This window comes from Monodelphis domestica, chromosome 4, assembly GCF_027887165.1.
Source record: "Monodelphis domestica isolate mMonDom1 chromosome 4, mMonDom1.pri, whole genome shotgun sequence".
NCBI lineage: Eukaryota > Metazoa > Chordata > Mammalia > Didelphimorphia > Didelphidae > Monodelphis > Monodelphis domestica.
Window position 1 is genome coordinate 367884027 of NC_077230.1, and position 286209 is coordinate 368170235.

General features: G+C 45.4%; 4 protein-coding genes and 2 non-coding genes across 18 annotated transcripts; 5 read left to right on the plus strand and 1 right to left on the minus strand.

The window, feature by feature from the left end:
• Positions 1-15535: 15535 nt before the first annotated feature.
• NFYC (nuclear transcription factor Y subunit gamma) lies at positions 15536-111301 on the plus strand. Of its 11 annotated transcripts, XM_056795232.1 has the most exons (13): positions 15542-15792; positions 46799-46972; positions 48832-48892; positions 73157-73326; positions 74219-74331; positions 86165-86236; positions 89031-89144; positions 91846-91941; positions 98415-98588; positions 102748-102906; positions 106799-106906; positions 109080-109139; positions 110416-111301. In XM_056795232.1, exons 5-13 carry the CDS (start codon positions 74227-74229, stop codon positions 110533-110535), a joined length of 1008 nt encoding a protein of 335 aa, XP_056651210.1. In that variant the 5' UTR covers positions 15542-15792; positions 46799-46972; positions 48832-48892; positions 73157-73326; positions 74219-74226; the 3' UTR covers positions 110536-111301. The 11 variants fall into 11 exon arrangements, with proteins under 11 accessions (XP_056651203.1, XP_056651210.1, XP_056651212.1 ...); XM_056795230.1 differs by lacking the exon at positions 73157-73326 and having other exon boundaries at positions 15548-15792; positions 46740-46972; XM_056795224.1 differs by lacking the exon at positions 73157-73326 and having other exon boundaries at positions 15548-15792.
• On the plus strand, positions 93870-93933 carry MIR30D (microRNA mir-30d). Its single transcript, NR_127523.1, has one exon. It is a non-coding gene; the product is annotated as a microRNA mir-30d (primary transcript).
• MIR30C-2 (microRNA mir-30c-2) lies at positions 97502-97562 on the plus strand. Its single transcript, NR_127524.1, has one exon. It is a non-coding gene; the product is annotated as a microRNA mir-30c-2 (primary transcript).
• A 25963-nt stretch (positions 111302-137264) lies between the features above and the next one.
• On the plus strand, positions 137265-211362 carry KCNQ4 (potassium voltage-gated channel subfamily Q member 4). Of its 2 annotated transcripts, none has more exons than XM_001381204.3 (14): positions 137265-138087; positions 182555-182645; positions 184859-184985; positions 185320-185495; positions 186135-186260; positions 186489-186599; positions 186909-187004; positions 191860-191948; positions 194575-194736; positions 204685-204914; positions 206067-206166; positions 207971-208102; positions 208707-208848; positions 209290-211362. In XM_001381204.3, exons 1-14 carry the CDS (start codon positions 137762-137764, stop codon positions 209506-209508), a joined length of 2127 nt encoding a protein of 708 aa, XP_001381241.1. In that variant the 5' UTR covers positions 137265-137761; the 3' UTR covers positions 209509-211362. The 2 variants fall into 2 exon arrangements, with proteins under 2 accessions (XP_001381241.1, XP_007492927.1); XM_007492865.2 differs by lacking the exon at positions 194575-194736 and adding an exon at positions 195877-195921 and having other exon boundaries at positions 137266-138087.
• Positions 211363-221486: 10124 nt separating this feature from the next.
• On the plus strand, positions 221487-233559 carry TINAGL1 (tubulointerstitial nephritis antigen like 1). Of its 2 annotated transcripts, none has more exons than XM_007492866.2 (12): positions 221487-221597; positions 222892-223210; positions 224355-224418; positions 225311-225403; positions 225653-225767; positions 230063-230186; positions 230269-230419; positions 230545-230734; positions 230885-230930; positions 231291-231414; positions 232499-232544; positions 232711-233559. In XM_007492866.2, the coding sequence occupies exons 2-12, from the start codon at positions 222907-222909 to the stop codon at positions 232852-232854; spliced, it is 1401 nt and encodes a 466-aa protein (XP_007492928.2). In that variant the 5' UTR covers positions 221487-221597; positions 222892-222906; the 3' UTR covers positions 232855-233559. The 2 variants fall into 2 exon arrangements, with proteins under 2 accessions (XP_007492928.2, XP_001381244.2); XM_001381207.4 differs by having other exon boundaries at positions 221511-221747.
• Positions 233560-264753: 31194 nt separating this feature from the next.
• On the minus strand, positions 264754-283164 carry PEF1 (penta-EF-hand domain containing 1). Its single transcript, XM_007492867.3, has 5 exons — positions 282769-283164; positions 274864-275164; positions 268218-268373; positions 267363-267506; positions 264754-265711 (listed from the first exon to the last, which is right to left on the minus strand). The coding sequence occupies exons 1-5, from the start codon at positions 282790-282792 to the stop codon at positions 265482-265484; spliced, it is 855 nt and encodes a 284-aa protein (XP_007492929.1). The 5' UTR covers positions 282793-283164; the 3' UTR covers positions 264754-265481.
• Between the last annotated feature and the right edge of the window lie 3045 nt (positions 283165-286209).

The window sequence follows — 286209 nt, forward strand, 5'->3', positions numbered from 1 at the left end:
TGACACATTTATTTTATTACACTTAAATGGAAAAAACAAGCTTTATCTCCTTAGAGCTTAACACAGCAGGCACTTAATAAATGCTTATTGACTGATTATGCATATGGAAATTTATTGATTATTTATTTAATTAATTTAAAATTAAAATATTAAATAGTTAAATTAAAATTTAATTAATCAGGGTTTGTTGAGTTTGGGGTTTTTTTTTTTAATTTAAAGAGCATTTTCATGCAAGTAGTGGGAACAGAAGCTAAAATGCAATTGAACTAAAACCACACATTACAGAAGAGGTCTGTGCTTAAGGCAAGACAACTTCGGGAGCTTTGGGGGGGGGCAGTTCTCAAGATATCTGAAGGAAAAGATACCTAAGATAGAGAAGAAAAATTCTGGACCTTATTTTAAACAAAGAAACAGACAACTGAGAGAAGATAAGTACTGACCTATCCAGTTGAAATTTTCATTTCACATGCATTGAAGGAAGTCCTATCCTGGTAAAATTTTAATAAGTAGCTCTCTGAAAAAACATACTCGTGACATACTTTTAAATTTTGTCTGTTATTAACATTTTCTCCATCATTTTCTTAAATCTAAGATCAACAAAACAACAAGGTAAGCCCTGATTTGTAGCATTTGCTGATTTTCTAAGTATAAATACTCACACAGGCAATTTTAACAATTGGCTCAGAAGAACTATTGAAACTAGTTCCAGCATGTCCCATATTGAAAATATCCTTGATGAGGGTATTAGAAGAGAAAAAATGGTAGTGATATTCCAGAGTAGATCCCATTTTTACCATCATGCAATTGATTGAAAAAAGTAGAGAGGATAAGATTCAACCAAAAGTCTAAATCAAGGAAACACTACTTAGTTGAATAAGAATTGCCAGATGCTTTTGTTTACAAATGTTACATCAAGCCCTGGAGCATTATAGAACATGTGAAATGAAATCCACTTATGAGAGTAGACACTGGTAAAACAAGTGAGCTAACGTTGCTTACTGTACCAATAGAGAGAAGGCAGTAGAATTAAGAGGAACTGAGAAGGGCTTTTTGTAGAAAGTGGGATTTAAGTTGGGACTTGAAGGAATCCAGCAAGTGGAGATGTGGTAGGAGAGCATTCTAGACCTTCAGGATAATCAGAGAAAATGCCCCGATTTGCCAAGAGGCCAGTGATAACTGAAATGAAAAGTATGTGGGGAGTAGGGGTGGTGTATGATCTAAGAAGACTTGAAAGCTGTACATGGGGAGACTTATGGCAGACAGATGGACCAGTAGGTTATTGCAAAAGTCCGGGTATAAGGAAATAAAGATGTGTCATACCATTATGGTGGCAATATCAGAGGAAAGAGGAGAGAGTATTCAAGAGATGTTGCAGGTCTTGGCAATAGTTTGGATACAGTTGAGAGATAGTGAGAAGTCAAGGGAGGTACTTGGCTTTTGAGCATGGGGAATTGGAAGGGTGGTGTTGCTCTCAACAGTAATAGGAACATTTGGAGGACAGGGAGGATTTGGGGGGAAAAAGTTTGGTTTTGGATGTGGTGAATTTAAGATGTCTACAAGGTCCAGATATCCAATAGGCAAAATTGGAGGTCATCAGAGAGGATAAGCCTGGAAAATTAGATATAAGAATCATCAGCACAAAGATGATAATTAAATTAATGGGAATTGAGGAGATGACTAAGTGATATGGTATAGAGAGAAAAGAGAAGATGGCCCAAGACAGAGTCCTGTGGGATACTCAAATTTAGTAAGTGTAACCTGGAAGAAGATACAACAAAGGAATCTGAAGAGTGGTCAAGTAGGACAACCAGGAGATAGTGGTATATCAAAAACTCAGAGAGAAGAGTATTAAGGAAAAGAGGGTGGGTTACCATGTCAAAGACTCTAGAGAGGTCAAGAAATGATAAGGCCTTTGAATTTGGAATTTTTTTTTAGAAATTGGTAATATTGGAGAGATTAGTTTTAGTTGAATGATGAGGTTAGAAGTCAGTTAGAGAGATGAAAAAAGTGAGAGGAGAGTGAAGGCACCTAACATGTAAAGTCTTCTCAAGGAATTTAGCCAGAAAAGGAAGGAGAGATTTGGGATGCTAGCAGAGATGGATGGTCCAAATGAAAGCTTAAAAAAATTTTTTTTATTATCATGTAAAACATGCTTCCATATTGGTCCTTGTTATAAGACCACACACATACAAAACCCAAACCCCAGAATAAAATCATAAATATACTGATATGAAAGATAGTATTCTTTGATCTACATTTATCTGACTCCAATAGTTCTTTCTCTGCAGATGGATAGCATTCCCCTATCATAAGTCTTTCAGGATTGTCCCAGATCATTGCATTGCTGAGAGTAGCCAAGTTTTCACAGTTGATCATCCTAAAATATTGTTGGTACTGTGTGTAATGTTCTCCTAGTTTTGCTTATTTTGCTCTCCATCAGATCATGCAGATCTTTCCTGCTTTATTTATTTATTACAAAGTACATATAATAACAAATTACTACATAAGTTTTCTGAAGTCATATGATTCAAATTGTCTCCCTCCTTTTTTTCCCTCCCCTCTTCTGGAGCTTACAAGTAATTAAATCTGGGTTATACATGTATTATCATGTAAAACATTTCCATATTGATCTTTCCAGCTTTTTCTGAAATCATTTTGTTATCCTGGGCCATCTTCTCTTTATTCTGTATACTATAGCACTTTGTCATTTCCTAATTCCTATGGATTCAAGTATCATCTCTGTACTGACGATTCTTAAATATATTTATCCAGGCCTATCATTTCTTATGGCAACATGTATACAGTTTTCTCAACCATTGCCCAATTGATGGGTTATCCCCTGAATTTCCAATTCTTTGCCATCAAAAAAAGAGTTGCTATAAATATTTTTGTACAAGTAAATCCTTTCCCCTATTTTTATTATCTCTTTAGGATACAGACCCAGTAGTGGTATTATAGAATCAAAGGGTATACACAGTTTTATAGCCTTTTGGGCATATTCCAAATTGCCCTCTAGAATAGTTGGATCAGTTTACAACTCCACCAACAATGCATTAGTATCCCAATTTTGCCATATCCCCTCCAACATTTATCACTTTCCTTTACTGCCATATTGGCCAATCTGATAGGTATGAAGTGGTACCTCAGAGTTGTTTTAATGTGCATTTATCTCTAATCAAGAGAAATTTAGAACTTTTTTTATATGATTATTGATGGCTTTGATTTCTTCATCTGAAATTTACTTGTTCATATCCTTTGACTATTTGTCAATTGGGGAATTACTTGTATTCTCATAAATTTGACTTAGCTCTTTATAAATGTGAGAAGTTAGACCTGTATTAGAGACATTTGTTATAAAAATTGCACCCTGGTTTGTTGTTTCCCTTCTAATCTTGATTAGTTTTGTTTGTACAAAAACTTTTTGATTTAATAGAATCAAAATTATTCATTTTACATATTATAATATTTTCCATCTCTTATTTGGTCATAAAGTTTTCCCTTTTCCAAAGATCTCCTGGGTAAACTATACTGTGATCCCCTAATTCGGTTAAGGCATCAGTCTTTACATCTAAATTGTAAATCTATTTTGACCTAATCTTGGTATAGAGTGTGAGAGTCTATACCTTAAAGTTTGCATTCCTTAGACAATATTAAATAAAAGTGGTGATAATGGGCATCCTTGCTTCACTCTTGATCTTATTAGGAAGGCTTCTAACTTATCCCCATTGCAGATGATACTTGCTGATGGTTTTAGGTAGATACTACTTATTATTTTAAGGAGTGGCCCATTTATTCCTATGCTTTCTAGAATTAAAAAAAATGAGAATGGCTGTTATATTTTGTCAAAGGCTTTTTCTGCATCTATTAAAATAATTACATGACTTCTGTTAGTGTGGTTATTGATATGGTTAATTATGCTGATATTTTTTCCAATATTAAACCAGCCCCACATTCCTGGTATAAATCTCACACAGTTATGGTGGATTCCTTGTGATATATTGTAGTCTTCTTGCCACTGAGAGCCATCAAAGACCATACTGTTTGACACAGTCCATGTGGAAACCGGGGACTGCAAAGCAGTCCTCAGGAAGGATGGAAATGCCCACTGAAACCCCCTCCCCAATGACTTTCATTATTAACATCCCCTTATTATTGGAATTACCATGATTATTATTCTTACTTAGTCCCAGGAAAAATAGATGAGAGCAACATGCTTGCAGGGTTAATACAGATGTCCCACTCTGTCCCCCCAGGATATTAACAGGAGAGCCCACTTACAAAATTAAACCTAAAGATTCTTATATACCCACTTAGCTAGGACCCTCTTTTCTAGGCATAAAAACTTCTGGTAAATCTGTGCTCTGAATTCCCTAACCTTTATCTGGGTCGTGTTGATTCTACCCTTTGATCCTGCCCTTAGCAACAGTGTTTTGTTGACTATCTCCCTAGGCTTCCTGTCTGTTGTTAGGTTTCATGGAAATGTGTTGAGAATGAAACTGTGTGCCAAGTAGATGTGTGATCATGAGGGTATAAAATATAGCCAGGGCTCAGCCACAGCGAAGCAGTTTATCCTGTGAAACCTGTGCTGCGGATTGAATGTGAAAACTGTGTCCCATCCATCATTCTGCTGACACTGTCCCACCTCCAAGACCCCATCCCTTGTGGGAGGCTGGCTCACCCCACAGCACCTTACTAGTATTTTATTTAAAAATTTTGCATCTATATTCATTAATGAAATTGGCCTGTAATTTTCTTTCTCTGTTTTTGCTCTTCCTGGCTTAGGTAGCAGCACCATATTTGAGTCATAAAAAGAATTTGGTAGGATTCCTTCTCTGCCTATTTTCCCAAATAGTTTATAAAGTATTGGGATTATTCTTTAAATGTTTGCTAGCAATTTGGAATTATGCTCAAAGGGCTTTAAAAGAATGCATGCTCTTTGAACCAGCAATAACACTACTAGGTTTGTATCCTAAAGAGATTTTAAAAATGGGAAAGAATGTGTTTGTAGAAAAATATTTATAGTTGTACTTTTTGTGGCAGCAAAAAATTGGAAAATGAAATGATGTCCCTCGATTGGGGAATGGCTAAACAAATTGTGGTATATGATTGTGATAGAATACTATTGTGCTATAAGGAATGATGAATTGATAGAGTTTTATAATGTAAAAATTAATTATATTTCTACTAATAAAATATTATATTTTATGAGGTTTATTAAGGATTATTAGAAATCAAGGAATAAAGAAGATACAAAATAATAACCATGTGCCCATGGCTGATTAACCCATTCAAAATCCCCGTGCTTGGCTTACTTGCTACACTTGCTACATCATTGTAATGGCAGAGAAGAGCCCGTGGGAAGCGTTACTGCCAGTTAGTGATCTTGCCCAGGTGGAGACTCAGGTGAGATTATAGGGAATTCTGGGAAATACAAGGACTTCTGGGGATTGAAGTTAGGGTTCAAAATCTCCATTTATACATACCCCCTGTGATCCTTTTGGGAAACCAGTTTCCCCAAAAGGATCATGGAAACATAATCAACTTAAAGATTGCAATAATTTGTGGATAAAAGGAAAAGAGAACAAAACCAATGACTACTAGGCACATTGACAAAAAGCCAGTTGGGGGCAATCTCCTTCGGCATAAGAGTATACATACAAAACAAATGCATTTCAACCCCACACAGTTCAAATCACCACATCCCAAAGTTCACTCTGGACCTTCTGGTATAGCTTGTAGATTGTGGAGGCATTTTCATGGTGACGTCTCCAAACAATTCACTTTCTGAATTCAGAGAGGTAGCATGTTTCTTAACCTAAAATTACTCTCAAAAGGAATTTAAACATTGCAATTTAAAATAATAATAGTTTATACATACCCCCCCTGAAGAGGGTGATTGAAAAACACAAGGATCACTTAGGGATGCATGGCTGAGTTATGAGGTATATGAATCAATTGGCAAAAGAAATAAAAAAACATCAAAAAAATCCAAATAAAAAAAGATAATTTCTGGATGAAATATAGACTATCAAAGTCTTATGTGTAAAAATTCCAAGTAAAGGAAAAATAAATCTATAACAGATCCTTGAATCAGGGCCCAAATAAAATGATATAAGCAATTAAGCATTTATCCAGTCAGTAACCAGGACTACAGAAAGTTGCCACATTATGAAAGACAGAAAAGGGACTAGATTATAGGAGCAAGGTAGGAACCAAATTTGAGATACTTGGTAGAATGTGGAACAAGGAAGACCTGCCTTTAACACGTTAAACAGTTGTAACCTCGAACCTCAAACATGTTCAAGTCCTCTTGTCATGGCTCAAAATTACATCAATCCCACCAGGATTAGTTGGTCTCTTTGACCTTGTGCTCGATTGGCACTATGCAATTTAGCTTTATGCTTCTTTGGCACTGTGCTGTGCAATGGCTCTTTTTGTATTCTCTTGTCCTGGAATTAGACAGAATCATTAAGCAAAGTCCCATAAATTTTTTTTAAACAATCAGTGGCATTATTTTTATAGTCTCAAGCTTTTGGGTATGCATTGACATTATTGCAAAATATTTTAAACTTATATTACTGCAAAATCAAAAAAAAATAAAGAAAATCTTAATACTGGTGACATGTGCTTCAAATACAAAAAAAGAGAAAAAATAAAAAACTGAAATAGTATATTACACATGCAAGAAAAATATAATAATAAAAGTTTTAAAAATTCAAAAATATAGCTTATAATCATTGACACACTGTGTCAGCCATGCGAGTTCAAGATGATTTTCACAAAGTAACAGTTTTTTATAAAGAACAATAGTACAACAGGTAATGCACATTCAAAAAGTACCAAAATCCCCAAAATTCTCAATAGCCCAATTAATTACAATAGCAAAACAAAACAAAACAAAACCCACTAACATATTTCACCTAAGTTGTTGTATGACATAAAAAACCTATGAACTGATGGATATTTGTCATAATTTTTACAGATGTAGCAAATCCGTCAACCTTGCAAATACAATTTTAAACAAAGTAAAACTTATTTGGGTCTAGAACATCATCAAGAAATGTAGATTGTTCAAGTGAGCAGAAGAGTTATAAATGAGAGATGCTCCTCTTTTGGGAGTCATTCAGGGGTACTATGCCCTGGGATCAACTTCCCAGCTCCTTTGGTATGAGACTGTGATGTCCCATCCATTCACATTTTTTATAAATGTGAGAGGTGGGGATTATGATTGTATTTCACTTCAGCTACTAAAATGGACCTTACCTCCTGTTAGAGGCAGGCAAAATGATGAGAGTTGTTGAAAAAAATCTAAAAATCATGTCTGAAGACCCCTTAAAATCAATTTGAGATATTTAGCTCATTAAATTTTCCAAAGGTTGTTATACAATTGTAACCAGTTTTGATGAAGTCCATCCATCCTTTATGTGACAATTTACAAAGTCAAAATACAAAAAAAGGCTGTTTTTTAAAAATATGGGCTTATTCAATAATATTTGTTCAGTATAATATAACAGTAGTTAAAACCCAGTACATTAAAATGATTCAAGGTAACAGAATAGTATTGAATAATTAATATATGAACTTAAAACCAACAAAATTAAATCTTACACAAAACAATCAGTAAAATGCAATAAAATACAGAGATTTTTATAAAACATTGGAGTCTGAAAAGCCTTAAAAATATAACCTCCAGTCTCTTTAAAGTTCATTATTGTTTTATTTTGTTTTTTATTTGTTGAGATGCCTTTTGTCAGTACTGTGGTGGGATTTTCCATAGCAAGGAAGAACATGGGTTTTAGGAATCTCAAATTGGGCAGGCTCAAATGGCAAAGAGTTGCTGGGAGATGAATTTCTCCCCTGAATCTCAGGTAAATTAAGTAAAAGGATCAATACACTCAAAAAATATCCTTTGAAATAGGAAATGCACTGCTCTCTCATAGAATACGCCATACTGTAATCAATTTCCTGTTTGGAAAAGTCTCTTCCTTCTCCTCGTTCACCCCCCTGAGGCCCCCTGCCATGTGGAGGCTAATTGTTGCCTAAGGAAAGAACACCCCAGTTTTTACCAGTTGGTTTGTGATTCTGAAGACACAGTGGCAGCTACCAGCAGCCTGGGTCCTGGGACTAGCCTGGGGTGATTTGGCTGGGAGGCTGGAGATCAGCTGGGGTCAGGGCTGGGGGAGCAATCTGGGTCAATCAGATCTGGAGCGGATGGCTGGAGGCAAGCACAGATGGAGCGCAGAAGCAGGCAGCAGGAACAAGCTGAATCAGAAGCTTTGCGAGGGTAAGCAAAAAGCCTTGGCCAGAGAAACATGGCTTAAAAAAAATTATCTAGGCTATCTTTAACAAAAATTGAGAAGTTCTTGTCCAATCTTGTGGTTGCCAAAAACTGTAAAAATTAATTATATTTCTACTAATAAAAATATTATATTTTATGAGGTTTATTAAGGATTATTAGAAATCAAGGAATAAAGAAGATACAAAATAATAACCATGTGCTCATGGCTGATTAGCCCATTCAAAATCCCCGTGCTTAGCTTACTTGCTACACTTGTTACATCATTGCAATGGCAGAGAAGAGCCCATGGGAAGTGTTACTGCCAGTTAAATACTAATTGTGATCTCGCCTAGGTGGAGACTCAGGTGAGATTATGGGGAATTCTGGGAAATACCAAGGACTTCTGGGGATTGAAGTCTCTGATGTGGAGTGAAATGAGCAGAACCAGGAGAATATTATACACAGTAAATGAAACATTGTGGGATGATCAAATGTAATAGACCGCTACTAATAGCAATGCAACAATCCAGGATAATTCTGAGGGACTTACGAGAAAGCATGCTATCCACATCTAGAGAAAGAACTGTGGGAGTAAAAATCCAGAAGATAACATATGATTTATCACTTGTTGATATGGGTATATGATTTGGGGTTTTAGTTTTAAAAGATTACTCTATTAAAAAATGAATAATATGGAAATAGGTTTTGAGTGCTAATATATGTATAACCCAGTGGAATTGCTTGTCAACTCCAGGAGTGGGGAGGGAAGAGAGGAAGGAGACAAGTCATGTAACTATGGAAAAAAAATTAAAAATTAAATTAAATGTTTGCTAGAATTCACTGGTGAATCCATTGGGCCCTGGAGATTTTTTCTTAAGGACTTCATTGATGGGTTGTTCAATTAATTTTTCTGTGATAGGATTACTTAAATTTTCTATTTCTTCTTTTGTTCATCTAGGCAATTTATATTTTTGTAAACATTCACCCATTTCACCTAGATTGTCAGATTTATTGTCATACAATTGGGCAAAATCGTTTCCAATGTTTGTTTTAATTTTTTCTCCATGGGTGGTGAGTTCATACTTTTCATTTTTGAGACTATTTTATTTTCTTCTTTCTTTTTTTAAATCAAATTAACTAATACTCTATTTTGCTTTTTCATACAATCAACTGTGAATCTTAAAAATTATCAGACCCTACTTCATAAGGTTTGGTTAAGACCATTCCCCATTTTAAACAATGAAGGAACTTAGATCAGGAATGTGAGATCTCTACTCCACCCCTACTTAAGCCTGCTTTAGGGGAAGAAACTCCTTGCTGAACAATGAAAAATACTTAAACCCATACTTATAGTAAGGCAAAAGTTCTTAAGCTGTGCCTATTTTTAGATCTAATACAAAAGGGTGCTAAGTACCTAAAAAGGTCAGGCAACTTGTGAATTTACAAGGAGCAAAGAGGTGAGAACTTACTCAAGAGATTTTTTCAGGTGTGAACTTAATCAAAAGTTCAAGCCTTCTTAGGTGTGAATTAAGAATGGTCTGTCCTTTGGAAAACGTCTACTGTGATTGGTAAATGTGAGAACTTAGGGGAGGTGACATAGGAGAAAATTCCCTTTAAAAGGAGAGGAAAAACTGAGAGCAAAGGACTCTTGCTGGAGCTCCCTCTGAGGAGACTCTGTCCTCTGGGGTCTCTCTCTAGGGAAAGTCAGTTAGGAAAGCTGAATTGGAGGAAGCTAAACTGGTGTCTCTCTGAACACTAGAATCTTTGCTTGGACAAATCTTGTGGTGAGTGGATAAAAGACTAACTGATCTTTCTCTTAGGGCTTGGGCCTGGGTTGGCCAGAGCCGGGCCTATCTTTTTCTCATTATTTCCTTTTTCTCTCTCTCGCCTTTTCTTTAATTCCTCATTTGTATTAATTAAAATCTCTATAAAACCCAGTTGACTTGGGTATATTTCATATTTGGAAATTTTTCCCTGGTGACCACTTTATATTATTTGATTTAAAACAAGACACTGTCTTGAAACCATATTTTCTGCAGTCACAATTTAAGACAAGCACTCTATCTGCCACAATTTATGTCTTCCACTATTTTAATTATTATACAACTCCTAGTCATATTACTTCAATGGTTCTCTTAATTTCAACTTTATTAACTTCTTTAATTTTTAGCATTTTCAATTTAGTCTTTAATTGGGGATTTTAAATTTGTTCTAATTTTTTCAGTTGTATGCCCAATTCATTGATCTGCTTTTTCTCTATTTTATTTATATAAGCATTTAAAGATATGTTTTCTCCTATGTACTCTTTGGCTGTATACCATAAATTTTGATATGTCTCCTCATTGTCAGTCTCATTAATTAAATTATTTCTATAATTTGTTCTTTGACCCATCCCTTTTTTTAGCATTAGTTTCCATTTCTTTTTGTCTTTCTGTGGGCCCTAATCAATTATAATTTTTATTGTGTTATGATCTGAAAAGGATCCATTTGTTATTTATGCTTCTCTGCATTTGGTTGTGAAGTTTTTATGTCTTGCTACATGGTCAGTTTCTGTGTAGGAACCATGTACTGCTGTAAAGAAGGTAATTCTCATGCAATTCTCTCCAGAGATTTATTAGTTTTAACTTTTCTAAAATTTCAATTACTTCTTTCTTATTTATTTCTTGGTTTGATTTATCTAGATTTGAAAGGGTGAAGTTGAGGTTCTCCACTAGTATAGTTTTACTGTCTATTTCCTCCTGAAGCTCATTTAATTTCTCCTTTAAAAATTTGGAGGTTATCTTCTTGAAGCAGGATCCTCCTCACAAAAATGTGCATGGATTCTACCCAAGATATTCTACTCTCATACCAGACCTTTGCTATACTTACATTCTATTTAAATATATGTGTGCTAATAATGGAGGCAGCTAGGGGGCAAAGTGGATAGAGTACCAGGCCTAGAGACAGGATGTCTCATCTCTCTGAATTGAAATCTGGCCTCAGAAACTGTCTGGGTGACACTGAATAAGTTATTACTTAACTCTGCCTCAGTTTCCCCATCTTTAAAATGAGCTGGAGAAGGAAATAGCCACCCATTCTAATATCTTTGCCAAGAAGAGTTGGACACAACTGAAAAATGATTCAACAACATGCTAATAATAATAGCTAGTGTTGTTTCAGTGTCTTAAAATTTGAAAACCTTTTCACATTTATCATAACATTTGATACTTATAATAAACTTATGAGGTCGCTGCTATTATTATGCTATTTTTAACAGGTAAAAAAATGAGGCTTAGAGAGGTTGTGACTGCCTAGAATAAAAAAAAAATGGGTCTCTGAGGCAGGATTCAACCTTGGTCTTTCTCAAAGGCCAGTATTCTATTCACTACTCCATCTGTCAACTGGGATTCAATCCCTGACTGTTAGTTCTTAGTAGAGGACTTGGTATGTAGCAGGTACTTAATAAATGCTTGTTGGTTGGTAAAAAAAATTTGTAGGCTATACCACTTGGTACATATGGTTAGTATTGATATTACTTCATTGACAGAGGAGGTGGGATGGAATGGGAACACTTGGGAATGGAGAGGGGTTAGGCTTGGCAAGGAGAAAAGGTACCTCTTTATTTAAGACAGAAGTAAAGGAGGATATAGTGTCAGAGCACATCTGAATGATATGAAATGAGAAGGGAAGAAAATGAAGCTCTTAGTGAATGGCCTCATTCCTCCTGTGATATGGAAATCACATTAAAAGACTGATATATATTAATTTAAGGTTGCCAAGGAATTCAGCTATGTAATTCCTAAATGAAAACTCAATTCAGCAGTCAACCTTTTATGGAGTTTTTTTAAAATTACTAACAGGAGGAAAAAAGGTATTAGAGAGAGAGAGAGAAAGGGGAGAGAAGGGAATAGGGCTTAAATACCCACTCTGCTTAGGCTGGGCCAAAGGCCCAAGGCCTTGGATAGCCGAGGCAAAAAAAAAGAGATCAGTTCCTATCACTCACATGACCAAAATGGAGAAACAGTCTGAGGGTCTCTACTCCAAGCACCAGGCTCCAACCACCTCCCCTCCTTCACACAGGAAGTCCCCAGAACCCCTCAGCTGTTCTCTACCTCACTTCCTGTGTCTCCCTGTGCCAATAGTGGCTCTAGCTTCACCCAGGACTGCCCAGAGAGCTGTCCCCTTTGCACGTCTGTTGAAGATCATATTCTCAAATAATTAAATCTTGAGCTTTGCTGCAGCCCTTCCTAAATCCTGTTACCCTGAGTAGGGTGGAGATTGTAGTTTCCAAAACCTGATTCTGTCATTCCAAGTATTTCTATTGTTATTGATCAGGAAATAGCCAAATCTCATCCTCTAAAGAATGGTTTGAACAGGGTTGAGTAGTTTTGAAATTCACACTCCCACCCCAATAAAATGACACAAGATCTTATTTAAGATGATTGGAGGACAGCTAGGTGGCTCAGTGGATTGAGATCCACGCCTAGAATGGAGGTCCTGGGTTCAAGACTGGTCTCACACATTTCCTAGCTGTGTGACCCTGGGCAAGTCACTTAACTCCCATTGCCCAGCCCTTACTGCTCTTCTGTCTTGGAACCAATACGCAGTATTGAGTCTAAGGCAAAAGGTAAAGGTTTAAAAAAATAAAGAGGGTTGGAGGAGGGGGAGCCATGGGAGGTTTAAGGAGGAATGTAAAGGTTCAGAAGAGCTGCTATGATGAATTTATTAGGGAGATGTAAAAGGATTGCCTAGAAGCAGTGAGGGCACATTGCAATTATGTTGTGAACTTACAGAATGGTTGTGATTTTTTCCATCTTCTTTTAGTAGCATGTGTGTAAGTGTGAAGGGAATAGGTAGGTGATGTCATCTAAGACTGAGGCTTGGTTGGGTAAGATCAGTGATATGAGAAGTCAAGAGACTCAAGAGAACAATCTAGATTTGAGCTGGTTCACTAACAGTTCAGGGCAGGGAAAGGAGACTGGCTAGTACAGAACTAAGGGATCAAAGAGGTGATGATGTAGAAGAGCAGGGTTTAGTATTAGGATTCACAGAAAAGATTAGAAAGCCAATAGATTAAGTAAGAGAACTTCAGAATTCATAACAGAGGTGGTACATGTGTGGGTGATCACGATTTACTGGTGGGCAAGATGGAGGGATCTTTGTGTGCGGCTAAGGTGAAATGGAGGACTAGATCATGGCAAGTGAGTAGGTTGAGTTACTGGGAGGTGAGGGTGTTTAAGGGAGTAGCAATATGTATGTTAAGTTCCCTAGAATTAAGCTTGGAGTTGGGAATCATATACAAAATCCTGTTTTGTATTCAATGCCTTTTATAATCTAGGTCCCCTCCCCCTCCCCACCCAATCCTTACCTCCCTAGCCTTCTTATACTTTATTCCTCACCACATTCATTCATTCAGTGGTACTGGCCCTCCTAGCCAGTCCATGAACAAGGTACAGGGGTTCTTGGCTTCAGGAATTTTCTCTGGCTGCTCCCTAGCCCTGGAATGCTTTCTCCTCTCTGCTCTCTGGCTTCCATGAAGTCCCCGCTAAAATCTTACTTTCTTTTTTTTTTACTTTTTAAACATTATTTTATTTGGTTATTTACAAACATTATTCATTGGAAACAATGATCATTATCTTTTCCTCCCCCCCCCCCCACTTCTCCCATAGCCAGCATACCCATTTCCATGGTGTTGGTATTTGCACTAGAGTGTTCATTTAGAGTCTCTCCTCAGTCATTTCCTCTCAGCCCCTGTAGTCAAGCAGTTGCTTTTCATTGGTGTTTTTACTCCCACAGTTTATCCTCTGCTTGTGGATAGTGTTTTTTAGATCCCTGCAGATTGTTCAGAGACATTGCATTGTCCCTAGTGGAGGAGTCCATTACCTTCGATTGTACCACAGTGTATTAGTCTCTGTGTACAATGTTTTCCTGGTTCTGCTCCTTTCGCTCTGCATCTTCCTGGAGGTTGTTCCAGTTTCCATGGAGTTCCTCCACTTTATTATTCCTTTGAGCACAATAGTATTCCATCACCAACATATACCACAATTTGTTCAGCCATTCCCCAATTGAAGGGCATCCCCTTATTTTCCAATTTTTGGCCACCACAAAGAGTGCTGCTATGAATATTCTTGTACAAGTCTTTTCCCTTATTATCTCTTTGGGGTACAAACCCAGCAGTGCTATGGCTGGATCAAAGGGCAGACAGTCTTTTATCGCCCTTTGGGCATAGTTCCAAATTGCCCTCCAGAATGGTTGGATCAATTCACAACTCTACCAGCAATGAATTAATGTTCCTACTTTGCCGCATCCCCTCCAGCATTCATTACTTTCCATAGCTGTCATGTTAGCCAATCTGCTAGGTGTCAGGTGATACCTCAGAGTAAAATCCTACTTTTTTAAGGAAGCCTTTTCCAGCTCTTAATTCTAAGGCCTTCCCTCTGATAATTATTTAATATTTATCCTGTATATAGCTTCTTGGTATGTATTTGTTGCCTTCCCCATTAGATTGTGAGCTCTTTGAGGGCAGGGGATGTCTTTGACCTCTTTCTCTAGTATTTAGCTGACGAATAAATGTTCATTGATTAAGGAGGAAAGATTGCTATCAGGATGATGTAGTCATTGTAGAGGTAAAGAAATATCCTGTAAGTCTAGGGACAATAGCTACCAGGATTTTGATTGGGTGGGTAAAGTTGTGACTTCTGGCAAGTTGATTAATCTCATTCTGTTTCTTCATCTTTAAATTGGAGATAATTTTTACAATAATTAATAGCACCTCATAGGTGTAAGGATCAAATGAGATAACACATGCAAGGCTCTATAGAATTATTAAAAACGAGCGGGTTGGACTGCATGTCTAATTAAACGTTTGCGGTACATTCATCTCTTCCAGTTGTAATTGTGTGGTCCACTTCACATATAATGATTTGATTATTGAACCGTGTGACCCTGAAGGGTCTTTGCCACACTCCAGAAAGGGCGTTTTCTCAAATGGCCTCAAACTCTTTCAGTTTCAATGGTTTTTGATTTCTAAGCTGGTCATTTCCCTAGTCTGCACCTTTGTTTCCTTCTCAGTAAAAGACGTGCAGTGGCTCAAAAAACCAGATCTTGGTAGAGAAACCAGGAAAAGGAAGAAAACGGTTCGCCAGGCCCCGCCCCCTGACTTCCTCGAAAAGGGGCGGATCCACCCCCATCTCGCCTCCTTCCGGCGCGCCCCGCCCGCTACCGTAGACCTCTGCACTCTTCCCACGTCTCGCGAGATTTCCGACTGACCGCTTCTGCGCACTACGCCTTGCCAGCAACCAAGGCGCCAAAGGCGGGGGGGAGGAGGGGGGAAAAAGGGGAAAGTTGGGGGGGGCCAAGGGGGGGAAGACGGTGCGAACGGCGCGGCCGCCATCTTGTTTGTGCCCCCGCTCCGCGCTCTCTCCGTTCTCCGTCACTCACACACAACCCCCCCCAACCCCGAACCGGACTCCTCCAAGGCGCCGGGAATTGGCGGCAGTCCGAGCCCTCTTCCCGAGCAGCCAGAGGCGCGGCGGGTAAGTGAAGCAGGGAGCGGCGGTGGGCGGGCTGGGTGTGAGGGTGGTAAGGGGACAGGCCTGAAGGGAGAGGGGTGCTCGCCGTGGACCTCCGTGCTCTCAGACTTGGCCTCCCAGCTCCGGGCCATCCCATTCCCCGCCCCTTCCTCTGCTCTCCCCCGCCCTGCGGCACGCAGTAGTTCGTTCCGACCCCGTCCCGCTGGCCAGCGCCACGCCGCCATGTTGTGTCTTCGCGGGGCGCCGCCGCCTGCGCTCGCGGTGTCCGCGCGCCTTTCGCCGGCCCGCGGGCCCTCTCCCATTGGCGGAGGGGCCGGCGGCGGCGGTGGCGGCGGCGGGGGAGGAAGGGGGGGGCCTTGATCGTGATTGGTCGGTGGAGAGGAGGCCGCGGACCTGGCGCCTTATTGGTCGCGACGGCTCCGGACTGAAAAGGGAGGGGGCTTTTGGGGAGGTGTTGGAGACCGAGGGGTTCGAGCTCACTCTTTCACCTAACATGCATTAGGGCAGACCGAGAGTTGAGGTTCCGCAGCTCCACCGCGAGGGAGGTCGTCTAGGATCGGGGGCGGGGGGGGGGGCAGAGATGGGAAGTCTGGAAGCTTTGTTGGATCTGGGGTGTCAGATAGGAATGCTAGTGCTATGGGGGCGGGGGACACAAGAGCAGTGGGGAGGAATACCCACAGTCTGAAAGCCAGGCCTGGGGGAGGGAGGGGAGCACAGAAAGAGGAGTTTCGAAAGGAGTATGGATCACAGCAAAAGGCGTGTGTGTGGGGTGGGGGTGGGGGAGGTATAGTAAGAGAGGGGCAAGTCTCCGGTCATGGTGGAGGTCACAATAAGAGGTGGGTCCGGATTGTCGAGTTTGCCATGGACATAGAAGAGTATCAGATTTGGAAACTGGATGAATGCTTGGTGTTGGCAAATTCCCGAGTAGAGGGGTACAGTTGGTGGGACAGTGGATAGAGTGCTCTTCTGTAGTATGAAGACCCAAATTCAGATTTGTCCTGAGACATTTTACTTATGTCACCTTGGGTCTCTTCACCAATGTTTGTGTTTAAACAGAGGATAGTAACACCTACCTCAAAGGGTTGTTAAGGCCATATTAAAGCACTTGGCACAGAGCCTGGCATATAGAAGGAGGTCTATAAATGCTTATTCCACTTCTCCTGCCTTCTCTTGTTTCCTCCCAGATCTGATGGTATGGTACAGAGTGAGCAGCATAATGAAGGAATAATAAGCCTAGGACTTGATCTGTGTTTTGAGGGTCAGTAAGAGAAGTGTCAACCCCTTTTGCATTGTATGGGAACTGGGGTTCTGGGACTAGGAAAAATTTAGGTGGTATTGCCAAGTCTTGGAAAACAGCATCAGGCTTAGGGTAGGGGAACAAAGTAAAGGAGAGATGCCCCATTCTTCAAGGCAGAGTGGTCTGGTATGCATGATAGTGATACAGGATTCTAGAAGAAAAGAAGGCCAAAAAATCTTAAGAAACATAAAGGAGGGTTTACTTTACCCTTAATACACCTCTGAAGGGCAAGAGGATTTATTTCAGGGGTGCAGTATAGGCTATATATCTGCTATGGGAAGATTGGGTGAGAAACCGAGACTTTGGGGGAGCTACAGCTTGTAAAGCCATGCCTACTCTTGTTCTTCTCTGGAAATAATTGAATGATCAAGCTGGGTAGAGGACCCATTATCTAGCTCTTTTTTTAATTTTTGGTAATCTGAATTTTTTTTAATAGCTTTTGGAACTAAAATAACCGAACATAATTTCTCTTCCTTATATAACAAGATTTGACAACAGTTTCTGGTTCGTCTTTCATAACGAAATATGACTCTATTCCCTTTCCAATCCAAAGTTTTAAAAAAACCAGTGAGCAGAGGGGTACATTCCAACTGCACTGAATCATACTGGCTCAGGTTGATTTCAGAAGACTCATCTTAAGTCACAGGGACAGGTCAAAACACATTTGTATCCAACTCTAGTGTTTCCATAGGGACAGTATTTACTGGGTGGTGCTTTTTATCTGCAGCATAGTTGTAAACACCTGTGCTCTTAGTCCATTTTCAGGAGGGTTTCTATCTTTGGGTTAATGCCTGTGAGTGAGTACATCTAGAGTTTGGGGAGGAAGAAGGAATAGAAACTGGAGCACCAGTAAGATTACACAGGTCTTGGTCTGTTTAATATTTTGAACATGGATTTTACTACAGGATTTTTATTCATATTTAAGTACTCAAAATGAATGCATTTTAGAATTCAATATAATTAGAATTTATAAATCCAGGAAGCATTGATTAAGGGTTTATTGTGTACTCTGCTGCTTTTAGGAAGAGAAATATTGCTTAATGTCTCCTAAGTAATAGGGTGTATATGAAAGCAGATAAGTACATAATATATCTTAATTGACTTGTATATGAGAAAGGTGCACACAAAAGTGTTCTGTGAAGTTGAGGGTAAGGAGTAGGGAACCGAGGTATTTGATTAGGGATCCAAAGAATGGGAAGAAATTTAATAGGTAAAAGAGGAATATCCTATGCATAGATAATAACAAAGACAGAATTGGGAAAGTATGGGATTTAGGGATATGCTGGCAAATGCCTAACTGGCTCTTAAGAAGAAAAAGAAAAAGCCTTTGTTCACGACATATTTTTCAGTATAATCTACATTATTAATATTATTCCATCACTTAAGTCTAGAAAATAAAAAAAATAATAAATTGAAGCCATGATTTGTAACATTTTTTGAATACACTGAAAATTTAATGGTAGTCTCTCTCTGTATGAGCCGACTGTCATATGAGCTGGTCTGAACTGGCCTCAGAACCCTAGTTATGTTCCAAGGGTAGAGTATTGGTCTAGGCTGCCTGGTAGACATTGTGACAATGTGAGTTCAGTTGGGAACACATTTTTAAGGGATTGAAATCCCCAATAAAAGAGTTTGAACTTTAGCCAGAATAGACACTAGGGGAACATTTCATAAGGAGACAGAATATAACGGAAAAGCATTTGTTTTGAAGTTAAAAGACCTGAATTCTGGTATTTACTTACTGTGTGATCCTGAGCAAGTCATTTCTGAGGGCAAAAGCTTCAAAACTGCTCTGAGACTTTTTGGAATACCCTGTACTTGAAATAAGTACCATGTAAGTGTGGATTGGGTCGGGTTGGTGGACCAGTGGAGTGGATAGATTGCTATGCTTTGAGTTGGGAAGATGAGTTCAAAAACTCATCAAAGATGAGTTAAAAAAAAATCCCAGACACAAGCTGTGTGACTTTGGACAAGTTACTTAACCTCTGTTTTCCTCAGTTTCCTCGGCTATAAAATAGGGATAGCACAGATTTGTCAATGTTGTGGTAAAGATCAAATGGCATAATTTTAGCCACAGTGTTTGGTACATAGTATTATATAAATGTTAGGTTATTGCTTTCATTAAAGATAGTGTGGTAAAGTGGCATATTGGCCTTGTATTTGGGAAGAAATGAGTTCAAATGTTATCTCTGCTCCAGCCAACTCTTTATTTATTTTTGCATAGAGGAAGTTAAACATGTTTATACTAACTCAGAAGGAAAATAAAGGTATAGTTAGTTGATTTTTCAGTCAACTTTTTAAAGACTAAATTCAACTTTGATCTCTATTGGCAGAAGTTTCCACACTGAAAGCTCCCCATGCTCATGAAATGACAGGTCCAGATTCTTTCTTCTGGCCTTCCTCTACCCAAAAAAAAAAAGGCTATCACTGAAGACTTTCTCTAGGAGGAGTGACATAACTAAATTTATAGTAATGAAGACTTTCCTGGCAGAGATGGACATGATGATGGCTGGATAAGTAGCTTCTGTTGTGACTGATTCTAAAGGAAGTAGTAAAAAAAGGATCTCTAATGGATACCAGGGGAGAGGTGTAAAATGTGCTGATGAAATGGAAAAAAACAGTATTTGGGAAAAGTTAGAGAATACCAGAGTTTCAGACTTGGGAAGCTTGGGGGTCAGTGAAGATGTCACAAATAGTGAAGTCAAGAGGAGGAGCAGGTTTAGGGGGACATGCTGTGTTTTGAGATCCAGGTGGAAGATCATAGGATCAGGGTTTTTAGAGCTGGAATGAACTTTAGAGGTCGTCAAATCTGACCCTTTTATTTTCAAGATCAGGAAACTGAGATCTAAATTTAACCAGGCTACACAGCTAGTATCTAAGGAAGGATTAGAAGAACCTAGGTCTTCTGGATATCCAAGTTCAGTGCTCTGTCTACTATTACCACATCCTCTACTCAATTTGAAGTTCAGATCTGCTGTTTAGGAGAAAATTCAGGACTAGTGAAAGATCTAGTAGTTATTTGTAGAGGTGACGGTTTAAGTTTCTGGAGGGAAAATTGTTAAGGAAGAAAAGTGTAGAGAAAGTACCAAAGAAAGACTTGAGGAATATCCAGTTTCAGTCAGGAGGATGAATTAGATAAAAAAGACAATCATTATAAAAGTTGATAGAGAACCAAGAGAGTTTAATTTTTCTGAAATTGGGGAAAGACTGATCACAAAGGATTGGAAAAAAAGCTGTTGGGTTTGATCCCCCCCCCCCATAGGTCTCGAGGCAGCAGTAAGGGCTAGGCAATTGGGGTTAAATGACTTTCCCAGAGTTACATAGGTAGGAAATGTCAGAGGCCAGATTTGAGTTTAGGGCCTTTCTTCTTCAGGTCTGGGTCTTTATCCATTAAGTGAGCTAAACTACCTTCTTGAATTTAATTTTTGAAAGAGTTTTAGTAAAATTTTAGGTTGGATGGAAGCAAGTCGTTGAGATAATGGGTACTGAACTGGATGCATCTGTTAAGAAATTTTTTCAGAAAGTTTGGCAGTGAATGGGAAACATACTGTCATATGTTGGTTGGTTTAGAAAGCCTTTTATAGAATTGAGGAAACCTGAATTTGCAATGGGGAAAACTTGGTTTAAGGACTTCCTCTATCAATACTGGCTGTGTGATTCTGGGCAAGCTACTTTCAGTGCTGCTAACTTTATAAGATTAAGTTGTAGAACAGTTACCATCCCCTTTTATAGAGTTTCCTCATCAGGAATCTGGCCTCTGACACCAGAAGCCTTTGCCAAAGGAATCTATGACAGAAGAAAGGTTTAGAACTGATGTAGACTAGACTAGTGCATGTCCAAAGAGAGGTACAGTTTTCATTGTCCCTATTTTTGTTGTTCGGTTGTTTATAGTGGTTTTTGATTCTTTATGACTCCATGTGGAGTTTTCTTAGCAGAGATTCTGGGACAACTTGTCATTTCCTTCTCAAGCTCATTTTACAGAAGAGGCAACTGAGGCAAAGAACTCAGTGATTTGCCCAGGGTCACACAGCTACTAAGTGTCTGAGGATAGATTTGAACTCAGGAGGCTGAGACTACCTAAGGGAAACCTACAAAATCTGCAAAGGCAAGCAGCTTGCAAAAATGTGATAAACCAGGGTTCATCTCCTGATTCCAGTACTGGGATCATGGGCAAATCACTTATCCTAAGCCTTTGATTTTCACCTCTGTAAAATGAGGGTAATAATTACTCATACTATCTGTTCTTGATAAGGATATAGCCAAGTAATATGAAATTAGGATTATTATTCCATTCATCAGATATAGGTCAATTAAGCCTCATTGTGTTTGAACGCCTGGAGTCTATATTACCTTTCCTTGCTACTGTCCAATAGAGAAAATGAAAAGAAGAATTATTGTAGGTCAGCAAGAAGCAGATGAATTAAAAGGCAAGACTTAAAACTGCATGCTGAGTTTTGACTGCCCTCTCTTGGTAGGGGAGAAACAGCAGAGGATACCTTACACAAATGACCTTTCTGAAGTTCATTCCATCCTCAGGCTGACTATTACATTATGACTAGGACATTAATATGTCCTAAAGACATTCCTATTTCTTGTGAAGAAAGCAAACTGGTTTTGAGTTATCTGATGGCCAGAAATCTTTCTTTTTAATTTTGTTTATAAAGTTTTTCATTTGAGAAGTTAGGATGGCTACAAGGTCATTTTACTGTTTTTCTATGTTGACAAGGAGCACCTGCCCAACATTATCCCTTTGTAAAAAAAAAAAATATCCAGGAGGCAAATAGATTTAAATATTGGGCAAAGTGGAGAGGGCTTAGAGGCCTTGGTCTGATCTATTTTGATAGCTGTTTCAAGATCACCTTGAGCTTTCATAATTGTTTGATTTTTTTCTAGATAATCTTTTATAAGATAAGATTTCACTGTAGTAAGATAGAGGAAATCACCTCTTAATTTGGCCATATCACTAGTTTGGATTTTTGAGCTGGCATGGCATTAATGGTATACTTTAGCCTGGCACAGTTCTGAAAATATGATCTACAGATCCCCGGGGGTGCTCAAGATTTTTGGGGGGTCCTCAAGGTCAAAACTTTTCATAATGCTAAGATCTTATTTTCTTATAAAATTACTCCTCCCTTTTCCAAATGTATGTGAGGTTAGGTTTTCTTCATACACTTCAACCAAGTCAATATATTATATATTATATATTACATATAATAAGAGATTGTAATATATTATAAGAGATTAAATATATAAAATTGTCATTCTCACTATTTTTTGGTGGGAAAAATACTTTTCATAAATATGTAATATATTTACTGTTCTTTTAAAATGAATTAATAGACAAGTATTTTATATTTTTTATCAGTTTTAATTTCAGATAAATGTTGCTACATCTAATTCATTAACAAAAGCTCTTTGGGGTCTCCAAAAATTTTTAAGATTTGAGACCAAAGAATTTTGAGAATCATTTGTCTAGATCATCCTGTCTTAGTATTAGAGAAAGATTTTTTCCTGATTGCTTCTGTAGATGGCATGTCCCTCTTCCATATTTTCTTCTGATTATGAGATCAGAGGATGTTGGATGTAAAGCCAAAAGTAACCTTAGAATCATCTTGGCTATAGACAAGAAACTGAGGTCCAGGTCTTCTGACTTTAGATCCAAAATGTTTTAGATGAGAAGAAAACTAATCCCTAAGAACACTTTCCTAAGAAAATTGTGACTGTTCAAGCCCAGGAAAGCATAATTTTTTATGCTATGTCCAAAAAAAGGAAATCTACATTGTTTTAGTTTGTTGGTCTGGAAATAAGTCTGTCAACCCAGAAGAAAGTCCTAAGGCTTTTTGGGTAAAAATCCCACCCTCTGCCAGCATTTTCCCAGTTTTAAACATTTATCTTATTCTCATATTTATCACATCTGTGCTGGTATATTTTCTTTTACCTAATTCTGTGGACTGCATTTTTGACCTTTTAATAAAGTTCTTGTCTTTGGACAGATTACTTAACAGAGGCTTACTTTATTTTAGACAGTGGGACTGTATATATATATATCCATACTGTGGGCTTTAAAATTAATATTCAATAATTCAATATTTTATTTTATAAAGTTTTATTAATAATAACTAAAGCAAAGAACTTCCTGAACTCAGTCTGGTCGCAGGTCAAAAAGAGGAAGAGGGAGGATTTACCACCTTAAATACAATCACGCAAAACGCTAGGACTCAGGAAAGGGGCAAAAGGATTCTAGGTAATACAGAAAAGAACTTTGGGTAATGTAGTTTTGTTTGAGGGTTCAAGAATTTCTAACCATTCATTTCTCCCTGTGATCCTTTTGGGGAGACCAGTCTCCCCAAAAGCATCATAGAAACATAACTAACTTATAAATTGCAATAATTTGTGGATAAAAAGAAAGAAGGAAAAAAACACCAATGATTACTAGGTTGACAAAAAGCCAATTTAGGGGCAGTCCCCTTTGGCATAAGGGTATATATTCAAAACAAAGACATTTCAACTCCCCCCTCCCCCCAGATGGTGGTCTCTGCAGGCATCTTCATGATACCTTCTGGATTCTGGGAGGTAGCAAGTTTCTTATCCTAAAATTGCTCAAATTTAAATCAAATTTCAAACAATAACATAGTCCCCCCTGAGGAAAACAATAATACATTCCCCCCGAGGAAGATACAGGGGTACACATAGGAATTACACAGGGATACATGGTCGAGTCATAAGGCATATGAATCAATTATCAAAAACATCAAAGAATCCAAAGAAATTGAAAAATAACCTCTGAGTGAAATATAGAATATAAAAAGAAAACTTGAAAAAATTCTGGGGAGAAGGAAAAAAAATTTCACAACTCACAACATGTTCTTGTAGTGATTCATGTCCCATAAGCATGCAACAACAATCACTCTCTAACCCAATTTAGCAGCCCATACTACATTGCTCAAATTAAAATAAGTTGCCACATCGTGAAAAAAAATAGAAAAAGAGACTAGATCTCGAGATAAATGGGAAATAGCATTTCCTGGTTCAACCCTATTCTTTGCTTTTTCGGGATAATGGAGCCAGAACAATTGATGTTATGTGTTTGATATAGAGTGTGGTACAAGGAAGTCCTGCATTTAACACATGTTGAACAGCTGCAAACTTGAGTCTCACACATGATCAAGTCATTGCGTTTTTTTGTGCAGAATGTCATCAATCCCCGCAGGATTGGCTTGGTTTCTTTTACCTTTTCTGCTCATTTGGCACTTTGTAGGTCAACTTCTGTGCTCCTTTGTGGTCTGTTTTTCCTTGGATTAGACATAGTCATCGAGCAAGAGTCTCACAGTATTTAAATAACTAGTTGCAGGTTGCCATAGTCCAAAGCTTTTTGGGTATGCTTTTATATGCTAGGTGAACAGACCTCTTAACTTATTCTACTGCAAAAAGTAAAAATAGTTTAAAAAAATCTTTTCAATACTAGTGACATGTGTTTCAAAGGCAAAAAATGAGAAAAGAAGAAAAAAAAATCAAATACTATATGACACGTAGGAAGAAAACAAAATATTAAAATTGTGTATATTTCACAATTACAGAGGTAAAGTATAGAGGCTAGTTTTCAAAAAATATGATTCATTTTCTCTTTAACTTGGCCATGAACCATTGTGTGAGTGCAAATGATTTTCAGAATAAAACAGTAATACAGTAGATAATACACATTCACAGAAGTATCAATTCCCCAAAATTCACAATAGCCCAGTTAATGATAATATCAAACCCACTGAATTTGCTGTGTGACATTTTAAAAAACTTATGAACTAATGGATATTTGTCACAATTTTTACAGATATAGCAAATCTTTAAACCTTGGCAAATATATTTTTAAACAAAGTAAAACTTATTTGGGTCCAGAACATCACCAAGAAATGTAGATTGTTCTGGTGGAAGTAAATTAAACTGAAGAGTTAAATTATTATATGTGCACAGAAGCTCTTTTTGACTTTCTGCTTTATATAAACCTTTTACCTTTAATATAAAATTCTTTATAATATATATAAACATATTTTTAAAAATCCATTCAGAAACCACTAGTTGTCTAAAATTATTTCTGAAGACCCCTTAGAATTACCATTTAAATTCTTAGTTCATTAAATTCTCCAAAGGTTGCATACAATTTAACCAGTTTTGTTGAAGTCCATCCATCATCATCTATGTGACAAAGGTTTGGTCAAGTTATTCATGGGCTTATACAATGATATTTTGTTCTTCAGCAAAGGCAAAGGTACACATTAAAGATCAATATAGGCAAAACATAGTAGCTTAAAATGATTCTGTATAACAAAGTTATTTATTAGATTAATACAGATAAACTTTTAAAAAAATTTAAACCTTAAAGCAATTAGTAAATACAATAATATAAGCAAGCGAGAAGGTACAGGCAGACAGTGCAGTCAAAATCCTTTTCATCAATCCAATAGATTTGTTCTATATTATAGGAGGAGAATAAAACTCAAAATAGTTAGCAATAAACATTCAGATCTCTTTTAGTTTCCTTCCCCTTCCCCAGTATTTATCATCCATTCGCATTTCTTTTGTCAGAGCTCTGAATTTTCTCATAGAAGCAGAGGACAGAATCTCCACTCTGCATGTTGAGAGCAGATAAAACTTAGAACTTTGTCAAAATATTTCAGGTTGGTTTGTAGTGTAAGCAGAAGGAAATAAAGTGGGAAATCTCCAGTGAAAATAAAAACTCCCAGGAAAAGAATTAAGCAGATCCAAACTGTACTTTTTAGTTCTACCAACTGAAACTGTTGTTTCAGAGTTTGAAGCATGGAGAGGGAGAGGGAGAGGGAGAGGGAGAGGGAGAGGGAGAGGGAGAGGGAGAGGGAGAGGGAAGGGAGAGGGAGGGAGAGAGAGAGAGAGAGAGAGAGAGAGAGAGAGAGAGAGAGAGAGAGAGAGAGAGAGAGAGAGAGAGAGAGAGAGAGAGAGAGAGAGAGAGAGAGAGAGAGAGAGAGAGAGAGAGAGAGAGAGAGAGAGAGAGAGAGAGAGGTGATGAGTAAGTTATGAGAAGGCAGAGATCATGTCTTATTGAGCTTTGCAACCTCATCACCTGTTGCAGTAGGTTATACAGAGCTTGATAAATATTTGAATTAAAATGAAAACAAACTTCTTTGAAGAAAACCACTCATATAATTTGGGGAGACTGTCAGAATGGACATGTGCATTGCCTTTACTTGGTTTTTCTTAAATTTGGCATTTGGCTCAGAAATGAACATTCCTTCACTCTCTACTCCCATTCTTAAAGTTAGGAAGTCATTTTGTCTCCAGTTCAATTCCCAGCTCTGGACTGTTGCTAACTGTATGACTTTCTATGAGCCTCAATGTCTTTATCTGTAAAATGGGGGAAATAATATCCCCACTCACCTCACAGGTATTGTAAGGATCAAATCCTTTGAAATACTACATAAATGTTAGTTAATAACTAATAATTTGACAAGTGAATAACTGGTAATATGTTGTTGCTCCTTGTAAAACTAGCTCTTTGGAATAATGCGATTGATGTTATTTTGAAAGCATGGGTTGCTATGACCCTTTCAAAGGAGTCACTTTGGGAAGCCATATATTTATTAATAACAGCAACAGTAGCTCTTACATTTGTATAGTAGTTAAGGTTTTAAAAGTGTTTTTCCCAGAGTATCCCCATGAAACAGGTAGTTCAAGTATTATGATTTTCATTTTATAGCCTCAGAGTAGTGACTGACTAGCCCCTAGTTACAGCTCCCAAGTGTCAGAGCTACTCCCTCCCCCAAGCAATTTTTTTTCACTACTACAATTTCAGCCATATTTCTACTGCACAAAAAAGTTTACCAGCAGACATTGGGATCCTTTTTGTGCTTCTAGAGCTACCTTCAGAAACTGGGGTTACTTTTCCCACTTCTGCAACTATCTTCAGAGAGTAGGGCCTTTTGTCTTGGATTTTCTTGGTGGGGTAGATTTGATTTTTGGGGAGGGCCACAAGTATGGTAAGTTAGGTGGTGGATGTGGATCAAGCTGGGAAATTGTGTTTTAAAGGAGGGAAGGTGTGGCATGTGAATTGTTTCTGAAAGGCATTTCCAAGAAAGAAATTCAGATATAGATGTACTGACATTGTTGGAATAGTTGTCTATCACTTATGCAGAGGTGTACTTGCAGTTTGAGTGAGGGTCTCCATCCATGGTGGCCAAAATTTACTATGTAAAAGCTCAAATGAGATTCTTTAAAGATCTTCAACTATATAATCATAATACTGACTCCTCACAACTTCTGCCCTTCTGGGCTTCAGAAACTGTTTTCTGCCTGGTAGATCAGGTGAGGGCATTTTCCTTCTTGTCCGTGCAGGCCTTAGGGGCAGTTAGGGAGTCTGAAAAGGAAATAGGATATGTACCTTCTGGACTCTGCTGATCAGTTTTAATTGTTGTAGTGGGGCTTGCTTCCACTATTATAGCAACAAGCCACGTGAAACAATGGAGAGGGCCACTTTTTTTCTGAGGATGTTATGGGGTAGTCTTTCCCCAGATTAGCTTGAAAAGGCTTGGGCTGTTCAGTTGGGTAAAGGGGCTGGTTGGGAGTCAGGAAGACTAAGACTTCTATCTATTGTATAACCACAAATAAACCACTCAATCTTCTCAATGACTCTCTACGATTTAGTAGTTCAGTTATTTTTCAGTTATGTCTGACTCTTTGTAACCCCATTTGAGATTTTCCTGACAGATATGCTGGACTTGTCTGCTGTTTCCTTCACCTCATTTTACAGTTGGAGAAACTGAGGCAAACAGGGATTAAGTGACTCCTACTTTCTCTTCCTTTACCTCAGTTTCACATGATGAAGTGGTCTTACTCCTCATCAAGGCAACCCTCTTTACCTGTTCAAATGATTCCATTCTATATCCTGCCTCCTCCCACAGATTGACCCCTCTCATTGTGGTGCTTTCCCTACTACTTATAACCATCCTTCTGTCACCACTAATTATGGTCCTATATTTCTTCTGCTATTTGTAGGTAAACTCCTAGAAAGGCTATCCACTATAGATGTCTCTACTCTCTCCTTTTATTCTCTTCTTAACCCTTACAATTTTATTTCCCTTATCATTCCATTGAAACACCTCTCTCCAAAATCATCAATGATCTCTTATCGACCAAAACCAATGGTCTTTTTCAGATCCTCATTCTCCTTACGCTTTCTGCAGCCTTGGGCACTGTTGGTTACTTTCTCCTTAATGCTCTCTTCTCTAGGTGTTCAGGACACCTCTCACCTGGTTCCTCTTATCTGACTTCTTTATCTCCTTTGCTGGATCCTCTTTTCGTGCCCTCCACTGTCTTTTCCTGGACCCTCTTTTCTTCTCTCTATACCACTTCACTTGGAGATCTAATTACATCTCTATGTTAATGATTCTCAAATCTACCTATTCTACTCCAGTCTCTCTGCTGACCTCCAATCTCAGTTCTCCAATTGCCTTTCAGACATCTCAGACTGGATGGCCAGTAGAGTCTTCATGAACTCATTATCTTTCCTTTCCCCTTCCTATTCTCTGTTCTATAGATGGCAACGGTATCTTCCTAGTCTTTTAGGCTCGCAACCTAGGAGTCATCCTGTATCATCCTGTATCTCACCATCTCTCACCCCACTCCCCCATTCAATCTGTTTCCAAGGCCCATTCATTGCAACATCTCTCAAATATACTTCCTCCTTTCCCCTCTGGTACAGGTCCTCATCCCCTCAAACCTGGAATATTGAAAAAGCCTACTGGTGTGTCTGCCTGCCTCAAGTCTTGCCACACTCCAGTCCTGAAGTGCAGATCTTATCACTCCTCCCACTTCAACTCCTCTACTCAATAAACTCCATTGGCTCTAGGATCAAGTACAAAATGCTCTGTTTGACATCAAAGCCCTTTATAACCTAACTTTCTCCTACTTGTCCAGTCTTTTTATACCTTAGACCTCCTCCCCTCCCCCAACCACACTCTTCTATTCAGTGACACTGGCCTTTTGGCTTTCTGACTGTTCTATCTTGTGAACAAGGCATTCTGTCTCTTGGCATTTTCTCTGCTGTTCCCCATGCCTAGAACACTTTCCTCTACTTTGACCATATACCTCTTTGGCTTCCTTTAGTTTCCTTTTAAAATCCCACTTCTCACAGGAATCCTTCCCCAAACCCTTTTAATTTGAGTACCTTCCCCCTCTTATTTCTTACTTCTCATCCTGTTTATTGCTTGTTGTTACCCCTGTTAGATTGGGAGCTCCTTGAGGGCAGGGACTGTACTTTGGCACTTTCTTTATCTCCAGTGTATCTTCAGTGTTTAGCACGGTGACTAACACATTTATTGTAGGCTTTTAATAAATGTTTATTGATTGAGCATATAGGTGTAGAGCATACTGCTAAACCAGCTTTGAGGAAAATTAAAAAGGTTTAGACAAGTCCTAGTCATTAAGAAAATTTGTTTTTATAGGAAGCATGCACAGTTAACTACTGAGACAAAATAAATCCTTTGGAAAGATGCAAAACAAAGTGCTTTGTGAGGTCAGAGGAAGAAAAGGTCATTACTTTGGTGAGTGAAATCTGAGATTTCCTGGGACAGTTAGTATTTCAATTGGATTTTTTAAGCATGGTTAACATTCCTGGGGGGGAAAATGAGAGAGGGAGGAAGGGGGAGACAACCAGTGGGTAGAGAGGGAGGAAGGACTATGACTATGAGCTGCAGAGGCACAAAAGTACAGGGTGTGTGTTTGGCAGCAACCTGGTACATGGAAAGTGGGTCTAGGCCTGGAAAGCAGAGGGCTCTGGATGGCTGCATGCAGATGCATTTAGTAAGTTTCAAAGTCTTACAAGTAAGAGAAATGACGTGGTCAGATCTGTCAGGAAGAGAAGCTTGGTTACTGTGCAAAGGGGATGAATTTTAGCTTCGAGTTGGAAAAACTGAATGTCATCAACAGAAATGGTTTAGTCAGAATGAGGTTGGGAGTGGGGAAAAAAATGATAGGTTTTACTTTTTAATTGTTACATTTCAGGTTCAGTGGGACATCCAGGTAGAGGATGTCCAGTAGGCAGTTGGAGTGCTGACTAGTCTTAATACAGAGAGGCAGCCTGGGGCAGTGGAAAAGCCTGGCTCTAGAGTCAGATCCTATTGCTTAGGCTTATGTCCTGAGTGACTTAGGGCAAGTCGGTATACCTCTCAGAGCCTCAGTTTCCTCATCTGTAAAATAAGGGGATTGGGCAATGTGCTCTCTTGAGATCCACTTCAGATTTATGATCCTGTGATCCACAGGTTGGCAGTCTAGAATTTGTGGCCCTTGATGGAGGGGTGAGGGTGTTAGAGGAAACAATAACTGACTAGTTTTTAGTGATGTTCATTTATCATGGAAAGTATTAATGATGGTAACTGGTGTTTCTACAGTACCTGGTACTTACCAAAGTGTTTTACATACCTCAACATAGTAGAGTTCTGAGTTTCCTCTAAAGCCCAGTTCAGGTACTTTCAGGACACTTTCCCCCCCTCATCCTCCAGTTAATAATACTTTCTCCTGCTTGAAATTACCTGGAATATATTTACTCATGTACTTTTTATCAGGGAATAGACTATAAGCTCCATGAAGTCAAGGACTGTTTGATTCTTGTCTCTGTAATCCTGATGCCTAACACAATGGCGGGTACTTAATAAGTATTTGTTAAATTGAATTTAATTGTCTCATTAGATTCTTATAATAGCTCTTAGAGACAGGATAAACAGGAATCCTTATTACTCCGATTTTACAGGTGAGGAAACTGAGGTTCACAAAGTGAAGTGATTTTTACAGCTAGAGAAGTAGTTGAGTCAAAACCCAGATTAGCCCAGGACCAGGAATTTTTTCCCTCCAGCACAGCTACTTTTCAGTAGTGTGTTACTAATCATGCCCCTTTAAAATTTCTGTCCTGTTACTATGACTAACAGAAATCAGAGCAATGATACTATACTGGATCCAAAGTTAATAAGACTATTTCTTTATTCCTTGATCTGGCTAAGTCACTTAAGCTCCTTCTGCTTTTGTCTATTACGATTAAAATTCTCTGGAAACTATATATTAATTTATATAGGTATTTATTAGTAAAGGTGTGAGAGAGAAAGAAATCATGTGATCACCTGGCCACCCTAATTCCTAGCTGCTTTACACAAACTGCCTCATCTCATCCCCAAAACTGCTCATCTGTAAGCAACTGTGAGATGTTAGTGTATGCCAAGAGTTAAACACTCCAGAGAAGGGAGAGATAGCACTTCCTCCATTCTCTTTCTTCTAAAGCCAGTTTTTGCCACTCATCCTGGGACTCTCTTAACCTCAGTCCACGTCTGAGTCCTGACTTTTTGCCATACCACCAGTTGCTCAGGGACTTCCTACAACCCTCTTCCGTTCTTGAGGACTCCATGTCAGGGTGTCAGGTAGCCAAGTAGACCTCTGACATCTTCCTGTAGGACCAAGTGTGCAGCTAGTCAAAAAGTGGGGCTGACATTAACCAATAATGAGTTTTCAATCTGAATAAGGGGTACAGTTTATATTAAATTCTTGCAATCTCCCCTCTGCTTTTTTGGGAGATTAGCATGCTTGTCTATGGAGAGTCTTAACTATAACTTGGGTATTTCTTAATATATTTTTAAAAATGATTGATGCATTGACAAAGAGCCATTGGTATTCTTTCCTTTTTGGTACAAGGGTTTTACAATCAGGATAAAATAATGACACATGGGAAGAATAAAGGGCCTGACACCCCCCCCCCCCTTCCCCGTTCAGTTTATTATATCCAAAGACTCATTCCCAAAGTGCTTTATTTCTGGAGATATCTTCTATTCCATTTGGAATCATGATGCTTCTTACAGCCTCTTCTCCAGGAGATCTGCTTTTCTGGTCCAGGTTATTGGAGATAATAGTTTCCTAAAATTGCTTTAAAAAGATCTTAGACTAAGGACTTTTAGAATAATTTCATCATCCCCCCCCCTCCCAACCCCCCCAGGAGGATGAGATACTGCCCAGGATCTAATTCTAACATAACCTGATGGTAACACACATTGAATATTCATTTACAGCACCTTGGTAAGGGATGCATGGTCAGGCTACTAGGTTACTGATCCAAGAAGGTATTAATATAAATGGATTACTTCTCTGAAAAATAAGAGGAAAGAAAAATGCATGTATAAATACAAATAATTTAAAATCATAAAAAGCCCCTGATACATATTCAGGGTCTTATGGAGGTATTTTATATCCTACAGGAATGTGGGTCAGGAACAACATATTGCAATAACTCACCATCTGCCATGACTAAAGAAAGTTACCATGACAAAGAAAAAAAGAGGATAGAAGTCTGACAAAAAGGGGAATGTGGTCCCTTAACTTGATTTCTACTCCAATTATACAGATAGCAAGTCAGAATTAAAGTCAAATAGTCTGTTATAACTTTCAGACTGAAACAGAGATGACTGACCTCAGAACTTGATTAACAGCCACTTCCCCAAGTCTCCCCTGAGATAGCTCCCCCACTTCGGTATTGACATTCACCACCACCCCACAGGGCTTATGGACATCAGTCATCATGTGTCTATCAGCACTGATCAGTGGCTTGTTAATCCCTTTTACTGGACTCAGACTCAAACATCAGTTATAGCCCCATAAGATTTAATAACATGGCAGGTTTCAATAGTCCTAAGCTTTGGGGCATACAGTATTGTCAGGGCTGTTAGACATTGAAAACTGATCATTCATTATTGAATATCATTTATAACTGTAAACTGAAATTTACAAAAACACACTTGAATGAGAAAGGGAAGAAGTCCAGAAGTCCAGCCTCTACAGCAGCCCCAGATTTGCGAACGTCACATAATTTGACCTGTAATTCTGGTATATAAGAAGCAACAGAATGGGTCCCCTCCCCCCCCTCCAGTAATTATATGTATGCAGGGGAAAAGGTTTGACCTGTATAGGGAAATGTCACCATTTCAGATGGTGAGACATGTAGATCTCCCTTAGGTCTGCTACACAGGTAAAATGGAGCTATGGGGAGAACGTCAGGCCACAAGTGAGTCTTAGTGCACAATTTGCCAGTCATGTTTTTAAGTTCTCTATTCACATATTCAATTTGGCCTGAGCTCTGGGGATGGTAGTCTGTAAGAATAAACCCAAGATAAGACAGAATCTGTAAAGTGAGTTCTCCTATCTGAATCAGTATGTGCAGGTGGGCCAAATCTGGAAACAATCTCTCAATAGCGTTTTAGCAACAAAAGTTGCTATGGCACAAACACTAGGGAAGGTTTCTCTTCATCTAATGAGTTGGTCCAATATACCAAGACAAACTTTATAATGTCCAGCTTTTGGCGTACTGATGAAATAATTTGTAACTGATCAGATGTATAAGCCAGGGGACACTCGCCAAAAGCCTTGTCATAGAAAGTATTCTGCTTAAATGTCTGGCACCTAGGGTAAGAGGGACACACCCAAGATTTGATATTAGTTTATACCTGGGGCTACCCAAAGGATCCCCTGAGTACCAAAATGGCCACTCCTGTGAAGCTCTAAGAGGAGATGTCCTGCTGTCTCCCTGGCATGTTTGTGCAACTGGTGCCTCTAAAAGTAGGTCATCCACAAATTGTATCAGTAAACTACCCCCCCAAAATAGTAACTAAATCCTGTTGTAAAATTTGTGAAAACAAAATTGAACTTTTTATATATCTCTGAAGTAATGTTGTCCATGTCCATGGGAATCATTCCAGGTGAAAGCAAATATTTTCCTAGAATTTTCATGAATAGGAATGGAGAAGAATGCAGAACAGAGATCCACAACTATAAACTATATAGCTTCACTAGGGATTGAAGAGATAATGGTTGCAGGATTTGGAATCAGTGAATTTCTAGTGTAACATGTGAATTAACTGCAGGCAGATCTTGTACAAACTGATAAAGAGGTTTCCCAACTGGGTCTGGCTTATGCTTTTTTTACTGGGAAAGTTGGTGAATTATATTGAAATTTGCATGAAATTATTATCCTTTGCTCATTTGATGAATCACATCAGGGAAATCCTTCAGTAGCTTCCTTGGGTAAAGGATACTGAGGGCTGGAAAGGGGGTGGTGCACCTTTTATCTTAATCTGAACAGAAACAGCTGACTTTGCCTGCATCAGAAGAGGATGAAGCCCACAGAGATTCAGGGGTATCTGCTGGGATTTAAAAGGAAAGGGGCGGCTACATGGTAGAAGAACTGGGAAGAAATTTAGAGAGTCCTTAGATAATTATAGGGACAAAGAACCATCTGGAGAGCATGATATAGTGGCTTTTAGTTTATAGAAGAGGTCTCTCCCTAACAGATTTGTAGGGGAATCAAGCATTAAGAGAAATGAATGTTCTACTGATAAAGGTCCCATGGATACCATGTGAGGAGAAAGCTTACTAACATTTTGAGTCTTCCCTGACACTCCTACCACATTTAAAGTAACAAAAGAATTATATCCAGCATGGGTTTGCTCATTAAGACTGATCTGGAAGCCCCAGGATCTAGGAGGCAATCCTCATAACTGTTCCTAACCTTAAGACCACACAGACTTCTGAATTCCTCCCTTAGTACATGTTTTTGGTCAGTCAAAAAGGTTGAACTGGAATCAACCAAGAATGGGTTTTTAAATGGAATAAGGGGGTACAATTTATATTAAATTCACAATTCTCATCTGTGAAAGGGGGATAACAGTAGTACCAATCTCTTGAAGTTATGATGAGATGATATTTATAAAGTACAATCCTTAAAGTACTATATATAATGTTAGCTATAATAATAATTACTATTGCTACTATTTGAGGTGGATAGTGCCTGATTTAGCAGTTATTTAAATTTTTGTACCTTTCTATTTTTTGTAAAGTTGTTAGTAAGATATCTTAGAATCAAATACTTTTTTAAAAAATAAATTTTTGTTGATATCTTTTTTTTTTAATTGCCTGGATTTCTCCTGATTCCTCTCTTTCCAGAGAGGCATTTCATACAAAAAGTATTCTTTAAAGGAAAAAACAGATAAAATCATCAATACATTAACAAAAGCTAAAAATTCATGCCATATTTCATATTCATCATCACACTTCTGCAAAGGAATTAGCTATAGCATAATGACTACAAGAATCTCAAAACAGTTGAAAGTGAATGTTGCAAAATTCCAAAGAACAAGCCGAGCTGAAAAGAATTATAGCCTTTTCATAATTGGAATGAGCCTTAGAGATAATCTGGTCCTACACTTTACCCAGCCCAAGAATCCTTTCTTCAGTATCCCAGCCAAGTGATTATCTGTTGTTGTTTGTCCTTCATTTTCAAAGGGGACCAATGACATCACAGGTTGATATCTTGACTTTTTTGTGAATGGGATTTAAGTGAAGGGGGAGTTTTACAAAGTTGTAAACTATATACTCTTTCTTCTCGTCATCAGTGACATGACAAAAGTCAGAATGACAAGTGGTGGCCAGGGCAGTGGATAGATGCCTTGTCATCCTTAATGTTTGATTAAGCTCTAAGTGCTCCACAGTGCCTGCTTCAGCTGCCTTTGTTCTCATCCACTCATTCCAGAGTCATCATATGCTTGGGGCATATATTTCCCTTGTTTACTGACAGGTTTGAGGCCTGTTGATTATCCTCAATCCAGTTTATTTCATCTACCAAGCAGGTTTTGCCAGGGTATGGCCACTGTGCATGCTCCAGCTTCTTGACTCTACAAGTGAGAGTTGGGTGACAGACACAAAAGTGAATGAGTAGCCCCCTCTCCAGAGGTACTCCTCTTCCCTGCAAAACCCACATATTCATCTCATCTCTGCTTGAACACTTCTCATAAGATATCTGTTACACTGCTTTACATTGTTATGTGCCTCTTTTTCCTTTTTTTTTCTTTATACAGAGCAAAAATATTTGCCTCAATGTGATATCCTCTTATTGGTCCTCATTCCATATTCTGGAGTCAGAGAAATAAGTCCTTTTTTCCATATGATAGACCGTTCCTCATTGGGAATAGAGATTGTTTCATTCTTTATATTTGTATCTTAAGCCCCTAGCATTGAAATGGTACTTTACTTAGGTGTTTAGTAAATTTTGATGCAATGCTCCTTGAGTGAGGAAAACCCAAGTTCAAATCCAGTCCTAAGACACTTCTAAGCTGTTTGACCCTGGGTAAGTAACTTAACCTCTGTCTGCTTCAGTTTTCTCAATTGTAAAATAAGGATGATAATGGCAACCACCTTAAAAGATTGTTGTGAGGGTAAAATGAGATAATATTCGTAAAGTGCTCAGCACAGTGGCTAGCATATAGATTCTTTTCTAAAAAATTAATTTATTAATTTTTTTATTTGGTCAATTTCGAACATTATTCCTTGGTTACAAAAATCATTTTCTATTCCTCCCTCCCCCAACCCCACCCATAGCTGAGCAATTCCACTGGGTATTACATGTGTTGAGCACAATAGTATTCCATCACCAACATATACCACAATTTGTTCAGCTATTCCCCAACTGAAGGGCATCCTCTCCTTTTCCAGTTTTTGCCACCACAAAGAGCACAGCTATAAATATTCTGTACTTGTATTTTACCTTATTATCTCTTTGGGGTACAAACCCAGCAGTAGCACATAGATTCTTTAAAAAAATTTTTTTAAATTTAGAATATTTTTCCATGGTTACATGATTCATGATTCCACCCCTTCCACTCTTTCCTCCCTCCTTCCGAAGCCGACAAGCAGTTCCATTGGGTTATACATGTATCATTGTTCAAAACCTGTTTCCATGTTATTCATATTTGCAGTAATCTTTTAACATCAAAATCCTAATCATATCCCTATTGAATTGCATGATCAATCATATGTTTTTCTTTTGCGATTCTGTTCCCACAGTTCTTTTTCTGGATGTGGATAGCATTCTTTCTCATAAGTTCCTCTGGATTGTCCTGGGTCATTGCATTGTTGCTAGTAGAGAAGTCCATTACATTCGATTGTGCCACAGTGTATCAGTCTCTGTGTACAATGTTCTCCTGGTACTGCTCCTTTTGCTCTACATCAATTCCTGGAGAACTTTCCAATTCACATGAATTTGCTTCAGTTCATTATTCCTTTTAGCATAATAATATTCCATCACCATCAGATACCACAATATATTCATCCATTCCCCAGTTGATGGACAACTCTACATTTTCCAACTTTTTGCTGCCACAAAGAGCATGACTATAAATATTTTTGTACAAGTCTTTTTCCTTATTGTTTCTTTGGGGTACAAATCCAGCAGTGGTATGACTGGATTAAAGGGCAGGCATTCTTTTAAAGTCCTTTGGGCATAGTTCCAAATTGCCTTCCAAAATGGTTGGACCAATTAACAACTCCACCAGCAGTGGCACATAGATTCTTAATATATGTTTGTTCCCTTCCCCTTTGTGTCATATATTTGAAGACTGTGATCATGTTTCTAAAAACTCTTCTCTCTGGTCTAAATAACCCTGATTATATCAACGGATCCTTATGTGACATGATTTCCAGTCCTTTCACCAAAATAACTAATTTATATAGAATTTTGAGATTAACAAAGTCTTTTATTAACAAGCCTAATACTATTAATATAAATTAGCCACAAGAATGTAAATAAGAATGTTGTAGAATAGGAATGGCCAGGAATGTTAATATAGGAATGTTAAATGGAGGGGGAACTCTGTGTAACTGTTTGGGCCTGCTCAATGGATAACTGCTGGAGACAGATGTAAAAAAACCTTTATTTAATAAATATTAGAAAAAGGTTTGAGGAAAGGTAATGAAAGTTGAGGATTAGGATCTCTAAATCTAACAGGGGGCTAAGTTTTTATCCACTTCCCTCTAGTTCCAGAGAACTTGCTTCTTGCTCAGGCTTCCCTGAGCCTAATTTACAACTCCTTATCACTGAACTAAATCCCCAGAATCTATGCTAAATAACCTGTTCTAAAAATTATCCATATATATATTACTTACTGCCTTCTTGTAGCCCTTCAGATCACTTCTTCAACTCCTAGGACTTTCTTGGTCTAGTCAGACTTCTGGGCCTTTGGTAGGCCTTAAAGGCTCTGCCCACTCTGCAGTCACACAGAGGGGAAAAAACTGCCTCACTCTTCCATATATAAGTAAGTTTACTTTCTCCTTAGATCTTTTTCAGCTTTAAATCAACCAAATTAATTTGGTTATTCACTCTCTCTGCCAACTGCCAGCCCTTCCAGGCCTAGCTAGACTTTTCAGCCTAAGCTCAAAATGGCTTGGTCTTTTCAGCTGCCACACTTCTTAGCTGCCACACAAAGAGAGAGGAAAAAATGCCTCTCTCTCTCTTTTCTGTTGATTTCCCCCACAAACTTATTCCAGAAACTGTAACCTGTTCTCCTCCTTCACCTGTCACTGAGTTTTTCAGTGTTCCAGGGAACAGAAACACCAGCTTTCTTCCAAGGAAAAAAAACTTCTAGGAGACCCCCTGCTGTACAGGCCTGCAGTTGGGGAACCAACTGACCCTGGCTACCCAGAATTTCAATGGATCCCCTTCCCAAAATACTGTCTGGCCTTAAAGAAACCTTACCCACTATTATTTACCCTGTCCTTAGCTGCTAAGATCCTAATTACTCCAAATGGTCCTCATTAGCCATATGGCTTAATTAATCCTAATGCTATTCCCATTTTATAGATGAGAAAACAGGCTCAAAGCAGTTAAATGGTTCCATAGATAGCTGGTAAGTATCAGTTTTGAATTGGAACCCAGTTCTTCTTACTCCACGACTAGTACTATTTTCACTATACCACACTTCTTCTCGAAAGAATAGAAAGAAAAGTCTATTTATATGATTTGAATGAATCTTTAAAGTTTACAGTGATATACTATAGTATCTTTGAGGAATGGTTTATTCTGACCTGCTTACTTTACTGTATTTTTTTTCTGTTATGGCCCATAAAGATCTATTCTAATATACTTTATTTTGCTCATTAATATTAAAAAATTATTTATTTTCAATTATTAAGCATTTCATTTTTCTCCTTTCTGTCTTCCCCCAGGAAGAGAAAACAAAAACAAAAACAGAACCCTCATAATTAATAAGCAGAGTTGAGCAAAACAAATGCCCATATTGACCACATGCAATAATGTGTCTCATTGTGTGTGTTGGTCCATTGAACCTCTGCCATATAAAAAGTATTCTTCATCATTTGTCCTCTGGAAACATTGATATTGCTATATAAATGGTTCTCCTGATTCTATCCACCCATTTCACTTTACTTTTCCTTATGAATCTTTCTGGCTTTCTTTGAAGCCATCTCTCTTCAGTTTCTTACAGCATAGTAATATTATATTCCACACTTAATAGTGTAGTAAATGTTTGAACAAGACACCTAGAATTTCGTTTTCTTGGCGTTAAGGTTTTGGGGGAGCAGGGGGTGACACAAAAGAATAGTTGAGGTGACCAGCTGCCTTTGTTTCAATGCCTGGTTTAATCTCATAAGATTGAGGATGGCATTTTCTGAGGACAAATGAGGGAATTCCTAAAGGATTTGGTCTTTTTTAGTTAAGTGAATAGGAAATGTAAATTACACTTCTTTTATCTATCAAGGGTATGAACAAACAGCTATAGTCATTTTTGCTCTTAGAACATTCCACTTACACTTTGATTGGAGGCAGCTTGGGGGAGCTATTAATGGCCTCTACTATTAGAGGGATGTCAAAGTTCTGTAGAACCTGTGAAGACTGGATTTGGCTCAATTTGGATTGTAACAATGAAGGTATTTAGCTCTTCCTTGATTGTGAAGATTAAATTGTAATCCCTTTTAGATTTAATCCCCCAAAATGTAAACACAGTACTTATTTTTGAGTGGGAAGATCTGCCCATGTTAGATCTAATCACCAAAGGTGTAAATATCCTACTTAATCATGAAGTGGGAGGTCCGTGACCCACATGTGAGATAGTGGATAAGGAATTAGAATCAACTAACTGCCTTCTGGGCAGTCCTACAGCAGAGCATCAGTTATGATTGGTAGATGTGGAATTAGGGGAAGTGACTGATGCAAGAAATAAGGTCTTTAAAAGAGAGACAAAGACTAGAACGAGGTTGGTGGTAGTGGTTCTTCTGGGAGTTTGAAAGAGACACACTTGGAGTGGAGCCTTCTGTAAGAAGCAGTTCTACTGGAGTTGAGGCTGATAAAGAATCTGCCTCTAGAAAAGGCCCATTGTCTTGAGACTCCTTTCCCCTGGCTAGGGCCTTAGAATTCCTGTCTGGCTCAGAGGAAGCAGGAGCTCCCCCCACCCCTTTTTTTCTCTTTCTCTCTTCCTTAATATTTTCCCTCTATTGTAAAATAAACTACCATAAATTCCATTCTGACTTTATTAATTCATTTTTGGGATTTAGTAATTAAATCCCTGGCAACCAATTAAATATATTCAGTCCAACCATAAATTTAACAAACCAGTAGTGGAATTATATTTAGCCAAAACAACCTTTTCTTTCATTTAGGCATCTTGACTTTAATCATACTGAGGCATCACCCAGATGCTTGAGTAATTACAGACTGCATGGGATTATACCTGAAATGAGTAAACACATATCACCTGGAGAACACTGCTTCTCAATCCACTAAACCTCAGAACGCCTAATGCAAGCCAGAGAAGTGTATCAAGTCATTCTAGAAAACCAGTTTTACTGCTTATATTTGTGAGTTCAGGAGTAAGGCGGGGTGGGAAAGGAAGTATAAGGGGGGAGGGGTTTATTTATAAAAAGGTTGGACTGGGTTATGTTTATAACAGGGTGGCCAGGAATTTATATTAATTCCAAAGAGATTTGTTTACAATTCATTTACAAAATATAGAAAGGGGGAAGAAAATCAGAGAGAGACTAGGGTAAGATATCTAACCTAAGCACTAAGTAATTTACTCAGGCCCCTGGCTCAACTCAGGCAGGGAGAGTTAGTCCTTAGGCCCTAGCAAAGCTGAGGACCTGGGGAAGTCTCTCGCAAGAGGTAAGTCTCTCCTGAGGTTCGTTTTTTCAGAAAATCCAGCAGTTAAGAGTCAGCTTTTCATTCATCACATGTCAGTTCAATGGAAGAGATTTTAGAACAGCCTCACCAGGAACAGGGTCTCAGGTCCAGGCTCTATTTCAAAGAATGAAGACCTCTCTCTCACAGGAAGTGATGGCTTGTTTTAAAGACACTTCTTTTGCATCACTTCCTGTGTCTTCCTCTAAGTTTATGTCTACCAATCACAGTTAAAGCTTTGCTTTAGGACTGCCATGGGATAGTTAGTTTAATTCTGATTCGTCACCCACTATTGCACATGTGGGTCACAGACCTCCCACTTAATGATTAAGTGGGATGTTTACACTTTTGGTGATTAGATCTAAAAAATAGGCAGGGGTTACAATTTTAATCTTTACAGAAGAAAGGGATTATTACTGAAACAAAGTCTTAAGTAGGCTTTCTTTCTTTTTCTTTTTTTTAACCCTTACCTTCTGTGTTGGACTCAATACTGTGTATTGGTTCCAAGGCAGAAGAATGGTAAGGACTATGGGAGTCAAGTGACTTTCCCAGAGTCACACAACTAGGAAGTGTCTGAGGCCAGATTTGAACGTAGGACTCCCATCTCTAGGCCTGGCTCTCAATCCACAGAGCTACCCAGCTGCCCCCTGAAAAGACTTTGAGTATCAGTCCAAGAATTGACTATGTCTGTTGTCTGAGGACCAGCCTAGCTAAGTATAACATCTTAACAAGAAGTCTGGCCATAAGGCAAAAAATAATTTTGATCTTGAAGATTGCAAGGAGTATATGTATTGAAAGAATACATCCTTGTTAGACATTGAAAATGCCACAACTACCCTTTCCTGAACTCATGTCATAAAAATAACTCATTTCTTATGGTAAGTATATAAAACCTTTCCTCACCACAAACCTGTAAGAATGTAAAGGAAAACAAGTAGTATTTTTGATCTTTAAAATGAGCAATGGGAAAACATGCTTTCCCATCTCAAAGAGGTAAGAGTGTAGGTGTGGAATGAAGAGGAATTTCTCAGATAAGGCAAGTGTGTTCATGTGCTTTGCTTAATTGTATTTATTTGTTACTCTGATGGGTTCGGTCAGAGGGAAGTTAGTGGAAATGATAGTATGTAAAAGTATCAAGATATTAACAAAAATTAAAAGAACAATCCTGTGAGGTAGAGTTTTACCCCTATTTTGCTGATGAGGGTGGTGAAGCTTAGTGAGATAAGGAACTTTTGTCTTATATCTCAGATTGACAGCCAGTACTCAAACCCAGGTCTTGTACCTCCAAATTTAAAAAAAAAAAGTGATATTTTGGGGATAATTCTAGTAATGGAATTGTTGAGTTAAAAAGTTTGTGATTCTTAGTATGTATTGCTTTCCAAAATACTTACACAATCCTGCAGTCCTACCAATAGTATATTCTTGTATCTGTTTCTTCATGACCCCTTGGCTCTTTTGCCATTCTTGTGATGTAAAGTGATACCTTACAGTTACAGTAATTTGTATTTGCACTTTAAACAAGTATAAAATCAATAAATAAATTTATTTATAATCATTTATACTTTAAAATGAAAGTCCATGACTATATCCATATAAATTTGTTACTCTCTGTCCTTTGCCCATTTCTGTTTGTGGATATTTATTTCCTTTTATATAATCATGGTGTACTGGGTGTCCTTGTTGTTTTCTTTTCATACTACTTCATATAAGTCCAGTTTTTTATGGTCTTTGTCATCATGTTTAATGGTATGAAGTCGAATAGTTGTTCTCTGACTTGATCAGACCACACAAAGGGTTATAGGGAAATTAGTGCCCAAGCTGGAAAAGGGACTGGGAGTGGGGGTGGGGGTTACAAGGATTGGTTGTTAGTACTAGAAGTGTTTAACCCAGAGAGCAGATTTAAGGGAATTGTGATCATTGTCTTCAAGAATTTGAAGGGCTGCTTTAGGGATTAGACATCCCAGGCCATCTCCAGTCTCCTTTGCCTAGGATTTCCCTCCTCCCCCACCTTTTGGGTTTTTTTTCCCCCTCTCTTGGAATGCCTAGCTCCTTTCAGAGCTCAGCTCAGGATATTCTCCTCCTACACAGAGGCCAGCTCTCCACTATTAGCAAAATTACTTTGTATGTATTTTGTATCTACTTAATATGTATTTTGTATCTACTTAGTCTGTAGAGTGCTTGCTCTGAGGCTAAGAGCTGAATTTCCTTTTTGTCTTCACATCCTGGTATGTCATAGGAACTTAATAATTACCTATTGAGTTGAACTAAATTGCTTGGCCTCTAAAGGCAGAACCGAGGCAATGGGTAGACTTTGCAGAGAACCAGGTTTAAGCTTAGATCTAAATAAATCAACAATTAAAACAAAAAGTGGAATGGGCTGAGGTCCCCTTTATTGAACTTTAAGCAAAAATTGGATGAGCACTTCAATGTTTTATCAGAAATTCTGCCAGGTATAGGTGTGATTCTTTGATATACCAGTATATTAAGCTGTTCAGTTCCTGTACATTTAGGTAGTTTTGATTACAAGTAATGTTCTTTAAAGCCACTGGCCCCATTTCTCCCCCCATTGTTAGGCTATGTTCTTACTAATATTACCGGGTTAGTATTATTTTTATTCTTGTTACATACTGCCAAATTGCCTTCAAAAAATGAAATCACTTTGCCATTCTCTCCCAATCAGCACTGAATTTTGTCACTTTTAACTATTACTGCCTTTGATAAAAGCTAACTAGTATCTTCGTTATTTTATTTTGTATTTGTTTTGATTACTGACTGAATATTTTTTGTTTAGTGTCCATATTTGGTAAATTGGTTCGTATTCTTTAGCAAATGAGTTAACATTAACTTTAAAGCGCCATCTAAATGCTCATCAGTCTTATTAATAACAACCTACTCAGTAGAGAACAGGGTAGTGCTCTTGCATCTATGTCTCAGTTCCTTATTAATTTTAGAGGTTAAGTTGTTAGGTGCTGCCTCATTGGGAATCCCAAAAGGCCTTTGTAAAGCGGGTTTTAGGCGTCCCATAAGTGCTCTAAGAGGTCGAGTGTCGGCCGGGTAGCATCTCGGTGCTCCTGCGAGAGTCGAGGATTTCTTCCTGCTCTCCCGAGTTCGCTTTCTCTTTCCCGTTGTTAAAACTGCGAGCGTAGTTCCCACTGTAACTTTCCGATGTGAGCTTGCTGGCTTCTTGCATAAACTACCCGAGGAGACGGTAATATTGTCATACAGACATCTTTGACAGCCAATCAGAGGCAGCGAAATTATCTTCAATTTTTTAAATGGAACTCTGGCAGCCAATGAGCAGTTCCCGGGCTGGCTGAGGTACCCACCCCACTGTATAATTTACTAGAAAAGCCGAGCCGAGGCCTGTATCGCCCCTCGGGGCCGTGCCCGGGGCTACGGCGCCGGTGCCCCGAGGGGGGGGGGGGGCTTGGCCAGGCTCCCCGCGGCGCCGCTTGTCCCGTTCGGCTGCAGCCCCGGCAGCTGACCCCTGCTCTGCTTCTCAAGGTAACTTTAAAACAGGAAGTATCCGAAGGAGGGCCCTGATGACGCGCAGGAGCCAATGGCGGCGGCGCGGCCGACGCCGAGAGGGCGGTGCGGCCAATGAGGCGGCCGGAGGCGAGGCTCGGTGTCAAATAGCAGGATAGATTGAATGCCTTTGCCTGTTAAAGTGGAAGGAGGCTGCAGGGCTCCGGCGGAGGCCGCCTCGGAGTTTTTCACTGAGGCAGGGGTCAGCTGAAAGACAAAGAAAAATGGCGAATAGTTTGGTGGGGGGGCCGCGGTTCATCCTCGCCCTGGAGTGGACCTTCCTGGCTCCTCGCATGGCATCTCCTGCGCCTTTTGTTTCCTCCGTCCTTGGGGGGAGGGCTAGCAGTGACTTAATTTCTCCCTGTCCGAGGAGAGATATAAATAGCTCCATGTAAAATTAATGCAGTTCCCGGTAAGTTTCCTTCTTTGTTTTCTGTTGAAATGATCGAAACTGTTTTGGCCTCGCCGAGTGTAGACAAGTTGCACTATTTCAGAAAATGGCCCCTTTGCATTCCGTGCATACTTCCAGGCGCACCTCCAGCCCCTGGCTCCTCTGGAGCTCCTGCATGCCCTTCGGGAGTGGGGGTGGGGTGCGGGTAGGGGAGGGTGGCTTTTTAATTTTTTTTTTGCCTTGTTCTGTGTGAAGAGCAGGTCCCTGAAGAAAGGTTAATCATTTCCCCTGGAAACAGCAGCCCAACACTTAACTCTGTGCTTTGGGCAAACCCGGCTCAAGAATTAGCCGAACTATTTTCCAAATAATGTTCCTTTGTTTCAGTGTGAGGAAGCTTTACCTATACTATAGAATAGCCAGCTCTGACCAAAGAGAGTTTTTGCCAAGGTTGAGGAGACCCCTGGGCTGTCTAGGCCTATATGTTTTTAGACTGGGAAGGGGCTGTTCTAAATTTGGAGAAAAGAAAAATAGTTCCACTTGTGCTTCAGGGTGTCATGGTGAAGGCCTTGATTTCACCAAGGAAAATTCTTCCAAAACTTTGTTTTATCCCACCTGTCCCTAGTTCTTATATAGACACTAGTAAATCCAAGTGACAGTATTTCCTATTTTGCACACATTGACACCTAAACACACACACACAACTCTGCTGTATCTCTCCAGTAACTGAATTTGATACAATTCTCTCATATCCCTCCCCCCACCCATATTTAATACAGTTCTGAACAGGTTTTTATGTGTCACAAAGTATATTCTTTTAATTTTCTGGTGCCTTGGAAAGTTGAGTCTAGGCAGCTCTTGTCCTTGTAAATGCTGATAGATTTTTGCTTGTGAAGGGATGTGAAGTCAATGCAAGTTGCTAAATCTCCACAGCTTAGCTCTTATGAGTAATGAAATCTTCCATCCTTTGTACAAACATTCAAGAAATACTCTACAAAAATAAGCAATCCTTTGTTTTCTTATTTGCAAATAAGGAATGAAGGTCACTGGAATATGTCTGCAGTAGAGCAGGCATTACAAGAAGCTGAACACTAGCAAGGACAGTCCCAAGAGAGAGGAAAGGAGCAGGCCTGTGTGCAGTTGTTCAGAGGCTGGTGGGGGCATTCGCCCTCCTTTATATTAAATACTTAGCTAGAAGGAAAGACCTGGATTTGGACATGGGGCATCTGTGGTTGGAACAGCAGTGCCATCAAAGTTGCTGGAAGCAGGCCTCAGACGTTAGTAAGAGTGACCTTGAAATACTGCTGCTGGAGTTTAAAGCATGAAGGACAAAGTTTGTTTATACAGCTTTGCATTGAAAAGCTGGTTTAAAGATGAAAAGAGATGGAGAAGAGATTATAGTTTCAAAGTCAAATTCTAAGTAAGATAATCACATTGCTTTCAGGCTTCTTGATTCTCTCCCCCTATTCCCATTAGAAAGTCTAAAACTGTTTTTATGATACCTGAGTGAACGGTTTTAACATAGATTCATTCTTCCTAATCTATAGAGTTCTTGTCCTCTTAATGGTATTTTAAGAGTTTAGAATAGTTTTGTTTATAAAACTTCTTTAGGGGAGTTGTAATGCTTATCTTCACTTCAGAAAATGGCCATCTGGGAAATGAAGTAGGCACTTGGAAAAAGATTAGATTTTGCAGGGAGACCTGAAAGTTATTTTTTTTTCTTTTAGCAGTCACTAATCTGCATGTTACCAGCTACTCCAAATTGTATTTATGATTTTTAAACCAGTTGCGGATTCTGGCAAGTGTGTTGTTAACTGACAAGCAAGAGAGCCTTGGAGTTGTGGGGTCTGTTCTAACTCCTTCGACCAGAAGTCCAGGACTTTACGGGGAAGTTGAAGGTGAAAGAGGGAACATCCGGAGAGGCCTAGACAAAGCAGCCTACGGGGGCCCAAAACTTTGGGTAAGCACCAAAAGACATTCAATAAGCCTTGTGGGGGAAACTAGACAGAATCTTAGGTCTTGTGGTCATTAAAAATCCTTTCCATTATATTTAATGGACAGAAATCTTCTAAAAGAGAGGGCCCTTTCAATGCTTTATCAGTAATTTTTCCAGATATATATATACATATATATTATATATACATACATTATATATATATATATATATATATATAAGCTCACAGGGAACCAGAGTTTCTAGAAGGAGAGAGAGTCTCCAAAGTAGCTGAAACTTCTGGATTGATAGAAGGGTTTGGAAGGCATTGAATACATTGTTTGATTCTATCTCTGGCTGTGCCAGGCAGAACCTAGTTATTGAAGGTTAAAAACTTAAGTATAGTAGGTGTGATTAGTTCCAGGCATCTCTCCCAAGGAAGTCAGGGGAAATCTGGTAGTAGTTGAATTCTTTAAAAAACAATTTATGAGATTTGGGATTTCTTTTTTTCTTTTTAAGCCAATTCCTATACTTCACCACTTGAAAGGGAGCAGAGACAATATATTTTTCATTCCTGTTTATACAGATGTTTCCTCATCCTTTTAATTTGTGCTTACAAAGATGACATACTGTGTAAGTAATTTCCCCTTGAACCAGGACTCAGTTACTTGCTGATTTGCCCTTGGTAAAAGTGAAGTGAGGATGGTATAGTAGAAAGAACACCAAGTTTGGAGTTAGAGGACACTTTCCCTGAGTTTGTCACTCATTGACTTTGGTACAAGTTTCTTCTCTCTGGGCCTCAGTTTCTTCTGAAAGAGAGGGTTATACTAAATGATCTTTAAAACCCCTTTCAACTCTTAATCTAATAATCCTGTGACTAAACGGTATTAAGTTCAGTGTTGTTTGACCTTGGTTGAATATATTAAAAACTTCAATTTCTGCATTTGTGAAGTAGGGATTTTTCATAGGGTGATTGTAAAGAAAACACTTCATAAACCTTTAAGCAATAGAAATGAAATATATTATTTTGTTGAGGTTTGCAATGACAAATCCCATCGTGGCCCTCTCATGTTGTAGGTATTATTTTTAGGTAGAAATCATGTTTTCTGTACTCGGACCAATTTTTAAGTGTAAACTCTGGGCTTTTTTTTTAAGTTATTATTACCTTCATTTCACTCCCTGAGGTTATGAGCTGATTTGAGCCAAGTTCCAAACTTAGGATGTAGTAGCTGTCATTTCTTTAGTTAATGGGGAAACCTTTTTTTAAAGTTGGTTTCTCTTTAGGATCTGAGTATTCTCTCAAATTCCTCATATCTACATAAAACTATGTTTTAGGATAATATAGTCAAAAATCTTCGAATGTATATTTGTAAAAGGATTTTTGCTCTTTGTTCCCAAGGGTTGGGGGTGGGAGACTGGTTTATGATGTGTTTCGCTTCCTGTCCTATTAGGCCACTTCCTGGTCAGCTCAGATGTCTCCTTTCCTTGTCTGGAAAGAACTATTCTTGGGCTGCATGAGTTTTGGTGAGACTTGCATGGTCTTCTATGGACTAAAATCCTTTGGGTGAGCTTGAACATAGCAATCATGGTGTCTTCCAAAACCAAACTAGGAGGGAACCCCATTCCTTTTAGAAACATTCTGGCATTTGGACTTTGCTCCTGCTATTGAGAAAATACTTTTGTTGTTTACCCCCTACATAGCCTGAGAGCAAGAGTTCAAGCACATAAAGGAACACAAATGAGCTTCCTCATTGGCTCCAGTAGTGATGTTGGTATGGATTCCATAGCAAAAACCGTTTTTACAAACTTCACCTTGATAGAGTGCTTCCCACACAGCAAACCTGTGAGATACACACTGCAAGTCTTATGTCATCTCTGTTTTACAGATGGGGAAGCTGATGACGCTGAGGCTCAGAGAGATTAAGTGACTTCCCCAAGGTCACACAAGTAAGTGTCAGAGCCAGGACTGGAAGCCAGGCCTTTGCTGATGAGCATAAACCCAGCCTTCTTCCTTCCTATTGCTGCCCTGTCCCTGTCCGTTGAGTTAGGTGTTCAGGAATGTCAGCCCTACAAAGGGACCATCTGTAGCATCTCATACAGCTCCTCGTGTGACAGAAGAGACTTGAGGTCCACAGAGGGATGGTCCAAAGTCACACAGCCAACAAGTTGTGTTGGGATGAAAATCCATTAGGCCTCCAGGTGCCTTTCTCTGTTGCATATGACACATTCATCTTGTTTATGCATGGTAGTTTGCATGTTGTTTTCCCCATCAATCTATGAACTCCTTGAGAACAGGAGACTGTTTTTGTCTTTCTTGTATCCCTTGCACTTAGCACAGAGCTTGGCACACAGTAGGCCCTCAATAAATGAATGCCTATTGACTTTGCCTCCAGTTGTTCTGCTTTTCATCTGCAACTAATGATGATAGCTGACATTTCTATAGCATTTAGGATTTAGGGCTGAAAGGAACATTTGAGATAATCCAGTTTAGCCCCCTCATTTTACAGAGGAGGTATCTGAGGTCCAGAGAGAGGGAGGAGCTCACTCAAATTTGTATAAGCAATGGCAGACCCCAGATTTGAACCAGACTCCAAATGAGATACTCTACTCTATTTGAAGATTCACAGAATGCTTTATAGATGTTTCCATGTAATCCTCCCAGCAGCCTTGGGGAAAGGACAGTTTTGTAGGTATTATTTTCATTTTGCAAATGAGAAAAAAAGTGACAGCCTGGGAGTTTTGACTCCAGTGTGTGGTTTAAATTTGTTTCTATTTAGTTCCATTAGCTTCTCCATCGGAATAGTAATACTAATAATATTAATGCCTATGTTTTATAAAGGTTTTCCAAGTGCTTTTCTTACAGCCTCTGAGGTAGGTAATGTAAGGAATATGAATTCCTTTTTAAAAATAAGGAAACTCAGGATAGTTCCTAAATGCTGTCCTAGGTTGACCACATATTGAGAAGGGCAGCTACCTAAGGCTCCTTTATTCATCTGGATTGTTTCAGTTTCTTCTACTTGCCCCTAAACTCTGCCATCTTAACCCTTCCGACACAGAAGGGCCCAAAAACAGATTGGAGAGCTCAATTAGTTGAAAGGTCTCAAAGCTAAAAATCCTTAGAATGGTGAAATTCTACATATCATCTCTTGTTGTTAGCCTACCAGTTTGGGGGCAACCTGGAGTAGTAGTGAAAAGGCTGGACTTGGAATTAAGATACGTGGTTCCATGTTTTGGCTCCCAATGAACACTGTCTGTGATGTGGTCTTTCTTAGCCTTGATCTCCTTGATAACATTGGAACTGCTCATAGGGATATTTAAGGAAAATTCTTTGTCAGCTTTAGAACAATAGAAAAAAATGAGGTGGTTGTGAGAAAGAAGTGGGGGGTGGGACAATCAGAAGGTCTAGGTTTGAATCCTAATTCTTCTACTTGGCCTGAGTACTCATTTTCTCATTCTGTGATACAGAGGTGGTAGTATTTGAATTATCTACCTCGGAGAGCTGTTATAAGGATCTAATGTGATAATGGATAAAAAGTGCTACATAAATATAATTCTGGTTATTACTATTAGGGTTGTAAAAAAACAAAACAAAACAAAAAACCTGTTATGGTAGCTTAATTCCCCTTGCTTCCTATTTGAGATGGGAATATTCTGGGCCTTAGCTGTTTCTTGCTCTAAAAATTGAGAATCAGCATGGAGATTAATGGGGCCCACCTGGCTGAGATAGCCCAGAGAGCTGGACGGCCACTCCCCCACCCCCATTATAAGGAAGTAGAAAATATGTACTTAGTGCACCTGTGTGGGAATCAAGATCCATGAATAATACAGTTGTCAGGGAAGCCAGTTTGTGAATAAATTTGTGTCCAGTTTTTTAAACCTTTTCTTAAAATAAATTCTTTAGAACCTGATGCAATGAGGCAGTAAACAAATTATATAGTTCCTTAATTTACCCTTTGATGAGAAAAAAATGGAGAGTTATTTAGAGAGAGAGGGTGCAGCGGGTACTTGTGAGACAAATACCCACTGTAACAGTCCTTGTGAATTGTCCTAGTGGGAAAAGCCTTGGTTTTGGAATGGAGACTGTTTAAATCAAAATCCTGATTCTGTTGCAATAAGACCATAGGAAGTTTCTCTCCACCTCTGGGGCCTTAGTTTTTTCAAGAGTAAAATGCGAGGTGCCTCTTCTCCCTTCTAGAACCTATGATCCTACCCTGGATTTGTCTGTTAGCATCATCTATCATGTTAGATGTGGTCCTTAAGATTGGAATTTTGTTCTTTAACTTTTCAGAGTTTTGTCTGAAAGTTTCAATAGCTAGTGTTTTTTTTAGCAGGACAAATTTTATTTAAAATTTTATTTTTAAATATTTGTCTGTTTACGTGATTCATTTTCTTTCCCTCCCAGAGCCGACAAACAATTCCACTGGGCTGTACAGATGTCACTTAATACCTATTTCCATATTATTCATTTTTGCTATATAGCAGTTTTTTTAAGGCCTATGCCCCAAATCACATACCCATATATACATGTGTCAAGTGATGTCATATGTTTTGCTTTTGCATTTCTACTCCTATAGTTCTTTCTCTCAATGTGGATAGCATTCTTTTACCTAAGTCCTTCAGGAGTATCTTGGCTTATTGCATTGCTACTAGTAGCAAAGTCCATTACATTGGATTTTTCCACAATGTTTTACTTTCTATGTACAATGTCCTTCTGGTTCTGCTCATTTCATTCTGTATCAGTTCATTGAGGTTTTCCCAGTTTGTATGGAAAACCTCCAGATTATCAATCCTTACAGCGCAATAGATTCCATCACCATCATATATCACAGTTTGTTTAGCCATTCCCCAATTGAGAAGCAATTCCTTGTTTTCCAAATTTTTGCCACTACAAAGAGTGTGGAATAGCCAGTGTTTCTGTACCTTCAGAAGTCATCACAAGTTTGCTTACAAAATATTGAATCACTGATTTGGAGAGCCAGGGGAGGCATACGGACCAGGAGGCCTGTTGGGGAATTCTGAAGACCTAGATCTAAAACTGACTTCAGCATTTACTAGTTATGAGACTTTGGGCAAATTGCCTCATTCTGAGTCTCAGTTTCCTCTTTGGTCAGATGGAGTTGCAGAGAGGACTCAAGCATTGGTTGAAGTGGATGATTTTTGATATTCCATGACTAAATGGTTTCTACTGCTCCTCTGAGCTTCATGGAATGTGTAAGCGTTGCAAATGCCTATATCCAATAGTCATTTGCTTTTGCAATGCTTACACATTCCAGGAAGAGAACTTAGTGGTATGTCCACAGTTCCTAGAAATTCAATTTGTTTTGCAGTCAGTTATCTCAGCTTTCCTGAGTGGAGTCTCTAATCCTTAGAATTTCATAGTTTTCCAGTTAGATAAAATTTACTCATTGGGTCAGTTTCTACTAGTATTGTTCTCATATCTGCCGGTCCCTCATTTTTCTCCATTCAGAATCCAGTTCTACTTCTGTAGTGCTCAGTGGAATTTTTTTTTTTAATGAAAAGAGTTTACTATAAATGCTCTTATGACTCTGTCTTAGTAAAAGGGAGTTCAAAAAGGGAAGGAATGACAGAGGCCCCCTCTAGTGTAAAGGAGAGCTAAAAGAAAAAAGCTTGGTAAATGTTTAACTTTTAAACATAGTATAACTTAGCCTATGACCTTGTAAGGATGAGGAGACTAAAATGACCAGAACACAGGGCATGGAAATATGGAATGTCAGACTAGAAAAAAATCATGGAACCTGATAGACTTATAAGAGGTAGAAAGGACATCAGTGATCCATTGAGTTCCTTTTTTTTCCTTTGCAGTACCATTTTCTCTGGTCATGTCTATACAGTCTCAATTACCTAAATAATAAAAGAGTAAAACCTTTCTCTGTCCTGAAATACCTAGATTAAGCAACTGATTTTCACTGATAATTGGGGTTGTGTTGCATAGTCCTGAGCCTTGAACTTCTAAATTTGCACATTTATGTGTATAGGGTTGAGTGCTAAATGCAAATAAAATAGATGTGACTCTGAGTCTTGGGCTTTCTTTTTCTTTTCTAGTGATATTTCTTTGCTACCAAAACCTTCAAATTTTATTTCCTTTGGAGATGTTAGGCAGCATTTTCCTTAGTTTATAGAGTTAGAGAAGTTTTTCTATACAAACCTCTGACTTACAAAGACCCAGGTTTCAGGGCTTGCTTGCTTTGAATTTCTGCTGAGCTGAGTTGGGGCTGGTACTACCCAAGTTAGTCTTGCAAAGCTCTAAACAATAGCATTGCACATAAAAGTACCTAAAAGACTACAAGCACATAGGCAATAATCTCTACCACCAATCCTCTGCAAGTGATTTACAGTCCCATGAACAGGCAAGCACTAGAGTGATACACAAATAGTAAATTACTGGGAGCTGGATGGGTTGGTTGCATCCAGGAGATTTAGCAGGGCTTTGAATGTGAAAAGCTATATTTAGCTTCAGAGTAGAACATAGTGCTCATAATATTAATTTCTAGGCTAAGTTTCATAATTATCTTCAACATAAAATCTAAACTAAGGACATCACAGGAGGCCAATGATGGGGACAGTGATGGTCATCTTCCAACCAAGTTATCTGATTGCATGTGACCAGGTGTGCATGATCATTTTTTCTTCATTAGCTAATGGGACATGCACACTAATGAAAATCCTCAGAAAAGATTGGTTAACCAATGTGAGAAATACTCTTTAGCTCTGTCTGAGTTCCACCATAGAGAATGGATTCTTTTCTTCCATCTAAAAGTTAAAGTCAAAATGGAAATTGGAAGGGACAATGTGGACTATCTAATCTAATCCATACCCCTTGTCTCATACTTGGGGAAACCAAGGCAGAGAAAAAGAGATTTGCCTAGAATTACTACAGCAAAGGAGTGCAGTGTGTTGCACAGAATGGAGACCCAGGCTTTAGTTCCCTCTGTCCTACCTACTTGGTGTGTAGCCTTGGGAAAGTCCTTTTCTTTCTGGCCATTAAGATGCAGTGTAGAGGGCACAGGGCCTGCAGTCAGGAAGGCCTGAGTTCAAATGTGGCTTTAGACTCTGCCTTGTTGCATGATGCTGTACTAGTCTCTTCACTTCTGTCTACCTCAGTTTCCTTGATTGTTAGGTGGGATTGATAATAGCACTTACTTCCCAGAGTTACCATGAGGATCCAGCAAGATAATATTTGTAAAATGCCTAGCAAATACCTGCGTGGGCACTTACTAAATTCTTATTTCTTTCCCTCCTCCCTCTTGGTCTCTCTTTCCTTATCTATAAAATAAATATGTTGGACTAGATGATATTTAAGGTTCCTCAATTTAGACCCTGAGTCTAAAGGCTTTCTCCCTAGTCTGCATACAGTACCTCCCCACTTTTGACCTCAAAGGCTGGTACTAGACTTCTAAGTAACATGTGCTTTGCTGCACTTCTTCCAGTGCAAGTAAATTTCCTGGTCATAATAGTGAAGCTTGTATTTTTATTTTTTCAGCTGCTTTGCCCACTCTCTGTGACGTAGGTTGATTGATAGAGTGGCTTCATATTAGGAATTGTCATTTATCTCATGTAAGTGGATCCTGAGTCTCACTGGAGTGGTTATTCTTTTCAGCTAACCTATTTTTTGTTTCTTATTCATGGCTTTCTATAAGTCCTTCTTATCTGTCCAATGACCTGAAGGTTTTCCTCTGCTTCTTATATATTGTGAGTAATTGGTATGATACCTTTTACTCCACATTTCACACACAAGTCATTTCTGGTAGTGCCTGGTAAGTCAACTTACTCCCACAATTCATTTTTCCATTGACTTTTGGGCCACTAATGTTTTAGTTCTTGGACTTAAGATAATAATAAAAATAATAGCTATTTCATATCATATGCATTCCTTCAGTGAGCATTTAAGTACTGCTGGTGTCCAGGCATAGGCACTGAGAATGTAAAGACGAAATCTTCCCTCAAGGAGCTCACATTCTGCTGGGAACAGACAAAGGGGAGAATATTGCTAGAGAGAAGTCAATACAAACCTAGACAATGTAGATGAAGTCATGTGTAGGAGAGTACTGACAACTGGGATGGGGACTGAAGGCAGAACATCTTGGCTAAACTGCCCAGTTTGTGAAGGAAGGTCATTTGAAACCATTCTGAAAAGAACAGCTAGAGCTAGAATGTGAAGGGCTTTCAGTGTCCAACAGACAGGTTTGCTGTTGATCCTCCAGGTGATCGGGAACTTACAGAGATAAGCAACCTGACATGGTCAGGCCTGAGTTTTAGAAGACGGATTTCTTTAGTGTCTTAAGATTTATAAAATGCCATTCTCACAACAACCTGTGAGATCATATTATTACCCCTATTTTACAAATAAGGAAAATTGAGACTCATGGTGGAGAAGTGATTTTCTCAGTGCACAGAACTAATAAATGTCAAGAGTAAGAGTTTCCACACCAGCCTTCTGATTCTTTCACCTTGTAGCTGCAGAGTCACCACCATTACAATATGCCAATGGCTACAATTTCAATTAATTGTGAAGAATTTAGTTAGATGATCTTTCCTGTAGCATGCAGCTCTGGAAACATCTTTTGACATGGGGTCTAGGCTGGGCTAAGAACTTTCTCTGGAACCTGCTGTGAAAAATTAAGTGTTGCTTCTCCTTTCCAGGCCAAATATGATAGTACTTGGATATTGGCAACTTCAATTTACATTAATATCATATGATTCAGTTTGTATGCTAAGACATAGACATTGGGGGTCACTGATTCTAACTACCTTAGTGATTGTTCAGCCTCCTCCCTTGATCTGTGAGGCCCAAAGAAGCACATTGATTGGCCCAATATCACATAGCTAGTAATTGGCCTACTCCCATGATGCAGACCGTCTCAATATTTTGAATTTCTAGTTCAGTATTTTTTCCCTCCTACTATGCTTCCTGCAGCAAGTTGGAGAAATGTCAACCTTCTTACTCCAGTTTGCATCCACTCAAAATCCAAAAGAAACACAAAAAGGACATTTCAAGGCATCCAAGGAATTTTACTAACTGGATAATCAGGAAAATCCGATACTCATGTGTGGTACTTAAACAAGTTAGATTGGACCTTAGTGATCACATAATCCAAATCCTTCCTCTTACAGAGCTAAAGTTCAAAGACTTACTTCCAAGCTGAGCAAGAACTTTCAAGTTCTTCTTTCTAGGTTATTCATCTGAGAATGGTTTGGCCTCTTAGTAGGAAGTAGCAATATAGGTACAGGGGGAAGGATTTTGAGTCCCTTCAGTCTTGTCTGATTCTTCATGATCCCATTTGGGGTTTTCTTGCCAAAGATACTGGAGGGATTTGATATTTTCTTCTCCAGCTCATTTTATAGATGAGGAAACTGAGGCAAACAAGGTGAAGTGACTTGCCTAGGGTCATACAGCTAGCAAGTGTCTGAGGCCAGATTTTAACTCAGAAAGTGGAGTCTTCCTGATTCCAACCCTCTCATCTCTCCCAACTAGCTGCCCCAAGGGAAGAAAACCTACCCTGTTAGAACTGTTCTTGCCTAAGCTTGGCCATAGAGTTGATTGTGATTAAGAACAAGTAGAATCTAGGATTCTTAAGGTTTGAGACCTGTTTTCGTTTGGGGCCTTTCATCAACCTCTATCACAGCACCCTGCTGGTGGACACAATAAATTGGAAATATAACTCCCTAGGGATTTGTTTGGTTATCCGGAAAATGGAGAAGATAAATCCTGTTCAATATCCTCTTCATATATTGTTGTGAAGATCAAATAAGCTAATGGGAGAATATTAGAACTAGAAGACACTTTAGAGATCATTTCTGATTCCTTCATGACATAAATGAAGACTCTAAGACCCAGATTGTGGAATAATTTGTTGTCATTATTACTACATAGTATTTGTATGTAATCTTTTTTGGAGTGGTCATTTTAGTTCAGGTTTTTCTTATGCCTGTTCTATGTGCTGGGCACTGTGCTGGGTGTTGGAGATTAAAAAGAAAAAATAAAAAGACAGTCCCCAAGGTGTTTACATTCTTTTAGAGGATATGACATCTAAATATGATAATTTAAGAAGCATGGAATGATCAAGAAAGGTTTGAGGGAAAGATGACGCCTAAAGCTGAACTTTTAAGGAATTTAAGGATTCTGTGAGTTGGTCTTCATATTGGAGGGATTTGATTAAGGACTTCTCATACAGGAAAAGTTTTAATTAGAAGCAAGGTAGGTCAAATTTGGCTGAGTTCCCTCCCTTACCCATGAGAAGGCAAGAAATAAATACCCATTATACTTAGGAAGTCATGCAAAACATTTCCACTTTAGTCATGTTATAGGGAGGGAAAAAAGAGAATAATATTAAGCAATTATGGCACTTAACATTTTTAAGGGCTTTACAAATTTCAAACTCTTGTGTTTTAGAATGTGACCTAGGGATTTCAGGGAGCTAATTATCTCTAAGGAACATCCCTCTAACACAAGAAGACTGGTAATAAGTTGTGGGTATGGCATGGAGGAGAAAGCAGGTGACTTAGTAAGAAATAGACAATGATAGTAGTAGCCTGCAAGTATTTTGGGGAATGTAAAAATAAAAAACTCAGTTCACTTCAGCATACGTTTATTGAGTATACAGTATGTTCAGTGCCTTCTGCCTTGTGGCAGATGGGGGCAGGCCTGGGTTTTAGAAGAATCTGTTAGTGTACTATAGACTTGGTCCAGGTTTGTTTCCGATTTGAGGATTACCTTCAGAAAGTGAATCACTAGGAGAGAATTTTTTTTTTAACCATAGAAACTCAAGATTGCTACTGAAGTGTTACAGGTCTTTGATGTAGAAGGGCCTATACATACAGAGCATTATGGTGGTTGAGGGTAGAGGAGATCCTTGCAGAAAATTTTGTTAGCACCTCTAGAATACAGTGTTCTATATTCTAATTTGTTTGTGCTATTTAGCTCCATGAGGATAAGAATGTTGTCTTTTGCTCATCTTGGTATGAGAAGGGAGAGATTTCAACTGGCAAGAAGGGTTGTGGGAGACCAATCCAGATATGTGCAACAGCCTTGAGAGACCAACAGAGCAGGGGGCATGAGCAGGATAGTAGTTACAGAGGAAAATGGAAAGGAGAACAAGAAGGAACCAACTCCCCTCCCCCCAAAAAAGGGAGGGCGGAGGAAAGATGAGGGGGGAGGGGATGGATACCTGGTAGGAAAAATACTGCCAAATTTTTGGGAATTCTGGTTAGAGAGTCTCCATATAACTAAGATTAAGCATAAGAGTCAGTTTGCATTTTCTTTTTTGCTGTCAGATTACAATTGATGTAAGCCTTTGACACCTGTATAGCTCAAGAAATTTTGGTCTCATTCCTGCGGGCAGATAACCTGTCCCTGGTCTGGGTGGCTTGAGTCTTTTCAACTTCTTGAGTAAGCCCCAAAATGGAATTCCTTTTTGGGTTTCCCTTGAAGATGCTATCTCTGGTCTCTGCCTCCTCCCACATAACAAAAAATCCATAGTTCCTAATGTCACTGACTGGTGAGGTAGCAAAAGGTGTAATAATGGTTTGTATTTCTATAATATTGGTTGGATCACCTGTGAGGCTCCTTCCAGAATGACTTAAAAATTAAATCCTCTCTCAGCCCTTTCTCACATTTCTTAGCTCTGTGGCTTAAGATAAAGGATATTTCCCATTTCCTTTGGGAAGATAGCAAAAATTTTTAGATATCTGAAATCTAACATTACAATTATACCATTGCTGTCAGGCTAAGGAATACTGGTTCTTTGATCCTGCTTCTATACTGTATATAAAAAGAGCTTTGCAAACAAATATGTAAATGTGAACTATTGTTCTTGAGTCTTTTAAGATAACAAAGTTGTGGGAGACCTGGTAGGCATTGGTGGGTGACAGTAGAGTTCAATATATTACCAGTGATAGACTTGCACATGAACGTTGAAATCAAAATCGAAATATCTTCCTCCATGAGAATGTGAGCTCCTTGAGGGCAGGCTCCCTGATACTTTTCTTAGTATCCCCAATACTTAGCTCAAGGAATGGTACATTAAAGTGCTTAAATAAGATTGTTGACTACCTCACTAAGTGTATAGAGGAGTTGTAATACACAGTGATGAAGATTTGCCTCCTCTGACTGAAATGTTGAAGCATAGGTTAATCTCACTCTTGATTTATTTTGTTAATTCCTTCATGAAATCAAAATGCTGCTAGCACAGTGGTCTTTGAGAATAGACCAGATTTCCTGCCTGCTTAGAGTTTAGAATTAGGTCAAGGTTTCCTACCTTTGAGAACCTTACATTTGTAATATTTCATTCTTCTTCTGCATGCTCTCCCTTCATAATAGCTTTGTGATGTAGGTAGAGTAGGCATACTACCCACAATGGGTAGTCTCAGAGGAAAGAAATGACCAGGCAAGGGTTGCCCAGAAGGTTGTAGTTGAGGCAGAAAAAGCCCTGACAACACTTAAGACCCCAGGGCTTCTGACCTTAGTTCCCATGGCTGGTACTGTGTGCCATACACTTTTTCCCAGGTCCATTAGTAAATTATGTGGCACTGGCACATAGGACTTTAATGTTTGCCAAGATCTTCCTTCAAAACAGCCCTGTGAATTAAGGTAGTATCAGTATTTTCTTCACTGTATGGATAAGGACATTGAGGAACAAAGACATGCATAGATCCCAATAACATTAGAGTTCAAAGGGTTCTTACAAAGAATAGAGTATAGTCCCTTATTTTTGAGGTGAGAAAACTGAGGCCCACTGAGGTTAGGCAATTTGCTCAAGGTCATACAATAAGAAATAGTGGAGCTGAGACTTTTAACAACAGCAAACATTTACCCTTTATATTGTGAAAGGTCCTTTCTTAGACACCAAGGTCCCAAAATGAAATAGTTCCTCAGCTCTGAATTCTGCCTTTGTAAGGGGAATACAGGGTGTCCCAAAAGTCTTGGTGCAACCCCAAACTATTAAGACTACTTTTGGCACACCCTATATAGACATATCTAAGCAAGTACAAGGTAAATTGAGATGGGAGGGAGGCACTAACTAAGCCACTAATCATGAAAGTGAAAAGTAGCACCTAAGCTAAGCATTAGAAATGAGGATTACCAGAAGAAGAGATGGTGAGGGACTAGGGATGTGCATTGCAGATGTCAGACAGATGGGAAATGGGATGAAAGTTTCTAAGAACATTTACTAATTCAACCTGGCTAGAACCTTCTGTGAATGAAGGGGGAATAATAAGAAGTATCAGGAAAGGTAGATTGGGACCAAACTTGGAGGTTTTCAGGTGACCCAGGTGTTTTGAATCCAAATCCTGTGGTCTCTAAGGCAGATATAGAAGGAAGTAAGAAACATGTATAGGGTGGGGAGTGAGTGGGTGGGAGGAGAGGTAGCATGAAAAGGTGCACCTATAGTACAAGTTAGTGATATGGCCATTTCCTGCCTTCAGTAGCTGAATTCTGTGGCCACAGTTCTAGGTACTTTCTAACCTAAGGACATGGATGCAAAGTGATGTTTGATGTTTCTCTGAATAATGACAAATTTACAGGTCAGCAAGCAAGCACTTTTGAGCAAGATTCTTCAGGTAAGCTCTTCATCTAGGCTGTTCCTTTTTCTTTCTGAGTTGTCTCTGTTTTCAGTGACTAGAGATATGGGGGTAGGGGAAGCTCAGACAGATCCTTCTATATTACACAGAGGTATTTTGTGTATCTCTGGCTTCCCAGGCCTACTAAGTGTAAATAAACTTGCAGGAAAAATGAAGAGTAACTTGTCTTTCTGTCCTCTTGCTCCCTGTACAACATGGGCCCTGGGCCTCTCCAAAACCTGCGCACATGGTTTTAAATGGGCCCCTCATATGTCCATATAGAGTCACTTTGCTCTCTGGTTCCCCAGAAAGTTTCTGGAGCCCTGTCTCAGGATCTGGAGGCTTCCTTCTTACTTAGTTTTTGTATGCCTGTGTTTTTGCACTTGAACGGATAGTATTTAGCATAGAGATAATACCCTTTCAAAGCATGTGGACCTCTATAAGCCTTTTCTCCTTTTCTCCTCCCTCCTTCTCAGTTGGCCTACTCTGGTTTCATTAATTCTACTAGTTGTGGTGTATTTATTTTTACCAGCCTGATCACAACCCTATGGTTTGGCTTAGAGCCCAAAGATGGTGGTGTTGAGGATAGTAAGTGGAATACATTTGATGCTTAGGTACCTTTTTTTCTTGTGAAGGTGGGTATGTTTCCAGTTTGAAATTTTATATGCCCTTGTGAACCAGTCCCAAACAGAACAGTGGACTGCAAGCTCAAGCCCTTGGTCTTTGGGGAAGCAGTTTCAGACCTTAGGAATGGTTTCCCAGAAGGCAGTTTGAAAAGCAGGTTCACAGCTTAGCCCCTGGGATCAGAGCTGGATATACTCTCACATAGAACAAATGGCATTGATCAATGGCTGAGAGACTGGTCTCTACAGCTAAGTTACATAGACTCTAATAGTTTCTCAGAAAGTGCGAGGAGGTTGTTTTCTACCATATAATGGTTTGAAAGTAATAAGATTTCTGGTGATAAGCCTTGCATTCTCTTGCTTGGTTCAGCAGAAACCTTAACCATGTTTAATTAAAAGCTCATTGGGCTGCTGTGTTTACCTCCCCCACCCCCCTTTCTTTTCTATCAAGTCACTCTGCTTTCCCTTAGGAATTTAATCCTTATATCTTAAAGTGCATAGGAATCAACTTTCTCCACCAGAGTACCCCCATCCTTGTTGGCCTGGGTGAATACAACTACTAGGGAAGGTTAAGGAATGTCTTGTAAATTCCAGAAATCAGATTTGGATCTCTATACCTAGAATAAAGAACCTCAAAATACCGAGTCCAACCTTGGTTTTATTTTGGAAAAGCTAGCCCCTAGGACAATCAATTATAATAGTTCCTTTCCCAAACCCATTTATCATGAGGATCCAACTGAGATCCTCATTGTCTTAAAGAGGAGGTCAGTTAGATAGAATCTGACTTGGGAAGATCTGGGAGGGTGATGAAGCAAATGCCCCAATAACTTGTTGCCTCATTTGCATTGCTGACACTTATTTACTATATGACCTTGGATAATACGCTTCAGTTTGACTATAAAAAGGAGATTATTATAGTTCCCTCCCAACTTCTCAGGTTCACAGTGAGTCAGTGCTTTTTAAAGTGCTATAGACAATCACACGAGGTGCTTTTATTTCTATAAAGATAATACTTTTCATTTGTATAATACTTTACATTGACACATTCTCATATATTATTATCTTTTATTATCAATAGTAACCCACTTGTATAAAGCATTTTAGGGCTGACAAAAAACTTTTTTCACAGCAGTCCTGTGGGCTATAGAAGGATCATTTTCTCTTACTTTATAGGCTCAAGGAGGCCATAGAATCATAGAACCTATGGGCTGGAAGGTAACAAGCTTCTTCCCTTTTTGGGTGAAGAAAATGGAACCTTAAACACAGGAACTGCTCAAGGTTACATAGCTGGTTAATGGTGGAGCCCTGATTCGGAACCCAGATCTTCTGACATTGTCCCATCACATCCTGCTATCTGAACTGAGGACAAATAGCTAGTAATTGACACAGGATGTGGACAGAGGTCTCTAGCATCAAGTTTAGTGTTTCTTGAACTCTGGCTCTAAGGCAGTAATGGGCAACTTTTTGAGCTTGGTGTGTCAAAATTCACCAAAAAACAGCATAACTTGGGTGGTGTGTCACTTCAAGAAACAAACATCCTCCTTGGCATGCGGCCCCATAGAGAATGGGGCCGCATTTAGCCACGTGTCATCGAAAATGGCACATGTGTGTCATAGGTTTGCCATCATGGCTCTAAAGACATAGTTCCTCTCCTTGTGATGGGGGATAAAGCATGCAAATATCTTCTACAATGGTAGATCAGCACAAAAATGTTCTACATGATCTGTGAAAAAAGGAAGCGGAAAGATAGACTCTTAAGCTTTCCTACCACTACTACTACCATTTCTTACTCATGCCTATGGAAACCCTTTTTGTCCTTCAGGGCCCACTTCAAATGTCATCTTCATGAGACCTTCTCTGATATCTCCTTTCTTTCCCTCTCCTTCCTGATGATTAAACTACTCTATTACATAAGTCTTGGGCACAGGATCTAGTATTCCAAGCAGCAGTATCCTATGGCATACTAATCTTTCTTGTTGGAGTACTTTTCTAGCAAAAAGGGTTTTTTTTTTGTTTTTTTTTTTGTTTGGAGATAGGTGAGACTGGTGGAGATTTGTACATCTAGAGTAGATCATCAGATCATGGTATTTGAGGTTTAGAGGATTATAAGATCATAGTATTTAGAATTGGAAAGGGATCTTACTGATCTAATTGCCTAAAGACCTAATTTTACAGGTAAGGAAATTGGGGCTTTTAGTGCCTTGACCAACATCAGCATATTGCTAAGTAGCAGAGCTGGGATTTGAACTTAAGCTTCTTCCAACTCTCAGATTCCAGGAATCTCTTCTTTTGATTGAATATAATATATTTGTGGTATCTCCTTGGGAAGGAAATAAAGATCCGCATCAGACTTCTCATCTTTTCAATGAGAGTATTTCAACTTTGAGACTGTGGTTGTCACTGCACCAATGTTTGTTTCGCCTTCTTTCCCATCTGAACTAGAAGCCATGTTTATTTGTTCAGTTTGGGAGCTGAGAAGTTTTTGTCCTGACTCTGGAGCTCAGGGTGGAGAACATTTGAGAAATGAAGCTCAGGCCCCCACAGATAAGGAGATAAGGCATTACTTAGATCTCAACAATGCTAAGTAAGGAGTAGGTTGTCTTCTTTACCTGAACAATTACTGTGATGCTGAGAATTTTGGATTCCATCTGAAACTTGGTGCTTTGACATGGAAAAGGAGCAGTTAAGGAGGGATTTGGGGATCAGGAGAGCCAAATCCAAACCAACTTTTACAAATTTAAAAACCATTCCAACCACAGAACTGTTGGGTGTGATGGAGGAGGGGATATGGGTGGGAAACTGCTCTCTGAGATGAGACTAAGCAATAAGTGGCTCATTTCAAGGAATATGGTATCATAAAAATTTAAACTTAACAATATACTTGATTTTAAATTTAACCATTTGTACAATAATTATATTACTATACAAATTACAGGGTGAATAGAATACTATATAACTGGCATCCAATTTTTATTGGCTTCTTGAATGCATCAGGCAGTGGAGAGTGAAAGTTTTTTTAGGATACACTAACCTGGACCTTTGGGAGTTTCCTTTAGATTCAGAAGGTTTTCTGAGTCCTGCATTTGTTATAAACCCTTCTGACTTTTCTATCTTACCACTTCAGATAGTGTGGGGGGGGAAAGGGCTGAGAGGAGAGGAGTGATTTGGTATCACTAGACAAGGTAGTCTTACCCACTCACCCCCCTGTCAAAAAAAAACATTTTCTTATCATGACCTTCCCCCTCATTATTTTATAAAGCTGTATTATGTTGGATCCAAGCAGGTTAAAAGATATTAGTGTATGAAGGGTTACAGCTAGGGGTGAAGGTTTTGAGTACAGAAACCAGGTACTGTATAATCATATCCTGTATTCTTTTCCTGATGAATGATGACTTTTTGTCCATTGTATTCAGTGTCTGGGCTTGTCAATGTTAAGGAAATGTTAAGGAAGAATTGATGAGCCTGGTACCTGTTTAGAGCAAGTGCTTCAGGGGAATCTTAAAAAGAAGGAACACTTTGCTGCTGGAGCATTTTAGAAATGGCACAGTTCACTATCTCCCCTAGTTTGAGAAAGTGTTAAGTGGCTCGATTACTGACAGTCAGATCTCCCTCCCTGTTTTTGGTGGGGTTTTTTAGTTGTTTTAAACCATCCCATGTCAAGAAATCTGCTTCTTGGTAAGTTCCCCCCCCCCCCCCCCATTTTCCTGTAAAGAGTTGTCAAGTATGAACAGATGATTTCTAGGTAGACAGAACCTTAAAGATCACCTTATTCAATCTACCCTTTGACCCAGCCATAGCACTGCTGGGTCTGTACCCCAAAGAGATAATGGACACAAAGACTTGTACAAAAATATTCATAGCTGCGCTCTTTGTGGTGGCCCAAAACTGGAAAATGAGGGGATGCCCATCAATTGGGGAATGGCTGAACAAACTGTGGTATATGTTGGTGATGGAGTACTATTGCGCTAAAAGGAATAATAAAGTGGAGAAGTTCCATGGAGACTGGAACAACCTCCAGGAAGTGATGCAGAGCGAGAGGAGCAGAACCAGGAGAACATTGTACACAGAGACTGACACACTGTGGTATAATCGAACGTAATGGACTTCTCCATTAGTGGTGGTGTAATGTCCCTGAACAACTTGCAGGGACCCAGGAGAAAAAAACACCATTCATAAGCAAAGGATAAACTATGGGAGTGGAAACACCGAGAAAAAGCAACTGCCTGAATACAAAGATTGAGGGGACATGACAGAGGATAGACTCTAAATGAACACTCTAATGCAAATACTATCAACAAAGCAATGGGTTCAAATCAAGAAAACATCTAATGCCCAGTGGACTTACGCGTCGGCTATGGGGGGTTGGGGGGGGGGGGGGGGGAAGAAAATGATCTATGTCTTTAACGAATAATGCTTGGAAATGACCAAATAAAATATATTAAAAAAAAAAAAAAAGATCACCTTATTCAATAGTAGTAGTAAAAGTTCCTACCAGTACAGAGGAGGAAATTGAGGCAGGGAGGGGCAGAGACTTTGACAATGACAAAAGTTCTAATAGTAGAGTTGGGATTTGAATCTGAATCCTTTGAATCCCAATCTAGTGCCCATTCCACTGTGCTAACCAGCTGCTCTCATAGTAATAAAATTCAGGTCTTCATCATACTTCTGGACTTAGCAGTGGGTGTCAATGATATTACTGCTTTAGGAGGGACTTTGGCATCAGTGGACAGATTCTTCCTTCCAGTGCTCAACTGAAGTTATTACTGAGTAAAAGGCCCAGGAATATCTTCTTTTTTATACATCTGCAGTGATCATTCTAATATCTCACCTGGTGCTTCACTGGCCTTTTGGAGATCTATGGGTTTAATCCTTCACCTTTCTGGCTTTGGAAATTAAGTGTTTGGAGTAGCTAAGTGGCTCAGTGGATAGAGTACCAGGCCTGGAGATGGAAGGTCTTGGGTTCATATCTGGCCTCTGACACATCCTAGCTACGTGACTGGACAAGTCACTTAATCCTTGTTGTCTAAGCCTTTGTCACTCTTCATACTTGTATTGATTCTAAGACAGATGGTAAAGGTTTAAAAAAAAGAAGAAAGTGTCTGAGGCAGGACCAGGACTTGAACTCAAGTCTAGTACTTGAATCACTATCCCCCTGACTGCTGCTTATTACCCTTTGGAAAGATTACTCTAAAAAATAGTCTTTTTTTTTTTTAATTTAAAATTTCTAAATTTATTTATTTATTTATTTATTGGTTACAGTACTCACTTTATTTCTGGGTATTACTTGTGTCCTTGATCAGAACCTGTTTCCATGTTGTTGTTTGCACTAGGATGTTCATTTAGAGTCTACATCCCCAACCATAACCCTTCGATTCATATATTCAAGCAATTGTTTTTCTTTGGTGTTTTTACTCCCACAGTGTTTCCTCTGAATGTGGATAGTGGTTTTTCTCGTAGATTCCTCCAAGTTGTTCAGGGTCACTGCATTGCCACTAATGGAGAAATCCATTACATTTGATTGTGCCACAGTGTATCTGTCTCTGTGTACAATGTTTTCCTGGTTCTGCTCCTCTTACTCTGCATCACTTCCTGGAGGTTGTTCCAGTCTCCATGGAATTCCTCCACTTTATCATTCCTTTTAGCACAATAGTATTCCATCACCAACATATACCACAGTTTGTTCAGCCATTCCCCAATTGAAGGACATCCCTTCATTTTCCAATTTTTTGCCACCACAAAGAGCGCAGCTATGAATATTAAAAAATATATTATTCTAATCCCTTGCCTTCCTTTTTTTAAAGGACCTGTGATTTCATTGGTCTAGAAAACTCCCTGAACTAATGCAGGCTGACATATGCTCTGCAACTTAGTCTTAGAAAGGAAGGGAACAAAAGGGTTAAATGCTTTGGCCATGGCCACATAACCAGAATGTATCAGAGAAAGAATGTAAGCCCAGGTTTTCTCTTTCTTTCCTTTTTATTTCTTTTCATTTTTTGAAGTTGTCAAACATTTTAAGAGTTATATAGATGAAAACTTTTTTTTAGAGCATTTGTTAGACAGCTGGTGCAGTGGATAGAGTACTGGACTTGGGAACAGGAAAGGAAGTTAGGAAAACCTTAATTCAAATCTAGCCTCAGCCATATATTAGATGTGTGACTTTGGGCAAGTCCCTTTACTTTGCTATGTAAAATGAATATAATAATAGCATCTCCCTGCTAGGGTTTTTTTTAGGATGAGATAATATTGGTAAAGCTTTTGCAAACCTTAAAGTACTATAGAAATGCTAGCTATTACTGTGAATCTTCATCTTTTCCTTCTTCCTTTCTCCTCCCCAAAAAAGGAAAAAACCTTCATAACAAATGCATTATCAAGCAAAACAAATTCATGCCTTGATCCTGTCCAAAAATGTATGTCTTATTCTGTATTTTCAGACTATTGTCTCCCTTTTGGGGGTAAATGGTATGTTTCATCCATCAGAGTTCTAAAATCTTTCAAATTTGTTTTTTGTTGTATTGTCATTTTAAAAAAATTGGTCTGGTTCTGCTCATTTTATTCAGCATCTGTTCCTAGAATTCTTCCTTGTTTCCCTCAGAAACTGCTCATTTCATCATCTCTTATGGCACAATAATATTCAGTCACATTCATGTGCCATCATTAATTTAGCCAGTTCCAATAGGTGGGAACTCCTAACAAGAAAAATTCAGAAGCTACAAGCTTCTGAGGTTCATGAAGCATTTTCCTTACAGACAACCCTATGAAATAGAGAGCATGAGTATTTTTATTTCTGTTTGACATATGAGGAAACTGACTCTCAGGAGGATGAATGATCTATCTGGTATCTTTTGCTAATGGGCCTCTAGGCTGGGGCTTGGATCCATGCCCTCCTGACATCCATGTTGATGCTCTTCCCACTCCACTCCATAAAACCTAAAATAATGTGTCTTTGGTTTTTCCTTCCTGTCCAGGACACATGTGGTTTCCCAGAGCAAATGTCTCACTCAAGTGAAAGTGGTTTTTTGTTTGTCTGTTTGTTTGTTAAAGCTCTGACATGTCTTCCTATTTTCGGAAAGATTTGGTAACTTTGGCCTCTTGTGTGACCCATTTTGCAACACTGTGATTCTGAGCCAACTGCTTTAGAGCCATTCATGGGCTCTGAGACTGAGCCTTACAGATGTTTGTATGCTGTCAGACCTCTCCTGACACATTCATGGCAAACATGGCAGAACACAAAGGAATTAGAGCAACAGCCTGTGTAACAGCTGGCCAGACAGGCAGCACCAACAGTGTGGCAAAGCACTTGTAGAATGGGGTGGTGACTGACTTTGTTAGGATCCATTGGCAGGAGGGCAGGCCAGAGTCTCTTTTACCAGTATCCATTGTTATGGGGCAGCTAGATGGTTCAGTGGATAGAACTCGAGGCCTAGAGGCAGGAGGTCCTGGGTTCAAGTCTAGCTTCAGACACTTCCTAGTTGTCTGGGCAAGTCACTTGATCCCAATTGCCTAGCCCTTACTGCTTTTCTGCCTTTGGGATTAATATATAGTATTGATTCTAAAGTAGAAAATAAAGGGGTTTTTTTCCCAGTGGAATTACTTATTGGCTATGGTGGGGGGAGAGGAGGAAAAAACCATGAATTGTGTAACCACGGAAAAATATTCTAAATTAATTAATGAAATAAAAATTTTTTAATTCTAAAGAAAAGAAAAGAAGGTGTTTTTTTTGGTTGTTTGGTTGTTTTTTTTTTTTAATGGATACAATGTTTAAGGCAATTGTGGCCTACATTTGGCATTTATGAACTGAGAGAGTGGGAAAGGCTTTCATTAGACGCTGCTCCTATTGAATTCATCTTTTCAAATCTAGGTCCTTTAGTGACAGTTGGTATAGGGATGTCAGACTTCTTTTTCTTTAAAAAAAAAACTTTACCTTCTTTCTTAGTATCAATTCTAAGAAGAATGATAAGAGTGAGGTAGTTGGGGTTAAGTGACTTGACCAAGGTCATATAGTTAGGAAGTGTCTGGGGTCAGATTTTTGAACCCAAGTGCTCTCAACTCTAGGTTTGGTGCTCTATCTACCATATTTCATAGCTCCCCTGTCTTTTTCTTAAAGACTCTGATCAGGTCCCTTTAAACTGGCTCTCATTTCCCCCAGGTGAAAGAGATCACTTCCCAAATTTTCCTAGGACATTTTCCCTGACTCTCTCCTCTTCTTCCCTGTTCTCATTCTGCCTTGTATGATACTTAATTGTGTCTATGTCCTTGTAAGCTCCTTGAAGGTCTGGTTGTTCTGCTCTCTGTTCTCTGCACATGTAAGACACTTAGTCAATGCATTGCATCAAATTGTGGGTTGGAAAACACAAGGGCAGGGGGTGGTGCATCTTCCTATCTTGCTACTGGCTTCTCATAAAATGAATTGCTTGTTTCATCTCTCCTTTCTTTAGGTCACAGATCCAAAGCTGAAATTCAAACTTAGTTCAGGTCTTTAATCTGAGACACAAAAAAGGTCTGTGGCATTGCTTCCTACTTGAGAAAGACTTTGTTTCAGATTGGGCAGAATGGTTCTCTCCTCCTTACTAGTTGATTTTTCTGTCTCTTTGGAATTATTGAAGAGAAATTGGATAACATTGGTTAATCACCATAGATTCTTTAAAATCCAGCCCTACTGAGAGTAATATTTAAACACTGTAAATAACCTTGGCCAGCCACTGCCTTTTGGATCAGAGAGTTAGCAGTGTTCAAAGAGGGAGGGATGATCAATTAGGTAGAGCATATATTACATCAGGAATCCACATTTCATATGAGAGCTTGGACTAGATTAAAAAACTTTAGATTGACAGAGAACATGAGTTCAGATCTCAGACCTACTACTTCTACCTAATGGTATCTTAGATAAGTCTTTTTAGGAAGGAAGGGAATATCTATTAATCAAGTGCTTACTATGTGCCAAGCTTTGTGCTAATAAGTATTTTACAGATTTCATCTTATTTCATCCTCACAACAACCTTGGGAGGTAGGTGGTGCTTAATAATCCTTATTTTACAGTTGAGGAAACTGAGGCAGAGGTTTGGCCAGAGTTGTTTGATTTTTTTTTTCTAATTTATTTAATTAATTTAGAATGTTTTTCCATGGTTACATGGTTCATGTTCTATGTTCTTTCACTCTCTTCCCCCCTCCCGGAATCAATGAACAATTCCACTGGGGTTTTTTTTTTGTTTGTTTGTTTTTTCCCAAATGCATTAAGGAAGCTTTTATTTAAGAAACTTTGCTGTGAGTCTTTCTCCCTGTAAAGTAAACCATCTCTTTGATAATATAGTCAGAGTCTAATTTAGCTTGTATTTAAGTCAGGGTTTTTTGGTTTACAGGATTTTTTTATACTAAGGCATTCATGCTGCATCTGATCACAGAAAGAATTAGAAAATTTTGCATGAACTTCATTGGTCTGAAGTTGCTCTTACCCATTAAGATTTTTTTGTTTGTTTGTTTTTGTTTGTTTTGTTTTGTTTTTAACATTATTTTATTTGGTCATTTCCAAACATTATTCATTGGAAACAAAAATCATTTTCTTTTCCTCTCCCCCACCCCCTCCACTGGGTTTTACATGTATCATTATTCAAAACCTATTTCTATATTAATATCTGCAATAGAGTGATCATTTAAAGTCAGCATCCCCAATCATATCCCCATCGAACCATGTGATCAAGTAAATATTTTTCTTCTGTGTTTCTGTGATGTGGATAGCATTCTTTCTCATAAGGTCCTCTGCATTGTCCTGGATTATTGTATTGCTGCTAGTAGAGAAGTCTATTACATTCAATTGTACCACAGTGTAGCTGTCTCTGTATACAATGTTCTCCTGGTTCTGCTTCCTGGAGATTGTTCCAGTTCACATGGAATTCCTCCAGTTTATTATTCCTTTGAGCACAATAGTATTCCATCACCATCAGATACCACAATTTGTTCAGCCATTCCCCAATCAAGGGACACCCCCTTATTTTCCAATTTTTTGCCACCACAAAGAGGGTGGTTATAAATATTTTTGCACAGGTCTTTTTCCTTATTATCTCTTTGGGGTACAAACCCAACAGTGGTATGGCTGGGTTAAAGGTAGGCATTCTTTTAAAGCCCTTTGGGCACACTTTCAAATTGCCTTCCAGAATGGTCCATCAGCAGTGTATTAGTTACATAGTTTTTGAGACCGTATTTGAACTAAGGTCTTCCTGTCTCCAGGTTTCAACCCTGTAGTCTGTGTACTACCTTTGCTTCTGGGTTTATTTCTTCCTTTAAAAATGGAGGGATTTGTCCCTCCTAATTAGAGAAATGCAAATCAAAACAACTCTGAGGTACCACCTCACACCTAGCAAATTGGCCAATATGACAGTAAAGGAAAATAATAATGTTGGAAGGGATGTGGCAAAATTGGGACACTAATGCATTGCTGGTGGAGTTGTGAATTTATCCAACCATTCTGGAAAGCAATTTGGAATTATACCCAAAGGGATTTAAAGATTACATACCATTTGATCCATTATATTAGGTTTGTTTCCAAAGAGATAAGGAAAAATACTTGTACAAAAATGTTTATAGCCTCCTTCTTTGTGGTGACAAAAAATTGGAAAATGAGCCAGTGTCCCTTGATTGAGGAATGACTGAACAAATTGTGATATATGTTGGTGAATGATGAACTGGAGGAATTCTATGTGAATTGCAACAACCTCCAGGAATTTATGCAGAGTAAAAGGAGCAGAACCAGAAGAACATTATACACAGAGATGGATATGCTGTGGAACAATTCAATGTAATAGACTTTGCTACTAATAGCAATACAGTAAGCCAGAACACTCCTGAAGGACTTATGGGAAAGAATGCTATCCACATTGAGAGAAAGAACCATGGGAGTAGAAATGCAAAAGCAAGACATGACATCACTTATCATATGTATATATGGATATGTGATTTGGGGTTTAGGCTTTAAAAGATCATTCTATAGCAAAAATGAATAATATGGAAATAGGCATCAAGCAATAACATTTGTATAACCCAGTGGAATTGCTTGCCGGCTCTGGGAGCAGGAAAGGAAAGAAAATGAATCATGTAAACGTGGGGAAATATTTAAAAATGAATTTTAAAAAATTTAAATGGAAGAATTTGGACTAGGTGATCTCTTAAGGTCCCTTCTACCTCTAAGTCTTAACCAAATGGGATTTTATAAATCAACCATTTCTAACAGTAGGTTGGAATATTGCCCTCTGGTGGTGCCTGCAGTGCCAGCCTCATTCACTCCCCCTTGGCTATCTCCCATAAGCTCGAGGAACTAGCTATTCCTTTACTTTTAACAACAAAGCTGTTTTTCCCATTATGTCAGCACACACTTATGTCATTATTCCTGTGCTGAAATTCATTTCACTATTGGATACTTTCTCCTTCCCTAGTCCTGAACTTTGGGAGAATTAAAACAAATGTCTTTAAGGAATTTAAAATCAAAACCCCTCACTCCCCCTCTACAGTACTATATCACCCTTAGGATTACCCCAGGTAAGTCATGGTTGCAACTGTCATTGTTTAATGTTGGCTTTGATCCTTCCCCTCATCCTCCTTCCTCAGATGAGAACATCTGGGCCAGTACTTCCTGCCTTGGAGAATAACAAGTTTGGTCATGAAGTGTCATATTCTGCATGTCTATTTAACACCACACCAGAGCAGGAACACCCCCCCCCACCCCCACCCCCTACTCTGAATTGAAGCTAAGTTCTTACTTAGCTCTCTGCCAGCAGCCTGTCACTGCTGTGAAACATTTCCAAATGATTCCCAAATACAGGAATTCTTAGGTTAATGGCTTGAATTTCTCTTCCCTTTACACTTAATTAAGCTATTTTTTTGCCATCTAAGTAATAAGCATTTGCCAGGTAAGCACTTAAGCCACCTGGAGCTATTCACTTGTCTCTTAAATATTGCAAAACTTGATAGTCATGTGTACAGAGTGTAACTAATCCTAGCTTTTCCCTCTTCCACACAAAAGCAGTTGCCTAGAATGCTGTCTGTGGTCTTCTGCTGCCACAACAATTCCCTATTGTTTCTTGGTGATCTAAACCTTGAGCTCCTTTGGGATTCTGATACTTCACTTGTTGGTGTTGGCTTGGTGCCACTCAGCAAGATTCAAGTTGACAAGGAACTGGGAAGTGGTTATAGGTTAGTACTTTCCTGTTCACTTTTTATTGGTAGCTCTCAGACTCTTGATAAAATCATAAAAATCATCCTGTGCCTTAAAAAATGAAGGTCCTTTATTCTAAAAGAAGTCAGCCATAAGGTCCTCAAATAGTTGGCGAGAAGTTCAAGTCCTCTTTTTGAGACTTTTGTGTATGACTTATTTTGCAGTGGGTTTTGACTAGAGAATGTCTAATGAGTTAGCTCTAGACTACGTCTGTGGATTCTTTGGCAGGGTATGGAAGATGCCCAGATTTCCTTGGAATAGTGGACAAGACAAGGATAGATTTTCAGTGTGATCTTTTCCTTGTAGAACAGATACTAAAAATTCCTAATTGATATGAAAATTTGCTTTTTGGAGTGATATTTTAGCTGACATTTTACAATGCTTTGTGGTTTACAAAATACTTTACATATTTTCATTTGGCCTTCAGAACAGTCCTAGAAAGTAGATTATACAAGTAGTAATACACTCTTTATGCATGAGGAAATCGAGGCATAGAGTAAGTAATTTATCTAAAAGGAATCTAGATCAAAACTCCAGAGTCCTGGGAACCAGTAGTTCTGTAATACCACAGTCACCTACTCCTCCAGAGTTCTTCTATGGTAGCTGTTTTAGTTGAAGTTCTTTGGTAGTCACTGTAAAACAAACTGGGGAGGAGGTAGGCAGAGCTTGTTGCTACATATTCCAGGGTTTATCTGACCTGGTGGAAGCCTTTTTTTTTCTCTGCACAAAAATAAGTTTTCAACCTGAGTGAATGAGAAATAGATTAAAATTTTGCAGAGTTGAATTAGAACTTTATGGAATCTTCAGCAATATGATCTTTGCTGTACCTCTCTTTATTTCTAATCTCTTGGATGTATGTTTATTCCATAGTTACCAGAATGTCCACTGATGGAGGGTTTGGCAGTACCAGCAGCAGTGATGCTCAGCAGAGCCTACAGTCCTTCTGGCCTCGTGTCATGGAAGAAATCCGAAATTTGACAGTGGTAAGAAAGAAGGGCAACCTTGTTTGCCTTGACAGGCTAGAAAGATAGACAAACTCCAGTATGAGGAAAGAGACTAAAGGCAAACTTGACACTCCTTCACTTAGATTAAAAACAATAGCAACAGCACAACACAACTGTAACTTGAAAAAGATTTGGAGAGAGCTTCAGAGACTCTTAAATTCAGTATGTGTCAGTAGGGTAACACAGCAGCTACAGGAAGTGGATCCACCTTTTATACTGTGTTCCTAGAGATGAAGTATTCAGAAAGACCCAAATGCCAAGTCCACTATCCTCTGCCTAATAACAAAGTTTCTCTGGATTATTTTGCTGAGTTTTGAACATTATGTTTTAGGAGTTGACAGATAACCTGAATGAGTCTCTAGGAGATTATCCAAGGATGATGGTGGTGTCTTCATGCTCTATAAAGATTGCTCTTGGAGGAACTAGAGATGTTTAAGCCTGGAGAAAAAGAGGATTTAGAAGGGACCTTGATCCCCATTTTCAAAAATTTGAAGTGTTACATCGTGGGGGAAGGATTAGATTTGTTCTGTTTGGCAGGACTAGGAAAAATATATCGAAATTGCAAGAAGATGGATTTTTGCCTTGACTTAAAGAAAAGCTTCTTAACACACAGCATAGTTCAAAAAATGGAACAAATTGGGGGCAGCTGAGTGGCTCAGTGGATTGAGAGTCAGGCCTAGAGACGGGAGGTCCTAGGTTCAAATCTGGCCTCAGACACTACCCAGCTGTGTGACCCAGGGCAAGTCACTTGACCCCCATTGCCTAGCCCTTACCACTCTTCTGCCTTGGAGCCAATACACAGTATTGACTCCAAGACGGAAGGTGAGGGTTTTAAAAAAAAAAATGGAACAAATTGACTTGATAGAGCAAACTTCTTATCACTGTAAATTGTCTCATGGAAGTTTGTGGAAGGGATTCCTGTTCAGATACATTTAAGGCTAAATAATGATTGTCCTTTGTACTTGTTAAAAGAACCAAAATAACATCAGTACATTGGAGTCGATGTACATTGTGTCCGACTATGGCCAGCTTAGAAGAGCTACTACAGATTGAGCACAAGTATGAATCTTTGGGGTGGAGAGGTCCCTAAATTTGCTCATCTCTGGTTTCTTTGGAGCTAGCTTCTGAGATCCCTCCAACTCTCAGATTTTGTGATAAAAGTTCTCAAATGTAAAATGAGTAGTCTGGAAAGGCATTTTTTACTTTAGTTTCCAAATTCAACACAAGATTTAAAAAAAACCACACCTTTGTCTCTGACTTTTAGGGTAGGAAAATAATTGCTCACTTAAAAAGCTATTTGAAATAACGATCCTGTCAGGTAGGTATACAAATGTTTTTATTCTCATTTTACTTGAGGAAGTTGAATTTCATTAAGCTGAGAAAGGAAGAGGACAGAAAAGAACATTTGTATGTGTTCAGGCCGGCCTTTTCACACTGGAGCCATGTGACTCAATATTGCAGTGAGTACCATGGGAAGATTACTGGCCTGGCAGGGCAGAGAATGCAGACCCGCATTCTGTCAGGAAGACATGGTTCAAATCTAGTCTCAAATCCTTACTTAGCTGTTTGGCCTTCGGGAAGTCATTTAACCTACTTGTCTCAACTTCCTCAATGATAACATGGGAATAAAAGGGTTATGGGAATCAAATGAGATCATATTTTAAAGGCTCACAGTGCCTGACATAATAGATGCTACATAAATGCTCTGACAAGGACAGAAGGATGTCTAAGTGCCTGCTTTGGTCTTACCTCTCACCTTCTACATTGATTCTCCCTTTTCAACCATGTTGTACAGGTTTTCCTGGGTGTAAGAAAACACAACTTTTAGTTGTAATTTGTAGAAAGCTCCATAAGCAATGTACCATGGTGATCTTCATAGCATTGTTTTTAACAATTGCTCAGACCATCCTATCATGGCCATCAGCCTGAGGAGGCAAATTATGTGTGAAGTCTTTCAGAAGACACACCTAGAGGTCTTCTCTCCATAGTGGTCATAGCCATATCCACTGCGTTGTCTAAAGGATCCTGGCTTTCTTTATAATGATAATCATGACTTAGATTTATAGAAGGCTTGTTTCTTAACCCCAGGCTATTTCTTCACTTAGTGAAAAAGATTGGATAGTTAAGGGGTTAAAGGGGGGGGGTGTTCCCCTCTTTTCCTGTTTCTGTTTTTTGATCCCACCACTCTGTTCCTACAGTATTTGCCTGTACCATGGAGGCCTCACTGTGACCCTGGGTTTTCAAAGGCTCTGCACCAACAGAGTGTGAGCTCTAATTAGTTTTGTCAAGCCAGAAAAGCTTCTAGTCCACTAAGAGATACCTAACTATGCTATCCAGGAATCAGCCTAACAAAGTTCAGAAAGGGTCATTACCAGAAAGATGGTCATTAGGGGTTGAATCTTAAGCTTATAACACTAAGATGGCAAATATATATACCAAGAAAACCACAGATGCTTGAGGGATCGAACCAGTAAAAAAGAAACAGCACAAAAGTCTTATTCCCTTAGCTTGGGCCTCAGTTATTTCATCTGTAAAATAAAGGAATAAAACTAGATGATTTTTAATGCCCCTTCTTACTCTTTCTGTGGGGCTGGGAATATTATGAAAAGATGTTGGTGAAAATATTCTACACTGATATATAGATCACCTTTTTCTTCAAAACTTTAATTTAACTTCTAAATGAATATTTATCAGCATATTCCTATAGATTTTCTTCCTTTCAAAGAGATCTCATTTTAGGAGAGTGGCCTCTAAATCCAGAAAGGTTATAAAAATCCTACAGGGCTCAAACCCAGGGCTTCAGATTTCCAGGCCATTGTGCTTTGGACTACACTGCCCATCTTCCCTAGAAAGAAATAGAAAAGAGAACTGAGGGAAAGAAATGAGAGAACTTGAAAATGGGATGGTTTCTTTGTGATTGTGCTCCCAACAAACTGTGAAACTACTTTTAGGTTTGGGAGTCACTCTCAAAGTTACTTTTTTTTTTTTTTAAACTACCACTTCTAAGGCAGACGGGTAAGGGCCAGACAGGGTTAAGTGATATGCCCTGGAAGTGATTCGAACCCAGGACCTCCCTTCTCCAGGCCTACTAAGTTAATCTTTGTTGCTGGAGCCTCCATTCTTCTGGTACAAAGTCCTGCTTGGCCCCCTGATGTACTATACTTTGTTATTCAGAAATACAAAAGTAACCAGAGGAACTTCAGTTCAAACTCAGTCATTTGCTTTCTTCTCTGCCTTCTGTCAAAATTTGATTATGTCATACTTTGTTTACTTTTACAAACTTGTTAGCTAACAGAACAGATATCAGTGTTGACATAGAGTTGAAACAGCCAGTACATTACAGAGAGGTTAAAAGAAGACTACTTTGGGGCATTCTGTTTCTTGGGGAGAGAGAGGATGATAATAGGGTAAAAAGAGCAAGAATTTTTGTTTATGTGAGATAAGCTATCTACATTGATTGCATTAGAAATTAAAACATAAACTTTAAAATATTTATTCATGTAAAATATAATAAACCATCACATGTTAACATAAATAATGTTTATGAAAACTATTTTCCAAGACAACGAAAATGTAGTGAAAAGAAGAGTGACGGTGTTTCACACACTTTGACACATCTTTTGAATGTCTGGCTTCATAGAAGACAGCTATATTCTCATACCTCAATCTGTTGCATTGTGTTTTGATTGAAATATATGAAGAAAGTCTGATTTTACACAAATAGTTGGAAATGGAAAGGTTATTTGAATAGCTTTTTCAGATGATTGTGAATATTCATTGATGTGCCCCCCCTTTCCCTCACAACACCCCCAACTCTACTTGGAGCAAAACCTTTGAGGCAAGTTGCAATATGGGATCTGAAATCATATCAATGACCTTTTTCTGCTCTGTCACATTAAATTCCATTGATCTGTCATGCACTTTGAATGGATTTTTTTTATTCATCCCTGATTTTGTAACATCATGCATTGATCATTTGGAAAATATTGATTAAGTGAGTTATGCAGCTCTTCCAGATGTTGGCATATTTTATTATATGATATTAAAAAATTACATTTATTAATATCACCTTTCTCATTAGAAAAGCTTTCAAGCTTACAAAGTGGTGGTTACAAGTTTTCCAAAATTCTAATTTTAACTTGAAAGTTCCAGTTTTATCATTTGTAATAAATACTGTCAGTTGCTTTCCTTCAGGTGACAGGCTTATCTTCATTTTCAAGAAAACACCAAGTACCTAACTCTGGATAATACTAGTTTGTCAGTCATTCTTTCAAATAAAAGTGGTGTGTTCAGTGAAAAAAGGGGCTGCTTCAGCTCACCACTCAGTAACTCATGCATTTTTTCTTCAAGGCAACCTTCATATTTTGGTACACTCAAAAAAGCACATATTTGCATTTTGCCAGAGAATATTAAAATTAAATCATTTTTATTGCTTCATCAAGGACATTCTTAAGTGAATTGGCATTTTTTCGCAACCCTTTAGGTTGGTTACAACTTGAGTGCCACTGCCTTGATTTGTACGAAGATACTAGCATATTTATTTAAAATTGCTTCAATCCCATCAGTACAAATGTCAAGCAACATTGCAGGATAATCTACAATATTCAAAAAAGTTTTTAGCACTTTGTTTCAGTTCCATTTGTGCTTGTTACCAGGCATTCCCCCACAGATCTTTGATGATTAGTTGGTGATGAGACCAAGAGAGGACAAACTCTCTGTATCCCTAACTCATAGCACATGCTGAAGACCCAGTGCTTACCTGCTGACCTTAGAGATCACTGGGTCCAACCCATACCATGATAGCGTTAGAAACTGAGGCCCAGAGAGATGATAACTTTCCTAGGATCACATAGCTAACAAGGGGCAGAGTTAGGCTTTGGATTGCTGCCAAGTTTGTTGCCTCTTCTGGTGAGTGAATGAAGCTGCATATCTGACTTTGACCTAGGCCGTCCCTTCTAAAATCAGAGAACTGCACTTGATGGTATTTCCTCTTCCAAAGCATTTTAAATGAACAACAGGAAATGCTGGTTCCGGTCACTGGGGCCAGAATGCCCTCAGAAGGGATTCAGCCCTAGTCCCAGCTTGGCCCTCACTCTCCTCTCCTTCCTGACAGCTTGGTAATTGTCTTTAAATCCAGATGGTTTCTCATTTGAGTGGAAATTAGTTAAAAGCCACAATACACAAAGATTGTGAAGCAGTGTCCAGGGATAAGATGTAGTATTTCTGCTTGGTTACTGAAAAGAATAATCAAGGGACCTCTTTTTGGAATTGAGTGTTCAGCTTTTGGCACCTCCTGGGAGATGGCAGAGAAAAAGGCCAACTTTACCCTCTTATGATTGCTACTAAAAGCTGAGTTTCAGAAAGGAACGCACACATGCACACAGGCGCTCCTCACATAAATGTGCACACATAGATATGCTCTTAATTGCTGTGCTGAGTTTGCCATGAAGAAGTTGACATTTCTCTGTTTTTAAACTCTTACCATCTGTCTTCAGGAGATTGATATGGGCTAAGCAGTTGGGGTTAAGTTGTTTACCCTGGATTACATAGCTAAGAAGCATCTGAAGATTAGATTTGAACTCAGAACCTCCCATATCTAGGGTGCCTCTCTGAGCCACCTAGCTGCTGGCTCCCATGCTGTTTGTCAGCTTCTCCAGAATAGATAGCAACTCTTCTAAAATGGTTGTTTGACCTGATTGCCATGCTGTTGCTGGAGTGACGAGTTTAAGAAGAACTTGGTGGTCAGAGACAAGATGACCAGTTACCAGCACATTCTGTGTAGTCCAGAACCCTCTTTCATCATCTTAGAATTATGAATTCTCAGTCTTTGGAGAGAATGGGTGGCAGTGTTGAAGTAGGGAGCCGTTGAAGAAAAGAAACCTATGTGTCTCATCACAATTTGATACTTCAGAGGACTTAAGCACAACTGGTACTAAGTGACTTTTCTTCAGCTCACAGCACCCATTTGGTTTCATCCCAAGGTAATGTCGTGTATTCAGACATAGGGAGACTCAGCAGTTTTTCATCTCAGGAGTGCCACAGCAGCTATTTCCTAGGGGCGGTCAGATGAAAGAATTAGTCCTTCTTTCACTCCCACCCCCAAGCTTTGCTGGCAACTCTTCCTTCTGGAATTTTAACCGTAACCTTTTATATAATTCTCAAGTTTTTTTCTGATATTATCCTGCCCATCATTTCTTTTATAGCATGATAATGTTCCATCACAGTCATATCTCACAACTTGCTCAGCCATTTCCCAATTTGATGGGCATCTCCTCAATGTCCAATTCTTTCTATACCACCACAAAAACCTGCTATAAATATTTTTGTACAAATACGTCTTTTTTTTTCTTTATCTCTTTGGGACACAGACTTAGTAATTGTATTGGTGTGTCAAAGGGTATGCACAGTTCTATAACCATTTATATTATATTTATAGCTTATTGGGCATAGTTCCAGATTGCTCTCCAGATCTGTTCACAACTCCATCAAAAGTGCATTAGTGTCCAGTTTTTTCACATTAATTTTCCTTTTTGTCATTTTAGCCAGTCTGATAGGTCAGAATTGTTTTAATCTGTATTTCTCTAATCATTAGTGATATGCTTTTACTTTACTCTAGATGACTCTAGATCAGGGGTTCCCAAACTTTTTACACAGGGGACCAGTTCAGTGTCCCTCAGACTGTTGGAGGGCTGGACTATAAAAACCTAACCCTAATCGGGCAGCACTATACACAGATCGGAATCCCCTCTCCCAGATCACTGCTCACCATGCTGACGTCTTCCATTGTGCAGCCACATCATCCTTTGCAAGGCGCCTCTGAACAAGATGCCACACAAAGGATTACGTCACCGGAAGCGTGTGAGCAATGCCACATTTTGTGACACTGCCACATACAGTGCTCCTCTCACTGACCACCAATGAAAGAGGTTTCCCTTCCAGAAGTGCAGTGGAGGCTGGATACATGGCCTTAGGGGGCCACGGTTTGGGGATCCCTGCTCTAGATAGCTTTGATTTCGTCTTCTGAAAACTACCTGTTAATATTCTTTGACCAATTTTCAATTGGGGCACAACTTATATTATAAATTTGATTCAGTTCTCTATGTACAATATTTTTTAAATGACGCCTTTTTCAGAGAAACTTGCTATAAAATTCCCCTACCCCGTCTTGTGCTTTCCTTCTAATCCTTTTGGCTTCATTGGTTTTATTTCTGCAAAACACTTTTGATTTGATGTAATCAGAACTATTCATTTTATATCCTATAATGCTTTCTCATTCAGTCATAAATTCTTCCCATATCCATAAATCTGACATAAATTATTCTGTGATCCTCTAACTTGCTTATGGTATCATCACTCTTTATGTCTAAATCATGTACTAGTTGTTTTTTTGTTTTTTTTAAATACCCTTACTTATCTTCTTTCTTAGAATCAATACTGTGTATATTGGTTCCAAGACAGAAGAGTCATAAGGGCTAGCCAGTGGGGGTTAAGTGATATGCCCATGGTCACACAGCTAGGAAGTGTCTGAGGCCAGATTTGAACCCAGTCTTTGAACCTGACTCTCCACTGAGCCACCTAGCTGCACCCTATGCACCTATTTTTACTTTCTCTTGGTATATATGAGATGTTGGCCTATACCAGGTTTTCAGCCAAATTACTTTACAGTTTTCCTAGTAATTTTTGTCAGTGATTTCTTGTTCCCAAACACTAAATTACTATGATCAGTTACAACTGTGTATTGTATACCTAATTTATTCCAGCAAATAAATTAGCCAGTACCAGGTTGTTTTGAGGATTATTGCTTTGTGATACAGTTTGAGATCTGGTACAACCAGGCCTTCTTCCTTCATATTTTTTAACTGATTCTCTTGATATTCTTGACCTTTTGTTCTTTCAGATGAGTTTTGTTATTATTTTTCTCTAGATCTATAAAATAATTTTTTGGCAGTTTAATTAGCAAGGCAATAGAATTACCATTTTTATTATATTGGCTTAGCCTACCCATGAGCGATTTACTATATTTCCAGTTGTTTAGATCTTACTTTATTTGTGTGAATAGTGCTTTGTAGTTGTTTTCATCTAGTTCCTGGGTTTGACTCGGCACATAGTTGTTTTAAGTTGTCTGCTGCTATTTTAAATAAAATTTTTCTTTCTATTAAGTGTAGGATTTAGCATCTGAAGCCTTGGATTTGAATTCTGGTTCCATTGAGGTGACTTGTGACTTTGGGCAAGTCATTTAACATTTCTGGGCTTCATTTTTCTTACCTATAAAGATGAGGTCCCACCTTTTGGGTTCCTTCTAGCTCTGGATCTATGATCCTAAGAAAATCAGTTAAATAAAAGCAACCATCAGAATGACTGTGTAACAACAGCAGTCTGACAATGTGAGCAGCAGTCCATGCCTATAGTCTTCCATCTTTTTATTGAGTAGCAGGATGTGTGTTATTTAATCTCTAAGCTCATAATTGTATAGATTTTTATTGATATTTAATAGATTTTTTATTGATACTTCATTTTTCTATCACCTATTTCTCCTTTCATGCTCTCTTCCAGAGATCCATTGCTTATAACACAATTTTTTAAAATGCTAACCAAGCCATTTGACACATTGGGGGGGAAAAATTGTCATTGTGAGTATTGTATGACACTTGGGACTCCTTTTTGCAAAGTAAGGGAAATGTCATATATCTTCTTTGAGGCCAAGCTTACTCTTTATGTTTTGTAACTGATAATTATGTAGTATTTTGAGATTTTCAAAGGCCTTTACCACAACCTTGTGAAACAACTACTCCAGGAGCACTTCATTTTATAAATGAGGAAACAGATTCAGAGATGTAAATTATTTGCCTATGTCATAGGGATGAATATGCCCTACAGGTGAGATTCAAAACTGAGATTCTGAGTACTCCAAACTTACACTCCTCCTTCTACTATTTAAGTATGTGACTCTGAATAAATCTTTTCCCGTTTCTGCTCATTTTTCATCACTATAAAACAAAAGACTTAGAACTAGATGGTTTCTATGGTCCTTTCATAGCCGCAGGCCTCTGAGCTATCCAGGCCAATAGCTGTTGTAAGGAAAGAAAAGAATATGTCCAGCAGCAATATCCCCTTCTGTACCTCAGACAAGAACATACCTTTTCCCAAATACTGCAAAGTCTTAGGAGTAACTTAGTGATCTCCAGGTTTGGGGAAGATACAAAACAGCCATTTCTTTGTAAAAGTTAAGGATTTCCTAACTTAGAACAAAACCATCATACCTTTTCCCTTTAGTTTGCTCATATATAAAATGGGATTAATAGAAATTTTTCATGTATATACCCTTCTTCCATACTCCACTCTCTAATTCAGAAAATTAATTGATTAATTTTTTCTGAAACATATTTAATTCAGTGGAAAAAGAACAGTTCTGTGAAATAATACTTTGTAATTTTTAATTAAGCTTGATTTGTTATTAGTCATCAGTTTTGAGGTATTTACAACATTATAGTTTTTAGAGCTTGAGAAGGAGCTTAGAGATTACCTAGTCTAGATGACAAAGTGAATCTTTGAAGAGAGGAAATGACCTGCCTGTTGACTAACAAGTAGTAAATGACAGAATCAGGACTCGAATTCAGGTTCTTTGGCTCCAAACTCAGGACTCTTTCTTGTGGAACGTATGACCCCAGATCCTGAACCACATGAAATAACTTAGCAGCAGCACTTCTATCCATTTTCTTGTGTGGTTCCAGTTTTCTTTGTGGAATCACTTTGTGGCATTACTAAAAAATGCTTCAAAAGTGGGAAGATTAGTTCTACTTTCTTTGTCTATAAGACAGGTAAATTTGTTCCCTGCTTCCCTATCTCCCCTGCTAGATTGTGGGGGGGAAAAATAAAGACTTGGATGTGTCAGACAAACTTTGACTAGTTAGAGAAGTGTTCATAGAAAATGTTAATGCTTAAGTCCAGAATAAAAAAGATAGGAATTGGTGTCTATAGTTTGCTCAGCTGGGTTATGCCCGTTCCAGAATTACACACAGGATTCAGAGAAGTTAGATGCTAGGGGATCTGATACTGTGTTAATAGATATTCTTTCTTCTGGTGTCAAACTGATGAAATTAGATAACCATGTCCTAATGTCTTTCTTTGACCCAAGGTCTATTTTTTGGGGGGACTTGAAAATACATTCCACCTGTGCTTGTTAATTATGCTGAGTTTTAGGCATTGCTACTGCCCTTATGGCTTGTGACAAGAATCCCCAAGCTAGCATATTGTGCTTTAATGAGTCACGTTTTTAGCCACTTATAGACCCAATCATTTGACACCTACCCTATGTGGAGATTCTGCTGATATTCACTAATCTGTAGCCTTGCTGCTCTTTCTCCCTTGCTCCTCTAAAATTCACAATTGATTTTCTTATTTCTAGAATTGTATCTGTCATCAGGCATGTGTGCAGATGTCCATAAATATTTTTTAATGTGTTAAGTTTAAGTAACTTAAATATTTCATAACAATAATGTGGGTACCCACATGTACACTTAACCTCATGCTTGTATACAGAGGCATGCACAAGTACCCTGCTGAGTCCTTTCTTTTCACATAACATGGAATGCCTTATTCATTCTAATATTTTTTAACCTTGCCTTCTGTCTTAATAGCAACTCTAAGACAAAGATGAAAGGCTAGACAAACAGGGTTAAGTAATATGCCCAGAGACGCACAGCTAGGAAGTATCTGAGACCAGATTTGAACCCAGACCTGACTCTGTCCACTGAATCACCTAGCTGCTCCCTGATTCATTCTTCATAACTTTCCCAGTAGTCTGCACATGGCTCTGTACACTGTTCTTCCCACTCCATTGAGCTGTCACTTATTGCATCTGTAGCTCTCCCATTCTTTGCCCTAGGAGGAATAGTTTTCTGAAATCTATAGCCCCCCAAACTCATCCCTTAATGATCTCCTTCTTGGCTCTGCAGGTCCTCAACTCCCAATCCATTGCTAGGTGTATTCGTGAAACTATTTCTAACTTTGGTAGAGGCCTTACCAGAGCTGATGTTCCCCTGGCATGGCTTCCAAGAACCAAGGCTTGTCATCACACAGTGATTAGGGATCAAAGCAAAGGGTGCTGGTCCACATTTCAGTGCTTAAAGGACACTTTTATCTGCACTTACCAGACAGGTACTTAACACATATTTGAATTCAGTTAGTCTGGGCCTAGAAGCCCAAACTATCATCATGTGCCACATGGCATGTTTAACTTGAAGGTTAAGTGACAGAACCTCCTGATTGGCAGGTAGACTGCTCCCTAGCAAGAAAGCTGAAGAAGTAAGAGCTTCTATGAGGGTTGCTATGCTACTTTTTTTGAGCTGAATGTATCAGAACTTAGGAGCTCCTATAGAATCTGACTGAAGAATCAGCAAACTATTGCAAACAGGCATTGGCACAGGAATTGTGCTCTTCCCATTGCCCCAGAGCTCATGGTCACAAAGACAGGATGGTGTGGCATCACAGATTTTTTGAAAGCTGGGAGTTTGAGATCTGCAGCTTTGGAGGGGAAGAATATAGCAAACTTCCATCCCTTGGGTGGGCTCAGGGGAAGAAGACTCACTGTTCTCACAAATTAAAACTGAATGCTTGATTAGTAGATTGGTGAAAATTTGTCATGCTGTGTGTGAAATGGAAGTCTATTTCCAAGGTTCTGGAGTGGACAATATTCCTATTTCCTTTTTTCCACACACATACCCCATTGATAGCTTGAATATATTTCTGATACCTTCTTTTGTCCATAATTTTATTAATAATGTATTTATATCTCTCTGCTTGCTTGTTTCAGAAAGATTTCCGTGTGCAGGAGCTTCCACTAGCTCGTATTAAGAAGATCATGAAATTGGATGAAGATGTAAAGGTAACCTGTCACTTATTTTGTAGCGTGAAGCTAAAAGTTATGATTCTGAACATTTCCCATGGGGGTTGTACTGTTCATTTCTGCAGAGTACAAAGTTTAATTAATAACAGCCACAGATACATTCTTCTCAGTAGCAAGGTTTGGATTTGGAATCAGAGCGTGGGTTTGGCACTGGAATGTCCTGGCTCCACTATGAGGTCCTTTAACCTCATTGGACCTCACTTTCCTCCTTTAATGATGAGAGAGTTGGACTAGATAACATATAAAGTCTCTCTTCCTGTTCTTAACTGTGATTGGTTCATACTTGTATTGCTATATGCCCCAAATTGGAATGGTTTTTAACTGTTGAATGGCAAATCAAGGGCTAGTAACTAGTCCATCCAAGGGTCCTTAAAAAGTTTGTCATGCTATATGTTAAATGTAAGTATATTTCCCAGGCTTTAGGGGTAACATTTTTGAAACCTGATCAGATCACTGAGACCCTCTCAATTTGGAGTCTGAAGATTTCCTATCAAGCCATGTGGGTGTGACCAACATTGGGTATCATTTGATTATCTATCATCTTCAAGGGGTTGGGCTTAGATATGACCAGTTATTGGGCATTCAAGCTCCTCATGTTAGTAAAATTTATGGTTGGACTGAATGAATATATATATATACACATATATATATATGTATGTGTGTATATATATATATATTTTTTTTTTAAGTTGGTCGCCAGGGATTTAAATTCTAAATCCCAATGAAATACTCAAGTCAGAATGGAATTTTATGGTGGTTTATTTACAATAGTAGGAAGAAATTAAGAATGAGAGAGAGGGAAGAGGGAAGGATAGCTGCCCTGGTCTGGTCTGAACCCGGGAGGAGTTCAGAGGCCTTGGCCAAGGGGCTCTCCAGAGGCTAGTGACTCCAGAAAGCCAAAAGAAAGGGAGTCCCAAGAGATGGACCTTTCCAGAGACTGGTGCCTCCAGAAAAGCCAAGGAAAGAGGAGTCAGCCTAATCACTCACCATGTGATCGTCTAAAAGAAGCAGTCTGAGGTCTCATGCTTAAGTTCCACCACCAAGTCCCTCTCACAGGAAGTGACACGAAATATAAAGGCAGTTTTTTTCCATCACTTCCTGTGTTTCATATGTACCAATGGTGGCTTAAATGTGGCTTTGGACAGCCCAGGGGGTCAGTCAATTGTTTCTGATTTGTCACTTGCTAGCACAAGAAGGTCATAGACCTTCCTCCCGCACATACTTAATCCTTAAGTGTATACATTTCTGGTTGCTAAAATTCACACCCAGAGGATCCTCTGGTTTATGTACTTGTAATATATGTACCACCATAGGGTGCAGTTGTGGGTGGCTTTCTCAGTGTGACCATAAGATCACTCCCTTTGGAGGTAGAGGGAAGTAGTAGGAAGAACACTGCATGCGATACCCGAAACAGGTTCATCGGCATGACTTTACTCAAGTATGTTTTTTTCCCCATTTCAGGACATCAGTTTCCTCATCTGTAAAATGAGGGGGTGGGAATAAATGATCTCTCGAGTCTCCTTCTGTCTTTGACACACTGCAACTTTGTGACCCTTTTAGATATCAGCCTCTTTCCATGGTAGCAATAGTAGTAAATCTTAAAAATATTATTAGCTATTTTATCCCATTTTTTAATGATTAATATTTTATAAAGTTTTATTGCTGCCCTTCACTATTTTTTTTTTTACAATACAGGAATTTCCCAATATATTCCCCTATTCTTTGTAACAGAAAAAGAAATAGTCGAGCAAAATTGACTGACAGTGGCATCACAATCTGGCAGGGTATGTAGCATTTCATACCTGTTGCCCTCTGCTGCCCTATCCAGAAGGATGTGTGTGTGTTTCATCCTCTGTCCTCCAGGACCAAGATTTATCATTGTGTTTAATCCAACTTGTTTTTATTTACAATGTTATAGACACCGTGATGCTGATATCTTGATTCTACTTTTTCCTTTTGCATCAGTTCATATAAATCTTCCTAAATTTCTCCACGTTCCTTTATCCATCATTTCTTATAATTACAGAAATACATTATCTTCATAAACCATGATTTTGCTCAGCCAATCCCTAATAAATGGAAACTCTACTTTGCTTCCTTTTTTTAATGTAATGTAATTTAATTTGTTTCATAGATCCATAAAGTGTCAGGCCTGGAATCCATCTTACTCATGAGGAATTGAGAGTCAGAGAAAATTGCAAGGATAAAAAATTTTATACCCTTTTGTCTTTGCCCTGGACTTTATACCCTGTGAACACTAGAGGGCTTTATAGTAGTGATAGTATATCTCACCCTTTGCTAGGGAGATCATTCTTCTAACCATCCTTGGAAAGGCATTACTTTTAGGTTGTAGTTTCTAGGAGGCTCACTTTGTTTCCAGTTTTTTTTGCTACCGCAGGAAATACTATTATTAACATTTTAATCTACTTGTGAGATAGGTAGGACAGGCACTTAATCCCCTTTTACAAAGGGGAAAATGGACCCAGAAAGATTAAGTGACTGGTTGGTTAGGAGTTGAACTGAAATTCCAGGCCAGTTCTTCTGACTCATGCCTATGCTTCTTTCTTTGTACCTCTTCTTTAACCTTGTTCTTAAGGAAAGGACATCTTCTCACACTCATCCTTCCACTGTTTGCTCCCTTGTCCCCTCTGTCTGGTTCTATTACCTCTCTCTTAGACTCTGTACTTCTTCTGTATGGGGCAGGAGAGGAGATTAGTGGAAAATTAGTGATCATGGCTCTGACACCTGCAGGGACCCCTTATTTCTCTTGCAGATGATAAGTGCTGAAGCCCCTGTGCTTTTCGCCAAGGCTGCCCAGATATTCATCACTGAGCTGACATTACGGGCCTGGATCCACACAGAAGACAACAAACGACGGACGCTCCAGGTAATTGGCAGCAGTTTCTCCAGGTGAAGAGAAATCTGATGTCTTCCTTCCTGTAGTCTGCTCAGCTGGTGTGATCCAGAGGCAAGACATTATTTTTTCTCCTTCAGATCAGGCTGTTATCTTCTTTTCATGAAGAAAGATGTAGGGGTGTCAATTCTTTTGAAAGAATGTTAATTTTAACCCTTTCTGTGCTAACTATAATGTAATGAATTCAACTTTCTGCCCTTCCAGCCAAACAGAAGCAGGATAATAGGAATTCTTAGCAAATCCTGGGGAATCGGCATTTCGATAAGTTGTCAGCTCTATATGAGTGAATAGCATAACATGGCAACCAATACTGCCAGTCATAGCTCACATTTATATAACACTTTAAAGTTTGCAAAGCCAGAAAAATTAATGATCTTAAGCTGCATTTTAAAAAAAGCATATGATATCCAGAATAAGATGAGCGAGAGTCCTGCTGACCTTCACTTGGAGCATCATACTCTGTTCTGGCCCCCTGTTCTGACTGGCACAGATCCAGAGAGGAGGATCAGCATGAGAAGGGCACTGGAGATGTGAGGAGTGCTTGGAGGAACTGGGAGTGCTTAGCCCAGAGGAAGGAAGAGCCCAGTGGAAGAAATAGAACATCTATATATTTGAAAGCATGAGGAAGAGATTTATTAGCTGCTCTACTTGGCCTCAGAAGTCAAACTAGAGTTAATAGACAGAATTCATTGAGAAATGGATTCCTGTTTGTTATAAAGAAATTCTCCCTAACAGTTAAGAGTTAATTGTCTCAATGTGGAATTGGCTGTCTTTTGAGGTGAGCCTTCACAGGAAGGCTCACTGATGATCCCTTATTAGGATGTGGTAGGAAAGATTCCAGCTCACATGCTGATTTTAGCTGGAGCTCTGACTTCCTATAGTCATTGATTCTTTAAAAAAAATTTTTTTAATTTTTTTAAGCCTTACCTTCCATCTTAGAATCAATACTATGTATTGGTTCCAAGGCAGAAGAGTGGTAAGGGCTAGGCAATGGGGGTCAAATGACTTGCCCAGAGTCAATAGCACAGCTAGGAAGTATCTGAGGCTACATTTGAACCCAGGACCTCCCATCTCTAGGCCTGGCTCTCACTGAGCCACCCAGCTGCCTCCTCATTGATCTCTTTCAGTAAGGGTAAAAGACTTATTTTCTCTTACCCCCGGAAACTGACAATCAACTTCGTATTTAATACTACTGCCTTTTAAAATCTGTGGTCTAGATGTGGGCATCCTAATTTAAACCACTCTTAGGCCAATTCAAAAACACCTTCATTTCCCAAGTGGTCTAGGACATTTTGTTCTATGTGTAGAAGTGACACCTTTTTTCTTCCCTCCCCTGCCCTTTTTCCTTTTTCTTCCACTAAGTATGTTTAAGGAGTTGTCGTCATCAAAAATGGGGCACAACACCTTTGTCTTACTGAACCCTAGCAAATACTGTCTGATGTGCCCTGCTTCAGGTTTGGAGACTTTGTAGCCCATATTCTAGCAAACTACTATCTTATCTAGCTCACTGTTGGCAAGAATGTTGGACTGGAGTTTTGCATTTCAGTGGCCTGGGGCCATCAGAGTCAAGGGAAGGGGAAAAAAAAAAACAGAAAATTTCCATTCCTGACCATCTAATTAGAAGAGCCACTTATACTGCACCATTATAGTGCTGAGCTTGGGGTCAGGTGAGGTTTGGCATTTTGTCTTGCTTTTTTAATAAAGATACCTAGAAAATGGGCACTTAACAATATGTCTCTAGCCAGACAGAGATTTAACTTACCTTCCAGTTTGATGATCCCAAGACTCCTTCATTCTTCACCTACCTCTGGCACTCATAGCAGCCCCAGGCCTAGATATTATTACACCCAATAACAAAAACACATACTGTGAGTTTAAAGAATGTTCTTGTCCAGGTTGGCTGAAATTGTCACCTAGCAGCCAGGATGTAGGGTCTGAGGAGTACCAGAGTGTCAGAAGATCTCAGTATTTAAGAAATAGCATATTGAAAACCGAGACAGACTGTGTAATGGTGAGTGTATTGGCCAAGAAGGATTTGAACTGAAGTCCTGCCTGGGACATTTATTAGCTATGGCTTTGGGCAAGGCACTGTGACCTCTGTGAACCTCAGACAGCTCTCTGAGAATGTGAACTATATAGATAAGCTGCCCTCTGTATTGATGGAAGGAGTTCCTGCCTATAAAATCATAGGACCTGGAAGTTTTTACTTAAATAGACTCCAGAAAGGATTGAACCCTTGCCTTGAGGTTTGTAGCTCTGGGAGAAGGGTTTTCATGCTTCCATAAAGTTCCTGAAAGAAAAAAAAAAACACCCCAACTTTTATGACCTATTTGAGGAACTGCCTGGCCACAAGGAATTTGCTTGATGGAAATGTTTTAGATCTGTAAGGATTTAATCTTTGGAAATGTTTTGGAAATTGTATATCATAAAATTCATTCCTTCCTCATCACCACATGGGACTGGTTGCTTGAGGCTTTGAATCTTTACAGGTCAGAGAGATTGGGTGTGCCAATGAAAAATCCTAAAACTCTAACCTGGGATTGTGCCCTCCCTGAGTGTTGTGCCCTCACCAAGCATCTGTTCTCCTGGGATCTGGGTATAAGTCAGATCAATCAGGTTGTCCCCAGGTTCATGTTTCATTCTTTTTCCTTTCTCCCTCCTCCAATTGTTGCAGAGAAATGACATTGCCATGGCGATTACAAAATTTGATCAATTCGACTTTCTCATCGATATTGTTCCAAGAGATGAACTAAAACCTCCTAAACGGCAGGTGAGCTGGAATAGCGTCACATCTTTGGGGGTGGGGTGGGTCCAAAGCATCTTGAATGTTCTTACCAGTTTTATATATTTATATAAATATATATATATATATATATATATATATATATATATATATATATATATATATATTTTTTTTTAAGACCAGTGCAACTAATAGTCTTTTTGCTTCTTTTTTTCCTAAACTGTAGTCACCCTGGAAGCTTCTACCTGTTCCTTACTTTGTTTAGGGCCTGGGTTGTAACTGCAGGGCAGAGTGGGAGGGGAGTGGAGGAATAAAAATTCCAAAAGAATGAATCTGGGGAGTCATTTTGCAATTTTGCAAATTTGCATTTTGCAAATGACACCAGTACTAGCAGATTCTAGCTAGCTTGCTATTTTACAATTTGCAAAATACTTTTCTTACAACAATTCTAAGAGGTAAGTAGAACAGGTAATATGAAGATCTCCATTGACTGATGAGAAAATTGAGGCTCAGAGAGAGATGAAGTGACTTGCCCAGAGATACATGGCTTACAACTACTCATATTTCTGTAGTGCTCACAAATGTTTTCCTTACAACAATTCTTGTGAGATAGGGTGGCAAGTATTGTTATCCCCATTTTATAAGTAACGGAGCTGAGACTCAGAATTTAAGTGACTTGCCCAGGGTCACACAATTAGCAAGTATCAGTCTAAGACTCAGACTTTTCCAGGGGTTTCCAACTCTACACTACTTCCAAAACCATGCTGCTTCTCCCCAGTGACAATCTCAAAGGATGGTAGAGCTGGCAAGAAGTTCAGAGATGGGTAGTCAAACCCATATGGACATCCTAAGGCTCAGAGAGGAGAAGCAACCTATCTCTTTTAACATTGATTACAGGGTTGAGCCAGGCCTTAGACTGAGATCTTCTGACTCTCTGGTACTCCCCAGACCCTACATCCTAGACCTTACATCCTGACTGTTAGGTGCCTTTGAAATGAGGAAACATGCTTAGTGAACTATACTAAAGAATTCATTTATAGATCCTCCCTATCCAAGTGCAGGCACTGGTATTTATGGCAAACATGCAGGTCAAACACGATGATGGGTGAGTGGCCTACTTTTATTCCCCACTCCTTCCTTTGCCCCTCACACTGCCTTTTATAAAATCAAAAGATAAGCATCATGAATCCCCACACATCATTCTTTAACGTAATTGGAAAGTTACTCTCCCCTCTGGTTTAGGAACTTGGTTGAAATGTACAGAACAGCAGGAGACAGCATTGTGCGATGGAAAGGGATAGATCTGGAGTCACAGGATGTGGGGTTCAAATCCTGACTCCACTGCTTACTTGCCTTTGTGATTTTGGGTAAATCATTTACTCTCTCTGGTTTCAATTCCTCCCTCAATAAAATGAGGAGATTGGCCTGGGCAATCTCTCAGTTCCTTTCAGGCCCTAAATCTGTGATGGATAATGGAAAGAAATGTGGTGTGAAGGGGCAAAATGAGAGGGGAACCTACATTCTAGGCTTGTCACCATCACTTTACTAGCTCTGTGACCATGGGTATTTTTCTTCCTCTTCCTCAAGATTCATTCTTCTCTTCTGTGAAAGGAAAGGGCTTGAGTCAGATAAACACCAAGGGCCCTTGGCTATGGGTCTAAAGCCTTAATTCTTCTGGTATTTTTAATGTAAAATTTTAAGTGTTGGTAATGAGCAACATGATGGTCAATGCTTCTGGCCATAGTTGCACTGAATCTGCGCACTCTGCCTGCCTGTCTCCGTCAGTGAGAATAGCAGGCCCTGGGAAGGCCCAAGTTGGGAGAGGGGGAAAGATGATGGTATGGAGTGCAGAACCCTTCTGGCTCTGATGCACCAATGTCATCAGAACTGAAGGGAGTCTGTTACCCCAAAGAGCGGCATTGCTGTGTCCTAGCTCTCTGGGCAGTCTTTGCCGCTGTAAACATCCTTGACTGGAAGCTGTAAGGTGCTTGGAGGAGCTTTCAGTCGGATGTTTACAGCGGCAGGCTGCCACAGGCGTCCCGGCCACAAGTAGAGTGAAGCAGCGCTGCCTCAAAGGGCAGCCCCGCTCCCAGGGGACACCTGAAATAGGTTAAAGAACTGTAGGCAGGGGTCAGTCCAGCTTTCTCATCCTGAGCAAACAAAGCCACAAAGAGATTCTGCTTTGTTAGACCTTTTCTCACCCCTTTATATGACAAGCGCTTCCTTTTACAGGGAGCTGCATGAGGACTTCTGTCCCCAAGCTCTTCCTTGGTGGTGTTGGGGCTAGCAGAATATTTCTTAGACCTTACATGAGGGTCATGTCATTTTCTTTTCATATTTTTGGCTCCCTCCAGACCTGCCTGAACACCAAGGCTTGGAGAAGCCCTGGCTCAGGCTCTTTTCAGATTGCATAGAGCTGAAACAGCTTCTTCCTGCTCAGGCCTAGCTCTTTGTAGCTAGTGGAGCAGTTGATTGGCTCCCCATTCAGGACAGCTGCTGTCTGGCCTTTGAGGGGTTGAGATTGCCGAAAGCTGGCCTGAAATTCCAAGATAGCACTTTTAATCCTCTGAGGGCATGAAGCTCTCCCTTGCTCCAAATAGCCTGGCACCTCTTGAGCTACTTTAAAACAGCCAACTCTCCAAATCTCTCTTTCTGAAAGAGGCAGCAGTTTGCTCTCCCCAGCAGTCCTGGAACTGGCCACAGACTACCTCAGCCTGGGCAGTGGCGCAAGGCTGCTTGATGGGTAGGCCTCTACTGGGTTCTCTTGGCTTCTGGGAATTCACAAATGGAGGTCAAGGAAAAACTTGTTCCCTGACTTGTGATCATTTACCTGGTTTAAAGGTGAATTAGAAGGCACTTCCACATCCAGGCAGTGATTTCTGGGGAGCAGCTCCTTCATCCCATTATGTGTAGTCCTCCAAACCACACACATTCACTCTGACATTTCTTCCCCTCGATGTGTTCTAAAGTCTTTCCAATGGACAGGAACCTCCTAAGTATAATGTATTCTCATTTCTAATGCTTCACAACAACTTGGCTCAGGTCCTAAAATAATTTCAGGTAAGGACTCCATCTTAAACTGATAGCAATCTTATCCTACTTCCTGTGTTAGCCTGTACTCATGCAAGGGAGCACAGAAGGTTATTAGGGTGGCTTGGACAATCTCCTTTGCTCCTCACTTCTTTGGATGCTGTTCTATCAGAGGAAGCAGACCCACAAGCAGCTACCTTCTAGAAAGGATTGGATGGGTTATTCAGGGTTTTGTCTTCTAAAAGGATCATGTTTCCTCTCTTGTCGGTTGGTGGCGCATTTGCTCAGTGGTAATGAGATCGTTCAGAGGGAGAGAGCAGGGTGTGGAAGGATAGAGAAGCCCCCTTGGCACAACTTTATCTTCCTCCTAGTACCCTAAAATAAGGTATGGGACACCTCAATGCAATCCTTAGTGTTAGTTGACATAGTATAGTTTTTCTTGGTGGAAAAGATACCTGGAACCTCTTTTTTTTTTTCCAGCAACTTTGCAAAAATATACAGATCACAAGGCTGTCTTCTGGCCAAGGCAAGATTTGGTATTTTATCTCAGCCACCACACAGGCCCAGCTGACAGGTTAATGTCTATTATGCTGGGGAGAAGGGGCCAGAATGTCACTGTTATGTTGCTTTGGCAACAGAGGCTACAGAATGGAAATAAAAGACTGCAGGGCTCTCTCCCTGTGTCCCAGTTTAAACAGGTTCAGGTTTAACGTTGTTTCTGCCTGGAGCACTGTGATACATTAACCTCAAAAGCCCACTTTGTGAAGGCAGAAAACTGGTTTCCTTCATGTATGAGGAATCAATTTGGAATCTAGTGTTGTAGTCTTCCCAGCAGGCTCTTGAGCTGTCAGCAGGGCACCTCCCAGTTTAGGGGGGACACAACCCACCCTGAAATTTTGAACCCATTCCCTTCAGTGTTCACAAAGCTGCAGCAGACTTTGTCGCCACAGAGTACCTCAGACATATGAAAACAAGACAGCTCCCCTTTGTACAGAAAACACCGCCATCTTCCCCCAGCTTCTGATGCTCCAGCCTCTTGGCGACGGAATGCTCTTGCTGTGAAAGCCAACCCAAGACAGGAGAGGCAGAGCTCAAAGCTGTGCCTAGAGGGACCACTTGGGGGATTATACATTCACAGTCAAACTAATGTCAGGGTCAGAAGATTCTTGGCTGACCTTGGAACTGACACTAAGGTTCTTGGAGAAAGTTGTGACTTTACCCAGATCATAGCTTTTCCTTGTTCCCTGTGTTTTATCTCTCATTATCCCTTGGGGTTGAGCCTTTTCCTGCTTAGCAGGCACTTAGTCCATTGTTGAGTGATATGCAAAGCCTATCTTAAAAAAAAAAAGTTTTATTGGCAGCTAGGTAGCACAGTGGATAAGATAGACAGCCATGCCTGGAGATGGGAGGTCCTGGGTTCAAATGTTGTCCTTATATCCTTCCTAGCTATATGACCCTGGGCAAGTCATTTAACCCCCATTGCCTACCCCTTGCCCTTCTGTCTTAGAATTGATACTAAGACAGAAAGTAAGAGTTAACAAAAAAAAAAAAAGCTTACTTGCTGATTTATAACTTCACTGTCATTTACCAGCATGTGTCCTTGTTCCCTGTATCCTCTCATGTAGCAAAGAACAGTGGTTGCAGGTGTGTGCTTTGTTCCACACCTTTAATTTCCCAACTCTGTATTAAAGGGAGAGGAGTATGTTTTCTCCTCAGTTCTCTGGAGTCAGGACTTCTCGAGCCTTCCTACATTGGTAGGAGGCGGGCAGCATGGAGCAGTAGAAACAACACTGGATTTGTGGGCTGGTGACCTGGAGTCCAATCCCACCTCTGTCACTTGACACCTTACATGACCATGTACAAATCACTATTTCTACCCTGTCCCATGAAGGGGGTCTAAGGCCTCTTTCAGCTCAAATTCCTCTGTTTTTCAAATTGAGTTGTTGGAGCTTGTACTTCACTGGCATCCTATTTATGATCCCAGTGTATGCTTCATTATATTGGGTTGTGGGAGCTCTGAAACAGCTTGAGGTAGGGGTGGGGGGGCGGGCAGCAGGGTAGGAATAGCCCTTCTACCTCAAAGAAGGTGTTTTCTTCTAGTCTTTCTGTTCAATAAAATAATTTTTTTAAAATCGTAACATACAGTAGTCTAGAACAGGGATTCTTAACCATTTTTGTGTTATCACAATAGTCTGATGAAGTTTATAGACCCATTCATGTTTTTAAATGCAGTCCTATGCACAAAAGAAACAAATTAATTTGAAATAGTTATCATGTTTTTTCCCCTTAAATTACAGCCTCTAGGTTAAGAACTCCTAGTCTAGAATAAATTAGAATTAATGAATTAATGAAGCTAATGTCTTTATTTGACAGATTTCAGGTAATAATTCTTTGGTTTCTGTATCTTTTTGGTTTTCTGTATGCTCTTATTATTGTTCTTGTAGGTCCAGCACAGGGCCCCACCTCCCCCAAAATGCTGGTGCTCTGGGTTACCTTTTGTTTTATCAGTGACAGGGGCGGCACTGGACTCTTCGAGAGAAAACCATGCTGTAGTGTGTGTAAACATCCTACACTCTCAGCTGTGAGCTCAAGGTGGCTGGGAGAGGGCTGTTTACTCCTTCTGCCATGGAGAACCCCAGATGAACTTCGTGAGAAGACAGCTCTCCCTGTGGGAGAGAGCAGAAGGGTCTGACCAGAGGTACTTCACTCCAGCAAGGGTGGGTCAGGCCCTGGCTGGAAGGAAACCCATTCAGCAGGTCCCTGGGCAGTGCTTTCATGGTTCAATAGTCAATTTAGTACACATTTATTAAGTGTCTGCTTGTGCAAGCCCCTCTGCTGGAATCGGGAAAGAAGTGTGGCTTATGTTTTCCTACAATAAAAGTAGCCCTAGAAGGCATTCTGCTATGGGGTTGGCCCTGTCATTGGACTTGCTGATCTGAAATGGCCACCACGATTACGACGCTGAAGCCCCCCAAAGGAGTGGGACTCTGCCACTTTTGCTGCACCAGACTGAGTCAACACTTTTTTGGAGGGGGGTAATGGAGAGAGAAGGGTGAGACATCAGGGCCATGGTGCTTCGTTAGCACCTTCCAATTAGTGCTTCACTCAGATAACAAACCTCGAGGACACTTACTGACAAGTCCACTGGTGCATAGGGTTTAGCTGCAGTAATTATTTGCAACTCATCATGAAATTGGTGATTATGCTATACTTCAGAAATTTGGCTGGATGTTTTGTGGGCCTCTGAAATTGGTTATTTTTAGTTTGATTTAGCATAGCCAGGCTATTGGAATTCCACTCTCCCTTGGCTTTAGATGTGGAGAGATCAGCATCAGGATGGGGAATGTGCCGAGCATGTTGGGGAAAGAATGGAAATTCACCGAGGCGGCCCTGCTGCTCTGGCGATTACAGTTGCTTTTTGCTGAGTGTGTCCTTTTTTCCTCTTACCTGGGTCTGCTTCCACCCCACAGGAGGAGGTACGCCAATCTGTGACTCCTGCGGAGCCCGTCCAGTACTACTTCACTCTGGCCCAGCAGCCTGCAGCTGTCCAGGTCCAGGGCCAGCAGACTGGCCAGCAGACCACCACCTCCACAACCACCATCCAGTCAGGACAGATCATCATCGCCCAACCTCAGCAGGGCCAGGTCAGTGAACCAGCCACATTTGGGTTGTCCGAAGACCTCCAAATCATTGGTTGTTATGTTGGTTGGGGGAAATGGACAAAATTAGGGGGGCAGAAGTGACTCAGTGGATTGAGTCCCATGCCTAGAGCCTGGTGGGTCCTGGGTTCAAATCTGACCTCAGACACACTCCCTAACTGTGTTGACCCTGGGCAAGTCACTTCACTCCAGTTGCCTAGCCCTTATGCTCATCTTTTGTCTTGGAACTGATACTTGATATTAATTCTAAGACAGAAGGTAAGGGTTTTGTTGTTTGGGTTTTTTTTAAAAGTCGATAGGAGAGATTGGTTGCCCAGATACAAAAGACGGTCACTGAAAATACTAAACCTCAAGTGCAGGAGGGGGCCTCAGAGGACATTTATTCCAACCCATTCCTTAGCAGGAATCCCTTCTTCTGATGTCCCTAGTCACTCAGAGCTGGAGAACCCATTACCTCCTGAGGCAGCCCATTTTAGCTCTGAGAGAAGTTCTCTTCTACTGAGCCAAAATGTGCCTCTGCATTTTCTACCCATTATTCCTGGTTCTGCTTTCTGGGGCCAAGAAGAATTCATCTAATCCATCTTCCACGTGACAGCCTTTCAAATACTTGAAAACAGTGATTGTGTCCCATGAGTTACTCCCAGTTCCTACCTGCCCAGCCTTCTCTGCTGCTACAGATTTCTTCAGGTTAAACACCTGCAATTTCTTGAACAGATTCTTCTTATGGGATGGCCCTATCCCCTCTTTGATTTTGGAGCCCTCCAGTGTATTAATGTCCTTCCTAGTGTGGTGTGCAGAGATCCAAGCATAGTGTTCCAGATGGGATCAAACAAGAGCAAAAGATGAGTCCTTCTAAGAGTATAGCCCTGATCAGGCAGTCAGGAGCCTGGGGTTTCAGTCCTAGCATGGCCACTAACTCCCTGCCTTGAGAGCATTCCTCAATCAAATGAAGAAGCCAGCTTAGAGGATCAAAACTTCTGAAAACATTATGGAGGGCCCTATATAGAGCTGTCCCAGCTATGCAGAACAAGTGAAATAGGGACCAGGCTTGCTCTCTGGGAGATTTCCAGAACTGACACTCAGACCCTTTAAAGGAATGACTACCAGTGCCAGCTTCCCTCCATTGCCCTACCCCACTGGTGTCAAACAGCTCTCTGTTTTTGCAACAGGATCCAGAGGGCTCTCTCCTCAAAAACTAGGGCATTGTCTGGAAAGTAGCTGGCACCTGGCATCTTGAAGGGTAGAGGAAACCTCCTCAGCTCCCTGATGCTGGACTCTCCTTTCTAGACAAAGTTGTTCTTGGGGCATTAAGGCTAATTGTCTGTTTGTTTTTATTCATTTTAGTCTCTGCTCCTTTTTTATCCTAGAAGACCTCAATTATCTCTGTTTAACACTTGAGACTGCAGTGGTTGGAGCCACACTTGTTTCTATCCATTTCCAAAAAGAATTTTTAAGGGTTTTCTAAAGGCTGTTCCTGATTGGATAGTCATCCCAAGTAGCTTTCTCAGTAGCCTATTTGACCCAAGTAGAAACACAGACCACATACTACTTCATAGCAACAACATTTACATGAGACCTCATTTTCCCACAATGATTTAGAAATGTGTCCCAAGATGCAACTGATACAGTCAGGCAGTGAGTTGGCAGGAGATCGCATTCAGCCTCTGCCACCTCTGAAATTGCTTAACTTATCTAAGCCTGCTAAGGTCAAGAGGGCAATAAAATGTCCCTCCCCAGCTTCCCTCAGTGCTGTTTCTACACAACCTCTGCCCCCCCCAATCTGAGCCCCTCTGGAAATTATGGAAGTTTGATAACTTTAGGTCTTTTTCCTTAGCAAAAAATAAGTGCATTTTATAGAATTAGAGGCAAATCCTAGTTAAACCCATATTCATTGTAGTAACTTAAAGTTTACCAAGTACTTTCCTGTAATAGCTTTGTGGGATAGGTTGTGAGCCTTACACCATTTTATAGAGGAGGAAATAGTCTCAGAAAGTTTGATTGACTTCCAGTGCCACAGATGGAGTTTGAACCTACCTCTCCAAAACCAGTGGCCTTCCCACTGTATCACATTGACCACTCTTAACATTTCAATAAAGTAAGTCCAGTTTTTCTGCTATAAAATTGGAAAGTTTATCTAATGAAAAAACTATCATAATGAACTTTTCATGCTATGCCTGGAGAGCCCTGGTCTAGAACTTCCCTGCCCGTCTCTTATTTCTGAGTGGGTGAATAGAGGATCTAACAGCCCTTCAGGGAGAAGGTTAACACTTAACTTACAGAGGGAGAGAAGTATCTTTAGAGCTTGTGATGTTTGTTAGTAGAAGGAATTCCTGGTAAGGAAAATCCCCTTACCAGTGCAGATAGATTCCCTTCTCTGCCACTAGAAATTGCTCAGCTAGCATTGTCTAGAACATGGAGAGGCTTTCCCAGGGTCTCAGAGACAGGACTGGCATCCATATCTTCTCTTTAACTTGTTTTCTGTGCAGGAATTTAGGGTTAACTGCTGTCTCAAATAACTGTAATACTTTAAAGAACTCTTAACATCATCATCTTAGTGTGATTACCCTGGATTATCTTTTGACATCATACTCCCAGCACCCTAAGCTTCCAGTAACATTATGGACCCACACATCACAATCCTTCTTATACTTGATGGCCTTAAAAGTCTTCATATATTTCCCTGAGAATTCCCAACACTTCATGAAAGCTAGTATGGTACATACAGGGGACAGTACCCTGAGTGACTGGGTAGGCCAGTTAACTTCTCCCACCTGTAGCTTCTTTACTTGTAAAATGAGGGAGTCATGGTTTCTAGGATTTCTGATAGTTCTAATTCCAAATTCAAATCAGAAGTTCTTAAACACTTAGAGAACAGCTACTTAGAGCTAGAAAGAGCTTTAGAAGTCATTCCATTTCATTTTGCATGGAAGAAATGACTCTTAAGTTTTCCTGTTTATGCCTTCTGCCATCAACTATCTCATGAAGATTCAAAGGGAGGCGGGGAGTTTCTGGGTCAAGGATCCAGTGGTCTCCTCTTACCTCATCACATGTCCAGCTAGAGAAAGCCCTTACTGTGGACATGCGGAAGGACAGTATTTTATAGAGTAAACCTTGACCTATAGAGAGAAAGGGACTTGCCTTAGGATATCTAAGCAGGGACTTGGAGCTCAGTGGTTTAAATCTAGAGAATTTCTACTTTACATTCATTCATTCAACAAGCCCAGTAGATTTCTTCCCATGTGCAGTGTTTGAATGAGGATAGAGTTTTTGTAGTCTCTGCAACTTCTCATCTCTGCATGTAAGTGGGCCACTGATGCAATTTGGTTTTTCTGTTCTTTCAGTCACCTGAATATTAAAGAAAGGCTAGAGGAAAACCTGTGAGATCAGAGCTCTGTACAGAGTAATCATAATGACAGTTAATAGTTGGCATTTATGTAGACTTTGAAAATTGCTTCATTCTTTTACTTGGTCTTCCCTGCTCAATAAATTTTGGCCAATTAAAGTCTTCAACCCAAATTTTGTTCTCTTTCTTCCCCTTCCCCAGGATTATATGTTCAGTAGCATCTGTAGTTTCCCTTTCATTTTGCCCATTGGTCGCTGAGCTGGGACAGAAAAGGCAGCAAGCATTTAGAGGACAAGATCCATTTAGAGATTAAAATGACTTTGTTAGAATCCTGTGTTTGTGACCTAAAATAGACCTTGGAGATCATCTTCTCTGCCTTTGGGCTGGTATCACTTTTTACTTGTGGGGCAGCTAAGTCTCCAAGAAAGGGAATGTCTTGCCCATAATTACACAGCTTTGAAGGGGCAGAGCCAGAGACTAGACCCTTCATCTTCTGACTTGATGCAATGGTTTCATATGTTTGGGTTGCCTCTTGTTCAGACCCTAGGAGTGGGCTTACAAGGTTCAGCCCAGCCTGGAGAGAAGAGCTGCAGGCTAGTTGGTAGCTCTAAGGTAACTGGAGAGGGTTGATTGTAGGGTTCAGGAGTCCCCTAGATTGACTCAAGAATCAGGATAACCTTCCTCTTTGTTTGGCCTTGACTCTTCAAATGAACAAAGGGTGTTTCTCATACTATCAGTATCAGCCTTTAGGCCATCCTACTGGTCCCCCAATTCACCTCTTTTCCTGTTCTTTGCCACCAGACCACCCCTGTGACGATGCAGGTTGGAGAAGGTCAGCAGGTGCAGATTGTCCAGGCCCAGCCCCAGGGCCAGACCCAGCAGGCACCAAGCAGCACAGGACAGACCATGCAGGTGATGCAACAGATCATCACCAACACAGGGGAAATCCAGCAAATTCCGGTAAGCCTGTCCTGGAGATGCTGAGAAGAATAGCTGGCTCTTGAGCCGGGGACATGATCCAGCCAGAGGCTGTGGCCACACAGCTGGCCCTTTGGTTTTCTGAGCCTTTTGTAGATGGGTTAGGGAGAGGCTGTAAATACACTGGTTGCATATTCATGAGTCAGTTCCCAGTGGAGCCCACAGTAAAGTGTATTTTTGGCTTTCATTTAACTGATCCATTCCTTCGACGTGGACTGATTTTTTTTTCCCCTTGTGCCACGAGGTATCTTATTTCTGAGGAGGATTGGCTTTTTGATTTGTCCTCTCTGCTCTATCCCTTTCCTCCTGCCCTTCTTTTTTTTCTCCCCACTCTCCTTGTTCTTTCCTCTCTCCTGCCCATCTTCCACACCTTTTTTTTCTCCCAACTCCCCCTTCTCTGACTCTTTCTCCCATTCAACCCATTCTATGACTTGGGTTATCTTGGCACTAAAAGGTGCATGCATTACATTGATCACTACTACAAAAGGTGACTTTCATGGAGCAAGTGGCCTGTAGGGGCTGTTTCATTCCTTGTCCCTCCATGATATAAGATAGCTCATTTCTAACTATTTACATTGGGTTTTCCAGACTTTGAGTGACCAGCTGATTGTGCAAAGATTGGTGACAGAAGGGGGGTGGGGTGGGATGGGAGAGGACCTGTGGTAAGCCTCTGGATTCTGAATGAATGGCCCCCTTCCTCCTCTGCATACCACATTAGTCTAGATTCTGTCCTGGGGACACACAAAGACCAAGCATATGGGAAAGGAGAGGCATGACCCTCAGAGAGAGCTCTTCCTTGGAAGATGACGTGATGGATTAGACCCTCAAGATTGGATCAGATCTCTGAAGGTATCTAATCCAATAGGAATCCACTTTACCTATTCCTAGGAAGTGGTCTCCCAAGAAACCTTTGTTAATAGGGAAACTCACTATCTCCCAAGGCAGCCTATTCCCCTATTACACAACTTCAAAATATGAATCTTTGTCACTTTTGCCTACAGCTATTAATCCTGTTCTCAGACTAAGCTGCACCAGTCTAATTCTCCTTTCCTGTGACATCCCTTCAATGACTTGGAGACTTGATCCCCTTGGGCTGTGTGTCCAAGGAGCCCTTCCAAACCTGACTGTAAGCCTATAGGGGTCGCTGAGATGTTCACCCCGAGGTCAGGGTGTGGAAGCTTAGCACATTGGGGCCCATTTAGAGAACCAAGAATGTTTCTTCACTTCAGAGTAATCAAAGGACACTTTGCTCTGAAGGGGATATAGGCAAGGATCCTGAAGGTCTGGAACATGCCCTTTAGTGGAGAAATTAGGTGGTTTGGACCAATGATTTCACCATAACAAGCCTTTAAAGTAGAAACCAAGCAGAACTTACAGCTTCCTTCTGAAGTTTACAGTAGAAACTTGATGTTTCTTCAGTGTTTTCTAATCACATTCACCATAAATCAAGGAATCTTAAAAACTGAATGGAGCCTTAGGGCATCTAGTCCAACTTGTACTTGAGCAAGATTCCTTTTTTTGGCAGCACTTAGCATGGTACCTGGCACACAATAGGTGCTTAATAAATGTTTATTGACTGACCAGAGCATTCCCCAAAATAGTCATTTTATCTACTTTAAGACCTTCAGTGAATGGGAAGTTTACCTCTCTCAGGAACCCATGCTACTTTGTGATACTCTTTTTTTTTTTAAACCCTTACCTTCTGTCTTATTGGCTCCAAGGCAGAAGAGTGGTAAGGGCTAGGCAATGGGGGTCAAGTGACTCACCCAGGGTCACCCAGCTAGGAAGTGTCTGAGGCCAGATTTGAACCTAGGACCTCCTGTCTCTAGGCCTGGCTCTCAATCCACTGAGCTACCCAGCTGCCCCGTGATACTCTTAATTGTTTGGAAATACCTTTCTGAAATCTCTACCCCCTATTCTCCCAACACATACTCATTGCTCTCATTTCTATGCCAAATGAGTCTAGCTGTACTTACCATCCTGGGACTTTTTTAGATAATAGAAGGTAGCTAATATTGAGCTGAAAATCCCCATTTCTTCACAGGGCTCCTCCCTTCCTTGAGAATTACTTCTTTGAAGGTCTGTCCAGGTCTCTTCCCACTTCTGTATCAAGACTTTCAGACAACGATCATGTGAATCTTCTAATTGACTTTCATTTCTCATTGTATGGTTGTTGAGTGAGAGCCTGGGAGACCACCCTAACCAGCCATGTCTTAGTAGATGAGATTTGCTAAGCCTCCTGCCATCTTCTCCATGACTACAGGAATCCTTGCCTAGTCATACTAGCATGTTGGGTTTTGGACTTTGTATTTTAGCCGTATCAAGCTACTGCTCTCCAGAGAAACCTCTACCTCTTAGCCTGCGAGGTTTTCTGCCATGTGGCCCTTTTGGCACTCTCTGGAATTTGGAGGGTCCATGAAGGGGCTTCTGCACCACAGATCTGAAGTCTCAGAGATGTTTATTTCTTTTGTTCTTATGTCTCTTGCTACCTTTGCTCTGCTTCCCAGCTTGGTTGTATCTTTTCTTCCTTCCCTTTTTGCTCCCAGCTTTGTCTTTTTGTGGGGAGAGTCTCTTATTTATTAACCCCACAGAGGGTGGGGCACAGTGTTGCCTCAGCACTTTTCCTGCTGAAACTCAGCATTATATGGAGCCCTTTGGAAAAGTGACATTCCCTGCAGGGGAGTTGGATTCTATAGGGAATTGAGGAGAGCTGAACTAGTGTGGAGGGCTCTTATATAACATCCCTAGGAACCTCCCCATTGGGGGCAGGTGAGTGGAGAGCCCAGGAGTACAAGCAAACTGAATAGGAACCAGAAACCAAACAATGCTTATTTCAGGTGGAACCCAGCTGCTTTTCTAAGGTTGCCTGGTTTATTTGATATGCTTTGTTTCATGGAGGCACTCGTTTCTATTTGTAGATGAATATTTAGGAAGAGTTGAGGATTAGGGCTCTACGATCTGTTCTCTCCCTCTCTGACCTCTCTGGTCCACCATTCATTTGCACACTGGAGGGAGAAATACTTTTTCCATGGTTCACTTGAGTGTTAAGGCTCAATTAAGGTATAACTCGGATCTCAGTGCTGCACCGTTATTATTTTATCATCGGAAATTGAATCATGAGCATGTGTGAATCTCGAGGATTTTTCAAGCTTTGGTTGCCTAAGCCAGTGTGAGATGTTCAGTTCATTGTTTCTTTTTTCTATTCACCCCATCATGCAGGCATTAGCAGTGCAAACCTAGAAGGTTCGGGCGCCTAAAAATCCTCTCCTCTGGTTGCTGTTACCCTTGCCCCTCTGGGGTAGCAGTGGCCTGCAGCACCCACTTTCTCCCTGGAGAGATGAGGGTTTGGGTAGCACTAAGGTTACCAAGCAGGGCGATAGCCATTTTTGATTGGGTCCCTGGCAGACATTGGAGCTCTTCACAGCATCAGATCAGTCAGCCCCTACCTTCCCCAGAGAGGAGTGGACTGCCTCTCTTAGACTTTCTGGGGCAGAAAGGGAAAGGGGAGGAGGAAAGAGTGCCACTGGACTTGCGATGGCGGTAGTAGTGGGTCTTCTCATCCACAGTGGCCAACTACTATGGAAAGGGTGACTGGCAAACACAATGTTTCTGGCAAGTTAGGAGATTCTCTCGTTTCTCTGAAATCACAAGAATATCAGTTGTGTTGGGTCCATTTTATTTTTTCCAAAGTCAGTGAAACCCTGCCCACCTTGCCCAGTCACTGTTCTTATGCCCACTTTGACAGCTATGCCTAGGAAAAGACTGTCTGTGTTCCTGGGCTGAGTTTTCTTTGGCTCCAGTTATGGAAATAATCACCTTCACATGTTTCAGGTTAACCAAGGTCTCTGTTTGTTTGTCTGTCTGCCCCATCTAGGTGCAGTTAAATGCCGGCCAGCTTCAGTATATCCGCTTAGCACAGCCTGTATCAGGCACCCAGGTTGTTCAGGGACAGATCCAGACTCTTGCGGCTAGTGCACAGCAGGTCAGTACTGTAAAAATTTTAAATTGTACTGAGGCCACCAAAGGCCAGAGGGGTTCCCTGGGGGACACCTTCTTTCCCACTTCAGTGACCCTTGCACCCAGCTCTCACTCCTTCATCCTTGCAGCCACCCTTGTTGTAGTTGTTAGTGTGGGGAGTCCAGAACTCGTGGAACACCAGGAGCTGTAGAGTTAGATGTGTGTCTAGACTATTTTCAGTGTTTAAAAAAAACTGCAGAGAAAGATTCAAAGGGGACACTTGAAAGACACAGACCAGTGATGTGAATCCATGACTCAGGTTGGTAGTTGGGATAGATTGCCCTAGCAGCTATTTGGGACCCACAAGATCAGTCCGTGGCACCTCTGGGGAGGCTCACAGCCACCTTCAGCCTGATATCAGCAAGCCGGCTCACACTTAATCTTCCAGGTTTTTTCCCCCTTATAGCAGGCAGATATCAGAAAATTTCTCTCCTTTCCTTCTTTACATTTTGGGGTTTTTAAGCCCCTTGTTTGTGGAGACCTGGGAGTCTATCATGACTGGGGGGTCTTAGGGGCATGAAGAGTGGGTGGCTTCCATTGCCTTTGGGTTTACCACTCAGGGCAAGAGAGGGACAGGATGTGAAAGGGCATGACTTCTTTGGATTGTGATGATGAAGGGAGGTAGTTGCCATGGGCTGTGGGCCCATTGCTTGAGGGAGAAAGGACATTGTTAATGGATCCTTTTCCCCTGAACCCAAAAAAAGCAGCGATCGTTTAAGAACTGGACCTGTCTGGTACAATTGCATCTTTGGTGATGCTTCTATTGACAGTGGTGACAGGCTTGGGTTTCTAGAGCAGGTCTCCAAAGATCTCATTTAGGGAAATGTAAGGAAGAAGCCAAAAAATGAGGCTTCCAGGTTTTGAACAGCCTCTGAGATGTTGAAAGGGTTCTTTTCCAAACTTAGGTCTCTAGTTTTAGTTTTACAACCCAATTTCCTGGATTCAGGTCCAGCTTTTGTGTGAGCCACTAGCCTCTTTGAGAAAGCCGATAATATATTCTGGAAAGTCCTTTCTGTGTGTCTGTATGGTGAAGAGAGTATTTTCTGCTCCCCAGGACTTAGCTTTGGGAAGCAGGTTACAAGAGTGAAGAAAATTTTGGGACAGGGTGTTTTGAACATGTATGTGTGTATCTGTATCCATGCCAAGACAAAGGAGAAGGCTGACCTGTGGAGGAGGTGGAGTGAGGCCATTTACCATCATGCCAACTCGTTCAGGTCCTGCACAGAACCCTGGGCAGTGCCAACACTTTACGGAAATTAAAGGCAAATTCTATTTTCTTAGGATTTTTAAGTATCTTCTGGTCCCACTTTCTCATTTACAAATGATGAGACCAAAGTCCAGAAAGTGAATGCTGCTTGTCCACGGCCATGTACAACTAGACAGTATGGGAGCCTTCTCCTTCTCATGTTGGTCATGGGACCCCCATCTGCCTCTTCATGGACTGGAACCATTCTTCATTTGTTCCAGGATCTAATTTAGGCTTAGGAGGCTACTTGTGTCAATAAATTTGCTTTTAAATTCTGTTCACAAATTTTTTTCTCATATATCCACAATCTGATTGCTTTAGTGTTATCTCATGATTGAGGGAGTATGTCTGTGTCTGTGTCTGTGTCTGTGTCTAGCTATATGAATACTGCTCACACACTTCTTCTGCCATTCCTGTTTTCCTCCAACCCCTTGTGGGAAAAGGCAGCTCTAGGTTGGCTACAGGGCTTCTTGGCCAGGGCTGAGCTGCCAGCCTGCCAGACTGTTTGATCTTTACCCTAAAGTCAGATGGAGGCAGAGAATTTTGTGTGTGTCTGTGTGTGTACGTGTATCTGTCTGTTAGCCTCCCTCTAAGAGAGGAACCATTGCTGCCCCCTTTCTAACTTCTCTCTTAGCAGTCTTGCTTTAGCTTTGCCCATAGCCATAGGAATTGCCCCCTCCTGCCTGCTGCCCATGAAAGTCACATCCTCCACCAGCCCATGACTTTGGCCAGGCTTGTGTATGCTGTGGCCACAGGGTGGGAAAGAGAGGGATGCAGGTAGGGCTCACTGCAGGGATGGGAAGGGGCTGTCCCTCAAGATTGAGGTTGGGAGTGGTCCATTGGCGCCCACAGCTCACATACCCCCTTTCGTCTCCTTTTTAATTTCCCACAGATTACCCAGACAGAGGTCCAGCAAGGACAGCAGCAGTTTAGCCAGTTCACAGACGGACAGGTAGGGTCCTGGGTCTGTGAAGGGGGGGGGTGGGGGTGGGGAAGAGAGCTTCTTTGGTAGGCAGCCATCAGTCTGGACAGGCAGCCTCCAGGCTGCCTGGGGAATGGAGTGATTACAGCAGCTGGCCTTTCCCTCTGTTAGAACAAATGGTGGACAGAAATGGCTAAAAGGAGATCATTCCCTAAGGAACTTCAAGAACAAGATGCCCATCAGAATACTAGCTGGCAGGACTTTATAGAGATCATCTGGCCCCATTATCTCATTGTGTAGAGGAGGAAACTGAGGCCCTGAAGAGGGAAGAAAGGATCTCACCTTGTCTGTTCTAGAGCAGATCTGTGCAGGCAGGACGAGAACCTCACATTGTAGGTCCTGTCCAAAGACATCACCTGGCTTCTTAGGAAGTACCTGGAAGGCAAATATGGGCTCTCCAGTTCTAGGCCTAAGCATGAGGTAAAGCCACCCTGAGATTGGGGTTCCCTGGGCTATTGGCTGCAGTCCCGTTCCTTCTTCTTCCCTCTGGGTAACTTGTGCAGAACCAATGAGCTGCTTTGAAGAGTAGAAGTCAGAGGAGGGCATCAAGGAAGGCCTCCAGCCTCCAGCGTGCAGTCCCCACACAGGATGGGCTTTGTGATTGGGAACCATCAAACTGATGAGCTAAACGATGGAATCCCCATCAGTGCTCTTGAGATTTACAGAGTATTTTTGGTGCAATAGGCCCTCTTTGGTAATATAGGAATTAGTACCCCCATTTCATAGACAAGAAAACCAAGGCTCAGGAAGTTAGTGACTTGCCCGTGGTCACATGGCAGGTGGTATACCTGAACAACACCCTCCTTTTATTATTCCTCTGAGCAAGATAAATAGGGGTAGTGTCCAGGGTATGGACGGCTCCCCAGCACATGTGCACAGGCTGAATTCCAAGGCTATGTCTTTTGCATTTGTAGAGGTGAGGAATGGCTCCAGACTCTGGCCACCTCTGCCTTCTCCAAGGGCTTGGGGGGGGGGGGGGGGGTGAGGGTCCTTGTATGCAGAAGGGGCTTCTGGCTCTGCTGCTCCATCGTCCTGACCTCAGACGTGGCCCTCTGCCCCCTACCTCACTGCATAAAGGGAAGACTGAGCCTGAGCTTCATCCCTGCTCTCCGAGCCCCATGTCAGCCAGCCTCAGAGCCTGTTGGGTCCAGCTGATAGGAAGGATGAGGGTGGTGTTTTGGACCCGAGTCTTCTGACCCAGACTGATGTTTCTCTTGGGTCTCTGCTTTCCTTCTGTCTCCTGCAGCAGCTGTACCAGATCCAGCAGGTCACCATGCCAGCGGGCCAGGACCTTGCGCAGCCCATGTTCATCCAGTCGGCTAACCAGGCCTCTGACGGGCAGACCCCTCAGGTGACGGGCGACTGAGCCCGGCTGGGGCCTCGCCCGGCACAGCCAGTGCACAGGGCCACACAGACTCCATTTCTGCCACTGTGGCCTGGCTCGAGTGTCCCACCACCCACAGAGCCTCCCGCAGGCAAAGACACTGGTGCACATAGCCCGCACTGAGGGCTAGCAAATCGCCAACTGAAAGATGCAATATTTTTTCATTTCCTTTTTGTCTTTTTGTTTTTGTTTTTTAAAGGAATCAATATTTCAATATGTTGAGCTGTATGTCCAATGCTATTGAAATGGGAAAATATTCCATGATAACATATTTATAGCATTTCCTGAGGAATGTGGCTGCCAAAGTCTGCCATCCTCATGCCCCTTCCTCCTAAGAGCAGCTCTCCAGGCATGGGAGTAGCCAATAGGCTCCCATAACAGCTGCCTTAACCTTTACTTGCCACCTCTGGCCAATGCACCCACTCCCCGAGGTCACCGGGTGGCTGGTCTGTTCTTCCCTGCCCCTATCCAGAGCTAAGCATCTGCCTCTGGAAGCTGCAGAAACAGTCCTCATGTTCAAAGATGAACTTGCCTCCAGGCACAGTGTCTAGTTTCTTCTGGAACCCCCTCTGTCCCAAGGAAACTGGGGCTTGCTTTTTCCTTCCTTCCCTCCCTCCCTCCCTCCCCCTGCCTACCCCCTATTTTTTCCCCTCAAGAAGCAAATTAATAATTGTGCTCGTCTCCTCCGCTGCATGGACTTCAAACTGCATGAATTGAAATGCAATGAATAAAGCTCCTTTTTAGAGAACTTGAGTCTGGGTTTCTGGGATGGGGGATGCTGACACGGCATTCGTAGAGCTGGCATGCTTGCAACACTCAGGAAGGGAGGGAAACGGCGAGCAGGCTTTCATCTAGGAAGGGACGGGACACTTGGGGATCATCATTCATGTTATTGCAGATTTGAGTCAAACCGGCCCAGTTTTAAATATCAAAAGCGGAACAAATCAGAATTCACCTGCCATGGGTGTACCTCTCTATCCCCACACTAGCCGGGTCCTCTGGACACAGGGTGAAGACCGGCCAGAGCCAAACTGGGGCCTCGGGTATCCTCGGGTGACGTAGGTCTTTCATCCCTTGTGGGCTTAGACCCATCCCCACTCATCTGGCTGAATTTTCACTGAAGTGAGGTGGTGGAATTTAGTAGAAATTCTAGATTCCTGGATTACAAATTTAGAATATTGGTTTCTAGTCCTAATGCTTCCGCCAATAAAATATGACCTTGAACAAATTCATTCTTCTTGATACACCTCAGTTTCTCCATGTGGAAAATAGGAATAGAGGACTCTTCTAGATGCAATGGTCTTTGAGCAAAACAGAAACCACTCTTTATCTTTAATAGAATTGTCTTTAAATTTTTAGCAATAAAATTTTTAGCAATAAAATTTTTATCCAAATAATCCTTTGCCCCTTATTTCCCTCAACTTTTCACAAGCATCAGCTTCCTGGAAAAGTCTCCCAAGCCCCCAGGAGCTCCATGTCCCTTCTTCACTCTGGGCCTATAGACTCCCTCCACAAACCCCAAAGAAGCACTGTGCCAGGGACAAGAAAATGGGCTTCAACAGACCTCCAGGTACTTGAGAGGAACTATGGAAAATAAGGCCACTTCAAGAGAGCCTTTGAGGAGGGCTAGCAAAAGGCACAGAGCAGTGGGAGGGGCAGCCCTTGAAGGAAAGGCCAGGTGGGGATCAAGATTTGGGGAGGGCTCTTGGAGGAGGAGGAGGGAAGGGGTGTCGACATGGATCCAGAGTTGAGTTTGTTTCTTGGCAGACGGTGGAAAGCGATTATCCCCAGACCTCTTCTCAGCCTGAAAGGCAGGCAGAGCTATTCCTGTCCCCTATATTCCCAGTCCTGAAACGGGAGAGAAGCTCAGCTCACTAGACCTCCACTTGGATAGCCTCTGAAGATGGTGTATTGTAAGAACCAGGAAACCAGGGTCCCAGCTGTGACACTGGCTGGGTGGCCTCAGTCAATTCCCTCCCCTTCATTATGTGTGTGTGGACACACTAGCTCTCTCAGAAATCCTTTTGAAACATCTTTTTTTTTTAATTCTGTAAAATGGGTGTTACAAATAGCCTTCCTCTTAGCTTCCCTGTTTGTTCATTGTACCTTCCTCCTCCTCGGGGGCATCAGGGACTGAACTTTGGCTCAGATCCTAGCTCTGTTGCCACCAATATGACTGAGCAAATGACCCTCTCTGGGCTTCTGCTAAATGCAGAGGTTGGATAGAAGCGAAGGATACGGAATCCCAAGGTCATGAGGTTTCAAGCTGGAAGGTTCCTCCTAAACCAGCAGTTCCTGCCCTCCAGGAACTTGCTTTCTTTTAGGGGAAGATGCACCAACATGGAGCGGAAATGGGGGTGGGGGTGGGGCAATTGGAGACATCCTTGCCCCAGTGGGTACAGATTGCTTTGATTATTGTTCCAGAACTCACCGAAGTGGAACATTGTGGGAAGGACGCATGTTGGGAAGCAGCGGGAAGGCAGTTGGGGACTCGCAGTCCTGGGCTGGGCTAGAAGTGCTTAGATTCCTGCCAGGAGCCCAGGTCCTAAGATGAGAACTGGGCACTGTGTTGGGCAGGAGAGAGGGTGGAGCCCAGCTTAGCTCCAAAATGACATACACGGTGGTGACGGAATGTAGATCAAAAGTTTGAAAAAGCCCTCCATGATAGGGACGTAATGAGCCGAGGGAGCCCTGAGATAGCTGAGAACACCCAATATTTCTAGAAGTGGGGAACGTGGCATACTGCCAGTTTGGGTTAGTTGTGTTGGTTAGCACTGCTGAACTTTGTTAATAAAGGTTGAAGAGGAGGAGGAGGAGGGAGGTGATAAGAAAAACTATCCACAAGAACATTAAGTTGGTTTGAAGATCTTTCATGCTGCTTGTCCTGGCCATGTCTTGGCCGGGACAAGGATTTCAAGTCGAGTCTCAGCTCACTCTTGAGATGATTAAGACGCAATGTGATGAGGCAGCGAGGGAGCACAGTGGATAGAGCTCTAGGTCTGGAATCAAGAGGTCCTGGGTTCCAATTTGGCCTCAGACACTTTCTAGCTGTAGGACCCCAATTGCCTTGCTTTTACCCCTCTTTTGTCTTAGAATTGTTACCTAGTGTTGAATCTAAGACAGAAGGTAAGCATTATTATTTTTTTAAAGCTCAAAGTGATATAGTGGAAGCGGGTTGAACCCAGGAAATCTGAATTCAAATCTGGATTCTGATAGGAGTGGTGCAATTCTGGACATCTGTAAAGTTAACATGATAGTTCCCCTCTAAGACTGTTGGAAGGAAAATGCTTTGTAAATCTTGAAACTTTATAGAAATAACTATTGGTACTGCAATCACCCAACTCATCTCCCAATCTATTCTCTTAACAATCTTCCCGATGTATATAGAGTGCTCTACAGTTCAGAAATCTTCAATAGCTTTCCACTTCTTATGTGGAGGAGGAAAGAGAAAGGGAACTAAGCATGAAAGGAGAAAGAAAGGGAGGGAGGAAAGAAGGAAAGGAAAGAAACTTAAACACTAAATTGCATAGCAAGGCCCCAATAGACAAGATGTGGCAAAAACTCATCTGTAAGAGATTGGGGCTCCAGGGTTGAGTCCAAAGTTGTGCTGATGGCCAGTGGAGGGCAGTATGGTGAGGAGATGGTAGGGAAGGTCAGGATAAATTTCAGACCCTAGCTTGCCATTCACAAGGCTGCTCCCACCCTCCCTTTCCCATCTGCTGTCCCACTGTACTCCAGCCATCCCAGACTACTCACCCTCCTCCCCTAGAATCATTCCCTAGCCCCCGAATGCCCTCCCCACAGCATCTCTCTAGGCTGACAAGCTCCACCTCAAATGGTCCCTCCTTGACTGATTTCCCTCAAGCTAGAACAGGACCTAATTCCTCTGAAAAATGAGAACTTCCAACAGAACCGAATCTGTGATCCCTTCAGCAATAATGTTGTCCAGGCTATACAACTCTTTATAACTCCCTGGGCCATAGCTCTCCATGGTGGGGAGGGGGAGTGTTCCTAGGCAAGGATACTGGAGGGGTTTGACATCTCTTTCTCCAGGATCCTTTGGTCCAAGCCACACAGTTGCCTCCTTTAGCAATAATGGAGAAGTTCAAAAGAAAAGGTTTGGGGGACAAGATAATGAATCGTAATAAGCAACTAAGTAGCACAGTGGATAGAGCATTAGGCCTGGTGCCAGGAGGTCCTGGGTTCAAATTTGACCTTAGACATATCTTAGCTGGGTGACCCTAAACAAGACACTTAACCTCAGTTACCCAGCCCTTGTCCCTCCTCTTAGAATTGATCCTGAGACAGTAAGAGGGGGGAAAAAAAGTAATGATTCACTTTGGATATGTTGCATTTGAAATGCTTATGGACCATCCAGTTTGAAACATCCAGTGGGTAGTTGATGATGCTGAAGAGAGATTAACCCTGGATATGCCAGAGTTCTGAAAATAACCAGTATAGAAATAATCATTGAACCTATGAGAGCTGATACTGTCACCAAGAAAGAATGTAGGGGGAAAAGACACAAAGAGGACTCTAGGTAAGAAGGACAAGGCTAAATAAGAGAACTTGAAATGCAACATACAACTTCTGTGAACCTTGGGGGACTCCCAAGTCTTCAGCGTATTCCCTTTTCACAAAAAAGGAACCCAAAATGCAGAAAAGTAGACACTTGTCCTAGATCACATAGCTAGAAAGTGAGACTCGAATCCCCCAAAGCCAGAGAGATGCTGTGGGGAGGGCATTCAGGGGTTAGGGAATGATTCTAGGGGAGTAGTCTGGGATGGCTGGAGTACAGTGGGACAACAGATGGGAATGGGAGGGTGGGAGCAGCCTTGTGAATGGCAAGCTAGGGTCTGAAATTTATCCTGACCTTCCCTACCATCTCCTCACCATGCTGCCCTCCACTGGCTATCAGCACAACTTTGGACTCAACCCTGGAGTCCCAATCTCTTACAGATGAGTTTTAAATCTGGGTTATACCCATATTATCACTCAAAACATTTCCATATTATTCATTTTTATAAGTGAATAATCTTATAAAGCCAAAACCCCAAATCATAAACCCAAATAAACAAAGGACAAATCATGTTTTCATCTGTATTTCTACGCTGACAGTTCTTTCCCTGGAGGTGTGGAGCATTCTTTATCACAAGTCCTTCAGAACTGTCCGGGATCATCGTATTGCTGAGAGTAGCCAAGTTTTTCACAGTTGATCATCCCGCAATCTTGCTGTTACTGTGCACAGTGTTCTCCTGGTTCTGCTTATTTCACTCTGTATCAGTTCATGGAGGTCTGTCCAGCTTTTTCTGAAATCTTCCTGTTCATCGCTCCTTACAGCACAATAGTATGCCATCAGGTACCCCATTTTGTTCAGCCACTCCCCAACAATTAGTTCCCAATTCTTTGTAAGGCCAGCACTCTTGGAACTGTCCAACTCAAAAATAAACACCTCCTATTTCCATAGCCCATAAAAGTTTACCTAGTACTTTCTTCATTGTAATTCCTGCAGTCTAGAAGAGATGCATAAGGTATTTTGAGAAATGTGGGGAGAGAGAGATTATTCCCACCTTGAGGGAGGGTGGGAGGGGACAAGAGGAGGTGGTCCCTGAGAAGTTGAGAAGGAAAAGAATTTTGGCAGACTTGGGCTGGGTATAAAATTAGAGGCAATGTTACCCTTCTTAGAATCAAAACTGGGTTCCAAGGCAGAAGAGTGGTAAGGGCTAGGCAATAGAGGTTAAGTGACTTGCCCAGGGTCACCCAGCTAGGAAGTGTCTGAGGTCAGATTTGAACCCAGGACCTCCTGACTCCAGTCATATTAATAAATAAGCATTTATTGAGCACCTACTATGTGTCAGGAACTATGCTAAGCGCTTTACAAATATGGTCCTCACAATAATCCTGGGAGGTTAGTGTAGCTACTCTGCTACTCTGTATATTATGATCTTCATTTTATAGATGAGGAAACTGAGGCAGACAGGTAAAATGATTTGCCCAGGGTTGCAAAGATCAGTAAGTCACAGAGGAGAGATTTGAAGGCCCCCATGTCAGAGAGAAGTCACTATGGCTCCAAATTTAGCTCATTCTACTTTGGGACAGCTCCAATTGTCCATCAAATCTTCCAACTTCCCCCCACTGGGAGGCAGCAAGGCATAAGGGATTAAGAGGGGAGATCTGAGTTCAAGTCTTACCTCTGCTACTTATTATGTGGCTTTGGGCAAGCTTCTTCCTCTTTCAAAGTACCCCATATATAAAATGAGGGAATTGGACTACAAGGACTTCTGGTTCAAAATTTATGACACTGATCTTCATTGTGCCTTCTAGGGCCAAGGAGAAAAAGTCTAAGAATTCTTCTGAGGGATTTCTCTTCAAATATTTGCTTACAACTTGATACCATGACTTTCCTAAATCATCTCTTCTCCAGACTAAACAGTCCAAGTTATTTCTAGCAGTTCTTACATGGGCCCTTCAGCATCCTGGATATTGCCCTGGCACCGGCTGTCCAGTTCCATGAAGTACTCCCTCCTTAGCTGGCCCTTCCTTTTGACCCCTGAAAATTAACATGTGCCTCCTATGTAAATCTTCCTGTAACCCAGGGTTCAAGCTTGGAGTACTTGCATGCGGCTCTTCTCATTGGTGGCCCCCCCTACCTGAGGGGTAGGCTTGATCCAAGTGCTTTGGTGATACATTCTTCATTCCTTCCTCCAGGGAGGGAAGGAATGAGCAATTATATATCACCTCCTATGTACCCAACACTAGGCTTCTTTTTAAAAAACCCTCACCTTCCATCTTGGAATCAATACTGATTGAAAATCAATACTGTGTCCTGGTTCCCAGGCAGAAGAGCAGTAAGGGCTAGGCAATGGGGGTTAAGTGACTTGCCCAGGGTCACACAGCTTGGATGTGTCTGAGGCCACGCCCAGGACCTGGCTCTCTATCCAATTGACTAGACCCAGCTGCCTCAACATTCTGCTCTTTTATAAATATTTTATTTGTTCCTCACAACAAGCCAGTGATATAGACATTGCTATGATCTCCACTTAATAGTTGAACAAACTCAGGTGAACAGAGGTTAACTGACTTGCCCAGGAACACACATCTAGTGTCTGAGGATAGATTTGAACTGAGGTCTTCCTGACTCCGAGCCCAGTGCTCTGTCCACTGTGCCACCTTGAGTCCCAGACTTTCTTTAGGAAGATGCATTGGATAGTAAACATGCAGGGGGAAGCAACCTACTCAACACGAGCCTGATTTCCAGCCTGCTTCCTAGACCCTTCTTTGAGGAATTTCCCTTTGGACAAGATTGGTTGAGTCAGGATATTTCTCTCTGAGGAGAGAGAACTCATTCACTCTGTATTTTCTCTGAGATCTGTAGAATTCCACTGATCTCTGTTGGCTGGCTTCTTAAATAAAAGGGTTTACTCAACCCTGTTGACTACTTGCCACGGACCTTTGTTTAACTAGCGTGTAATGGAAAGTCATCAAGCCTGTAAGTGTATGCGTGAGATTATCCCAACCTCGTTCCACTCTTATGTCCCATTATATTTCCCTTTTAAAGAACAGAGACTAATTCCCAGCTGTGTAACCCTGGGCAAGTCACTTAACCCCCATTGTCTAGCCCTTGCCACTCTTTTGCCTTGGAATCAATAGTACATAGTATTGATTCCAAGATGGAGGGTAGGGGAAAGAAAGAAAGAAAGAAAGAAAGAAAGAAAGAAAGAAAGAAAGAAAGAAAGAAAGAAAGAAAGAAAGAAAGAAAGAAAGAAAGAAAGAAAGAAAGAAAGAAAGAAAGAAAGAAAGAAAGAAAGAAAGAAAGAAAGAAAGAAAGAAAGAAAGAAAGAAAGAAAGAAAGAAAGGAAGGAAGGAAGGAAGGAAGGAAGGAAGGAAGAAAGAAAGGAAGGGAGAGAGAGAGAGAGAGAGAGAGAGAGAGAGAGAGAGAGAGAGAGAGAGAGAGAGAGAGAGAGAGAGAGAGAGAGAGAGAGAGAGGGAGGGAGGGAGGGAGGGAGGGAGGGAGGAAGGAAGGAAGGAAGAGAAAGAACGAACGAACGGAGACCAAGAAAACAGCTCCACCTGTAAAAGATGATGCCCCCAAACTGGGAGAGGAAGGAGGATGATCAAAAGAAGCCTAGTCTAATAGCCCCTCTCTGAGAACAGAGCAGCCAGCCTCATAGCAGCCTTCTGCAGGAATCCAAGTCTCCCTTTCAGAAGAGCAGACTGGATTCTGGAGCGTTCCCTCGGTTCCTCCCAGGGAGGGACATTTGGACAACCCACAGAGGCATCTTCACAGGAGGCATACGCCTTACATTTTATATCTCCACATACATGTGTGTTGTTTCCCAGGACACAATGTAAACTCCTTGAAGGCAAGAGATAATTGTGGCTTTTGTCTTTTTTCCCCCAGCACCTAGCACAGTGCCTGGCATAAAGGTTTTCAGGATGTATGTCAGCTTGCCGGCTTACTCATGTCATTCCTCTCATCAGGCTGGGACCTAGCACCCATGTGGTCTCTGTAACCCAAGGAAGGACTTTAAGACTATATCTGCTTTTGTTCATGAGGTAGAACATTGCATCCGTTTCTTGGATTCTGTTACCTCTTTTAAAAAGCAACCTTTTCTGTTTGACACCACCTTTAATTTTCAAAGGAAAAAAAATTATTTGTCCTAAAAAAAAAAAGCTACACTGAATTGAATTAAACTAAACAATCCAGAACCTCCTGAATCCTGTGCTTTTCTTTATGCAACCTAAAATTTAATCCTCTTTCCGTCATGGATTTAGAGCTAGAAGGGACTTTTGAGGTCATCAAATTCAAGCCCTTCATTTTACAGCTAAGAATTCTGAGCAGAAAAGTGACTTACTCAAGGTTACACAGGTAGTAAAGCTGCCAGAGAGAGGATTTGAACATAGTTCTTTGGGCTCCAAAAACTGTCACTCTTTCCATTTCCCCAATGCTTTTTGGCTGTCATGTTATATTGTTGGCTGATACTGTGTTTAAAGTCCATTGAAACCCACAGATCATTTTCAGAATTGCTCTCTAGCCAAATGGGTCCTATTTTCTACTTGGAAGTTTAATTTTTGAACCCAAATATAAGACTGTCTTTTTTTCTGGCCTTTCAAGTCAGTTACTAAAGTTAAGTCTAACTTAGAGTTCTGAGTTAATCATTTTGAATTTGATTAGGTGTAAAATACCAGCTTCTAACACTTCCTGGCTGTGTGACCCTGGGCAAGTCCCTTAACCCTGTTTGCTTCACATCCTCATTCGTAAAACGAGCTGGAGAAGGAAATGGCAAACCACTTCAGCGTCTCTGCCAAGAAAATCCCAAATGTGGTCAGAAAGAGTCAGACACAAATGAAATAAGAACAAATACTGGCATGAATGGAAACTATAGTATGCTTCTGTGATTTATATATGAGTAGTTAAAGAAATGGGGTGAACCTTTAGGTTAATAGCTGGGAGAATATGCATAAGAAAACCATTTTTATATATGATTATGGGACAAATATAATTTACCTGATCCTAGAATATGGCAATTTAGTTACATTAGGGAAAGGGGGAAGGAAGGAGAGGCTTTTGCCAGAAATAAGATAAAGGTTGTTGCCTTCTCCTAAAAAACAGTCTAACAATACTGGCAGCCAAAGAAGACGTTAGCTATATCTGATGGGGTGGATACTTGTATTATTGTTGAAGACTCGATTCAGCTGCTTAGAATAGCTAAGAAACAGAGAATCCACAAGCAACAACACATGGCCATCCCTCAAGGAACATACTAAGAGGTGATAGATAGATCAGTAAAGAAGATTGTGACAGATGCAAAAAGAGAGCCAGACAAAGTATTAGACAAAATTTGAGGAGGAAAAGATTACTTTTCCCTGTGAAGGGGTAGAGGCACCAATCAGGAAGACATCCTGAAGATGGCACCTGAGCTAGACCTTGAAGAAAGGATTTCAGCAAGCCAAACAAGATGGGGGAGGACAACATTTGATTGCATTAGATCACATTAGAGGCACTTAGAAAACAATGCTGGCCTTGGCAAAAGAAGACTTGGCATGGCTTCCTAGCTGAATGACCCTGGGCAGCTCATTTGTCTCTGAGCTTCATCTGAAAAATAATTGTCCTACTTACACTACAAGGTATGGGGGAGGAGAGCACTTTGTGAGTCTCAAAGTGCTGTGGAGTTGGAACACACACACACACACACAGAGCCTTGTGACCACAGGGCCATCTTTGACTCTCTCATCTACCTCACATGTCCCTTTTCCCCTTCCAATCAATTGTTATTTCCTGTTGATTATACTTTAACCTCAAATCAAGAAATGTGCCCTGCTCCCTGCTCCCAAGGCCACCACCCTAGTTCCTCTCAGCTTTCATCACCTCTCACCTGGGCCATACAATAATTTGCTTGGTGATCTCTTTCTTTCTCTTCTCTAATCCATCTTCCACATAACTTATGAAATCATCTTCCTATATTCAAAAACCTTCAGTGATTCTCTGTTGCCTATAGTATAAAAGATATACTCCTTAGTTTGGCATTTAAGGGGTTGCTACAGTGTAGAATTCCTGGACCTGGAGCCAGAAAGATCTGAGTTCAAATCTAGCTTCAGACGACATCCCTTCAGACAGATGACACTTAATTTCTGCCTGCCTCATTTCCCTCAATTGTAAAATAGTAATAATAGTATCTTCCTCCCAAGGTTTTTGTGAGGATCAAATTTGCAGTGTCTGAAAAGTCTCAGGGCAGTTTTAAAGCTTTAATATGAGCAGCTAGGTAGATAAAGCACTAGGGCCAAAACCAGGAAGACTCATCTTCCTAGTTCAAATCTGGCCTCAGACACTTACTAGCTATGTGACCCTGGGCAAGTCACATAACCTTGTTTGCCTCAGTTTCTTTGTCAAGAAAACTTAAATGAAACACATGGGAGGCAGAGTCAAGATGGCGGCCTAGAAGAAGCAGAAGTTCAGACCTCTGAATACCCTTCCTTACCGACCACAAACCAAATGTTCCAAGGGGACTGAAAATCAAACCTAACAACAAGACAGAGCCAAGGAACTTTCCTGCTGGACTCAATTCAAAAGGTACGCCCCCCCCCAAAGCCAGAGTCCAAGAACACTTGGGTTTAAGGGGAAGGCAGAAGGAAGGTCCCAGGACCCCTATCCCCGTCCACTGAGAGCGCTGAGCCTCCAATGGAAGCGGGAACCTCTGGGCAGGCAAAGGTGCTGGTCTGGCTGGTGTACCTTGCGGGCAGGACTGTGCTAAGCTCAGAGTGTTGAACATAGATGGTGGGGAAGGAGCTGGAGAGGGACCACAGAGCTGGCAGCCTGGCCAGAGCTGTGGAGATCTTCCATATTTGCTCCAGCCTTCCAGGAGGTTTTGGCCTCAGAGCACACCCAGCCCAACCCAACTGAACTTAATCCCATCAAAAGTCTTCAGAACTCAGGGAAGCCCAGGCTCCACACCCCTCCCTCATTGACTGCTGGACTTTAATCCAATCAAAAGCCTCCAGAGGACAGGGAAGCTGAAACTCCAACAACCCCCCCCCCAGACTGCACCGAGAGATCTTCTGTCAAAACTCCAAGAGGGGAGACTGACAGAAGCTCCCAAAACAAAAAAAAAATTAGAGGAGCAAGAGCACAGACAAATACAGGAAGCAAAGAAGGGGTGAATATGAGCTAACAACAGAAAAAGAAGAAAGAAATGATAATAGACAGCTTCTATCCAGCAAACAGAACAGAGGAAGAGGGACCAGCAAACGATAAATCAGAAATCCCAGCAAACTGGATACAGGCTTAGGAAGAACTCAAAATGCAATTAAAAACACAATTAAGAGAGACTAAAGACAATTGGGAAAAGAACTTAAAAACTAAGAAAAGTCATCTGGAAACAGAGGCACTTGAACTAAAATGAGAAAATAGTGTCTTGAAAGCCAAAATTAACCAGCTGGAAAATGAGGCAAAGGAGATGAAAGATGAGGCAAAGGAGATGAAAGATGAGGTAAAGAGGATGAAAGATGACCTCCATAGAAAATCAGACCAGAAAGAGAAAAATTACCAAAAAGCCAGGGATGAAATCCAGTCTTTAAGAACCATAATACAACAACTAGAATTAAGTGACCTCACAAGGCAGCAGGACACTATAAAACAAAACCAAAAGAATGAAAAAATTGAGGAAAATATAAAGCATCTCATTCACAAAACAGAGGATTTAGAAAATCGTTCAAGGAGAGACAATTTAAGAATCATTGATCTACCAGAAGACCATGACAAAAGAAAAAGCCTGGACACAATACTACAGGAAATTATTCAAGAACACTGCCCCAATATCCTAGAACAAGAGGGAAAAGTGGAGATTGAAAGAATCCACAGATCACCTGCTATACTTAATCCCTAACTGACAACACCCAGGAATGTTATAGCCAAATTCAAGAACTATCAGACCAAAGAAAAGATATTTCAAGCTGCCAAGAAGAAGTCATTCAGATACCATGGAACCACAGTGAGGATAACGCAGGATCTGGCTGCATCCACACTGAAGGACCGAAAGGCATGGAATATGATATTCCGCAAAGCAAGGGAACTAGGTCTACAACCAAGAATCAACTACCCAGCAAAACTGACTATATTCTTACAAGGGAAAATATGGTCATTCAATAAAATAGAAGAATTCCAAGAATTTGTAAAGAAAAGACCAGACCTGAACAGAAAATTCAATGCCCAAGCACAGAACTCAAGAGAATCGTCAAAAGGTAATTTTTTAAAAAAGGGAAAAAAGAAAAACAAAACAAACAAAAAAACCCTTTTTTTAAGAGACTCAATAAGTTAAAATGTTATGTATCTTTATAAGAAAAGAGATCATTGGTAACTCTTAAAAACTGTTGTTACCACCTGGACAGCTAGAAGAATTACACTTAGAGGGAACAATGACAAATTGTATAGGATGAAAGGACAAGACATAAATAGGTATATAGATATATGCATGCATAAATACATATACATGTATGTGTGTATACACACACACACACACACACATATATAACTAGAGCTAAAAAAAAGAGGTTAATACTAAAAGAAATGGGAAAAGAAATAAATAGGGGTTAATTTACATGTCCAAAGAAACTCATGGAGGGAGAGGGGAGAACATCAATACACTGGAAGGGTAAAGAGGTTGGAGATAGGAAATACTCAACTCTTACATACTTTGAAATTGACCCAAAAAGGGAAGAACAATCCAATCCATTGGGGCAGATAATAGATTTGTGTCCTATAGAGGAGTTGAAGGGTAACAAACAGACTGGTGGGGAGGGAAGCAGTACAAGGGAGGGAGAGGGTGTGTGTGGGGGTAATTTTAGAAAGACTACAGGGAAAATAAGGGGGGAATAAGAAGGGAGGGGGTAGAAAGGGAAGTAAAATAAGGGTGGGAACTAGGGGGACTAATTAAAAATAAACATTGGTGTAGAAGGCAACATCTCATACCCTACACCATGATAAACTCAGAATAGGTGAATGACCTGAATATAAAGAAGGAAACTATAAGCAAATTAGGTGAACACAGAATAGTATACTTGTCATATCTTTGGGAAAGGAAAGACTTTAAAACCAAGCAAGAAAAAAAATCACAAAATGTAAAATCAGTAATTTTGATTACATCAAATTAAAAAGGTTTTGTACAAACAAAACTAATGCATCTAAAATTAGAAGGGAAGCAACAAATTGGGAAACAATCTTCATTACAAAACCTCTGACAAAGGTCTAATTACTCAAATTTATAAAGAGCTAAACCAGTTGTACAAAAAATCAAGCCATTGTCCAATTGATAAATGGGCAAGGGACATGAATAGGCAATATTCAGTTAAAGAAATCAAAACTATTAATAAGCACATGAAAAAGTGTTCTACATCTCTTATAATCAGAGAGATGCAAATCAAAACAACTCTGAGGTATCACCTCACACCTAGCAGATTGGCTAACATGACAGCAAAGGAAAGTAATGAATGCTGGAGGAGATGTTAATTCATTGCTGGTGGAGTTGCGAAATGATCCAACAATTCTGGAAGGCAATTTGGAACTATGCCCAAAGGGCGCTAAAAGACTGTCTGCCCTTTGATCCAGCCATAGCACTGCTGGGTTTGTACCCCAAAGAGATAATAGGGAAAAAGACATGTAGCAAAATATAGCTGCGCTCTTTGTGGTGGAAAAGAATTGGAAAATGAGGGGATGCCCTTCAATTGGGGAATGGCTGAACACATTGTGGTATGTGTTGGTGATGGAATACTATTGTGCTCAAAGGAATGATAAAGTGGAGGAATTCCATGGAGACTGGAACAACCTTCAGGAATTGATGCAGAGTGAGAGGAGCAGAACCAGGAAAACACTGTACACAGAGACTGATACATCGTGGTACAATCAAATGTAATGAACTTCTCCATTAGTGGCAATGCAGTGACCCTGAACAACTTGGAGGAACCTAAGAAGAAAACCACTATCCACATCCAGAGGAAACACTGTGGGAGTAGAAACACCAAAGAAAAACAACTGCTTGATTACATGGGTTGAGGGGATGTGACTGGGGATGTAGACTCTAAATGAACATCCTAATGCAAACAGCAACATGGAAATAAGTTCTGATCAAGGACACAAGTAATGCCGAATGAAATTGTGCGTTGGTTGCGGGAAGAGTGGGTGGAGGGGAGGGAGGGAAATAATGTGATTATTGTAATCAAGGAATAATGTTCTAAATCGACTAAATAAATTAATTCAAATGGAAAAAAAGAATAACCAAAAAGAAAAAAAAAACCTTAAATGAGTTCACAAAGAGTCAAACAAGACTGAAATGACTGAACAAGAGCTGTAATAGCCTAAATCTGTTTAAAATAAAGCATAAGCTTCCATAGTTTAAAAACTATCCTCAGACAAGTGTCAAGTGCTTTGCAAACTTTCAAGCACTATTAAATGTTAGCTATTCTTGTTCTTGTTTCATATTACTTTCTCTTGTATCCACTATGTTCCAGCCAGACTAACTTCCTGACTCTTCCTTGATTTCATCCTGCTGTCTCTGTGAAAGTTATCTCCCATTGTGAGAATGTGTTCTTTCTCTCACCAAGGGAAGGAGGATGTCAGCATCCTTCTCTTCCATCAAGCTTCAGCTAAGGTGTCACCTCCTTCATGAAGCCTTCCCAGATTCACCTCAACAGACAATTGAAAATTCTCTCTTCCTCCTCAAGTTTTTCTTGAGGACACCACTTGGATCTTTCCTTTACCCACATCAAATATAATCACATATAATATTTATTTATGTATTGTATCTTCTCCTCTCATTAGATCACAAAATTCCTCAAGGGTAGGGCCTGGGCCACTTTCCATCTTGCTAGCCCTAGAACCCAGAAATGGTTGTTGAATAATGACTAGGTAAGGGCAAATGGCTAACAACCAGCTCTTGTGACACGTTTTTAAGATTAATCTGCATCATTCACATTTTCTCCATCATTTTCTTAAATTTAAACAATCTCCAAAAACAATAAACTAAGTCCTAATTTGTAGCATTTGCTAATTCTCTAAAAATGAGTTATTTGATTTGGGTCTAAACATCCCTCAGAAAGAGTAGAAATTCTGGAGTCAGAGGCCCTGAGTTCAGATCTAATGCTTAGGACCTAGATGATCTTGGACATGGCTTCTGTGGGCCTCAGTTTCCTCATCTATAAAATGCATGGCCTCTGAGATCCCTTCCAGTTCTAGAATTAGGATCCATTCCTGATCCCCTGGGGCAAGGCTGTTTGTGACATATCCAGGATCCTAGGCCTTCTGACTCTCAACCTCAGCCCTCTTCCCCTAGTACCCAATTCTATCTCCCTAAAATTAGTTCTGAACTTCAGTGAAAGAAAATTTGGGGCAGGATGGAAGGAGGCTGGAGAGGCACCTGGACTTCCCCTCGTAGCTCATTCCTCTTCACAAAGGGATAAGGCAGTCACCCAGATAGGGCCAAGTAGACTGCTGAGCCTCAGTGGGTCCTGGCTATTGTTCTGCCCAAAGGAAGCCAGAAAATTCAGGAGAAGGACCCTGGATCAGATACGTATCTCAATATCCCATCTCTGAAAGAGGATCCCATATTGCAGCATGAGGGATTGAGGTGAGACAATGGGAAGGACAATCTGTCCATCTAGGGTGGCTCCCAGAGTCTTCCTCTCCTTTGTGTTCCCTCCACTTCAACAATATTAGCCTCTCTCAAGGGTCCTAAATAGGGACCATAATCCTCCTATTGCCCAATTACTGTCCTCATATTGGATTTCCCAGTCTGGAATGGCCTCCTTCAACCTAATATCCTCTCCCAAGAGACCTTAGAAATCATCACCCTTATTGACATGGGGGGAAACTGAGACCTGTGGAAAGAAAAGGATTTTACCCAACATTACACAATTATCTAGTGGCAGAGCTAGAAGAACCCCAAAGAACTAGAAATATGCCGTTCACATATATGAATATTATTGTTCCATAAGAAATGACTACATAGTTCAACATTAGGAAAACCATCCACATAATTGACCACATCAACAAGCAAACTAGCAAGAACCACATGATTATCTCAATAGATGCAGAAAAAGCCTTTGATAAAATACAACACCCATTCCTATTAAAAACACTAGAAAGCATAGGAATAGAAGGGTCATTCCTAAAAATAATAAACAGTATATATCTAAAACCAACAGCTAATATCATCTGCAATGGGGATAAACTAGATGCATTCCCAATAAGATCAGGAGTGAAACAAGGATGCCCATTATCACCTCTACTATTTGACATTGTACTAGAAACACTAGCAGTAGCAATTAGAGAAGATAAAGAAATTGAAGGCATCAGAATAGGCAAGGAGGAGACCAAGTTATCACTCTTTGCGGATGACATGATGGTCTACTTAAAGAATCCTAGAGATTCAACCAAAAAGCTAATTGAAATAATCAACAACTTTAGCAACGTTGCAGGATACAAAATAAACCCACATAAGTCATCAGCTTTTCTATATATCTCCAACACAGCTCAGCAGCAAGAACTAGAAAGAGAAATCCCATTCAAAATCACCTTAGACAAAATAAAATACCTAGGAATCTATCTCCCAAGACAAACACAGGAACTATATGAACACAACTACAAAACACTCGCCACACAACTAAAACTAGACTTGAACAATTGGAAAAACATTAACTGCTCATGGATAGGACGAGCCAATATAATAAAAATGACCATCCTACCCAAACTTATTTATCTATTTAGTGCCATACCCATTGAACTACCAAAATACTTCTTCACTGATTTAGAAAAAACCATAACAAAGTTCATTTGGAAGAACAAAAGATCAAGGATATCCAGGGAAATAATGAAAAAAAACACATATGATGGGGGCCTTGCAGTCCCAGACCTCAAACTATATTACAAAGCAGCAGTCATCAAAACAATTTGGTACTGGCTAAGAAACAGAAAGGAAGATCAGTGGAATAGACTGGGGGAAAACGACCTCAGCAAGACAGTATACGATAAACCCAAAGATCCCAGCTTTTGGGACAAAAATCCACTATTCGATAAAAACTGCTGGGAAAATTGGAAGACAGTGTGGGAGAGACTAGGAATAGATCAACACCTCACACCCTACACCAAGATAAATTCAAAATGGGTGAGTGACTTAAACATAAAGAAGGAAACCATAAGTAAATTGGGTAAACACAGAATAGTATACATGTCAGACCTTTGGGAGGGGAAAGGCTTTAAAACCAAGCAAGATATAGAAAGAATCACAAAATGTAAAATAAATAATTTTGACTACATCAAACTAAAAAGCTTTTGTACAAACAAAACCAATATAACTAAAATCAGAAGGGAAACAACAAATTGGGAAAAAATCTTCATAGAAACCTCTGACAAAGGTTTAATTACTCATATTTATAATGAGCTAAATCAATTGTACAAAAAATCAAGCCATTCTCCAATTGATAAATGGGCAAGGGAAATGGATAGGCAGTTCTCAGATAAAGAAATCAAAACTATTAACAAGCACATGAAGAAGTGTTCCACATCTCTTATAATCAGAGAGATGCAAATCAAAACAACTCTGAGGTATCACCTCACACCTAGCAGATTGGCTAACATAACAGCAGAGGAAAGTAATGAATGCTGGAGGGGATGTGGCAAAGTAGGGACATTAATTCATTGCTGGTGGAGTTGTGAACTGATCCAACCATTCTGGAGGGCAATTTGGAACTATGCCCAAAGGGCGACAAAAGAATATCTACCCTTTGACCCAGCCATAGCACTGCTGGGTCTGTATCCCAAAGAGATAATGGACACAAAGACTTGTACAAAAATATTCATAGCTGCGCTCTTTGTGGTGGCCCAAAACTGGAAAACGAGGGGATGCCCATCAATTGGGGAATGGCTGAACAAACTGTGGTATATGTTGGTGATGGAATACTATTGTGCTCAAAGGAATAATAAAGTGGAGAAGTTCCATGGAGACTGGAACAACCTCCAGGAAGTGATGCAGAGCGAGAGGAGCAGAACCAGGAGAACATTGTACACAGAGACTAATACACTGTGGTATAATCGAACGTAATGGACTTCTCCATTAGGGGCGGTGTAATGTCCCTGAACAACTTTCAGGGATCCAGGAGAAAAAAAAAACACCATTCATAAGCAAAGGATAAACTATGGGAGTGGAAACACCGAGAAAAAGCAACTGCCTGAATACAGAGGTTGAGGGGACATGACAGAGGATAGACTTTAAATGAACACTCTAATGCAAATACTATCAACAAAGCAATGGGTTCAAATCAAGAAAACATCTAATGCCCAGTGGACTTACGCGTCGGCTATGGGGGGTGGGGGGGAGGAAAAGAAAAGGATCTATGTCTTTAACGAATAATGCTTGGAAATGATCAAATAAAATATATTAAAAAAAAAAAAGAATAAAATTAGATTACACATTCATAGTTCTTTGTAAACATCAAAGCACTATATAAATGATAACTATATTAAAAAAAAAAAAAAAAAAAAAAAAAAAAAAGAAATGACTACATAGAATTCAGAAAAACCTGGGAAGACTTACTGGTATGAACTGATGCAGAGTGAGGGAAGGAAAATCAGAGTAATATACCCAAAAAGTACAACAATGTGATCAGAGGGCAACAAGACAGGGTGCTTTTATAGCATACAATTTTAAGGACCAACCTTGGCTTCACCCCTTTCTTGCTGAAGAAGCAGGGAACTATGGGTGTGGAATGGAACTCTGGGATGTCGAATAAGCCATAGATCCTTTTAAGGTGCCACTAGTTTTTGCTTAACTTTTGTTCTTTGCTGTTGGGGAAGGAAGGGAGGATGAGTGTAGGGAATCCTATCCAGAAACAACTGCCAAGATCAAAAGCATCAAGAGAAAGTGAAAAACAAAGCGTAAAATACTCCCCCTTCCTTACAGCCAGGACCCACTGAGGCCCATTTTTTCTGGGGTGAGCCCTCTCCTTGAGAGGGAGCCAGGCCCAAGCCCAGATTCTGACCTCCAGCGTCTGCTCTCAGCCCCATCCCAAAGCTCCGGAATCAATGAGGATTTGCTTTCACTGTCAGCACGGGCTGCTGATCTCAGCGGGCTGGGGGTGTCACTGATGCTCCCCAGTCAGGGCTGTATCAGCACTTCCACTTCCTTAGAGGCATTCTCTGCCCCATCTGCCCTTGCTGGACTTTGGGGTGGGCTGGAAGGAGGGTAGGACAGGCAGAGAGGAGAGGGAGGTGGGGAAAAGGTATCTCCCCAGATGGACCGTGAACTCATTGGCTCGAGGATCAAATGCTGGATCATCTGATCCCTGGAGGGCCTTTTCCTTCTTCTGGGTTGGACTGGTTCGGGACCTCAGCTTGGGCAGGCCAGTTGAACTTCCACGATGTCAATAATCACCCCCTTTTCCTGAATGAGCAGAGCTATAACGGGGCAACTGGGGCTTTGTCTCAGAGAGAGCAAGACCGTTCCGGCAGGAACCAGAAGCATTAAAGGGCCAGGGCCAGAGGAAGGAGGAACCTAGAGGAGGGAGTCTAACTTCCTCATTTTACAGCCGAAGCCCAGAAAGGTTAAGTCACTTTCCCAGGGCCACACAGCTAATAAGTGGTATCACTAGGATCCAAACCCAGGTCTCCGCCCCCCCCCCCCAGCATAATCTTTACTACTGTTAGAATTACATAAACAATTATCTTGCCCCTTGCCAGGTCCTCCCTGGAATCCTTCCACACGCTCTTTGCTTTGAGCCAAAGGACACCTTCTCCGGTCCCTGAATCTCACAGGGAAATCCCCAGCCTGACTGACCTCGTGGCCCCCTGGGCCTGCTTAGCTTCCTGCACTCGATGGCCTGCCAACCAGTGCTTAATTATTTTCCCAGTAGTGTGAAGCAGGGGAAAGAGCATCGTTTGCAGACCGAGGAACTGGGATCAAATCCTCCCTCGGCTACGGCGTGGTCTTGGGAAAGAGGAGTTCATCCTTTCTGGGCCTCAGGTCTCCCATCTGCCAAACAGGGCTTGGGCCCGGGTGACCGCTCACTTCCTTTCCATCTCTAATTCCAAGAGCCCAGTACTCTTCCAGGCACTGGACACTCGGGCTTGCCCTGACCTCCTCTGGCCCCTCTCGCCCCCCTCGCCGCCCGGTCCAGCCCACAGAGAGTGTGCTTCTGAGCTAGATTCCCAAGAGAAACCTGGACTCACAAGATTACCCCCAAATTCACAGAGAAAAGCAATGTATCTCCAGACCAGACTTAGAGCGCCGATTTGCCCAGATTCTTTGTGGGCAGCAAACTCTGGCTCCGTCCCTTGGAGGTCTTGTTGCTCCGCTCCTGCCCTTCGAGGCAAGCTCCTTGATCTATTCTCCCATCCGTCGGTCACTCTGGAAGCCCCGGCATCCGCTTGGCTTGAGATGCTCCTTTGCCCTCTGCTTATTTGGAGGAAGGAAGGGAGCTCACCCACCATTCCGCATCTTCACTGCTGAGCTGGATCCTTTCCCCACTTTCCTTTCTCCCCTCTCCCAAATAAACAAAAAAAGAACAGTGAATAGTGTTGGGACAGACAGTTTACCCATCGCACTCGCACTGAATAATTCCACTCAGTTGAATTAGACTCAACAAACATTTGCAAAATATCGATCACAAGCTAGGCACTGGACACTGTGTTAAGCACTAGGTATACAAGGCTCCATCCCCCTCCCCCAAAGCCCTGCCTTCAGGAAGGCTACACTCTCCTGGAGGAGGTGGGTGACAGGCCTGGGAACAGTGCACAGGACCAGAGGTCTGGGCCTGAAAGGGTCCTTAGAGTCGATAGACCAGAAATAAATATCAAGTGATAATTTGTACAACCCGGTGGGATTGCTTGTCAGCTCTGGGAGCAGGGAGGGAAAGATAATAAATTATGTCAACATGGAAAAATATTTCAAAAAAATAAAAATGTAAAATAAAAAACCATGAACAAAAGAATCTATAGATCAAACTCCATTTTACTGTGTAATTGTTGTTCAGTCATAGATGACCACAATTGGGGTTTTCTTGGCCAAGATACTGGAATGGTTTACAGTTTCTTTATCTGTCTCATTTTACAGATGAAGAGACTGAGGCAAACAGGGTTAAGTGACTTGCCTAGGGCCATACAGCTAGTAAGTATCTGAGGTCAAATTTCAAATGAGGAAGATTAGTCTTCCTGGCTTTGACCCTGGTACCACCTAGCTGCCCTGAATCTTCTCTGTCTATAGCTGTAAAATTTAATTTTATGAATTAGGAAACTGAGACTTAGGGAGGTTGGACCCAAGATCACTGACTCAAGATCCCCCAGAAGATAAATATAAAATAAGGTACCAACTGTTTTTTTGGGGGGGGGGGAGCAGAAAGGCTACTCATAGGAGATGGCAGCTGAGCTAAGCCTTGAAGCCAGCTGTAAGTTCCAGGTCAAGTCCTTTGATTCACTCGTCACTGCTCTTTGCAGAATGCCTTCCCAGCTTGCTTGCTCTGTGACCTTGGACAAGTTCCTTCCATTTTCTGGGTCTCAATTTCCTCATCTGTAAAATGGGGGGATTGGGCATTCCAGTTCTGGTGTTCTGTGATTCTGTGTGGGATTTCCCTTCACCCATGCAACATGCTCCATCATCAGCCTGACTTTCTCTCCTGTTTTAACTGCCCCACCTCAACACAATCTGAGGTTCCCTTGCCATCTTCCCCCCTAAACCAGCTAGACTGTGGCCATGTCAGCCACTCCCTCTGCAGAGCCCAATGGGATTGAGGCAGAGGAGAGAGCTTGTTCCACGAGTAGGGCACAGCCTGAGCAGAGATGGAGGTAAGAGGTGGATTATTGTGTACATAGAATAACAGGTAAGCCAAGGAGAGTGGGTGACCTCCGAAGGCATAGAGCACACCCATCTTCCTTAGCAGAACTGCTCAGTAAAGATTTCTGTGAGGTCTAAACAATTTAAAAAGGGGGAGGGATGATGATGATGACAGTCTCAGAAGGGATTTCAGAGCTCATCTAGTCTTTCCTTTAGTTGAACGGCCTCACCCCTCTACTTCATCTCTCCCAAGTGGTCATCTAGCCTCTGATTGAAGCCCCCCAATGAAGAAGAGCCTCCAGAGGCAGGCCATCCCACTTTGGGGCAGCTTCTCCTCTTCCCCTTCCCCTGGTCCCCTTTGGGGAGAGGAGAGGCTGCAAGCAAGGAGCCTATTGCAACTGAACAGGTGAGAGGTAATGAAGGCTTGTCCTTGGGGAGTGGTCCTGGGAAGGAAGAAGAAGGCATCTCTTTCGAAAGATGCTGTGGAGGCAAAAATGGACAAGCACCAATTGAGTGGGCCATTTCAGAGGAGAGCCCCCCACTCCAGGACAAAGGGGCGTTCTGAGTGAGGAGTCATTCATCAGGGAATTGGCAGTTAGAGGCCTCCCTCTGCCCTTTTGGCATAGGAGGTAGGGGATGCCACACTTGGGATCCAAGATCCAACTTCCTACTGAGGTTTCACTGAGAACCCTGAATTAGTGTCTCTAACTGGCAAGAGATTCCAAGAAGGCAGACTCGACAGAGAGGCCCCATGGCAGGGACTCAGCATAACCTCCAAGTTATGTGGGCAGCAGTATTTTAATGGATACAAAATGGATGAGGGACTCCTGCTCTAGCCTAACCCCTCAAGATCCAGGGATGGGGAAAGGGGCTTACACAAGGTAGCACCTGGGAAAGCTGGAATTTGAAGCCAAGTGCTCTGACTCTCCCTCCACTCTTTGCAAGGGCCTTCCCAGCCTGCTCGCTCTGTGATCTTAAACCCCTTGACCTCAGTTTCCTCATCTGTAAAATGTGGAGATTGTCCAAGATAAACACAGAGGGGTCTGGAGCCTGGCACAAAGCCAGAAGGATGGAGTTTAGACCTCTGAAAACCACTTCCTATTTGAAGGGCCCCAGAGGCAGGGAGGAAGCTGGGATGGATGAAATGACCTTCTCCAGCCTGAGGGCCCAACCCCCAGCCCCTTCCTGGGTCTGTAGACTCAGCAGATCAATGCTGGGCCTGCTGACTTGAAGAAATACCCCCCCCCCACTGCTCCCCAGGGAGGGCCTCCTGAAGGATCCACTCAGGCCCTGACTTGGCTGCAGTTTCTCCTGGCCCTCCCTCTGCCTCAATCCCACTAGACTGTGCAGAGGGAGTGGCTGGTATAACCACAGTCTAACTGGTTTAGGGGGAGGAACCTCAGCCCATTTTGGGAGGTGGGGAGGGGGCAGTGAAAACTGGAGAGAAACTCAGGCTGATGAAGGGGAATGGCAGATGGAGTGGTAGGTAGAAATCTCACAGAATCACAGAAAGTCCAGTCTCCACATTTTACAGATGAAGAAACTGAGGCCAAGGGAAGGAATTTGCTTAAGATCATAGAGCTAGCAGGCTGGGAAGGCACTTGCAAAGAGCTCTGGAGGGAGAGTCAGAGCACTTGGCTTCAAACCCCAGCTTTCCCAGGTGCTACCTTGTGCAGGCCCCTTCCCTATCCCTGGATCTTAAAGGGGTCCTTAATCCCTTTTGTATCGGTGGACCCTTACAATAATGCTGCCCACATTTAGGATCAAAAGAGATGCTAAAAAGTCCAGTGAGAGGTTAGTGAAAGAGAAGTGTCATTTTTCTCCCTGTCCAAGTTCAAACTTATGCACAGACCCCTTGGGACTCTTCAGCATCTCATGAACCCCACAGACTGCAGGATCTCTACGAACCCTTCTAGCACTAACCTCTAGGATTCTACAATTCAGGCATTCTCTTCATTCTCACATTCTCAAAATTATCCCCCCTCCTGAGCCTGCACACAGAGCCAGCTTCAAGCCTTGTCAAAGCTGATAGGGAAGCCTAGTGTGCCACATGGGAACCAGAGAGGGTGCAGGGGCAAGCTTCAGCACTCTCAGCTTGCAGACTGGTCCAGGCACTCTAAGTCCTCCTCAACTTGACTCCAACTTACCTTCCTCACCTTCCTTCCCACTGCTTATCCTGTATGATAGACCTCACTAATCTTGTTCATTCTGCTCTCAGCTGGTCTCATCCAGCTTCTCTGATATTTTTCTGGGCTTCATCCCCCTGTTTCTTTACCTCTCTCTCCCTCTTCCTCTGGCTCTCTCTTAAACCCTTCCCTTCCCTCTTAGAATCAATACTGTGTATTGGTTCCCAGAAGAGGAGTAAAGGCTTAGCAATGGGGATTAAGTGACTTGTCCAGGGTCACCCAGCTGGGCCAGATTTATGTCTTTACCTCTCTTTAAGGAAACCACCTCTTCCAGAAAGCTTTCTTAGATGCCACACCCATCCTGTCCCCAAGGTGAAAGTGATCTCTCTCTCCTCAGATTTCTCCAAGCACTCTGCCTGGACCTCTCCAGAGTCCTGATCTCTTTTCTTTGTGTCTCAGCTATTTCGACTTCTCCTCTACCCTAATGTTCAACTGTAAACTACTAGAACCCAGAATCCCTCCGGGAACATCCACCCCTACATCGGGGGTGGCCCTGCAGGCCATAAGCAGTTCCAAAATGCTGTTAGAATGGAGGTCACCAGAGAGAGGGGGTGCTGAGAGGGGGATGTGTGTGCTGCATTTCTGTATTCTGGAGGGTGGAGAGCTGTTGAAGGAAATCCTTTCCCCTCTCAGCCCCAAGTGAGAGGTTTGCTGTTCAGATGCTAACTGTACTTCTGGGTGTGTGTATTGAGAATCTTCTCTGATGGACTCTGACAGGAATGCGGGCTGTGCCACTAAGAGCACAACCCTTCCCATTCCAGTCCTCAGTTTCTTTCTTTGGTGAAATGAAAATTCTCCTTCTCTGATCCAAGGCATGGGAAGGAATGGAGAGGCACTTTGGTAAAGGGAAGATGTTGCCCCAATCCCTAAGCTCCCCTTCCTTCTCATCCCCTCTCTTGTTTCTCCCCCAGACTTTGCAACAACCCTTCATCCATGGGGGGGGGGGGGGTAGAAACCTCAGGAGCTGGTTGGTGGAGTTCTAGTGGGCCTGGATGGAGGTCCGGACGGGCTAGTATCCTTCCAGGAGGACACATGAATCCACACGGTGTTCAGGTGCACCACTGTCTAGGCACTGGAATTCCATCTCTTACCCATTCAGTCTTAGTCCAGGCAGCTGGAGTGGGTGGTGAAGGCTCCTGGGGCGAACTCCTCCCCTCCCCATCCAGTCCCTGAGGGAGGAACACAACTGAGCACACATCCGCAACCACACAGCGTGGGGCAACGGAACCTCATACACACCGCCTTACCCAAGGATGCACAATGCTGGGCACAACCTTCCATACCACCAGACTGAGGGAAACAAAGTCAGCCGCAGGCGTCCCCCAGGATATACGTTTATTAAGTGCCTACTGTGTGCAGAGCCCAGTCAGTGCCCGGGGCTGGGAGAGATCCCAAGTGGAGAGAAGCCAGGGTCCCCGCAGGTGCGGAGTTAGTTCACCATCAGGAGGAGGCTAAACCGCAGGCACCAAAAACTCTAATTGACAGTATTACAGAATAAGCACTTTGGTTATGGGCAGTGTTTGGCAAGGTCAGTCCTACATTACCTACTTGGAAAGTAGAGTTAAGACACACAGGAACTACAGGAATGTTAGCCCTTAAACGCAACCGCGCTCAGACACACAACTACAACCCAAGCTGGAACACAGCGCGAGCAGACTCCCAAATATAGCACTACTCAGTCACAACCAACAGACACACAACTTCAGACGCGACCACACAGACATACAACCACGATACAACCTTCGACACTACCCCCGACACAGCCACTCTCAGACACACAACTTCATCACTGCCTTAGGCACAGCCACACGCGGACGCGCAACGACAGCGCACAACCCTAACTGCTACTATTTGCAGACACACAACTTCAGCCACAGCCTTTCACAACCACGCAGGAACACACAACGCCGGCGGTCCGAGCAGAAGCGACCACAACTTTACACGAGCCTATGAGCCCCCGTACACCCCGAGGACACAGAGATGGACACACACGCGCTCACACTCTCGCGCGCACACACACGTCCACGCACAGCCCTCCGTCCCTCCCCGCGCCTCTTCTCCTCCCTCTACTCCTGGGCTCAGGATCGGGCTCCGACTCAGGATCGGGCTAGCTCCGGATTTGGGCAGGCGGGGGAGGAGGCAGGGCAGGGGGAGGGGAGGGGGAAGAGGCGGAGGCGGAGGAGGAGGGGAGGGGGCGGGGCGGGAGGAGGGGGGGGCCGGGGTGACATGTGAGCGGGAGCGCAGGCAGGTGGAAAGCCGAGCGCCATGGAGCGGGTAATAAGAGAGTTGGAGTCGGAAAGTGCCGCCCCAGTAGCGGGCGAAGCGGCCGGTCAGCGAGCGGGCTCCGGCGGCCCCCAGCCTGCCCGCCCCTGGCCCCGGCCCCGGCCCCGGCCCCAGCCTGGCCCTTAGCGCCCCCTCCTCGGCTCGGCTCAGCTCTCCCTCGGCGCCTGCCCCCAGGGCACCCAGCCGCCCACCCTCCGGCAAGCCGTCCCTCCTCGGTCCGCGCCTCTGTCTCCGCCGTCAGCTGGTCCCTGACGAGCCGGCGCTCTCAGGAGCCGGAGAGGAGCCGGAGCCGAAGCGGAGCCCGAGCCGGGTCGGGGCAGCCCATTGGGGCGGGGCGGGGCGGGGGCCGGGGCCATGCCCGGCTGAGCCCAGGCGGGCTGAGCGCTCCTACCCTCCGCCCCGGAGCCCGGCCCGGGCTGGCCCCCGCCCATGGCCCGGGGCGAGGCCCCCCCGCTTCGCCTCAGCCTGGCCCCGCCGCCCGGCCCCGGGCCGGGGGATGCCTCCCAGCCCGAGCTGGTGGCGCTCACGGCGGTGCAGAGCGAGCAGGGCGAGGCGGGGGCGGGCTCCCCGCGCCGCCTGGGGCTCCTAGGCAGCCCCCTGCCTCCGCAGCCGGGCCCCGGCTCGGGCTCGGGCTCCGCCTCAGGCTGCGGCCAGCGCTCCACCGCTGCCCAAAAGCGCTACCGCCGGCTGCAGAACTGGGTCTACAACGTGCTCGAGCGACCCCGTGGCTGGGCCTTCACCTACCACGTCTTCATGTGAGTCACGCCCCCGAGACCCCTGGCCTTTCCTCCACGCCTCCCGCCTCTGGGTCCTCCCGGTCTCCTCACCGCTGCCCGGCTCCTAGCTTCTCCGGTCCCGTCTCACCCTCCGCCCCACTTCTGGACTCACCCTAACCCCTATCCTGCTTTGGGGCACCCCGTTTAGCCGGGCCTGCCTCTTTCCCCCCTCCCTTGTCGATCTTGCAGCGAACCCTGGCCCCCCTACCTGTTCCTTTCGGACTCTCAGCCCTGCCCTTAGCCTCCTCCTGGGTTCTCCCTTGCTGCCCTCCCTCCTGGCTCTGCTCAGGCTCTGTGCCCTTTTCAGACTCTCAGTTCGGCCCCTGGCCTGGGGCTTGTCCCCCTTCTCTAGCTCCTGGCCTCAACGCCCTTGTCTCCGTGTCCTCTCTCCATCCCCTCCTCCACCCCCAGCCGGCTCCCTCTTAGGAAGTACACCTGTGCCCCCCACCCCCACCCCTTCGTGCCCCATCTCCAACTGTGCCCAGTTCCCCTCCAGTCCTACATGCCCCGGACTCGTGAGCTGTACACAGGACACCCACCCCTCCCATCTCACACACACCCCCCCACCCTGATCTTCAGGTCCCTTTTCTGTACCCTATTTCCACCTCAGCCGCAGTCCATCTCTCCAGGGGTAAGCCTTCCTTCTCACCCCCCCCCTGTCTGTCTGTCTGTCTGTCTGTCTGTCTGTCTGTCTGTCTGTCTCTGTCTGTCTGTCTGTCTGTCTGTCTCTGTCTGTCTCTGTCTGTCTCTGTCTCTTACACACACACACCCTCCTTTATAGCATCTCTAACTTTTTCTGTAAGACCCTGCCCTGGAGGCTGTGCCCTACCCCGCTATTGAGCCACAACTTCCAACCCTCTGGAGATCCCCATCGTGGCCCCAGTCGCCTCTCCTGCCTTTTTCTCCGCTTCGCCCTGCTCCCCTCCCCCACCCCCAATCCTTCTCTCAGGCCGGGGCTGGCTGGGCGGCCGGGGTCACCGGGCCCCTGTGCCCCTCTTGCTGCGGCCCAGGCCCTGTGTGGGACGGTTTACGGCAGGCTCCAGGGCCTGGCCCTCTCTGGTTCCCCGGCCTTGGCCAGGCCTGGCTCCGGGCAGAGGGAAAAAGAGAAAGAGGAGAGGCACTCATTTGGAAACACTGACGCTATGCCCTCCCCCTCCCTCAGCCCCCCTCTCTGGCTTCTACAACTTTCAAAAACAACAAACCGGCTTCTTCGAGGTAAAGAATGAATTTTGGCAGCTCGCAACCTTGTGAGCACAGAGACTGAGGGGATGGAACGGGCCCAGGAAGGAACCTGAGAGGCCCCGCGGGTATCAGTTGAAGGGTTCGGCCTGGCACTGGGGCGGCTGGAGGTGCCCGCTCGGCCTCCGGCTCCCTGGAAAATGTGCATCTATTAATACTCCCCCCTCCCCCGCAGCGAGCTGTCCAGGCTCAGCCCCCAGAGTGGAGAGAGCGCCTACCCTTGGAGATGGGCCCTCTGGGGCTGGCTGAGTCCAGCAAAGAGGGATGAGGGGCTGGAAGGTGGAGAGCCCTGGGGGCTTCCGCCCTGGATGAGGAGGCAGGGAGGGAGACAGGTCTCAGCAGCTAAGGAGGAAGGGGCCCATTCTCCCATCTCTTCTGTGGATCCGAGCAAGCCAGAAGGCCGTAGGTGGGTCGGGGGCTCCTGTGGTAAGGTCAGGGTTGTCTAGGACGGGGCGAGGGCAGGGCTGATGGTCTGCAGCATCAGTTGGGCTGGGGACCCAGGGCTGTGTTTGTGCAGAGAGCCTTGGCTGGGAGGGAGAGCGAGAGGCCTGGGGGCAGAGCCCACTAATGGGGATCCGCTTGGCACCCTCAATTCCCCCTTCCCGTCTCTCCCCAGCCCCCAAACGATGCTTCCATTCCTGGTCTTGGTTGTTAGGAGGCAGTCATTAATCAGAGAGCAGGTGCCCACCAGTGCTCAAACTCAGCCGGCGGGCTCCACTGGGTGGGCCTTCGGAGCGTTCTGTTAGACCCTGCATAGAGCTCTAGATCTGGACTCGGGTCTCGGTTCAAATCCCACTTCTACTCCTTGCTGTCCATCGACCTTGAAGAAGCTTTTTGCCTTCTACTTGTCCGGTCAGTCTTCTCCTCTAGACAATAAGGGGGAACGCCTCGAAGGCTCCTGGCTCTGTGGGCCCGGAGCTAGGTTCTTCTGCTGCTGAGAGAGGACTTCCCTGGGGAGGGTGGGAAGGCTTCTGAGGCCGTCTCTACGGCTGCAGGTCACTGCAGGTGAAGGACCCATCCACCATGCCCTTCCTGACCCGAAGTCCATCTCCGGAAAGGCCTCCCCTACCTCTTTCCGGGGCTAGATCATCACATAACTTTGCTCCACATCCGCTCTTCCAGGAGATGCCAGGCATGTCTTGGAAAGATGAACAGGTGCCTGGCCTTGGGCAATCCCCTCTATCCCCTGAGGCCTGCAGGGCTCTTCTGGAAACTGGACTGACCCTGCTCATCACCCTGCCTTTCATGCGGGCTAGCTCAGGGCAGGAGTCTTAAAGACATGCCTTTAGTAGCCTCCCTTGCAGCATCTTGCACCTCTTCCTGCCATCTGCCCCAGGTCCATCCCATTTGCAATCATCTTGTTCTGATTCTCTGAATGTCTGTCTGTCCTTGGATCTTTTGAACATCCCAAGAAGGAACTGGCTTGAGAGGGAGGGAGGGAAGGAGGGCCTCCTGGCCTCTGCTGGCTGGGCTTCTTGCCTTCCTGGATCTCGACTTTTTTTCCCTCTTCCTAGGTGTTGGGGATAGAGCTGAGGCATGAAGACAAGAGGGTGTCAGAAAGAATGGCGTCAAGCCCTACCAGAGACACGAGCCCCATTCCTACCTACTACTCTCCTTCCCTCTCTCCATCCTCCCCAGCAATGTCCGGCTATCCTAAGAGTCCAGAGTGTGTCTGAAGCCTCTGGGGGGCTCTGGGAAGTTCCGAACTGCCTCCATGGCACAGTGGGAGTGAGGGATGCTGTCCCCTGAAGTCCTGTGCCTTCTTCCCAGTGCCAGCAGGTTCTAGGAGAATTCTCCTTAGCTCATTTCTTCCCCTGGGCTCTGGTCCTGGCCGGGGGATTTCTGAGCTCCCATCCTAAACTAGTTGGCATTTGGACCTGTTTCCAGGGCACCAGTAGTCAGGAGCCCCAGGGGGGCTAACACACCTACCCACTGCACTGACCACACCCACTGCAGAGCCCTGGGGATCATTCCTTTTCCAAGCCAATGGGGCTCTAAGCCCTCCTCCTCTGCTTCTCTGCTTCAAGGCAAACTCCCTGTTCCCACAAAGAATTTGCTCTGTGTGAAGGTTCAAGCTGCTTCCTCCTCTTCCCCTCCCTGCTTGCTCCCCAGGAGACCCTCTTAGAGTATATCTTCATCTTTGCTGACAGCCAGGACAGCAGGAAGTAGGGGCAGTGAGGAGGCAAGGGGATCTAATGGGGACTCAGGAACATAGAGAGGCAGCTCCAGGCCACCTACAGAGCAGCCTATAAAGGGCCTGGAGATCTTACTGGGAACTTCCAGTACCCAGGGTGGCTTATTAAAGAGACAGACAGGATCTTCCAGAATCAGAGACTATCAGAGGCAAGGCAAGATCTTAGATCATAGAACACAGAATATTAGAGTTAGAAGGGTCTTAGAAATAGGGAGTGTTAGGGGGCAGCTGGGTAGCTCAGTGGATTGAGAGCCAGGCCTAGAGATGGAAGGTTCTAGGTTCAAATCTGGCCTCAGATACTTCCCAGCTGTGTGACCCTGGGCAAGTCATTTAACTCCCATTGCCTAGCCCTTACCACTTACCCTTACCACTCTTCTTCTCTTCTTCTCAATACACAGTATTGACTCCAAGACAGAAGGTAAGGTTTAAAAAAAAAAGGAAATAGGGAATGTTAGACCTGGTAGGGAACCTTAGAACCCAGAATGTCAGAGCTCTGGAAGGTCCTTAGAACATAGAATGTCAGAGCTAGAAGAGTCTTAGAAATAGGGAGGGAACCTTAGAACACAGAATATCACAGAGCTGGAGAATTCTTAGAACATAAAATGTCAGAGCAAGAAGGGTCTTAGAAATAGGGAATGTTAGACCTGGGAGGGAACCTTAGAACATAGAATGTCAGAGCAAGAAGGGTCTTAGAAATAGGGAATGTTAGACCTGGGAGGGAACCTTAGAACATAGAATGTCAGAGCAAGAAGGGTCTTAGAAATAGGGAATGTTAGACCTGGGAGGGAACCTTAGAACATAGAATGTCAGAGCAAGAAGGGTCTTAGAAATAGGGAATGTTAGACCTGGTAGGGAACTTTAGAACCCAGAATGTCAGAGCGCTGGAAGGTCCTTAGAACATAGAATGTCAGAGCTAGAAGAGTCTTAGAAATAGGGAGGGAACCTTAGAACACAGAATATCACAGAGCTGGAGAATTCTTAGAACATAAAATGTCAGAGCAAGAAGGGTCTTAGAAATAGGGAATGTTAGGCCTGGGAGGGAACCTTAGAACATAGAATGTCAGAGCTAGAAGGAACTTAGAATAGTGAGCCTTAGAATTGGGAGGAAACCTTAGAACCCAGAATGTCAGAGCTCTGGAGGGTCCTTAGAACATAAAATGTCAGAGCTAGAAGGGTCTTAGAAATAGGGAATGTTAGTGCTGGGAGGGAACCTTAGAACACAGAATGTCACAGAGCTGGAGAATTCTTAGAACATAAAATGTCAGAGCAAGAAGGGTCTTAGAAATAGGGAATGTTAGACCTGGTAGGGAACTTTAGAACCCAGAATGTCAGAGCTCTGGAAGGTCCTTAGAACATAGAATGTCAGAGCTAGAAGGGTCTTAGAAATAGGGAATGTTAGACCTGGGAGGGAACCTTAGAACCCAGAATGTCAGAGCTCTGGAAGGTCCTTAGAACATAGAATGTCAGAGCTAGAAGAGTCTTAGAAATAGGGAATGTTAGTGCTGGGAGGGAACCTTAGAACACAGAATGTCACAGAGCTGGAGAATTCTTAGAACATAAAATGTCAGAGCAAGAAGGGTCTTAGAAATAGGGAATGTTAGACCTGGGAGGGAACCTTAGAACATAGAATGTCAGAGCTAGAAGGAACTTAGAATAATGAGCCTTAGAACTGGGAGGAAACCTTAGAACCCAGAATGTCAGAGCTCTGGAGGGTCCTTAGAACATAAAATGTCAGAGCTAGAAGGGTCTTAGAAATAGGGAATGTTAGACCTGGGAGGGAACCTTAGAACACAGAATTTCACAGAGCTGGAGAGTTCTTAGAACATAAAATGTCAGAGCTGGAGGCCCCTAAGAATATAGAATCTCAGGACTATAAGGACCCTTGGAACACAGAGAAGTCTTTGAGATCATGCTTTTCTACCTCCTTCATTTTGTAAAGGAAGAAACAGAGATCTCAGAGAGAAGGACTTACCCCAGGTCACACAGCAAATCTGTGTTATGACCAGAACCCATATTCTAAGGTGAAGCTATTTTTCCATAAAGCTGGGCCTTCCTGTTAAGTTCCTTGGTTTTCCCAGTGGCTTCCAATTGATGCCAAGGACACGACTTCTGTTGTTCCCTATTTTCCCTCCCCCGCCCCACTCCAGCCTCCTCTCTCTGCCTTTCCTTAGCCTATATTTGGTGATCATGAACACTTTTGTATAATCACAGAAGCCCATAAATACCAACATATGAATGGCCAAAAGCACCTCCCACCTCGTTGCACACTCAGGTTCACATAAGCTACAAATCATAGACACGCACCCATTTTCAAAGACTCTGGGTTTAATGGTCCCAATCCCCAGCCTTAAATTGCCAACCAGCCCTCAGAATCAAACACCCTCATGCAAAGGGAGTAGAGAGGTCCCGGGCCCTGGGGCTGGACTTGTTCCCTGGGATACCCTGGCGGCTGGTGGCTGGCGGCTTCTCTTTGGAGAAGCCACAGGGCTGCCGTTGTGGGTCTGTGAGGTACATTTGTGTCTGCCTTCAGCAGGTTCCTTGGCAGTCAGAGACGTAGCTAGCTCTGGACTTCCTGGCAGCTGAGGACAAGGAAATTGTATTCTCCCCCGACTCTACCCTTTCTACCTCCTTGCCATGTGAATGATCTTGGAATCTAACCTCAGTTCTTTAGCCCCCATTTTAACCCACGTCCTCGGGGAAGTAGTGGGTCCCCACAGCCCTTGATTCTGTTCCCAGTAGTTTCAGCCTCCTCTAAGTCCCTCCTGGCACCTTAACTTGGCCCTCATCCCCCTCTCCTGCCTCTATCCTCCTCCAAAATGAAGCTGGGCTGTCTTGGGTCATTTCCGTGACTTCCAAGGTCCATGCTTTGGGGAGATTTGGTAGAACTTTCCTAAAGCCAGGGCCAGAAAGAACTCTGCGGACCAAGTAAGTGATGGAGACTAGTGCACATCAGTTTCTCTAGGACCTATTGTCCCTTTCATTCTCCTCTGCATAAAGTGAAATACTTCAAAGCTTCTAAGGCCAGATGTCCTTGTGGGTCACTGCCACAAACGGTGAAGGTCTTAATTCCTAAGATTTAGACCCAGAAGGGACCTTAGTGATCCTCAACAGAAGTTCATTTTATGGATGAGAAAAATGAGACCTGGATAGGTTTAGAGATCCTGTCATTCAGGCATTAAGTAGCAGCTGGGATTTGAACTCGGGTCTTCTGACTCTCCAACTATTGCCCCCACTTTTTAAAAACCCTTATCTTTCACCTTAGAATCAATACTGTGTATTGGTTCCAAGGCAGAAGAGTGGTAAAGGCTAGGCAATGGGGTTTAAGTGACTTGTCCAGGGTCACACAGCTAGGAAGTATCTGAGGCCACGTTTGAACCCAGGACCTCCCATCTCTGGGCCTGACTCTGTAGCTGCCCTTTCTTAAAAACGTTTTTTTTTTTTAAACAATGCTGTGCTGCTTCTGAGTGTCTAATTCCCATCCCTCTTTGCTGCTGTGGAAGTCAGCCACTTCCTCAGGCTGGCTCGCTGTTGAGTACTCCCAGACTTGATTATTCTTGCCCTGCTCTCTTGTGCATTGAGCGGGTGATGTATTTAAGACTCCCCTTGGGAGCTGGGCCGCTGAGGCTGGGGATGCAGCATTTATCTAGAACCTAGAATGGGAGGAAGCCTTGGGCCAAGCCCTGCTCTCTCCTGAGAGTACAGGCCATTCCAGAGAAAATAGTAGAGAGTTCTTCCTCTCCAGCCCCCCACCTCAATCCTTCTTGTCTTATTTATGCTCCTCTTCCATCTTGCCTTACGCTAGCCACCCCTCACGTCTAAGCCACGCTCATCTAGGCAGGCCACTTTTATCTCATCAGTCCAATCACCTCTTGGGGGCGAGGAAGGGGACATCTCTTGCAGGACTCTTCCCAGATTGCTTGGAGAAGACCTGGCAGCTTCCCTTCCAGCCCTCCCTCTTGGAGTAGAATAAGAGCTTCCTTAGACCTTGCCTCAGATCTCCCAGTTAGGCACAGACCACTCAACCACCCTCTCATACACCCCTCCCAGTCTGCTCCCCTTCATCGTAATGTAATCTGAACCTGGGCTGACATCCTTGTGAGCTGGTAGAAGATACTATGATAGAGCAAAAAGAGGCTGGGGCCTTTCGCACCAGTCCTGCCATTGGTTTGCTGTGTGACCTTGGGCATGTCAATTCCTCTGTGTGGGCCTGTTTCCTCATCTTTGAAATGGGAGGAAGGGGGATGTAATAATACCTGCCCTGCCTACCTCACAGAGTCATTGTGGTCTCAAGTCCTGTCCTCTGTGGGATGGATGGATGGATGGATGGATGGATGGCCAATTCAGAGGACATCTGGATAAGTGACCAGGGTCCTCTTTTTGATGTCCCTGAGGAGTGATCAAGAGACCTCTGCTAGAAGACCTCCAGCGCTTACCTCTCACAATATCTTTGGACAGCTCTGAGAGGGAATTTCTCCTTCCCAGGACTTTTCTCCTCCTCCACACCACAACTGCCTCTGGTTCTGCCTTCTCAGTCCAAGCAGAACGAGCCCGATTTCTCTTTCTCCTTACAGCCCTTCCAATATGTGAAGGCAGCTTTCCCAAGTCTTCTCTTCTTCTGATGCCTTCCCCCATCTCCTTTGATGATTCCTCATATGGTTTGGTTTCCAAGTTCCTCTCTAACTTGGTTGCCCCCCACAGGACTGCCCTAGTTCATCAATGCCCTTCCCTGAGCATGGTCCCCAGGACTAAGCCCAGTGCTCCTAAACGTGCAGTCTAAGGTCCCATCAACTTCTTGGCAGCCTTGGACCCCCAGGTCTTCACGTGAACACTCTCTCATGCACTTGTCTGTTCGATCTTCTGAACCCGAGTATGGGGAAACTTTCAGACTTGAGATTTGATGCTTCCATGGATTTACACCCGCCTGCATTAAATTGATCTTCTTAGATTCTGCCCATTGTTCCAGCTTGTTTAGGATTCCATTCCTGCTGTCCTATACATTAGCTATCCTTGCCAGCTCCTTGTCACCATCAGTAGATAAGGAGGCCATCTACGTCTTCAAGCCATTGATAAAAAATGTTGAAAAGCCCAGCACCAAGGACAGATCCATGGAGTATTCAAGGCCTTCCAAGTGGAAATCAATTCCTTGGTTCATCCATTTTTACTCTCCTATCACCTAGCCCATTTATCTTCAGCTTGCTCACTACTTATGCCAGATCAGGCCCCTTCCCCTGGCTGGGCCTCAGTTTATCTATCTTAAAGGGAATGAATTGACCTAGATGCCCTCAAAGGTTTCTCCTAGATCTGTAGGAATTCGGTGTCAGTGGTTATCATAAAAGCGAACACTAATGTAGCATTTTAATGTATGCAAAATGCTATAAAACTAATTGATATCTTGCTTTTATATCACCAAGATTTTCTCTCTATATTTATCAATTTTTTTTAGACCTTTACCTTCCATCTTAGTATCAATATTAAGTACTGGTCCAAGGCAAAAGAGCAGTCAGGGATAGGCGATTGGGGTTAAGTGACTTGCCCAATGTCACGCAGCTAGGAAGAGTCTGAGGTCAGATTTGAACCCAGGACCTCCCATCCAAGGTCTGGCTGTCAATCCACGGAGCCACTTAGCTGCCCTCTTCTCTCTTTTTTTTTAAAGTGCTGCAGAGGGGATGGCTGTCAGTTAGGGACATTGTGGTATATGTTGGTGGTGGAATACTATTGTGCTGTAACAGATGATAAGATGATTTCAGAAAAAGCTGGAAAGATCTGTAGGAACTGATACAGAGTGAAATAAGCAGAACCAGGAGAACATTTTATATAGTAACAGCAATATTGTAAATGATCAACTGGGAAAGGCTTAGCTACTCTCTGCACCACAGTGATCCCGGACAGTTCTGAAGGACTTAGGACAAAGAAGGCTCTCCACCTCCAGAGCAAGAACTGCCCAGCCTGATGCAGATCAAAGCAGACTATTTTCCCTATTAGTTTATTTATGGTTTTATTTTGGAGGTTTGGTTTTATGAGTATTCTCTTACAACAGTGACTAATATGGAAGTGTATTTTGCATGATAATACATGTGTAACTCAGATCAAATTGCTTTCCATCTCTGAAGAGGGGAAGGAAGGGAGACATTTTGGATTTCATCATTTCAGAAAACATTGAAAATTGTTATTCCATGTAATTGGAAAATAAAATATCTTTGGATAAAAAAACAATCTTAAAAAATAAAAAATAGACACGTGGCTAATGGGCAGCTAGGCGACTCAATGGATAGAGAGCTACACTTAGAGATGGGAGGACCTGGGTTCAAATCTGCTGACCTCAGACACTTCTTAGCTATGTAACCCTGAACAAGTCCCTTAAGGTTAAAAAAAAGAAGAAGAAAAGAAAAAACCGAACTACTAACATGTTGGAAACACCTCGTGGTATCAGCAGTGGTCCACTCCTGTGGACTCACCACCCAGCTCTGCATAGGAAAGGGGCTATGGGTCTCCCCATGGCTTCTCCTTGGGGTCAGGCTTGCTTTTTCTCTTTAGTTCTAGTTGTTTTGTGGTGGTTCTTTCCCTGTACACTGTTGTAGTCACAGTGTGGATTGTTCTCCTAGTTCTGCTTACTTGGCTCTCTGTGAAACCCTTTTGCTGCATTATCTCATTTCATCTCTCCCTTTAGTATAAGCCCCATTTAGCCTAAGCTGAGGGAAAGGAAGCCCGGGGAGTTAGGTGACTTGGCCAGGGCCACACAGCTAGTAAATAGACAGAGGCTACATTTGAACTCGGGGCCAGCACTCTTCCTGAGCTCTGGACTGGTCGCTCCAACAACTACAAATCATGGACACCCATTACTGGTGCCCAAGACCTTGACCCTGGAAAATGAGCAGGGCCAGGATTTGCAATGATGTTGCAACGTGGACAACAGTGTTGCAAAGTGACCAGCTGTTCCTCCTTTAGAAACTAATTTTGGGTCGGAAGTCCGACTGCCCTTGGCCGAGCAGGGCATCCCTTACTTCCCGCGCCCAATTTGGGGTGTTAATGGATGCTCCTCTCTGAGTGTTCCTGTCCAGAAGGCTCTCTGAGAGTCGGCCTCACCCCGTCTCCCCCTGGGCGGGTGGCCAGATTCCTCTTTTCAAAGGTCGTCACTTGGGATAGATGCTGGTGAGCTAATTGGGCAGCCCTGGGCTCCCCCAGCTGGAGATCTGATGATGGAAGTAGCACCCAGGGGCCACAAGGGCTCAGGAGCCTAGACAAAGGGCCTTTTCTAGCTCGGATCTGGGGGGAGTCCCATGCCTGTAGGTCCAGGCCCAGAGAGGTAGGTGGGGAGGCTGGCCTCCTCCCACGCTACCCCCTCTGATCACAGAGCTCCCTTACCAACTCCTGCTTCCTACAAGATCCCCGACATGGCTGCATCCCTGGGGAGGGGGAGGGAGCCGGAGCCTGACTCATTAGGAAATGTTGAGAGGGGGGCGGGGTGGGGTGGGAAAGGAGGGAAAAAGCTAGCTCAGCACAGTCCCCTCCAGCAGGAGGTGGGGGGGGGGGCAGGCAAGACTTCTGGCTCTTCATGTCCCTCAGACGGGTGTTAGCTCTGCTGGGAGCCCTGGGAGCTTTGCATCGGCTCCCATTTCTCTAGAGTCTAAAGAGAACGTCTCTGTGTGTTGCAAAGAGAACGCTTTGGGCTCCATGTCAGGGGAAACTTCGTAACCATGAGGACTGCCCAATAGTAGAATGGGCTGGCACCAGGGGTAGTGAGTTCCCCGTCCCCAAAAGAGTTCTCTTCCTCAGAGACTGGGGTTGGGTTTTAGGGGATTTTTGTCAGGAACACATCAGGCTAGAAGACCCAAGTGGCCCCTCCAGCTCTGGGATTCTGTCATGGCTGTATGTATTTGCACCCGTCTATGATGGAAAATACCTCTGGTTGTCTAAAACAGATGAGAAGGGTGTCAGGGGTCCACTTGGAAGACGGAGGTGGATGCAGGGCTGGGAAGTAAAAAGAAATGTTGGGACCTATCAAAGAGTGAACTACGCTTGTGGCTCATTCTGGAGGAGACCCTCAATTCGTGCCTCTGTGGGTGGGTGTGGGGTCTGCAGGTGCTTGTGGGGGTCAGGAGAAGGAGGGGGCTTATCTTCTGGGGTTTGGGTTTCCTCTTCCTGTAGCATGGCTGTGACTCAGCTCCCCAGGAGCCTGGGCAGCCCAAATGGGGCTTGGATCTGGGGATCACTTTCCACATCACTTCAGGCTTTCCCAACCTTGGCAGTGGGGGAAGTGGCTTCCCCCCACCCCCAATAGGGATGGAAGTTTCTGGGGGGGGACAGGTAGAGGGTGCTCTGTATGTGTATATATGTGAACTCCAGAGCTTTCCTCTCTCCCTTTACATTTTTCTGACCAAAGATTAGAGGGAGACAGAGACAGAACACAAGAATGGGACCCAAGAGTCCAGATCCCCAGCTTAATGAAGAGAAGGAGTCATCCAGGGGATGAGGAACACCCTCGTCCATATCGCTCTTTTCCTCTTGTGGGGGCAGCCCCTCTGAGTCCTATTTGCCCTACCTCTTCATCCTATGGAGGGGGCCCCTGGGCTGCCTCCCCTCCCCTGGGGGGCTGGCACAGGGCCCTGGGTGAGGAGGAAAACTGGCCCTAGGCATTGTATTAATTGGGCTGGAAATCCGTGGGTGGCAACTCCAGGAGGGAAAGAGGAAAAAACCTCAGCTACTTAAGGGAAAACTGGCCATAGCATGCAAGGGACATTCTGGCTCCAGGTCTGACCTTTTCCTGCCCCCTCATGGCTGGGCTGAAGGGTAGAGACTCCCTTACTGCTAGGCCCAAGGATGTCAGGTAGAACTGGGAGTGGGTGAATGCCCAGCTAGTTTTAGGGGAGGGCAGAGGGGCTGCAAGAGCAATAGGTAATGGAGAATACGGAGTGAGATGGAAAGAGTGCTGCATTTGGAATACAAGAAGGCCTGAGTTTAAACCCTAGCTCTCTGTATCATGTCTAGATGACCTTGGGCAAGTCCCTTCTCCCTTCTCAGCCTCAGTTTCCTCATCTGATAAATGTAGGAGTTGGATAAGATGCTCCCTCAGGCTCCTTCGACCTTTAAATTCTCTGATCCTGGGTGTGATCAAGCCACAGTGACAAGGACTGAGGTCAGTCATCAGGAGGGACCTCCTGCAAGGTGGACCCTTGCGGAAAGGGTAGCCAAAGGGGAAGGTAATGCTTTTTTCCGGGGACAATCTGACAGAATAAGGGAGCTAGGAAGCAGGGGAGTGGATGAGATGACCTCTGTGAACCTTTCCGCTTTGGACTCCAGGCGAGATTCTTCCCTCTCCATCCATCCATAACTACCTCCGATCTGAGGGATGCTGGGTTTGAGACATGGTGGGGAAGGGCAATGGCTACAAACACAGCCCATTTTTCAGTCTCTGGTTTCAGCTCTTGCTAGGCTCCCCCAGGGAAGGCAAGCCCAAAGAGCTAAGTCAGCACAACGGGCCATCCTCTTCCTGCCGGCCTCTGTCTCTACCCTGGCCCTGTGAGAGCCCAAAGCAGGCCGGGGACAGTGGCTGCTGGCTCCGGCCAGGCGCAGCTGCCCTCAGCCCGAGCAGAGCCCAGCCAGCCTTCGGTCCTTCTGGCTTCTGTGAAGGGGGCAGCCCTTTGCTCTCCCCATCTGCCCCAGTCTCTCTCTAAGACTGTCGCTTTCAGATTCAGAAGCTGCATGTGGGTAGTAGAAAAAGGTCTGGACTCTATTGGGAACCAGGAGTCCTGGGCCAGAGCCACGGTTCTGCCAGGAACACTGGTCCAGCACGAAAGACTTCAGTCCTCAGTGCTGGGCTCCAGCTTCTCCTTGGAGCTTCCTGGGGGCCTTTGGTGTGATGGGAAGGACGGGGGATCTGGAGCCTCTCTCCTCATCAAAGGGGGTGACAGCGCCTGCAATACTGACCTCATGGGCCTCCCTTATCGGGGATCCCCAGCCCCCCCCTGCCCCCCGTTCTTGCTAACCCTGCGCGAGGCTCTCAGCGTGCAGAGATCTTGGTGTCCAACCCCTCCGTCCTGAATTGCCTCATTATTGACCGTCATTATAGCACTCAGAGTCATCTATATCGTACATCCGAGTTTGCCAACTGCTTTACACACATCTTCTGGTCCTCGCAGGAGCTCCCGGCGGTGTGGTGCAGTGGGAGAGAAGCTTTGGAGTCAGAGAACCAGAGTCTGAATCCCAGCTCTGCCACCTTATTGCCCATGTGACTTTGGGCAAGTTACTTAACTCTCTGGGCCTCCGTTTCCTCATCTGTTAAGTGAGGGGGCTCGATTAGATGACCTCAGAAGTCCTTGTCATCTCTACATCTATGATTCTTCAGTACTGCGTGCATTCTCACCCCCATTTTATGGAGGAGAAAATCAAGGCCCAGAGAAATGAAATGACTTGTCTAGCTTGGTAGCTGGGGGGTGAAGGAGAAAGAACATTATACCTGGCATCAGGAAGACCTGAGTTCAAATATGACCTCCGGCATTCGCTTGATGTGTGACCCTGAGCAAGTCACTTAACCTCTGCCTGTCTCATTTTCCTCATCTGGACAATGGGGATAATAATAGCACTTCCCAGGGTTGTTGTGAGTATAAAAGGAGACGAGATTCATAAAGCAGTTTGCAAATCTTAAAGCACTATATAAATGCTATTAAGTACATATAATAGTAATAGTATCAATAATAGCAGTAGCAGCGTTAGTCATGGTTGTAGGCGTAGTAGGAGTAGGAGTAGGAGTAGTGGTAGTGTCCATGGATGCATAGCTAGCGATTTTTGAAGCTCAGAGCTCTCTCGACTTTAAGGTCCACACAATCCCTTTCCATAGCATCTTCCTCTGAATATGTGCCTCCATCTATTTGTGTACACTTGGGTCTCTTGAGAACTCAACTTTTCTGTCCCACGTCCTAGGAACTGTCTGTTTGCTAGCATTGTCCCCCGGGGTTTAGACTCTCTCTGGACATCCCCTTCCTTCCTTAGGACTGACCCTGGTGTCTGTGGGGCCGGCGTGGCATGGTGGAAAGAGGGCTGAGTTGTGAATTAGTGGGTTGGGTTCAGATCCTAACTTCCCTACTTCCTATCCATGGGATCTTGGGCTTTGTCACCCTAGAAGACGAGGTTATTCAACCTTTCCAGCTCTAAATAAAAAACTTTGGCCGTCTTTTACGTCCAAAACTGACCTCTATTTCCTTCATCCCTTTTTGCCCATGTTCTTTAACTAGACCAAAGTGCTAGACTTTTAGAGTAAAGAAATATCCAAGTGCAAAAATAGCCCACTGGAGAAGGATGAACGAAATTAATCCAGTCCCAGACTAAGGGATTTTTCATTTCTGAAACTATTCTGGCTTTTTAAAATTCTCCAGGGGGCTTGGCTCAGGGTGTTGTCCAGGCTACAGTAGGTATTATGGAAGCCTTTCCGTGACAGTGGAAAGTGTAGATCCCAAGGTCTTGGATTCAAGTCTCACTTCTGAGTCATACCACCTGGGCGATCTTGGGCCTTAATTTACTCATCTGTGAAATGGGGGCGGATTGGGATGACCTTTCCGACTCTGGATCTGTGCTCCTGTGTGTACCTATATACTTCTGCATTGCCTCCAAAATCAACAAACAGCACATTCCTGGGCAAACCATTCTAACACCAATATTGAGATTTGTCCACTGGAGTTCTTTGGACCAAGTTCACTGGTCTGTCCTACAGCCCCCAACTTTTAGTCTGTCTGGTGGATATTAATGCTTCCCACATAGGCTCTTGTGGGAACTCACTCCACACAAACCATATTGCTGCCAGAGGCAGAGAGGTTCACTTCCTCATCTAGGGTCCCCCAGCTAGTGAGTGTCAGAGGTGGGAATCAAACCTGAGTCTTTCTGACACTGAGTCCAGCCTCTGTCCTTGAAGGATCAGGTAATCCCTAGCTGAATAGGTCCCTTCATCAAACATGGTGGAGGGCATCGAGAGAATTCCCAGAATTCCATAAGGATAATTTATCTTGTCCCCTCCCAAACAGGACACGGTAGCCCTTCAATGTAAGGTTCAGATGTCAGCCCTGGCTTTCAGAACAAGTGTTTGTCTATTCCTGGGCCTCGGTCTCTTCATCTGTAAATAAGCTGCCCACTCTGACCTTCTTTGAATGCAGATCATTTAAGAATCCCAGAATCTTAGAACTAGAAGGGAAGCTCAGAAGGCATCTAGTCTCATAGCTTCCTAAGCCAGAATCTCCTCTACCGCTACTTTTTAAAAAATGCTACCTTCTGTCTTAGAATAGAGACTAAGTATCAGTTCCAAAGATGAAGAGTGGCAATTAGAGTTAAATGACTTATCCAGGGTCACACAGTCAGGAAGTATGTGAGACCAACCACATTTGAACCCAAGGTCTCCCAACTGCAGATCTGACTCCTTATCCACTGAGCCACCTGGCTGCCCCTCTAGTCATCCACCCTCCATGTGAAGAATACCAGTGAGGAGCAATGTACCAACTTTCACAGCATCCCCCCAACAGCTCTGCTAGGTGGTTTTTCCTCGTGCCACCTGCCTCTCTGTAACTCCTCTCCATTATTTAAATTCTTGTTCTCTGGGACCAAGCAGAAGTCTAATTCCTCTTCCCAGTGGCAGCCCTTTAAATGTCTAGAGAGAGCTAGTATGCCCCCACTCCCTACATGTTCTGTTCTCCAGACTAAGCTTCCTCAGTCCCTTCCCATACTTCTCAGATGGCCTGATCTCCAGTCTCCTAATCAATCATCGTGATCAATCCCTTCCACTCCAGCTTGTCAATATCTTTCCGAAAATGTGCTGCTCAGAACTGAGTGACATATTCCAAATGTCTGATCCGGGCAGAGGACAGCAAGACTATTGCCTGTACCTTTTATTTCTCTTAATGCAGACTCCAGTCACATTAGCTATTTGGCTATTGTATAACTCTGTTGACTCATTGAGCTTGCAATAATAGATCATAGGGCAGAGATTTAGAGCAAAAAGTGATGTAATGAGTAATTATCTAATCCCAATTCCTCATGTTACAGAGGACAAAACTGAGGATCTTACGCCGTGCCAGCCACTGTGCCGGATGTTGGGTATATAAAGAGAAAAAAAATCAAATTGTCTCTGCCCTCGGGGAGTTTACGTTCTATACTGGTGGTGGGAAAGGAGCAATGTGTTTGCCAAAAAGTGAAATAAAAAATATACGAAAAGTAATTTCACAGTAGGGAGGAAGCATGGAGAAGGTACTAGCAACTAGAGCACCTAGTGACTCAGTGGATAGAGAACAAGGCCTGGAGATAGGAGGTTCTGGGTTCAAATTTGACCTCAGACACTTCCTAGGCTGTGTGACCCTGGGCAAGTCACTTAACCCCAATTCCCTAGTCCTTACCGCCCTGCTGCTTTGGAACCATTACTTATTTATAGATTCTGAGACAACTGGGGGAATTGGAAGTGGACTTGAATAAAAGATAGCACTTAAGTTGAGACTTGAATCCAACTAAGAATTCCAAGAGTCCATTCTAGGTTAGAGACAACTTGTGCAAAGACTTACAGAGCTGGGAGTTGGAAGGTCAAGTTTGGGGAACAAGAAGTCAGTCAATTTGGCTGGAACATCCATGCCCTCCCCTAAATCTCCTCCAAAGTGTTCTAGAGACAGGAGAATAATATATAGATGCAAATAACGCTACTACATGATGCTTCATGGATTCTGGTTCCTTCTCTACCCTGGCTGCCACCCTTTAGACACTCTCCAGATTATCAGTGCCGTTCCTAAAAGGTAGTGCCTAGAATCACTGAGCACCAAGTCCATCAACTCTTTATTCCTGCTAAGATTTCATCCCCAACTGCCATATCACACTGTTGATTCGCTGAGCTTGCAGTAGAATGACAGATCTTTTTCAGATGGGCTATTGTCCAGCTGGGCCTTTTCCATCCTATACTTGTGAAACTAACTTTTTGAACCCAAGCATATAGCCCTTTTGAATCCCAGGTTCTTAGATTCACCCCAGTGTTCTCTTTTTGGATCCTGACTCGGATATCCACATTAGCCATCGCTCTTAATCTTATCTAGCCACAAACTGCTGCTTATGCCATCTTTGACTTGATCCAAGTCATTAATAAAAATATTAAAGTGTAGAGCTTTGGAGTTACCCAGGAGATACCTCCTCTAATTGGATAGCAAGCCATCAGTGACTACTGCTCTTCAGGTTCAACCATTCATCCAATTTTGAATTCAACTGATTGTCCTTCCCCCATCTCTCTACATTGTAACCACAAGGATAGTGTAAGAGACGTTGACAAATGCTTTCCTCAAGTGTAGATAGAAAATAAGGTGACTCTTCTTGATGAAGTCAGGTGGTTCTCCATGATTACTGCCTCCTTTTCTAGGCATTCACTAACCGTCTCTTTAATAATATGGTCTAGAATTTTGGCAGGAACCTAAGTCAAGGTCACTGGCCCAGTTCTCTGTAAAATAATCAGAATGATCATGCTTTAGTGATGAGTGTAATAACTGCATTCTCTAGCACATGAAGCAGCTTTGAGGAGGCTGTTGTTATAATCTAAATTATGGAGTCCTAGATCTAGAGTGAGAATATCTGTTCCAACTCTTCACTTTTCAGATAAGGAAACTGAGAGGAAAAAATAGAAAAAAGAATGGAGGATGGGAAAGAAGGTATGAAAGAGAGAAAAGAAAGGAAGGGAGGGAAGGAAGGAAGGAAGGAAGGAAGGAAGGAAGGAAGGAAGGAAGGAAGGAAGGAAGGAAGGAAGGAAGGAAGGAAGGAAGGAAGGAAGGAAGGAAAGAAGGAAGGAAGGAAGGAAGGAAAGAAGGAAGGAAGGAAGGAAGGAAGGAAGGAAGGAAAGAAGGAAGGAAGGAAGGAAGGAAAGAAGGAAGGAAGGAAGGAAGGAAGGAAGGAATCAAAGCCTAGGGAGATGAAGTCACTTGCCGAAGGCCACACAGCTAATAAATTAAAGAGGCCAGTTTCAAACCTGGTCCAAACCTGGTGGGGTTTTTTTCTGTTTGTTTTTTTTGGTGGGGGGGGGGTTCTAAGTTATATTGATACCTCTTGTTTCTTATATTTAAACTTTCCCCCGATATTTCCTTTCCCTCCATCTCCTACACCACTGAACCCTCTCTAGTTACAAAGAGAAAGTTTTATGCAAGAGTAACTGTGCCATATAGCAAATGTAACATTCTGAACCTGTAACAGCCCCTGCCCTGCCCGCATTGAAAGGAAGGAAATAGGTTTCGGTGTCTGTTTTCTGGGACTGAGTTTTGTCTTTGTTTGGCTTCTTTTTAGGGTCCTTTCCCTTTCTGTCAGAGGAGTCATTCTCTTTGAGGTTCTCCTGATTTCTCTTCCTTCACTCTGTATTGGAGAAGTCTCCCCATATTTTTTGGAATTTCTTTTATCTGTTATTCCTTATAGTGCAATCGTTTTCCATTACATTTGGGTACCAAAATTTGGTCTTCCCTTCCTCGATGAGTGTCCATCCACTTTGTTTCAATTTTGTGCTACCGTAAAAAGTGACTCTTTGCATATTTAGGCATATATCTATATATTGATTTCTTTCTGCCTTTGACCTTCCTTAGTATATTTGTCCAGTAGTAGGATCACTTGGTCAGAAGATCTGGAGAGCTTAGTGTTCAGTGTTTTTTCCATGATCCCTTTGTTCCTTGTATAAACAAGATCAGAAAACATCTCATGTACCTTCCAACTCTGAGGTTTTATGATTTTACAGAGAAGGCAACTGAGGCATGTATTAGGGGCAGGACTTGGAATCATGACCTAAAGGTCATCCATCCAGATCTCTCATTTTATGGAAGAGGAAATTGAGATTCAGAGAGAAGAAGGGACTGACACAGGGTCAAGATTCCAACCATAGTCATCAGCCTCCCTGGCTGGGTGCTTCCCATTCATTGCATGATATACTCTCCCAGATACCACAGTTTCTGTGTATGATCTTCATTGTAGCTGGTTTCTATATCTCACAGAGCTCCTCTCCAGCAGGGCTATGTCACTTCCATTTTTCTCTCCCCAAATCCATGCCAAGATCTCCAGAAGGGGGAACAGAGGAAAGAAATCTCCAGATGCTTCCAGACCCAAGGAGATTCCCTGTTCCTGCCTCAGTATCTCACGTGATGGAGATAGATGGCCCAAATTCTCCCCCTACCCCCTGAAATTGTTATAGAAAGAAGTTGGAAATCAGAAAGATGGGACTTGAAGCCATCAGGTCCAACCTCAAGGCAGGCAGAATGTGGGTCCAAAGTGTCTCACCGCTCCCCCCTTTTAGGAAGTCCTTCCTGGCCCTTAACAGTCTCCCAGGAAATGTTCTCAGGGTATGGAAGAAACTAATCAATATTGGAAAAAGGAAATTCCTTACCATGGAGTGCCAGTGAAATCACAGGACTAGTCCCTATCCCTATTCCAGGCCTGATCTCTCCCAATACCTAGTTTCAAACCCTATTCCAGGCCTGATCTCTCTCTCAATCTTTCTCTCTCCCATTCTCATCTCTATTCCTGTCTTTCCTGACCATGAACCACATCTAAGCAACTTGAGAGCAGAGACTAGTCCATATCTGTCTTTGTATCCCTAGAATTTAGCCTGGGGCCCAACACACAGTACAAGAGGGGCTTGATAAATGCTCATTTAGGGGCAGCTAGGCGCTGCAGTGGACAGAGCACCAGGCCTGGAGTCAGGAGGACCTGTGTTCAAATCTGACCTCAGATACTTTCTAGCTGCGTAACCCTGGGTAAGTCACTTAACTGTAATTGCCTAGCCCTGGCTGCTCGTCTGTCTTAGAATTGATACTGAGATAAGAGGATGAGGGTTTAAAAAAAATAAATGCTCATTTATTGATGGAATTCCTCCTCCGTGCATTTATCTAGGGTCCAAACCACAACCTCCCTCCCTCCCCTGGCTGTGGCCAGGACTTGCCTCTGGGCTGTGTCTCCAGCGATGGGTAAAGGTTGCGCTATATCTACTCACTGTGTCCCCTGGGGTTTACAAGCTACCACATCCCCGGGGTACTTGGCATACTCTGGCTTGTCCTGGGCCCCTCTGTAGGCTGTTGATGCTCCTGGAGTCTACGGGATCCCTTAGGGCAGGGACTGGCCCTGTTTCTCTTTATCCCCTCCTCTCCCCCTCCTAAGACTTCTCCCCAGCACAGATCTCTCAGGCCAAGCACTTGGTAAATGTTGGCTAAGAAAATCGTCAGCCTGGGATCCGAAGAGCAGAGAAGCTCTGATGGTGTATCTAGTTCTGTATCTAGTCTTCATAGGATGTAGCCATTATATTCTAGTCCAAGATTCTCACTTTACAGAGGAGGAAACTGAGTCCCAGAGAGATGAAGGGACTTGGAAATGGTGGAGTCTATTAGCATACACATAGTCTCCACAAGAGCAGAGTTTGTACCTGCCTTTGGATCCCCAAGAGAATGACTAATTGGTTGGAGTCAGGATTTGAACTCAGTTCTTGTGAATGTCTCCCATGGTATTACTCTGCCCTCCCACTCTGAGTGTGTGTCTGGGGGTGGGATTGGGGGTGAGAGGGCAGTACGGTACAGTGGGAAAAGCCCTGGGCTCTTTCCTAAGGTCCAGAAACCAAGTGTGACCTGGGGCAGAGCTTTTTCCTCTTTGAATTTCACTTTCTTTTTCTGTAAATTGAAGAGAGTGATGCTTTCTTCTCAGAAAAGGCGAGAGGAAATCACTTCATAAACCATGAAAAGGCAATAGCATCAGATATTGTGACTTGATTGCGTGGATAGGTCTGAGGGGCTGTGTGAAGCTCTGTGTGTGTGTGTGTGTGTGTGTATTATCCCGTGAGAGCACTCTAGGACAGAAAACTTGGACAGAGGGTCTGATGGAATCAGAATCAGGACCTGGTTTCAAATTCTACCCCAAACACTTACTAGCCAGATGACCATTCTGTGCCTCAGTTTCTCAATCTGTAAAATGAGAGGGTAAGATGTCCTTGATGTCCTCCAAGGTCCCTTCTCTTCACGGAATCCCCTAGTCAATACTTAGGTATATAGTTTGGGTGCCTCTTTTTTCTAGTTTGCTTCTTTTTGGGGAGAACAGCCTGGGCTCCCTTGCCACTCCCTTCCCAAGATGCTGAGCTGCCCATCCCCTGGATTTGCATACCCACTTTCCCTATAAGCAAAGTCTTTAAAGGTCAGAACCAAGGATCATCCCTTCCCACTGCCCCCCACTTAGGGAAGGGAGGATGGGCCTTGGCTCAGAGAAGAGGGGGTCTCAGTGAAGAGGGGGAGTCAGTGAAGGAATGGAGAGCTCAGTGATGGAGACGAGGGGCTCAGTGAGAGGATGATGGCGCAGGGGGAGGGAGGAGCAGGTGATGGAGATGGCAGCTCGGTGAGCAGGATGGGGGATTCGGGGATCCTCCAAGGGTCCCGTGGGAAGGCAGGGGTTCCATTCAGGGCACAGAGTCTTTGGCTTTCGGGAGGTCCTGGGGTGATGAGCTGTGGAGAAAAGCCTCCCTCTGATTCTCTCACTGATGGGGGATAGGAATGTTCTCTGACCTTCTCATGGATGGGGCGAGTTAATGTTTCCTGACTCTAATTCAGGCCACATGATGGGGCTAGGCTAGGAGAGGGATTTGATTCCTTCTAATCCTTTGGAGCAGGACCTCCCTCCTTCCCTTCTTCCCAGCTCCAGTGGGGGCCCAGGGCCAGAGGTCAGAGGCCCCCCTTCTCACATGCTCCTGGCCCTGGCCCTGTGCCCATTGCCATCAGTTTTCTCAGGCTAATGGTGTATCTAAGTTGGGTCTGGGGGCCACGAGGGCCGGGCTTGGGACTAGTTTGGTGTGTGTCTGAAGGCTGCTGGGGGCTGCACCCAAGATGTGCCTGGGAGATATTTGGGGCCTAAAATGGGTTTTGGAGTGATGAGGGCCAGGCCCAGGGTGTGTGGGACGTGAGTGGGAGTCTGGGGGGACTGGACCCTGGCCGAGGGAGGGCTGGAGAGGCCCTCGCCTAAAGGGACTCCAGTGCTTTTGAAGGCTGGAGCCTTTGGGGCTGTTATTAGGGCCCAGGGGACAAGAGGACGAGACTCAAGATGCGTTTGGGGGAATAGGGGCTGTGTCCAAGGCCTCCCTTCCTGGAAAAATTTGGCTACAAGTCAGGCAGGCAAATGTACTGGTGACCTCCCCTGTGCTTGGCCGCTTGGCGGTACACACGGCCCTCACCATGGAGACTGGCCCAAACAGGGCCTGCTGCTCCTCGTGGTTATTTATACCCCAGCCCCTGCCTCCTCCCCCTCCTCCTCCTTCTCCTCGTCTTCTCTCTTCTCCTCCTGACCCTCACCTCATCTTACCTTTGCTCTCTTCTCCTCCCCTCCCTTCATCTGGTCTCCAAACTGGAAGTGACCTGGGAAGTGTCTAGCCCAGCCTCCAACCCATGCAGGAATCCCCCATTCATCATCCCTGACAGGAGCCCATCCTTGGATATCCCCAGTGACAGAGAACTCACCCTCTGTCTCACAAGGCAGACCGGACGCATTAGCGTGTGGACACATTCTACTGGCCAGAAGCTCCTCCTTGTGAGGCTCTGAGAAGAGCAGAACCAACCCGAACCCTGACTCTGGGGGCCCTTCCTGCCTTGTGCTGTGGCTCCTAGAGGGGGCCCACAGGATAGACATCACTGGCCCTTGGATCCCAGCAGCCGAGGCCACGAGCCCAGGATCCCTCTGCCCCAGCAAGCCTGGGGTTCCTTTTCAGTGGGGGGAAGCTAAGCATTTCTGTCCCTTCCAGACAGGGGTCTCCATGAACTGGGGCTTGGGGGATCAGAGGACTTTCTTAGTGCAAATCAGCCACCATTTCTGAGTCCCTACTACATGCCGTGGACACTGAGCAAACATGAAACAGTAGCTGCCCTCAAGGAGCTTATAGTGCGGAGAGCTGGGGGAGCAGAGTGTAAATACAGTGCTTCCACAGAGAAGCCTTCCCCCAGCTCACATGGCATAAACCGAGGCCAGAGCCTCCCCCCAATCACTCTGCTTGCCCCCTGACTTTTCATGGAGCAACAGGAGTCCCTTTCCCCAGGCTGCTGCAGCCACACTGGGTTGGGAGATGCAACTTTCTTCTAAGCAAAGACAAGAAGACCCAGGAAGAGCAAGGGGACTCATCTAAGGTCACACAGAATCAGTGGCAGAGACAGGATCCAAACCCAGCTTTCTTGCCTTCTTTCTTGCCTCAGGGCTCTTAGTCTCTCAGGCTAAGCAGGGTCTGTGATCCTCAGGGGCTGGGGATGCCCCCTTCTGTCTCTCCTCCTCTCCCCAGTCACCCACCTTCCTTTCCCCAAGTTTCCTCTTAACTTCCCTGCATCTCCTCCTGGGGTTTAAGGACTGCTGGGGAGAGAGCCAGGTGTTCCTGTGCTAGGAGAGGCTCTTCTGCCCCTGGGTAGGAGCCCTCCCGAGACAAGCTGGGCTCCCCCTTCGGAGCCCTGGCTGGGGGCATCAGGAAAGGTTTCATTTTTTGAGAAACCCAGAGCTAAGGGGCAGAGTGAGTAAGGACATTGGCACAGGCATAGGATGCAGCTAGTGCAAAGACATGGAGGAGGGAACTGCTTTCTGTAGTACTTTACGGTTTTTCAGAGCTGCCTTGTAAAGCAGGTGGTTCAACTGTTGTCCCCATTTTACAGATGAGGGAATTAAGACTCCAAAAGGAGAATGAACTCAACCAGGGTTTGTGCAGTCAATATGTCAGAGAGGTGATTTGGGCCCATCTAGCTTCTATGAATAGCTCATGGACTTGTAATAATAGCACGCTTAAGCATTTTACAATTATTAATCCCTTTGATACTTACAATAGCCTTGGGAGGCAGGTGCTCTTGCTATCCCTATTTTACAGATGAGGAAACTGAGGCAAACAGAGGTGAAATGACTTGCCCAGGGTCACACAGCTAATAAGTATCCGGGGTAAGAGTTGAAGTCCAGGTTCTCGACTCCAAGTCAGGGACTCTATCTACTGCACCACCCATCGGCCTTTCTATCTCTCCTCTGTTCCATCTTGGTTGCCATGTTGGATGAGCTTGAAGGGTTTGGGTAAAGTAAGTCAGACCCTTGACCCTCTCCCTCCTCCCGGGAGACCAATAGATTACATAAGAACAAAGAATTTCAGGCCAGAAGGATGGCATTAGAGGTCATCTAGTCTAACTCCTGCATTTTACAGAGGAGGAAACTGAGGCCAGAGAGGGAAGTGACTTGCTCAAGAGCACACAGCTCATCAGGTGAAGCTGAGGAAGCTGGGATTCATGGACATCTGGTAGCCGTCCCAAGCTGGGTTCCTCCCCATAACCTGGAGAAAGCTGCAACAGGGGAGCAGCTGTGTAGGGGGGCCTGCCAACCCCGAGCTCAGCCCCTCCAGGTCTGAGACTTGATCCCTGGTCTTCACACTTTCCACCTGGCCCCATACTCCTCCTTTTTCAATTGTTAATTTGGAAACGGAAAAAGAGCCCGAGGGGAGGTAACTGGAGCCCCTGTGCCCTACCCCCTACCCCTGCCAGGGGAACTGGCTATCTCTGCCAGCCCCCCCTTCCTGGTCATGGAGGACACTGTCTGACCCACTGTGTCCCTGTCCAGAGCAAGGGGCAGGGGGCCGTCGAGCGAGTGCAGGAAGGGACCTGACACATCATCAAATCTGGCCTCTTCATTTTACATTAAGGGAAACTGAGACCGCAGAGAGGGAAATTTAAAAAGTATCACCAGTAGGAATGGGGCTGAGATTCACATGGCCGGCTCCCGTTTCCACATCCTGTGGTCTCCTTCCACTCCTGCTGTTTCTCTTGTCTTGGCCCACACACACTAAAGGACAGCATCCCCTTCTCTGAAGGGTCTCCTCTGGGCTGGGCAGCTGAGGCCCCAGTGAAGGCCTGCCAGTGTCCCTGCCAACTTCCTCCTGCCTCCCTGGAGCCAGGAGGGTCCCCATAATTGGATTAGGCCCTCTCTGGCCCTGGGAACGCAAGGGATAGGATGGGAGTGTTGAGGATCAAGTTGAAGCAGGTGACTGTTTGGCTATTTGTCTGTTCGCTGGCCCAGAAGGGAGGGTGGTCGATGAAGCTCCAGCAGGGGGGAGGAAAAAGTGGGGAAGGGAGGAGAGTCTTCAGGCCTCTCTCCTAGATCCAGATAGCCATCCCTTCCAGGATCATGTGCAGAGAGGGGCTCTCGCCTGTCCCCTATCTAGAACATGGATTTTGGAGACAAAGGACCTGGGTTCAAAATTCAACCCCACTACTAGGCTCCATAAATACTTCTCTCTGTGTGTGCTTTAACCCTTGCTTTCTGCCTTAGTAACAACTAAGAAAGAAGGGCCAGACCTAGGCCAATGGGGGAAGTGACTTGCCCAGGATCACACAGCTAGGAAGTGTCTGAGGACAGATTCAAACCCAAGACCTCCTGTCTCTACATCTGTCTTTCTATCCACTGAGTCACCTTCTTGCCCCCTCACAAGTTGCCAGCTTCCTGGGAATCTGTAAAATGAGGGCATTAGATTTGCCAACCTCTAATGTCCCCTTTAGCTCTAAATCCCATCATTCTCTGGTTCTGTGCTCTGACACTGGGGAGGGAGTCAAGCCTTCTCCCTGTCCTTCTGTCAGCCAGCTCACATAGCATAAACCAAGGCCAGAGCCTTCCCCCCACCCCAATCACTCTGGCTTGCCCCCTGACTTTTCATGGAGCAATAGGAGTCCCTTTCCCCAGGCTGCTGCAGCCACACTGGGTTGGGAGATGCAACTTTCTTCTAAGCAAAGACAAGAAGACCCAGGAAGAGCAAGGGGACTCATCTAAGGTCACACAGAATCAGTGGCAGAGACAGGATCCAAACCCAGCTTTCTTGCCTTCTTTCTTGCCTCAGGGCTCTTAGTCTCTCAGGCTAAGCAGGGTCTGTGATCCTCAGGGGCTGGGGATGCCCCCTTCTGTCTCTCCTCCTCTCCCCAGTCACCCACCTTCCTTTCCCCAAGTTTCCTCTTAACTTCCCTGCATCTTCTTCCAGGGTTTGAGGACTGCTGGGGAGAGAGCCAGGTGTTCCTGTGCTAGGAGAGGCTCTTCTGCCCCTGGGTAGGAGCCCTCCTGAGACAAGCTGGGCTCCCCTTTCATGTCTCCCTCCAAACCTGAGAGGGGCTTTAGAGCATAGAATGTTGAAGCTGGAGAAACCTTAAGACACTCAGTGCCAGAGCTGGGAAGGGGGCCTTGAAACCCAGAGTGTCAGAGCTTGGAGGGGGGGGGGCATTGAAGCACGGAAGGTAGAAGGAAGGGGGCCTTCAAACAGTGCCAGAGGTGGAAAATTTCCCATAGCATAGAATGCCAGAGCTGGCAAGGACTCTAGAGCAGAGAATGTCAGCTTTGGAAAGGGTCTCCGAGAATATCAGATCTGGAACGGAGGTTAGAATATATTGACTGTCTGATCTGGAAGGGACCTTGGAACAGAGGATGTCAGAGTTGGAAAGGGTCTTAGGCTGGAGCATATCAGATCTGGAAAGGGCCTTAGAATATAGGCTAGCAGAGCTAGAAGGGACCTCGGAACTGAGGATGTCGTCGGAGTTGGAAGGGACCTTAGAATGCAGAATGTCAGAACGGGGAGGGTCCTGAGAACATACTGCCGGAACTGGAAACCTCCTTAGGACGCAGAAATGTCATCGTTGGCAGGGACCTTAGCAGCAGAACTGGAAAGGACCTTAGGATACGTTTTTGAGCTAGGGTAGAGCATTACTCCAATTCTCTCATTTTATAATAGGGAAGATGAACCCCAGAGAGGAGGAGTGACTTGCCTAAAGTCACACAGCAAGTTAGTGGCAGACACAGGACCAGAAACCAGGCTCTGTCCACTCCATGGAGCTGCCTCCTATTTCCTTGCCCAACCCCCAGAAGCTCCCAGCATCCCCTGTTCAACCTCTGTCTTGCCCCCAAACACTGCTGTTGCAAAGACTCTCTCCTATATGAATTATTAATTGAGCCCCAAGCCTTCCCTGATCAACACTTAGTCCATTAACCCCTTCCAGGGCAGTTGGGCCAGCCCTAGCCCTATACCCTTCTCCCCACCCTCACCAGGTGGCCAGGGTCTTGAGTCGAGGTCAGCTGGAATGGGGTGTTGGAATCTCTTCATTAAGGCTCTCTTTCCAAGGCAATTGGTGCCACGGAATGAGTGTGGACTGGGAATCTGAAGTATAGGGCTCTAGAACCAGCTCTGCTGCTCACTTGATTTTCCTTTCCTGTGCAATGGGGATAATGATCCTTGCCTCGGTCTGAATCCATGTCCCTGGCCCACCACCAGGCAGCAGGCATAGAGAAAGGCAGTGCAGTGGACAGCAAGCTAGGCCTGGAGTTGGGAAGAACTGAGTTCAAACCCAGCCTCAAACACTTCCTAGCTGTGTGATCCTGGGCAAGTCATTTGGCTTCTTATGCCTCGGTTAGTAAACCGTATCATCTGTAAAGTGAAAATAATAACAGCGCCTACCTCCCAGGGTTATTGTGAGGCTCAAATCAGATAATATTTGTGAAGTGCTTAGCATAATGTCTGGTAGACAATAGGTGCTATATAAATGCTATTATTGTTGTTGTCACCCCTCCCAGGCACACAGCATGCCATCTATCGAACAAGTCTGCAGACTTTCCATTACTGGGCTCTCATGGGACCAGATGCATAGATCCCCATCTCTAAGCCCATCATCCCCACCCCCAACAGGGAAAACTCCCCAATTGGCTTCCCAAAGGTTTTGCATGTCATTTGCAAAGAAGTTTATGTATCGATTCCAAATAACAATGACATTCATTTCCACCATTTTTTAAGGTTAAAAATGTGTATTTCTCCAGACTGTACTGAGTAGTAGATAGTTGAGGTGTTATTATCATCATTTTACATAGAGGGAAACAGACCCCCCCCCCAAGGGAAGGGACTTGTCCAAGGTCATCTAGTCAGTTTCTGAGCCCATGTCTCCTGATTCCAAGGAAATGATTCTATCATTTCTCTCCTCTACTCCATGCCAAGGGCTCCAGCTTCCCAGGAGTCCTGCTCCTTGCTTTCTATTCCAGGCCTGTCACTGTCCTCTATTGTTCTTAGTACACACACACACACACAATCTCTCTCTCTCTCTCTCTCTCTCTCTCTCTCTCTCTCTCTCTCTCTCTCTCTCTCTCTTTCTCTCTCTTTCTCTCTGCTCTCTCTCTCCCTCTCCTCTCTCCCTCCCTTTCTCTCTCTCTCTCCCTCTCTCCCTCCATCCCTCTCTCTCTTCCTCTCTCTAACTCCCTCTCTCTCTTCCTCTCTCTCCCTCCCTCTCTTTCTCTCTTCTTCTCCCTTCCTCTCTCCCTCTCTCTCCCTCCCTCTCTCCCTCTCTCTCTCCCTCCCTTTCTTCCTCTCTCTCTCCCTCCCTCTCTCTCCTTCTCTCTGTGTCACTCTCTCTCCCTCTCTCTCTCCCTCCCTCTCTCTCTCCCTCTCTCTCTCTGTCCAGCATCAGCTCCTTCTCAGCCTCAGCACCCCTGATCACTTTCCTGCCTGTCAGCACTAGCCACTATTCTCTTTGATCCCCGTGGGAGAGAGAACAGGGCTGAAATGTCCCATATTTGGGGTGGTTTCACAATCTGCCCCCCTCCAGGGCCCCCCTATCCAGTCCCAGACTCTGTGGGCTCAAGTTCTGCTGACAGGCAGGATCTGAGCTCCTTAGAGGTGACCTCAACCTCTGTTAAGATTCAAGGTGGAATCCAGGGGAAGTAGGGTAGGAGGGAGGGAGAGAGACCTCTCACTCAGAACCTGAGAGCAACTGCATACAGGCCACCCTCTCAGATATGAGGAGGCAAGAGCAGGAGGTAATGGGGCTGATTCTGGGAATCCAGGCGTCTGGGTCTTCCTCCGAGGGTGAAGGAAGATAGGTTGGGGAAACAGAAATAGCCTTGGCCTGAGAGCAAGTTCTGTTCTAACATTCTCTTAGCAGCTATGTGACCTTGGATAAGTTGTCTCCTCTCTCCCGGTCTCAGTTTCCTTCTCTCTATGATGAAGGGGTGGGATTGAATTACCTTTAAGGCCCCTTCCAGCTTGAACAGTGCTGTGTACTGTGTGAGCTGAGGAGTTTCTGCTCTTCTCTGGGATGGTTTGGAGTTCCTCAGTCAAAACCACTGTGGAAATCGAGGTAGGGGGAGCTGTATTTCCCAGCAGTCTCCAAGCAGTGCCAAGGTGAGAGTAGTGCCTATGTTCACCAAGTCTGGGAGAGATCAGAGGCAGGACCAGCAAAATGTGAAAGGATAGATAACAAGAGTATCAGGACCACGCTGATTTTCTCAGAGTGGATGGAGGGCTGAGGGACCATCGGCACTGATGCTGACCACTATCAGTGACAGAAAGGGTGGTGTAGTAGAAAGGGAGGCAGGGGGTTTGGGTTTGAGTTCCAGCTGTGTGACCACAGAGAAGTCACTCCCCCTCTCAGAGACTCAGTTTCTCTGGCTATGAAATGGAGAGGATGATTCCCTCACTGCTTGTGTCATAAGAAGGCTGTGAGGGTCACGAGATTTGGGGTTCGTGTTATGATGATCATTATTATTATTTTAGAATTGGAAAAGAGGCATCCATACTCCCTTCCAAGAAGGAGATGATTAATCCAGAGCTGATGGTTGCCAAAGGATACTCAGGGCCAAGTATGTGACTCAGAAGGAAGATTGGGGAAAGGGAGCTTGGAGTACATCTGAGAAGACTTCCCATAGGAGGTGGGACTTGAATTAGGAACTGGAATGAGGAGGAATTAGATTTGTAAGGGAGAGAAGGAGAGTGCCCGGCCCACCCACCCATCTGTCTTCCCTATGACCGCTTTTCATATACTTGAAGACAGTGACAATGCTGTCCTTCTCTTGTCCAGTGCAGCCCACTGGCCCAGGGAGTCTAGAATGACACCATGACCTTCACTTTCTCCAAGGCAGAGCAGACCTTCAAGCAATCCTATGGGATAAAAATTTCCTGAGAGTTCCTCATACAAGAGAATAGAGATATCAGCATCTCCAGTGCCCTGCAGAAGTCCTGAAGCTTAAAATATAAACTGAGTCTTGCTTATCTCTCTCTATTCCTAGTGCTATCTAGAGCTCTTAACCCTAGTTCCTCTTGTAGCACTAATTTTCTTCTTGATGTTAGAGGTAAGATTCTGGGGTTGGATTCTAGGTTTTTAATAGATTTGGGTTCTAAGTCTTTTCTGGATTTGGTTCTAAATCTTTGTTGGGCGTCTAACAAAGTCTTTGCATGAATAGACTATGTTATCTAATAATTTTAGGTCTTCGAAGGAGTTTGGCTTCTAGGAATTTTGCTGGCCTTGGATTCTAAAGTTATGCCAGCATTTTAGGTTCTAGATTTTTAGTTGGATTTTAAGTTCTAGGTCTTGACATGCTTTGGGGGTTCAAGTATGGGTTCATTGTTGAGTCTTGATTATAGGTATTTGCTGGGGTTTGACTCCAGATTGTCAATGGATTTTGACTTCAGGCTCCTGTTGGGCTTGGGTTCTAGGTGTTTGCTGAGGTTTGGTTCTGGTTTTTTGTGGGAGGCCTCTTTGGGACTCCAAAGGGTTGATGTCTCCCCATCCTCCTCCTCATTTGGTTTCTAGGTTTCCAACTCTGAATAGTTCCTCCTTGGGCCCCAGGAAGAGCCAAACTCCAAGCCTCTGTTTACTCCATGCTCCCAGACTCTCCCTGACAACACCAGCCTGTGCTCTAGGACACATGCAGGCTTTTTGCATCTAGCCTGTATCAAACGACAGCCTGAATTCTCGGGGTCCATTACACCAAGGGGAAAATTCTTTTTACTCTGGGCCCCAAGGAGACTTCACCTGTGACTTCAGCCCCCACCCTTGCTGGTTTCTGCCTTTACCCTTTCTAGGGGGCTTTTCTGGAATGGACTTCTGCAGGCACTTAGTTCAACCTGTAGTTGAGCAGGAAGTCTTTCAAAAGCATTCCCAAAGTGTGCATCTAGCCTTCACTTGAAGAGCTGAAGCAATGGGGAACTCACTACTTCCCAAGGCAACCCATTTCATTTTTGCACAGCTCCTCTTCTTAGGGAGTTTTCCTTTATGCTGATCCTAAATCTGCCTCCCTGTACCTTCTACCCATGGCACCCATTGCTCAAAGTGCTGAATTCTAGGGCAAAACTGAAGCCAACTTCTTCTCCACACTAGCCTTTCAAATACTCAAAGACAATGAAAATGCCCCTCTTCTCTTCTCCAGGCTACATATCTCTAGTTCATCCCACCAGTTCTCCTGTGGCCTGGTCTCCAGGCCCGTTATGATTCTGGTTATCCTCATCTTCACCTGCTCCACTTGTCGGCCACATTCCTAAAATGTGGCAAATCCTTAACCTCTCTGGGTCTTAGTTTCTCATCTGTAAAATGAGGAGGTTGGACTCAGAAGCCTCAGATCCCTCTCAGCTCTGAATCCCGATTTCTGTGGTCCTGTGGACCTGACACGGTTCCACAAGGGTTGCCCAGCTCCTCTCAAAGAAATCCAGGCTCCTTCATTGTCTCCAGGCCATTTGGTCCATCCCCTGGCCTAGCCCAGTGAGATTCTGGCCATACAATAACTCTCAGTCCCCACTTGGTGTCCTACAATGCCCAACAGGCATTCCTAAAGAACCACCTGCTAGACACTGGACCAGTGAATGGCCACCATTCCTTCCTTGACCATCCTGCCTTGGACCAGACTAAAAGCACTGACTACTTGCCTAGAATACTCCTTATTGTACCAAGTACCTCCTGGAAAGTGCTAAAGACCCAGGATTTTATAAACATGGAATTGCAGAGCTGGGAAAGACTTGAGAGGGCTACTCAGTGTGGAAATTTCCTCTGTACCCTCTTTTTCTCTTCTGATTGAACACTTCCCCCAATGGGGAGCTCACTACCTGTAGAGGCAGCCCATTCCATTGTAAGTTAGTTCTGAAATCTGACTTCTAATTTCCTCCACCCCTCATTGGTACTAGTTCCCAGGGTCATTGGTTCTCCTTTTTTTTTTTTAACACTTATTTTCTCTCTTAGTAACCACTGTAAGACAGGAGGGCAAGGGCTAGAGGAAGGGCTTAAGTGACTTGGCCAGGGTTACATCCTCCTTTCCTCTGTCTCATAAAATCACTGGCTTTCTTTGGAACCCAGCTCCAGTATCCCGTCTCAAACACTAGGTCTTTCCTGATTCTGCTCCCCCTGCCCCACTGGCTCTATTCCTCTCAAAATGAGTTTGCCTCTACTTCCCTGTATTCCCCTCCATAGGACTGGGGCTGTTATAGTTTTGTCTTTGGGTCCTGAGTGCTCGGCACAGAGTAGGGGCTTAAAATGTGTCTGGGATTGAACTGAATCCCAATTCCTCATTTTTGCCGAGTTAAAAATACTGAGGACAAGAGAAGGGGAAGGATTTATCCAAAGTTCTAGTGTCGGAGGCAAAGCAGAACAAGTCTCATCTCTCTTTCCTGTGACAGCTCATCAGATATTAGAAGACAGTAACCATGTTCTCCTTGAATCATCTTCAGGCTGAACCATCTTAGCCTGGATGTTAACACACGCTGGGTGGAGGGATAGGAAAGGAGACGGGAATGAATGCTTTCTCTCACTGAGGACCTCCCAGGTTAGCTGAAGGCATGGAGCGCTAGCAGTATGCTTCCTTTGGGAGAAAGACATCTGGGAGAGTCTTGCAACAGGGGAAAGTGTGTAGGGGGAGAGGGAGAGAATAAGGACAGGACTGAGGAGGGCCTCAACTGCCAGGCTAAGGGGATTGAACTTTGACTTGTGGGCAATAGGGAGCCATGGGAGGTGTCTGAGCAGGGAGTGATGCCAAAGCTAGGTTTTAGGACCCTTTGCTTGGACCACGTGGTGAGGATGGATTGCAAGAAGTGTGAGTGGAAGCAGGAAGTCCTGTTAGGACACTGATAAAGTAGTCCAAGTAGACCATGAGGTCCTGAACCAGGGTGGAAACTGGGAGGTCTGGGGATTTAGTGACTGGAGGTTGGGGCAGGGTAGGGATAAAAGAGGACCCAGCCAGGCTCTCCTCCTCTTGGACTTTACTTCCTGAAACACTGGGACAGGGCTGGGGGCAGTTTGCTAATCCAGCGATGCCCTCAGGGCTCCTCCTCCTTCCCTCTCTCAGGAAGGAGCCCCCCAGGGGCCAGGCTCTGCAGTGCCCATCAGTGACGCTGACAGATGCCCAACCGGAGGAAGGGAGAGGGCTGGTCACGTGCCACAGCTCCGTTTGCCATATTTAGAATCGCTGGATCAGGGGAAACGTCTCCTCCGGCCCCAGCAGCCAGGATTCTTGGAGAGAGACGCCCAGACACACACGCTCAGAGAGAAGCAGAAGACAGAGAGACAGAAGCAGAAAAAGATGGTGCTTCCTGGGACTTGGGGCACTTCCCACCCTAGCCACGTGTTGCACCTGAGGCTCACCTTCTACAACAGGACCCCTGGCTGGGGGGTGGGGGGAGGCAGGCTGCAAGCCCCTCATACAGACCCCAAACCTGAAGCAGATGTAGAGGAGGGACCAGAGCCTGCCCACACTCCAGTAGAACAGTAGAGAGGAGGGACCCAAGAAGCAGGAGCTCCTGAATTCATGACCTGATTCTGCCACAGTCAAGTCCCTCCCCTTTCTGGTTCAGTTTACCCTTCTGTACAATGGCCCTACTGGCACTACCTAGCTCCTAGGACTCTTAAAAGGAAAGTGCTTTGTGAACCCCAAAGCATCTTCAAAACAGGAGCTGTTATTTTAACTACTACCGTCTGACCCAAGAAATTAAACCAGCTGGTGGTATGAAAGATCATAGGACCAGAGCTCAACTATTTCATTTTACAGAAGAGGAAACTGAGGCAAGAAAGATTAAGTGATTTGTCTAAGGTCATTCAGTCAGTCACTAAACATTTGTTAAGCACCTACTGTGTGCCAGGCACTGAGCAGAGCATTCAAGTAACCAAAAAGAAAAAAATGATCAAAGATAGTTCCTGCCCTCAAGGAACTTACAGTCTAGTAGGGGAGACAACATTGTATACAGGTGTGAACAAGAAACAGAAAGGATAAACTGGAGACCATCCACAGAGGGAGGGCGCTAGCATGAAGGATTTAGAGAAAGCCAGGGCCATCAGCACAGAGATGAGGAAGGAGAGCATTCCAGGCAGGATGGGGAACATCCCGTGTGAAAGAGATCTGGGAGCAAAGAGTCATTGGATCACAGAATAAATGGATGAGGAGTTAGGTATTAGAAGATGGACAGGCAGGAAGCGAGGATAGGACAGGAAGGGCTTTGGATACCAAATGGAGGATTTCCTGTGTGATCCTGAAAGCTCTAGGGGAGCTGCTGGGATCTGAACCTGTTTAGCCCTGTGCTTTAGGAAGATCCCTCTGGCAGTTGAGTGGAGTATGGATCAGGGTAGAGAGTTGAGGCAGGAAGACTGCCCCATAAGACTATTGCAAGGGTCCAAGTGGGAGGTGATGAGAACCTGGACCCTGATTGGTGGTTGTGTCAGAGGAGAGGAGGGGACATATACCAAAGATGTTATGAAAGTCAAATTCAACAGGACTTGGCAACACTTTAAAAGGGGGTAGAGGGAGGTAGAGAGTAAGGAGACTGGACTTTGACTAGTGGGCAATAGGGAGCCATGGGAGGTGTCTGAGCAGGAGGTGATATGTGTGTGAGAGGAGTTAGGTCCCATGAAGGAGTGAACCTCTGAGGCAAGATTTGAACTCAGGTCTTCTAACAGTTGTAGGATAGAAGTCATAGGTTATCCTAGTCCCTCAGCCTGTTTTCTTTTTCCAGGTCTCCTATGTGAGTTAGACTGCATGATCTTTGAGGTCATGAAATTCTGTGATTCTTTTTTAGATCTCCTCTCCTTGACCATGCTGTGTCTTATGGAGGGAGGGAAAGGACTTCTGCCACCCTCCTAGGAATGGATAATGTTGTCCTGTGGGCAGTCTTTCTCAACCTTTGTGCCTAACACCAGTGTCCTAAGCGTATCCAGATGAGACTGGCCTGCCTTCCCCAGAGGGCCATCCCCTGCTCCTTCCCACACCCCCGACCAGCTGCTGGCCAGCTGCCCAGGCACAGGGACATGGTCACTCCCAGCAACCACCAAAGACTCTAAGGAGTGAACATCCTCCATGCATGGTGCCCACTGTGGGGTGGCAGGAGGAGTCAGAGGCCAAGCTGTCTGAGAACCTGTGGCTGGAAGGAACCTTAGAGACCATTCATTTTATGGATAAGAAATGGAAGTCCAGAGAGGTAGCTAATAACTTGCCTAAGTCCAGGGGCAGGGCCAGAATTAGAACCCTTGAATATTGTACTAGAAAATAGAGCATTAGAACTGGAAGAGAGCTTGGACCAGTGCTGAGGCCCTTAAAAATGTAGGTACTTAACCAAGATCACCCTGTCAGAGTCCCTCTGGGCCTCAATTTCCTCATCTATAAAATGAAGCTAATTCCTATAATATAGGTACCTCCAATATAGAGGTATGCTAATAAATATTTAACAACCAGCTGTGGAATACACTTTTAAGTTTAATCTGCATTCTTAATATTTTCCCTATTGCTTCCTTAAGTCTAGACAGTCCACAAAAGGACAAATCATTTTGTAGCCCTTGTTGATCTCCAGGGTATAAATGCTCACACTGAAAATTTAACACCTTGCTCTCCAAGAAATGAGACTCAAATGAAATAATGGATGTAGAGTGTTTTGTAAACTGCTATATAAAGTGTCTCAAAAGTCTCATCTCATGCTAGTGTAGTCCCCAATTTTTGCCACACTCTGTCTCACCCAAATTCCAGGTCCTATCCTCCTCTTCCTCACTATATTTATTTATGCATTTTACAATTCCCATAGAGGCTACTGATGGGCATATTCCTGGGATCATAGATTCACAGGAACTGGAAGGGTGGGTGAGAGCCATCCTCTTCTTTTATAAGTGAAGAAATTAAGGCCTGATTAGGGGAAGTGTCTTGCTCAAGGTCACATAGGCACAGCCCAGATTTCATCCTGTCAGTCCTCTTCTTAGGCTGGTGTTTTGCATTAACATAACCATAGGAATATAGAGCAGCTGGGTATATGGGATAACGAATGGCACAGTGGAGAGAATACCAGGAGAAAGATTGAATTTAATGGTTGGACAATAATTTTATGAAATTATGTGGTTGCCAATCATGAGTCGGAAATTTATTTACAAATATATACAAACAGAGAAGGAACAATAAATAAGAGAAATGTGAGGGGATTAGAGAGGTTATCTATTCTATCTTAATCCAGGCAGAGATTAATTAGCTCTCAACCAGGAAGGCTGGTAGTGAGTAACCACATGGTCTCTTCCAAGATGGAAGCTAGTCTCTCCAGAAACTAGGAAAGAAGTCAGCCTCTCACTCACTCCATGAAGTAGTCCAGGAGTCAGAGTTCAAGCTGAAGCTGAGCTCCAAGCCCAAGATCCAAGACGCAGTCTCCAGCAAAGCTCCCTTGAAGACTCTCTCTAGTTAGGAGATGATCTCCACCAGACTGGCTCAAGACAAAAGGTTCATGGCTTTTATGGTGCTGGCACTGCCCAGGGGGCCAGTTTTTGTGAGAACCAGTTCTAACCTTCTGGAGGGGTGAAATCTTATCAAAGGCCTCTGAAGGTGTCAGCTCTGATCATAGGATTCACAAGTTTCTGAAGTTGTCACCTGTTGTAGTAAGTGACTTTCGAACTCCTCCATCCAGTTTAAGCTTTTGTTGGTTCAACCCAAAAGCAGAAAAAGGACAGCTAATATTGTCTGCACAATCTAGTGAGGTACTAAGTATGGATACTTAAGTTATTGTTTAACCAAGTATTAACTCAAAATAGACACAGGGAATAAAGAATTCCCTTTTATAAGTGTCAACTCAGAACTCAGAACAGAGAACTCAGAAAAGAGAACAAAGAATTCCCTTTCACACAGGCACGTAATCAGGAAGACCTGAGTTCAAATCCAGCCTCAGACACTTGCTGGTTGTGTGATTCTGTCTCAGTTTCCTCAAATGTAAAATGAGCTAAAGAAGGAAATAGTGAATCACACCAATATTCCAGCCAAGAAAACCCTAAATGAGGTTCCTAAGAGGTGGCTATGACTAAAATGACTGAATGACAAGAGCTAGAATTAGAAGGACCCTTAAAGGCTATCTTGTCTAACCTCCAGAAACTAATTTTACCAGGTGGTTGAGGGATTTGCCCAAGTTCACAGAGGTAGTTTTGGGGATTTGAACCCAGGTCCTCCAACTACTTTGCCCCCTAGAAAAAGAAATGGAATTCCTCCCCTTGTCCCCAGTCCCTCTCTGGGGTGAGGCTATGGAGGCATCTAGGGGTCCAGAGGAGATTGAAGTTAGGGTTTTGGAAGGATGAGACTCAGGCTGGCATTGGGCAGGGGTGGGGGTGGGGTGTAATAGATGTGTGGAAATCTATCACCTAGAACTGGAAAGTGATCTGGCAGGAAGGTGAGGGCATGGAGTAAATTCTAGGCTGGGAATCTGAGTGTCTGGCTTCTCCTGTGAGTGGAAGGAGGTAGTAGGAAGCACACTGGGATAAGAGACAAGAGACCTGGGTCTTGGTCTCATCTCTTCTACTACTCTTCACTGTGTGACCTTGGCTAACCCCTTTCCCCTCTGTGGAGCCTCAGTTTCCTTCTTTGTTAGATGGATAACATCGGAAGTCCTTGCCAACTCTCCGAATTCCAATATTTCCAGGAATGTTTCTGGAGACAGCTTTGCCTTCAGGACTGGCCATGTGGATCCTGGGTTAGGGGCGGGGGTCCTTACAGCTCGAAGATCTTCTATTCCCACATGTGCCTAGGCTCTTCCCTTCCTGTCCTGGGAATGAGCTGAGCAGAGCTGAGCTGCAGGACAGCTGGTTAATTATTGAAGGGCCAGCTTAGCTGAGCCGGCTCCTGCTCCTGCTCCAGTTTTCTCTGTGTCAGCACTGGTGAGGGCGGGCTAGGAAGAACCTCTGGGGGAGGGGGAAGGGGGGAGGGGGCCCAGACTCATGCATTCATTCATTCATTCATAGCAAACCTACCTGTAAAATGACTAGGTGACCCCCAAGGTTCTTTCCAGACTGGGTGTAGGGGAAAGCAAGACCTGGGCAAAGACCTTGTATCCATCCCATCTCCCCCTCCTCCAGACTTACTAACTGTGTGACCTTAGTCAACTCACTTCTCACTGGGCCCATTTCCACGTAGAAATAAATGCCAGTCATTATTCTTATTTCACCTCTGACATCTGAATGCTAAAGCTCCTTCCAGCTCTGACATTCTCTCTTCCAAGATCCCTACAGCTTTGACATATTCTGTATTCTATCTAAGGGCTCTCTCAACTCTGATGTTCTGTGTTCTAAAGTCCCTACAGACTTGACATTCGCTGTTCTAAGGTCCCTCCTAGCGCTGACATTCTAGGTCCTATCTAACTATGGTCTCTCTCAACTCATGTTCTATGTTCTAAGGTCCCTCCAACTCTGATGTTCTGTGTTCCAAAGTCCCTACAGACTTGACATTCTCTGTTCTAAGGACTCTCCAAGCTCTGACATTCTCTGTTCTAAGGACTCTCCCAGCTCTGACATTCTGCTTTCTAAGGACCCTCCCAGCTTTGATTTATTCTGCATTTTAACTAAAGTCTCCCTCAGTTCTGACATTCTGTGTTCTAAGATCCTCCCTTCTCTGTCATTCTGGGTTCTAAGGTCCCTACAGACTTGATAGTCTATATTCTAACTAAGCTCCATTCTCGCTCTGACATTCTGTGTTCTAAAGCCCCTTTACTTTGGACATTCTGTATTCTAAGATCTCTCTCAGCTCTGACATTCTCTGTTCTAATGCCCCTCCAAGCTCTGCCATCGTCTGTGGTAAGGTCCCTTCAATTCTGATATTCTGGATTCTGGGACAGATTCTATTGTGATGTAAAGAAAAGCTCCCTAACTTGAGTTATCTCAAGAAAGATCAGCTACCTCTTCAGGAATGGGATTCTTCTCCCTTTGGATGCCCATTTTGGGAGATATCAGAGAGGGAATTCTAGTTCAGGTGCAGATGGCCTAAGGGTTGGGGAGTCAGGAATCCCTGTCAGCTCTGCGTTAATGATTCTGTGACACCTTGAGATATGAAACTCATGAGCAAAGTTCTCTGACATCATAGGAGAGATGATCAGGACAGACTTCCTGGAAGAGGTGGTGTTTCAATTAGGTCTTGAAGGATAGGAAGGCTTTATTTAGCTGTAGAGTAGGAAAATACATAAGATATTGGGTACATTCAGGACACAAAGACTTTCCCAGAGTAACAACCCTCTTTGGTGATCTCTTGGGTTAAATTTACTAGCTCACAACACATATGGAGATGTTCTCGGAATCTTCCTTCCCTCCTTCCAAGGGCAGTTAACATGGTATGGTGGATAGAGTGCTAGTGCCAATTTTAGGAGACTTGGGTTAAAATTCTACCTCTGCCTACCTACCTGTACCACCTCAGTCAAGTTACTTTCATGAGCCTCAGTTTCTTTATCTGCAAAATGGAGGAATTGAATGCCTAGATGCCCCCTGATGTCCCTTCAGCCCCAAGGTCTATAAACCTCTGAACCTTAGATTACATAGAAAACTTATCATCTCTTGGAGGAGAACATCCATGGATGACTCAGAGGGGTGGGATTTGGCCTCAGCCTGCTTGTCTCTATTCAGCAGGCATTTATTAAGCACCTGCTGTGTGCTAGGGCATTGTGCTTGAGCTCACTGAGGACAGGGACTGTCTTTTGCTTATATTTGTATCTCTAGTGGTTCATTCAGTCTCTGGGCACATAGTAGGCACCTAATAAATGTCCATTGACTTGATTGTGCTAGGCATGGAGTTGTGGGGGGACAAAGTCAGAAAGTAAATGATTCCTGGCCTCCCGATGCTTCCATTATACTGAAGAGTTGGGGAAGAGCACATGTACACAGATAAATAAATACAAAATATATCTAAAGTATTTCTGAGAAATTGGAAGCAACACTAACAACTAGAGGGAGAGAATTGAATGGAAACTCACTAGATGGTAACAATGTACCAGCTCTGGGGCTACAAGTACAAAAACAGACGGCCCCTACTTTCTGGGAGCTCATTCTGAGCAGGGGAGACGACCCATAGAGGAGGGTTCATCTTCATGGCAGATGGAAAGACCAGGTGGTACTGAGGATAGGCTTTGTCTAGGCAATGATGTTTGATGTGAGCCTTGAAGGGGGCTGGGAATTCTAAGAGACAGAAGTAAGAGGAAGAACATTCCAAGGTGTAGAGGACAGAGGAAATGGAATGTCACAGACAGTGAAAAAGCAAGCAAGCCAGTTTATCTGGAAGAAAGAACTACACGAGGAGCATAATAGGAAATCAGTCTAGTAAGCAGCCAGATTGTGAAGGATTTTAAGAGCCAGAGAGGAATTTGTATTTGATCCTAGAGGCAGCTTCTTGAGCATAGGAGTGTCCTGGTTAGATATGTGCTTCAAAAATATTAATTTGGGGGGCAGCTAGGTGACTCAGTGGAGGGAAAGCTAGGCCTGGAAATGGGAGATCCTGGGTTCAAATCTGGATCCAGAAGTTTCTAGCTGTGTGACCCTGGGCAAGTCGCTTAATCCTCATTGCCTTGCCCTTATCTCTCTTCAGCCTTGGAATCAATCTGGGAGCTGTGTAAAGGATAACTCAGAGAGAGGAAAGGTTGAATGCTGGGAAACCTGTTAGGAACTATTGTAATAGTCTAGTTAAGAGGTATGAAGGCCCAATCTAAATGAGTGCCATACAAGTGAACAGGAGGAAACAAATGTGAGAGCTGTTTTTTTTTGGGGGGGGGGTAATTTGATTTTTTTCATTGAACAAAAATCTATTTTCTCTATCTCCCAACTCTCCCCCCACCCCTATTTCCACTGTGTGTAGGGAAACAACTCATAACAAATATGCATAGTCAAACAAAATATTCCTGCATGGGGTAAATCCCCAAATGCCAGGCTCATTCTGCACTTTGAGTCCATTACCTGTGACCGGTCAGGAGAAGGTAGAATGCACCATCATTGCTCCTCTGGAATTGTGGGAGGTCATTAAAACACCACATATGGGATCAGCAAGGCTCAGCAACTGACTGGACAGGGAATAATGGAGAGCAGAGAGTTGAGGATGACTCCAAAGTGGTGAACTCAAAGGATCCCAGACAGAAGTGGGGGCATTAGAGGAGGGGCATTTCTACCAGCTAAGACTCGAGCTCAGCAGAGCAACTGAGTCATTTGTTTCAAGAATCCATAGGAGAGATAGAGAGCCATGTCTAGAGATGGATGGTCCTGGGTTCAAATATGGCCTTAGACACTTAGCTATGTGATCCTGGGCAAATCATTTAACCTCCATTGCCTAGCCTTTGTTGCTCTTCTGCCTTGGAACCAATACACAGCACAGATTCTAAGATGGAAAAAAAAGGATGATAGTATGAGAGGATGACAGGATCAAAGGTAAGATCTGAGTATGCCTGTAGGTTACAGGGAAGGACCTAATGGATAAGGATAAATAAAAGGGGTGGTGGTGGAGATTTCTTTGACACTACATCTCCTTACCAACTTTACCCTGGCAAGGGACCCCTTTTGTCCTAGTCCTTTCTTTTTTTGTCATTAGGGATCCTTTAGAAGGGTAATGTTCTGTAATGTTATTATATATATATATATATATATATATATATATATATATATTCACTAATATAAGTTGTGACTCTGTTTTGGGTTTTATTTTGTTTCCATACAGATTAGGTGGCACAGTGGGCAAAGTGTCCAGCCTAGATAGAATGACCTCAGGAAGATCTGAGTTCAGATCCAGCCGAAGACACTTACTAGCTGTGTGACCTTAGGCAAGTCACTTAACCCTGTTTGTTTCCATTCCTTACCTATAAAATAGGCTTCAGAAGGAAATGGCAAATTTCTCCAGTATCTTTGCCAAGAAACCTCCAAATGGGGTCATAAAGAGTTGGATACAGCTGAAATGACTGAACAACAAAAATACAGATAAAATAGAAAATACAGAAAGAATCTCCCTATTTAGTTTTCTTGGCCTGTTCCTTTTGAATACAAGTGACTGCACTATCATGTTAAAAAAAAAAAGCAGGGTAGGGTAGAGTAGGGTTTGATTCTTTTGTCATTGTCATCACTCTTCCATTTGAATGTAAACTCCTTGAGGACAGGGACTATCTCACTTCGGGATTATTTCCTTCTTGTTCTGAACAATGCCTGGCACTTGGAAAGCATTTAATAAATGCTTTTCATTCATTCACTCCCTGGTCTTGAGATTTGGGAGCTTGTTGGTGAGAAAATAAATATTTCATAAGAAGAAGAGAAAAAGAGAAGGTAAATGATTGAAGGGGACTAAGCTGTAGGACTAGGCTGGCCTTAGCAAGGGGGAAGGGCTGCCTCTTCTTCTGAGACTGAAGGAAAGGAGGAAAGAATGGAGATTGTCTCTAGTTTTTTCCCCACTTAGCTACTCAGATGATGGGTGATCTAAGATCCCCTAATCCTTTCTGGGTCTTGGTTTCCTCTTCTCTAAAATGAAGGGATTGGAGGCAACATGATAGGGCGGAAAGATTCCAAGCTTGGATATCAAAGGACCTGGGTTCAGATCCCACTTCTTCAAGCTTACTGAACAATTGGACAATTCTTTTAACTTAATCTCCCTGGGTCTCATTTTCTTCAATTGTAGCATAAGGGGAGTGGATTGTTGGGCTCCTCTCAGCTCTCAATCTATGAATCAGTGATTAAAGGTTCTCTGAGGGCATTTCCAGTCCCCAAACTATGTAATGTCCTTCTTTCTTTCTGCCATCTTTTTTCCCCCAGCTAGAGGAAGAAGGGTCTAGATTAGTTAGAAAGAAGTGAAAGCAGGGAACCCTTGTGCCCAGAGTTAGGGGTCTGGTCATTAAGCTTGGAGCAGTAGAGACAGGGTGCTCAGATGCCTTAGTCATCCAAGGAGTTTGGTTCACTCTGGGATTTAGAGTTGGAAGGGACTTTGGAGATGATCTCCTAGCCTAGCCCAATGGTTTCCAACCTTGTGGAGTGGGAAGGCCCCTTTCTAATGTCAGAACAACTTTCAGAAGCCCATATAGTAGTAGTGATAGCGTTAGCATCCATTGTTTGAGAAAATACAAGATGACAAGGAAGGATCCCTGTGGTTTTTAAAGGTCCCCCCAACTAGCCCCCATCCACCCCGTTAGTCTGATTTCATGAAGTCCCCATTCTATGCCTTCCATGTCAGTCAAACAGGCCTGCTAGCTATTTCCTGTGCATGATGCCCCATCTCTTCTCTCAATGCTGAAAGCTATACCCTCTTCCTTCTGCCAATTAAAATCAATCCCTGGCATCCTTTTAAAGCACAGCTTGGGAGATCCCTCCTACATAAGGTCTTTCCTCATCTGTTCCTCCTTCCCCACTTAATAGTAATCCCTCCCCCTCGAAATCACTTTATTTTGTTGTTCAGTCATTTCACCCTTGTCTGCTCCAGTTAACTTTACAGGTGAAGAAACAGTTAAGTGACTTGTCCAGGGTCCCACAGCTAATGTGTGTCTAAGGCTGGATTTGAACTCAGAAAGATGAGTCTCTCTGACTCTGGGTCTGGCACTCTGTCCCCTACATCTATTAGCCTTATATATATTTTGTGTTTATTCCTCAGTGTACCTCCCCCATCCCCCCGCTAGACTGAAAGCTTCTTGAGGGTAGGGCCGTTTCCTTTTTGCCTTGTCTGTATGCAGCCTAGTATAGTGCTAAATACAAAAGTGCCTAATAAATGCCGAATTAGAGATAATCAGTGGCAGAGCTGGGACCTGACCCTGAGCCTTCTACTTCCAATCTGGCTGTTTGGTGGTAGTGAGGTGGATCTGAGGTTTCTGCATCTTTCATTATCCCTCAGGGGCTCCCCATTGGTCACAGGGTCTAGGCTGCCCTCCTTAGCCTTCCATGAACTGCCTCCGCTTCCCTGGCCTCATCTGCGACTCCTCTCCCTTCCCAGCCCCTGCTCGATCCTGATTAGTCCCTGAGTGCTCTCTGGCTACCCAGTGGACTGACTTGTGCTATCCTGCTGCCCTTTCAGATTCTTACTGGTTTTTAGCTGCCTGGTACTGTCGGTGCTGTCCACCATTCAGGAGCACCAGGAGCTTGCCAATGAATGTCTCCTCATCTTGGTGAGTACCTTGGGATCCTGGGAGCCCAACAGTAAGGGGCAGGACCATGGGTCATGGAGATGCCCAGAAGGGAGGACCAGCTGGTGGCATTAGCTAGCGGTGGGAGACGGTTCTTTCCCAGGCATTGGATTCTGTGGAAAATTCCTCCCATCGTGGCCACGTCTCCAGCCAGGGGTGTGAGTTGTGATAAATGTAGCTGGAGTAGGGTGGCTGACACTGACACTCACTCTCCATGAGCTTGCCAGGTCCTGTGATGAGGCGCTCTACTCTCACCTTCCCTGACTTCACGTTGGGACATGGGAGGCAGAGTCCAGTAGAGTCCATCAGAGCTGGTCTGAATTCAGTCTCCTTGGGTGGGAGATGGTCCCCTCTTCCCACGCTTATAATTCCAGACTCACTAGTTTTCATCTCAGCTTAACCCCTCTGGATCTATAGTTTATTCGCCTGTAAAAGGAGAGAGTTCTAGCTCTTCTTCCTTCATTTCAGTCTTGTCCGAATCTTTGTGATCCCATTTGGGGTTTTCTTGGCAAAAATATTGGAGTGGTTTGCCAGTTCTTTCTCCAGTTCATCTGACTAGGAAACTAAGGCCAAAAGGATGAAGTGACTTGCCCAGTGTCACGCTCTGAGGTCCGATTGAAACTCAGAAAGATGAGTCTTCCTATCTCTAAGCCAGCACTCAATTCTGTATCTTTTCCAATAATCTCAGGGCTCATTGCAGACCCTGACTTGTCTCTCCAGGACATAAGAAAGGGGATGTGGTCTTTGGTCCATCATATCCTGCTTTCCACAAGATGATGCAATTCTCTACCATGTGTCCCTGCTTAGATAGAAGCTCTATGTTTATTGGAGGGGGAGGGGGGAGATAGAGGGAGATACCACAGTGTAAAGAAAAGCTCAAAGAACTGGAAATCAGAGGATCTGGGTTCGTATCCTGACATACTAGCTGTATGACCTTAGGCAAATCACTTTATCTCTCTGGGCTTCAGCTTCCTCATCTCTCAAAGAATAATTATGGCTTAGCATTTATATATCACTTTACTCATTTGGCCCTCACAACCACCATAGGAGATAAATGCTATTATTATCCCCACTTAATGGTTGTGGAAAACAAGGCAGAGATTAAGCAACTAGACATGCCCAGGGTCACGCAGCTAGTGTCTGGGTTTGTGTTGGTACTCAGGTGCCTCTTGGTGTCCACTGTGTCACTCAGCTGCCCCCTCTAGTTCTTGATTCTATGAGCCTCTGGCTCAGCTGGCTCCCTGGGAAACTTGAAATGGAGACCCCTCCTCACTCCCCACACCTTGGGAGGGGGCCAGAGGAGGAGAGGCTGAGTGAGGAGCTGAGTGAGGAGCTCTCTGACAATGCAGAGCTTCCATCTGAGGACTAGACCCCATGAGGGAGGGGCCTGGGAAGGGGCCAAATAAGGATGGAAAGACCAAGAGGCACAGAGAGGGAGAAAAAGGTTCGATGGTGGCAACTAGATGACAGCTAGGTGGTGCAGTGGATAGAGTGCCTCCAGGCTGGGGAGGCTACAGAGACACAGCTAGCATCTCTTTTTAAAAAATAAACCCTGACCTTCCATCTTACAATCAATACTACATATTGGTTCCAAGGTAGAAGAGTGGTAAGGGCTAGGCAATGGGGATTGAGTGACTTGGCCAGGATCACCCAGCTAGGAAGTGTCTGGGGCCAGATTTGAACCCAGGACCTCCCATCTGTAAGCCTGGCTCTCTATCCACTTAGCTGCCCCTATAGCTAGTATCTTTAGGAAGCCCCCAGTTGGAAAGTGAGATAGCCCTGCCATCAAGGAGCTCCCAGACTTTGAAGAATATTGGGGAACCCCCCTGTTCACATGGGAAAGTGAGAGAGAGACAACTAGCATCTTCAGGGAGCCCCTAAGCTGGGGAAGAAGTACCTCTCCAACCTCAGAGAACTTTGGACCGTAGGAAGATTAGGGGACTCCCTAGTGGGAGGCAGGGACACTCGGACCTCTGTAGATGTGAGAGTGGAGACACAGCATCTGCCTTCAGGGATCCCTCAGTGTCCGAGGGCGTCGGAGGGCCCAGCCTTTATGTGACCCGAGCCCCATGCCCCCCCCCCCCCCAGGACTAAGGAAGGGTCAGCCAGAGCTCAGAGGCCAGGGCTGGGCATGAGAAGGATGCTCGGGGCTCCTCTCCCCAACCAGACCAAGCCCTTTCCCCTTTCCCCCGCAGGAGTTTGTGATGATTGTGGTGTTCGGCATGGAGTACATCATTCGGGTCTGGTCTGCCGGCTGCTGCTGCCGCTACAGGGGCTGGCAGGGACGTTTCCGCTTTGCCCGGAAACCATTCTGTGTCATTGGTAATGCGCGGCTCTGCTCTCTGCCCCATTTGATCCTCTCACCCCTGCCCATGTGCCAGGAAGGTCTTGCTTTTGCCTCCAGTTCTGACCCCAAACCCTTTCCCGGGTCCTCACCCTGTCTAACACTCACCAGGCAGACGGGGCTCCGGGTGGGACTCTAGCCCCCACCCTAAGCCCCCTCCTTCCCTTTCCTGCCAATTGAGTCCTAACTTGTGGTCAGTCTGACCCCAGTCATGAGCACAAGGAGTGGGAGGTCCTGCTCGGAGGGCATGCTGGGGGCCCCTCCGTGCCCTTGGGACCCCCCACATTCTTTCCCTTCTTCCCCGCCTTTCAGACTTCATCGTGTTCGTGGCCTCACTGGCCGTCATTGCGGCTGGTACCCAGGGGAACATTTTCGCCACATCTGCCCTGCGGAGCATGCGCTTCCTCCAGATTCTGCGCATGGTGCGCATGGACCGCCGTGGAGGGACCTGGAAGCTGCTGGGCTCCGTGGTCTATGCACACAGCAAGGTGCTGGGGTGGGGCTCCCACCCAATGGGGCCTTGGGGAAGGATGGTCATAGTAGGAGATGAGAATGGAAAGAGCTTTGGCTGGAAATTAGGAGCTTCGGCTCTGACACTTACTTAGTGCCTTTCTTTCCATATTCCATTCCCATCCCTTCCCCAGATTTAAGTAGTGTAGCCCGGATTTGAACCTGTGTCCTCTAAGTCCATACCTGACCCCCTCTCCAATGTACCTTGCTGTGGTACTCTGGACAAACAAATTCCCCTCTCTGGGCCTCAGTTTCCATCTAAATGATGGCAGTAGGACTAGTGGATCCCCGAGAACCTTCCAATCCTATGAATCTAAACCTCATCCTGGAGTCTCCAAGCCTGGTTTTGAGGACTTGATGTTTCCTTCTCTCCAATGGGTAGGGTGAACCTTGGCCCTTCCTGTGAGTTCCAAGCAGAGAACCAAAGGAGATGTCCTCAGAGCTCTTTGAAGTGGAAGCAGAGTGTCTGTATTCTCTTGCTGACCCCAGAGAGGGTATGGTGGTCACAGTAGAGGAAAGGGATGAGGACCTCCCTCTGCAGGACATCACGTCCTCTCCCTGCCTGCTGGAGTGATCTTCCCCGTAGCCTCCCCATCCTGACCCTTCTTTCTACCCAGGAGCTGATCACCGCCTGGTATATCGGTTTCTTGGTCCTTATCTTCGCCTCCTTCCTTGTCTACCTGGCTGAAAAGGATGCCAACTCCGATTTCTCCTCCTATGCAGATTCACTATGGTGGGGCACGGTATGTCATACTCCCACCCCTGCCCTGGCCCTTCCTGATTCCTGCCCCCCAAGGGCCGCCACAACCACTCCCTGAGCAAAAAGATCCCCTCTGCTTCCAGATCATCTGTGTGGCCATTCCCCCAAGTGACCAGACCCCTGCCAGTCACTGAACCCCTGAGAAGCTAGATGCCCCACCTGACCCCAAGTGAGCCAGACCTGTGAGCCCTTCTGGCCTCTCTCCCCACAGATCACACTGACCACCATCGGCTATGGGGACAAGACCCCCCATACGTGGTTGGGCCGGGTCCTAGCAGCCGGCTTTGCCTTACTGGGCATCTCTTTCTTCGCCTTGCCTGCTGTAAGTGTCCCTGAGCATCACCATTTCTGAGTAGGTGGGAAGGAAGAGGGCATCCTGGGACACCTCCATCAGGAAGACAGAGCCAACTGCAAAACGTCCTGTTCCAGGGATGGTACTGGGTGGGAGGGGGGGTGTTCTTGCATGGAGACTAGCCACAAATGCCCTCCCTCTGACTTCTGGGACAGTCTAAGAGAGTTCCCTTCTCTGGGATGAAAAGAGTCAAAGGCTTGGTTCCTGAAGACCCTAGTGTGCTCTAGCCTGGTCTCACCTGACCCACCCTGACCCTCACATTGTGTCCTCACTCCTCAGGGCATCCTGGGCTCTGGCTTTGCTCTAAAGGTTCAGGAACAGCATCGTCAGAAGCACTTTGAGAAGCGCAGGATGCCAGCAGCCAACCTCATCCAGGTAAATCTGTTCAGTTCAAATCAACTAACATTGATTAAGCCCTTGGCATGTAGCAGGCACTATTATGTACTGGATATACAGAGGAAGAAAAGAATGAATGAAAGAGAGAGAGAAGAAAAGGAAGCAAAAGGGGCAGCAAGGGGGGGCACAGTGGATAGAGTGCCAAGCCTGGAGCTGAAGGGACCCGGTTCAAATTTGGCCTCATACATTTCCTACCTGTGTGACCTTGGGTAAATCACTTAACCCCCAACTGCCTAGCTCTTCTGTCTTAGAATTGATACTAAGATGGAAGGTAAGCGTTAAAAAAAGAAATGGAAGGAAGGAAAAGGAGAAAGGGAGATAAGAAAGAAAGAAAGAAAGAAAGAAAGAAAGAAAGAAAGAGAGAGAGAGAGAGAGAGAGAGAGAGAGAGAGAGAGAGAGAGAGAGAGAGAGAGAGAGAGAGAGGGAGGGAGGGAGGGAGGAAGGAAGGAAGGAAGGAAGGAAGGAAGGAAGGAAGGAAGGAAGGAAGGAAGGAAGGAAGGAAGGAAGGAAGGAAGGAAGGAAGGAAGGAAGGAAGGAAGGAAGGAAAGAAGGGAAAAAAAAGAAGGATGTGGAAGAAAGGAAAGAGAAAGAGAAAGAAAGAGAAAAAAAATCCTTGCTTTCAAAGAGTTTTCCTGGGGGAGGAAAAAACATGTACACAGATAAATAAATACAAAATACATAGATTGAAAACACAAGACAAAAATTAGAGGAGGGAACATGATAGCTGGGAGAATTGGGAATGGCCTCTTGTAGGAGGTGCCTCATGAAGGGAGCTAGAGTTTGTCAAAAGGAGAGGGGAGGAAAAAACATACCAGAGATGGGAATGGGTTGGGAGACAAGCCTTTACAAAGACACAAAGGTGACAAGTGAGTTGGTGCAGTTGATAGATAGAATTCTAGAGTTGTAGTCAGGAAGACCCAAGTTCAAATTTGGCCTCAGACACTTGCTGTGTGACCATAAGCAAGTTAATTAACCTTGTTATAGTTACTTACCGACCTCCATGTCCTCATCTGCGAAATGAAGGGATTGGATTTGATGGCCTCTAAGGTCCTTTCAGCTCTAAATCTATAATCCTGTGAAATGGAATGTTATGTTCAGGGAACAGTAAGTAGGCCAATTTGCCTGGAACATAGAGAGTATAAATTTAATCAGCCTAGATAGATGGATTAGAGGCTGATTGTAAAGGGCTTTAAATCCCAAACAAAGTAGTTTCATATTTCATTTTAGAGTCAATAGGGAACCATTGGAGATTCTTGAGCAGGGGGATGATGTGGTCAATCATGAGTCTAAGAAATATTCATTTGGCAGCTATGTAAAAATGAGTTGTAGTGGGGAGAGGACCAGATGTAGGGAGACCAATTAGAAGGTCAATGGAATAGTCCAGATGAAAGGTGATGAGGTCTTGGAGAAGATGGTAGTCATGGGGATGGAGAGGAGACAAAGGGAAGAAATGTTGAAGAGGCTGAATTGATGAGTCTTAGCAGCTGATTGATTGATGAGGGCATGGGTGAGGCCCCGGCAATTTTTGAAGGTAATTCCTAGTTTGTGAACCTTAGTAAGAGAACAGGAAAAAATGATGGTGCCCTTGACAGATAGAGGAAGGGTGAATTTGGCAGGAAGCTAATGAGTCCTGCTTTGGACATGGGGAGTTTGAGATGCCTATGGGCCATCTAGTGGGCATTTAGGTTACACAGTGGTTAGAGCACTGGGCTTGGAATTAGAAAGATTCGTCTTCCTGAGTTCAATCTGACCTCAGATTTCCTAGCTCTGTGACCCTAGGTAAAGTCACCTAACCCTGTTTGCCTCCATTTCCTCGTCTTTAAAATGAGCTATAAAAGGGAATGGCAAACCACTCCAGTGTCTTTGCTAAGAAAACTGCAAATGGGGTCATAAAAAGTCAGACAGTACTGCACAGCAATATTCAACATTCCATGGGCCAACTAGGCAGAGACATCCAGTAGATGGTAAGGTGAGATAAGTCCTAGATATGTAAATTTAGGTCTTGTCTCCATAGAGATGCTAGTGGTATTAAAAAAAAAATACTTTACCTCCCATCTTGGTTGCAAGGCAGAATTGGGGTAAAGGCTAGGCAATGGGGGGGGGCATCAAGTGACTTGGCCAGGGTCACAAATCTAGGAAGTGCCTGAGGTCAGATTTGAACCCAGATCCTCTTGACTCCAGACTAGTGCTCTATGTACTGTGCCACCTCTCTGCCCCTAGATGCTAGTAGTATTCATAGGAGCCGATGAGTTCATTGAGAGAAAGAATGTCAGGAAAGAAGAAAAGAGGGCCTAGAACAGAACCCTAGTATATATCCAAACTGAAGGATTGGGAGATATAGAAAAGGCAGAGAAGGAGCAGTCAGAGAGGAAGGAGAAAAACTGGGAGATCGAAGTGCTCCCCCCAAACCCAGGGAGGAGGGTGTTTGTGAGGGGAGGCTGCTCAACAGCAGCAAATACTTCTATCAGAGGACTGAGAAAAAATTCAGTGGATTTAGCAATCAAGAGAGGTAGCAATCAAGCTGGGGATGGGGTAGGGAGTAATGCTGGCCTTCTTACCCAACTATCCTTCCAGTCTTTAACTCTCCAGTGCCCATCTGATGCCCACCCCCATGTGGCCTGTTTGAGAAGCTCCAGGCCCAGGGACACAATCTGAGGAGGAGAGAAGAACGACATTTTTTCCATTTTTGTATTGCTATCTTTTGTTTTGACATTGTCTTCATTTCCAAATATATCCTTCCTCCCTCCCCTCCCAATCAAGCCATCCCTTGTATTAAAGAAGGAAGGAAGAAAGAGAGAGAGACAGAGACAGAGACAGAGAGAGAGAGAGAAGAAAGAAAGAAAGAAAGAAAGAAAGAAAGAAAGAAAGAAAGAAAGAAAGAAAGAAAGAAAGAAAGAAAGAAAGAAAGAAAGAAAGAAAGAAAGAAAGAAAGAAAGAAAGAAAGAAAGAAAGAAAGAAAGGAAGGAAGGAAGGAAGGAAGGAAGGAAGGAAGGAAGGAAGGAAGGAAGGAAGGAAGGAAGGAAGGAAGGAAGGAAGGAAGGAAGGAAGAAAGGAAGGAAGGAAGAAAGGAAGGAAAAGAAAAGAGAAAAAACAGGCTCTGCATTTCAGTCCAAGGCCAAGAATCTGGGCAAAGGAGGCAAAACTGGGATACCTATACCGGCCAGCCCCCTGTGTCTGTACCACTGGGAAGGGGGGGTTGTTTTTGGGGTTGTGGGAATGAAGTCGGAGGGGGGCTATGTGATGGAGTTGGAAGCTACCCAGATTTAGAGTCTAGTTTTGGATCCTGGCTCTCCTACTTATTAACTTGTGCGTCCTTGGGCAAGTTACTTCCCTTCTTAGGGCCTCAGTTTCCCCATTTGTATAATGAGGGGGTTGGCCTAGAAGGTTTCTGAGATTCCTTTTGGCTCTGAATTCTGTGGAGTAGAATGCTGGGTGTCCCTAAGTTCAGCTCTGTGGCGGTCCCTTTCTCCTCCCCAAACCCTCTCCTCTGCCAGCTTGGGCTCTCTGCCCAGAAGGAGCCACCAGGGTGACCCTCTCTTCCTCCACTTGATCCCCTGTTACTGCCATTCTTCACCCCAGAGCAAATGGCCTTGGCAAGGCCTTTGACTTCCCACCCCCCTCCATTTAGCACCTCATTATCTCCCTTCTTCAGAGTCCCATCCCCTCCTCCCACACACAATGGCCTTCTCGTCCCTGTCCCTGTCCCTGTGGGGACATTGATTTAAGCGGCTGGTACAGGCTCTGGCTGAGACAGCTGGCATTGTGGTTCCCCCATAATTAATGAGTGGCTTCCAAGGCCTCTGCCTGCCATAGAAACATGCCCATCCTGGGAGGCAGGCTCAGGCAAGGTGGGTGAGCTCTCAAGGACAAGGGAGCCAAGGCATGCGAGGTGGCCGTGTGTCAGCCCCTGTGGCCATCCCTTCTCATCCCTCCCTTCCCCAGCGCTGGTCTCCTACACTGTGATCTCAGAGAGCCTAATCTCCATTGTGGTGGAGTGGAGACAATAACTGTCATGTGTGAGGTGCTCTAAGGTTCACAAAGCACTTTACGTGTGAGTGTTCAGTTGGGAGCTGAAGGATCTGGTCTGACATCCTGGCTCTGCTACTTATTCCCCGTAGGGCCCTGGCCAAGTCACTCACCTTGTTGGGACCTCATTGGCTTCTGCTGTGAAACAAAGGGGTTGGACCAGATGGCTTCTTCATCTTAGCTTCCTTCTCTTCTACCTTTCCCGACCTCCTTGCCCCTATTCCTTCACCCTGTCCAGCCTCTTACCCATCTCTACTTAGTCCAGAGGAAGAGATGGATAGTGACTCCTTCCATCTTTTCCCAGCCTCCTTTCAGGGTCTGCTTTCCCCCTAGGACCTTTGGTCTAGCGCCCTCTGGTGGTGGTACCCATCCACTGCCGGAAGCCTAGGATGACTTGGCTGGACTTGAATTTAGAGACTGAGGATTGGAAGAGAAAGATCAGAGAGTCCACCCACCCCTATTTTGTAAGAAAAGAAGCGTGAGGCCCAGAAGGGTTAGGAGAATCCCCCAAGGCTCCCCAGGAAGTAAGAGGCACGGTCTAGATACCAACTAAATTCTTCTGACTCCCAATCTGGTATTCTTCCATTTTACCCTGTTGTCTCCCTTATTCCATCGTTTTATCGGGCAGGAAACTGAGGCCCAGAGAAATGCAGCAAACCAAGGTTTCTTCTAGTACTCGAACCCAGGTCTCTTGACTCCAGGTCCAATGCTTAAACCTCAATCCTTCCGGAAAAGGAGAAGGGGGTGGGGTGGTGGAGCGAGCAAGGTGGGTGAGGGGGAAGCGAGATTAACGCCTTGTTCCTATCAGGCTGCCTGGCGCCTCTACTCCACCGACACAAGCCGGGCTTACCTGACGGCCACCTGGTACTACTATGACAGTATCCTCCCATCCTTCAGGTAGGCGCCTCGGGGGCCCACCTGGGGGGCAGTGCTGGGCCAGCCGGAGATGGAAGCGCCCCGATTCTGAGCCCCGCTGCTGCGGGCTGCCTGGGTCTCAGTCTAGGGCGCAGGAGGCGTGGGGGGAGAGGAGGAGGGACCAAAGATCTTGGAGCAGGGTGGGCTTGGAGCAGGGGGCAACCTGGACAACTAGGGAGTGGCAGGAAACACCCCCTGGCCAGCGGCTCGCGGGGTCAGGCTCCGGAGTGGTCACTCATGAGGTCCGAGCCTCAGTTTCCTAATGTTGTTTAGGCTCTCTTCCCAGTGCTTCTGCAAGGAGACTCGGGTTTGGTCAGCCTTAAAATGCCTGAGAAAAGAAAGTGATGATTACTGACAATATGATTAACCTTCTCTTGTTCAGCAGGGCCCTCCAGAATCCCCATTTCCCCACTCCCGGGGGTCTCCCTGAGCATAGCGGGATGCAGGGCCTGAGCCCAGGGGAATGGGCTGGAGAGATCCCGAGCCCACCCCCCTCCCACCCCCGCCTGGGGGCTGCCCGAGGGGGCAGGGCCGGGAATGCTTTGTTTCTGGCAGCAGCCCTCCTCTTCCGTGGCGGCGGAAGGGGCGATGGATTAGTGCTGAAGGCTCTCGGGGGCCGCGGTAGCCAAAGCTGGTTCCAGGGGACTGGAGAGCAGAACGCGTGCATGTCATTAGACGGCGCCCCTCCCCAGCTCCCCAAGTTCTGGATCCTGACGAGAGGCGGCCCCCATCCCCATTGGTGGGCGACATGGGGGGAGGGGACGCCTCCAGCGGCTCAGGGGTTAACCTGTGTCCACTCGGGAGGGGGTGCTTATTAATAGCACTGCCAAGGTGGCAGGAAGTGCCCCGGGGTGGGGGGAGCTGCCCGTCTCAGGGGCCTGGGGATGGAGCCTGTGCCCCCGGGGCATCACTCAGTCCCGCGGGTGCAGAGCTATTAGGGAGAGGATGCTGAGCTCAGCGATCCCCCTTCCCCCGCCTCCAGCCCGCTCGCTGCTTTTCCGCCTACTTAGCTCCTCAGCTCCTCGGTGGACAAGCAGCTGCCGAGTCCCGCCTCCTCCACACCTGGTTCCCCCCTCCCTTCCCTGCTTCCCCGAAGCCTCCCTGGTGGGGCTGCTCCGAAAGGCAGCGAGAGGAAGGATAAGAGGAGAGAAGAAAGCGGAGCGGCGGGCCTCAGTGACCCCCTCTGGCTGCTCAGAGCAGCGGCCAAGGCTGTTTGGGGCCCGTGGGGGACCCTTTCCCAGATTAGGAGCTCTCTGAGGGCTAGAGAGGACGCAGCCTTAAGGGGCGGTTTAGCCATTGGGAGGGTCACTACCGGGCTGGGCGGTGAGAAAGCCAGAGCCCAATCGACCTTGGCAAAACAACTCATTTGACCCCAGAAACCCTGATAGGGATGATCCTTTGGTTTGGCCCGGGGTCTGGGGCGGGGGTGGGGGTGGCACAGCAGGTGAAAATGATCCCTTAGCTCCCACCTGAACAGATGATCCCTTAGCACCCATTACACTAGCCCCTCAGTACCGAGGCACTAACCCTTTGGCTCCTGGAGTGACAATTCTTTTGTTTCTAGGGGATGAGTCCTTCGTTTTAGAGGGATCACCCCTCAACTCCTGGAGGGATCACCCCTTAATTCCTAGGAGGATCACACCTTAACTCCTGGAGGGATCACCCCTTAATTCCTAGGAGGATCACACCTTAACTCCTGGAGGGATCACCCCTTAATTCCTAGGAGGATCACCCCTCAACTCCTGGAGGAATCACCCCTCAACTCCTGGAGGGATCACCCCTTAATTCCTAGGAGGATCACACCTTAACTCCTGGAGGGATCACACCTTAACTCCTGGAGGGATCACCCCTTAATTCCTAGGAGGATCACACCTTAACTCCTGGAGGGATCACCCCTTAATTCCTAGGAGGATCATACCTTAACTCCTGGAGGGATCACCCCTTAATTCCTAGGAGGATCACACCTTAACTCCTGGAGGGATCACCCCTTAATTCCTAGGAGGATCATACCTTAACTCCTGGAGGGATCACCCCTTAATTCCTAGGAGGATCACACCTTAACTCCTGGAGGGATCAACACATAACTCCTAGAGGGATCACCCCTTAATTCCTAGGAGGATCACCCCTTAATTGCTGGAGGGAATCACTCCTTAACTCCTGGAGGGAATCACATCTTAGCCCTTGCAGTGATCACCCCTTAGTTCCCAAAGGAATCACTCCTGGAGAGATTTAACCTTAATCAATCAATTCAATTATTCAATCAATTACCCAGCTTTATTAAGAGCTTGCTATGTTCCAGGCATTTAGCTCGATGCTGGGGATACAAGTATAAAAAGTGAGGAATTCCCAGACAAAGTGGACAGGAGGATTTAATGAGGGGTGGGGGAGGCCCTGGAGAACTCCCTTACTTCTGGAGAGTGGGCAGATGGGCCTCCCAGAGACGTTGCTGGTAGCCAGAGCCTCTCTCTCGCTCTAGTCAGGGGGACAGGGAAGAATCGCTCTTTTGGCCCAGGGTTCAGAAAGAGAGAAGAGGCCAGAATCTGCCTCTATCTCCTTCCCGCTTCAGTAACTCCTCCCGTTTTGTATCTGCATCCCCCCTGCCCCACAGAGAACTGGTAATATTATTTGAGCATGTGCGGCGGGCCCGTAATGGGGGCCTGTGGCCCGTGGAGGTGCGGAGGCCCCCTGCACCCACTGGAGCACCCACCCGATATCAGACCTTCGCCACCTGCCACCGGCCGGGCAGCGCCTACTATTGCCCTGGGGAAAGGTAGGGGCCCCTTGGCAGGGCCGGCTCCTCTTCCTCCTCTCCACCTTGTCCTCTCTCATTCTCCTTCTCTTCCTCTGGCTTGCTCTCTCCTTGCTGGCATAGGTCCTCTCTGGCCATGCTATCAGCAGGGCCTCTTCTCCAGCAGGCATGTGCCAGCCTCCCTGCCAGGTAAGATGGATGGGCATTGGAAGGGGTGGCACAGGACCCAGGTCCCTGGTACCTCCTGGAGTGTGCCAGGCGATGAAGGTGAACAACCTGGAAGCAGGATCCAGCTTCGGTGAAGGGAGAACTGGGTGCCCAGGATAGGGGTGGGGGCCAGGGTGAGCGAGGGTCGAGGCGCCCTGGCAGAAGTGATAGAATTGGAGTGGAGCGGCTCAGGCTCTGAGCTGAGGGATCTGGGAGGTCCCCTAATCCAGCCCCAACTTGAGCCTGTGCTTGAATATCAGGTAGGTTCTCCCTGTTGTCTAACCTCCAGCAACAGATCTTGCAGAAATCACAAGAATTGATATTTATTACATGGTGTTCTAAGGCTTGCACAGCCCTAGGTATGAGCAAGAGGGCCAGGCTTGGTTGGAGTCAGGATGAGAGAAGGTCTCTGGGTTTGAATCCTGGTCAGCTACAAAATAACTGAGTGGCCTTGGGCAAGTCACTTAAAATTCTCTACACCTAAAAAAAAAAGGAAAAAAAAACCTCCCATGCCTGACTATCATCCTCTGTGAAACAAGGTGTTTCCTCCAGTGATGGGGAACCCATGATGGTCCAGCTCTACTTCTCGGTCATGGTGACTTAATTAGGCAAATTCATTCTCCCTTTCTGGGTCTCAGTTCCCCTTTCTGGACAGGCAGCTGTACAAGTTGGGAGATTTCTGAGATCCCTTCTGGGCTGGGCTCCTGTCAATCTGCTTCATGCCATGAAGTCATACCAGGTAGGGGTGTTCATGACCGAGAAGGGCTCGTAGGTTGCCAAGGATGATCCACTTGGACCCCTCCTGGAGAAAAACCCTGACATTGTCTCGTCATCCCCTGTGACTCTTCCACCACCCACCTCTCACACCATTGTCATCTGTCTCTCTTTCTCTCCACCTCCAACCCTTTCCCTCTCTTCCATCCTGCATCTCCCCCTCCCATTCCTCCTGGGAAGTTGGAGAGAGGAGGAGGCCGCTGGCCACAGGTGCTTACGGCTCAGGTAATCTTCAGTTGGCAGATGGGGGGATGGCATTGCCCGTGATGCCCACCAAGCCCTGACCCTCTAGAGGGTTTTGGGGGGAGGGGCACATGGTCTGCTATGACTGGGGTACTATTGATGGAGCAGGTGTTAAACAAGGAACCCTGGATTATTGATCTGGTGAACTGGGTTCAAGTCCTGAAGAGAGCACTGGATGCCAGAGCCAGAGGATCTGGGTTCAAATCCCACCTCTGATGGATTTTAAAATTGTGACCTTGGACAAGTCACTTCACTTCCCTGGGTCTCAGTTTCTGCTTCTGTAAGATGAAGGTATTGGACTAGATGGCTTCTGGGGTCCCTTCCAGCTCGAGATCTAAGTCCCTTCCCTTCTCTGAAAGGGATTGGAATATAGGGGAGTGGAGAGAGCCCTGGCCAGGGAGTCAGGAGATGTGGATTTGGTCAGTCCTGGTTCTGCCCCTGACCTGCTGGGTGATCCTACGTGTCCTCTCCTTGAGCCTCAATCTTCCTTCTGCACACTGAGAGTGGAACGTATTATTCACTAAGGTCGTTTGGAACTCCAAATTGTGTGCTCGCTGGCCGCTTCCAAAGCCCAGATGTTCTTGTCTTTGACTGGAGGTGTTTGGAGGCTGGGGCATACTCCACTCTCCCTCGCTCCCACCACCTCAGACGCACCCTAACCCCACTGACACTCCCCGCTGTCTCCTGGGGGAGGAGGGGTTTGCGAGGGGTAGGGGTCCAGCCTTGCCTCCCATGGAGAGGGCTGTGGGCTGAGGAAGCCCCTTCTTCTGTTTTGGGATGTAGGACTTACTGAAACACCCCGATGGTTTGGCTTTGAGCCAGCCCCTCTTCCTTTCCCACCTCCTGATCTCAGCCTGAGGGGAGGATTTTCCCAGTGTTCCTTTGGAGCCAGAAGTCTGTCGAGGATGGGAGTAGGAGTGGCTACTCCTTCCCCTCTCCTCTCCCCAGCATTTCTTTGCTGCCCTGAGCCAGAGGGATGCTCATCTCCCCTTGGACCTCTTTTTTTTTTCCATCTTCAAAGAAGCAAAACTTATGCAAAAGCTCCAGCCTGAATGGTAGAATTCCAGGTAGATGGGAGAAGGGCATGTGCCAGGGAAGGGGTCCTTGCTTCCATCTCTCCCAATCACAGCCTCCATGAAATCCGAGATTACCATCACCTTCACTGTCTCCTCCATTCCTCTTGTGTCTCCATCTTAATGTTTTCTCTTAATACCCATCCTCATTTTCTGAGCCTCCTTGCAGATGTCTATCAGGATCTGCCTCCCAGAGGCCCAGAGCTTCCTGGTTTTAAACCTGATAGGGGACAAAGGGACACTGATGGAAGGCAGGAAGGAGAGGAGTCATGGGGAGTACTCTGGGTGCCTTTTTCCATCAACTGCTGTGTGTCCTTGAAAAAATTGCTTAACCTACCTGGGCTTTTGCCCGGGTACAATGACAGAACCTTGCAGGGTGGGTGTGCTCAGGGTTTTAGAGACAGAACCCGATGGAGAGAGGGTCCCCCTCTGCCTCTGCTGCCCCTTCTCTGGGAAGGTACCAGTGGGGACAGGTAATGGCAGAAAAGAAGGAGGGAATGGTGGGGATCACCCCTATTGAATGGATGGAGTGGATTGTTCCAGGCTTGGTTTCTGCTCCTATGTAGGGCACGGAGAGCTCAGTTGGTTCCCCTGGGAATCACCAGGAGTAGTTAACCCTTCCCTCTTCTTACCTAAGGACAGGGCTCAGGATGACTCAGGGGAATTGAAGATGGGGACATGCATAGGAGTGGGGAAGAGACCTCAGATTAAGGACTTGGGGATTCCAGGAGCAGGAGATTCCAGCAGGCCCAGGATGTGGCTATTGGGGTATGGGATGTGGAGAACCTGGGCTTTGGGGCTATGAGAGACCCAAGTTGAGGATATGGAAGGGCTGAGAGCAGCATATTTGGGGGACCTGGGAGGTGGATTATGGAACTGATGGGGTCACCCCACCTTTTGGCCACACTCCAACTTCTGCTCAGTCTAGAAGAGAGAACTGGACCATGGGGGCATGTGGGCTGGGAACGGTAGCCGCCATGGATGGGGAGAACCCACGTCCATCTCTGGCGCAATTTCTGCCCATCTGTCCCCGTAGCTGCTGGGTGGGCACATATCCCTGGCAGAATCCTACCCTGCCCTCACCCAGCCTCTCTAGGCTGAGAATTAGAACTCAGCTCCAGTCTCAGGAGAAAGGCTGCTCAAAGCCTGGGCCCACTTGGAGAACTCTCAGAGGGTTCCTCGTTTGCCCGCCCCAGAGCCAGGCAGATGTAGCTCAGGCTGACTCGGGCATAGTCAGAAACCTTTGAGGGGCTTCGGGGGTAGGAGGGGATGAGACAAAGCAGACTAGGAAATGGGAGGCATTGGCAGGGTCAAAGGGAGAGCGAAGACTTTATTCCTGGGGCCTGCCAGCAGAGAGGACCACAGGCTTGCCTCCCAGTTCCCCTCTACACAGAGGCTTTCCCACAGCTTAAGAATGGCCACATCAGAAGCAGGCTCCTGCCTGGGCTGCTGGGCTCCGCGTCGGTATCACTGCAACTGACCTGGACACACCAGGAAGCCTTCTGGTCATCCCAAGGGATCTTGGCTTCCCACCACAGATTCCAAAGTCACTTAGAAACGTCCCCAGCGCACAGAAAGAGTAATGAAGTCCCAGTGCCTGACTCGAGCTTGAAGGACTGAGGGGTAGCTTTCAGATGTCACCCCGCTGGGGTCACGTGTCTGTCTGTGTGTGTGTCTGTCTGTCCACCCTGCCAGAGTTGAGAAGAGGCCGTGGCACTGTAATGGGGCTAGCTGAGGACCGTCCAGGGCAGCCTAGTGTCTGCGTAAAGATGTCAAGCACTTAGCACGGTGCCTGGAACAGAGTAGGTGCTATAGAAATGGATACTGCTATTCTTTCGTGGTCACTGGCCTGAGCGTTCAGGAAAAAGGACCCATCCATCCACCTCCTCCTACCATCCGAACAGAAGCTGGGCCTGGCTCTGGGTCCTGCCATTTAATTAATCAATATATCGATACGTGTTTTTGTGCCAGGCTCTGAACTGGGAACTGGGGACCCACAGACAAGAGTGTCTGCCTGCAGGGTGCCAGCCAGCCATGTACCATTGTTGGGGTGGAAACCAAGGCCTTTCCAAAGCTGACTTCTTCAGGATGGATTGGGGAAACGGAAGCCAAAGGGTTTGGCCCCAGGGAGAAAATGCTGGATCAGCTTCTTGGCCCTCGGCTCCCCCAGGAGCAAGGCAGACCCTGCCTGGTGGCTGGGCCAAGACTGCAGACAAGGCTCTTCCCTTGTGACTGGCAGTGGGTCCTGTGGGTCCATCCCTTCCTTGGCCCAAGTGGTGGGCAGAGAGGAACAGGGTTTTCTCATCCTTCAGGGAGCACCAAGTCCAGGCTGGGGCCATGCCCATACCTAACCCTTGCTTGCCCGCCCTCACTAACCTCTACTCGTGTCTCATTCTCAACTTTCCAGCCAGATGTTTAGTAATAAGCGGAGTTTCTTTCGGATCCACGCCAGCTGGAGACCGAGGTACCGGACGCCTGGCCTGCCTCCTGTCCCCGGCCTCCTGCCCAGACAGGAGCATGGGAGCCGGGGGGCCTATGAACAGGGCATGGGATGCATGCCGCCTGCCCCCCTTCTCTGGTCTGGCATGCCTGGTGGCACCGTGGGGAATGGCCTGTATTGCTGCCCTTGGCGCAGGGGCAGAGGCCAGCGGACACATTTCTATCCCGCATCAGGACAACACGTCTGTAGCTGTAAATTTGTTAGCTTCAAGACCAGGAGTGCCCAGGGAGCGCTTAAAGCCTCCTGCTGGCCCAGTAGGGTTTAGAACCAATTGCCCTGGTTCTCTGGCCCCGGCCTTAGCACTGAACCACTGTGTGGCTTTGAACAAAATTACTTAACTAACCTGTGCCTCAGTTTTCTCTTCTGTAAAATGAAGAGTTGGAGTGGATGGTCACCAAGGCCTCTTCCAGCTTGCAATCCTATGATCTGATGGCATTCATGGTGGGATGAAGTCAAGAGGTCTGGGTTCAAGGCAGGTTGGGCCTGTGACCTACTGGGTGGCCCTAAGCAAGGTCCTTCCCCTCTCTGGGACTCAGTGTCCCCCCTGGAGAATGAGGCTTGAAGAGGATGATCTCCAAGGCTCCTTCCAGCTCTGATGATATCCTCTGAGACGAGGAGACCACAATTCCTGGATTCGTTCCCTCTCTTTGTCCCCTGCTCCATTGTAGACGGGGCTAAATCATTGATTAGGGAGAGAGTTTCTAGCACAGCCCAGAGTCGGGCCTCATCTTCACCTTTAAAGCCTGCACTCTAGGCAGCCTGGAACAGCCCAGAGGAGAGGGATTCCTCTCCCTTGCTTTGCCTTCCTTCAGTCTAATGGAACAAGTCTTCGTCTTGGACCAGTCTAGAGAGGGTAAAACCTGCCTTCCCACCATTGGCGCACCAGGAAGGCTGAAATCAACTTTTAAGAAGAGAGTAGTAATTCTCCTAAACAGATACTCCTTCCGGCTAGTTTCTCTCCCAATCTCTCCTTCTCTCCTCCACCATTTTTGGGCACTGGCTTGCCCTTTGCAGGTTGAGCAAACCCCCACCCAGTGAAACCGCAGTGAACAAAATCCCCGAGCCGACAGAGGCACATCGGCCCCATGATGCTTTTTGGAGAATGGGACAAAAGTCTGAAGAGGGAAAGGACAGGTAGTCAGAGCTGGAAATGGCCTTTGAAATCACTCCAGACTGGGAAACTGAGGCTTTCCAACAAGGATCCAAATAAAATCATTTAGAGTTTAGCTCTAAGTGAGGTGGGCTATCCGGTTTCCCTCAGAGAATTTCTTTTTCCTCAATTTTGTCTGACTTGCATGTTTTCTGAAGAGTGAGAAGCACCCACACTGAATGCTTTGAGGGGGAACCCCTCCTGTGTTAGGCCTCTGTCCCATACCCTGTACTTCTCCAAGGATGATGGCTAGGCTGGCACCTTGGGATCAAACAGAAATAGCAGCCCAAGACTGAAGCATGACATCTTAGGTTCTGGACCTGAAGATCCTGGGTTCTAGGTTTTGTTTTGAGCATGGCCCACAAGACTCTAGGTTCTGGAACTTTGAGGTCCCTGTTTCTAAGTTCTCCTCATCTCAGCATGGTTCACAAAGTTCTAGGCTCTTAGACATTGTTTTAGGGGGTTCCAGGTTCTCCCTATCTCAACATTACCCATAGGGTTCTCGGTTTGGGGACTTTGAGATCCTGGCTCTCCTATTCTCAGCATGGCCCATTATGGGTTTCTAGGTTTCGAGATTTTGAGAATGTAGATTCGATGTTCTCCTAATCTCATCTTAGAACCCCACCTCCCAGCTCTGGGAGAAGCTAAGCTCCAGCATCCCCTGTGCCCTCCAGCCCAAGTGAGGAGGTGAGTCCCCTCTGTCCCTGGAGCTTCTGGTTAACAGACAGGAGGGTGGTTGGGCAGGAGGGGAGGCTGCTTGTCAGCATGTGGGAAACCGTAGGAGACTAGCAGAACTAAATGAAGTTTCAGGCATGTGCCAACTTTCAAACTTTCCCCCCAGGCTCAAGGGATGTTCTGGAGTACCATGGGGGTCTTGGCTGAGCATGCTGGTTGGGAGGAATTAGATACCCCCATTTGAATCCTTTCCTCGGTTGCCTCTTTCCCCTCCTTATTCCCTGGAGTCCCTTTTAAAAGGTTTTCAGGTCCCGAGACCTGTGTGACACCCCCACCCCCCACCTGGGACTGGGTTCTGCCACCTGCTACTGGCTCCAGGGATGTCCCTGCTCATCCCGGCTGCCTTCTCGAAGGTGCCCCTGGTTTCAGTCTTTGCCTCCCATACCCCATCCTGCCCTCCACACATGGCCTTGGGCGTGGGATTTAGAGGATGGGGGAAACCTCTTTCTTTACCCAATCCCCCCCCTGAAACCAGTGCCTACCCCTTGCCCTCCTGCATACCCAGGAGCATCCGGGAGGGAAGCCTACTCAGCCCCACTCCTCTCAGGTCTACTTCCCAGACTCCCTGCTCTTTGCTCCTAATCCATCCACCTGACTTTGACCTCAGTCCTCTCTCACAGTACACTTGGTGTAGGGTGCCCTGGAAGTATGTGTGTGTAGAGGGGGTGCTTCTGGGGCCAGGCAGTGTGTGATAGGATTGAGCGTCTACCACTGGGTTCTACCACTTACTACCTGTGTGAATTAGGCAAAGCCCATCCCCAAGCCTCAGTTTCCTCATTTGTAAAATGAGGAAGTTAAACGAGGTGACTTCAAATGTCCATTTCAGGCCTAAATCTTATGGATCATTTTTTTCCTCCTAAGCCACAGGACAGTCTTCTGGAAGGAGAAACACTTTCTCTGTAGGAGTCCTATAGATCAACCTTACAAAAACATCACGATGGTGGCCAGAGAAGCCTTTTTGTTTATTTATTTTTGGACACTGGATTTTTTGGACAATGGATTTCCTCTGGAAAGCCATTCCCCAGAAAATAGCTTTATGCAGGGGGTTTATGTCAAGTGCCTCAGACAGAGGGGGCAGGCAAGGAAGCTGATGTCCAGCTTCTTGGTCCTTTGGGGGTAGCATAGCAAACACCACAGGAGCAGCCCCAATGAGGTATTTTTGCTCCCTGATCTTGTCACCAAAGCACCTTAGGGAATGGAGGTGGTGGGGGCAGTCCATATCTCTGGAACCAGGAGAATGTGAAGGCACTCGCCCTTCTCCCATGTTTTAGTGCCCTGGAAATAGACTCTGCCTGGCTCAGTACAAATACTCTACATGGAAGGCTCTGAATCCCCCCAGCCCTCTATTTAGAGATCATCAGAAAAAATGCTGCCCCTAAATTGTCCAACATGGGATCTCTCCCAGGGCCGACCTGTGACTGAACCACTAAATACACATCGAATATGAAAAATTGTTTTGCTCAATATAATGTTGGATGAAACAAAGGAATATTCAGAAATTCTATCTTAAGAATAGTCAGTCAGTCAGCAAACATTATATGCCTACTGTATGCCTGGCACTCCTTATCCTAGGCACTGGGAATGCAAGGACAAAATGAAGCGGTCCCTGCCTTCCCAGAGCTTACAGTCTCTCAAGGTCTTTAATGTTCTCTGTGTATGGCCATCCCATATGGCTCTATGTCTGTGCCCTCTTCTCCAGGCCTTCGTCCAGGACTGGGGCCTGGGAAGCTGACAGCTCTCTTCTCAGGCTCCCCCCTCCTCCTTCATTGCAGCCCCCCACCCATCCAAGTCTAGGCCATAGCCTGAAGATGGTTGTTGGAATGTCTTGAAAGCCCACAGTCAGGGTTCAAATCACAGAACCTCAGAGCTGGAAGGGACCTCAGTATACTTGACCAGTGGTCATCTGTCCTTTGTTTGAAGTCCTCGGTGATAGGAAGGAGGCTGGTGCTCCTTAGGGGCTGCCTTATGTCTTGAGAAGTTTTCCCCTAATCCTCTTTTTGGTCATTTCCTTCTGGCTCCGCTTCTGCCCTCTGGGACCTCACCGATCTTTGAGCTCCGCTCCTCTGCGGAGATAGTTGTCTGATAAAAGACAAGATGGAGGTCCTGAAGAGCAAGCCTAGACACAACACTTAGACACACATGCACATCTATATGTGGAGAAATATATATATATAAATATATGTATATATATATGAACGGACAGATATTTGAACACAAATATATTTACGTGCCCATAAGTACTAAATACAGGGGACCATAGACTTGTGGATGATGGATGCCGTACCAGAGACCTTGACCATATCTAGCAGGAAACACCATTTTTTTTAAATACGAGAATTCCAAACACCCTCATATTCCGAACTTCCCCATCATTCCCCTTCCCCTCTAACGTCGTGTGAGTGGGTGGTACATAGCTCTTAGAGTCATTCTTGATGATGACCACTAAAGGTCTCCAGGTGGGGCCAGGCGGGGACTGGACCTCCCCTAGGTCTCCTGAGATCTGAGCACCTTCCTGCTGACCTCCTAATTCTGTCTTTGGGGCTATATCTGCCTCTCTATCTTTCTTGCTGGGTCTCTACCAAACTGATCTCCACTGTATCCACCTGTCTCTTCTTTCCACATTTTCCACTCTTGTTTGTTTGGGCAAAGGTGGGGGGAGGATAATCAAGGTAGATGGAGCCCTGACATAGCTTTTTCCAGGTCCCTCCCCAATATCTGTAATTCCCACTTTGAATATCCCCCAAATTCCTGCCACTTTAATTTCTATTTCCTAGCTTGAGTACTCTCTGTTCTCACTTTTAAGCTCCCTCATTCCCAGTTTCAGGCCCCCCAATTCTCACTTCCACCTTTCCCAGTTCCCACCTTAAATCCCACTTCTGGTCTCCCCAGTTTCCACTTCTTGCTCCTTAATTCCCACCTCCAAATACCCCTATTCCATCCTTCAGTCTCCCTAATTCATATCATCAAACTCTTCTAGTTTTTCCACCTCCAAACTCCAGTTTTGATCTATGGTTTCCCTCGTTCCCACTTTAAATCTTTCTAATTCCCACTACTGGATTCTTCCAGTTCCTTGTCCAATCTGCTCCATCCCCACCTTCCCACCAATCTCCTCTTGTTCCTCTTTCCAACCTTCCTAGAGCACAGATCAGAATTTGCCCAAATCTGGCCTTAAGAGGCTACTTCCTTCCCCTCAGGGCTCCGTGACAGGCTAGGCAGGGGACCTACTCTTTTCTTTCTTCCTAATCTTTTCCCCCTCCCTCCTTCCTTCCTTGGCCCCTGTGCCCTAGCACTAAGATGGGCATCAAGGACCGTATCCGAATGAACAGTGCCCAGCGCCAGTGTGGAAGGACCAAACAGCACCTGGCCCCACCGCCCCGAACCTCCCCAGGAAGTGAGAGTGAGAATGTTAGTGTGGGAGAGCCTACCAGCCCTACTAAAGTCCAGAAGAGCTGGAGCTTCAATGACCGGACTCGTTTCCGGGCATCATTGAGGCTCAAGACTCGGGCATCAGCAGAGGGTAAGTTCAAGTGGTTGGTCTGGTGCCCTTATTGGCTCCTGGGCCTGTGGGGAGGTCTTAGCTGGCTCAGAACATTCCCACATAGAATAATATGGAACCACATCTTCTCAGATCAAAAGAAGAATGAAATAGAGATTTGGGAGGGGACCTCTGGCAATATTTGCCTGAGTGTCCTTAGACAAGTCAAAATCTCTCAGTTGACATTTCTGAAAAAGTTGGGGATTGGACTAGATTATCTCTAAGGGCATTTCCAGTTCAGATGGTGATTCTTTGATTTATACCATCAGTCCTCCCCTGTCTGCATGCTTGGTAGAGAACAATGCTTGATAATCCCAAAAATGCTGATGATACAAAAAGATCATTTTGACTATAGTATTTTTGTCCTATATGTGTTAATTCCTTCATTCTGGAAAATGATAACATTTTGTGGCTTTACGCTTTATGCTACAGTGGGAGGAGCTGTCTCGTGTTTGGCTCTCCTCATGTTGGCCTGCCCTGTCCAAGTGTAACTAACTTTTCATTGTTCCTCTTCCCCTGTTGGGAGCCTTCTGAGGCTCATGAATGGCCCCAGTCAAGTTAAGAGAACTTCTCTCCAGCAGGTTGCCTGCTATCTGTTCCAAACTTTCCATAAGGAATATTTTTCAAAAGGACTTTCCTGGTGGTAGAGCCTAAGACTGGAAGATAGAAACATAAAATTAATTAAATAAATAAATAATAAAAATTTTTATTGATAGCTTTTGTTTTTTAACACTCACCCCCCCCCAAAGTCCTCCTCTCCCTTTCCCAGTAGTCATCTCTAATATTAATTTAAAAAGAGGGGAAGAAAAGTTTAGCAAAACTAACCAACATAGCCACAAAAAGTCTGTAGACTTCCACAGCCCTAATAACTCATATCTGCAAGAACCTTTCTTTCTGATGGCTTCATTAAATTGTGGTGATACCATAGAGCAGTGGTATTGAATGCCAAACTCTATCCTTCCCCCAACTCTAAAATGGGCATGGCTGGGTAGGGAAACCAGTTGATTGCCAAGGCTCCTTCAAGTTCTGCCAAGCTATTGTTTTCTGGTGAGATCAACCCCCTATTTGCAGTGGAAAATGGCACCTGTTAGCCCCCTAGGGAAGAGGACTGACGAGCTGCTGCTGTCTCAACAGAGGGCCCCTCTGAAGATGTGGCAGAGGAGAAGGGTTACCAGTGTGAGCTCACTGTGGACGATGTCATACCTGCCATCAAGACAGTGATCCGCTCTGTCCGGTGAGTGTCACTTCCTGCCTTCCCCACCTCATCTTGTTCTCAGCCCCAACCTTCCAGCTGGTCCAGGTTTTGATATTCTCTCTCTCTCCCTCCCTCCCTCCCTCTCTCTCTCTCTCTCTCTCTCTCTCTCTCTCTCTCTCTCTCTCTCTCTCCTCAAACTCACTCTGATTTTTGTATTCTATGTTTCTGTCTATTCCTTTACTTCTGGCTCTGGTTCTCTTTTCCAGTTTATCTTACTCTCTCTTCTCCATCTTTTTCTATTTGTCTGTCTGTCTGTCTGTCCAACTCCATGTGCCTGATTATCTGTTTTCCTGTGTGTCTCTCTGTGCCTGTCTTCCCCTTTCTGCCTGTGCTTCTGGCTTTCCTGGCTCTCCCTGCTGCCTATAGGGTTAATAGCAGAGCTCCAATGGAATGCTTCCTCAGCTCCCAGAAAAGCCTCAGTATCTCTTCTCTGCCCTCAGGCCCAATCACTCTTCCTTTGCTCCCAAGACCCAGCTTCCTTCTCTTTTCTGATTTCCATCCTTACCTAGACATCTGATTCTCTTTTGTTACCTTGCCCCAGAGTCCTTTGGTCCCTTTGGAGAGAGATGAGAGACCAGGCTCCACTCAACCCAGATTTGGCCACCCTTACAGTGGACAGAGAGAATTTCAGGGCCCCTCAAACTGGGGCTACATATCCAAGTGGGCATTGGGCCCATCGTTAACACACAAGACACGAGATATGATTGTACCTACCCCCCAGATAACATTCCATATTTACTGAACCCCTCTGTATGTGAGATTTTGTGCTGAGCTACTGTGGGAAAGGGGGAATAAGGAGGAGAAACGTGGAAAGAAGAAGTCCAGCCAGTGATGGAAAGAGTCCTAGAATTGGAGTTAGAAGATCTGGGTTCAAATACTGGTTTTGTACTTCACTAACTATGTGCCTTCAGTCAAATCAGGTACAGTACTTTCTCTGGACCTCAGTTTCCTCATCTGTAAAAGGAGGGTATTCGTTTATATGATCTCAAAGGCCCTATCCAACTCTAACTCCTATGATCCTATGAGATGGATGAGATGAAAGAAACCCAGCCTCTGCCCTGAGAGAACTCACAGTTTAGCAAAACAGATAGGAGATGGACATAAAGAAAACAGCTAGGGGGCAGCTAGGTGGTTCCGTGGATAGAGAGCCAGGCCTGGAGTTGAGTGATCCTGGAATCAGTTCTGGCCTCAAATTTCCTGGCTGTGTGATCCTGGGCAAGTCACTTGACCCCCAGTGCCTAGCCCTCCTGCTTTCCTGCCTTGGAACCAATAGGAGGGCAAAGATTGAAGAAAAGAGCTCATGAGTAAAGGCTTGTTTCCTATCTTTGTGACTTTAGTCAAGCCATTTCCCTTTCTTGTTATTTTCCTTCTCTGTGTGGTGTTGAAGGTGCTCGCCAGCTCTCTGCTATGGCCCTGTGCTCAGGGACCAAAAGAGGGCTAGGAACACAGTCTGGGCTAGGAGTCTACAGCAGAAAGAGATCACTGTGGATTGGAAGTCATCAGAGAAGCTTCCTGGAGGAGATGAGCTTTGAGTCAGGCCCAGGAGGATGAAAAGACCTGAGACAGGCAGAGAGGAGAGGGATGGACACCCCAGGCTTGCCTGTTTTACCAGAATCTAGGCAAGAGGCACTGAGGGCCAGCATAGAAGGCAGGACAACAGAGCTGAGGAGGAAGGGCAGATGAGAAGGCTACTTCTGCACCCCTGCTCTCTGCACAGTCTAACCCCGGAGCCCAGAGCTGGGGAGCCCTGACTCTTGGGCCCTGTTTCTTCCATCCTCCACAGGATCCTGAAATTCCTGGTGGCCAAGAGGAAGTTCAAGGAGACTCTGAGGCCCTACGATGTGAAGGATGTCATTGAGCAGTACTCGGCTGGCCACCTGGACATGCTCGGCAGGATCAAAAGTCTGCAGGCTCGGTGAGTGCCCTGTGCCTAGGGGTTACCCTCCTGGGTAATCCTCCTACCTGGCCCCTGGCTTGGCTTTTTGGAAACCTTTCCCCACCCCCAGGAATCTCCTGCTCAGCTCCAAGTCCACCTATCCCACCTGAGGCTCCTGAGAAGCCTTCCCAGCATGCCAGAGTGCTGGAGTTGGAACCATTAAATCTGAATTTGAGACATTTGCAGTATAACCCTAGGCAAGTCATTTAACCTCTGTAGTTCTCAGTTTCCTCATCTATGAAATGGGGATGGCATAATAGTCCCCCTGTCTTGGTACCGTAGTGGGCTCAAATGAGATAATGGCTGTAAAATGCTTTTGTCGGTTATAAGAGCAACGGAAATGTAAGCTATGGCTCTTCCCAGACTAAACCCACTCAGCGCTGACCCCCCCCCCCCCCACTCTGAGGCAAGGGCTATTCCTTCAGCTTCCCTCTGGGAGCTCCCCCAGTGGCCCCTCGGATCCTGGAAGAAGGGGCGCTCTGGACAGGAGAGCCCCAAGGAAGCAAATCCCCAGGGGTGCCTGGTTCTCACTTCTCCCACTAGCCCCACTAACGGGCTTCTCTTCTTTCTCTTCGCCCGGCAGTGTGGACCAGATCGTGGGCCGGGGGAGTGGGGATCGTGGGGATCGAAAGACCCGCGAGAAGGTAGAAAAGGCTCCCTCGGATTCTGGAGAAGCTGGAGACGAGATCAGCATGCTGGGGCGAGTGGTCAAAGTAGAGAAGCAGGTGAGGAGGGTGAGGGAGAGGAAAAGTCCAGGACCCTGGAGCTCCGGGACGCGGGCTCCTAATACGAGCGCACTGGGCCCGATTTAGCAACGCGTCCCCGGGGGAGCCAGTCATCTCCCGCATGAACTCCAAACTGGCCCCCTTAAAGCCATTAAACTCGAATCTTCCTTGGCTGAACTTTAGTCTCAATCGCATCCCAGCTAACCCGCCCAGGCCCAGCTAAACCCAGATTCTCCCAAGCCCCTCCCCTGGCTAAGGCCCACCCTCAGCCAAATCCCACCCAATCGAGGCTAGCCCTCAGCTAATCCCCGCCTCCGTTAGGGGAGAGCCTCGGCCGTCATTAACCAGTTACGCCACTCCCCCAGTTCAGCCCCGCCCCGAATTCCAACCAATGAAGCTCCGGCTGAGCCCTTCCCCCTCCCCTGCCCCATGCCCCTTCAGGTGCAGTCTATCGAGCACAAACTGGACCTGTTGCTGGGTTTCTACTCCCGGTGTCTGCGGGCGGGAGCAGCTTCCTCCGCCAGCCTGGGCACGGTGCAGGTGCCCCTCTTTGACCCGGACATCACGTCGGATTACCACAGCCCCGCAGACGCCGAGGACATCTCCGTGTCTGCTCAGACACTCAGCATCTCTCGCTCGGCCAGCGCCAATATGGACTGAGGGAGCTTCCCCACTCTCCCAGGGACCGACCCCTGACTGGCCCCTCAACCTGGCACGGGCCTCGCCCGCCTGCCCGCCCTCCCGCCATCCGATCTTACTTGAACAGGCCTTCCTTCCTGAGACTCTCCTCCCATGCACTATCAAGCTGCCAGGATGGGGGAGGCACCTGTGCCCGCAGCAGGCATCTGGTGGGCACCCAAGTGCCCCAGGCTGGGCAACCTCCCCAAACCAGACGCTGGGCCCACCCCTGGTCATGGAGCCAGGCAGACGCGTTGCCAAGGGAGCCCCTTAGACCACGGAGGGCCAGCCCAGGACCTGTGACTCTAGTGCCCACTGGGGGGCCCCAGGGGTGAGCCCCTCCCCTCCCAAAAGCCGTGTGGCACCTCGGGCTCCCCAGACACCTTGGTCCCAGATCAGGGATCGCTCTAACAGCTATGCAAGACTGGTTCTCTCTCACAGCCTTCCTGGAGGGGCGAGTTCTCCAGGGAAGGCCCTGGCACTGTCAGAAGTGCTGACACCCTCCCTTCCCTCCACCCCTGGGGTCCTCTGCAGGCCCCACCTCAAAGCACAGTGATCCTGCCCCAGCGGGCAGGCACCATATATGCAAACCACATTAAATATGCAACTTTCCAGGCTGGACAGGGGGTCCCCTGGGGTCTTGGACCCAGTCCCGTCCAAGCTGGTCTCAGGCTGCCTCACTAGGCCCTGCCCAGCCCCTGGGGCCTTGGGGGGCTGCTAACATGGCCAGTGCCTCTCCTTCCCCACTGGGGCACCAGAATGGACGGGGGCCTTATGGGCTGAGCCCAGCCCTTCACCTCTCTTAGAGGACTCTCTTCTGGCCAGTCAACTCCACAGTTGTCAGGTGAAGGGCAGCCCCCTCCCCAAACAAAGCGAAAGGTAAAGGCATTGATTCCCTTCCACCCACCCAGTTGCTTCCAGGAGCCCTGACCATGGACAGCTTGGAAACTGGAGGGTGTTTGCTCTCCCAGGGAAGAGATCTCCCCGAGCCCTGGCAGCAGGAGGTGGGGGTGGGTGCCAGGAAGGGTGCAGACTTTGGATGGAGCCCACCTGATCCCCCTCCCCAGCACCTGGCCCCCATTTGGCAGGGTCAAAGGAGAAGAGCTGATTCCTTCCTAACCAGGATACTCTTTTCATAAGGAATGGGCTCTGCTGGTATCCTCTGTGCTCCCAGCCCCAGAGCAAAGAGGGGCAGCAGGGCCCAAGACCCCAGGCAGAGGGTGACCAGCACAGAGGGAGAAGAAGCCTCAGCCCCCCACCCCCACCCCAGAGGATAGCTGGCAGTGCACACACACACTCCCACTCTGAACTCCCCCCTTTACTGCCCAGGGGCCACCTCCAGCTCTCTTTCACAGCCTCCCTGGCATGTGCCCAGCCCTAGAACATCCTTGGAAACAGAACTTCAGAGACCCCCCCAAAGATGTGGAAGAAGGGAGACAAGGTCCCCCTACTCCCCTAGGAGGGCAGTGCCTGGTGCCTGTCCTGTGCCAGGGAAGGACTTTGCATCTCGTCCCAGGGGGCTCTGCATGCATCCATCCTTGGGATAGCCCCCCTCCCCCTGCTGCACCTCCTCCCTTCCCCCCCTGCATGCCCTCTGCATGTGTTGCTGCCCTTTGTCCACCTCTGGCCCTTCCATTCCCTCCTCTGCACTGACCCCCAGAGATGGAGCTGGGGCTGAGACCCTCCGACCAAATGAGAGCCCAGAGTAGTCCCCCTTCCCCTGGTGCCCCACCGCCATTGAGGTTCCCCCACCAACCTGGTTCTCAGACATGCAAGTACCTCACTCTGTTAACTTCATTAACTTATTGGTTTCATTAAAGTTTTCAGTAGAAGGTGGTTGGCCTTGGTTCTGTTCATTGGGCAGGAGCCAGGGATGGGGCATGGAGCTCAGGGTCCTAGGGGGAGCAGAAGGCAGGGCCAGAACCTCAGGGAGGCCTAGGGCTCATTTAGCCACTCGCCTTTTATGGGCAGGGAAACGGGCTCCAAAGGGTTAGGGGAGTGGGAGAGAGATGACTGCAAAGGACCACCCTGGACACGATGCTGGGGGGAGGGAGCGGGAGAGCCTGATTTTTAAATTTGATACTAGATGCTGTGACCTTGGACAGACACGCTCCTTCTCGGCTCCTCAGTTTTCTGAAGTTGCACCAGAAAGTCTTCAAGTTCCTCCTTACTGCTCAGTTTAATTCAGCAAACATTTAAATGACCCTGGGCGCTCGGGACACAAAACTGACAAAGGAAACCGTCCCTTCCCTCAAGAAGCTCACTCACAAGGAGGATCCCCTCGTCCCAAATAGGGCAGGGAGGGGAGCACAGCATGTGCACTCTTTGTTAAATACCAGCTAGACATGCTGGGAGCAAAAGAGAGATTCAGGCCAGGTGCTCTGGGAAAATGTGAGGAGGGAGGGAGCGATCTTTGGGAAGGCTTCATGGAAGAAATGGTCCAAGAGGAGCCTTGAACAGAGATGCTGAATGGCAGAGCTAGGTAGAGCTGGAATGCGGTATATAGAAGCTTGTTGGGGATGAGGGGGCTTGTTCAAAGGTACAGGCAGGAGAGCAGCGAGATAGCACAGTGGAGGAGCCCCTGACCTGGAGACAGGAGGTCCTGGGTTCAAATTTGGCCCCAGACTCTTCCTAGCCATGGTATTCTGGGCAAAGTAACTTAATCCCAATTGTCTAGTCCTTGCTACTCTTCTGTCTTGGAATTAATGCTCAGGATCAATTCTAAAATAGAAGGTAATCGTTTTTAAAATGTACAGGCAGAAGGTAGACTGTCAAGTTTAAAATAATGGCCAGGATATAGAGTTTGTGATAGGGTAGACTAGGAAATCAAGGCTAAAGAGACTTGAGCCTTAGCTCCTCTCCCAGTTCTTTCATTCTATGCTCTAAAGACCCTTCCAGTTCTGACAGACTCTGTCTAAGGACTTTCAGCCTGACATCCTGTCTTTCTTCCTCCCTCCCTCCCTCCCTCTCTCCCTCTCCCTCCCCCTTTTCCTCTCTCTCTCTCCCTTTATCTTCCTTCCTTCCTCCCTCCCTCTCTCCCTCCCTCCCTCCCTTCCTCCCTTCCTTCCTTCCTCCCTTCCTTCCTTCCTTCCTTCCTTCCTTCTTTCCTTCCTTCCTTCCTTCCTTCCTTCCTCCCTCCCTCCCTCCCTCCCTCCCTCCCTCCCTTCTTTCTTTCTTTCTTTCTTTCTTTCTTTCTTTCTTTCTTTCTTTCTTTCTTTCTTTCTTTCTTTCTTTCTTTCTTTCTTTCTTTCTTTCTTTCTTTCTTTCTTTCTTTCTTTCTTTCTTTCTTTCTTTCTTTCTTTCTTTCTTTCTTTCTTTCTTTCTTTCTTTCTTTCTTTCTTTCCCTCCTTCCCTCTCTTTCTCCCTTTCTCTCTCTTTCTCTTCCTCTCTCCCTATCTCTTTCTTTCTCTCTTTCTTTCTCCCTTTCTCTCCCTCTCTCCCTCCCTTCCTTCCTTCCATCCTCTCCCCTCCCTCTCTTTCCCTCTTTCATCTCATCTCATCTCTCTGTCTCTGTCTCTCCTTCGGACAGGACTTATTTAGGAATTTTATTTGGTATGTATGTACATGTTTGTCAAGGGTTTTGTTTGTCTTGCTTTTTCAATGGGTGGATGAGGGCAAAAATTGGAAGTGACCATAAAATCCAATTGCAGACACGGTGAGTTCTAGTCACACTTGTTCCCAGGTTTATTGTTCAGAAAGCACTTTGTTAAGCTCATAGCACTGCGGAAATGTGTGCAGTTCTTCCAGAAAGAGTCGGCGGGCTCCCCAAGCCGGATCTGAGTTCAGCCCTATTGTCCTTTTTGCATGGCTTCCCTGATTTAACAAAAGTCTCTTCCCTCCTTTTCATCTGAGGGACCGGGCAGCAGCTAGATAGCGCCTGGGGGTCTTGTTGGTCCCAGCTGGGACTTGAAGACTCACCTCCAGGGTTGGGCCAGGAGTCCCCTCCTTTCCTAACGCTGGGGGGCAGCAGAGACCAGTCCTTGGAAGCACGGCCTCGGGTCCATGTTCATCTGGGGTGGCTGTGTGCCCTGCCCTGCACAGCCTAGATGAGGAGAGGGCCTGCCCAGCTTGGCTGGGGGAAGGAGATCCTGCCAGGAGGGTGGCCTGGGCATCTTCCCCTCAGTGCTCAGCCCAGGTGAGGCGGAGGGGCTGTTCCCCAGGCCCCTGGCTGTGATTGGTAAGCAGGCAGGATTCATCCAGCTTTGAGCATCTCCCCCTGTTGGGGCAGAGGGGAGTCACCAGTGACAGCCATGCGGAGTTCCCCTGGGAAGGGGCAGGGAAAGGAGCCAGGCCCAGGCCCAGGCCTGCTGGAATGGCAGGCCTCCTGGTCTCGGGGAGCCCCAATGGGGTAGGTTCCACAGGCGTGGGTTGGACCCTGGAGACCCCGGAGTCCAGCAATTTCCTCACCTTTCCTGTTTCCTAGACCTCTCGGGGAGTTTGGTAGCCCCTTCCCCAAATAATTTTTTTTAATTCAGCAAGTATTGAATTCAAAAGGAAACCAATTTAAATAGACATTATCAATATATATATATATTTTTTTTAAACCCTTACTTTCTGATTTAGTAAGAACTCTAAGAATTCTAAGAACAGCAAGGCAAGGCAAATGAGGTTAAGTGACTTGCCCAGGGACACACAGCTAGGAAATGTCTGAGGCCAGATTGGAACCCAGGTCCTCCTGACGCCAAGTGTGGAGCTCTATCCACTGGACTATCTTGCTGCCCCTCAAGATATTTCTTTAAACTCAAGTTCGTATACCCCAGGATAGGAAATCTTAATCTAGTCCAACCCCTTTATTTTTACGGAAGGGGAAACTGAGACCCAGAGTTGGGAATTGACTTTCCCAAGGTCATGTAGCCAAGATTCAAATCTAAGTCCTTTGGTTCCAAATCTGACATTTCTTTTCACCCCAAACGGGAGGAGGGGAAAGCAGAGGCAGGGCCACAGGATGCAAGTGTCCTCGCTGCTGGAGCCAAGGCTGATGAGTTGGGGGGAAGGGACCCAGATCAGGCTGGCAGAGACACAGAGCCCAGGGTCCGTTGCCTGGAGACCTTCTCCCTGCCCTCCCCGCCAAACCCCCAGTGGGGAGTCCCAGTTGGGCCAGCTCTGGTCTCCCACCCAGGGCCTGGGCACAAAGGGACCTTTGTCTCCCCAAGGGTCCCCTCTGGGCTTAGGAAGAGAATGGTCCATTCTGAAATCCCAGAGCAGCTGTGCCCTGGGTAAAGGGAGAAGATGGAGATTTCCTGGCTGAGCCCTTATGCAGGGTATAGTGAGGCCACTGGCTGAGTGTCAGGAGACCTCAATTCCATGCCTGTGGCTCAGACGTTGACTTTCTGGGTGGCCTTAGGCGAGTCATTTCCTCTTCTCCAGCTCTCAGTTTCACCTTCTGGAAAATGGGTGTGATGCTCTGTGTCCCACCTGCCACTTAGAAATGAAAGAATGGCCAAGAAGGAGCTTTGGGGAGTGTCATGGCAAGGATGGTCAGACTAGCCGCACCTCCCAGGCCAAGTCAAATCTCCAAGCATGAACACAGGCACCTTTAAAGGTTACCTTTGCAGACTCCTCACAGGAGCCCTGTCGTGGAAAGAGCCCTGAGTTCAAGTCCCAGTTTGATGACTTTTGGTACTGATCTAGAATGGCAGTATCACACTCAAATAGAAAAAGATCCCTGCCAGGCTCCTGACAGCCTAGAAAGCCATGTAGGAGCATCATCTATGTCCTACTGCATTTTTATTTATCTCATTAAATATTTAGGCAAGTAGATGAGAAGTGGATAGAACTCCGGCCCTGGGTCTGGACCTGAGTTTGAAACTGGCCTCAGATAGGTACTAGCTGTGTGACCCTGGGCAAGTCACTTCATCTCTGCTTGCCTCGGTTTCCTAATCTGGGAATAATGGTAGCACCTACCTCCCAGGATTGTGGGAAGGCTCTAATGAGGTAATGATTATAAAGAGCTTAGTATAGTGTCTGATAGTTAGAGCTACACAAATGGTTTGGTTTTGTTAAACCCTTCCCTTCTATCTTAGAATCAACATGGGTTCTAAGGCAGACGAGTGGAAAGGGCTGGGCAAAGAGGATGAAGTGCCTTGCCCAGGGTCACCCAGCTGGAAAGTGTGAGGCCAAATTTGAACCCAGGACCTCCCATCTCTAGACCTGACTCTATCCACTAAACCACCCAGTCACCCCCCTCTCTCCCAAATCTGAAGTGATCCTCTGTCATCTACCCAGGGAAGTTCACAATTCTCACCCTGGCATTCAAGGTCTTCCCCAAGCGGGTGCTCTCTCCTCTCACTTCCTTCCAAGAACACCCTGCACAGGCACTGGCTTTCCTCTCCTTTCCGGGCCTTTGCTTACACTGCCCCATGTGCTGGACGCTGCCTCCTTCCCTTTCGTCACATACTAATCTCCTATCCATTTTCTCAGCTAAAATGGAAGCTTCTTTGTGTTCCATGCAGTCATCCCTGGGCCCCTGGGGTCATTCAGTGAGCCACCATGCCCACTCACACCTTATATAGATTTCTGCCTATTTCAGATGCTCTGACCATGTAATATTGTATATATAACCTGGAAAGCTGCCTCGTCTCCACTAGCCTGGGAACTCCATCACTGTGCTGTGCCTCCTGAAGGGGCTCCGTAGAAGTGATTTGTCTTATACGGTGGCCAGTCCCGCCGCCTCGCTTTACAGAAGAGAACGTGATGCCTAGGAGGGGAAGTGACTGGCCCAAGGTCACTCAGTCAAGCAGTGTCTGAGCAAGGACCTAGGTCTGGCTGCTCTTCTGTGATGTCCCAGAGGGGGCCCCGGGGTGCTCAGGCCTTGGTTTTCTTCTCTGCCTTTACAGAGAGGGTCTGGGCTCAAGGGCCAGCAGGGTGAGGCAGGAAGGGTTCATCATGCCCCTGTCCAGGACACAAAGGCAGGAAGCAAAGGGGCAGTGCCCGCGTGCACAGCCATTTTCTTCATCATCTTCAAAGGGCCTCAGATATCTCGTACCTCACCCCATTGTGCTCCCCCCTTCCCACTCTGTCTGCCCTAGAGCCTCCTTGGGTTGGGGGGAGGCCAGGGTGGGGTCCTGGGGAGAAGCATATCAGGGTAAATCTTGCTGGATAGCCCCTCACCTATTACTCAGCTATCCGGTATGGGGGGCTGTTAGGAAGGATGAAGATCCCAATGAGTCATCCTGACCCTGCGGCGGGGAAGGGGCACATGGAAGAGGGAAATGTGTGTGTGTGCGTGTGTGCGCGTGTGCTGGGAGGGGAGGGGTCTTCCGGTCTTCTCCTCCCTTTTCTCCAGGGTCTGAGTAACACATGAGTCACCACAGATTCCATTGGGGCCAGTTGGAAACCTTTTTTTTGGCAGGGACTCTGGTCCTCTGGTCTTATCTCCCTAGTCCTAATGAAGACAGACAGACAGGCAGGCAGACTGACAGACAGACAGGCAGGCCTACTGACAGACAGACAGGCAAGCAGAGAGACAGGTAGGCAGGAAGAATGACAGGCAGAAAGACAGGCAGAGAGACAGGAAGATAGGCAGAAAGACAGGTAGACAGACAGAAAGACAGGCAGAGAGGTAGAATGACAGGTAGGCAGGCAGACTGACAGGCAGAGAGACAGGAAGACAGGTAGGCAGGCAGACTGACAGGCAGAAAGACAGGCAGAGAGACAGGAAGACAAGTAGGCAGGCAGACTGACAGGCAGAGAGACAGGAAGACAGGCAGAAAGACAGGTAGGCAGGCAGACTGGCAGGCAGAAAGACAAGAAGAGAGACAGGAAGACAGGGAGACAGATAGGCAGTCAGGCAGAGAGACAGGAAGACAGGCAGAAAGACAGGTAGGCAGGCAGAAAGACAGGCAGAGAGGTAGAAAGACAGATAGGCAGGCAGACTGGCAGGCAGAGAGACAGGAAGATAGGCAGAAAGACAGGTAGGCAGGCAGACTGGCAGGCAGAAAGACAAGAAGAGAGACAGGAAGACAGGGAGACAGATAGGCAGTCAGGCAGAGAGACAGGAAGACAGGCAGAAAGACAGGTAGGCAGGCAGAAAGACAGTTAGATAGGCAGACAGACAGGCATACAATGAAACAGAAGACCTTCTCAAGAACCATGCTGATAACAGATATCGTATATAATCTCAATTTTCTGACCATCTTTATATATGGAAATGTTTGTGTTTGTTGATGATTTTCTAATTCACAATTTATATTTTTTAAAGTGCGTGTGTGTGTGTGTTCTCCACGTCCAGAGAAAGAACTTAGAGTCAGAATGCAGATCAAAAGTTGGAGGTTTTAGTTTTATATGATTATTCTCTTACAAAAATGAACAATATGGAAATATGTTTTGCATGATAATACACAGATCGAACTGCCTGACAGTACCAGAAATTTTATGTGGAAAATTATTACATGTAATTGGTAAAATAAAATCTTTTTTAAAAAGTGTGTGTGTGTGTGTGTGTGATAATATGGGATCTCTACAAGCCTTGCCAAAATCATTTGGTCTCTAATTGAGGAGCAGAGTGTACATTGGGTCTGGAGGCAGTGGTCCAGGTTCAAATCCTAACTTTGTTTCTTCCTCCACCTGATCTGATCACAGTATTGTAGAATGTGAGCACTGAACGGGATGCTTGAGATTGTCTAATCCAAGTCTTCCGTTTAATAGAGGAGAAAATTTTGACTCGGAGGGGAGGAGACCTTGTCTAAGGTCAACAAGCCAGTCAGTGGAAACCCCAGACCCTCCTTGTCCAAGTTCAGGGCCCTGTGTTAGAACAGGGTTCCCCTTTCCTCCATCCATTCAGATGATCTGTGACTCACAATTCCCAGCCCTGGGTGGGTAAAATAGTCTTCCAGACAGACACCCCATTGTCAGAGCCTTTAGGGGAGGGTCAAGAAGTCTCTGTAGGCTGATGAGGGAGATCTCAGGACCTTTAGCCTACAAAGAATGTCAGCACTGGGAGAGACATTAGAACTTGGAAAGTCAGAGCCCAGAGGGATTTATTTCTTTAAAACTCTTACCTTCTTAGAATGTCTGCCTATCTGTCTACCCTACTAAGTGTGGATCCTAAGGCAGAAGAGTGGTAAGGGATGGGCAATGGGGGTTAAGTGACCTGTCACCCAGCTAGGAAGTATCTGGGGACAGATATGAACCCAGGTCCTCCTGACTCCAGGCCTGGCTCTCTACCCATTGTGCTACCTACCTGCCCCTAAAGAGGGTCTTTAAAACACAGCACACATAATAGGGTAGCAAAGGAAAGTAATGAATGCTGGAGGGAATGTGGCAAAGTTGGGACATTAATTCATTGCTGGTGGAGTTGTGAATTGATCCAACCATTCTGGAGGGCAATTTGGAACTATGTACAAAGGGCGCTAAAAGACTGTCTGCCCTTTGATCCAGCCATAGCACTGCTGGGTTTGTACCCCAAAGAGATAATAAGGAATACAAGAATATTCATAGCTGCACTCTTTGTGGTGGCAAAAAATTGGAAAATGAGGGGATGCCCTTCAGTTGGGGAATGGCTGAACAAATTGTGGTGTATGTTGGTGATGGAATACTATTGTGCTCAAAGGAATAATGAACTGGAGGGATTCCATGTGAACTGGAACGACCTCCAGGAATTGATGCAGAGTGAAAGGAGCAGAACCAGGAGAACATTGTACACAGAGACGGATACACTGTGGCACAATTGAATGTAATGGACTTCTCTACTAGCAGCAATGAAATAATCCAGGACAATTCGGAAAGACTTATGAGAAAGATGCTCTCCACATCCAGAGAAAGAACTGTGGGAGCAGAAACACAGAAGAAAAACAACTGCTTGATCACATGGTTCGATGGGGATATTATTGGGGATGTAGACTCTAAGCAACCACCGTAATGCAAATATCCATAATATGGAAATAGGTCTTGATCAATGATTCATGTAAAACCCAGGGGAATTGCTCATTGGATCTGGGAGGGGGGAGGGAGGAGAGGAGGGAAAGAACATGAATCACGTAACCATGGAAAAATATTCTAAATTAATTAATCAATAAAAATTTTAAAAATTAAAAATAGACTTCATATAGAACCTAAAGATGGCCAGAACTCATGACAAACATCTCATTTGACTGTCATAGAAACCCTGAGAGGTAGGGGTTATAATCTCCATTTTACAAATGAGGAAACTGAGTCAGGAGAGGATAAGTGACTTGCCTAGGGTGATAGCATTTACTATGTATTAAAATCGGAAGATACAACGAATGATGAAAATACTGTTCCTTATCTCAAAGAACGTATATTTTAATAATTTAATTAATTGTGCACATGCAACATATAGAGTGAATGGACAAGCTAGTGAATGTGTATGTTGAGATTTGAACCCAGGTACTCCTATCTTCTTTCTTCTGGGCTAAATCTAAGACATTGGAAGATGGAATGTTAGGACTGGATGAGACTTAAGCCTAACCTTGCTGCCTGGCTGCCAACCTTCTGCCTGGCTTACTGCCCACCTCCAAGCAACACAGAGCTTGGAGCAGGCAGGGGCAGGGGCACAGAGCCCTCATTGTCTCCTGTCCCCACCATGCACGAGGGCACAGGAAGAGCTTGAGCTGCCAACAGGAAGAGGAGGGAGAAGGCTGGCACGTGGAGGCCAGGTGTGAGGGCCCTGTGACCTCAGGCAAGGAGCCAAGCCTTCAGGAGGACCCAGGAGTCCTCGACTTTGCCAGATCCCTGACAAGAGGTGTGTGTGGGGAGGAGGATCCCAGGCAGACCTAGAAAACAGCATGGAGTAGGTAGGCGGGCATTGCCCAGGCACAGCGCCAGTGCCTCAGGCTCTTCAGGTGCCCACTCTCCATCTCTCCCTAAAGGAACCCGGCCAGCAAATGTCTGGTTGTCTCAGTTTGGCCCCTCAAGGGGTGAGACTGGGGAGAGGGTGCCTGGAGAAAAGCCACCCTGAGTGAGAGAGGGCTGGGGCACCCAAGAGAAGAGATTACAGGCACCCACCCAGCCTAGCCTGAATCCCAGCTGTCGCCCTCCAACCTCCCCTCCGTCCTTAGGTGCCCTACCACACATCATCTCCCCGTCCCACCTCTAGGTATCCGCCAGGATCCTCAGTCCGAGTCCAAGCGAGTCCAAGCGGCTCTTTCTCACCGCCCCCCCTTCAGATTCCGAACATTCCCAGGAGCTGAGGCTGCTTCAGCCCCAGGCCCCGGCCCCAACCCTTCCCCCAGCCCAGCCCGGCTTCAGCAGGAGCCCTGGATCTAAATCAGAACGGGGGTCCTAATCCAAAGTCTGCCCCCCCCCCAGCAAGTGACTCTCCCTCTCTGGGCCTCAGTTTCTCCATCTGTAAAAGGAGAGGTTCAGACCTCAGGTGCCAAAGGTCTGTTCTAGCTCTCGCGAAGGAAGCCAGGCTAGGCTGTAGGAAAGCTATTGCTGGAGTCCCACAGAGAGTCCCGAAGGGGGAGCCCCGGCCTGGGAAAGCAGGGAGGGGTGTGGCTGACCTCCTGCCCTGGACTGGACCGTCCGACCTTCAGAGCACCTTTGGGCTAGCGAGCTAGAGGTCTGGGGGTCCTGAAAGGCAGGTGGGGATCCTTCCGCCTTCTGCCCCCTGCACCCCCGGCCAGCAGGCTTGTGTCGCCTCAGAAGGGTACTTAAGGGCGCCCCCCCCCCCCCCCCCCCGCCTCGGACCCAAGGCCCCCATGCCATTCCCTGGATCAAGACCGGAAACGAGGGAAAGCCTGGCTGGAAGTGAGTCCCTCCCGGGGTCTAGCCCAAACCCCTCGTGCTGCAGCTTTGGGGTCGGGACATGTAGAGCAGGGAGAATGGAGTGCCCATGCCCTCCCGCCCTCCCTCCCTAGTCCCGGCCACCCCGTCAGCCCCACTTCTCTGCATGGCCCCCAGTGTCTACTTTCGCCGGCCTGAGCCAATCCAGGTAGGCGCTCACCTCCCCCCCACTTTCCCCTCCCTGGGTCCCTCCTCTTGGGGCAGGGCTGGGCGGGGCCACTACTAAAGCCCGGGTTCTCTCTTCAGCTTCGCACTGAGCTGCCCAGCCCCAGCCCCGGGAGGCTGTTGGGGACAGAGGGAGGAAGAAGTCCGGAAGGCTGCCCAGGGTCAGTGGGGGGAGAGAAGGAGGAAGAAGGGAGGAGGAAGAGGAGGAAAATAGGGAAGGGAGGGAGAGGAGGAGGAGAAAGAGGAAGAAGAGAAGGAGGAACTTCAGGGCTGGTGCCAGTCCTGAGCAGGAGCCAACACCTCTCACCCAGGTAGGGCCCCTCCCTGCCCAGATCTGGGCACTGGCTCCCTTCGGGGCGGGAGCTTGACAGGCGGAGAGGCAGAGAGATGGTGGCCTCGTGTTCTGCACACTCCAGCCCGAGGTGGGGCACAGGAGGGCTAGAGGGGACATCTGGAGAGAAATGGGCGCTGAGGACCCCCGGGATAGAAGCAGAGCAACAGAGGTGGGAGAATGGAGGTGGGAGGGAAAGACTACTAGATTCAATGACCGCTTTTAGCTCTGATTCTGAGAGGACAGGACCGAGGGGCAGCCATGGGGACCGATGGGGGGGGGGGGGGGAGAAGGGCTGGAGGTGTGATGGAGGGGAAGACCACGAGTCAGGAATGGAACAGAGAGGGAGGAACTGGAGAACGTGGGAGATAGATGGAGAGGACACAGAGACAGAGACCCGGGATAGATGGGTTGGGAGAGAGGACTGGAGTGCCTTCTGGGAGAAACAGGGATGAGTGACAGGGATAGGGAGAAGTCAGAGAGGAGGCAATGGAATAGACCAGGGGGAGAGGACAAAGATGGGGGACAAAGAGCAGAGACAACAGAACTGGAGATGTAGAACTGGGGATGGATGGAAGAAAGAGGGGCAGCGGGAAGTTTGCTGGCTTGAAGTGGGGAGAACAGAAATGGCTTTTGGAGGTGGGAAGAGTCTGGGACTGAAGGATAGGAATTAGCAGAGAGAGAAGCCCTGGTCTGACTCCAGGATTACCCAGTGGACTTCAGCCTTGTAGCTTGGAAAAGAGAGGGCCTGGCATGGGCCAGGTCATTCTTCTTCCTTTGCCCTTCCCTTCCAAATGCCTAACCCTGATCCCTAGGCAGGAGCAAGAGTCAGGCTGGCTTCCTCTGGTCTCCAGCACCTAGAGGCACTTTCCACAAGGTCTCCCTAGAACTATTGCTGCATTTTTAGCCCAGGATCAATCCTAGATCAGGGGCTATTGTCCAGGAATCCCACCTCCCAAGCTTTGTCGCACCCCTAACCACACCACAACGGGGACTCTGGTGTCCCCTCGTTTGCCTTGGAGGCCAAGAATAGGAGGAGACCCAGGAGGATGGGAACACAGGGCAGGAGTCTGGGTCTTCTGTTCTTTTAACAGAGCCTTCCTCTCTTCCCCACCCACATACAGTGGGCTCCAGGCACTATGTGGCTGAACTTCTTGTTGGCTGCCTTGCTACTGGCAGGCCCAGGAGCCTTGAGTGCCCGGAGTGGTCGAAGTCGCCGGGAGTTGGCACCAGGCCTACACTCCAGGGGCATCCGGGATGCAGGTGGCTCCTACTGTCAGGCACAAGACCTCTGCTGCAAAGGCCGGGAGGATGACTGCAGCTTGCCCTACATGGGCACCCTCTGCTACTGTGATCTCTTCTGTAACCGTACTGTCTCCGACTGTTGCCCTGACTTCTGGGACTTCTGCCTGGGCATTCCGCCCCCTTTCCCTCTCATCCAAGGTATGTAGGGATCTGCTTGCCCCCCCCCCCCATCCCCTTCACCTGGGCTTAGAGAAAGGAGACCCAGGTTTGAATCTAAGCTCAGGGGCTAACACAGCTTGGGCACGTCTCTCTAGGCCTCAGTTTCCCCAACTGTAAAATGAAATCAGACTGGATTGGAGACTCCCTACTCTTTTTGGGGGGGTCATGGACCCCTTTGGCAATCTAGTTGAAGCCTGCTGAACCTTTCTCAAAATAATAGATGTATTTTTAGAGTTCATGAAAATGGAAAGAAACGCTCCATTTCAAAGAGAAATCAAAATGTTTTTTCCCATCCAAGTTCCCCGACCCTGTGAAATCTAATCGTAGACCTTCTGACCCTAATGTTCCAGGATAATGCCTTTTCCAAAAATAAAAAATCTAAATTAAAAATAATGCCTTCTCCCTCCCGAGGAGAAAGCGGTTCCCTAACCTGAACGCTCCATGTTCTGGAAGGGCACCGGCTCACGCTGTGCTGGCCCCACCCCCTGACTCACCCACCAGCCCCAGGCCCAGGGACTAGGGGACATTCTGTCTTTGGGGCACCGCCTGGGGGATCTGGGGGAGCCACCTGTTTTCTCAGGGATGCCCTGACATTTGGGGGGCTCCTCAGCTGGCTTCTGGTGGCCCATCGCCCAGTTTCTGAGGAGGGGGCTGCCTCGTTCCGTCAGAAGGGCCGGAGGGGGTCACCCCCTGGCGTCTGTCTGCTCCTGCCCTCCTAAATCAAGGCTCCTGAGGGTGGGAATGCTCCCCCTCATTGCATGGTCCGGCCTCTTGTCAGCTTGTTCTGCTCCATGATTTATAAACCCAGCTGGCTTCCTCCCCTCATTCCACGAGTCTCCTGGGCCCTACTTCTAAAGCCGGGGCCCTGGGGAGTGACTTGCCCCTCTGGCCTCTCTCTCCCCTCTTCCCGGGACATGGGAAATGATCCAAGCGACCACGGGGCTAAATGTGTATTGGGGGACCAGAGGGGCCCCGAAAACTTTATGGGAAAGGGGAAGAAGCTTAGACTGTGGGAGGGAGCTTGTCTAGAAGCAAGAGGGCATGGGGGGAGCGGGCTGGGGGCTGGGGGAGGGGCCCGCCTGGCTCTCTTGACCCCAGCCCCTGACCCCTCCCCCATCCCCAGGGTGTATGTATCAGGGACGTGTGTACCCAACCCTTGGGACCTACCAAGACAATTGTAATCGATGGTGAGTGATGGAGTCCTTGAGGGGAAGGGCGGGAGCGGTCTGGAAGGGGAGGGCCAGAGCCTAAGGGTTGGGGGCTCCGGCCAGCGACGACGGACCCCAGGACGCCATCCTGAGAGCCTGCAGCGGGGGCCAGGGGACCCCTTGCCCCGATTTTCCCCGTCTTCCATGTCTTCTTCTCGGCTGTGTCTGTCTCCCCCCTGGGGCTCCCGCGGGCCTCAATCGATACCTTTTAAGGAGCCTGATGGAAGGCCAGGCCCGGTTTTGGCTGAGGCTGAGCCAGCTGGAGGCTGGAGGCTGGGGGCGGGGCGGGGCGGGGCGGGGCGGGGTGGAGAAGTGAGGGAGGGACAATCTGGTCCTTTGGGGCGTTGAGGGCTATCGGTACCCCCCAACCCTTGCTCTGGGGGCAAGTCCAAGCAGGCCAGAGATGGAATGGGCCCTGGCCAAGTGGATGTATGAGCAAGTCCCGGCTTGGGAGGGGAGGCCGGAAGGCTGGACATTAACCCCTCGGTGCCTGGAGAAGCCTTCCCTTCCCTGCCCCCCATTTCCCAAGGTGGGCACTGAATGCCCGAGGGCAGGGGAGTCTCAGTCAGCCTCTGTTACCCCACCTCTCCCTCCTTCCCAGCCGAGGTCAGCCCCCCCCCCCATTTTCCAGCCCTTTCCAGGAATCAGGGCCACTGGGGGGAACATTCCTGGGAAGGCCCCACACACCAACCCCCACTTCCTGACATGACGCGACTTGACATGACACGAGGGTTTCCTTCCTGCTGCCTCCCCCTCCAGAGACTGCCAGGAGCAGGCTAGAGGCTGGGGGGAGGGGGCAGGGGCTGCTGGGGGTGTGGCTGCGGCCCCCCTCCCAGCTTCTTCCTTAACCCTATCCTTCCCTCTTTGCCAGCACCTGCAAGGCAGATGGGCAGTGGGAGTGTGACCAGGAGCCCTGCCTGGTGAACCTGGACCTGATCAACGCCATCAACCACGGCAACTACGGGTAAGAAGAGCCTGCTGGGCTCCGGGCACGGATATACATGGACTGGCCCGCGCGCTCTCCCAAGGGCACACGTGTGCTCCGGCTTGCCTCAGGGGATCTCTCAAGTACACACACACACACACCAATGGCCACGCACACGGGCCTTGACACCATCATCTCCTTGAATCTCTGCGCCACGCAGCCCATGCCCACCTGGGCTCTGCCCTCTGCCACAGTCCCTGTGACTCCTTTGCCCCCCCCTCTCCTCAGGTGGACTGCTGGGAACCACAGTGCCTTCTGGGGGATGACCCTTGAGGAGGGGATCCAATACCGCCTGGGCACAGTCCGGCCTGCCTCCTCTGTGATGAACATGAATGAGATACAAGTGAGTTTGGGGAATGGAGATCCCAAAGTGAAGTGAGCACCAGGTGTGTGCTTTAGACAGGGCGTTCCTGTGGCCAGCTCCTTCCCCAAGACCCCCAACCTACCTGGAGAAGGACCCTGAGACCCCAAGACCAGGGAGTTCTGCCATTTTGAAGATAGGACTCTTGACTTGCAGTATGACCTTGAGAAAGCCCCTTCTCTCTAGACCTCAGTTTCCTCCTCTATAAAGCCCTGTGATGATCTCAAGAGGCTCTCCCACTTCTGACATTCTAGATTCAATCCATTCCAAGTTCTCTCTGAGCTCTGACACTCTAACCAACCATGTCCTGCTCCCACAGTCCGTGTTCTAAACTCTCATAATCCGTTATAAAATCCTTTCTATTTTCCAATACCTCTCTTACCTTTGATATTCTATATTCTAAGATCTTCTGAGCTCTGATATTCCATGTTCTAAGGCCACTCTTAGCTCTGACATTCCACGTTCTAAAGCTTCTCCTAGCTCTGACATTCCATATTCTAAGGTTTCCCTTAGCTCTGACATTCCATGTTCTAAGGGCACTCTTAGCTCTGACATTCCATGTTCTAAGGTTTCTCCTAGCTCTGACATTCCATGTTCCTTTTTTTTTTTGCTGCAATCTCTTATTTTATTAGTTTATTTTTTTAATTGACTTAGATTTTATTTCACTTTCTTAATCCTCCAAAAAAAAAAAAGAAGCCTTGATTAGTTACTTATTTCCAATATTCCCTTATTCTCTGCTTTATTAAAAGATTCTCTGAAGATTTTGAACAAGACTTGGGGCTTTTTGCTGAGGCTCTAGCCATGTGGTAGTGCAATCTCAAAATCCTGCTTTGGACTTTGGATTGGCATTCCATGTTCTAAAGTTTCTCTTAGCTCTGACATTCCATGTTCTAAGGGCACTCTTAGCTCTGACATTCCATATTTTAAGGTTTCTCCTAGCTCTGACATTCCATGTTCTAAGGTTTCTCCTAGCTCTGATATTCCATATTCTAAGGTTTCTCCTAGCTCTGATATTCCATGTTCTAAGGTTTCTCCTAGCTCTGACATTCCATGTTCTAAGGGCACTCTTAGCTCTGACATTCCATGTTCTAAGGTTTCCCTTAGCTCTGACATTCCATGTTTTAAGGTTTCTCCTAGCTCTGACATTCCATGTTCTAAGGTTTCTCCTAGCTCTGACATTCCATGTTCTAAGGGCACTCTTAGCTCTGACATTCCATATTCTAAGGTTTCCCTTAGCTCTGACATTCCATGTTCTAAGGGCACTCTTAGCTCTGACTGACATTCCATATTCTAAGGTTTCCCTTAGCTCTGACATTCCATGTTCTAAGACTTCTCCTAGCTCTGACATTCCATATTCTAAGGTTTCCCTTAGCTCTGACATTCCATGTTCTAAGGTTTCTCCTAGCTCTGACATTCCATGTTCTAAGGTTTCCCTTAGCTCTGACATTCCATGTTCCAAGGGCACTCTTAGTTCTGACATTCCATATTCTAGGGTTTCCCTTAGCTCTGACATTCCATGTTCTAAGGTTTCTCCTAGCTCTGACATTCCATGTTCTAAGGTTTCTCCTAGCTCTGACATTCCATGTTCTAAGGTTTCTCCTAGCTCTGACATTCTATGTTCTAAGGTTTCTCCTAGCTCTGACATTCCATGTTCTAAGGTTTCTCCTAGCTCTGACATTCCATGTTCTAAGGTTTTTCTTAGCTCTGACTGACATTCCATATTCTAAGGTTTCCCTTAGCTCTGACATTCCATGTTCTAAGGTTTCTCCTAGCTCTGACATTCCATGTTCTAAGGGCACTCTTAGCTCTGACATTCCATGTTCTAAGGCTTCTCTTAGCTCTGACATTCCATGTTCCAAGGCTTCTCTTAGCTCTGACATTCCATATTCTAAGGTTTCCCTTAGCTCTGACATTCCATGCTCTGACATTCCATGTTCTAAGACTTCTCCTAGCTCTGACATTCCATGTTCTAAGGTTTCTCCTAGCTCTGACATTCCATGTTCTAAGGTTTTTCTTAGCTCTGACATTCCATATTCTAAGGTTTCCCTTAGCTCTGACATTCCATGTTCTAAGGTTTCTCCTAGCTCTGACATTCCATGTTCTAAGACTTCTCCTAGCTCTGGCACTCCATGTTCTAAGGCCCTTTCTAGCTCTGACATTCCATGTTCTAAAGCTTCTCCTAGCTCTGACATTCCATGTTCTAAGGCCACTCTTAGCTTTGACATTCCATGTTCTAAGATCCTTCCCATCTCTGACATTCTGGGTTCTAAGGTCTCTTTCACCTCTAATATTCTCTGTTCTAAGCTCTTTACATCCTTGGGTTCTGGTAACAATAACTCACATTTCTATAACACTTAAGTTTTCAAACTTCTTCACATCTCTCATTTAATCCTCATAACAACCCTTCAAGGAAGACTCTGTTATAATTTGACAACTGAGAAAAGTGAGTCTAAAATTGAGGTGCGGTGACTTGCCCAGAGTCTGACTTAGGATCAGATTTGGATCTTCTGGTTGGATGACTTCCTATGGGTCACTCTGTCCCCTAGGCCAGACTCTATGTTCCTCTTCTTCGACCATGCATCTGTAGGGTCAGCATCTTCATTGGCATATCACCAGAGGGCCATTCCTAGACTCCAAGCTGGAATAACCTTAGAGTTTAACTGATAAAGTTATTTTGCAGATGGAGAAACTGAGACCCATCTCTAGACTTCCCCCTCTGCCCCATGCTGGCCCATCCAGGGAAACCCCATGGTGGCCTTGCGTGGGTTGGACTTTTGACAGTTCCCAGGGACGGGGAGGTTATTCTGGGAAAGTCAGGCTCTGGCTCTGGGCCTGGGACCTTGAGATTGGGGTTGGAGGCTACGAGCCTGTGCCCCTTCCCTGGGTCCCCAAGTGAGGAGGAGGCAGTTCCACACTGAAAAACGCTTCCATCTGTCTGATGGGAGAATGTAGGGAGCCAGGACTTGGCTAAGATGACCCTTGGGGCCAGCGGGATGACCCCTGCTCCGGTGACCCTGAGTCTTCTGGCCTTCCCGCCCCGGGCTATTTTCTGCCTCCTTTTGTTTTGACTCGGCAACCTGCCAGCTTATGGGGCCCCCTTAGTGACACTCCCTTCCCTCCTCTCCTCTATCCCAGTTCCTGGTCCACATGGCCTTGGACAACTTTTAGCCTGGGAAGGAGGATGTGCAAGGAAGAGGCAGAGAAGGAATGACAGAGGTGAGGGACTGAAGGAAGATACCAGGGAATAGCCACAGAGGCCAAAGACCATGGACTCACGCCTGAGAGGGATCTCCTGGCCTGGGAGTCAGGAGGCCGGGGTTCTAGCTCTGGTCCTGTTGCTAACTCACAGAGTGCCTCTGGGCAAGCGCTACCTCCCTTTTCTATGCCTCAGTTTCCCCACCTGGAAAACAAGGGGGTTGGACTGGAGGTTCCTTCTGGCTCTCGGTCCACGAGCCTGTGAATTGTTTCTTTCTGGGCCTGAGTTTCTTCCTCCGTCCAACGTGAATAATGATCACTGTCCGGCCAGCCTCCCTCGCCGATGGCAGGAGGGCCCATTGGTCCCATGTTCTATAGGGGCTTCCAGCACAAACAAGTTTGGTTGAAACTCTTGTTTTTGTGGACAGAGGCCACATAGAGCTAGAGGGCACCACAGGGCCAGGGAGTCAGGAAGACGAATTCAAATCCAGTACCAGACGCTTGCTAGCTGTGAGACTCTGGGCAAGTCACTTATCTCAGCCTCAGTTTCCTCAACTGTAAAAGTGGGGCTAATCAGAACACCACCTCTCAGGTTGTTGTGAGGATCCAATGGGAGACTATTTGTAAAGCGCCTGGCACATAGTAGGCCCTCAATAAATGTGTCTGTCCTTCCCTTCCTCCTTGGAAGATCACAGATTTTAGGATCCCATCATGTAGGGCTGGAAAGGAGCCTAAAGGTCTGCACTCCTGAGGCTCAGGGAGAAGAAGAGTGTAAGGGTCTGGGAGGGGGCCTAGATGGCTCAGGAGAGCGCACTGGCCTGGACGGAGAGCTAGCTGTGGCACCCTGAGCAAGTCACTTAACCCCAACTGCTGGGCCCGCAGCTCTTCTGCCCTGGAATGGAGAATGAGTCTCAACTCTAAGATAGAAGGTAAGAATGAAAAAGCAAAAACCAAGAGCCTGGGCGGGCCCAGTTCCCTCTCCCTTCTCTTCCCTTGGCCTGAAGCACGAGGACCCCGAGTCAGCCTGAGCCCCAGGACTTCTGGGGCAGCTCAGGGGACGCTGGGTCGTTTGTGCCCCGTAGATGGTCATGGCCCCGCAAGAGACTCTTCCACTGGCCTTCAATGCCTCCGACAAGTGGCCGGGCCTGATCCACGAGCCCCTGGACCAGGGGAACTGCGCCGGTTCCTGGGCGTTCTCCACCGCAGGTAGAGGCTGGGGCGCTGACGGGCGGGGGGCGGCTTGGAACCGGCGGGGGCTGAGCGTCTCCTCCGCCTTCCCCCTCTCCAGCTGTGGCCTCGGACCGCATCTCCATCCACTCCATGGGCCACATGACCCCAGCCTTGTCCCCTCAGAACCTGCTGTCCTGCGACACCCACAATCAGAAGGGGTGCCGGGGCGGGCGGCTCGACGGGGCCTGGTGGTTCCTGCGTCGCCGCGGGTGAGCAAGCTCGGGGACCCCAGTCTGTGGGGGTGGAGGAGGGGGAATGGGGGCGGGCACGAGGGGCATGTGCCCCCCGAGGCCGGCTCGCCCACTCACCGCCCTTCCGCGCCGTCTCCTCCTAGGCTGGTGTCCAACCACTGCTACCCATTCTCTGCCGGGAATCGGGATGTGACGGCTCCCGCGGCCCCCTGCATGATGCACAGTCGAAGCATGGGCCGGGGCAAACGCCAGGCCACCGCCCACTGCCCCAACAGCCGGGCCCACGCTAACCACATCTACCAGGCCACCCCTCCCTATCGCCTCTCCTCCGACGTGAGAGCCAGGCTTGGGGGCACAGAGGGGAGGGCTCTGGGGCCCACGGGGAGACGGGACGGGAGACGCGGTAGGGGAGGGGGGCCGGCAAGGGGTGGACCTGGCAGAGGGAGACGGGGACCCCTCAGGCCACCTCGCTCCCTTCCCTAGGAGAAGGACATCATGAAGGAGCTGATGGAGAATGGGCCTGTCCAAGGTAAAGGCTGTCCCCCTTTTCCTCCTCTCCCTCCCTCCCTGACTCTGGCTCCCCACCTCGTCCCCCCATAGGAGAGTCTCCATGCTCTGGGCCCGTAGGGCGGGGGTCACCACGGACACCCCTTCTGCAGACTCCGTTCCCCCTTCCCATTCAGTGTGGGCCCAGGGCCATGCCCGCCCCCGGCAGGCACAGACAGAGCAGGGTGGCCCCCCCAAGGCTTAAGGCAGAATGTCCCCCCACAATGGCCCCAACAGGGAGATGGTGCTCGGTGGGGAGAGGGGGGAAAAGGCGCCTTCCCTCGCCCTGGCGCCTGAGGATAGGGGCAGCGTTGGTGCCCACCAGACACTCCTGTGCCCACAGCCCTCATGGAAGTGCACGAAGATTTCTTCTTATACAAGAGTGGCATCTATAAGCACACGCCAGCCAGTCTGGGGAAGCCTGCGCGCTACCGTCAACATGGAACTCATTCTGTCAAAATCACGGGGTGAGAAGTGCCTTCTGGGAAGGGTGCCGGGGCCAGCCTGGGCAGGGCCTGGTGGGGGGGGCTCAGAAAGGCTTCCGAGGGCCATGGAATGGTTGGGAGCCCGGCATCCGTGGATTTAAGCGTGACCTCGGCCAATGGCCGTCCCAGCCTGGGTCGAGGCCCTTCCTTTCTCGGAGCCTCTGTCTTCCTTCCTGTAAAATGAGTCGGTGATCTCGGAGAGCTCCCAGGAGCCTTTGCATCGCTGCTCATTCTTCTCGCTGCGCCTGTTGGCTAGGAGGGCAGAGAGCTTGGAGGGAGCGGCTTTCCTGGGCACCGAGGGGCAAGCAGTGCCCACTCCCTCCTGTTAGCCCATGCTTTGTCCCTGCCTGGAGGCCCTCAGAGATGATAAAATTCCCATCCTGGGTTCAAACGTGGCTTCCTAGCCCTTTTGCCCAATTGCCTGGCCCTTCCCCATCTTCTGCCGTGGCACCAATTTAAAGTATTGACTTTAAGATGCAAGGTGAGAGTTGTTAAAAAAAAAAAAGCCATCCATTCCAAGCCTCCCTGGGTCAGCGGACACAGGAGGAAACTGAGGCAAAGAGAAGGGCCTTGCAGGGCCGAGATTCTGACCTGCGTCCTCTGGCTCCAAATCCAGTGTTCTTGGGCACAGTTTCCGTCCTCTTGGCACTAGGAAGGAATGGCTTGTCCCCAACCTGCCCCCCTTCCTGGTACTTTTCAGGGCATGAAGGGGAGGGGAAAGGGGTGACCCCTGGGGCAGGAAACATTCCAGGAGGAAAGCCAGACTAATAGTCAACAACCCCAGTCACCATGGCAATAGGGGATGAGGAAACCGGGCCTAGGGAGGCCCAGAAGAGGACCGAAGCGTGAGGAAGGAGGCTGACCCGAAGGCCCACTGAGAAGGGGGGGCAGTGTGCCGCGTGCATCAGGGCCCCCAGCCTGGGAGCTGGAAGGCTTTGCTTTAGTTCTGGGCCTTGCTAGCACCCTGGCCAAGTCCCTGCCCATCCTGGACCTCCGTTTCCCCTTTACAAAATTGGATGACGTCTACGCCCTGAGATTGACTCTGACTCTCTCTTCTGTCCTAAAGGTGGGGAGAGGAAAGGCAGCCCGATGGACAGAGACTGAAATACTGGGTGAGCCCCCTATGCCCCGGGGTGGGGCAGGAGTGAAAAGGCAGCCCCCCAAGTTCCAGGGCCCCTTGGGTGGGAGAGGGAGACTGGCTCCCTGCCCTCGGGGGCTGCCCAGGAATGGAGGGCCCTCTCCCTGCCTCTCTTGATGCCCCCCTCTTTTCTCTCACAGACAGCCGCCAACTCGTGGGGCCCCACTTGGGGAGAGAAGGGACACTTCCGCATCCTCCGAGGGGCCAACGAGTGCGACATCGAGAGCTTTGTGGTGGGAGTGTGGGGCAGGGTCGGCATGGAAGACATGAGCCCACACCACTGACCCCCTGCCCGGCCCAGCCTCGGCCTGCCTCGAGCCCACCCTTTGGGCCTTCTCCTAGGGGAGGACGTGGGCGTCCTCCAAGAAATGGCCACCAGCCGTCACCCGCTGCCCAGACCGGAGCCACGGCCCAGCGGTGCTAAAGTTTGCTCGGGTCGGGGTTCAGCTCCCACAGACAGCAGAGCCCCCCATCCTCGGATCCCATTCTGCTGAAACAGCAGTTCCCTCGGGGCCCCCCTACCCCCTGCCCTCCGCCCCAAATCCTGCCTTTCAGCCTCAGTGAAGCGTGAGCTGCCCCTAATCCCCGCCGGTTCCAGGGCCATCCTGGCAGAGGGGAATATGCTGATGTTGCGGTCCCAGGAGGATGCCCGCCAGAGGGGACCGGAGCCCCCAGGACGCCCTCGGGCCCAGGGCTGTCAAAGGAGGCTGCAGCCTCCTCTCTCAGGTCCCCTCCCCCCACTCGGGCCCGGGGACCCTGCAGAGCCCGGGGACGCCCACCGAGGCGCCCCCTGAGGATCCCCCGAGCACGGACGGACGCCCGGACGCCATGCCGGCCATCACGCAGCAGGAGAGGAGCCGGCGTTAGGCCCGATGCCTTCCCCCCATCCCCGGGCAGATAGCGCTCTCCCTTGTCTCTTTACTGTACTTTCAGCCTTTAAGAATATTTATTTTGCTTACTGCCAATTGTAAATAAACCTGATTCACACACGGGCTGCCTCCTGTCTGCCCACTGACCGCAGGCCCTGGGGCTTCCGTTCTCTGCCCATGGGGAGGGGGAGAGGAGGCCGCCCCACAGATGAGGGGCTCCCCGCCACGCAGCCGTCATTTACTGACCACGCACAGTAGGGCGTCCTTCCCTGGCGGGGGAGGCCGGAGAAAAGGAGGACAGTGCCCGGCCCTCTCCCTCTCCAGGACCTGCGCAGGGAGCATCATCTGGGCCAGTCGTCCTTCGGCCTTTGCTTGAGCTCAACATCGGGAAGGAAGGACCTGCCTCAGCGATGGCCCCCAACCTGGGCCCCCCACGATTGTCCTAGCCACTCACACCCCTCTGCTGGCTAGCGGTCTGGGCTAACCCCTAGACCCGGCTCTATTCCTTTGGGGTTTTTAACCCTTCCTGCCATCTTAGAGTCACTCCTGTGTTGGCTCCAAGGCAGAAGAGCAGGAAGGGCTAGGCAATGGGGGTTCAGGGACTTGTCCAGGGTCACACCGCTGGGAAGTGTCTGAGGCCACATTTGAACCCAGGGCCTCCTCCCATCTTCAGCTCTGGCACTCTCTATCCACTGAACTACCCAGCTGTCCCAGCACCTCCCTCCTTTTCCTCCAGTACAATGTAAGCTCCCCGAGGGCAGGGACCCTTTTATTTTGGGGGGTTGAATTCCCAGCCCCTAGTGCAATCCCCGGTGGGCCAGCAGGAGCTCAATAAACTCATATGGATCCGTTCGCTGCTTGAATTTAGGCTTGGAAACTCCAACGTAAGGCCCAGCCTGGAAGGAGCGGAGATGCCCAAGGCCAGTGCTCTGAGGTCCCTGAGGTTCTTTGGGGCATTCCTAGCAGCTCCCCCCTCCTTCCCTGAGGCCTCCCCCCGCCTGGGTCTCCAGGTGATGCCGGGCTCCCTGGGGTCTCTCTCAAGCATTTACTTGTTCCCCTGGGTCAGCCCCTCCGTTTCCCCACCTAAAAACCAGGGGTCATACTAGCACCTCCTTCACCCCACTTCTGTCGCCAAGAGTTCTGGGTCTGAGGATTGCGGGACATCACATGGAGAACCCGTATTGGAGAGGGAGGAGCAAGGGGGGGCGTTTGAATGGCCAAATGACCAGAAGACAAAAGCTAAACAGGATCTCTGCTTATAATTGGGGGAAATACAATGAAAACAACAACAAAAACATCTTTAAGAGTCCTGGATCTGGAGTTGGAAGGACCTGAGTTCTTTTTTTTTTAATTTATTTAAATTTTTTTTATTTCTTTTAAAATTTTATTTAATTAGATGATTTAGAATAATTTCCCATGGTTACAAGACTCATGTTCCTTCCCTCCCGTAACTGATGCGCATTTCCACTGGGTTCAACATGTGGAAGGACCTGAGTTGTAATCCAGCCTTAGATACTTGCTAGCTGTGTGACCCTGGGCAAGTCACTGAACGTCTGATGCCGGACCCAAGGATTCATTGGGTTCACTGGAGAAGGAAACAACCAGAGACTCCAGTATCCTTGCCAAGAAAACCCCAAAGAGCAAGACACAAGGGAAGGACAGCTCCCAGGGCTGCTGGGGGGAACTTGGCAGGGCAGTGGCACGTGGAGAGCCGATGCTGGCAGGCTCTCCCGTGACGGGAAGTCCTTGAGGATGGTCCCGGCCATAGACTGAGCTAGCTCGCCAAAGAGCAGCCCAAGGAAGCAAGAGGCGGAGAAACCATACAGAGAACTCCATAAAACCCTCTAAATGAATCGCGTACTTTGATCTGAGAGGCCTCAGAGGGAAGAGATGGAGGCTCAACCTCACCACCAGGAAGACCCGGGTTCAAAAGTCCTGCCTCTGACCAATGCTGACTGACTGCGCAACACCCTGGGCTGGTCCCCTCAGTGACTGTTTAAGACTGTCAGTTGTATGCGATGGGGATGTCGACTCTAAGCAATTGCACCTGGTGCAATAATATGGAAATGGGTCTTGATCAATGACACATGTAAAACCCAGTGGAGTTGCTCATTGGCTACGGGAGGGGTGGGAGGAGGGGAGGAAAAGAACATGAATCATGGAACCATGGGAAGTATTCTAAATTAATCAATTAAATAAATAAACTAAAAAAAAGACTATAAGTTGCAGTGGAGGAAGGAAACAGGCATTTATTAAGCACCTACTATATGCCAGACACTATGCCATGTGCTTTACAAATGTCTCATTTGGGGGGCAACTGGGAGGCTCAGTGGAGAGAGCACCAGGCTTAGAGAGAGGAAGTCCTGGGTTCAAATATGGCCTCGTATACTTCCTAGCTATGTGACCCTGGACAAGTCACTTAACCCCCATTGCCTAGCCCTTACCGCTCTTCTGCCTTGGAACCAGTACTTAGCATCAATTCCAAGACAGAAGGTAAAGGTTTAAGAGACACAAAACAATTTAATGTGTGGACCAGGGAGGAGGAATGTGGCAGCCTTATAAGTTCAGGCTAACCCATCCAGAAAAGAATCACATGACGAGCAACAAATCCTATCACAGAAAGTGAAACCGATTATACTTTAATAGGCAGGAAATGACTGCTGATGTGAACATAGTTATCTCTTATCTCTTCGTTTCTGTATATAGTCACACTACCAAATTAGCCTACAGCTCATTGCAATTGTTTCATTCTTCGTCCTCATAGCCCCAGTTTCTCAGTGTTTGCCACGTCTTCATAAATGCTTGTTGAATGACTGAAAATAAAACAAAAATCCAGATTCTATGGGCCTGGACCAGGTGGGACAAAGGAGTAAGAGTAAATGAAGAAAGTCAGTAAAATCCACAATGTCTTTGGGCGTCCCACCTGACCCATCGAGACAGGCAACTGATGCTGAAAAATGGAATAGAGATGAGTAAAGGACCCAGATGCCTCTGTATAGAGAAGCCTAATTTATATGTCAATTGCCAAAAGAAGAAAGTTAAATAAAAATTAAAAGAATCTTAACCACTAATTATTTAATTGACTTCATTGCAAAGGGAAGAGATATGGCAGCCAAGGGCAATATTGGATTATGATCTAAAATCATTTGTAAAATCTTACAGAAAAGGCTGATGGATCAGTCAATAAATATTGATTAAGCACCTCTTATGTGCCAAGCACTGTGCTGAGTGCTGGGGATACAAAAAGAGGTGAAAGACAGGACTGTGCCCTCAAGGCACTCACAATCTCCTGGAGACAAGATGCGAACAAATATATACAAAGCTAGATAGAAAAGATAAATAAATTAGTCACTTAACTCCCATTGTCTAGCCTTTACTACTCTTCTACCTTAGAACTAATACCCAGTATTGATTCTAAGAGGAAGGTGAGGGTTAAAAAAAAAAGATAAATAAACAACAGAGGGGAGTGGAGTAGAATTATTTTTTATTTTGTTTTTCCCCTCAATTACATGAAAAAGTAATTTTTAACATTTTTTTAAAGTTTGAGTCAAATTCTCACCCTCCTTCCTTCCCCTCCCCACTCGCTGAGATGGCAAGCAATCATATATAGATTTTATGTGTTTAATAGTATAAAAACATCTTTCCATATTAGTCATCTTGTGAAAGAACTCAAACAAAAGAAAAGTGAAGAAATCAAGTGAAATCTAGTACAGCTCAGCCAGGCAGTGGAATTATTAAGAATTGTTGAGGAAAGCTTCCTGTAGGAGGTGGGATTTTATTTGGGAGGGAAAGGAAGCCAAGGAGGTCAGTAGGTGGAAGAGAGGAGGTAGAGAGAGCATCACATAATGGAGGACAGGAAGAGAAAATGCTGAAAATGCTTGGAGCTGAGAAATGGAGTCTTTTATTTGTGGAACTGCTAGGAGAGCAGTATTACCGGTATGTGCTATGGAATAATTCCAGTTAGTATAGGGCCACAAAACTATGCACACCCTCAGACCCAGCAATACCTCTACTGGGTCTGTAGCCCAAAGAGATCAGAGAGAAGGAAAAGGACCCACCTGGACCAAAATGTTTTTTAGCAGCTCTTTTTGTAGTGGCAAAGGATGGGAAACTGGGAGGTTGTCCATCATTTGGGGATTGGGTGAATGAGATGTGGTAGATGGTTGTAATGGAATACAATTGTGCCATAAGAAAGAAGGAACAGGATGAATTTAGAAAAACCTGGAAAGACTTCTATGAACTGATGCAAAGTGAAGTGAGCAGAAGCAGGAGAACAATGCAGTAACAGAAATATTATACAATGATCAACTGGGAAGAACTCAACCATTATCAGCAAAGCACATCTCCAAGCTAACTTCAAGGGACTCATGATGAAAATGTTATCTATAGACTGCTGTGAGGTGGGCCAGCCTCCCACAGGGGAGGGGGTCTTGGAGGTGGGATGGTGTCAGTGGAATGATTGATGGGACACAGCTTTCACATTCAACCCACAGCACAGGTTTCACAGGATAAACTGCTCTTCCTTGGCTGAGGCCTGGCTTTTATTTTATACCCTCATGATCACACATCTATTTGGCACACAGTTTCATTCTCAACATACATGTTTCCATAGAACCTAACAATAGACTGGAAGCCTAGGGAGATAGTCAACAAAACATTTTTGCTAAATACAGGATCAGAGGGTAGAATCAACATGACCCAGATACAGGTTAGGGAATTCAGAGCACACATTTGCCAGAAGTTTTTATGCCTAGAAAAGAGGGTCCTATCTAAGGGGGTATATAAGAATCCTTAGGTTTAGTTTTGTAAGTGGGATCTCTTGGTAATATCTTGGGGGAACAGAGTGGGACATCTGTATTAACCCTGCAAGCATGTTGCTCTCATCTATTTTTCCTGGAGCTAAGTAAGAATAATAATCATAGCAATTCCAATAATAAGGGGATGTTAATAAGGAAAGTCACTTAGGGGGTTTCAGTGGGTGTTTCCATCCTTCCTGGGGGCTGCTTTGCAGTCCCCGGTTTCCATGTGTGATTGTGTCAAAGTGGTCTTTGATGGCTCCTGGCAATAGACAAAGAAGGAACTGTTGGAAACTGAGTTGAAATCAAAGCATGCATCTTCCACTGTATTTCCTTCAGGAAGTCTCTATTGTATATCTGAGATGTGTCTTCTATCATGACCTGAGCAATTTGGAATTATGTATCACATGAAAGCATGGTAGAACCTAAATCATATTATTCATCACCTTGGAGGGGGAGAGGAGGGAGGGAGAAAATCTGAATTTTAAAATGTCAAAAAGCAATTCTCAAAAATTGTTTCTACATGTATCTGGGTGAAAAAAAAAAACAGGATAAAGAAGTACATTTGATCCTGGAAGCAATAGGGAGACATTGGAGTTTGTTGAGTAGGGGGTGGTTTTTGGGGAAATCAGTTTAGAGGCTGAATGGAAGATGGATTGTAATAGGGAAAGATCTGAGGCAGGCAAATCCACCAATAGTCCATTACTATACATAATGTACATAATAATGTACATAACAGTACATTAGTCCAGGAGTGAGGGGGTGAGAGTTTGCACTACTAGGATAGTGGTAGTGTCAGAGGAGTGGAAGATATGGCAGGACGATGGACAGTGAGGGATCCAGGAGGACTCCTAAGTTGTGAATAGTGTTATCCTCTACAGTAATAGGGAAGTGGGTAGAGGCATGCATGCAAAGGACAGAAGCTGGAGATGGATCATCTGTCAGTCAAATGTGTCAGTTTGGAATGTGACTGGGAAACAATTGGAGGCAAGAGTCAACTGCTTGACTAAAGCTGAAAGTCTTTGGGCTGGCTGACCTAAAGGAAGAAGCTGTTTTTTTATCTCTGAGACTTGGGTTAATCAAGTTGGAGGTGACCTGGCTGATTTGAAGGCAGAAGAAGAAGGACAATAGTCCTTATATCTCTCTCTGACTGGCTCTGTTTCATGCTAGTGAATGAATTGCCATTTCTCTCAATATCCTCCAACCTTACACTCATTGTAGACAATAGGGAAACCTCCAACCCTCTTACCTTATCCTCCACCTTTCCTGTCTTTCCCAATAAACCCTTACTTGACAAGGAAGATTAAGAACTATTTCATTGAACCCTCACAGCTTACACTGAGTGACTTGAGGGAGAGTGAAGGATGGGGGAGGGGAGACTGAAAGGCTTCTGAAGAGGGAGGTACAAAAGGGAGGAGGTTGGGCAAAAAGAAGATAACTACCTGATCCATTAGTTATCTAGTATCCATCAAATATATACCCTCAATCATCATCTATTACAGAAGGTGATGGGGAGGGTATAGGGAGAAAGGTAATGAGTTCAGTTTTGGATGTGTTGAGTTTCAGATGACTTCTGGATATCCAGTTCAAGACATCTGAAAGGCAGTCAGAGAGCCAGGATTGGAGGTCAGCAGAGTGGGTGTGGCAGGAAAGGACGATTTGAGAATCATCGACATAGAGAGGATCATTAAATCCACTAGAGTGAATGAGATCACCAAGTGAAGCTGTGTAGGGGGAGAAGAGAAGGAGACAACTCAGGACAGACCCCTGAAGGACACCTCCAATTAGAGACCTAAATTTGAATCCTACCTCTCCCACTAAATGTGACCATGCGCAGGTCATTTAATTTCTGGGACTCCGTTTCTTGATCTGTAAAGGAGGCTGTACATTAGTCCCCAATGCTCTTCTAACAATCGATAACTGTCTAAGCATATAGTATAGGCACTCAATAAATGCTTGTTAAATTGAAAAAAGGAGGCAGACAAGGGGTTGCCATACAAATAGATTGGAGGAAAGCTAGGAGAAAGTGGTATCCCAAAATTTGGAGAGAAGACAATGTGGGGGTGGAGAGAGTGATCCAACATAGAATGAAGTCCAAAGGGTTAAAAAGAGAGTGTAAAGAGAGAAAGTGGGGGTTACCTATCTCTTGTAGATTGGCATTTCAAGGAATTTAGCCACAAAGGACAGAAGAGAAATAGGATGATAGTTAGCAGGGATGGAAGGATCAAGCCAGGTTAGTTTGTTTTTTCAGGATAAGGGATGTGTTTGTAAGCAGCAGGGAATTAGCTAGTAGACAGGGAGAGAACAACAGACAGTAAGTGATAGAGTCGGGGATGACAGAAGGGTCACCAGTCTGTTGGAGGAGAGAGGATAGAATGGGATCTTGTGAACAAGTAGAGGGGGTGCTTGGGTAAGGAGGAAGGCCTCTTCATGTGAGACACAAGTGAAGAAGAGAGAGTGGCAGAAGGCATTTGAGTGATAAGTGATGGGAAAGAGAAGAAGGGGTTCATAGCAAATGGTGTTAATTTTTTCTGTAAAATATGAGGCAAAGAACTTGGGGAGGAGGAGCCACGGGAGCTGAAAGCGGTTCCCAGAAGGTTTGGAAGAGTCACTGAGGAGACTTGATAATGGACTTAGACTAGTGATGAAGGATCAGGTCATCATCATCATGATAAGAATGTCATAAATATTATGTCATAAAAATTAATGTCATACAACAGAGAAGAGAGAGAAGGTTGAAGACAGATTGAACTATGTCGTTATCCTGAGGGCAGTTAAGCACAGGAGATGAAAATGGAAAAGATCTGCGAAATGTTAATATGAGCTTTTTTCATCACCAAGGACAATGAAATCATCACACTTGGCCTCTAGGATCACAATCCTGATTGGGCAGAAATGGTACTTTTTAGCACCTTTAGGGCTTTTTAGCCCGAAGATGAATTTGTCACCTGAATTAGAGCACTGTACATAGAACAAGAAGCAGCCCGATTGGTAGGGTGCTGAGGTGTGGATTCAGGAAGCATCTGTTAAAAGTCAATAAATACTGTGCCACTGTGTGACCCTGGGCAAGTCACTTGACCCCCATTGCCTAGCCCTTACCATGCTTCTGCCTTGGAGCCAATACACAGTATTGATTCCAAGATGGAAGGTAAGGGTTAAAAAAAAAAATAAATAAATACTGTGCCAACACTGGGGACACCAAGAAAGCTAAAAGACAGTCCCTGCCCTCAGGGAGCTCAGTCTAAAGAGGGAGACCATGTACAAACAGCTATGGACAATTAGATTAGAGATAATTAACAGAGGGAAGGCACCAGCATTAAGAGGGATCAGGAAAAGCTTCTAGAGAAGGTGAGCTGTTAAAGGGCTAGGGACAATCTCAGCTGCAAAAGGCAACTGAGAAAACCACAGCCAGGTTTTGTGCGTACTTCCTCCCTTGCTTCCTTCCCTGGTGTTATGGAGTTCCTGGTGTCTATCAACCAGAGAATGGAGAGGTACAGGATAGATGTTAGCTGGCTGGACCAAATGACTGTGGTGTGGGCGGGTGTCTAAGGGGCAGGTAACAGACCCAAGGAGGTATTATGGCTTTGCACTTAGAATCTAGTTGCTTTTATGCTTATAAAAGCTGGGAACCCTAGGGTGGCTCACACCCAGAATGACCTCTTCTCAGACCAGCAAGGGTGTGAAATTGGGAGTGGCCCATTGGTTTCAGGTTTTGATGGGCCGGTGTAATAATATGCTTTATTTTACTTTAGTCATCCCTGAATCAACTTGATTGCTAGGTGGTGCCATGCATAGAGTGCTGGGCCTGGAGTCAGGAAGTTCTGAGTTCCAATCCAGCTTCAGACATTTAGTAGTTGTGTACCCCTTGGCAAGTCACTTAACTGCAGTCTGCCTCATTTTCTCAACTGTAAAATGGGGATGATAATAATAATTCATCTCAGGGTTGTTGTGAGGACATAATAACAACATTTGCAAAGTGCTTTGTAAACCTTAAAGGAGCGCTCACTAGCTATTATTGTAGCAGGAGGCTAGTCATTGGCTAGCCAAAAAATTGACCCCATCCTTGGTAACTTTTAAAAGTGTGAGCAAACTTTGAGAAAGGAGTCCTTTGGATACTTAAAGAGACATGGGAATGCAGAGCTCTTGAGAGGGAATTGTTCTTTGCCTTTTCCTTTGTGAATCATCCCGAGCAGGGGAGAGAGAGGGAGAGGGAATTTTTTCTCTCCTCAAAATCCTCCATCAGTAATGACATCTTGTAGTAGAACAGCAAGAGACATCACGCCCAGTACAGCCTGGGAGGAATCTTGGCGGGTCTAGCTGAAGAAAAGCGGGGGAAGACTAACAGAGGTACCCAGGCTGAGAAGTATGAGGAGCTCACAAAAAGAAGAGACAAGCCACTGGGACCGGCAAGCTGGGCACGTGGGCTGCCTTGGCCATGAGCATTTACAACGTGTGTCTCGCTTGTAGGCTTTATGTGCGTGCCCCCGTTTCCTACAGACCCTGTGAGTATTTGGGGGAGAGCATGCTCCAGGTCTGTGGGTTTCAAAAGCTCAGAAGAACAGTATTGCAGAAACTGGGGGTAGCGGTCAGCCCTGCATCAATGCCACAACTTTGGGATTTACCTTTGGGAGCCAGCCCAGCAGTGGCTGAGACACTCATTTGATTTGTCCAGCTGAGTCAAAGGAACTGAACTAAGTTTGCGCCCACTCTTCCCAGAAACCAAGGTGAACTAGGGGAGAGCATGTCTCCAAGGTCTTCAGCGGGGAATAGTCTCCATATACCTTTGAAGTATAGATCCACTCCTCCACCTCGTTTTTTCTTCCTGCTAATTGATGTTAAATGGAACTGGCTACTTACTGGCATCTATGAGGAGAACATAATTGGTTGGGGCTCAAGCCATACCCCACCCCCAATGCCTCAGGATACTTCCTGAACCATAAAGGGAAGTTATAGCAAATATTGATCTGGGAAAGCAGTCAGAAATGACTCAACACAGTATTCACAGTTTAGCATGGGGGGGGGGGGGCAGGGAGGAATTCCAAAGTGTTTTAAAGAATGGCTGTGCCTCAGTTTCTTCATCTGTAAATTAAAAGTGTTGGATTCAGTCAGTCTTTGGGAACATCTTTGACTTTTCGTTTGTAGTTAGTAGTGAGGATTTCTAGAGAGAATTCAGCTTATCTTGATTCTGAGGTTCTGGGATCTTTGGGGCAAAACTGGGAGTGTTGTGGGCTGCATGGGGCCTGCTGACAACCCTGTACTAGTTGATGCTAACGTCCTTCTAAACTCTGACTTCCTGGGATTATTTGAGTTTGGGTCTTTCTGACCCTCAAGTCCAGCGGTCTATCCACTTTCCGGCCCTGCCTCTTTGCTGGCTTGCTTAGGTTTTATTTCCCCCTATTCCCAGGCTAGAGACTTTCTAGAATCCTATTGCATTGTTCAAAATCCTTTACTGCAAAGCCTCTGAAGTTTTTTGTGTCACAGCTCCTTTGGTACTTAGCCTGGTAAAGCCTATGACCTCTGGCTCAGAATCAAGTTTTTAAATACATAAGATAAAACACAAAGGAGACTAATTATATAGAAACAGTTATCAAAAAAATTTTTTTAAAGTTCATGACGCTATGTTAAGAACCCTTGATCTAGTCCAATGTACCTACTTTACAGATGGAGAAACTGAGGTCCAGAGAAGTGACAAAATTTGCCAAGATCCATTGAGTTAGTGTCTGAGCCAACATATGAACCCAGATGCCCTTACACCTAACCCAGGGTTCTTTCTTCTATCCCATGCTGAAATGACTTGAGGAGAAAGCAGGGCACCCTGGATTTGAGCTCAGAGTTAGAGGGGGCTAACCATAGGTCAGGGGGGAGGGATGGGTGGGATCCTCACCTTTGTCCCCCTCCTGTACTCCAGCAGGAATCTGCTGATCCAGCAGAAATGTTATGGGGTAGTGATGGAGAGGAGCAGGAGATCTGAGCTGCTGTCCCCACACATCAGCCTCTCAGGACTGATGAGCTGAGAGATGTCTCTGTTCTCCTGGAAGCCTGGGCAATCACCAGCTTTCCCAGGCTTTCCATCCCCAGCTAGGCTGCTACCTCCCTTATGGCCTGACCAGCTTTTTGTAACTGCTATGAGCTGTATCATATACCCAGTATCAGTCAGTGCCAGCTCAACAGGATGAGGAATCAGTCAGTACCAGACATTAAAGAAGGGAAGAGAGGAAGGAGACAAGCATTTATTAAGCACCTATTACATGCAAGGAATTGTGCTAAGTGCTTTGCAAATATAGTCTCATGCACAACAATCCTGGGAGGTAGGCAGTATTATTACCCCTATTTTACAGTTGAGGAAACTGAAGCAAACGAGTTAGGTGACTTGTTTAGGGTCACACACTTAACATGTCCACAGTCAAATTTGAACTCAGGTCTTCTTGACTCCAGGTCCATTGCTTTTTCCACTGTACCACCAGCTGCCTGGTTGAGAGAGAGAGAGGGTCTCAAAATCTCCCCAAGTCTTCCAATCCAGCTTTATCATTAGCTCTACACATATTTTTAACTTCTTAAGTCACTTAACCTCTGTTTGCCTCAGTTTCCTCATCCATACAATAGGAAGATTGAAGTAGATGGACTTTAAGTCCCCTTCCTGCCCTGATGTTCTAGGATCTAACATTCCATCTTTTAAGGATCTTGCCTTAAAAAAAAGTTAGTTCTACTATTAGTATAGTGGGGTGAGTACTGAAACTAGAATGAGGAAAATATGGGTTTGACTTCCTGACTGTATGACCCTGAAAAAGTCACTTAGCCTCTGACCCTCAGTTTTCTCATTTCTAAAATGGGTATAAAAACAACTCCTAAAGTTGCATTAGGATAAGATGAGATTTTGTCTGTAAAGTACTTTGCAAACTGTAACCCATTATTTATATAGGTGAAGCGTTCTGATGCTGCCTTGAAGGTGGCCTTCAGCTTCCTAGTTCCTGTGCTAGGCAAGCCAAGAAGGAAGAGATGGCCAGAGGAGTCAATGACAGACAACAGGAAGATACCCTGACTGGGGTGGAAGGTTGAATGGGGTTTTTCCAACTCGGGAAGCTAGTGAGGTCCCTGCCTTAGAAGGTCAAGAGGACGTGAATGCTGGAGCCCTAGTGGATTCCGGTCTTGGAGGCCCAGCCCCCATGGCCTGGTCATGGCCAGGGGATCTAGGCAGAGACATATACCTGCCCCTCCCCCTTGGGCCTCACCTGAAAGGAATGTGGGGCCGATAAGGGGCAGCCATTGTCTGACTTCCTGTTTTCGGGACGTCCTGAGCCTGAGCCTGGAAAACTCCCGGGAGCGGGCAGGAGCCAAGGTCCTCCCTGGCCTCGGGAGGGCGGCAGACCCAAGCCACCGGAAGGAGGGTGGGTCTTCACTAGGCGGTCCTCCGGGTGCCCTCCCCTCTCTGAGGAGACATGCTTGCTCACTCGTGTATAATAGCAACACTGTCACCACCAAGGAACACTGTGTACTTCTTGGTAATATTTGGTAATTCAATACTGCAAAATCAGAAACTGGAAGGGAATTCAGAGGATGCCCCATCTTGCTCTACCTGAATAGAAATCTCCTTTCCCATATCTTGTCTCTGCTTGAATACTTCAATGGAGAGTGAGCTCACTACCTACAGAGGTAGCCCTTTACCCTTGGGGATAGCTTGGTTTGGGTTATGAAGTTCTTTTTGTTAAGCCGAAATGTGTTTAACTGTACCTTCTCCTTATCCATCCTGATTCTACCTTCTGGGGCCAACCCACAGGAATAAATCCGATGTCTCTTTCCCACAATGCACCTTGCAGGCTTACTGTGTCATCCCTGAGTCTTCCCCAGGTTAACTATCCTATTTCCTCAACAGATTTTCCTATAACTCCGCCTCCAGTTCTCTTGCCACCTTGGTTACTCTTCCTGGACATGCTTCAGCTTCAGTTTATAACCTGGCCCTCATCCTTGGTCACAACATTCCAGATGGGGTTGGAACAGGCCAGAAAACTTTGGGATCAATCCCATCCTTGTACCTGTTAACCCTGCTTTACTGAGAGCTACAAAGGGCATAGGGCAGAATTCCAAAATGTGGGACAAGGTGAAAGTCTCCCCCTTCCTCACCTCGATATGCCCCCAAAGGCTCAGAAGGAACACTTCAGGGCTCTGTGCAAGAAGTCCATGGTGCCAGGGACCTCTACATCACAAGCTTGTGGCACCAGGGTTCTCCACACCAGCTGAAGGAAAATCAGTTAAGGGAATGTCCAGTGAAGTGGGGCAGAGGCTTTTGAAGTGGGCAGAACCTGTCCTGAGAGATGCGTCCTCAGCATTGGGGATGACCAGGGCCTAAGCCATATATGCTCCCTAATATGGCCGCTTGGTACCCAAAGGTCTTCTGGGTGAAAAAGAGAAAGACTGTGATAGGTTCAGACAGGGACAGAGATGGAGTCAGAGACAAGGACAGAGACAAAAACAGGGACAGGAGTAGGGATAGAAGTAAAGAGACATGGACAGGCATAGAGGGAGAAAGAGATAGAGAGACACCCAGAGATACACACAGATACAGAAACAGATAAGGATAAAGAGAGAAAAAGGGCAGAGACGGAGGCCAAAAAAAAAAGTCGTAGGGCTAGAGATAAGGACTGAGTTGAAGCTAAAGAGAAGTTTGTCAAGATCGTGAATGTTCTGGGGACGGTGCTGTCTTCTGACTTTGTTCTAACATTCCCTGGCACTTCGTTCAGCATCTTTATTTCCCATCATGACGTTGCCTTTTTCAGACTGCCTGCTATTTTACAAGTCTTCCACACCCTGTTCCAAGTTGCCTATTCTCTTAGAAATCTTTTGTTTCTAGCGTCATCCTTTAAGTCCTTTATTTAGCTTTGAAATCTTTTTTTAAAGTCACTTTGCATTTGTTCCCAAATTCATTTTTGGGGCTCCTTTTGACTATAGTTATCGTTTAGTCATGTACAACTCTTCATCACCTTGGGGACCCTAGTTTATCAATCCTGTCCATGGGCAGCATTTGTACAACCCAGTGGAATTGCTCGTCAACTCTGGGAGAGGGTAGGGAAAGAAAATGAGTCATGGAAACATGGAAAAATCTTTAAATTAGTTCATTTATTAATTTTTTAAAATTCTGTCCATGGGGTCTCCTTGGCAAAGATACTGGAGGGGTGTGCCATTTCCTTCTCTAGTGGATTAAAACAAAGGTTAAATGACTTGCCCAGGGTCACACAGCTAGTACATGTCTGAGACTGATTTTGAACCCAAGGCTTTCTGACTCCAGACCTAGCTAGCACTCTAACCAGATGCCTTGGCTTTAGTTGCTGCAATTTCTTCTTTCTTTCTTTTTGGGGATAGGGTGGGGTAAGCATTTAGGTACTTTCCTTTCTTTACAAAACCACCTGTTCTACCTAGGCTAGAGCTCAGAGTAAAATCTTTGGGAGGGGCAGCTGGGTGGCTCAGTGGATTGAGAGCCAGGCCTAGAGACAGGAGGTCCTAGGTTCAAATTTGTTCTCAGACACTTCCCAGCTGTGTGACCCTGGGCAAGTCACTTGACCCCTATTGCCCAGACCTTACTGCTCTTCTGCCTTGGAATCAACACACAATATTGATTTAAAGACGAAAGATAAGAGTTTTTTTAAAAAAATCTTTGGGAGCATAGACTCTGCTTAAGAAGTCAAGGCCAACTAATCTCCATGTGTACTTTGATCCTATCCTCTCTTGTCCGCTTCAGTGTTTGCATTCCACACCACTGCCCTTCTCCCTCATGATGCTATTGTTTTCTCTCTTATTCTAACTCTCATCTCTCTCTGTCTACTGAGTCTTTTGAGTTTGCCCATAAATATTCCCGTGTCTTCTCCGTCCTTAAAAAAATAAGCACAATGTCCTTGCTGTATGACCCTGGGTAGGTCACTTAGCTCCCATCGCCTAGCCCTTACCACTCTTCTATCTTGGAACCAAAACCCAGTGTTGATTCTAAGATGGAAGGTAAGGGCTTAAAAAAAATAAGATAGGAATGTGGCAGTCAGGTGGCTCAGTGGTTGGAGATGGGAGGTCCTCAGTTCAAATCTAGCCTCAGAAACAAACTAATTTCCCATGGCTGAGCACTTACAGCTCTTCTGCCCTGGAACCAATACTTAGTGTTCATTCCAAATTGGAAAGAGTTTAAAGAAATAAAACAGAAGTGACAAGGACAGAGGCAGGAATGGTATCATGTGATAGAAGGGTTTCCCCCTTTTCCATCCCCCCAACTATTTATCATCCTGTATCTCTTCCTGTTCTCAGCTAAACTCCTTGAAAAAGCTGTCCCCATTCTGAGCCTCCACTTCCTCTGCTCTCATGCTCCGCTCAAGCATCTGTAATCTGTAATCAGGCTTTCCTTATTCAGCTGAAATTGCTCTCTCTAATCCTACCCATGATCCTTTCCTTACCAGCCCCGTCTTGACCTCCTCCTTTTGGCCTCTTCAGCACCTGACACTATTAACGATCTTTTTCTTTCTCTGGATTCTCTGGTTTTTCGGGGTGCTGCTTTCTCTTGGCTTGCGTCCTGGCTGCCTGGCTGCTCCTCCTCAGTCTCCTTTGCTGGTTTTGCATCTATGCCACATCTCTCGACTTCTAGCTAGGATTTAGATAATGCTTGAAGCTTTCTGAGGTGCCTCACAAAACAAAACTATGTATATATGCACATGTAGGAAAAGATGGGCATATCCCAAAGACCCCAGCAGTCAGATGCTATTATAATCTCCATTTTACAGTAGAGGCCGATAGAAGTTAAATGATTTACCCAGGGTCACACAGTTTACTAGATATCTAGAATTGGAATCAGGATTCGAACTCGAGTATAAAACTCAGAGCTTTCTCTGCTTAACTACCTCTATCACCTCTATTCTCTGGAGCTCCATTCCCTAACAAAAAGCCATCCATTAGGTATTTTGAACTGGATTTCCCACAGGTAACTTGAACTCAATATATCTATTCTTCCCCTTACTCCAATCTATTTCTCTTTTTTGTTTAAACTCTTACCTTCTTAAAATAAAGTCTGAATATTCATTCCAGGGCAGAAGAGTGGTAAGGACTAGGTAATGGGGGTTAAGTGACTTGCCCAGGGTCACACAGCTAGGAAATGTCTGAGGTCAGATTTGAACTCAGGACCTCCTGTCTCCAGACCTGGCTCTCTATCAATCGACTTCTTCTAAATGTAGAAATAGGTCTTGATCAATGATACTTGTAAAACCCAGTGGAATTGCTCACCGGCTCTGGGGGGAGAAGGAGAGGGGAAGAACATGAATCATGTAACCGTGGAAAAACATTCAAAATTAATTAATTAAATACATAATTAAGTAAAAATTTTCAATTCAATTTCAAATTCCAATTTCAATTTCAAAAATAAAAATAAATAAATTTCCCTGTAACTGTCAAGAGCATCATCATCCTTTCGGTCACCAAGATTCTCAGCCTCAGTGTCATCCCTGAATACTTTCTCTCATCCCATATAGCCAAAAAGCTGCCATGTCTTGGCAACCTCCATTCGTTGCTGCTAACATTCAGTCATTTTTCAGTTGTGAAAAATGGTTCTCTTGTTTTCTTGGGGTTTTCTTGGCAAAGATACTAGAGTGGTTGGCCATTTCCTTCTCCAACTCATTTTACAGATGAGAAAACTGAGGCCAACAGGAATAAACGACTTGCCCAGGGTCACACAGCTAGTAAGTGTCTGAGGTCAGATTTGAACTTGGGAAGATGAGTCTTCCTTATCCCAGGCTTGGTCCTCTATGCACTATGGTGCCACCTAGTGATTCTTAGCAACCTTTCCTATATATCCCGGTTTCTCCACTCATCCAGGCACTACTCTAGTTCAGGCTTCCTTTACTTTCCCCTGGACTAATGCAATAGCCTTCCACCTAGTCTCCTTGCCTCAATTCCCTCCCCAATCACAACCCATCTTCCACATAGCTGCCAAAGTGATTTCAGTGGTGTGACTTGTCCAGGATCACCCAGCAAAGCAGTGTCTAATGATTTGAACCCAGGACCTCAGTTTCTGAGTACAATGTTCTCCTGGTTCTGCTCCTTTCAGTCTGCATCACTTCCTGGAGGTTGTTCCAGTTCACCTGGAATTCCTCCATTTTATTATTCCTTTGAGCACAATAGTATTCCATCACCAACATATGCCATAATTTGTTCAGCTATTCCCCAATTGAAGGGCATCCCCTCATTTTCCAATTTTTTTGCCACCACAAAGAGCGCAGCTATAAATATTTTGCTACATGTCTTTTTCCCTATTATCTCTTTGGGGTACAAACCCAGTAGTGCTTTGGCTGGATCAAAGGGCAGTCTTTTAGCACCCTTTGGGCATAGTTCCAAATTGCCTTCCAGAATGGCTAGACCAATTAACAACTCCACCAGCAATGTATAAGTGTCCCAATTTTGCCACATCCCCTCTAACATTGATTACTTTCCTTTGCTGCCATATTGGCCAGTCTGCTAGATGTGAGGTGGTACCCAGATGGATATATTTTGGTGATGATTCTTAATCTTATGTCCTAGTAACAATACTAGGATAGAAGGGCAAGGGCTAGGCAATGGGGGTCAAGTGACTTGCCCAGGGTTGTACACAACAGCTAGAAAGTGCCTGAGGCCACATTTGAAACCAGGACCTCCTGTCTCTGGCCCTGGCTCTCTATCCACTAAGCCACCCAGCTGCCCTATTATTATATGGGGGTAAGAGGGGTGACATGATCAGACCTGTGCTAGGAAAATCACTTTGGTGGCAGAATAGAGGCTGGATTGGATCATGGAGAGCCTGGGGGCAGGCAGACCCACCAGCAGGTTACTGCAATAATCCAGGTGTGAGGTGATGAGAACTCGTACCAGGGTGGTGGCAGTGCCAGGCGAAGGGAGAGGGCATGTCTGAGAGACACTGCAAAGGTGAAATTGACAGATGTTGGCAACAGCTTTGGATTTATGACTTGGCTCCTTCCTCTCTTTCCACTGCTCTGTAGGGATAATCATAGAGAGCAGCTACCTTCTTGGCTGTCCTGAGATGTGGGGACCAGTGTAGAGCCATTAGCCCAGTGCCTGGCACACAGGGGGCCCTGGAGAAGTGCCTGGTCCCTTCCTTGTCCTTCTCTTCCACACACTCTATCTACTGTCACCCCACACCAATCTAGCTTCACAGCTGCTGTCTCCCTCATGGTCCCCCACCCCTGAGCTCTCTTCGTCTTCTTCAGGTCTGTCTCAGGGGCTCTGGCTTCCTCCCAGGATCAGCTCAAGCCTCACCTTATGCAGAAGCCTTTCCTGGCCCCTCAGCTACCAGGGCCTTCCCCTCTAATGTTGATTCTAGACATATCTTGTGGGTTCCCCTATTTACCGAAGAGGACCTTGTCCTACTGAATGTAAACTCTCGGGAATTGGGCATTTCTTTTTTGACCTCTTTGTATCCACAGCACTTAAGCACAGTGCCTGACAAACAATCATTGTAGCTGGCTTAGACACTGTGTAAGTCATCAGGTGGTGTTCTGAGCTCTGGCTCCCTTCCATTCCCCCTTTGAAAATGCATAGATGGGGCAGCTGGGTGGCTTGGTGGATAGAGAGCCAGGCCCAGAGATGAGTGGTCCCTGGGTTCAAATCTGACCTTAGACACTTCCTAGCTGTGTGACCCTGGGCAAGTCACTTAACCCCAATTATTTAGCCTTTACTGCCTTGGAACCAATACACAGTCAAAGATAGTAACAGTTAAAAAAAAAAAGATTATTAGCAAGGGGCAGCTAGGTGACTCAATGGATAGAGAGCCAGTCCCAGAGATGGGAGGTCCTGGCTTCAAATCTGGTCTCAGACACTTCCCAGCTGGGTGACCCTGGGTGAGTCATTTAACCCCAATTGCCTATCCTTTACTGCTCTTCTGCCTTGGAGCTGATACCCAATAATGGAAGGTAAGGGCTTTTTAAAAAGTTCATGGGCAAGAGGCAGCTGGGTGGCTCAGTAGAAAAAGAACCAGTCCTGGAGATGTGTGTGGAACAGGGTGGAGAGCACTCCTCTCGGAGGTCCACTTTTCACAATGAAAGTTCAGAGTCAGAAATGATGAGCTTTCATGAAAGAAGGCAGCACCCCTAATTCTAGGCAAAGGCCCCCTCTTCTGGTTGAATTTAGTCTTTTATTGGCATCAACCACAAGGCCCCCCCTCCTTCCTCCACCTCCTTTCCCAGTCTGACCCCTAGAAATTGGGAAGCCAAAACTTATAGGTTAAAGTCTCACCCAATCAGAAAATGGCACAGCCACAGTTTGGCCACCTATAGCTTGGCAGAGAAGCTTCTGAGCCAGTTAGAGTAACCACAACGTGACACCTGGCATACTGGGACATACTCAGCTTGACAGAAGCGGGGGGTGGGGGGGTGGGGGGGGTGGGGGCGGGGGCACAGTTAGAATGATATACTTGGCAGCATGTTTTGAAGGTGGCATTCTGCTTGACCAGGGACTTGCAGGAAACCTATTTTGAGAGTAAGACAAAGCCCCCTCCTCACAGATGGAAGGTCTCTGAGTTCAGATCTGACCTCAGACACTTACTAGCTATGTGACCCTGGGTAAGTCACTTAACTCCATTTGCCTAGTCCTTACCTCTCTTCTGTCTTGGAACTGATACTCAGTGTTGATTCTCTCTCTCTCATATATATGTATATATATATATAATTGATTATTTTATATATGATTAATTGATTAAAAATTTTTAAATTTTAATTGATTAAGAAAATTTCTCCATGGTCACATGATTCATGCTCTTTCCCTCCCCTCCCCCCAACCCTCTCCTGTAGCCAATGAGCAATTCCACTGGGTTTTACATGTGTCATTGATCAAGACCTATTTCTGTATTATTGATATTTGCACCAGGGTGATCATTTAGAGTCTACATCCCCAGCCATATCCCCATGAACCCATGTGATCAAGCAGTTGTTTTTCTTCTGTGTCTCTATTCCTACAGTTCTTTCTCTGGACTTAGACAGGAGGAAGGAAGGAAGGAAGGAAGGAAGGAAGGAAGGAAGGAAGGAAGGAAGGAAGGAAGGAAGGAAGGAAGGAAGGAAGGAAGGAAGGAAGGAAGGAAGGAAGGAAGGAAGGAAGGAAGGAAGGAAGGAAGGAAGGAAGGAAAGAAGGAAGGAAGGAAGAAGGAAGGAAGGAAGGAAGGAAGGAAGGAAGGAAGGAAGGAAGGAAGGAAGGAGAGAAGGAAGAAAGGAAGGGAGGAAGGAAGAAAGGGAGGAAGGAAGAAAGGAAAAAAAGAAAATGCAAGAATGTGGATTGCCTACCTCTATAGAACTCTGGGCAGGAACCCCATTTGGGTCTTGGGGACTTGTAAACCAATCCCCAGCCTCCTAATGCCTTAGCCTAGTATTTAAAATATACAAATTAGCATCCAATATTTCATAACTTTATCAAAACGTCCCACCCCCATTCTATGAATAGCCTTATCTCTTTCCCAACTTCATATGACCCAAAGGAACATACTCTTATTATAGATTATAATACATTTCCTGAGCTGAGACAGAAGTAAAAGATAAAACATCAGAATTGTTGAGTAGCTGGCCATCCAGTGCTCCAATAATTAAAGCCCAAAATCTCAACATCTTCTGAATCTTTAGTGTACCTGAATGACTTTTTTTATGGAAATATTTTCCAATGCTGCATTTTCAGTCTTTGAAAGAGAGGGAAGGGGGATAGCAAGGTAGCACAGTAGATAGAGCACCAAGCCTGGAGTCTTGAGAACCTGGGTTCAGGTTTCACCTCAGATACTTCCTAGCTGTATGACCCTGGGCAAGCTGCTTAACCTCCATTACCTAGACCTTACTGTTCCTCTGTCTTAGAATTTATACTAAGACAGAAGGCAAGGACTTAAGAGAAAGGAAGAAAGAAACAGAAAAGAAATAAGGAAAGAAAGCGTGAGAGGGAGGAAAGAAAGAAAGAAAGAAAGAAAGAAAGAAAGAAAGAAAGAAAGAAAGAAAGAAAGAAAGAAAGAAAGAAAGAAAGAAAGAAAGAAAGAAAGAAAGAAAGAAAGAAAGAAAGAAAGAAAGAAAGAAAGAAAGAAAGGAAGGAAGGAAGGAAGGAAGGAAGGAAGGAAGGAAGGAAGAAGAAAGAAAGGAAGGAAGGAAGGAAGGAAGGAAGGAAGGAAGGAAGGAAGGAAGGAAGGAAGGAAGGAAGGAAGGAAGGAAGGATAGAAAGAGTTTAAAGAGACTTTAGAAATTGTCCAGTCCTATCCCCTCATTAAAGAGAAGGAAACTGAGGCTTAGAGATTTTAAATAATTTGCCCAAAGGTCACAGAGGTTGTAACTAACAGAAGGGGAATTTCATTTTGGATTCGGTGATTCCAAGCTCAAGAATGTTAACAGAACAAATTCCTCGTGCTCCTGCTTCAGCAGGCAGGCACGGGCACCGAGGTCACGAGCTGTGCTGGTCTTCCCATAGGGGGCTGCTTGGCGTCATCCCACAATCTCTTCAGCCCGCTGCCCTTGAGTCATCTCCGTGTTCTCTTGGGGCACTGGCCATCCGTGAGACCTCTAAGGGGTTCAGAGGCTTCTGTCCCCAGAAAAGCAGAGACCCGCCCCCTCCACCCCATGAAACAGACCATGCTGCATCTCTCTGGTATGCCTGGCATGCTTGCTATAAAAAGGCTGCCGCAGCACAGCATTAGGTGACCTTTCCCTAATGCCTTTATGATGAAACCCTCAGCCTTTCCCTGGCGGCCGGCATTCTGACTTCTCTCCGGCCTTCAGAGATTCAGGAAATTGCAGGGGACGGACCACAGGCTGTTTCCAAACTCGGCTTCTGCTTTTCCCCTCCAGATTTCTCCACGATGTTAAGAGATTTTCTTGTTTACTCAACTGTCCGATCTCTGGGGGCTTCCTGTGGGTTTCTTTCCTTTCTCTTCTCTTTTCTTTTTCGTGTATGTTCTCAAGTCATGTTTTGGTGTCTTTCTCGTCGTCGTCTAAAGTCAAGAGGATCTGCCTGGGAATGCAGCCTTAGAGAGTAGCTAGGTGATCCCGGACAACCACTTAACCACTCAGCCTCAGTTTCTCCATTTGTAAAATGAGGAAAGTAGCAGCACCTCTCCCAGGGCTGGTGTGAGGATCCAAAGAGATGACCCAAGTCAAGCATTCCAAGAACTTTAAAGAAGTACGTCTGTGTGCATTTTGATGACCAATAATAATTGTATTTGTGCAGGGCTTGGCACAGTGGCAGGTACCATATAAAGGCTAGCTGTAATCACCATCATCTCATTCTCTTCATCTTCTTTGATGATAGAGTCAGTCCACAGGCAAGTCACTAGCCTGCTCCTTTCATTCTCCCCGAAGGGCAGCTAGAGCCAACAGCCTGGCAGGTACCTGTGAGGGTCAGGACAGAAGTACAGACACGTGATCTAGAAGTACAGAGCAGTGAGGATTTGAACTCAGATCTAAGGGTGTTTCCACCGGGTCCAAAAGACAGCTCCTTGCTTCCTTCCTCCTCTTTGTTCATGAAAAGTCAGATCTGGGTCGGGGTGCTTAGGTGTGCCCCTTTCTACTCCCCCGGCCCCTACCCAAGGGTCAGGAAATGCTTGGGGTGGCCCAGTGCTGCAAAGGGAGCCAGTGCTCCTGCATGGGGAGGGAGGAGGAGCAGAGGCTAGCAGAGTGCAGCAGCGACACCTGGCGTCTCGGCACGCAGCTTTCAGACCATTTCTTGCCTCAACCCCAAAATACACATTCCTGAGGGAGGCGAGGAGCAGCAGAGGGGTGCAAAGTCAAGGAGGGAGGAGGGAAAGGGTGGAACGTGGGGGCCCTGGGGTCAGCCTAGATGCAAAAGATCCTGGACTGGGCCTGCTCTGCCTGGAAGGGGAGGGAAGGAGATGGAGGACCCTACAGGGGACCCAGGTACCTCCCCTCCACACACACCCTGCCTGTCCAGAACCTGACCCAGCCCTGTGCTTCCAAGGCAGGGCAGCTGCTCACTCCTCACCCAACTTTCTTAGCTTGACCTAGGATTAACTCTCTCTTCCCATCTGTCTCTCTGTCTCCCTGTCTCTCTGTCTCTCTGTCTCTCTGTCTCTCTCTCCCCCCCCCCCTCCTGTCTATCTCTCTGTCTCTGTCCCTCCTTCCCCATCTCCTGTCTTTGTCTCTCTTCTGTCACTACTTCTCTCTCCCTGTCTCTTCTTCTCCTTCTCCTCCTCCTCCTCCTCTCTCTCTCTCTCTCTCTCTCTCTCTCTCTCTCTCTCTCTCTCTCTCTCTCTCTCTCTCTCTCTCTCTCTCCCCTCCTTCCCTCTCCTGTCTGTCTCTCATCTCTTTTCCTTTCCCTCTGCTTATCCCCCTCTCCTTTCTTTTTCTGTCCCCCCATTCTCTCTCCCTCTTTTCCACTTGTTTTGTTCTCCCTCTCCTTTCTCTTCTTTCTCTCACTGCTTGGCTGTCTTCCTTTCCATTCTTTCATTCTCTCTTCCTCCCCCTCCCTCTCTTCATCTGTTTCTCATCTCTTTCCTTTCCTCTCTGCTACTGTCTCTCTTCTCTCTTGTCTCTCCCTCTTTTCTCTCCCTTCTGTCTTAGTCTCCCTCTCCTCTCTCTCCTTTTCTCATTACTAGACTGTCTTCTTTTCCTTTCTCTTCCTCTGTCGTCATCTCTTTCTCTCCCTTTTGCTCTTTTAGTTCCTGCCTTATCTCTCCCACTCTCCCTCCATCCTTCTTCCTATCTCTTCTGCATGGCTTCCTGTCTGCCTTCTTTCTGTCTCTTCCTTGCTTTAAAATTATTCTCAGTCTCGTTTACGTATCTCCTCTATTTCTGAATATGTCTCTCTCCTTCCCTGTCCAGGGATCCATCCTTTGTAACAAAGAATACAAAGGAAAAAGAAAACTAGCTTTTCTGCAAAAACAACCAAGCCATCAATTCATTTTGTCTGCAAGTAGCAGGAACAGTTCCTAGCTGTAGTTCCCCACCTCAGTGGAGCCCCTTTCTGTCTGTTGAACCTAGAAAATGACATCTATCTTCCCTTTAGAGTCATCTATTTCACCATCATGGAATCTCTGACCTGAGAGAGGCTTCCTCCTAGTGCCATGTCCCCTATAGCCTTACCCAGTCATCGCCCACCTCCAAAAAGGTGGCCATATGGCTGCTGGTTGGACATTTCTCCCGACTTCCCATCGTCAGAGACAGGCAGGCGATCATCCCCAAATACAAGCACCCCTTTGCTCTCTCTGTGCACCATCTAACCCAAGTCAATACTCTTCTTTATTTCCTGAATTGTTTCCATTTTTAAAGGAGATATTAAGGATTCCAGTAAAGTTTAAAGGCCATAAAGGATGTGTAAAAAAGTTCTCCTATAGGCCTAAAACATGGTGTAAAGGTGTCCTTACTTAGCTGCAGAGGAGGAGCAACTGACTTACTTGGCTAAAGGACTCAGTGAATAGAGTGCTGGGCCTGGAGTGAGGAAGATCAGAGCTCAAATCTGCCCTCAGGCACCTCCTAGCAGTGTGACCCTGGGCAAGTCACTGCACCCTGCCTCAGTTTCCTCATCTGTAAAATGATCTGGAGAAGGAAATGGCCCACCCCTCCAGGATCTCTACCAAGAAAGCCCCAAACGGGGCCATGAAGAGTTGGTCATGAGTGGAGAATGCTTGCATAAGCTGGCCCACAAGATGCATCTAGTGACTGGCTGAAAGAGCAGGCCCTTTGGGCAGATATAAAAAAAGCCAGCGCACAGCTGAGGAGGGGGAGGTGGTCAAGGCGTGGGGCCATTGGGCGGCCATAGAAGTGAAGGGGCATCAGAAGCACAGCCCCAGCCCGCGTCTCTTCAGGCGCTCCAGCCAGGCCTCCGGACTCCTCTTTAATGGCTCGGGTGGTCCTCCCTTGGCTTCGCCATTTCCTGATCAATGAACAGCTTACTGTGCAGCATAGTCTTCAAAAAGATGTCTGCGGGAGAGGAAGTGAGGGGAAAGGCACGGGGAGGAATAGGAAGGAGGGAGACAATTTCTCCGGCGGGGAGGCGGACCTGTGGAGGGGACGGGACGGGATGGGGCCGGAGAGGACAGACTGGGCCAGGGGGTGACGGAAGCTCGGCCTCCCCCCGACGCCTTGGCTCTGGCTTCAGCCCCAACACCCGCGGGACGGCACGGCTCTGCCTGGGACTTAGAACCGGAACAGGTCTTAGAGGCCTTCTCGTTACAGCTGAGGAAAGGAGGCCCAGAAACAGGAAAGTGCCGGGCTGGCCACAGAAAGCCGGCGGGTGGCGGCCCTGGGACGCTGGGACGTGGAGAGTACCCCAGGCACAGGCGGCAGATTCGGACCTCCAATTAGGTTTGACCCCGAGGCCGTGCTGTGCGGCTAGTGTAAAAAGAAAGCAAAGCAGCGCCTCCGGAGTGGAAGCTAAGCGCCAAGTCAGGCTGCAGGGCCCACAAGCCCCTCAGGACCGCCGAGGATGGAGGGAGCGCACTAGTCCCTGGAGAGCCGTACCGGAAGCAAAGCCGACACCTAGGATGGGGGCTGACTCGGGGGACGCCGGCCAGGCCTCGGAAGGGCCCCTCCAGACATCCCAGCGAGACCCGCAGAATGCCCGCGAGCATGATGCTCAAGAATCCTCCTAAGGTTCTGCCGATGCCGTGAGGTGCTGGGGGTCCGGCAATGGGCCGGCCCTAAGACAGGAGGGCAAGTGTCTGTCCTCCCCTGCAAAGGAGACCCCGGAGTCCTGCCCCCCAGCGCCGCTAGCTAGCCACTCTCTGGGCCCTTCCCTTTCCCCGCCTGCCTGCCTGCCTGCTTCCACCAGCCCATGTCTCTGCACCCCGGAACCATTTATGTCCCTATTTTCTGCTGTCCTGTGCCTCCTGTGCCTGACTGAAGTGCGGTTGTGGCACGCTCTCTGCTTGCGGTGAGTGTCCAAAGACTAGGTGTTCTTGTCCCCCACTGGCCCTAGAAGGACCTCCTTGTGCTTCCATTTTCTTATATAGCCAGGTGGCAGCTGAGTGGTTCAGTGGATGGAGAGTCAGGCCCAGAGACCAGAGGTCGCGGGTTCAAATCTGGCCTCAGGCACTTCCTAGCTGGGTGACCCTGGGCAAGTCTGTCTCAGAGGGGTTACTGAGACAGAAAATAAGGATTTTAAAAGGCTGGAGAGGAGAGAACGGGGAGAGAAGGGGCAGTGGCTTCTGGTGGAGAGCCTCTTCAAGGGGTTTGGCTCCAAAGGGCGGAAGACGTCCAGCACGACCGAGGCACACAGTCAGTCTCCGCGCAGATGGGTGTCCGCATGCGCGGATGTGCATCCAGAGATAGGCTTCTATCCCAGGCCTGGAAGAGCCTCCAGGCTTCCTTCAGTATTGCCAGGGCCGCCTCCTTTCTGCCTGCAGCCTTTCCTGATCGCCCCTGGCGCCCGTCCCCAGGAGCCTTGCTTGGGGGCGCCCCTTCTAAAGGTACAGAGCAGGCCGTGTGTGCCGGGATCTTTGTCCCCCGTGCCTAGGACGCGGCCACAAATCCCGGTGGATGGCAGCCAATGGACTGTGTGCACACGGTCCGACGTGTGGAGGGGAGCACAGACTCCGTGGCCGCTGCACGTCTGCGCATGCGCGCACGTCAGAGCGGCTCCGGTCTCACCCCCTCGGGGCTCTGTCACCGTCCCAGGGGGAGGCTTTGTCTGCGAGCTGAGCTAAGCAGAGTCCATCCGACCAGACTTTCCCTCTTCCCACGCTCTTGGCTGGGCCTGGGCCGGGGTCCAGCCGATGGGGAGGAGGCCTAACGTCCCTCGGGGACTGTCCCGGACCTCGTTCTGAGCCACAGAACCCCCTTTGCTCTCCCCCCACGCGGCCCCTGGTTGGGGCATTGACCCGCGGATTGGGACTGTGAGCGAGGCGATGGCTTTGGGGCAGTCTGGCCTGGCTGCCTGCTGGCTCTCCTCCCTGCCCCAGGGCCCCCCGCCCCCCAGAGCCCCAGGGAAAGGGTTTTTGGATTATCCCGGATCATCTGTTTGGAGGATTATCCGATCCTGGGATTATCGGGGGCTCCTGGGACTTTGTGCCAGATGGGATGATCCCGTTCTGTACTTCTCGAGCTACAGCTTTATTCCTTTGGCAAGGAGGATTGAGTCGGGCCTGCTGGGCAGCTGGCTTCTGTGCCCGTCTGTCCCGAGGCTCACCTGCATTGCCCAGCACGGCGGGGGTCGCCATCTACCACCTGCTCCTCTTCCTGGCACCAGGGAAGCAGGGCAGCCTCGTGGCCATCGGGGCCTCGAGGGCTCTGCTAGGACTTCTCAGGGGCTGAGCTAGTCAAGCCCAGCCTCCCCTTCTCCATCGGAACAGAGTCCCAGACCAAGGAGGCTGTTCAGAGCGGGCGCTCGCTCGTGGAGATCGGCTCCGAATGGCCTCGGCCTCGCCCGGGGGCACCAGGGTCTTCCTGAGTCCTGGAGTGGGAGGTCCCCGCCCACAGCCAGTCACCCTGTGAAAGGGATGAAGCCTTTGGAGCCTCTGCTGGAGGCCCTGCCTAGATGACATTTCTCTATCTCGGTGGCCTGATGCCCCCAGAGTACCCGCCCAGGGACCCGTCTGTCTGTGTCCCCAGCACCCAGCTCAGTGCCTGGTCCACAGCTTAATAAAGTTTGTGGAATGAAGCTTCCTTCCCAGGCCAGCTTAGGAGTCCCCTCCCAGAGGAGCCTCCATTCATAGCCCCATTTCTCCACGCTAATATCCTATTTTGTTTTTCTCTGCTAGAAGGTATTGCTTTTTTCTAATTAACTTCTCTTTTGTCTTAAAATAAATACCATGTATTGGTTTCCAAGACAGGAGAGGTTACGGGTTAGGCAATGGGGGTTAAGTGACTTGCCCAGGGTCATACAGCTAGGATGTGTCTAAGGCCAAACTTGAACCCAGGACCGCCCATCTCTAGGCCTGGTGCTCTATCCACTACATCACCTAAGCTTCCCTCACAGGTAAACTAGTTGAAGATAGGCTCTGCTTCTAACTTCATCTTTGTGCTCCGGGGCCTATTTCCATGCTTGGCCCACAGTAGCTACTCAACAAAGCAGAGCCCTGGAGAGTAAGAGCTCTGGGGAGCCGCCTCCTGCAGGGCCGGGCCTTCACCCCAAAGGCATCTCCAACAAGCTTTGGCCTCTGCTACCCACCTCGACAGAGGCATTCACAGAAGGTCCCCGGGGTGTCCAGGCCGAGGTTCTCCCCGTTGTGCGGCCCCCTAGATGTCTGAGCTCATCTGCGGGTGGGTGTTGTCTCCAGGCAAGTGGGGAACAATGGAGGCTCCTTTCTCTTGCTACCTGTGCCTCGGGTCCTGGCAGCTCCCCAGAGCACTGGGCCCAGCCAGCGGAGGGACCGACAGAACAACCCCCAAGCCCAGCTGCTCCCTGGCGTCGCCCCCGTCCTCTTCCCTGCCAAGTTATGCATCATCTGTGGGCTCCACCGTGCATTCCATCTTATTCACCTTGGCTGCTCCAAGACCAGATCGGTGCCCCGAGGCAGATGGCTCCCTGGCCTCATCTCCACTTTCCTGCAAAGCCCCTGCACCCATCACCAGCTAAGGGGCCCTTCCTGATCCCCCAGCAGCTAGCAATCCGTAATCACAGCAAACGTCTCTAGAGTGGCGGCTACATATGCCAGGCAAATGAGCGACGCACTTTACAAATACCACCTCAAAGTCTGGTCTTCTGTAGGGCAAGTGCTAGAATTATTCTCATTTTACAAAGGGGGAAAGCGAGGTGGTCACACTGAGTATTTGAAGTCACATCTGAACTCAGGCCTTTCTCACTCCAGACCTGGCTCTCTATCCACTGTGCTACCCAGCAGGAGGGTCTTCCCCCAAAATTGCCTTGTATTTGCTTTGCATGTTTACACATATACATGTTATTTAGTTATTAAAACCCTTACCTTCTGTTTTGGGATTGACACTGTATATTTGCTCCAAGGCAGGAGAGTGCTAAGGGCTAAGCAAAGGGGGGAGGGGGGGTCAAGTGACTCATCCAGGGTCACAGAGCTAGGGCAGATCTGAGGCCAGATTTGAATGTTATCTTTAAGACTCATACTTTTGTCTTAGAATTGACACTAAATATCAGTTCCAAGGCAGAAGAGAGGTAAGGGCCAGGCAAAGGGGGCTAAGTGCCTTGCCCAGGCTCACATAGCTAGGAAGCGTCTGAGGCCACATGAACCCAGGACCTCCTAACTCCAGGCCTGACTTTATCCACCGGACCACCCAGCTGTTCTTTGTAGACAAGGCCTTTGCTTTTTGTCACTGTACGCCCAGATCTAGCCCAGTCCTCAGAACTGTAGAGGGATCTTAAGAAATGTCTGTTGACTGGTTTCTGTGAGGCCGGCAGTTTCCTGGAGGTTTGCCACAGTGGAATTTCTGGGCTCCAGACCAGGCAGCTTCTCCCTACGCCTGGGCTACCCTGGGAGGTGGTGGGGGTGATGATGGTGGAAAGGCTCCTCCGATCACAGTGGCACTCTGAGGGGTCTTCCAGTGCTCCTTCCTTCCCTAGTCTCCGGTTGCACCAAATCCCATCCTGTCTTGAGAGAAGAGCAGGTGCCTGAGCTAAAGCCTTTGCGGGCTCCCTGCTGTCTGAGGCACTGGCCACTAGCCGACTGCCATTTTAATTAAAAGCTGGTTGTAGCTAATATAATACACAGATGGCACAGACTATTCCTTTTGCTCTGTCTGAGCCGCATGAGATCTGAATGGCTCAGGCTCTGGACAGGGATGGCTGCAGCAAGGTGGGCCAACAGGGGGTTAGGGGCAGGACAGAAATCATGGCCTTGGCTCTGGCCTAGCTCCTGGCAGCCCAGCGGTCTGTGATCCAAACAGGCCACTGCCTCGTCTCAACTAAGCCCCAGCATCCACCTGCCAGTTCCAACAGCCAAGCCATATGGTTGGCTTCTGCGCCTATGAACTGTGGAAGAACAGTCACCAGAAGAGTCCTGACTGGCACCTGCAGTGCCCGTGTACCCGTCTCTGCACATGATCTGGGCAGTTTTATCCCTGGAGGGCTTAGATTGGCTAATGGTGGGGTAAGGCCTTCTTTCTGGGCCCAGCCAGACTCCCACCTGCGAGGTGGGTTATGAGAAAGCAGCCCTGCGTCCCCCCTCACAGAAGAGCTGCCCTCTCTGGAGCTGAGCTCCGCCAAGGAACACTGGACAGCTGCCTTGACAGGCTGCTCCAGCACCAGCCACTGCTTCTGCTCAATAGCAGCATTTCTCTCTGACCTCACTGTTTCTGCCTGGTAGCAGCTGCCTGAATGAGGACAGCCAGATTCACTGCTAAGAGCCTTCACTTCTCGTTCCCAGGATTCCCAGTCAAAAGGGACCTTGGGATTGCTGCTGTAGCCCCAAAGAGAGGCTCTACCCCAACAGGTTCAGTGATCGAGGCTCAGTAAGTAACAGGTTTACTGTGGGCCAGGCCCTGTGCCAAGTGAATGATTTCATTCAGATCTTCACCCTGGGAGGTTCTTTTTAATAGTTGAGGAGACCAAGGCAGACAGAGGTTAAGTGACTTCTCCAGAGTTATTATTATTAGGGTCTAAGGCTGGATTTGAACTCAGATCCTCTGATTCTGGATCTAGTGCTCTCTGCACTGTGCCTTGTTTTTATTTATTTTTAGAAAACCCATAATGTCTTAGAATCAATATTGTGTATTGAGCTAATGGACTAGATAATGTCACCCAGTGCTAGTTTTGCTCTCTGGAGTCAGGTAGAACAAGTCTGCTGTTGTTTTCTTTCTCATGATGGCCCTCCAAATACTGGAGCACAGCTCTCCCGCCAGGGGAGCCAGACTTTCAGCATGGCCAGCTCAATGGAAAGCACACATCAGAGGCAATGGGGCACAACCCAAAAGGCTGGTCACTGTCCATATCTGAGGATGGTCTCAAAGATCTGCTTGGAGTTATCTCCAGTGGGAAGGATGGTCAGCCCGGGGCTCTCTACTATTCCTCAGAGGACACAGGGCAGAGAGCTATGAACTTTCCTGGGTCAGGGAAGGGACCTAAGCCGTGCTGAGAGCAAGCCCACGTGCTTGGCTTTGTCAGCAGGGTCTCTAACCAACTGTGCAGTTGGATTTGGAAAAACATTTCAGACGTGACTGATGCCCAAGTATGTGAGGGGCCATTATGTGGAAGAGGGATTAGACCTGTTTGGCTTGGTACCAGACAGCACAATTAGACCAAGGGAGAAGGGAGGAAGATATACTAGGGAAGCAGATTTCAGCTCAATATAAAGGAAAAAAATTATAAATTTCTGTCCTCTAATGACAAAGAGTTTGTAATCAAGTTCAATGCTAGAAAAAATATTGCGATAGTCATCCAGAAGCAGAAGGGAGACCAGAGAAACATCTGAAGCACTTACTCTGTACAAGGCACTGAGCTCAGATCTGGGCTACAGAATTTAGGAGAGCCCCTGCCCCCTACTTAGGGGAGGCCCCAGAGAGTCAAGCCAGAAAGCCTGCCACTCACTGTCCCTTCCAAATGAGTCATCCCTATCAGCTCCCTTCCCTGAATGGTCAGGAAGCTCTTGTTTACTGGCTGTTGGTGGAAGTAACCCACTGAGGATAACAGATGATGCATTTGTGAGGTAGCACCCCTTTATTGAAGCTTATGGATGTGTTGGACTTTTGGCCCCTACAGATTGAAAACAACAGAGATGCATTGGCAACAAGGGGTGTGCTGGGGAGCAGCATGGGCACAGCATGGGGCTGGGCAGCAGGAGGGGTGGGTGGGATGTTCATGGGAATTGCCCTGCCCTTCCCTAGTCTTTGTTTCCTCTTCAGAAAACCCAAGTCTGTCTAATATAGAATGACACACAAGGAAGTAAGGAGAATATATACAGTGGTGAGAGCTGAGCTAATGCAGGTGTAGGCCATCAAGAAAGGCCATGAGATTGGCTTGGATACAGAGGCCTGAGCTGACCAAGCCAAAGGGGGCTGAGCCTTCTGTGTCCTGGGCCCGTAGGCAAACTGATGCAGCCCACTGGTGAGTGCTGCTTGATAGGTCGCTCCCCATCCTGCTCTAGGGCCAAGGACCTACAGAGGTGGTTACTTCCCCCATGTCCATGGTGTGGCAGTCATGATCAGGTTCTAAGGCTCCTTTCTGAGAATGTTACCACTCCAAGAAAGAGGAGCACTACTTTCTTTTGGGGGCAGTGGGGAGAGAAGGGAGAGGAGTGGGAAGAAAACTCCACTGTTTCCAGTGTGGGGAGGCAGAGGAAGGTTCTTCAAGGTCCCTGGATCTCCGAGGACAGGCATCTCCTCTGGCTCTGCCCCTAAGGAGAACTCACACACCATGCTGAGGTCACAACATCCGTGAGGCTGTCATGATGAGGAACTCCTCAAAGCTGAGCCGGACGTTACCCTGCATGCTCGTGTCTTTCTCCCGAAAGGCCTCTGTCAGCACCTGCAACTGGGTGCATACTTGGATGAAACGGTCCAGCTGCATGGAAGGGTTGGAAGAACGAGGGCAGTATCGGGAGAGCAGAAGCTTCATGAACTGGGGACTCAGGTTGTAACCCATCTGAGACAAAGCTGGAAAGAGGGACAACATTCAGGCTGACCCATGCCCACCGTCTCACATGGAAACAGAAAGAGCTTAGTAGCTCCAATGGTGTTCATGTAGACTAGCAAGGGTCAAACATAATCAGAACACAATAGAACATAAGGGGGCTCCAGAACCTGCTCAATTCAATCAGAGTTTCCATCCTGCCAGACATAGGGTCAGGAGCTTGATGGGACCAAAGAGATCACTGAGTTCAACCACGTCATTTTACATAAGGGAAAAATTAGGCACCCAGAGAGAGAAGGCTTTGCCTAAAGTCACAAAAGGACTAAATGGCAGACTCAAAAGCTCAAGTCAGAATTCTGACTGCAAATTCAGTGTTATTTCCATTAATTACACTCTTTCCATTCTCCTGCCTATCCAAAGGCTGCCCAAATTCAGTCCAACTTCTTAATTTAAGTGGTGGAAACTGAGGCTCACCCAGAAGAAGAGACCAAGGGAGTCTTCTCCCCAACAAGACTTGCAGACTCTCTGCTGTGAAGGACTTTGTTGAGAAAGAAACTTGGGGTTTGAGTCCCATCTCAGGTAGTAATTTACTGAGTGAACCAGAGCAAGTCACTTCTCTCTGGGTGGCACTTTCCACAACTGTAAAATGAGGGAATTAGAGTCCTTAGGGTCCCTTCCAGCTCTAATTCCTTCTCAAATATCCCCCACATCACTGACCACATAGAGCTGGGCACATTGAGTCCAAGCTGTTGATGACCTGAACTGCATCATCCTCAGACATAATCCTCACCTGGAAAAGGGGGAAGTTATGGGATCCCAGAAGTAGGTGAGGAGAGACACCAAGCCCTGTGGGTTACAACCACTTCTGGGGAGCAGCCCTAGGTTCAGGGAGCATTCCCCAAACCTCATTAGGCCCTCTTAGCACTGGTCCCTGTGACAACAGAGGGCTTGCTAGGTAACTCTCTTTTACCCAATTCATTAGCTACTTAGGCCCCAACTTCTTTTCCAACCCAGTGGGTGGAGAGAAGGGAACTCAACCCTGCTGATCAAGTTACTTATCAGGGGCTGAAATCAGTGACTATAGAAGGCAGTACAGTGTTACCTGGGATTCCCTTCACAGGCAACCAAGAATGTGATGTTACATTCTTGCCAAATAAATGTAGTAAATAAACCCAAAAGCATTTTCCTCTGCCCACCCTCCTTGCTGCCCACCAGGAGGGGAGTCTATAGCCTCTGCCCCTGGCTACCATGTCTCTATGAAAGGGCAGGGGGCACAAAAGGACAAATATCTCTCCCATCCCATCTTTGACCATTGGTTTCTACCATCACTCTCTCAAGATCCTTTTTGATGGGGCAGTGTCACATGAGAACTTGCCTCCACTTTGACTAGACCTGTTCCCAGCATCTTAGGCTAACCCCTATAGCCAGGGCAAGGGAAGCTAGATGGAATATATGGCCCCAAACTTCCTGGTCTGAGCTACAGATGAGTTGTTATTTCTTTCTCCTAGCTCAGCCTCAAATGTTAAGGATTGTACCCAAATACAGTTGTGGCCAAGCTGGGAACATAGCAGGCCCCAAGGGATCATGGGGCAAGAAGCAAGGGAGAGGCAGGACATACTACTTCCTTAACCCCTTAGGAGGGAGGGGTGAGCAGAGGAACTAGTGGCCAGGTACCTTGTTTCAGCTCATTGTAATTGATGGATCCTGAGTGGTCCCGGTCATACTGCTGGAAAAGGTTCTTCCACTGCTGAATGAAAGTCCACAAGGCAGAGAAGCCATAGAGGTCAATACGGCCTGCTTTGGTCTTGTCAAACATATCTAAAAGGGAAGAAAGAAGGGCTGTACCTACTGAACAACAGGGACCCCCAAGCACCTGGTCTCCTTTCCCCTGTAAGGAGTATAAATCTCAATATGGTAAAGGGCACAGATGGAGGCAAAACTAAAACATGGACTCAAGACATCCTGGCTCTGGTTCTCTGGTGGTCTCCCATTTGCCCCTTCTAGTTTTCATGCCTCCATTTCTATCACCAACTTATTAGGGTTTCTAAAATAATAATAGTTGACATGTCTGTATCACTTTACCCAAGTCACTTCTTTTGAATCTCAGAGCTTCTCTTGGAGGCAGGAATGTAGATAGGAGCAGAGACACAGAAAGGAAAAATGACTTTCCTAAGGTCACACAAAAGGACATGTGTCACCTCTGCCCTGGAATATCAGCTCTCCTAAGTGAATCCCCTTTAGACCCAGTACCTAGAATGAGAAAGAGGATTTACACAGAAGTCAGCTGGGCCACACTAAGGCTCAAACTTCAAACACTCAAACCCTGCCTGAGAGCAGGTTCCATCCACCAACAGATGTGGCTATTTCCCAGCCAGTGGGCCACCTTTTCATGATGAAAGCATATTTACTTCCCTCCCAACTTCCTTAGGGTTCTTGGATATGGTCTCTGACAATGAGGGATTTCATTGGTTTACTCTTCAGGGAGCAGAAACAGAAAGGGTAGAATGGAGGAAAAATGTTGGGACTTACTTATCATCATTAAGCAGGTCTCATCGTTGAATGTGGACCAATTGGAGTTGACCAAGGCTTGCTTAAGCTCCTTCACAGAGATGTAGCCACTGTGATCTGAATCCACTGAATGGAACCAGGAGTATGCTTCAGGGTCAACACCAGGAGGAATGCCACCTGGAAGAGCAAGCAGAATGAAGAATCTGGGTCAAGCCTTGGATGTCAATCCCTGGAGCTAGGGAATGGAGGGTTTTGAGTTTTGAAGAATAATGTATCCCTCTCTGCTTTGTAAGAGAAAGACCCCGTACCAACAGAATAGGAGCTTCCTAACAGTGAGGATTGTTTCACTTTTTATAACTCTAGCACCAATTACATAGTCTGGCATACAGTGGGAGCTTAATAAATATTTGCTGATTGATTGAAATGTGGTATGGTTATGAGTACCAGACATGGAATGAGGAAGTCTGACCTGAACTTCCTGAAGCCTGAGTGGCCTTTTAATGGGGACATAGGCTCACATCTTAAAAAGAAGGGAATGAAAAGATAAAGATCTGTCTTCTTTTAGGGAGAAGTTGGGCTTATAGACTTGTAAGCATGAGTTAATATGCTATGTAACAATACATAAAAATTAAAAGTCCAATGATGCTATTTATTTTGAACTTTTTGTTTACTATGGATCAGTGTATGAATTTTCACTTGGAGTCCACATGATTCTACTGCAGTGGGTACCCCTCTCTACATATACAACTCCAAATTCCTCTTATGCCTAGTAGGAAGTTTTTGAATTGCTATGACTGAAAAACTTCTTTACTTCGGGGAAGAGCTTTTGGCCATTCAACTGAGCTGGTCCTCCTGGACAGGCACAGAATCTGTCACTGAGCCCACACTTGCAAGGCTTTCCAACTGGTAGGCCCTGCCAGAGTTTACACTCTACTAGTCTCCAAGAAGCCAAGGTCGCTTCCATACCATGATGAGATGCTGTAAGAGAAATGTTACTTGGGGTTGGGGAAGGGAAGATCTGGAAAAAATAAGAAATAGAGGAAACAGGGTACTGAAGGAAGGTGGTTTATTTATCCATGCCTGACAGAGGAAACAGCTAGATTCCATAAATAGGGAATTCTATGAGATCCAAGAAGGATTTTAATGCCTAATTACAGCAATTCTGGGAAAAAGTCACAGGGATAAAAAGTAAAAGGAAGGGAAAGAGGACAGGCAAGTTGAGGGGTAGAGTGAACAACAAAAAAAGGGGGAGACGAATACTATTCTGTATATGGTCTACATAATAGAAGCTGTCTACCTGGGATGAAAGGAATCTTATAACACTATCAGAACTGAAAAGGACCTCAGAACAGAGACTAGCAGAGCTGGAAGGGGTTTTGCAATATACAATGTCAGGTCTGGAAGAAAGCTTAAAAGATTATCTGATACTGTCCATTCACTTTACAGAAAAAGAAACTGAGGCCAAAATGCCCAGAGAGGGCCATATGAGGGATGAATGAGAGGCTCTGATGATTTTACATAGCTTTGTCTCAGCTCAGGATGAGAAAAGAGGAAAAATAAAATCCAATATGATGCTGGATGAGTTAAGAGCAAACAGAGAAGAGCTTTAGGGTTTCAGCAAGATAAAGCTGCAGGCTCAGCAAGCCCAGGGCTTAGTCTCAAAGACTTTTTTTTTTTTAATTTGCCTCTCCAGCAACACCATCCCTGTAGGGACCCTGAAGAAGGTGCCTGCATAAGTCCTAAGCTTGTAGTTTGGTGTCCATGGCTCATGCAAGCTGTGGATGGCAAGTAAGTATAGGGAAGGCACAAGGCAGGTTTTCTGCCATTTGTTATGGGTGGGCCTAATTTCTCCTTCAAGTCTTCTAATCCAAGGCTTCTCTTCTTTTCAGGACCTTCAGTCCCGGTGTCCCTTCATCCTTTTCTCTCATCTCTTTCTCTGCAATTTGCCTTCTATCTTCTCCTACCTCACTGTTCCCTGGCTGTCTCCCTCTTTTGGCTTCAAATCACTCCCAACAGAATTAAAGGCTAATGATTTGCAAGGAGAGAAAGCTCAAAAAGGGCCCTGCTCTCTAATGTCCCCTATTTTATGATCATGTTCTTTGTTCCCAAGAGAGTCCCAGGAAACAAGAGCAGGTAGGGCTGACTCTCCCTATAGTGGAGATGAAAGAATTAAGATTCAGACTGAAGATTAAAGTTCTAGAGGGTCAGAGCCCAAGCTGCTCATATGTCAATCAACACATGCCTCAACTAATCAAGGATTACTTTACAGAACTGAACAAGAAAACAGCAAAATTCACTGAGGAATAAAAGGTCAAGAATTTCAAGGAAAAGATGGTGATAATAAAAACAAAAAGAAGAAAAACCCTACAACATTAGAAAACAGTAACCACCAAACTATTTGGTACTATTTGAAAAGTAGACCAGTGAAACAAACTAGGTAAGGAAGACTTGGAAAGAAATGAACAGAAAGAAAGTAGCCTAATGTGCAATAAATCAAGATGTGAGTGCTCTCTACATGACAAAAATGGCTGTGAGAGCTGGAAGATGTTAGAAAACATGATTAGATCAGCATCTTACATTATATACCATAATAAGCTCTAAATGGATAAATGACCTATCAATGAGAAGATACATTAAAAAAGGGGGGGGAGGGACTAAAAGCAGGTGCCTTTTGTAACTATGGCTGAGGAAGAATTCATAATGAAATAAGAGATAGAGATCATAAAAGATGAAATAGACAAATTCCCTTCTAGAATATTAAAATATTTTTATACAAACAAAATCAATGCTCCCAAAATGACTAGATGTTGATTACATAAAAAATCCTGACATCAAATATCTCTGATAAAAGTCTGGTATCCAAGATATATAATATATATCGAACTGTTACAAATATACACAATAAAAACCATTTCCTATTACATAAGAGGTCAAAGGAATGATCAATTTTCTTTTCCCCACCCTATCCCAACTGATGAATCCCTCATGACCCATGATTCCAGTACTGGACCTATCTGGACATGTTTCCTGCTCCCTGGCCCTGCTGTGGATCTACAAAGGCTGTTATTAAAATAGAGATCTTCACAGCTGCCCTACTTAGCCTTTCAAGTACCTGAAAATGAGTACAAATAATTCTTCTTTGACTGGTAACTTATTACTATTACCCAGTTTGGGCAATTCCCAGGGTTCAGTTTAGCTGCTGCTGCACTTGTATATGGGAACATGGAACCCACAGCACTCCTCACATTCATGGTGTCAAACAAGTAGAAACAGAAACCCTTAATCGCTCCCTTAGGTTGCCTGCAGGCTGCATATTGACTTCAGTTTTAAAATGTGATGTTAAAATGTGATCTTTGTTTTACTGTATTCTTCTTATTTTGTTTAGTATTTCCCAGTATGAATCTGATTGGGGAAGTACTCCAGAGTGTTGCAGGTCTACAGGCTAGTTTGTCATCTCTGCCTTACCATCATACATGTCTCTAACCACTGCTAGTCACTACTATTTCGACCCTATCAAGGCAACCAGCTCCAGTTTGGCTTGGTGTTAGCTGGGCAAAGGAAGTGACCATCTTAATCTGTTGGCTTAACTCCACAACCGGAGGCCTAAAGGCAGGACTGACAACTACAGAGATCAGACTGGCCACTTACACTGGGACTACCCACCTTTTCTGTGCCAACCAACAGTGATTGCCAAGTTAAGAGAGATTAAAGGTTGGCTTGAGACACTAGATTCTGTTTTTCAATGGAGCCCAGAAAGGCCTTGAGTCTCTTCAAAACTTGTGTTGCCTGGAAGGGCAGTCACCTTTGAGATGAGTCTGCAGAGGCTGTCTTCAGGGACATTCTTATGAATGCTCACTGAATGGCAGACATTTTACTTCCTGCGGACTTTTTGTAAAAGCAGGTGATCATGTGAATACATCCAACTCTTGTATCTAGGAACACAAAATAGATTCTTTCTCACTCTGGCAGCTTCAAGAACATCATAAAGTCTTATCAAAAACCACACAAAAACACCAGGATTAACAGGGAATGATACTTGGGGTGCCTTAATAAATCAGGAGCATTCTTTAAAATATCATCCTTTTGTGAAGGATGGTGGCCTACCAGTACCAGATCTTAAACAGTACTATGAAGCAGTAATCATCAAAACAATCTGGCACTGGCTAAGAAATAGAAGGGTGGACCAATGGAACAGGCTAGGGATAAATGACCTCAGCAAGCTAGTGTTTGATAAACTCAAAGATCCCAGCTTTTGGAATTTTGCATGTGGTTACTTGGCTCTCAGTCTCCTTGACTGTGTTTTGCTTTGTTTCCATAGAAATGTTCTAGAGTTAGGTGGTTGTTTTTTTTTTTTCAGTTTGCTCATTTTCCCTGTCTTTCTTGCCTGTGGACTAGGAATTCTGAAAGCTGTTGATTCTGTGTCCTCTGCTGCTAGCTTGAAGGGCTCAGCACTGTGAGTTATTTTGTCTGGGGCAGAGGGGGGAGCGGGCTGCAGGTCTTCACAGTGTAGGCTTAAAAGGGTCAAGCATTATCGACTTCTGGGTCTCACTGTGGACTAATGCCAGGGCCTGGCATTTGGAGGGTGGTCTGGGTGCCTTGTTGTTGGTGTAGCCCAGGTCCCAGGATCCTGAAGCCCAGGCTTGGAATCTGGCACAGCAGGTGGGAAGATAGTTGTCCAGGACTCCTCTGTGTGTAGTTTTGCTTCTGGTCCCCCTCATCCCATGAACATCAACTCTCTCTGCCTGCCTTTCGAGTGGTTTTAAGTGGGAGAGGCCCCTCACTTGAAACTAGATGATAAATGGTGGAAATAGTCCACATTAGAGGGGCTCTAGGAAGACAGGCAGATTAATAATATAGTACAAGGATTATAAAGCTGTGGGTAGATGGAGTCAGCTGTTCTAGAAGACAATTTGGAATTATGTGAGTAACCTGACTATTTACACCCTCGTGCCCAGCAATCTCACCACTGGAAGATCCTGAAAAGAGGTCCAATTAAATAAAAAGCATACCAGACATATTAAAATTTTTATAGAAGGTACAAAAACCTGGAAATAAAGTGGGTCTTTATCAATTGGGAAATGGTAGAACAAAGTGTGGGGTAAGGATGCAATGGTATTTGCAATGCAATTGCTTATTAAGAAATGATGAGTATGAGAAATTCAAGAGAAACATAGCAGACTTATCTGAACTGATACAGAATAAAGAAAACAGGACAAAGTGAACAATAAATACAATAATAGTATATAACTGGAAGCAATGCTAAAGGATATCCAAACTCAGATTTACATGGGTCTAAGGCTATAAAACTAGGTGAGTGGAACAAGGTAGATGCCTCAACAGAACAAGGGAAATCTGGACAAGGGAAGGTTTTTAGGGGAAGATAGTTATTAATTCCATATTAGATGTGTTTAACTTGAAATACTGATGGGACATTGGGAAAATGGCCAGTACAGGCAATTGATGCAGGACTGCAGTTTACAAGAATGAGGCTGGACATATGGATACAGAAATCCATCTATCTGCATAGAGAAAACCGAACCCCTTCCCAAACCCCACTGCCTGCCGAGAAGATGAAATCACCCTGAGGGAAAACCAGGATGAGGACAGAACCTAGGGGTACACACCCACATTTAGAAGGGAGGCTATAGATGATGACTCAGCAAAAGAAGAAGGAAAAGGGATGATAAGGCAGACAGGAAGAGAATCAAAGCCAAGGATGTTACAAAAGCCACAGCAGCAGAGTAGGGGTGAGGGGTGGGGCGCAGGGTGACAGGGGGCAGTGTCAAAAAGTAAAGAGAAGTCAAGGAAGGTGAGGACTGAGAAAAAAAGGTTTTACCACTTAAGAGATGCCTCGTAGCAGCTGAGTGGTGAGACTTTAAGACAGACCAATCAAATAACAAGCATTTATTAAATGCCTACTAGTGCTAGGCATGAAGGGAAGCCAATGAGCATACACAACTTTTTCCAGGAAGCTGACTATACAAAAGGAGCTGTAGCACAGTTTGAAGAAATGTTGGAGCCAAGCAAGGTAGTGTCAGTCTGTTAGAATGAAGGGAGACTTGAGTATATCAGCAAGGAAGAAGATAGTATATAAGAAGAGACTGAAGGTTGGGGGTGGAAATAGGTGACAAAGACCTATTTCTATGTCAGAGATGGAACAAAGGATGAAAGAATAGAGACTATAAAGAAGTTTTGAAGACAGAATTGGGAACCAGGAGAAGACAGGTTGGGCACAGAGTATAAGGAAAAGCTTAGAACCACCACATTGGGGAATATGATGGTTGATCACGAAAATAAGAGAACTGACATGCAGCAGTGACGGACCAGTTGAAATCAGAACCCCTTAAATAGGTAGTGGATCCAATGGACACAGTTGGGTCACTTCCTCCAGTGGCATTCTGCAGTCTATGAGTAGGGGCAGAGATGAGTGATAATCCAGGGTTGAGGCTTGGTAAGGTACAAGCAGCAACAGAACAAAGAGTCTAGGGGTTCAGGGCAGGCAAGGGCACAGGTGAACTAACTTAAAGAGTCAAAATTATGAAGCAAAGAAAATGAGGTCATAAGAGGGATAATGGACTGAAAGGCAGGTTGAGGGCAATGAATATGTTCAGGAAGAGTGAGGGAGAGGGAGATATGGACAGAGAGGAAATTATCCCTTTCTACTCACCTACTGATGGGCCTTGCCCATAAGGTCCTGGCTGAGGGGTATTATAGGGATTTGTAGCAGGCTGGCCATAGGGACCTCCTGGCGCAGAGCCTCCATATGGTCCTCCAGGAGCTACTGAGGGGAGCCCCCCTGGGCTGGGATGTCCATAGGCCCCTCCACCAGATGGTGGTCCATAAGGCCCTCCAGGAGCTGGGCCTCCATAACCCCCCCCAGGGGGCAGCCCACCTCCATACTGGGGATGTCCTGGGTAATAACTGCCTGGTGGGGCTCCTGGGGCCTGTCCAGCAGCTCCTGGGTAGCCCTGTGGAAAGTAAGAAAGATATTGAGGTTAAAAACAGGGATGCAAACTTGGAAGAAAATGTCCTCACCATTTATTCAAGGGACTTTCCACCAACTCCTGGTCTTTACAGAGTGCAGAACAAGTCCAGGACAAGGTGTAATTGACTTCAAGGAATCTAGAGGGATCACTGAACGTTGTGACAAGCAAGCTGAACCTGTGGCTCTTTTCTAGTTTGCTCAGTGGTCCTCAGTGACGTGAACCCCAAAATTTAACACCTGGAGGAAACAGTGATCTCTTATGTCAATAAATTAAATTACTGAGGTCAATGAGGGCCACATTCTAGGAAGGGCACTGCCAAACTAGAAAATATCCAGAAGAGCAAGGGACCAGACTGATGAAAAGGATGAAAAATAAACAACACGAGGTTCTGTAGAAGAAACTGGTGATACTCAGTTTCAGGAAATGAAAATTCATGGGAGGCACAATAACTGCTGTATAGATGGGGAACATGTATTATTCTTCTTGGTTCTAAGGACAGAACAGGAATTGCTGATAGGCAGACTTAGGTAGATAGAAGGAAAACTTCATAACAATTAGGGATCTCCCAAAGTGAAATAACGGACTATCCCTAAAGCAGCAGTTCTTAATCTAGTTCCCTCAATTTGTTTTAAAAAAGTTTTTTTATAACTCTATTGCAGTATAATTGGCTTTCTTTGTAATCCCATGTATTTCATTTTATAAACTTACAAACACCCTCTGCAGAAGGGATTCACAGGCTTTGCCAGCTGCTAATGGGATGTTGGTCACAAAGAAGGTTAAGAATGACTGCACCCAAAGTAGGAGGTTTTCTGCCATTAGAGATCTTTGAGGGAAATCTGGGTGCCATTTGGGAGACAACTGTAGAAAGGATTCTAGGGAGGTCCAGATTGGACTAGGTGGCTTTGGAAATACCTTCCAATTCTGAGACTCTAGGATTGTTCTTCTTGAGGAAACAACTCGGTATGTGTGGTGCCACAAAAAAACCATTGTCCTACAAAAGGGAAGTCTTGTGTTCTGACTGCACCAACTTGATGGTTCAAGCTGAACCACCATGGGCAAGAAGGAAAATTCCCTGTCTATTGAACCTAAGGCCTTCAAAGCACTTTCCTCACAACAACTCTGTGAAGGAAGTCGTGTATCATTATTCCTGTTTTAGAAAGAATGAAACAGGCTTGGAACCATGGCCAGAGTGTCAGGGCCAAGGTCCAAAGTCAGGTCTCCTTAAGTGCCCATCTCAAGTTCTTCATGCTTTTTCTCACAAAAGTGTCCACAGAGCTCGTTTATATTTGTTTCACTTTTCCTTGGATCATTGATATTTGCAAACATTCTTTCCCTTTTAGATTACAGACTCACTGAATGCAGGGTCTTATATCCTAGCCCTGAGAAATGAGCTCTACAAACAGTAATTGCTCGATATGTTGGCAGAATGAAAGCATGAATGAATGGATCTTTCCACTGAGGATGTCCAAGCTGATATCAAGTAGGGGTGGATATGCAGCTGGCTTCTTCCGCTTTCTGGGGTCTAAGTCCAACCACAACTATTGTTCAGTGTGCAACAAGAGCCCAGGGTCAGAGATTAAACCAGGAAGTATTCAACTGAGAAGAAAGTCCAGAAACAAAGGTTATGGGTAGAAGAGACTCAAGGCCAAGAGCCAACTCCCCTAAACTGGGATACTCTTAAGTTTAGCTGAGTTCCATACTCCAGGGTCTTTATGTTCCAACTAGGTACTCCCACTCTCTTTTCTCCTAGTCTGATTATCTTCCTATTAGGAAAAGTACAATAACCAAACCCGTACCTTGTTGTTGTAGTATCTAAACCCCACAAATGCTAGTGGGGGTAAAACTAGTCAAGAAAAACTTGTCTTTGGTTCTTAAGAGGATCCCCAATATACTATAAACCTCATACATACATCAAGGCTTCTTTAGAGCAGGATCATCACGGTCTCATAGTGACCCATGGACAAAATGTTTGAATTGAGCTAAATCTCTCCTGGCACTTGGATTATACTTTTGTACTTACTGTACTTCATTCAAACATTGATTAAACACCTTCTGTGTGTAGAACCCCCTTCCAGGAAATGAGGGAGACACATTTTACATAAGGAAGCAATGAGGTATAGAAGGGAAAACTTTCAATTTGGAATCAGATGGCAATTGGGTTGCAGTCCTGGTTCTGACACTAGATGTAACAGGACATTGAGAAAATTGATTAGCTGCTCTGAGCCTCAGTTTATTTCACCTGAAAAATGGGTATAATTTTCCTCAAGTACAGTACAGTATTAGTGGATAGAATGCTACACATAAGAGTCAAGTGTTCAAATCTTGCCTCAAATAGCTAAAGGAGCCAGGACTACCTATGTGTGAATGCTATCTCAGTCTTGTGAGCTACAAATTAGCTGATGCAAGTCACTCATCTCTCTCAACCTCAGTTTTCTCATCTGTAAAATGGAGATAATAGCATTTTCCTCCCAAGGTTGTTGGCAGGATCAAAGGATAGTATGTGCCAAGTGCTCTGAAAAGCACGATATTAATGTCAACAATTATTACTATGGCCAAGTGTACTGAAGAGTTAAATAAGTAATTAAATGAGTGAAAGAAAAGGCAGGGCATCCTAAATTACAAGCCTGAGGCTTCTAAAAAATTTAGGCTACAAATCCAGAAACCACTAAACTCTTGTGGTTGCTGCACATCTGTGACCTGGGAACCTCTTCTGCTGAGGCAGAGGCCTGGGAAGTACTAGTTCTACTTTAGACAAGACAGCCCTTTGGCCTTGGGATCAGGACCTTGGAGTCAAATTCTACTCTAGAAAGAGACTATGTGGTATCAAGTGGGTCATTTTATGTCCCTGAACCTATGTTCTCATCTGTAAAATAGGGATAATTAAGTACTTTTAGGTCTTAATTCATTATAGAAGTGGGAACAGTTACTATTACTGAGGCACAATGTGTGAAGCAGAGAGCACTGGGATGCCATCAGAGAACCTGGGTTCTACCACTAGTGTGATTTAGGGTGAGACATACCTTCTCTGGGCCCTCAAATGAAGAGGTTTGGACTAGAAGGCCTTTATGAGCCTTTGATCTTTTCACACTCCAAAGTGGGATCTCAATGCCATATACTTCCCTCCACCTCCAAGCCAGAAGAGATTTCCCTACTCCTGGAGTTCCAACATCTGCACCACTTTTCAGGTCCAAAATGCCAGGCCAGTGGAAAGTTACCAGGAGTATGCAAGAACAGGTTGGAATTCTCCAGTGTCCCACTGTGTTCTGCAGGGCTAGGGAGGGCAGGAACAAGACTTAGTGAAGTGTGAAACAAATTTTGAGTGTGGCTGCCCAGGAGGTTTGGAGAAAAAGAATTGGGGGGAGAGGGAGCAGGGAAAAATAATTTCTTTAGTCCCTTGGGTTGCACCACTACTGTCAACATATCACTACTCTCCTGCTTTTCTCAGATAATTTGGAATTTTATGTTCAGAAATTCACTCTAGCATGATTACCCACAATGAACAGTCATACTGTTTAACTGAGGTCAAAGGCAATTTACAGTAATTCAGTTAAATAACTATTCATAAAGCAGCCTTTACTTAAGCTGCCAAGCAGTAGGCTCTGCCCAATGGAGGCTGGACTTTGGTCAGAGACTATAGGCAGACTGAGGGTACACCCAGAAAATAAAAAAAAACAATAAAGGCTGATAAATCAAATAAATCAAATCCTAATGTGATTATAATCCAGCACCATAATGAGGAATAGACAGTAAGAGCTTTGAGCTCTGAGGGTAATTCTGGGAACTTCCATAATAATCCATCACAACTGCCTAACAAGCATCTCCCCAGGCATTTTCTCTTTGATCTTTATACCTGTGTAAGGTAAGTAGGGCAGACACTTTTGCTACAGCATTCTGCCTCATGTGAGAGCCATTCACCTTGTTCACTTGGTGCCAGAAGTCAACTAGGAATGATGGTGGAAGCAGGTGAGAAGCCCAAATCTCCCTCCCTGCAGCTCCTACCCTTGGCTTCTAATTCTGCTCAGTGGGTGGCAGCAGTCTCCCTTACCACTCATCAATAAGTTTATTCCATGGAAGAATCCTTGTCCAGTCAGGTAGGACTAGATGGCTTTGAAGACCCTCTCCAACTCTGGGATTCTGAATCTAAAACCCATTTTTTCCACTGAGGCAGATTGCCCCAGTGATACAGAGGCTCTGCCATGCTCTGGGCACAGAGAATATAAAGTCCCAAGTAGGTGAACTCAGAGGCACATCCTGCCCTTGTTTATGCCATCTCTGTCCCAGCCCAGCCCCATCCCCATCTTTGTGTCTACACCTCAGCACTGGCTGTTCCTGAGGCAATCTCAAAGAAATGTTCTCTGCCTTGTGGGCAGAGCTCAAGGTTTTTATCCATACTTGGCTCTTTTCCCTCTCAGATTACTGCCTGTCTCTTCCAGGGGTGTCCTGAATGTACCCATTTCTAGACACATCTCCCCCAATGAAATTAAGCCTTTTGAAGGCTGGGCCTGCTCTTGTTTCCACTCATGATTTAGGATTTGCAGACAGCAAGTACTTAATGTCTGTTACACATATTAGGCACTTCCCATTTATTGAATGAAAAGAATAAAAGAATCTTCTTCAACTTCCCATTCCACACAATTCAACCCATAATGCTCAAGATAAGTGCCAGGGACACTGTGATATAACCTAAATCATTCTTGCAACACACAACAAAATATAAGGCAGATTGATGGAAGCTGGGCTGAGAGGTCCTGCATGCTTACCAGCTATATGAACCTTAGTCAAGTCACTTCATCTTTGCTTGCCTCAGTTTCCTTAATGATAAAATAGGAACCATAACAGCATCTACTTGCTTTGTAAATTTGAAGCATTATATAAAGGCTAATTATATAGAAGGAAAACTGCCAGGGAGCAGTTAGATGGTTCAGTGGATAGAGTCAGATCTGGAGACAGAAGGTCCTGGGCCTCATATACTTCCTAGCTATGTGACCCTGGGAAAGTAACTTGACCCCCATTGCTTAGCCCCATGTTGGAGAACCTATGGCACGAATGAGAGAGGGGGTTACTCCCCTCCCCCTCTCCACACACACCTGAGTACATTTTTCATACCACTTGCCTCTCTGCCCCAGAGCAGCCCAATGGGAGTGTTTCCTCCTTCCCCTGTTTGAAATAAGGCGGGGGCTCACATGTGGCATGAGAATGCAGTTTGGGCATGCAGTCTCTAAAAAGGCTTGCCGTCACTGGCCTAGCCCTTACCACTTTTCTGCCTTGGAACCAATACACAGGATTGATTCTAAGACAGAAGGTAAAAGTTTTTTAAAAAAAGAAAGAAATCGAAGCAGGAGGGAAAGTGGGGGGAAACTAGGGAAGAATTCATGGAAGAGGTAGCACCAAGAGTTGAGCCTTAATGACAATTTAAAAAGTGAGGAGTGCATTATAGTAATGGAAAGTCTTATTCAAATACATAGAGATGAGAGAATGCACTCAAGGAATCAGTTCAATCTCAATAGAACTTGTCCAAAGTGGGGAACAGTATGAGATAAGGATGGCTATATAGCCTTTGAGCACAGGGTGATGCATTTAATTCTATAGGCAATGGGGACTTATTGTTTGAGCAAAGGAATAATATAGTAAAAAAGATGTATAGAGACTGGCAGCAAGGAGCCCAATTTTAGCCTTAACTATATTAGAATAGCCTAGAGGTGAGGAAGATCTGAACTAGGATGGTAGATGTGACTGGAAAAGGCAATAGATGTGAGAGGCATGGAGACATAATTAATATGATCTAACCACTGGTTAGCTGTAAGGACTAAGAGAGAAGAATAAAGGTGGACTCTGAAGTTATGAACCTGGGTGCCTCCACCAAAATTAGCAAGTTTTAAGTTTTGAAGGGCTAGTTTAGAAGGTAGATGATAATGCAGTCTGCTTTATCTCCAGTTAAGCATTACCTGGACACATTGTCCTGTTCTCTGGCTGTTTCTTGAGTGGACATCCTGTCTTCACTAGATTGAAGTTCTTAATGGGCAGATCCCTTTCTTACCTTCCTCTTTGTATCTTACCAAGATAAAAGAGGAAAAGGGAGAATGACAAGTCTGGTCAGAGGATAGAATGATGGAGTCATATGCCTTGTGATGTACAAAGAATGCTAAATTTGAAGCTAATCTACAATACTTGAAAGCTCTAACACCCTGTGTGCTTCCCCTTCTTGGATTCGGTTCCTTTACTGATAAACAAAGGGGTTTGGATTAAATCAAGGGTTCTTAGCCTTTTTTGTAAAACTAGTAAAGCCCCATAGGCTCCTCAAAATATGTTTTTAAATGAATAAAATAAAACAAAGGATAATTACAAAACCAATTACATTGAAATAAAGATGTAATTTTTTTCCCATCCAAGTTCAAAAAACTTCTGAAACCTGGATTATATAATCTTCAGTCTCCTTCTAATTGCTAAAATCTAAGAAATTAAATTTCTCCTTAAAGAAGCAAAGACTGAATTTCTTCATATTTAAAATAGTGATAATTATGTTGACCTAAAAGAGACCTTTAGGTGTCAGGTTTTAATATTATTATTGCTGTTATTATTATTATCACTACCTACCTCACAAAACTATTGTGAAGAAACACGATTCCAAATAAATATGAATTCTTATCAAGAGTGGAAAGAGCTTTGCCTTGGCCTGGGAGGCCAGCCGTTCTAGCCTTGGTTCTACTACTAACTCACTTGGCCAAATCCCTTAACTTCTCCAGGTTCCAATTTCTTTTCCAGTGAGGTGAGAGGACCAGATGGTTTATAAGGATTTACATGGCCAACCCAACCGCTCTGTATAATTCTATGACTAGGGTTGATAGGGTAGAGAACTGCAGGATTGGAAAGGAGCTTTATTAAACATCTAGGATTAAAAGAGAAACTATCTACTAAGATTTTTTAAAGAGATGAGAAAACTGAGACCTGGGAAAAGCATGTGATTTGTTTAGTATCCCACATAATAAAGGTTAGAGATAGAGCAATTCAAAGAACCTGTTATTTCCAGGAACTAGGTGGCTCAGTGGATTGAGTCAGACCAACAGACGGAAGATCCTTCGTTCAAATCTGGCCTCACACTTCCTAGCTGTGACCCTAGGCAAGTCACCTAACTCCTACTGCCTAGTTTTTCTACTCTCCTGCCTTGGAAACAACGCACAACATTGATTCTAAGAAACACAGAATGCCAGAGCTGAAGTCTTAGAACCTAGAAAGTCAGAGGTGGAGGGAATCTTAGAACTTAGAATGTCGGAGGTAAGAGGAGCACTAAAACCCATAATGTGAGATCTGGGAGGGGCCCTAGAATCCAGGATGTCGGTGAGTTCATGGACCCTGGACACCCCATCTCGAACACCCCTTCGTTGTATAAACAAGGGGGCGTGGGAGGCTCGGGCTGGTGCCACCATCAGCGGAGGTGCCAGGAGTGCCGGTGACATCACCGCCGCGAGGCCTCGCGCTTCCAGACCTCTGCTCCCAGCAGCCGCGGGCCCAGGTAGACCCCCTCCGGGCACCACTCCCATGCCAGACCCCTCATATCTCATAACATCGCCACCCCCTTAGTCACTCACCTGTCCGTAATGGTAGCTAGACATGGCGTCTGTGACGTTCTGACGCTAGGCGGGACTTCCCCTGTAGGGGAAGGCTGTATGTTCTCACGAGAGGAAGGCGGGAAGGCGAGCGCAGCTGAAGATTGGCTGTTATCAGCCAGTAGTCTTAGGCGGATGTGACGTCATGAGGCAAGACTCATTTCCCACCTCATCCTCGCAGTTTGGTTACCCCCATTTGAAGCTGCCCTTTCCGCCTATGTTCCGCTGTCATGGCCGCCTCATTGGCTTTCAGGCCCTAGTGACCTTTTCTGCTCCACTCCAAAAAGGCACCTGGGGTCCTTATTCACCGGAGCAGAGGCCGCGGTAGCCATATTGACTCAGGCCAAAGGAGTAGCGGCCCTGACGTCACATCCTGACTGTCAGTCGTCAGGGGAGGACCTGGGGTTGTTTAGCTAGCAGCGGCCCCTGCAGGACAGAGGCTGCATGCGACAGGGAGCCCTCGGAAGGGAAGCTAGCGGAGCTGCAGCTGAAATGGGTTTCCTGAGGTTGATAGGAGTGCCCCATCGTTCATTCATTCATTCACTCAACCATGTACAAAATAAATTTCAATGGAGTAATGCCCTCACCTCACACTTGCGATTTCGCGTTGTTTCTCCAATAAGGGACTTTTCTTTCTGCTCCCACTGCCACTGCCCTTGTTCAGACCCTTCTCACCTCTCACTTTGCTGTTCAGTCATTTCCCTCGGGCCTGATTGTATTATTCCTTCTGGAGTTTTCTTGACAAAGGTATCACAATAATTTGCCATTTCCTTCTCCAGTTCATTTTACAGATGAAGAAACATGAGGTAAACGGGCACAAAGGATGAAATGACTTGCCCAGGGTCACACCTCCAGGATGCATTTGAGGCCCGATTTCAATTAAGATCTTCCAGATTTCAGGCCTGACCCTCTATCCACTGCTCCACCTCTCTCTCTTGACCCTAATTCTCAATCCTGACTCAAATCCCGGCAGTCTAATTTTGGACTGCTAAAGCAACTTCACTCCAGTGTCTCCCTGTGGAATCTAGGATCAGATGTCAGTTTCTTTGGCCCTTAAAGCCCTCCAGAACCTGACCCTGTACTGTCTCTCCAGCTTTATTATGAGTTACTCACTTTCCAGCTCTGGGGCCCAGCCATCCTGCCTTGCTCTTCCTTACACAAGGCTCTGGTTTCCTACCTTTGTACTTTTGTCCTGATTTTCTCTCATGCATGGGATATACATACTCCCTCCTGACCTTTACTTCTTGGAACCTCTTGTTTCTGTTCTACCTTCAACATGAAGCCCTTCTCTTATTCCCCCCATCCCTCAGTAACTTGTATTTAATTTATATATGCTCATTAGAATGGATAAAAATAATTTACATTTTTCTGTTCTAGAACAATTGGAATGGTCCCTTCTCATTAGGGTAAAGTAAGGGGTCAGATGGTAATGTCCAAAGGTCTAGAGGTGCAGTAGCTGCAGGGCAGGTGGTAAATCCTAGTGATCTACCATCTTACTCAAAGAATTGAAGTTGGTGACTCTGGATAAGGAAACTGAAGCCAACAGGGTTCAAGGGACATGTCACTACCTATTCAGGCAGTGGGAGTGGGAAGGGAACAAGTATTTTTTAAACAACTACGGCAAGCCAAGAGTAGTGAGATGGTGCTGGCCTGGAGTCAGAAAGAACTTAGTTTAAATGTGGCTTCAAACATTTGTTAGTTGGGTGATCCTAGGTGAGTCATTTAGCCCTTACTTGCTTCAGTTCTTCATCTATAAGATAGGGACATACTGGAGAAGGAAATGGCAAACCACTTTAGTATCTTGGCCAAGAAAACTACACAGACTTTTGTTCACAGGGTCACATAAGAGTTGGACACAAGTGAGACTGGCCAAATAACTACTCCTAGTGTGCCAGGAACAGTTCTAAGGACTTTATAAATACCTCACTTAATCTTCACAATAACCCTGGGAAATAGTATTATACTTATTTTACAAATTGGGAAACTGAGGTGCATAGATATTTAGTTGGTCAGCAGTGAGTAAATGCCAGAGGCCAGATTTGAACTTGGGTCTTCCCAAGGCCAGCCCAGCTATCCACTGCTTCCCTTATGGCCTAAATATTTATAAAATGAAAATACAATAGAATATAATATTAATATGTGGTTTTCTAAGCCATTATGTGGCTGGTAGGGATCACTTTGTATGGTTTAGTGGTCTCTGGTTCTATTTGAGCCTAACACTATTAGTCTAGACCAGCATAGCAGAAAACAGAGCCTTTGGAAAGAGGAGCCTGTAAGTCACCAAGCTGGAGCTTGAACCTAAAGCAGATGTTGTGAGCAGCTACAACCCCAACCTACAACTGTTGGGAAGAGCCTGTAGTGGGCCCGAGGTGCACAATCAGGTTTCTGGGTAATCTCCCCCAGCAGTGAGGAATATTTAGTCAGGAGAGGGTCTCCAGTGTCTTAGGCAGCTACGGGGCCCATGGCTTGGAGTTAGGAGGACTCCTCTTCCTGAGGTCAAATGCAGCTTCAGATACTTCCTGGCTGGGTGACCTTGTTTGCCCCAGTTTCCTCACCTATAAAATGAGTTGGAGAAGGAAATGGCAAACTAATAGGAAAACCATTTTTGCCAAGAAAACCCAAAATGCAGTCATGGAGAATCAGACACCCTTGAACAATAACAATTCCTGTCTTGTGGTAATTGGGCTGGGGACCCTGTACCCTACTGCTGGGGGTCAAGCTTGCTGCCATCTGTGGAGCTCTGGACCTACAAGATAGGCTGAGATGGTATCAGCTCTTTTCCTCCAATGGCTGAGCCCTCAAGCCAACCCACTCTAAGACTTTATTTTTTGTCCTTGTATTTGTCTTTTGCCTCTGTATTAGTGCCTATTAAATGCTGAATAGAAAAATTCGCAACTATATGGTGTTTAAAGATATGCAAGACATTCTACAAATATTTTATGCTCACAACAATCCTGGGAACTGTTATTTTCCTCATTTTTCAGATAAGGAAACTGAGGCAGAACTTCAGTGACTTTCCCAGAGTCACAGGATAGGGTCTGAGGCCTGACTCCAGGTCTAGTAAGCTCTCTCCTGTGCCACCTACTTGCTTATTACAGCTGGCAGGGACTTTGGAGATCGTCTAATTCACACTCGTAATTTAAAGACGAGGAACCTGAGGAAGAGGTTAAATGAGTTGCCTAGGGTCAAGCAGCAGTAAACCATAGAGCTAGGAATCTGATCCTGATCTGATTCCAAATCCAGTGTTTTCCATTGTACCACAATGAAATTGAGTCTCTGATTCGGATTGGACCTGCCTAGCTAGATTCTCTTTGTCTAGACTTCTATTTGGGACCTGTTGGTTGGAAGGAAACTTGAGTTCAGCTACAGATGTGGTCACTGGGGTGCAAAGAGGGGAAGCTCATAAGGAAGGCAGTAGAGTCA

Excerpts from the sequence above, each read along its gene's own strand:
- KCNQ4 (XM_001381204.3), top strand. The coding sequence starts at position 137,762 with ATGGCCCGGGGCGAGGCCCCCCCGCTTCGCCTCAGCCTGGCCCCGCCG. Across the intron at positions 187,005-191,859 it reads CAGCAGCCAACCTCATCCAG|GCTGCCTGGCGCCTCTACTC; the intron begins GTAAATCTGTTC and ends TGTTCCTATCAG. Across the intron at positions 208,103-208,706 it reads ATCAAAAGTCTGCAGGCTCG|TGTGGACCAGATCGTGGGCC; the intron begins GTGAGTGCCCTG and ends TTCGCCCGGCAG.
- PEF1 (XM_007492867.3), bottom strand. The coding sequence starts at position 282,792 with ATGTCTAGCTACCATTACGGACAG. Across the intron at positions 275,165-282,768 it reads CTAGCTACCATTACGGACAG|GGCTACCCAGGAGCTGCTGG; the intron begins GTGAGTGACTAA and ends TACTTTCCACAG. Across the intron at positions 268,374-274,863 it reads TGGGCAAGGCCCATCAGTAG|GTGGCATTCCTCCTGGTGTT; the intron begins GTGAGTAGAAAG and ends TTGCTCTTCCAG.
- NFYC (XM_056795225.1), top strand. The coding sequence starts at position 74,227 with ATGTCCACTGATGGAGGGTTTGGCAGTACCAGCAGCAGTGATGCTCAG. Across the intron at positions 86,237-89,030 it reads AATTGGATGAAGATGTAAAG|ATGATAAGTGCTGAAGCCCC; the intron begins GTAACCTGTCAC and ends TTTCTCTTGCAG. Across the intron at positions 106,907-109,079 it reads TTGCGGCTAGTGCACAGCAG|ATTACCCAGACAGAGGTCCA; the intron begins GTCAGTACTGTA and ends AATTTCCCACAG.
- TINAGL1 (XM_007492866.2), top strand. The coding sequence starts at position 222,907 with ATGTGGCTGAACTTCTTGTTGGCTGCCTTGCTACTGGCAGGCCCAGGA. Across the intron at positions 223,211-224,354 it reads CCCTTTCCCTCTCATCCAAG|GGTGTATGTATCAGGGACGT; the intron begins GTATGTAGGGAT and ends CCCCATCCCCAG. Across the intron at positions 231,415-232,498 it reads CATTCTGTCAAAATCACGGG|GTGGGGAGAGGAAAGGCAGC; the intron begins GTGAGAAGTGCC and ends TCTGTCCTAAAG.